Consider the following 288,358-nt stretch of genomic DNA (forward strand, 5'->3'; position numbering starts at 1 on the left):
TAAGAAATCTGAGAAACTTATGTCACTTCCCGACATAGTCTCGCCGGAGCCTTACACGTTTTTCATAGCGTCGTCGCCATGATTCCGCGACTGCTGCGAACTCTTCTTTAGAAGCCTGGTGTGACCACAGGGAAATCAGTTATGCAGTTAGTGGATTAGCGACCACTGAGAATCTTTCGAAACTGCCAAATGTCTCCAGGAGTCAGGTCTGGTGAGTACGTAGAACGTCGAAGCTACACTCCTGGAAATGGAAAAAAGAACACATTGACACCGGTGTGTCAGACCCACCATACTTGCTCCGGACACTGCGAGAGGGCTGTACAAGCAATGATCACACGCACGGCACAGCGGACACACCAGGAACCGCGGTGTTGGCCGTCGAATGGCGCTAGCTGCGCAGCATTTGTGCACCGCCGCCGTCAGTGTCAGCCAGTTTGCCGTGGCAAACGGAGCTCCATCGCAGTCTTTAACACTGGTAGCATGCCGCGACAACGTGGACGTGAACCGTATGTGCAGTTGACGGACTTTGAGCGAGGGCGTATAGTGGGCATGTGGGAGGCCGGGTGGACGTACTGCCGAATTGCTCAACACGTGGGGCGTGAGGTCTGCACAGTACATCGATGTTGTCTCCAGTGGTCGGAGGAAGGTGCACGTGCCCGTCGACCTGGGACCGGACCGCAGCGACGCACGGATGCACGCCACGACCGTAGGATCCTACGCAGTGCCGTAGGGGACCGCACCGCCACTTCCCAGCAAATTAGGGACACTGTTGCTCCTGGGGTATCGGCGAGGACCAATCGCAACCGTCTCCATGAAGCTGGGCTACGGTCCCGCACACCGTTAGGCCGTCTTCCGCTCACGCCCCAACATCGTGCAGCCCGCCTCCAGTGGTGTCGCGACAGGCGTGAATGGAGGGACGAATGGAGACGTGTCGTCTTCAGCGATGAGAGTCGCTTCTGCCTTGGTGCCAATGATGGTCGTATGCGTGTTTGGCGCCGTGCAGGTGAGCGCCACAATCAGGACTGCATACGACCGAGGCACACAGGGCCAACACCCGGCATCATGGTGTGGGGAGCGATCTCCTACACTGGCCGTACACCACTGGTGATCGTCGAGGGGACACTGAATAGTGCACGGTACATCCAAACCGTCATCGAACCCATCGTTCTACCATTCCTAGACCGGCAAGGGAACTTGCTGTTCCAACAGGACAATGCACGTCCGCATGTATCCCGTGCCACCCAACGTGCTCTAGAAGGTGTAAGTCAACTACCCTGGCCAGCAAGATCTCCGGATCTGTCCCCCATTGAGCATGTTTGGGACTGGATGAAGCGTCGTCTCACGCGGTCTGCACGTCCAGCACGAACGCTGGTCCAACTGAGGCGCCAGGTGGAAATGGCATGGCAAGCCGTTCCACAGGACAACATCCAGCATCTCTACGATCGTCTACATGGGAGAATAGCAGCCTGCATTGCTGCGAAAGGTGGATATACACTGTACTAGTGCCGACATTATGCATGCTCTGTTGCCTGTGTCTATGTGCCTGTGATTCTGTCAGTGTGATCATGTGGTGTATCTGACCCCAGGAATGTGTCAATAAAGTTTCCCCTTCCTGGGACAATGAATTCACGGTGTTCTTATTTCAATTTCCAGGAGTGTATTATCATTAAGAAACTGCCAAGTTGCGTTTACTCGTGCTCTTGGCTCTTTCCGGCTGTTTTCCAAGCAGTGCTGGAGGAAACTGCTTCTTCGGAACACCTTAATGTCCTTTAGAACGCAATGAGTGGACTGCACCACTGCTGTCCCAGAACATGCCAACCATCATTTTTTCAGCACCGACACTTACTCAGAATTTGTCGTGGTGGTGGTGGTGGTGTGAGTGTTATAGGGCAATAGTTTTTCGCGTAGATGCTTTCAAGTGATTTTTTTTCAAAAGCAGCAATGTTTTAGTACCTCACGAAATTCAGATAGTCTCTCGCAGCACACAAACGAAATATAATTTCAGTAAATGTTTTACACTGTGTCGGTAAAGTGGAAGCAGTAGTTAAAACGGGTAAAATTTCGGTTTTCATGCCTCCAACGATGAGACAGGGAGAGAGAGAGAGAGAGAGAGAGAGAGAGAGAGAGAGAGAGAGAGAGAGAGAGAGAGATACGGTCTGTGACAGACGAGAATCTGATGGGATTAAGGAGGATTCAGTAGAGAGGAAATGAGTGGTTGCGATGAGTGACATATGTGTGTGAGTGAGGAAACTTAAAAAGCGCCAGCGAGATTTTGAGTGACATAGATGTAATTACAAAAACAGCAATTATTATTTGATACGGAACTCTACTGATTTCTTATTCTTAAGAATGAACGCGTTTTCTTGCATGGACAAATGAAATGTGCTGTCTCCAATGAGGTTATGGGCACAAAAAAGGGTTTTGTTTCAAAATTTAAAGGAGATGAGTGTGGTATCACGTGGCGATATTACCCCATGGGCGTCATGGCAACGGAACTGCAAGTTTCCCTCTGATGCTGATAGTCACATGGGTTCTGGTGAACCCAATGCCGCGCACTTGCTGAGCCACACCTCCTGTGAGTGCCCTCTGCCACCACAAGATGGGACCGTCGACGGCAGCCCCACAATCCACTTGCACTTGTAGCCACTTCGCTCCGAGCCCACCGTTCGTGCTTAGTACAGCGAGCCTAGTAAATCTTCTGTTTGTTGTGTTAACAATAATTTCTGCTCCTGTCCAGCTTTCTTACGACGACAGCTGCGGCACCACTCTGTGGTCCAGCTCTGCTTACAATTGTGTACAGAGTCATACACAACAGAGAGGACACTGAGCGATAACTTACGAGAGAATGTAAATAACGATGGTATGCTAATTAACTGGACTGCTGAAACATGATGCAAGTACCCGTTTACCTTTGTAAGTAGGCTGTTTATGTTTTCTTTATGTAAGTAGGCTGTTTATGTTTTCTTATTGGCAACGTTACGTAGCGCTCTATATGAAAATCACTGGCTGTGCTGTGTGCAGTCTGTGGCTAGTTTGCATTGTTGTCTGCCATTGTAGTGTTGGGCAGCGGCAGCTGGATGTGAACAGCACATAGCGTTGCGCAGTTGGAGGTGAGCCGCCAGCAGTGGTGGATGTGGGGAGAGAGATGGCGGAGTTTTGAAATTGAACTGCTATATATATTATGATTATTAAGGTAAATACAGTGTTTGTTCTCTATTAAAATCTTTCATTTGCTAACTATCCCTATCAGTAGTTAGTGCCTTCCGTAGTTTGAATCTTTTATTTAGCTGGCAGTAGTGGCGCTCGCTGTATTGCAGTAGGCTCGCTGTATTGCAGTAGTTCGAGTAACGAAGATTTTTGGTGAGGTAAGTGATTTGTGAAACGTATAGGTTAATGTTAGTCAGGGCCATTCTTTTGTAGGGATTTCTGAAAGTCAGATTGCGTTGCGCTAAAAAAATATTGTATGTCAGTTTAAGCACAGTCTTGTATAATTTGTTCTAAGGGGACGTTTCACCTTTCATTACTGAGATTGCAGCAGGTTTATTTTTCTTGTAAAAAATTTAAGTACAATCTCATATAAGAGAGTACAGTCATATAACAGAGTTTTGCTGACGATGTGAACGAAGTAGGTATCCGACTGACAATAGTTAACATACATTTATGGGATCGATTACATCTTAATTTTAGAAGGAAGTGTAACACTACATGCATCTACCGAGTCCGTAAACTGGAAAGACATTACACAAGAGTAATTCACATTATAGTATCTGGCGTAATATTTCTCCCTGTATGGTTACCATAACGAGAGAGAGTGAAACTTCCTGACAGATTAGAGCTGTGTGCCGGACCGAGACTCGAACTCGGGACTGTTGCCCTTCGCGGGCAAGTGCTCTACCAACTGAGCTACCCAAGCACGACTTACGACCCCTCCTCACAGCTTTAATTCTGCCAGTATCTCGTCTCGTACCTTCTAAACTTCACAGAAGCTATTCTGCGAACCTTGCAGATCTACCACTCCTTTCTTCCAGGAGAGGTTGCCAATAGTGGGATTGACTTGTTGAAAGCAAATGTACAGTGACGTAGGTTAAGATTCCAGGTATCACACCCTGCAGCCATTCACCCTGGGCCCACTCGTTTGCGGGTAGCCAACGAAAAAAATTTTTAAATTTTACGCGGTGTTCAATAACGTTAAAAAAGTTATTACATAGTCTGATGCGCTGTGTAAAGGACGCATCTTAACAAACCCTTCAGTTTAGACTAAACTGAGGGAGCAGTGAAAACGAGTTCTAAAGGAAAATCTCCAGGATTGGATGAGGTTACTGTTGAATTTTATCTGAAGGATTTTAATATTTTAGGGGAAGCTGTGCTAGGTATTACTAATGAATTCCGTAGTGGTATCGAGATTACGGAAGAATTTCTAAGATAACGCATCACATCACTGCCAAAAACTAAAGAAACAGCAAACTTACAGAATCTACGTACGATTACATTACTGAACATTGACCGTAAACTAATCGCTGAGTGCTGTGCTGGGAGATTAAAGCAAACAGTGAAAAAACTGATGAGTTCGTATTAAATGTGTGCCGTTCCGCACAGAAACATAATTATACGACGTCTTACTGGCATATAGAAATGGTTTTTCGTACACAAAAACCGACGTGTCAAAGGAAGCAGCGATTTTGTAAACAGACTAAAAATGTCTTCGATAGGATTAGTCATAAATATCTGGAAAAAGTCTTGATCAAGATGGGCTTTGGCACCAATTTCACGAATGCAGTTCAGTGTATTTTGGGCAACACTATATCACAAGTCGTTGTTAATGGTAGATTAAGCGAGAAAATCCCCATAAAAAGCTCAGTCAGATAAGGTTGTCTGTTATCTATGGCGTTACATGCAATAGCTTTACATCCGCTTGTCGGTAGGAAATGAAAGGCTCACATGTACAACTTATACCTATGACTCGGTGTTTGCCGGCCGCGGTGGTCTAGCGGTTCTGGCGCTGCAGTCCGGAACCGCGGGACTGCTACGGTCGCAGGTTCGAATCCTGCCTCGGGCATGGGTGTGTGTGATGTCCTTAGGTTAGTTAGGTTTAAGTAGTTCTAAGTTCTAGGGGACTTATGACCTAAGATGTTGAGTCCCATAGTGCTCAGAGCCATTTGAACCATTTTTGAACTCGGTGTTTTCATGGAAAGTTCACGAGATGTTGACGTCTTACGTAACATCCTCCGACTGTACGAAAAATCTACAGGCGCAGTTGTCAATCCCAAAGAGTCTGTGATGCTGCCGATTGCAAATAATAAGCGGAATTGGTTGACTACCAAACACTTGCCTAACACCAAGTGTTAGCCGTCATTATGGCAAATAACCCACAAAGAATGGCGGCTCTCAATTGGCGCACAACATTTCATAAAATGAGAGCGGTAGTAAAAATCCACGCAGATAGAAATTTAGCTATGACAAAAAAGTCAAACTCTGCAACACACAAATTTTGATGAAAGCCTGGTACTTAGCTCAGGTTCTCGCGATACCCAGAAAAATAAGGAGAGCTATATTGCAAGCGATATACTGGTTTATATGGAGGGGTGAAATCTTTAACGTTTGTCTGCCGACTTGTACCTTCAGCTTAAATGAGGGTGGATTGGGAATAACGGCCTTGCACGCATAATCCGCAGCAGTACACGTCAACAGATCTAAGTGTGTAACACAGAAGGGACCACACTCGCCAGCTACTGTCAACCAGATGATCCCAGGTCGACTAGGTACAAGAAAAACCGGACAATAAGGACCAACTCCAAGCTTTACTCCATCCAGTTAAGACCGTCAGCCGCTTGTGGGAATAGTAATTCGGAGGACACAATCGAACATCGTTTTGAGATTCCGAGATTTGTCGATATGGCACAAAGCAAGAGTCATGAATCGACTGATCAGTTGAACACTGTATACAGAATGAGATTTTCACTCTGCAGCGGAGTGTGCGCTGATATGAAACTTCCTGGCAGATTAAAACTGTGTGCCAGACCGAGACTCGAACTCGGGACCTTTGCCCTTCGTGGGCAAGTGCTCTACCAACTGAGCTACCCAAGCACGACTCACGCCCCGTCCTCACAGCTTTACTTCTGCCAGTACCTCATCTACTACCTCCCAAACTTTACAGAAGCTCTCTTGTGAAAGGCCCGCGAAAGGCACAGGTCCCGAGTTCGAGTCTCGATCTGGCACACAGTTTTAATCTGTCAGGAAGTTGCACAGTATACAGGCTTCTAACGGCATGATACCTGAATGGAATCCGTTTCACAAAGGAAAACGACACGCAACAACGTGGATAATGGCACGCACAATTCATACTATTTTTGGACTTAAATTAACGGAAAACTTACAGTACCTGGCGTACTTAGGGGGTTGAATACGAGAAAGTAATTCGTTTCTAAATACAGGCTTAAACAGGCGAATTTTCTCAAGATTCCAATATGTATCGCGCATGATAATTTTTTGATACGAAACACCATGGAAGAAAAAAAATGAAAATTTAATGTGAATTCTACCAAAGCGTCATCTAAGAAAAAACTCAATGGACAATTTCCTGCAGATTTCTGTACAAGAGATTAAAATATGAAAGTGTTGTAATTTATGTAATTATTTTTCCGATGAGTTTGTTTTCTGTTATTATGTGAAATTGTCAAATGTCAAATAAATATCTCTAAAATAATAAAAATAAAAAAGATAGACCAATAGCTTTTCATACAAGAAGTTGTCTCCAGAATGAGATTTTCACTCTGCAGCGGAGTGTGCGCTGATATGAAACTTCCTGGCAGATTAAAACTGTGTGCCCGACCGAGACTCGAACTCGGGACCTCTAGAGCACTTGCCCGCGAAAGGCAAAGGTCCCGAGTTTGAGTCTCGGTCGGGCACACAGTTTTAATCTGCCAGGAAGTTTCATATCAGCGCACACTCCGCTGCAGAGTGAAAATCTCATTCTGGAAACATCCCCCATGCTGTGGCTAAGCCATGTCTCCGCAATATCCTTTCTTTCAGGAGTGCTAGTTCTGCAAGGTTCGCAGGAGAGCTTCTGTAAAGTTTGGAAGGTAGGAGGCGAGGTACTGGCAGAAGTAAAGCTGTGAGTACCGGTCGTGAGTCGTGCTTCGGTAGCTCAGTTGGTAGAGCACTTGCCCGCGAAAGGCAAAGGTCCCGAGTTCGAGTCTCGGTCGGGCGCACAGTTTTAATCTGCCAGGAAGTTTCAAGAAGTTGTCTATACGAATCTCTTCAACTGCAGTAATTTTTTTTTCTTTTAAATTTGCTCTTAGCCACTGACGGCCTTTTTTGTGTTATTTAGAGTAGGTAAACTTCACATTACAGAGCAAATGCAATTTACAACTGTCTGTTCACGTTTTGGCTTAGATTCTTCCGTAGTATTTTTGCCAGATCATTTCGCCCTTTTCAAGTAGAAGGAGAGTATTTTTTTTCTTCTTTTTGACTTTGCTTACTCTGGTTTTCTCTAGTCACTGAGGCTGACACTAGCACAAAACCACGGAACACACTACGCTGCGTCGCTGTACTGTTTGTGTTTCCCGACGGGCGGGGCGCTGCCGGGGCTGCAGCCGCAGCTGCTGCCTCCCAACAGCCGGCTTCCCGTCTGCGCGGCGAGGCAAAGGGAAGGGGGGCGGTGACGTCACGCAGGCTGCGTGGCTGTTCTTGAAGGGCGCTTCGAGTGCTATTTTCAGGAAGTTCATGAAGTCTGTGCCACACAGCTTTGCACCCACGGCTTTCTTATTTCCTTCCTAAAAGTATGCTGGTCCACTACGTCATTTTGCTCTAGTTTGATTATTGATGTTACAGTCTGGTCTAAACCCCATTGTGTGCTTTGCCTTTCCTGTATTGTAATGGGTGTTGTGTCTGGTACGGCCATTAGCTCCAGTTCCATGCATGTCGATGTCGTTCTCCAGCATTCCCTTGCACGCTTCCCGTATTTTTGCTGCGTTTCCGCACTGGAAACAATGCCCTAAGGTGCCGTTGATTCGACGGTTTGAGGTTGATCGCCGCTAGATTTTCGTTTGTTGGTACGGTGTTATTGATGCCCCTGTACCAGGCTGTTTTGATTTTTGAATTTGTGGCAGCTTCTTCCAGGATTAGCCACACTTGTTTCCATTTTGCAATTGGTCTTTTGGTCTCGATTTTCTCGGGTCGCTCTTTCCTCAGTTCCGCGTACAGTTTTATAGCTGCTCCATTAAGTTTCGGGAATGCAGCCGCATGAATTCTGCTTCTTCTTCTAATATTTCGGCTGTATGCCTTTCAGCCATCTTCAGAGAGAGCTGTACGACTGACGTTCCAGCGCTCGCTCCATCCTTTCAAACTCGCGGACCGCGCCACTGCGCATGCGGCCACAGATAAACAAGGCGCCAGTGATGTTGATCGGCGGCAAAGACGTACAATATGCATGAGTTACTTCTGTGGCTGCGCAATCGATCCATGCTGGGAGGTCGATGTATTACTGGGAGCTGAACTGTAGCGACGTCTTTGTAAGTTCAATACTGAAAGTGCCGGATTCCATGATTTATCTAATGTGAAACCGCTGTCTCTATTAATTAGATTGTTCGTTAAGCGGATTTCAATGCCCTCTTTTACTACGGAGTCCCAGAAAGATGAAACAGAAGTCAGAATTTCGACATTTTCATATACCATAGAGTGACCAGAATCAATACAATGCTCTGCCACAGCCGATTTACTGGGTTGTAAGAGCCGAGTGTACCTGCGATGTTCCGTACACCTCTCTTGGACTGTACGATTCGTTTGTCCGATATATGAGAGGCCACATTCACATGGTATCTTGTAAACTCCAGGTTTGCGGAGTAGTAAGTCATCTTTAACGGAACCCAGGAGTGCAGCCGTCTTCGCCGGTGGACGAAAAATCACTTTTACTTTATGTTTAGTGAGGATCCGTCCTATTTTGGATGAAAGGCTTCCCACATACGGCAGGAAAGCCATGGATTTAAATGTTTCCTCGTCATCTTCTGCATTCCTTACGGACACCTTAGGTTTTATTTGTAGTGCCTTACGTATCTGTTGTGGAGAATACCCGTTGTCCTCAAAAACTCTCTTCAGATGTAAAAGTTCGTCTTTTAAACTACTTTCATCAGATATGACGTGTGCTCGATGTACCAAAGTTCTTAGAACACTACTCGTCTGCGAAGGATGGTGACAACTATTTGCATGTAATATAAGTCCGTATGGGTCGGTTTCCGATATACTGCATGACCCAAAGTGCCATCTTCTTTACGCCGAACCAAGACATCCAAAAATGGAAGACATCCCTCCTTTTCCACTTCCATTGTAAACTGAATTTGTCCATGGATGGAATTCAGATGGTTTAAGAAGTCCTGCAATTTGTCCTCGCCATGGGGCCACACTACGGAGGTATCATCAACGTACCTCCAAAAAACTGTAGGCTTCAAACTAGCAGACTCCAGGGCCTTCTCCTCGAAGTCCTCCATAAATAAATTGGCCACCAAGGGTGACAAAGGACTACCCATGGCGACACCGTCAGTCTGTTTGAACAGTATCATGATGGTCGCATTCGTGTTTGGCAACATCGCGGTGGACGCACATTGGAAGCGTGTATTCGTCATCGCCATACTGCCGTATCACCCGCCGTGATGTTATGGGGTGCCATTGGTTACACGTCTCGGTCACCTCTTGTTCGCATTGACGGCACTTTGAACAGTGGACGTTACATTTCAGATGTGTTACGACCCGTGGCTCTACCCTTCATTCGATCCCTGCGAAACCCTACATTTCAGCAGGATAATGCACGACCGCATGTTGCAGTCCTGTACGGGCCTGTACGGGTCTGGCCAGCACATTCTGCAGATCTCTCACCAATTGAAAATGTCTGCTCAATGGTGGCCGAGCAACTGGCTCTTCACAATACGCCAGTCACTACTCTTGAACTGTGGTATCGTGTTGAAGCTGCATGGGCAGCTGTAGCTGTACGCGCCATCCAAGCTCTGTTTGACTCAATGCCCAGGCGTATCAAGGCCGTTATTACGGCCTGAGGTGGCTCTTCCGGGTACTGATTTCTCAGGATCTATGCACCCAAATTGCGTGGAAATGTAATCACATGTCAGTTCTAGTATAATATATTTGTCCAATGAATACCCGTTTATCATCTGCATTTCTTCTTGGTGTAGCAATTTTAATGGTCAGTAGTGTAGTAAAGATCCCATTCAAATTGATGTATAATAAAGAACATTTTCTGTAGCGTAAGTAGCCAGCGAGCTAGGTGGAAGGACAGCTATAAAACTTCAATTTTCGCGGCGCAAAGACTGCTCCATTAAGTCTCGGGAATGCAGCCGCAGGAATTCTGCTTCTTCTTCTAATATTTCGGCTGTATACCTTTCAGCCATCTTCAGAGAGAGCCGTACGACTGACGCTCCAGCGCTCGCTCCATCCTTTTAAACTCGCGGAACGTTTCGTCGTTGAGTACATCATCGCAGGCGCTCTTCTCTGTGATGCAGCGTCAAGGGTAACCGCAGCCATGGTCACCGAGCTGATAGTCCATGCTGCTGCAAACGTCGTCGAACTGTTCATGCAGATGGTTGTTGTCTTGCAAACGTCCCCATCTTTTGACTCAGGGATCGAGACGTGGCTGCGCGATCCGTTACAGCCATGCGGATAAGATGCCTGTCATCTCGACTGCTAGTGATACGAGGCCGTTGGGATCCAGCACGGCGTTCCATATTACCCTCCTGAACCCGCCGATTCCATATTCTGCTAACAGTCATTGGATCTCGACCAACGCGAGCAGCAATGTCGCGATGCGATAAACTGCAATCGCGATAGGCTACAATCCGACCTTTATCAAAGTCGGAAACGTGATGGTACGCATTTCTCCTCCTTACACGAGGCATCACAACAACGTTTCACCAGGTATCGCCGGTCAACTGCTGTTTGTGTATGAGAAATCGGTTGGAAACTTTCCTCATGTCAGCACGTTGTAGGTGCCGCCACCGGCGCCAACCTTGTGTGAATGCTCTGAAAAGCTAATAATTTGCATATCACAGCATCTTCTTCCCGTCCGTTAATTTTCGCGTCTGCAGCACGTCATCTTCGTGGCAAAGCAATTTTAATGGTCAGTAGTGTAAATTTACCGGAGCTCTTTCTGTTTCTGGCTGGTACGTGTTAAAAACGGAGGACGTTACGCAGTTTGTGTTTCTTTCGGCCGTACTACTTAAACGGTGGATCAAAAGTGAAGTCCATTTCTTTGTAAGTCGACGAGGGCCAGTCCTCCTCCGTGTCTTCCCCATGTGCACGTGGTGAACTGCACTTTTGCAAAACCATGTTTTGGCGGATATGAGACTTATGCTAGAAGCCACATTTTTGGTAGTAGCTGCTAGTTTTTGAGTCTTAGCTTTTGGAATAAATCCAGCCACCTCTTCCCGTTAGCTGTAGCGAGGACTTTATGTGCAGTACTTACGGCAGTTTTGCGCCACCATTTTCATGGGACACGAGCATAATTGCAGCCCCAGGCATCTCAGCGTTTCAACCACAGAGCATCATGAACCATCCTCGGTTAGGAATCTGTTGCCGAGTGGTAAGTGTACCGTTTTTGCAGGTTTAGTTTTTGACCAGCCGCGTGTTCAAAGTCTCGTAAGGCTTCTTGGATTCTCTAAAGGTCTGATTTCCCTTGTATGAAGAATTCCACGTCATCGGCGTAGGCTTTGTATTTTATAGTCGTGCCATGCAAAATGATTCTGCGGATGATGTCGATTTTCCGCAGCAGGAGTTTGTGAGCAATGGCAAACAGGGACATCGACAGCGGACATCCTTGCCATACCGACCACTGGTTGGTATAGGTTTCGTGTTACGGCCGTTTACTGACGACTTTGAAGTGGTGCTGTTCAGGATGTCTTAATTCATGACGGTTTCTCCGTAGCCAAGTTTTTCGAGAACTGTACAGATTTTCGTGGCTCACTCGATCCATGGTCTAGTGAAAGTCAATCGACACGATTGCCTGTTCTGTTTACTGCTATAAACCCGACTATTCTTTATAATCTGATATCGCGCTGAAGATGATTCTTCTGGAGACAGATCTCGTCTGGTGAGTCCTAACGATTTTCTTCATTACTGTTTCCATTTGTCAGCCACACATCTAGCTGATATTTTGTAGTCGGCGTTTACCAGCGGTATTTGTTGGCTGCCTTTGAAGTCGTTGACGATTTCCGTAAAAACGTTGCCAAAGATGTTCCATCATATGCGCTAGAACTCTGTGGGAATGCCGTGCAACCTTGGTGATTCTCAGGGTTGGCTGGATTTAATGATATTGAGCACGTCTTTTTTTCTGTCTCGTCTTCCAGGTTGGCTACGTCGTCGTTTTTCAGAACCTCGGTCAAGCTGTCTAGGAGGACGTCTGTTGTGCCATGCTCAATTGTTCTCTCTTGAACAGCTGACTGAAGTGGCGTTGTAGCTGCTCTAGTATCTTCGATGTTACGGTTTTTCCCTCAGCTGTCTGAAGTAATTTATTTTCTTTTTGTTTTGTTTTTCTAAAAATTCTGCTGATTTGGTGTATTGTGGCCAGTTCTTCCCCTATCGACCACATCGGTTGGCTTCTCGTTGTAATTTCTTGCGATTTTTCATCTTGGAGGCTTATCAGTTTCGGTTTGATAAGCCGTAGATTTTTCAATCTCTCTGCTTCGTTGTCTGTCGGGAGTTTACTGCGTCTCTCATGCACTGGGTATGGAAATACATTGTACACTTCTTCCAAAAGGCCTTCCAGTGCTGTATTTAAAAAAAAAATGGTTCAAATGGCTCTGAGCACTATGGGACTTAACAGCTGAGGTCATCAGTCCCCTAGAACTTAGAACTACTTAAACCTAACTAACCTAAGGACATCACACACATCCATGCCCGAGGCAGGATTCGAACCTGCGACCGTAGCGCTCGCGCGGTTCCAGACTGTAGCGCCTAGAACCGCTCGGCCACCCCGGCCGGCTGCTGTATTTCATTAGCGTTTTTGTGACCGTGGGTTTTGCATGTGTTGTCCACCATTCTACGCCTGTTTATGCTGTCTCTTTCTTCTTCAGGCGTTGTCTCCACACTTCACCGACTTGCTTACGTCTGTCATGACGGTTCTGGACATTCACCAAAATTTTTTGCCACTGTCTTTCTTGTGGTGTGGTAGGTATATCTTAGCGATCTGGCAGCTGTGGCTTGAGAAAGCTACTGGTTTCACTTCGACAGCGGATATTTTCTGGCTTAAATTTCAAGAAAAGTACATTCTGTCAAGTCTTCTTTTCCCGTTGTTGTACATGAATGTGTCCTCCGTAGTGGTTGGGTACTTTATCCCACAAGCTAAAAGATACATTTTTCTGACGGCATCCTCCAACTCGACGCACGTGTTTAGTGTCGGTACTTGGTCTTCCTTCGCTACAACGCAACTGAAGTCGCCTCCGAGAAGTATATTTTCCTGGTTTTCAGTGATCAGATTACATATATTCTGTCTGAAAAACTTGGCTCTTGCTGGTTTATTTTCGGTGGCACAAGGTGCATATATATTTACGAAAAATGTATTATGGCTATTTGTTGATTGCCGTTTGACAGTGTCTTTACATTTCAAAATTCAATGTTTTGTTTGATTAAGATCGCTGTGCCGCATTTTACTTCTGGATCGATTTTTAATATCACACTGTAACCTGGAATTTATTCTACTAGCGATAGGCAAAATAATGTGAACACCTGTACTTAGGAATCGTTTATGAATAAGGGATTGGATGCCCAATTGCCCGTATTACAGCTGGGGTTCTTCTTGGAATCGTGGCATATAATGATTGTGTTGTTTCCAGTGAAGTGTTATGCCACTCTTCGATCAGAACTTCTTCTAACTCTTTTAGTGATGAGGGCTGCGGAAATTGTTCCGGAGTCTGCTCTCCAATACCACCCCCAGGGATTCGATAATGTTCAAGCACAAGGACTGTGTTGGCCAGGGAAGACGCTGCAGTTCAGTTGCATGCTCCTAATACCACGATTGTACTGTTCTGGGTGTGTGAATGGGCGCATTATCGTCCTGAAACATGGCATCATTATTGGGGAACAAGATTTGAATCATGGGGCGCACCTGATCACCTAAAATGTTCACATTATCTTTGGCTGTAACACGGCCTTCGAGAGTAATGATGGCCATGATATGGCTGTCCACACCATCACACTTTCGCCCCAACGCTTAACGGCTGGATCAAGCAACCAGGATTGTATACTTCCTTTGGAGTTCTCCAGACGTAAACCCGGCGCGATGTTGGAAATAACGAAAACGTTGACTCGTCTTTCAATACGACGTGTTTGCCGTCCAGAATTTACGCCCCTGACACTATGTTTTACGCTTCTTTACGTTGGTTGTTGTCACTAATGGTTTGGGTACAGCAGTCGCATCCGTGAATATTCGCTTTATAGAGTTCTCGGCGGACAATGTCGATAGACTCGGGGTCTCGAAGATGGCTATTGGGCTTTGCAGTCACTTTAGCCGCCGTAGTTTTGTGCTGTTTCGACACAATTCGTTTTAGCGTACGACGATCTCTGTCATTTAGTTTTTATTTGCGCCCACTATTACGTTTACACGATGACGTCTTTCCATGTTTTGTATAGGCTGTCATAACTATTGAAACAGTTGCTCTTGAAACATTGAATGTGTTTGCTGTCTTGATGCTCCAGCTAATCGGGCCCCCACAATCTGCCCTCTTTGGAACTCTGTTAGGCCTTTCATTGACCTCGGCCTCTGAACGCAAATACGAAGTGTGCACTACGAGTAAACAACCTGCACTGACGCCTAGTCCGTACTGAACACGCGCAGTCCGGCGGGACACGTGCCTTAGCTGCGTTGTTTACCGTCAAACACAACCATCCCATTACTACTACTGTTCACATTACTTTGACTGTCCTCTGTATATTTGTGGATACAACTTCTTTTAATAGTGGTATATCTACTGTGTTGTAGCAGGTGGAGACCGCCGGCAGACTTATTTTTTTTTGCAGTGAACACATGGTGTGTGTGGTGTCACCGCCAGACACCACACTTGCTAGGTGGTAGCCTTTAAGTCGGCCGCGGTCCGTTAATATACGTCGAACCCGCGTGTCGCCACTATCAGTGATTGCAGACCGAGCGCCGCCACACGGCAGGTCTAAAGACACTTGCTAGCACTCGCCCCAGTTGTACAGCCGACTTTGCTAGCGATGGTTCACTGACAAATTACGCTTTCATTTGCCGAGACGATAGTTAGCATAGCCTTCAGCTACGTCATTTGCTACAACCTAGCAAGGCGCCATTACCAGTTTCTATTGATGCTGTAAAACATGTACCGTCAAGAGCGATGTTCACCATTTATGGATTAAAGTTAAGTATTCCAGCAGCTACGTACGTTTTTTGCTAGTCTAATTTCCTTGACCTGTTCCAGACCTCACGCCAGCCTGCGTGAGCTAAAACGCGTGCCTTTCGGCTTCCTCTAGTAACCCGGTGTTGGCTCTCCTGCCAATTCACAACAGTGTGTCGCGGGGCGATCACTCTGTTTTTAAAATAATTGAAAAGCCACGATCGCTTCAATGTCGTTTACTAGATGACCGGTTTCAGCACTCTGAAGGTGCCACCATCGGATCTGTGAAGGTATAACATAACAGGTTGGAGGGAGGGCCTACATGAGTTAACTACACTCCTGGAAATGGAAAAAAGAACACATTGACACCGGTGTGTCAGACCCACCATACTTGCTCCGGACACTGCGAGAGGGCTGTACAAGCAATGATCACACGCACGGCACAGCGGACACACCAGGAACCGCGGTGTTGGCCGTCGAATGGCGCTAGCTGCGCAGCATTTGTGCACCGCCGCCGTCAGTGTCAGCCAGTTTGCCGTGGCATACGGAGCTCCATCGCAGTCTTTAACACTGGCAGCATGCCGCGACAGCGTGGACGTGAACCGTATGTGCAGTTGACGGACTTTGAGCGAGGGCGTATAGTGGGCATGCGGGAGGCCGGGTGGACGTACCGCCGAATTGCTCAACACGTGGGGCGTGAGGTCTCCACAGTACATCGATGTTGTCGCCAGTGGTCGGCGGAAGGTGCACGTGCCCGTCGACCTGGGACCGGACCGCAGCGACGCACGGATGCACGCCAAGACCGTAGGATCCTACGCAGTGCCGTAGGGGACCGCACCGCCACTTCCCAGCAAATTAGGGACACTGTTGCTCCTGGGGTATCGGCGAGGACCATTCGCAACCGTCTCCATGAAGCTGGACTACGGTCCCGCACACCGTTAGGCCGTCTTCCGCTCACGCCCCAACATCGTGCAGCCCGCCTCCAGTGGTGTCGCGACAGGCGTGAATGGAGGGACGAATGGAGACGTGTCGTCTTCAGCGATGAGAGTCGCTTCTGCCTTGGTGCCAATGATGGTCGTATGCGTGTTTGGCGCCGTGCAGGTGAGCGCCACAATCAGGACTGCATACGACCGAGGCACACAGGGCCAACACCCGGCATCATGGTGTGGGGAGCGATCTCCTACACTGGCCGTACACCACTGGTGATCGTCGAGGGGACACTGAATAGTGCACGGTACATCCAAACCGTCATCGAACCCATCGTTCTACCATTCCTAGACCGGCAAGGGAACTTGCTGTTCCAACAGGACAATGCACGTCCGCATGTATCCCGTGCCACCCAACGTGCTCTAGAAGGTGTAAGTCAACTACCCTGGCCAGCAAGATCTCCGGATCTGTCCCCCATTGAGCATGTTTGGGACTGGATGAAGCGTCGTCTCACGCGGTCTGCACGTCCAGCACGAACGCTGGTCCAACTGAGGCGCCAGGTGGAAATGGCATGGCAAGCCGTTCCACAGGACTACATCCAGCATCTCTACGATCGTCTCCATGGGAGAATAGCAGCCTGCATTGCTGCGAAAGGTGGATATACACTGTACTAGTGCCGACATTGTGCATGCTCTGTTGCCTGTGTCTATGTGCCTGTGGTTCTGTCAGTGTGATCATGTGATGTATCTGACCCCAGGAATGTGTCAATAAAGTTTCCCCTTCCTGGGACAATGAATTCACGGTGTTCTTATTTCAATTTCCAGGAGTGTACATTACAGTTATTACAGAACCACATACCTGAAACGTGGATTAACATTTATAAAACCATATGGACATGAGGCAGACCATCTGATACAAGTCATTGTCACAACCAATAAAAAATAAAAAAAACTGCTCTCATGGTCGTTCTTTCCATAAAATATAGAACTTGATCCCGTGCCCTTCCGTTTGCTTCTGACCTGGCATTCCTTAATTCCATGTGGCTATGCAGGTTCTCGTAGTTGATTCGTACCTTGCTCATAACGAATGTATAGCTGGTGAGAGACTTTCTAGCAAGTTAATACGTTTTTTTTTAGCGCTTACAATACCTAAGACCATAGTGCCTAGACAGGTAACAGCGCAGCATACAGGTTTTAATCACTCGTCACAAAGTCGTGTTATGAACAGCTTTCTGTGTGTATATTCCTGACGTCCTTATATGAATAAAGGTAAATTATATAATATTTAGTTTTGTAAGGCGCTAATGGATACTGTCTGTGCCGCAGATGCTTTTACTTTGTAATTTATAGTGATAATAGTATGTACAGGAAATGTATGCGCAAATGTGGGCTTTGCATGGATATGTGACAAGCAGTTATAGTAGTAATGAGTGGTTATGTAGTGGGACTGTGCATGCGCTGCTCCAGCTCTTTAACAGACAGGAGCGCCTGCGATGGTGTACTCAACGACAAACCTGGATGAACGAATGGCAAAACGTCTTTTTATCGGATGAATGCAGGTTCTGTTTACATTATCATGATGGGCGCATCCGTGTTTGGCGACATCGCGGTGAACGCACATTGGAAGCGTGTATTCGTCATCGCCATACTGACGTATCACCCGGCGTGATGGTATGGGGTGCCATTGGTTACACGTCTCGGTCACCGCTTGTTCGCACTGACGGCACTTTGAACAGTGGACGTTACATTTCAGACGTGCTACGACCCGTGGTTCTACCCTTCATTCGATCTCTGCGAAACCCTGCATTTCAGCAGGGTAGTGCACGACCGCATGTTGCAGGTCCTGTACGGGCCTTTCTGGATACAGAAAATGTTCGACTGCTGCCCTGGCCAGCGCATTCTCCAGATCTCTCACCAATGGAAAACGTCTGGTGAATGGTGGCGGAGCAAATGGCTCCTCACAATACGCCAGGCACTACTCTTGATGAACTGTGGTATCGTGCTGAAGCTGCGTGGGCAGCTGTAGCTGTACGCGCCATCCAAGCTCAGTTTGACTCAATGTCCAGGCGTATCAAGGCCGGTTGTGAAGCGCTGGAATCACAGCAGGTAAGCCTGCGCGGAATAGGGCAGTGATGATGCCGACCGGTGTTAGGCGAGCAGTGTTAGTTTCATCTGGTGACTTCAGTTTTATATTTTAAGGAAAGAACGACCATGAGAGCAGTTTTTTATTATTTTTATTTGTTGTGACAATGACTTGTATCAGATGGTCTGCCTCATGTCCATATGGTTTTATAAATGTTAATCCACGTTTCAGGTATGTGGTTCTGTAATAACTGTAATGTATATAGTTAACTCATGTAGGCCCTCCCTCAAACCTGTTATGTTATACCTTCACAGATCGGATGGTGGCACCTTCAGAGTGCTGAAACCGGTCATCTAGTAAACGACATTGAAGCGATCGTGGCTTTTCAATTATCTTAGGTTTATTTTTGTGGCCGACGTAATTTCGTTGGCATTAATCGTGGATATCGTGTAGATGTGGTTGGCTTGGTTGTTGATCCGAGTTGCTGTCGGTGTCCATGTGTTGGTGGTGTGTTATATCGGGCCAGTTTCGTGTGGGCACGTTTCCACTTTTTTCTTGTGAGGGGGCGGAGTTTTTACTCCTCCTCTCGCCCTTATTTCCATTTCTATTACCGATCGTTTCTTTGTCGTCGTTTTGTGTCCTGTCCATTTGTACCTGTGTCTGTTTCCGTTTGTTTTTCTCACCGCTTCTCCTTTTAATTGGTTTGGGGGTATAATCATTATCTTTGCTCGGTTACAGGCGTTTCTTGAGCGGATCGGTTCTGTCTTTTATCATTAGTTCTCTGGTCATCTCTGTTAATGTTCAAAATGGTTCAAATGGCTCTGAGCACTATGGGACTCAACTGCTGTGGTCATCAGTCCCCTAGAACTTAGAACTAATTAAACCTAACTAACCTAAGGACATCACACACACATCCATGCCCGAGGCATGATTCGAACCTGCGACCGTAGCGGTCATGTGGTTCCAGACTGAAGTGCCTAGAACCAATCGGCCATCATCTGTTAGTGTGATGCTCGAGTTTTCTGTCAGTGTTTCCAGGCATTGCACCTTTTTTCGGCTGGCCGCGCCGTTGTAGCTCTCAGCTGCACCTCATATTCCTCGCAGCTGTTGCCGCTAATCGCTCTTTTGTCGTCGCTGGCCGGTGCCGGGGCGGGCGCTGGGGCGGGGACCGTTTCCGCCGCAGGTAGCAGCGCGGCCTTGATGGCCTTGGCTGCCGCCCCCTCCGTGGCCGTGGCGGCGTCATGCTGTGTGTTCGGCGGCTGTTTCTCCTCCGTCTCTCACTGTGAGCGCGGCGAAATTAGCGTTCAGGCTCAAAAAATGGCTATGAGCATTATGGGACTTAAGTGCTGAGGTCATCAGTCCTCTAGAACTTAGAACTCAAAAATGGTTCAAATGGCTCTGAGCACTATGGGACTCAACTGCTGTGGTCATCAGTCCCCTAGAACTTAGAACTAATTAAACCTAACAAACCTAAGGACATCACACACATCCATGCCCGAGGCAGGATTCGAACCTGCGACCGTAGCAGCAGCGCGGCTCCGGACTGGAGCGCCTAGAACCACACGACCACCACGGCCGGCACTTCGAACTACTTAAACCTAACTAACCTAAGGACAACACAAATCCATGCCCGAGGCAGGATTCGAACCTTCGCCAGGACCAGCCGCACAGTCCACGAGTGGTGCTGCAACTGTTGTCATAGGAAAGCTGGATAGGACTAGAAATGATTAGTGGACAAGTAATACAGTAAACAGAAGATTTACTTAACTTGTTTTTGTGCAAGCATACGAAGATGCATGACTAATAATGCAGCAAGAATTTAAGTCCAGCTCGCACAGTGACATCAACATCCACATTCATTGCGACCTCACCAGGACTGTGCCTGCTACTTTAGTAGCATATTTAACAAAAATGGTTCAAATGGCTCTGAGCACTATGGGACTTAACAGCTGAGGTCATCAGTCCCCTAGAACTTAGAATTACTTAAACCTAACTAACCTAGACATCACACACATCCATGCCCGAGGCAGGATTCGAACCTGTGACCGTAGCGGTCGCGCGGTTCCCGACTGTAGCGCCTAGAACCGCTCGGCCACACCGGCTGGCCAGCGTTCAGGTTCGTTACCGCCACAGAATATGAGTTTTCTCAGGGCAGCAGTAGCGGTCGTTTGCGCGGGCAAATGCTACTCTTGTAGCCCGTGGCGTAACATATAGAGCAAGTCTGGGGCTTCCCGCTGTACGTCATGGAAGCTCTGTGTGCGCAGACCGTGTCGGACGACGGAATGTGTGTTTTCGTAGGTAGAGTTTTGGTGATTTCTTCGTCTAGCACTTCAAAGGGCAGGTTGTAAACTCATGCGAACCAGACACTGTACTCGGAATACTGTATCGTTACACTGCTAGTGCTCCCGCCTCTGTGACGTGATTTCCATATTCCGTAGTTTGTTCCCAGTATTATTTCTCCAGCTTTTACGAAAAGTCAGTTCAGGATAAAGTCTAGCTGTAGTTCTGTGATATTTTCCATGGGCAATTTCACGCCATCTACACTACTGACCATTAAAATTGCTATACCACGAAGATGACGTGCTAGAGAGGCGAAATTTAATCGATAGGAAGAAGATGCTGTGATATGCAAATGGTTAGCTTTACAGAGCATTCACACCATGTTGGCGTCAGTGGCGACACCTACAACGTGCTGACATGAGGAAAGTTTCCAACCGATTTCTCATACACAAACAGCAGTTCACCAGCATTGCCTGGTGAAACGTTGTTGTGATGCCTCGTGTAAGGAGGAGAAATGCGTACCATCACGTTTCCGACATTGATAAAGGTCGGATTGTAGCCTATCGCGATTGCAGTTTATCGTATCGCGACATTGCTGCTCGCGTTGGTCGAGATCCAATGACTGTTAGCAGAATATGGAATCGGTGGGTTCAGGAGGGTAATACGGAACGCCGTGCTGGATCCCAACGGCCTCGTATCACTAGCAGTCGAGATGACAGGCATCTTCTCCGCATGGCTGTAACGGATCGTGCAGCCACGTCTCGATCGTTGAGTCAACCGATGGGGATGTTTGCAAGACAACAACCATCTGCACGAACAGTTCGACGACGTTTACAGCAACATGGACTATCAGCTCGGAGACCATGGCTGCGGTTACCCTTGACGTTGCATCACAGACAGGAGCGCCTGCGTTGGTGTACTCAACGACGAACCTTGGTGCACGAATGGCAAAACGTCTTTTTATCGGATGAATGTAGGTTCTGTTTACATTATCATGATGGTCGCATCCGTGTTTGGCGACATCGCGGTGGACGCACATTGGAAGCGTGTATTCGTCATGGCCATACTGAATTATCACCCGGCGTGATGATATGGGGTGCCATTGGTTACACGTCTCGGTCACCGCTTGTTCGCATTGACGGAACTTTGAACAGTCGACGTTACATTTCAGACGTGTTACGACCCGTGGTTCTACCCTTCATTCGATCTCTGCGAAACCCTGCATTTCACCAGGGTAATGCGCGACGGCATGTTGCAGGTCCTGTACGGGCCTTTCTCGATACAGAAAATGTTCGACTGCTTCTCTGGCCAGCGCATTCTCCAGATCTCTCACCAATGGAAAACGTCTGGTGAATAGTGGCCGAGCAAATGGCTCGTCACAATACGCCAGTCACTATTCTTGATGAACTGTGGTATCATGCTGAAGCTGCATGGGCAGCTGTAGCTGTAAGCGCCATCCAAGCTCAGTTTGACTCAATGTCCAGGCGTATCAAGGCCGTTATTACGGCCAGAGGTGGTTGTTCTGCGTACTGATTTCTCAGGATCTATGCACACAAACTGCGTGAAAATGTAATCACATGTCAGTTCTAGTATAATATATCTGTCAAATGAATACCCGTTTATCATCTGCCTTTCTTCTTGGTGTAGCAATTTTAATGGCCAGTAGTGTAATATCCAGTCGCTGATTTAAAGCGCCTTTGGTCGTTCAAAATTTCGATCAAACGTACACAGTATAGTTTCACTGCGATTGAAGCCGTGATTTTCCAAGAAAATACAGGGCTATTACAAAAGATTGAAGCGATTTCATAAATTCACTGTAGCTCCATTCATTGACATATGGTCACGACACACTACAGATACGTAGAAAAACTCATAAAGTTTTGTTCGGCTGAAGCCGCACTTCAGGTTTCTGCCGCCAGAGCGCTAGAGAGCGCAGTGAGACAAAATGGCGACAGGAGCCGAGGAAGCGTATGTCGTGCTTGAAATGCACTCACATCAGTCAGTCATAACAGTGCAACGACACTTCAGGACGAAGTTCAACAAAGATCCACCAACTGCTAACTCCATTCGGCGATTGTATGCGCAGTTTAAAGCTTCTGGATGCCTCTGTAAGGGGAAATCAACGGGTCGGCCTGCAGTGAGCGAAGAAACGGTTGAACACGTATATCTGGAGATGCTGGAAAATTGGCTCATGCCACAACTGGAGACCGACAGCACCGACTTCATCTTTCAATAGGATGGTACTCCACCGCACTTCCATCATGATGTTTGGCATTTCTTAAACAGGAGATTGGAAAACCGATGGATCGGTCGTGGTGGAGATCATAATCAGCAATTCATGTCATGGCCTCCACGCTCTCCCGGCTTAACCCCATGCGATTTCTTTCTGTGGGGTTATGTGAAAGATTCAGTGTTTAAACCTCCTCTACCAAGAAACGTGCTAGAACTGCGAGCTCGCATCAACGATGCTTTCGAACTCATTGATGGGGACATGCTGCGCCGAGTGTGGGAGGAACTTGATTATCGGCTTGATGTCTGCCGAATCACTAAAGGGGCACATATCGAACATTTGTGAATGCCTAAAAAAACTTTTTGAGTTTTTGTATGTGTGTGCAAAGCATTGTGAAAATATCTCAAATAATAAAGTCATTGTAGAGCTGTGAAATCGCTTCAATCATTTGTAATAACCCTGTACTATAAGCAGAAGTCAAAACTAAAGGTTAGTACTCGTCGAGGCAAGGGTTGGAGCGCTCGCTCGCTGTCCACCTCAGTTTGCGGGCGAGGGTGCGACAGACAGCGGTCGGTCCGTTGGCGGTCGGGGAGGACTCGGTGGCTGGAAAACCCTCCCTACCTGCGGTCACACAGTAGAGCAGCGGCACACGTGCTCACCTGCGAGAGTCTAACCCACAACCATCTGTAGGTGAAACTACTATCGTACCCATTACACCATGCACCCAACCAGGCTATTTGATGCAACATTTTTGACGCTATTGAGTGTCACACAAAGTTCCGAGACTTTTTCGTCAGTTACTCGCAAATGAGGGCCCACCAAGGCGAATGGCTGCAGTGGTGTGGTACCTGGTATCTTAACCTTCAAAACCGTAAAGATGGTTTCAAACAGTGGACAACACCGCACCGGCCCCTGCTTGTAAGCAGGTTATAAAGCTTCCATTGCAATTGTTAAAACGCAGTTCCGCATATCTAGAGAATTCCAGCTCTTTAACTTCCTCTCACATTATGTGTGTTTACTTTCTATGCAAATCTTGGCTCAATATCCTGACGATCGAATATGAACACCCAGTATTCAAAGTACAGGGTTGTTACAAATGATTGAAGCGATTTCACAGCTCTACAATGACTTTATTATTTGAGATATTTTCACAATGCTTTGCACACACATACAAACGCTCAAAAAGTTTTCTTAGGCATTCACAAATGTTCGATATGTGCCCCTTTAGTGATTCGGCAGACATCAAGCCGATAATCAAGTTCCTCCCACACTCGGCGCAGCATGTCCCCATCAATGAGTTCGAAAGCATCGTTGATGCGAGCTCGCAGTTCTGGCACGTTTCTTGGTAGAGGAGGTTTAAACACTGAATCTTTCACATAACCCCACAGAAAGAAATCGCATGGGGTTAAGTCGGGAGAGCGTGGAGGCCATGACATGAATTGCTGATCATGATCTCCACCACGACCGATCCATCGGTTTTCCAATCTCCTGTTTAAGAAATGCCAAACATCATGATGGAAGTGCAGTGCAGCACCATCCTATTCAAAGATGAAGTCGGTGCTGTCGGTCTCCAGTTGTGGCATGAGCCAATTTTCCAGCATGTCCAGATACACGTGTTCAACCGTTTCTTCGCTCACTGCAGGCCGACCCGTTGATTTCCCCTTACAGAGGCATCCAGAAGCTTTAAACTGCGCATACCATCGCCGAATGGAGTTAGCAGTTGGTGGATCTTTGTTGAACTTCGTCCTGAAGTGTCGTTGCACTGTTATGACTGACTGATGTGAGTGCATTTCAAGCACGACATACGCTTTCTCGGCTCCTGTCGCCATTTTGTCTCACTGCGCTCTCGAGCGCTCTGGCGGCAGAAACCTGAAGTGCGGCTTCAGCCGAACAAAACTTTATGAGTTTTTCTACGTATCTGTAGTGTGTCGTGACCATATGTCAATGAATGGAGCTACAGTGAATTTATGAAATCGCTTCAATCATTTGTAATAGCCCTGTACTTTGTTCGCATTACGGACGAGGTCTGACGCAAGCGGTCATTCCGTGCACTAACAGTGACAGAGTGTGTGTTACCACTCAGCAGATTGGCGCTTCGTTGCATGAGTTAAAAATGGCATCCATTTCCCATTCTTTGTCACAGTCGATGAAAGGGAAGTCCAGTTCATGTTGTCATGACCTCAACATTGTATGGAAAGATGTCATGCCTGCAGCCTCGTTGTTCTTCAGCAGTCGTGGCACCCACCTGGAAGACACTTTTCGCATTTTCAGGTCTTCATGCAGTACTGTGTTATTGCGTGCACATATCTCACAGAAACGCCACGCTGCCGCTAGAGTTTTGTATCCCAAACAGTGCTGCCATCTGTCACGCATTTATAACAAATGTATCCATATTTCAAAACAAACCGTGTGTTTTTGTTTCCAGTACCGAGAAAAAAACGTCGGAGCTTTCATAATTTGAATGCATTACTTCTAGCAGTAGACAGTACTATCAATTGAAGTTTCAGTGTATCACTAAGTTGAGGGTGTCCTGGTTAGGCTCGAAGGTGGACAAATCACGCTCCAAGAAGTATTTCTCTTTGGTTGTGGTCTAACTCCAAACTAAAATATACAAGACATTCGTGGGTGCAAATGAGTGGTTGTGGGTCGTTTCTTATTTTGAATTCTTTGTTTATAAATATTTAGTGAACATCTTGAAGACACTTCTCATATTTTGTGCCCCGACAGAACCTAGTACATTTACTTATATAGAAATGGACACAGCAGACTTGATGTAATCTCCAATCCCAGCTCAAATAATTAAAACTGAAACGAAACCGGTGACATTCTCGGATCATTGCAGCTGCATCTACCCGGTTAAACTCTCAAATACGCGATTTCGCTCTTAGCAGGGCATTTGAAAGCATAACATTAGCCGTTTAGAGAGCCGCGTGTTGATATCAGGTCTATTACTCACTTGGAAAGAGGTACCACGCTAAAAGCACGTTGAAGTGGTGGCTCACACCATCTAAGTCTGCTGTTCGAAATTTATTAGTCAACTATGGCGTCGAGAAAACTCACGGGCTCCGATCAGCTTCACAGGTCTCCCACACTTGTCTACGAGATGTCGTCAGTAAAATAACATTTCAACCAAATGAAGCTGAGACAAATTAAGGCAAAACTTTGATGTGACTTTCGGTAGGAAACTAAGCTTATCCTTGTAAAGAGTCAACCGGTAGGTCGCAGTGCGGAAGAACTTGTATCGGAGTACCACTTAAATAGGGAACGGAAAAGAGGCGGAAACTGCCTTATGAGAGATCGTAAAAAGTTAACTAGCAAAAAATGGCTCTGAGCACTATGGAACTTAACATCTAAAGTCATCAGTCCCCTAGAACATAGAACTACTTAAACCTAATTAACCTAAGGACAACCCACACATCCATGCCCGAGGCAGGATTCGAACCTGCGACCGTAGCAGTCGCGCGGTACCGGACTGAAGCGCCTAGAACCGCTCGGTCACCGCGGCCGGCTTTAACTAGCACAAAACTACCGATTACAATCTACATCACAGACCTTTAAAAACTTATTCAAGGAAAGCTATGTCAATCCATTTTGCAATGAACAGTTTTCTTTTTTAGATGAGACTGAGGGAGCAACCAAACCGAGTTCTAAAGGAAAATATTCAGCAGTGGATGGGGCTCATGTTGAATTTTATGGCAAACAATTTCACACTTTAGGATAAGTTTTACTAAATATTGGTAATGAAATCCGTAATGCTGTTGACGTACAGGAAGAACTTGTAAGAGGTTGGATCACAATAACACCAGAAACTAAAGAAATACCTAATTCACAGAGACTAGGGGTAATGCAGGAGTCGGTTTAATAATGAACTTACTCAACGCTGACTATAAAATAATCACTCCGTGCATCGCTGGAATATTGAAGCAAACAATGGAAAACTGATTGGTCAGAATCGGATGTGTGGCCTTCCGGACTGAAGCATGCTGGTTGACTCAAACCTTTTGGGCCAAAGTGAAACAGGTGACAGTGGATCCACAACCTGTTACACCGAGATAGGGAACCAATGACCGGAAATACAATTACAAATACAAATATATCATGGACATAGCGTACATCGAATGATACCGTAACTAATGGTATGTCACTAACGATAGCCAGAATCAATTATATTTACAAAATAATAATAACTGACTAGCCCTAGACTACCCCACAACGATTATATAACACTTACGTAATTATGTATTGATATGTTCCTTTTTACGTACTATTATGAAGCTGTTCCGACTCGTCTGTGTTACGAAAATCTGCATATCAGTTCGTTGACGCCCTGGCACAGTCCAGCGTCAGTAAATATTGCAAATTTTGGCTTCTTACCTTTTAATCTCTTGTGATTCTTAACAGCCCTGTAATGTTGTCACTACTTTCAATAGTTATTCTCGTGTTAGCCATAATGGACGCGCAGCGGACATTTGCGTTGCTAAGTCTTCTTGAGTTAAAGTAGGCTTGTCTTGTTGTATGTAATGATTAATACCTCAACATTTGTACACGTCATTATGTATATTTTGCATGTGATTCATATTTCACATACAAATCAAGCGTTTTGCTCACCTCACACATTCGCTAGAACAAACGAGATCTCCGAAAAGAGTAACAAAAAAAGGATCGTAAAGATTAACTTTTCTTCTAGTCACGTTTCTCGGCCCCCCAAGAACCATGGACCTTGCCGTTGGTGGGGAGGCTTGCGTGCCTCAGCGATACAGATAGCCGTACCGTAGGTGCAACCACAACCTAGGGGTAACTGTTGAGAGGCCAGACAAACGTGTGGTTCCTAAAGAGGGGCAGCAGCCTTTTCAGTAGTTGCAGGGGCAACAGTCTGGATGACTGACTAATCTGGCCTTGTAACAATAACCAAAACGGTCTTGCTGTGCTGGTACTGCGAACGGCTGAAAGCAAGGGGAAACTACAGCCGTCATTTTTCCCGAGGGCATGCAGCTTTACTGTATGATTAAATGATGATGGCGTCCTCTTGGGTAAAATATTCCGGAGGTAAAATAGTCCTCCATTCGGATCTCCGAGCGGGGACTACTCAAGACGACGTTGTTATCAGGAGAAAGAAAACAGGCGTTCTATGGATCGGAGCGTGGAATGTCAGATCCCTTAATCGAGCAGGTAGGTTAGAAAATTTCAAAAGGGAAATGGATAGGTTAAAGTTAGATATAGTAGGAATTAGTGAAGTTCGCTGGCAGGAAGAACAAGACTTTTGGTCAGGCGAATGCAGGGTTATAAATACAAAATCAAATAGGGGTAATGCAGGAGTCGGTTTAATAATGAATAACAAAATAGGATTGCGGGTAAGCTACCACAAACAGGATAGTGAACGCATTATTGTGACCAAGATAGACACGAAGCCCACGCCTACTACAGTAGTACAAGTTTATGTGCCAACTAGTTCTGCAGATGACGAAGAAATTGAAGAAATGAATGATGAAATAAAAGAAATTATTCAGATACTGAAGGGAGACGAAAATTTAATAGTCATGGGTGACTGGAATTCGAGAGTAGGAAAAGGGAGAGAAGGAAAGGTAGTAGGTGAATATGGATTGGGGGTACGAAATGAAAGAGGAAGCGGCCTGGTAGAATTTTGCACAGAGCACAACTTAATCATATCTAAAACTTGGTTTAAGAATCGTAAAAGAAGGTTGTATACATGGAAGAACCCTGGAGATACTAGAAGGTTTCAGGTAGATTATATAATGGTAAGACAGAGTTTTAACAACCAGGTTTTAAATTGTAAGACATTTCCAGGAGCAGATGTGGACTCTGACCACAATCTATTGGTTATGAACTGTAGATTAAAACTGAAGAAACTGCAAAAAGGTGGGAATTTAAGGAGATGGGACCTGGATAAACTGACTAAGCCAGAGGGTGTACAGAGTTTCAGGGAGAGCATAAGGGAACAATTGACAGCAATGGGTGAAAGGAATACAGTAGAAGAAGAATGGGCAGCTTTGAGAGATGAAGTAGTGAAGGCAGCAGAAGATTAAGTAGGTAAATAGACGAGGGCTAGTAGAAATCCTTGGGTAACAGAAGAAATATTAAATTTAATTGATGAAACGAGAAAATATAAAAATGCAGTAAATGAAGCAGGCAGAAAGGAGTACAAACGTCTCAAAAATGAGAGCGACGGGAAGTGCAAAATGGCTAAGCAGGGATGGCTAGAGAACAAACGTAGGAGGTAGAGGCATATATCACTAGGGGCAAGATAGAACTGCCTACAGGAAAATTGAAGAGGACTTTGGAGAAAAGAGAACCACTTGTATGAATATCAAGAGCTCAGATGGAAAACCAGTTCTAAGCAAAGAAGGGAAAGCAGAAAGGTGGAAGGAGTATGTAGAGGGTCTATACAAGGGCGACGCACTTGAGGGCAATATTATGGAAATGGAAGAAGATGTAGATGAAGATGAAATGGGAGATACGATACTGCGCGAAGAGTTTGACAGAGCACTGAAAGACCTGAGTCTGAGTAGACAACATTCCATTAGAACTACATTATTAATCGATGTTCTTTTTCATGATTGACGAATTGGACGTATTTATGTTTTGGGCGGTTCATGTGAGCTAGACCTCAGCCGTAAGGTCTGTCTTTACGTCGCTGGACTGGTGACCATGCCGCTGGAACTCTCAGCGCTGTTAATCCAAGTGTAGGCTGAGTGAACGCCAGCAGCAGTCCCGTCAAGCCGAATACCATACTTTGTCTTGTGTCCTTAAGTCAGATCCACAGGATACCAGGACTGTTCACTTGTGACACAGTGAAAACCGAAGACGACACAAGACATGGTGTGTGTGTGGGAAAGCCATCAATTCAGTCAGTTCGCACACGATTGTAATATACTGTAAAATATACCGCCTTATAGCATTGACCATCGTCCTTTTGATGCATCGCTTACACTTAGCCTCTCTTCCCTCTTCTAATACCTCCTCACAATTTCACTTTATTACATGAATAAAAGTTCTTTAAATTTGTTCTGAAACGTATGTCATAACTGTAACACCTTCTCTTTTCTTACGAGTTGCCTTGTACTTAGATCTTGTTTCCGTGTCAGTAACAGGTAAGTTTGTCACTAGTACAGAAGTTTACATTGCTTTTTATACATACACTAATTTATTTTGCTCTTGAAAGTTATAATAAGACTTTATCGTACATTAACTACGATTCAAGTATTTTCTTTCATTTACATTGGGCATAACAAGTGACCAAAACATGTTATTGACAATTATGTTCAACGAGGCCTGTAGAATAATTCGCTGTGAAGCTACTTCTAAGCTGTTCTTTAATAGGAGAAGATTAAGAGAAAACCAACATAAGGCAGACGGATGTATTACTATTACAAAAAGACTTTGCTCAAGTAGTATGGAAATGTACCATCGTAGACGAACGTTTAAGTTGCAATTAACACTTAGCTAGGTATTATTCATACTCTGTGCAGGTTTGTATACACGTGGGTCCAATAGTAAGCGACACTGTAACCCATATCGGTGTGTCAAAAAAAATGTATTTCTCCACTTCTGGTACTGTTTGCACCTCCCGATGTAAATATGATGTGATTGTATGATTCTGACTGCAAGGGTCATTCTGTCTTTTCAATTACATCAAAACTTTCCCTAATTTTAGTTATTCTTTATCAATTCTTCTTGTAACAACGAAAATTCATCTCCCCGGTTCATCTTCCTTGTGTAACGAGTACTGATGCATATGTGCAGCACAGAGCATTTTACTTAACAACTGCTTTGTAAAAATACTTAAAATGTACTTTTACGTAAATATTTCACCATCTACTATTGGTCACATGTGTTAAAGTTTTGTGAAATGTTTATGTCTACATCAGTCATAGGGGAAACGTGAAGTTTAACTCTTTTCTTTACAGGCAAATGCATTTTGCTGCTAATCAGTGCTGTGTAACTAGATGCTTCAGTTACTGATACGCAAGTTATTGTACACATTTCAGAACTAGTCAGTTTCCTTGCATTACGTTCATGACTATTTTCCTATTCACAGTAATGAGCATTTATGCGTGTTTCACTACTCTACATATCTAATGACATCACACATGTCTTACACATTTATACACAATTGTATTCTTTACCAGCGGGGTCCTCACGGTACCTGCCACTGCGTTCATATATCCTCTCCAACAGCTGGGACGTGCACTTGCATCAGTCCCATGTAACTAATACTAAATAAACTATTTAACTGATAGCCTAACCGAAGTATAGTCAGCTCGCCACTCACGCCTCAGCACAACATTTGCAGAGCAGTTTAAGAGCATCCTATTCTCCATTTTTACGAAACATTATTCTCATGCCTTGTACAGTTCAAAGGTACTAAAACTGAGTTCATTCAGAAGCAGTTTTGTCTAGTGAAACTAGTATTTGTCTCTTGTGTGGTGGTAGCTTTGAATTAAACACGTTGCGCATGCAGCCAATAAAAACTTACCTTTTAAGTATTTTACTTGTTGAGTAGCATAACGAGCGTTTCAAGAGAATTTCAGTTGATGTTTACTTCTTGAAATATCTCACTTATTTCTCCCCACTTTACTTGTAGTAATTAGTCATATTACATTTTGTTGATCGTAATTACTCATTGAAGTGGTTAGTGTGATTATTGTAAATAGTAATATTTTAGATGGGTAGTAGTGAAGCGAAGTTACTCTCTTGTAGATGCTTGTTTTTCTTCTTTCTTGCTTTCTAGTTTACTTCCTTAAACTAAGTCTAAAATTAATATTTATATACGTACAGATTTTTTCTTTTCCTTCAGTAATTACTAATTTTTTATTATTTTAACCAGGGAATAGAATATTTTGTCCATCCCCCTTTTGCTTTATCGTACAGGCTTCTTTACGTCTTTGTGTGGGTGTAAACCCTGTACTTTTTCCTGAATTGGGTTGTCCTGGTAACATCCAGGGTAAGGTATGTCAACCATCATGTATTCTCCTGCGTGTAGTAGTTACCACTTACGGTTTAGTTTCGTTAATTTGGTGGTTTGGGAAGCGCGTGTGTGAGTACCTCCACATTGACTTGTAAAGTGCACTTACATCCTAATCTTTTATCATACGTTTCTTTTCTCTTTTCTGCTCGTGCGTTAAGGGTTGTTTATGTCTGCCTTATCTTTTCTTCTATATTTCGTTTTAGGGCATTCTCACGATTGTGTTTGACCCACTCTTCAATTTCAGTGTTTCCAGATGTCAAATCGTTCGGTGTGAATCCCCTGGAGGCATGTGGAAGATCATATACAACACTCCTGGAAATGGAAAAAAGAACACATTGACACCGGTGTGTCAGACCCACCATACTTGCTCCGGACACTGCGAGAGGGCTGTAAAAGCAATGATCACACGCACGGCACAGCGGACACACCAGGAACCGCGGTGTTGGCCGTCGAATGGCGCTAGCTGCGCAGCATTTGTGCACCGCCGCCGTCAGTGTCAGCCAGTTTGCCGTGGCATACGGAGCTCCATCGCAGTCTTTAACACTGGTAGCATGCCGCGACAACGTGGACGTGAACCGTATGTGCAGTTGACGGACTTTGAGCGAGGGCGTATAGCGGGCATGCGGAAGGCCGGGTGGACGTACCGCCGAATTGCTCAACACGTGGGGCGTGAGGTCTCCACAGTACATCGATGTTGTCGCCAGTGGTCGGCGGAAGATGCACGTGCCCGTCGACCTGGGACCGGACCGCAGCGACGCACGGATGCACGCCAAGACCGTAGGATCCTACGCAGTGCCGTAGGGGACCGCACCGCCACTTCCCAGCAAATTAGAGACACTGTTGCTCCTGGGGTATCGGCGTGGACCATTCGCAACCGTCTCCATGAAGCTGGGCTACGGTCCCGCACACCGTTAGGCCGTCTTCCGCTCACGTCCCAACATCGTGCAGCCCGCCTCCAGTGGTGTCGCGACAGGCGTGAATGGAGGGACGAATGGAGACGTGTCGTCTTCAGCGATGAGAGTCGCTTCTGCCTTGGTGCCAATGATGGTCGTATGCGTGTTTGGCGCCGTGCAGGTGAGCGCCACAATCAGGACTGCATACGACCGAGGCACACAGGGCCAACACCCGGCATCATGGTGTGGGGAGCGATCTCCTACACTGGCCGTACACCATTGATGATCGTCGAGGGGACACTGAATAGTGCACGGTACATCCAAACCGTCATCGAACCCATCGTTCTACCATTCCTAGACCGGCAAGGGAACTTGCTGTTCCAACAGGACAATGCACGTCCGCATGTATCCCGTGCCACCCAACGTGCTCTAGAAGGTGTAAGTCAACTACCCTGGCCAGCAAGATCTCCGGATCTGTCCCCCATTGAGCATGTTTGGGACTGGATGAAGCGTCGTCTCACGCGGTCTGCACGTCTAGCACGAACGCTGGTCCAACTGAGGCGCCAGGTGGAAATGGCATGGCAAGCCGTTCCACAGGACTACATCCAGCATCTCTACGATCGTCTACATGGGAGAATAGCAGCCTGCATTGCTGCGAAAGGTGGATATACACTGTACTAGTGCCGACATTGTGCATGCTCTGTTGCCTGTGTCTATGTGCCTGTGGTTCTGTCAGTGTGATCATGTGATGTATCTGACCCCAGGAATGTGTCAATAAAGTTTCCCCTTCCTGGGACAATGAATTCACGGTGTTCTTATATCAATTTCCAGGAGTGTATTTCCTGAAATGGTGTCAAATATTTCATCCACTTTCTTTTGTTTGTGAGAAGTATATTTCCTAATGAACCAGATGAACTCTTTAAATACTCTCTCCACCGGGACTGCTTCTGGGTGGAATCGTGAAACTGGAATCTGTTTTAGCTGTGGTTCTTTCATAAAGTCTCTCCTCTTGGTGCTTGTAAGGTTGGAATCGTTATGAGTCAATATTGCTACCGGCTTACCAACTCTAGGCTAATAATCATATTTAATTCTTCTGATACCAGGTGTGGAAGACACATCTTTAACCGCATAATGCAAAGGTACTTAGTAAAATCATCATATAATACAATTATATACTTTGCCCCGCCCCTGGTTTGTAGCAGAGGACCGTCTAGGAACACCAACTACAGTTGCATAGTAGAAACTCGATGCACACTGAGATGACAAAAGTCAAGGGACATCTGTTATCGTGTCGGAGCTGCTTTTACCCGGCTTAGTGCAACAGCTCGACGTGGCATGGACTCAACAAGTCGTCGCAAGTTCCCTGAAGTACGACATAGTCGTCCATAACTGCGAAACTGTTGGCAGTGCAGGATTTTGTGCACGAACAGAGCTCTCGATTCTGTGCTATGTTCGATGGGTAGCCATGTCACTTGGTCGAACTGTCCAGAATGTTCTTCAAAACAATAGCAAACAACTGTGGTCCAGTGACATGACGCATTGCCTTTTACAACAATTCCTTCGTAGTTAGGGAACATGAAGTCCGTGAATGGCTGCATAAAGTCTACAAGTAGCCAGACACAGTCATTTACAGTCAATGGTCGGTTCAGATCCAGCAGACCCAGTCAGTTCCATTTAAACACGGCACACACCATTGTGGAGCTGCCGCGCCAGACTCCAACCCTACTAGCAGCTCCTACCAACTGAAACCGGGTCCCATTTGACCAGGTCAACGTTTTCCGGTCGTCTGGGGTCCAGCCGATATGGTCACGTGCCCAGGAGAGGCGCTGCTGGCGATGTAGTGCTGTTAGCAAAGGCATTCGCATCCGTCATCGGCTGCATTAACCCATTAACGCCAAATTTCACCGCATTCTCCTGACGGACAGGGTCGTTGTACGTCTCTCATTGATTTCTGCGATTATGTCACGCAGTGATGCTTGTCCGTTAGCACTGACGGCTCTGAATGCACTCGGCCACTGCGTTGTCCGTGGTGAATCTGCTATTCTTGGTGTACTACTGACGCTGTCGATCTTGGTGTATAGAATTCCTAACGATTTTCGAAATGCAATGTTCCACACGTCTAGCTCCAACTACCGTTCCGCTTCCTAAGTCTTGTTAGTTCCCGTCGTGCGGCCATAATCACCTTTTCACATGTATCACCTGAATACAAATCACTGCTCCGACAATGCATTGCCCTTCTTTTATACCTTGTGTACGCGATACTACCTAGATCTGTGTATGCACATATAGCTATTTTACGACCTCAGTATAGTTCTAAGAGTCTATATCGATTTGGATGTTACAACTTTTGACGAATGACACATTTTGTGATGACTCGGTGTACCCTGCGTCGTACGTTAGGAAAATGACAGCATGAAATGATCTTGTCTGTGCACCTTGACACCCCCTAATGTCCTCAAGCGTGATGGGTGTATTTGATAAAGTCATCTATGTATACTTCAGGTGAACGTACGCACCACAGGGGCGAAACTTGTGTGTGATGATAAAACAGCACTCCTTGATGCTGAGTGTAATACTCAGTTCTCCACTGTTGTCTTCTTGGCGCCTCCGCTTCGTTGTATTTTGTGTCGGGAAGAGGGACTTAGAAATACGGAAAAGCCACAAAATAATAACACAGGGCATTTCGAAAATTATTAAAGAAATTGGCAAGGTGCACCGAATTTTGAGATGGACGATGTAACAATGACCGATATGCGACTCGCCGATACGATGACTTTTACTATAAGCTGTTCATTACTACACGTAAATTCAAAACATTTAAGAATCCTGGCAGGGTCGACATATGAAATATCCCCTTAGAAAAATTAAGATTGACTGTGCTGGTAAACCTCTACGTTATTTGATTTTCAAACAGCTGAGCAAAACTGAACGTACTCAGACATTTCTCTCTTTTCTTATTCTGATCAACACTAAACTGATACACAATATTTTTAGCGCAACGTAATCTGACTTTCAATAATCCTTACAAATGAATGGCCCTGACTGACAATAACCTATACCTTTCATGAATCACTTACCTCACAAAAATCTTCGTTACTCGAACTACTGCAATACAGCGAGCGCCAATACTGCCAGCTAAATAAAAGATTCTAACTACTGAAGGCACGAACTACTGATAGGCATAGTTAACAAATAAAAGATTTTGATGGAGAACAATGTATTTACCTTAATAGTGTTCAAAAGTCATATATATATATATATATATATATATATATATATATACCAGTTCCTGACACCCAGACTTAAAAATTTCCTTTTTCTGACGTACACACGTCCAGATCGTCCGCTCTCAAAACTTGGCTATCTCTCTCCCACATTCACCACTGCTGGCGGCTCACCTCCAACTCCGCAACGCTGTTCACATCCAACTGCCCAACACTAGAATAGCGAATATACCAACAATGCCAACCAGCCACAGACTGCACACAGCGCAGACAGTGATGTTCATACAGAGCTGTATGTGGCGTTACCAACATAAAAACCTAAGCAGCCTACTTACACCTGTAGTCAGTATTTATCTTTCACCTAGTGGTATTTGGTTCTAATTCCTTACATCTGACCTCCAGCCACTCTTGCTTAGTCAATCTGCACTTTCTGTCAGTCTCAGGTTTTAGACGTTTCTATTCTCTTTCGAATGTTTCATTTACCGCATTTTTTTATCTTCTCCCTTCATCAGTTAAATTCACTACATCGTGTGTTATCTAAGGATTTCTACTAGGCCTTGTCTGTGTACCTGTTTGATCTTCCGGCGCCTTCACTATTTCATCTCTCAAAGCTACCCATTCGTCTTCTTTCTTATTCCTTTCTTCTGTTCTAGTCAATCGTCGTCTAATGCTCGCTCGAGACTCTCAACAACCTCTGGTTCTTTCAACTTATCCAGGTCCCATCTCCTTAATTTCTTACCTTTTTGCGATTTCTTCGGTTTTAATTTGCAGTTCGTAAGCAATAAAATGTGCTCCGAATCCATAACTGCCCCTGGAAATATCTTACAATGTAAAATCTGGTTCAACGACCTCTGTCTTACAATCAAATAATCAACCTGAAACCATTCTGTGTCTCTAGGTCTCTTTTGCGTATACAACCTTCAACCTTCTTTCATGATTCTTAAACTGTTATTGATGGTTAAATCATGCTCTGCACAAAAATTTATCAATCAGTTCCCTCTTTCATTCCTTGTCCCCCCCCCCCACAATACCCCCGTCCATAGTCTGTTACTATTTTTCCTTACCTTCCTCTTGGTACTATCGAATTCTAAGCGCTTTCTCAAGACCCCCAAGAAAGAACAGTGGACGACGTTCTGCAAATGGCCATCTGTACACACTTCACACGGACATATTTCGTCGATGGTGAATTTCCTCAAGCGGTACCTCCAAGCGGTTGCAGATCTGGATAGATGAGTGTGCCACCATTGTCGCACAGCCCCGTATCTACGATATATCCAAACTGAGGCAAAAATTTGATGGGGCGGCCCCTTCCCCCCCTTCTAGCGTTTGAGACAGGACATCAAAAAATTAAAAAAAAATCATTTAAAAAAAAAAATCATTTTGCATCGCACATTTTTCTGAAGTGTTTCATATATTAAATCCTTTATGTTTGAGGAAATGTAAGACATGTTACTTGGTCTTAATTGTGCCAAAGTGTAGTGCCACGTCTCTTCACACAGCATTATTCTATCGCACGTCACTGTATTTCACCCTTGGAATTCAAACGTGTATGTTTTGTAAGGGAAACCATCAAACCTATATTCAGGACAATGGAAATTGAAATGTCTTGTGATGCCTCTCCTACTCCCAGTCGGTCAGTTTAACATCCCACTGCCTTAAGAAAAAAACTCACAGTTAATACTGGAAGGGGGGGGGGGGGTTATTTAAAACCATTATGAACTCATCAGAAAATTTGAACTCTTTTTTGCCTATTAGCTAATAACTTTACGTTTTGTGTGACATAAAGTTAAATATAAGAAACATAAAACAAGTAAAGACAAGAGAGAAGCAAGACAGTACACACTTCTTCAATTCTTCGTTCCCAGCATTTTTTCCGTCTAATCTTGTTACAGCTTTACACGGCGTGCTTTTCTTTCTGTGAAAGACTCTATCAAAGTTTGTCAAACGTTTTAACGTTATGCTACATGAAAAGTCAAAATGTCGTTGTCTAATACCGAAAAAACTGTTAATACGAATAGTACCCAAGATTGGTGTGGTTTCACGACTTGATTAAATCTATTTTGTCACTGTCCGCTGGATAAAACGAACAGGCCTTTCTAATATTGCAGCAGTTGTAACACATGCCAAATAAGCGAGACTGTTTTGGCACAAATGGTCATTTTTATCCACCTCATTTACATAAGTAACACGACAAAATATAACTCACGAAGTACCAATACCAAATGCCTATTAGGCTACTGCAACCAAAAAATGTTGTGTTAGAAAATGGTTTCACATTTCATTTACACGCTCCAATTTCTCAAGCATGAGATCGAAAAGTAGTAGTACGAAATGTTTATATAAATTTGGAATGGTCATATTGTTTCAAATAATTTTTGTGATGCCCCTGTTTCTTCTCCTTCCTCGTTCTAACAAACAATCTTGTCATCACTAATTCTGTACCTATTCCTGCCATTGTCAAAACTTATTCTACATTTAACTTCGCTGACCCTGCCACAACCACCAGTTTAGTTATCCCGCGTTTATTCTCTTGTCAGGTGATATTATGTGCTCGTAAAACTCGTTTTCCGCGCTATTGCGAGAATAGAACTAAAGCGGCTGCAAAACAGGGTCTGTACAACTGACACTTAACGATCTGGCAAAAATTTTCCGTCAAGCTTTCGTTCTGTTGGATACACAGAGATGATTAATATGTAATCTTTCTTACCAGTTTTTCCTGTTAGTCGTTTATTTCCACTGTAGCAGTCTGAATCTACGGTTTTTTCTAATAATTATAAGAACGCTGATCATTCGCACATCCAACCAATCACATAAACAAACAGTAATTGGCATTCGCACAATCGGGTTTACACCGTTCATCTCGTATAGCCCCATCCCCTTTTATCCGCGGTGAAGTTGTTTATTTCTAGGTGCGACGAGGATTCCCCTGGTACAGACATTACGTACACTCTACACGCATTCAAAACTGAACTTATGACTCGTTCAGAAATCAAGTGAGAATGTGTTAAAAATTTTCAAAAAACAGTTGGGATGCGTTTCAATGAATAATCGATAGACAAACGTGCGCTGGATGCTAGGCGCTTTGTGAAACAAGTTTTTTTTTTCCTTAAGTACCTACCAAAGCGAAACGACTGGTCAATAGAAAGTATATATGCAAAGTAGAAGCCCTTAACGCCATGAAACCTGAATGGAAGCTGTTTCCCCAAGGAAAGCGATTCGCAGCAACGTGGATCATGGCACAAACAATCAGTGTAAACAACTAACGGAAAAACTATAGTATCTGCTATAGTCATGTGACGAACACGAGAAACTAAATCATCATCCAAAATTACGGGATTACATAAGCGAATTTTCTCAAAATTCCAGTTCGTAAACTTTATGAGAATATTTTTCATTAAACCATAGGTAAAAAGAAAGAGCAGTGATGTGCGTTATACAAGAGCCTCACCTAAGAAATAAACTGATGCACGGAAGTCACAGAATAATTCCTAATACCGTTTCGGACCTTCTTTTGCCGTTCGTAGTGCAGCAACTGGATGTGGCATGGACTTAACAAGTCGTTGGAAGTCCCCTTCAGAAATATTGAGCCATGCTGCGTCTATAGTAGAGTGCTGCAACGCTCCATGTTTGACCGGTCACGGCTCGCCTGTTGACGGGGGGACCGAGCCGCCCTTGTGCGGCCCCACACCACTCGGCTGGGCCACGTACTCGCCCCATGCCTGATGTCCGGATTCCGGACACGCGGATAACCGAGCATGACCGGTCACCGCTGGCGTCTCACCTCGCCTAGCCACGGCTCGCTGCACTGTACTTTACTCTACAAATCCAACGCCTCTCTCTCTCTCTCTCTCTCTCTCTCTCTCTCTCTATTTCTGTCTCTCTCTCTCTCTCTCTCTCTCTCTCTATTTCTGTCTCTCTCTCTCTCTCTCTCTCTCTCTCTCTCTCTCTCTCTCTCTTTCTTTTAATACAAAAGTAACGTTTCCAAGAACGGGTACGTTACTCAGATAAATTCATAGAGTACTTTCTTTTATAATATTTACTCCCGTCTTCCTAACGTCCGGGAATTTTGTTGTAAATAAAACATTGATCAGAAGAGACCAATCTGTGTTAATGTAATGAGATGTAAGCCTCAAATAGTGCACATGATTATGCGAATCAGTCCACATATCAACTATCGCAGCACATGTTTTATTAATAACTTCCGCAATAACATCAGCTTGTTCTTTGACATGTCTGCTTATAGTAGAGGGATGTGGCATGACATCTGCCACGTTAACTTTTCCATAATGCGCACCTAGATGTATTAATTCTTGGCCTAGTTCTCTGAAACCTTCACCGCAAACAGCATTAAAAGGTCTCATATCTTTAGCACACACTGCAACGCATTTTGCTGTAATACTATTTTTTATTACTGCCGGTATTCCTGTAGGAGCTGTATCTTTGTGAGGTTACTTGCAACTGTGTTTCGTTAAAAGAGTGGTTCCCGATTGGAAACACAATAATGTGTAGCAGTTTATGCACGATACGTATCCAGTAGACGCACTGTTTTCGTCTACAACCACCAAAAATATGCTCCGTACTTGGCTTTTTAGATCTTCCCGTCTCTTCAATGTGTAAACATTGATTTCAATCTTACGTCTTACTGCACTGGTTTCCTCGCACTGCATGATTGCAGAGAGAGAGAGAGAGAGAGAGAGACACCACAAATGAGAAGCCCGTATTGGCTGCAGTCTCACACTGATAATGACACGTGTAATGTGTTTGAAGTTGCGTGCTACGTATTCGGTCACGGCTTCTATGCTCGGTCACTAGAACTAGTGCGGGCAGCCTATCCAGTTAGGGTGTGCTCGCCCCATCTCCTATTTTGTGCTCGCTTACTCGGTCATGCAGGACTCTAGTCTATAGCCGTCCATAATTGCGTAAGTTTTGCCGGTGCAGGATAATGTGAACGAACTGATCTCTCGATTATGTCCCGTAAATCTTCGATGAGATCCATGCCGGGTGATCTGAGTGGCCAAACCACTTGCTATAATCGTCCAGAATGTTCTCAAAGCGAACAATTGTGGCCTAGTGACAGGGTGCAACGTGATCTGTAAAAATTTCAGCGTTCTTTGGGAGCATGAAGCCCATGAAAGGTTGCAAATGATCTTCAAGTAATCAACGTCCAGGGGAACCAGCCTATTCCATGTAAACACAGCCCACACCAATATGGAACCACCACCAGCTTGCGCAGAGGCTTGTTGACAACTTCACTCCATGGCTTCGTGGGGTCTTCGCCACACTCGCAACATACCATTAGCTCTTACGAACTGAAATGGTAATTCATCTGATCAGATTCCAGTCGTTTTAGCTCCAACTGCTGTGCTCACGAGCCCAGGAGAAACGCTGCAGGCGGTGTCGTGCTTTTATCAAAGACACCTGCGTCGGTCGTCTTTGCAGCAGCATGGATTATCAGCTCGGAGACCATGGCTGTGGTTACCCTTGACGCTGCATCACAGTCAGGAGCGCCTGCGCTAGTGTACTCAACGACGAACCTGGGTGCACGAATGGTAAAACGTCATTTTTTCGGATGAATCCAGGTTCTGTTTACAGCATCATGATGATCGCATCCGTGTTTGGCGACATCACGGTGAACGCACATTGGAAGCGTGTATTCGTCATCGTCATACTGGCGTTATCACCCGGCGGGATGGTATGGGGTGACATTGGTTACACGTTTCGGTCACCTCTTGTTCGCATTAACGGCACTTTGAACAGTGGACGTTACATTTCAGATGTGTTACGACCCGTGGTTCTACCCTTCATTCGATCCCTGCGAAACCCTACATTTCAGCAGGATAATGCACGACCGCATGTTGCAGGTCTTGTACTGGCCTTTCTGGGTACAGAAAATGTTCGAGTGCTGCCCTGGCCAGCACATTCTCCAGATCTCTCACCAATTGAAACGTCTGGTCAATGGTGGCCGAGCAACTGGCTCGTCACAATGCGCCAGTCACTACTCTTGATGAGCTGTGGTAACGTGTTGAGGTTGCATAGGCAGCTGTACCTGTACACGCCATTCAAGCTCTGTTTGACTCAATTCCCAGGCGTATCAAGGCCGTTATTACGGCCAGACGTGGTTGTTATGGGTACTGATTTCTCAGGATCTATGCACCCAAATTGCGTGAAAATGTAATCACATGTCAGTTCTAGTATAATATATTTGTCCAATGAGTACCCGTTTATCATCTGCATTTCTTCTTAGTGTAGCTATTTTAATGGCCAGTAGTGTACATTCAAGGTGTGGAATAGTCGTAAAAATTCGTCTAGACTCTCCAGCCTGTTTGTCTGCGGCATAATAATTGTATTCATCTGCCTGAAGTCTAAGACTAGTAATGCAGGTACATATCATTTCAGAACTACCAACAGAGCAACGGAGATGGATTATAAGAACCCACTGCCCAGTTTATTATGCCTTGATCCAGTATATACTCTACCTCTTTTTCCATTTGTACCTTGTATGCCATAGGAATGGGGTACCGACAAAAAATTCCTGGTGCTCTCATGCTCTAAATTGATAGACAAAGCCTTTAATAGCACCAGGCGTGTCCAAAAACAGCTGTACATTATCCCCAAGAATGTGGATTAATCTCATTCTGACGGTATCCGACGTTCCAAAACCAGTAGTGCTATTTTTTCAATATCAGTGAAGATAGCATCTGTGTAACGCTCGTCAGGCGAAGAAATCAACTCACTAGCCCAGTTAACAAGGACTTCAAGTTTAGGTCGCTATCAGGGTCGAGTATGAAACTTCAAGCGGCTAACTTCCGAGTCATCGTGCAAAATACATTAATCAAGAGGTTTCCTTCGACTTTCAGCTTCATGATTCCTCCAGGAAAGTCAATCACCACCTGGTGAGCACTCATAAGGTTGGTCCCCAGTGTAGCCTCTGTATTCATCAGGGGAACTAAAAAAAAAGAAAATTAAATTCATATTCACTTTCCTGGCATTTAAAAACAATGCAAGCCCACCTTCCAATTCAACATTCTTCCGTGCACCTTCGTTCCTCGCATCTGGAAGGTGGGCCATGTCCCTATCTCGTCACATCTTTGAAATGCCGCCTCACTGAAAGTATCAAGAGGATTCCCAACGCCCAGAACACAATTAATAAAATGTTCCGTGCTATTATACCGTGGTCGAATGGATTTCACCTTAAAACTCAACGGTTCGTCGCCATCTGCGGAGGGCATTTCCGTGATGGATCGTAGTTTCTTTTAATGTCTGATTCGCACCCTGGCTCGCTACTGACTACAGCGAAATTTCGCTTCCACAATCTTCTGCGAGTTTCCGCGCAATGGCGTGACATCACATGTTGTGTAGGCTACGTGGGGTTTCCTACCGTGGGGTTTCCTACAAGGGTGCAGCAGGTAGTGAAGCTGTCCAGAGCAACCGGTTCCCTAACGACGTGTTTGCGGACTGAGCCTCCCCCACTGCTTGTCCACCCCAGTCCCTCACCCTCAGTGCAGGTGTTGTCACCGCTTCTCAGACAGTGTCGTCGTCGATCAGCATCAATAATTTCGCAAAGTTAACATGCCGATTCTGGAGTTACGTCATACATGTCATACGAAACTAATTATTTGTATTTGGCGGATCTTATTCAAAAGAGTACGCTTTTAACGGTCTTTCTAAAGTTCTAATACACAATCTGCTTTTTATTGAATTGTTATCTCAAAATAAATGAAATTTTGCTTGGTAAATTTCTTACATAACATGGTCACTCGTCCTGTGAAGCTTCCAGAATTATTGGTGAGGAAGGCGGAATGAGGACTCAGACAGCTGGTTGCCCACTTTTCTGTCAGAGACTTTTAAACTCGATCATATTTGCCTTTATTGTGCTCCAACAGGAGCATTTTTCAGCTGATTATTATGTAGTTCATTTTATAAAGATGAAATTCCAACTAGATGAACTTTGGTGGAGTCATCTATATTAAGCAACGAATTTTATCATCTGTAGACATCAAGAACAACACTCTAGTTATCGAGACTTTATGCGCCGCGTCTAACCATAGGGAAATATTCTGTAATTTCTTCCAGATGAACACGCCCATTGTCGCTTAAATCTTTATCTAATTACTAACTGTAAACCCGGCGTTGCCCGGATATTTATTCATCCCAGTTTTATGTCAGTTCATCCCCTCTTCCCTCATCTCTCTTGTCCATTTAGTCCTATCTCGTCTCTCTATCCACCTCCTCCTTCCGCCCATCCGTCTCTCTTTCCATCTGCCCCCCATCTCTCACAACACTTTCTCCACCTCTCCATCCTCCTCTCCTTCTCCATCCATCTTCCCGTCTCTGTCCACCTCCTCCTCCGCTTTTTCTAATAGAACAACAAATTCACAATAACACCCCTAATTTATGTATTTATTACAATGTTCCATTAGTCATTCGTCACCTTCCACCTTTCTCTGTTTACCTGCTGCTCCCTCTCGTTTTTAATCTGCTTCTCTCACTTCTTTGGATGCACCTCCTCCCCCCTCCCCGCCACCATCACGTTCTCCTCTCTCCGTGTATCTCCTCCTCCGCCTCCATCATGCCATCTCCTCTTTCCCCGTCTATGAAAAAATACGTATGTCTGCTGATTGATGAGACGATGCTGACTTTATTTCAAGGTAGGCCAACCATCCGCCATCCAGCATACGTTGGTTTGTCTAAATGCCTTCACCACGAAAACATACATACATGAGCCAACTCCCAAGCTGATCAGTCAAATGGTGTGTAATTCTGTTGTAAGGCACCCTCCGCCATACACCGTATGAAATTTCACGTAGACGGTGAGGTTCCCCTCGTTTTGAAGGTCAAATGTACAAAATTTCATCAAGATCGGAGCTTCTGTGTGGCTTTTGTTGAAATCCGTAAGTAAAGTACCCTCCACCATGCACTGTTTTTATGTAGACAGTGACCTTCCTCTTGGTTTGGGAAATAGGAATTCATTTTTATACACCCCGCTAGCTCTATACCGACTTAGTTGCGAAACATAAATAATAGATTCGAACAACAGTATAAGGAGCAACATAGCTATTAAATAATAGTAACGAGATTACGAGAGTAGTCACTTTCAGTGTTACGTAAAATAACGTTATACCTTGTAAATTATCAAGACACAAAATGAAGATGATAAGCAATGTGGGACTTCCTTCCGTTTGCGTTTCAACCTCTCGGAGAAATCCTGTGTGGTGAGGAGGGAGGGAGGGGGCAGCAAGGTGAGCCTCGATTTGTTTTGCCGGCCCCGACCTCTGACAGGTTTAGTGTGCCACTGCTCGTAGGGAACCACACGGTAGGAAACCCCACGGTAGGAAACCCCACGACACCGTTGTGTATACGCGAGCGCAATTGGTCATTGTCGACTGCCGTTATCCGCTGTTGCTATCATTCCATGGTGGAAGACTAGTACACATCATCTTCAGCACTGGAATCCAAATGTCCTTCAGTTCCGCACTGTCCTTCCTACTGATATTTGTGAGGTGTTTTGCAGTATCTATGTTCTCTCTGTATAGCCTTTCATGGTATTCGCTTGTGTCCTGCTTGAGTCTTATCAAATAAGATGTGTCTGTCTCATGGCTGCAAAGCATGTTCCACAACAGCTGATCTCTCAGTCATTCCTCTTCTGCAATTGCCGTTGTGCTTCTCTAGTCGATTTTTGACTGTCCTTTTTGTAGTACCCACAACTACGCGGAATCCTACAAAATCCAGTTTTTTCCATTAGTTGGCGGGCATCCTTGGCCGATCATGTATCTACGGTGTGGCTGTGTAGATTAGCGCGATGTTCTGCTTTCTCAAGATTTTTCCTACGCGGTCAGTGACGTCCTTAATGAATGTCAGGAACTCTTTCGATTTCGCAGGCGCCTGAGCATCGATATGATTTCCATGCGGTGGTCTTCACGATGTTTTCACCTCAGCGAAAAAATAACCATTCTTCAGCAATGAATCGGTGGGACGTTACAGTTCTGCATCAAGCAGATCTGGTTCGCAGATTTTCCTTGCTCTAATCGCCAATTCTTACGATGCCTCGCTTTTCTTGTGGGTGGTATTTCGAATCCCGATGTAGCTAACGGACTGTTGCGTGAGCTTTCGGTAAACCGTGTGGACCAAGCTAGCATCTGCTTTCTTGAAAAGTAGCTCATCAAGAAAATTTAATCTTCCATCTGCCTCCTCCTCCATGGTAAACTTGAATCTTCGGATTGATCCCGTTCTGGTTGCGGCGGAGGTTCGAGTCCTCCCTCGGGCATGGGTGTGTTTGTCCTTAGGATAATTTAGGTTAAGTAATGTGTAAGCTTAGGGACTGATAACCTTAGCATTTAAGTCCCATAAGATTTCACACACATTTGAATATTTTTTGATCCCGTTCAGATGTTCGTGAAAACGATCCAGTTCCTCCCTGCCATGCCGCCATAAATCCAACGTATCATCCACGTACCGGATAAAGAAGTTCGCTATAACAGGGCTTAAGTTGTTCGCCATAGCGGCGCCATCCGCCTGTTCATAGAGCTCATCGTTCCATTTCAATTACGTCGTTCTGAGGCATTATTTAAACAGTTCTGCAACATCGGGGAGAAAAAATCGATTCGGCTGTTTCAACACTTTGAGTGGAACCATAGTGAATAGCGACACCACATCAAAACTAACTGATATGTCCTGCTGTTCGACTATGGCATTTACTTTAGAAATAAAATGCGCCGGGTTCTTGATACACGAATCCAATTGGCCCACATACTGTCGTAATAATGCTGTCAAGATCTTGGCAATCGAATAGATGGGCGAACGGTAGTACTCACTTCTTACAGGAATATGTTACTTTGTGCACCTTCGGCAATCCATGGAGTCTTGGTGCTAGCGCAAGTGAACTGAGCAGACTTTTCTGAACACTCTGTCCGGTAGAAGACTTCTTTATCAACCGCATAACAGTTCTGAAAACTTTATCAGTGGGTTCTTTACTTACTTCCCTATATGTTTGCAAATCTAATAAGTCGGTAATCTTGTCAGAGGGGAGAATGATAATACTATTGTCCTCATTCAGGCATTTAATAGCATTCCTCTCACCCTCAGTGACATTATGTTTTGCTTGCTTTGTGCGAGAATATTGTTACAGTTTCTATGCGGATTTTTTTAGCTGTAACCGTGTCCACGCTAGGAATGCCTGCTTCTACACTGGATATTATTTCTTCCGTGGGCATCCCGGTGGCTAATTTCAAAATTTCCACCCGTGGTAGTCACAGATCACTCATCGGCAGACAACGATGCGTCTGTTTCCTCTGCACAGGTGATAATCTGAGAGAAAACCGATTACTGTACAGTTAGCAATAAGGTAAGCACCCAGAAACTGTATGCACTCACTGCATGGATGTGACATTTCAGACATGAAGTGTAGACAGTTGAACCATCAAGATGTGTGCAGGATAAACTACGTGTGATGTTGGCCTGTTGTCCGTCCTGCAGCTCTTGTGGAACTGTACTGTTCACTAGCTTCACTAGCAACCCGAATCTCACCCGTCAGTGCACTGACGTGGACCATGTAGACGATACATTCACCTGGCTGGCAAAGTGCTCTCGTGTCATCTCCCATTACTCAGCTGCTACTACGGTCTCATGGCTACATCTAACATCCACTAGATAGTTTTGTAATATTCTGATGATGATGGGAAGGTTACTTCGTCTCGAAAGATGGTGCAAAAATACGGTATTCTCAGCTTCACGTACAATTGTGCTGCTTTTTCCGTAGCAATATCTCTACCACTATTGGTGATTGCAATGCACTTGCACACTTCGTATAAACTCGTTTAGCTCTCAAACATTGTTGATAAATGTCTGGTGCCTATAAATTGTCGTGTTGAGAGGTGGCATGAGCCCCCTCTCATATTTCTATCTTACGATTTTCCTCTCTAATTGCATGTGGTGAAAAGTTGCTATTCCTTCACATGCGGACTTCCCACGCAGCGTTTTTCGTCACCCGGTTGGTCCGGTGACAGGCGGGCTCTTCTGATATTGAAAGGGTAAGCCGATGGGTGTGAGGGAGTCGAGAGAATGCTTTCCAGACGCCGACATTGTAGAATAGCGGCGGAGACACGCTCACAGGGGCCTGAAGTAGCGGCTGGGCTAGAGGTACCGTTACTTCACAGAAACTTAGCGAAAACACTTTCTGGCAGGCCACCAGCGAAGCGTGAGAATGACTTGTGTACCCAGGCAGTTGTGGCGGGCAAATTCTCACGCTTTTTTGCAAAATCGTAACTGTGATTGGCTTGCTCAGGGCATAGCTCCGTGACATAGCAAAATCAGCGCAGAAATTGGCGCCAAGAATCTCCATTGGTGGAATGGGAGTGCTCCGGCAATAGAGTGGAATTTTCCGCCGGTTTTCGAGTTGCTGATTGGAACGATTAACCACGGCCACTGTCGTGGGGACGGGAATGTTCTGTGTTCGGTTTGTACGGGTGCACTTGTGGGGAGTCGTCTCTCGCCTTTTGGTCAGAGTAGGTTACAAGACTGAGCTCTGGACAGCCTGCCTTCCGTTGGCTGTCTAATATACTTTTATTTGATTGTAACTGTTTAACGAAGTTGCTGAAGTTTTGACTTCAACGTAACTTTCTGAGTACAGTTGGCAATTGAGCGTTCTGCGTACAAGAGGCCTGTGTTGTTTGTCTTGAGCAGTTTCGGCTAATGTTGACTGTATCGGAGTTACTGTGTGACTTCGCTTGTTAAAATCAATCACTGTACCGTCAGTGATTGTGTGGCGAGCCTTCTTCGTCTCCCTTAGAGGCGCATTTGTATTGATAGGAAGTCTTTAGTCTGGAACAACCAGACCAGAACAATTTGTTTCGGGCTATACTCACGACATTATCATCACCACGACGGGAAGCAACCAGCCATCGCTTCCAGTACGCCAGATCGTGTCCTTGCAGCTAAGAAGACTGCTTGGTAATGTACGTCCGCTGCACCGGCAAAGCAGGCATTTTTGCTAGGCGATAATCAGAGCTCAGCAGCGCGCCTGTTCGTCTTTTCTAACTTTGTTCTGTCTTGGATGTTCATTGTCTGAGTTGTCACTACTGTAGCAGCAATTAATGTTGGGTTGGCTGTGCGTTTCTAATAAGATTTGAGTTGCCAGGAATTGGCTCCACATACCACTTCGTCATAAACGTCCCAATCTAGTTTAGGGACAACTTCACCTTCACAGCATTTATTTGAATATCCAATTTGAGCCAATTTGATGTATTGTAAATGTTTCATATGTTTTGTTTATTATTTGGAGTTTAATAATACTAAATCAAATTGTTATTTTGGACAGAACTTACATTCTGTTAATCGGTAGAGCAACCCTTTCATTTCTCACTACGTTACTGAAACTTTCCTTTATTTAATTAATGTCTATCAAATTAAATTATTGCAGGTGCCAAACTCTTTTCTACTCCACTTGCAGGGTCTATTAGTCAGTTTGCGTTTCTTCTTAATCCATGTGCAACAGCAAAAGTAGGAGTTAGAAAAGGGGGGCTTAGAGCATCATTTCCATATGAAAATTCTAGAAGATTTTAGTGTTAAATACACTGCTAGCCCTGGCACCTCGCAGTGTTTTAGGATATCTGTGGGGAGTTGCCTATGATCAAAGTAGATTACTGCTTATTGGTGTCACCCATTCCACACGTCAATTTTTGTGGTGAATTCTATAAACTTTTTTCTTCCTGAGCCATTGGCCCACTGTCTTCCAAAGAACAAGTGTGTTTTAACTGTCGAATTTCTCTGTAGAAATCTGTGTGGGCTATTAGACATTTCGTATTCTACAATCTGGATTAAAGCTTAAGTGTGCTGCTTGCATTTTCAAACTTTCTCCTCATTTTAAGTTACGTCTGTGAGATGTGACTCAGCACTTTCACATATAACATACTAATGGTGGAAATCTTGACCACTATCCTGCACTTCGAATCACGTGATGTAGTTAGCAGCACATGTCCAGTGTCCTTCACTGATGTGATGAAGCAGTTGATGGAGAGGCAGCTGCCGGCAGCTGGCCGTTCCCTGTCTGGCCAATGGCTCTGTGCATCTGTGGTGGCTGGAGACCCTGCTTCAGACAATACCACTTGTGAATACATTACTGGAGAGTATCTTGCACACATACCACTGAAGGGACTCTCCACACTTCTTTGCCTTAAACAAAAATGAAGCTGTCTCCAGTCTATCGTAAATGTTTAAACGTTAAATATGAGTATATCACAAGTGGCTTAAAACTTAGGGAAAGTTATCTTTCAGGTCCCAAACGTAGGGTGGTAACCTGTTATATCAGAAAGGTGTGTGATATTGTTTAAATATGATAATTACATGTTTTTAAGTTACATTGAATTTCCTGACATTTCATAGTTTAGATTGGATTCTAAACTTCTAACACATTAAATCTGACAACCATGCAGTGTATGTCCGTATCCGACTAGTAAATCATCTTAAATTCTGCCATCATAGGTCTGGGTAATGTCTGGCAACAAAACAGCTTTTCCAGTATCCTCACGTCCACCACTGTGCATTTTGACGACATGTGGCTGGAAAAAACCCTATTGGTCAAGTAGTGGCTTAAATAGGCTATCTTGCATTAAATATTTAGTATAATGGGCTCAGATCAACCATCTTGGATGTTTAAAAATTTACAGCCAGTTTATACATACAGGGAAACGTCCTTGCCACAGTGGATACACCGGTTCCCGTCAGGTCACCGAAGTTAAGCGCTGTCGGGCGTGGCCGGCACTTGGATGGGTGACCATCCTGGCCGCCATGAGCTGTTGCCATTTTTCGGGGTGCACTCAACCTCGTGATGCCAACTGAAGAGTTGCTCGGCCGAATAGTAGTGGCTCCGGTCAAATAAAACCATCGTAACGAATGAGAGAGTGGTGTGCTGACAACACACCCCTCCTATCCGCATCGTAACTGAGGAAGACACGGCGGTCGGATGTTCCCGATGGACCACTTGTGGCCTGAAGGCGGAGTGCTTATACATAAAGCAGTCCATTTATATCAGACGATTAAAGAGGGTGGGCGGTGTGCTGACAACACGCCCCTCCTATCCGCATCCTAACTGAGGAAGACACGGCGGTCGGATGTTCCCGATGGACCACTTGTGGCCTGAAGGCAGAGTGCTTATACATAAAGCAGTCCATTTATGTCAGACGATTAAAGAGGGTGGACGGCCTACTCTGGCAACCATACATGATGGCGCCGTTGAAGGTGCCATAGGAAACCTGTCAACAATGCAGGCTGTCCCAGACATTTTGTAGCCCCACTATTTTTTTAATTTCCCGCCATTCCATTCTTAGCGCAACTTGGGACACGTCTGCTGTGACCCCTGATGATGTGGCGGGTGCTGATCATTAAAATTGCTACCACACGAAGACTGTACCGTTGCCCTTACGATACAGTTGCCCTTAGCTTGTAGGGAAGATTGGTTACCAACCTTGTCCCTGTGCTTGTGCTACTATTAATGTCCCCGAATATGTGTCTGTATACTTTTGATCATATAGTCACCAATAAATCAACACCAGTTGAAATGGTTCATTGTTTTCCAATGATTGTTTGTAGCAGTTATACAAAAAAAGTAAAACTGCTCTGAAGTTTCAACAATCACTTTTCTTCAGTAATATGCTTATCTACATGTTCAGATCCATATTGAGCAGAGAGTCAAGTGGATTAACTTAAAACTTCCGGGCTGACAGGTTGCGGTCGATGCATAAAACCACGGCCTATCAGCTCGGAAATTTTAATTGAAGATAATACCGGCCGTGAAAGCATACATTTTATAATCAAGTGGATTTAGTTTGACAGCATAAACTAGATGACTGGGATCCAATAAACGAGCACAAAAAGCTTTTTGCCATAAATTACAGTTTTTTAACCGTTACAACATAACAGCACGTCTTTTCAGAATGATGAGTATTTATTGGATACAGTTCCCTAGTTCTTAATATCACTGATGATTATTTAGCTGACGAAACGTTTGAGTGTTTCAGTGGCACACAAGCCGAAAATATGTGCGTACTCACATTTTATAAAATTGTACACAGGCAAGGGAAATTCATGAAACCAACAGTGAAGGAAGATTATGGCTTAACGCCTCGCCGACAAAATCGTTACAATCTGTCAAACGAACAAGGATATGTGAGGGAAAGGTTCTGCTTTTTAAGAAACATTTTAGCGATTTCCATCTTGTTCAGTATGCATAGGTGACGTTGTTGTAGGTGACCGCCAATAAGTATGTATCACAATTGTCCCATCGTCAGTTAAAATACAGTGATGGACTCTAGTTCATTGTAATCCATCACTCTTCCCAAAGATAAAAGGTTACCCACTACAATGAAAACATCAATTGAATCCATATTCCCTACCGATGACAGCTTGACACGGTTCTTCCGTCGATGTAAAAGCATTGCAATGAACATAATCCCTTTCACAGACGTTCCTTTTCCAGTATCGCTCGTTGGAAGGAGGAATAACGTGGCAGATCAGAATCATTCACCTCTTCCAGCTTGTTGTATCCATTCGATCACTTTCCCTCCCACTCAAATGAGACTTTGGCAATCAGCAACAGTTAAATATTCTCCGTTTGGCATTACATTCTTTAACAGTGTAACTGGTCCAAAATCTCGTAAACGGAGAGCAAATGACTGCAACAATGTTGCTTCGTAAACAGAAATACTGTACTGTAAAAGGAATAAGGGCAGAATTTAACGTTATGTTGACACAAGAATAAAAACAGGCTATCGGTCTCAAGCTATTTATGATAAGAAATGAACACCAAAACTACTCTAATTGGACGAGAGCCAGAAGTCTGCTTCTCCAGTGGCATAGAGATGTTACATGCGACCAGCCATGTTGCTAATCGAACCGTTTCAGAGAATTACTGCTGTAGATAATTTTAGCCTCTCTCTTGAGCAGTGCATACCGTTGCTACAAGGGTTTTCCGTCCTTCTTTTGCTGATAACATCGGCCATTGATCGTAATCTGCGCCTACGAAAAACAGGTGTTTTTGAATAGTCTTTCAATTATCTGATTTTCCCAGTGATTATCAGTGATAGTTAAGTTTGTTTGCTCAGCGCTGAATACTGCGAAGAGGTACTTCAAAGCCTATGTCTATATACATACACACACACAAGTTGCAAAGGCTGCGAGTCATTACTGACCTTCCACAACGCTGCAAGTATCACTTTTAGCAGCACTATTCGCTGCTGCTACGGTACAGACAGCAGTCAACCACTTCCCGGGAGGTTTCCTTCTAGGAACCGCCACCGTGTCTTCCCAGTTCGAAGGGGTGTGGAATGAGGATGGTGTTCTAAATAAATTTCTCGAGGTTCATCTTCATTCGAGGACGGAAACTAGTATGGAAGAAAAATTTGTAAATTCACTTCATTGTAAGTGTGCTCAGTTCCTATTCTCATTTCATCTACAAGGACCGCTCACGCTGAATGGATCTTATTTAACAGTGTCTCCAAACACACGCTTATTATCTGGACTGCCTTCCAAATGCTGGATTCAATACAAATTTACAACTGCTAAAATTAATGCAAATTTGAAGAAAGCCGATAGCAGAGCCCGTTCACTAGGAGCGTTCGCATCTTCTTAAGGGGGGACGTTGATAAAAACCACACACTATTTAAATAATGCACCAAATCCAAAGTTTTGGAGATATGGCAATGAAATTTTGTACCACGCTTTACATGAAAGTAACACATTTACATATAAAATCCTTCGATTATATATATTCAACTATTATTTGAATGAAATTTGAAGTTCTATTTTCAAAAAATAATGAATGTTCCTTTTTCTCAGAAAGTAATCAAGAGGTTTCTACAAAAATTTCTCTACTTCATCTCTTTGTATGTTATAAGTTTCTCTCACGAGGTTTCTGGAATAGGTCAAATAGAATTTTCATAATTTTTAATTATAATTCCACAAGTACAATTTTAAATTCATGCAAAATTCCAAGCACTTTGCCCCATATCTCAGCTTGCAATCAGGATTTCAGAATTTGCTCTTGAGACAACATTTATTAGGTTTACAGAAATATGTGTACAAAATTTCATATACCGAGCGGGGTGGCGCAGTGGTTAGACACTGGACTCGCATTCGGGAGGACGACGGTTCAATCCCGCGTCCGGCCATCCTGATTTAGGTTTTCCGTGATTTCCCTAAATCACTCCAGGCAAATGCCGGGATGGTTCCTCTGAAAGGGCACGGCCGACTTCCTTCCCAATCCTTCCCTAATCCGATGAGACCGATGACCACGCTGTCTGGTCTCCTTCCTCAAACCAACCAACCAACCAACAAAATTTCATAACTCTACCATTCATAGAATCTGAGGAAAGGTACATAAACGTTCAAAAAAAAAACTTTTCAGGAAACGCAATTTAAAGTTCAACCTAACTTTTTTCCTTGAGTCTCTGGGTCGTCTTTCCCTTCAAGGCTTCTCTTCTGGTTTCTTGTTGTCTGTATTCTTTCCTTTACCAGGTCTTCAACTGACTTTTCAGCTACAGATACGCGCTGTAAATCTATTTTTCTCGGGATATCTCGAGTAAAATTTCCTGTCTTGAAGCCCATTCTTTCTAATACCTTCATCCTCCCTACGTTTCCATCATTAAATATAATAACTCCATCATAAGTTGCAATTCTGACAACTGTAGCAGATGCAAATGTGTTTTTAGGGCCTCGTTTCCATACGAGTGAACGTAGAGACTCATTTGGATTTTGGGTTTTGCGATGAGTACACTTTTTGGAGAAGTGCAGGATCGGCCAAAGATGGTCTTTAAAACCAAATAGTACGTATCACGGCCTTCTAGATGCATTCCGTACACGTTTGGTCGAAAGTAATACACAGAATCGTTGTTCACTGAGCTGGTATTTAAGTGCTGCTTCAAATTGTGGGCGTGGCAGGGAGGCTGCGTCACACGTTTAGTTAATTTTCAGGCACTTCGGATGCCGTTTCAACATTGAAACTTTGGGAACTTATTGTCCATGAGTTGTACTAACAAATAAAAAATAAAACGAAAATTGACATTGAACCGTCGTATTTACTTTCAAAATCTTTCTTAAAGAATTTACTTTATTTACTAGCGATTCAGCAAGTACATTAACACACTATGTGAGCGTGGAAGTAGTTGCCAAGGAGTAACTGATGGAAAATGTAGTGGACTGACAAGACAGCCAGTCCACAGTGACGGGTAACCGAAAGGCACGCGTACACACACGCCGACTGGCGTGAAGTCTGGAACAGGATACGTATGAATGCACTAAAGAAAAGTACGTATCTGAGTTAATACTTAACTTTTAATTCATCCTTGTAGTACATCGCTATTGACGATACAAATGAGACTCTTTCCAGATATGGTTAATGGCGCCTTGCTAGGTCGTAGTCATGGACTTAGCTGAAGGCTATTCTAACTGTCTCTCGGCAAATGAGAGAAAGGCTTCGTCAGTGTAGTCGCTAGCAAAGTCGTCGTACAACTGGGGCGAGTGCTAGTCCGCCTTTCTAGACCTGCCATGTGGTGGCGCTAGGTCTGCAATTACTGACAGTGGCGACACGCGGGTCCGACATGTACTAATGGACCGCGGCCGATTTAAAGCTACCACCTAGCAAGTGTGGTGTCTGGCGGTGACACCACAGAAAACAAATTAAATTTCAATCAATGGAAATTTTATTCATGAAAGCCTTTTCAAAACCAGATTTAAAATTTATAAGCAGAAAAGCACCCTCGAAATATCAAGTTGCAATTTAGCAAATGTGAATTTTATCCCTAAAAGCTTTTTCAAAACAGATTTAAAATTACAAGCAGAAAAGCGCGCCGCCCGGTGTGGCCGTGCGGTTCTAAGCGCGTCAGTTTGGAACCGCGTGACCGCTACGGTCGCAGGTTCGAATCCTGCCTCGGGCATGGATGTGTGTGATGTCCTTAGGTTAGTTAGGTTTAAGTAGTTCTAAGTTCTCCAGAAAAGCACCCTCGAAATATCAAGTTACAATTATCCTGAGGCAGAATTTTTTTTTTTTTTTTTTTTTTTTTTTTTTTTTTTTTGCTCACTTTCAACACGGCCGTAGTCACGACCGCTCACAGCGACCTCTGAAAAACTACACTGGTGCAAATCTGCAACACACCAGATTACTTCAAACTAAAAATTTTAACAACTCACACAAACACATTAACTATGCACCCTGTAAGAGGGATGGAAATGGTACAAATACTCACACTAAGAAATTATTTTCCACCAAAAGTGCAATTTGTTTTTAAAAGGGCTATTACGGTGGAAGGATGGCAACTTTATAAAAATGACTATTTAAATAAAACCCATGAAATTCAGACTTACATAAAGTGTACAACATGCTCTACATTACACTAACAGCGCCTCGCAAGATGATAGGCATGATAAAAACATATTTCAGGAATTCGGCCTTTAGCTTAATTCTATAAATTCGTTAACACAGAATCCGACAAACATGACAGAGGCAGCTATTAACGTATGGCAGACCGACAGACAGACAGATCGGCACTAACTGCCTAACAAATGCGGACGAGAGACAAACGAGCAAGCTGGGGACGAGAGACTGACCAACAACACAAGTAGAATTTAACAAGTAACTGAAACAACATATCACTAATTACTCAGCTTCTAATAACTGCGATTTCTGGCGAAGACCTTCCGCTGCCAGCCGCTTCAACGGACGCAGGAAGGCGCGCCGATATCCCGTCTCACGGCGTCGCAGCTCGCCCCGGCCAGACTGATGTCGTGGGTTGGCTCCTGTTGCTCTCGTGTCGGCCGCGAAGCCACTGCGCCTCGCTATACGGCGCGGCCCACTGGACTCGCGTGGGGACCTCACATGCGCCGACGCTCAAGACGGACAAGTCATCTTGTGTCTCAGTGTGACAGACCAACCGATCGATCCAACCCCCAATGACCATTGCCCGAGCAACTCGAGCAGACTGGCGGCCTAACGCACAGACTCAGATTTAGGAACTCTGCCCCGACTAGGCGACCACTAGCTGAGTTCTGTTACTGGCGGAGTGGCAAGACTCTCATTTTCTGCCTTTAAGGTTTGATCCAAACGACAGACAGACACTAACTGCCGCACAAATGCAAACGAGAGACAGACCAGCAACTGGCGACCGGAGACTAACCTAGCCTCACTCCGACTGACCGACCTATTAGGCCCGCCGAGACGGACAGTCTGCCTCTGGCGAGTTTTTTTTTTTTTCGTTATTGTAATTTTGAAACCTGTATTACAGGCAGGCCATGCAGGAGCAGACGACGCCGCTCTTTAGCCGCAGAGAACACAAATATACAAATGAAGACATTTAAAGAAAAAACATGGTGGACATATAAACGGAGACAAACACTGTTTAAAATACAAGGTGCCGTTCACGGGCGGAGAGTCCAGGATAAAATTGTTCAGATACTTCGACACAGACAGAGACGAAAATTGTCACACATGAACGTAGGGGCACAAAACGAATAACACTGAATCACTGAAGCGCAAAATGACGTCACATACAGAACACGAGGCGTTGATCTCCGGCGCGCGAATGTTCACTATCCGTGTACGAGTCCGGGGATCTGCCAAGAGAGGAGGAGGGGGGTTGGGAGAAGGAGAGGGGAGAGCAGATGCCAAGGGCGGGGGAGATAGTGGGGAGGGAGGAAGGGGGAGGGGAAGCCCAAGGAAGAGGGAAGGAGGGAGGGGATGGGGAAAAAGGAAAGAGAAGGGAGGGGGGGTGCCTAATGGAAAGGACACAGAATGTTGGGGGGAGGATCAAAGTTGATAGGAGGGGTAGATGGAGGGGAGGAGGACATCATCAGGGAGAGGGAGCTGGCGGAAGCCACCTTGGGAGAGGGTAAGGAGGGTGGAGAGATGGAGCCCGGGCGGGACGCGGGAATACAGGCGCGGCAGCAGGCGGGGGTGGGAGAGGATCGGGGAGACGAGTGGGTGAGAAGGATCGAGTTTACGGGATCCGTATCCTTTCAAGTAAAAGGAGGAGGTGGGGGAAGAGGATGAGATCGTACAGGATCCGCGTGGGGGAGGGGAGACGGATGCGATAGGCGAGGCGGAGAGCATGACGTTCAAGGATTTGGAGGGATTTGTAAAAGGTAGGGAGGGTGGAGATCCAAGCCGGATGGGCATAACAAAGGATAGGACGGATGAGGGATTTATAGGTGTGGAGGATGGTGGAGGGGTCCAGACTCCACGTACGGCCGGAGAGGAGCTTGAGGAGACTGAGTCGGGAGCGTGCCTTGGCTTGGATTGTCCGGAGGCGGGGAGTCCAGGAGAGGCGACGGTCGAGGGTGACGCCAAGGTACTTAAGGGTGGGGGTGAGGGCGAGAGGACGGCCATAGATGGTGAGATAGAAATCAAGGAAGCGGAAGGAAGGGGTGGTTTTGCCTACAATGATCGCCTGGGTTTTGGAGGGATTGAGCAACCACTGGTTGCACCAAGCGGTGAACCGGTCAAGATGGAATTGGAGAAGGTGTTGGGAGCGCTGCAGGGTGGGGGCAAGGGCAAGGAAGGCGGTGTCATCGGCAAACTGGAGAAGGTGGACGGGGGGCGACGGCGGCGGCATGACCGCCGTGTACAAAAGGTACAGAAGGGGGGAGAGGACGGAGCCTTGGGGCAAACCGGCGGAGGGGAAAAAGGTGTAGGAATCTGTGTTATGGATGGTGACATAGGAAGGACGGCGGGAGAGAAAGGAGCCGATCAGACGGACGTAGTTAATGGGAAGGGTGAAGGTTTGGAGCTTGAAGAGGAGACCGGAATGCCAGACGCGGTCATAAGCACGTTCGAGGTCCAGGGAGAGGAAGATGGCGGAGCGACGGGAGTTAAAGTGGTCGGAAAGGAGATGAATGAGGTGAAGGAGAAGGTCGTCGGAAGAGAAGGACGGCCGAAAGCCACACTGGGTAACGGGAAGGAGGCGGTGCTCGCGGAGATGCTGGTGGATGCGTCGGGTGAGGATAGATGCCAAGACCTTGCTGAAGACCGAGGTAAGGCTGATGGGACGGTAGGAGGAGACGGCGGACGGCGGTTATCCAGGTTTAAGGAACATGAGGATACGGGAGGTTTTCCACAGGTCGGGGTAGTAACCGGTGGACAGGACTACATTGTAGAGCCGGGCCAGGGTGGAGAGGAAAGAGACAGGAGCTTCACGAAGGGACGGCCGAAAGCCGTGACCAGGAGCGGTGTTGCGTTTTGTGCGGAGTGTAGCAAGGAGATCCTGTGTAGTGATAGGAGCATTGAGTTCCGTGTGTGCAATGTTGTCCAAGTACTGGAAACCAGGAGCGTGGGGAGGGACAGAGGTGTCAGTTCGATCGCGGATATCCGGGAAAAGGGAGTAATCGAACTGGGGATCATCGGAGATGGAAAATACATCGGAGAGGTAGGAGGCAAAGTGATTGGCCTTACTAAGGGTGTCAGGGAAAGGGTAATCATCATGGAGAAGAGGATAGTAGGGGGAGGGTTTAATTCCAGTAAGGCGACGGAAGGCTGACCAGAACTTGGACGAGTTGATAGGGAGGGTAGCATTTAAACGGGTGCATGTCTGTCGCCAGTCCCGGCGTTTCTTAGCCGCGAGCAACCCCTGGCGAGCTTATAGCGCCCCTTAAATGCACGTGAACAGGCAACCTTTTCCATTTTCCACCAGAGGGAGACACCAAAGCTGCGATTGCCACAGCGGCGCCACCGCCAGAAATGGAGGGCGACTGCTTCATACTACGCGCTGTGGTGCGCTCTTCAAAACAGCAAATTTTACCACGCCTCAGACATTTTTGGTCAGTTTCATCAACGTCTCCCCTTAAACTTACCCTGCCACGTAGCGGAAAAGATATTCCGACATGACAATATTTTCTTTCGAAATGCTTTACCTAATACTTAACTACTAATTTATTAGAAATATTTTAAAAATCATGTAATATTATCTACTAACGACAGATTTCACCGAAGCAGGTTCATTCAGTAAACAAGTTTTTATTCAGAATACTTAAATCACTAACTGCAACACTTTGTGGTGTATTTCCCACTTTTCTCTCTAAATTATAAAGTAGATATTTGGAATGTTCAGATTAAAACGTGATTTAAATTTTGACGTAATGTCAAAGTTTTTGTGAGGATATTGTGGCACTTGGAGGAGGTAAAAAGAGAAGAAAAATGGCTACAATATATGAATGTAACAATTTACAGCAATTTAGATTATTAAATTTTTCAGATAAGAGGCAATAAAAAGAGTTTACAGTGATTATGAGCACCTTTTCAAAAAGTTTAGCGCGTTTACGTCTGACAAACACACTTGATTTTAGTACATCATTTTTTAATATCTGAGTTCCTGTGTAGGCATTCCTTTTCAGACAACATTTTATCAGTACTGGAAGCTTTTAAAAATATTTTACAAGATATAGATTACTCTCGCACTTACATGCATATTCAGCACTCTTTCTTAAGATGGAATGGCCTGTCACAGCAAGAGTACACTTCCTGTTATATATGGTTTTCAAGGAGGTACCCGTCTCTCTGGTTCTTCTGTTGTTGGCGCAGTGTACTCGCAGTACACAACACTTTTATAGACACTGACAGTGCGATCGTTCCTCGTCATAACTTGAATTCATAGAAGATATCTTACAGTCACACCATCACTTATTTTTGAAATCGAAGTGCAGTGCAAATCGTTCAGCTGCCAGGATGACTCAGATCATTTCAGCTTGGTACATTAGCAGAACAGGACTGTTTCTGAGACAAAAATGCTGTGACAAGTGAATCCTATGGCCTCACATTCAGCATCATCACCATCATCATTTAAGACTGATTATGCCTTTCAGCGTTCAGTCTGGAGCATATCCCCCCTTATACAGTTCCTCCATGATCCCCTATTCAGTGCTAACATTGGTGCCTCTTCTGATGTTAAACCTATTACTTCAAAATCATTCTTAACCGAATCCAGGTGCCTTCTCCTCGGTCTGCCCCGACTCCTCCTACCCCCTACTGCTGAATCCATGAGTCTCTTGGGTAACCTTGCTTCTCCCATGCGTGTAACATGACCACACCATCTAAGCCTGTTCGCCCTGACTGCTACATCTATAGAGTTCATTCCCAGTTTTTCTTTGATTTCCTCATTGTGGACACCCTCCTGCCATTGTTCCCATCTACTAGTACCTGCTATCATCCTAGCTACTTTCATATCCGTAACCTCAACCTTGTTGATAAGGTAACCTGAATCCACCCAGCTTTCGCTCCCATACAACAAAGTTGGTCGAAAGATTGAACGGTGCACAGACAACTTAGTCTTGGTACTGACTTCCTTCTTGCAGAAGAGAGTAGAACGTAGCTGAGCACTCACTGCATTAGCTTTGCCACCTCGCTTCCAGTTCTTTCACTATGTTGCCATCCTGTGAGAATATGCATCCTAAGTACTTGAAACCGTCCACCTGTTCTAACTTTGTTCCTCCTATTTGGCACTCCATCCGTTTATATTTCTTTCCCACTAACATTACTTTCGTTTTGGAGATGCTAATCTTCATACCATAGTCCTTACATTTCTGATCTAGCTCTGAAATATTACTTTGCAAACTTTCAATCGAATCTGCCATCACAACTAAGTCATCTGCATATGCAAGACTGCTTATTTTGTGTTCACATATCTTAATCTCACCCAGCCAGTCTATTGTTTTCAACATATGATCCATAAATAATATGAACAATAATAATATGGAGACAGGTTGCAGCCTTGTCTTACCCCTGAAACTACTCTGAACCATGAACTCAATTTACCGTCAACTCTAACTGCTGCCTGACTATCCATGTAAAGACCTTTAATTGCTTGCAAAAGTTTGCCTCCTATTCCATAATCTTGTAGAACAGACAATAACTTCCTCCTAGGAACCCGGTCATATGCCTTTTCTAGATCTATAAAGCATAGATACAATTCCCTGTTCCACTCATAACTCTTCTCCATTATTTGCCGTAAGCTAAAGATCTGGTCCTGACAACCTCTAAGAGGCCTAAACCCACACTGATTTTCATCCAATTGGTCCTCAACTAACACTCGCATTTTCCTTTCAACAATACCTGAGAAGATTTTACCCACAACGCTGATTAAAGAGATACCTCTGCAGTTGTTACAATCTTTTCTATTTCCATGTTTAAAGATTGGTGTGATTACTGCTTTTGTCCAGTCTGATGGAACCTGTCCCGACTCCCAGGCCATTTCAATTATCCTGTGTAGCCATTTAAGACCTGACATTCCACTGTATTTGATGAGTTCCGACTTAATTTCATCCACCCCAGCCGCTTTATTGCACTGCAATCTATTGACCATTTTTTCCACTTCCTCAAATGTGATCCTATTTCCATCATCATTCCTATCCCATTCTACCTCGAAATCTGAAACATTACTGATCACATTTTCACCTACATTGAGCAAAATATTCCCTCCATCTGCCCAAGGCATCCACAGGATTCACCAGCAGTTTTCCTGACCTGTCCAAAATACTTGTCATTTCCTTCTTACCTCCCTTTCGAAGAGTGCTAATTACACTCCAGAATGGTTTTCCAGCAGCTTGACCCATAGTCTCCAACCTGTTTCCAAAGTCTTCCCACGATTTCTTCTTGGATGCTGCAATTATCTGTTTGGCTTTGTTTCTTTCTTCAACATAAATTTCTCTGTCTACCTGGGTTCTGGTATGTAGCCATTTTTGATACGCTTTCTTTTTCCTTTTACAGGCTGCCTTGACTGTGTAATTCCACCAAGCTGTTTGCTTCATCCTACTTTTACACACTACTGTTCCAAGACATTCTTTAGCCACTTCTAGTACTGTGTCCCTGTACCTTGTCCATTCCTTTTCCAATGACTGTAATTGACTACATTCAACTAACTGGTACCTTTCTGAGATCGCTGTTATGTACTTGTACCTGATTTCCTTATCCTGAAGTTTCTCCACCCTTATCCTCCTACGTATGGACCTGACCTGCTGCACTTTCGGCCTCACAATCCGAATTTCACTGCAGATTAAATAATGATCAGTGTCATCAAAGAATCCCCTGAATTCCTGATCTGTTATTATATAGTCAATGACAGATCTGGTTCCCCTGCCTTCCCAAGTATACCGGTGAATGTTCTTCTGTTTAAAAAAGGAGTTTGTGATTACTAAGCCCATACTGGCACAGAAATCCAAGAGTTTTTTCCCATTCCTGTTGGCCTCCATATCCTCTCCAAATTTACCCATAACCTTTTTATACCCTTCTGTTCGATTTCCAACCCTGGCGTTAAAATCACCCATGAGCAGAACACTGTCCTTGTCCTTTAACAACTACATCACTGAGTGCCTCATTAAAACTATCCATCTTATCTTGATCTGTCCCTTCACAATGCGAATATACTGACACAATCCTAATTTTCTTGCTAGACACTGTCAAATCTATCCACACGAGTCGTTCGTTTACATACCTTATTGCAACTACGCTGGGTTCCATTTCTTTCCTGATGTAAAGCCCTACACCCCATTGTGCTATTCCTGCTTTGACTCCTGACAGGTAGACCTTGTATTCTCCCACTTCCTCTTCTTTCTCACCCCTTACCCGAATGTCACTAACAGCTAAAACGTCCAGCCCCATCTTACTTGCAGCCTCTGCCAGCTCTACCTTCTTCCCAGAGTAGCCCCATTGATAATAGCTCCCCATCTCATTACCATTTGTTTGCCAAGTCGTATCTTAGGAGTCCCTGGTTTGTCAGTTAGAGGTGGGACTCCGTCACCTCCAAAGGTCCGAGGCATTTTGCTCTGATTGTTGCCAGCATCATATTTAAAGTACCAGGGAAGCAGGTTGCTAGCCTTACTTGCCCCGAGTCCCATTGGGTTTTATCCCTAACGGCTGAGGGACTAACCGGTGGATTTGGTAGTCTTTGCCGTATGAGCACCAAGGTGACCACGACTCAGAATATGTCCGAGATGCCCAGCCTTATTCCAAAGTAACTGGTATCCCGACTGTCGGGACCACTTACTTGGCCACTCATACGTTGCCCGTGGTTCATGAACTAGGACATGTCTACAGGAACCCACACCATGAACACATTCATCAAGGCAAATATAATTTAGTTATAAAAAACTGTTATGTTGTGTATTTTCAGTGCCTCATTTTGCGCAAGCTAAACGTGGGGTACACAATACAATGGGGACTGTACTTGTGTAGTGGGAAATAATAATAATAATAATTTCGTGCTTCTGAATAGCCTGGTGCAAGTCTTTCAGTTGGACGCCATTTCTGCACCTTGCCTGTCGATAATCTACCCCAGTTATCAAACCGGGGGAAGGAGACCTACAGCTCAACGAGGAATCCGAACGACATGTTTTTGTCTATTCCGCACATCGACGAGAGTTGAAGGCTCCTTTAAAAAGGTTTCCATGCGCGGTCTTTACTGCTGAAGCACCGGACCCGAGACTGGAACTTGATAATGAGGTGCTGTCAATGTGGTCTCTCACACAAGAGTTCGTGTTACGACAAGAACTGGGAACACACGTAAACGTCGGTCGTGATAATACGAAATCCACTGCTAACAACGCTCCTGAGCTGACAGCGATGGTGTCAGGAGCGAGTGGGATGCTCTGATGTGCACTTGCTCACCACTCACCCCAAGAACACTGTATGTGCTCCAACCTGAGTCTGGAGAATACTACAGTACCAGGCAGTTTCGGCTCAGTTTCATAGGAGGGCGATGGAACGACGTGGCCACATTTAAAATACTGATGGCTCCGCTTGTTCACAACAAGCCCTAATCGCAGTGAAAGGCTGCATCCCACGCGTCAGTTTGTTCTTACTCCTCGCGCTCTCCACATTAAGCAAACAAGAGACCCACTGCCTGAAATTCTGCCTTTCATTGTCATAACTTTGGATCGTTCTCCATCAATAGTAACGGCCCCTATTTATATCTCAGGCTGTTGCCTCTCACTTTCTGTACCTGTCACTGTTCGGTCCCTTTCATGTAGCTGACTTGTTTAAAAACTTCCGCAAAATTCACTGGCCTCAATCAGTTATTTTACATCTACTTTCCAGCTGTGTCCATTTCCGATAGGAAAATGAAGGTAGTGAACTTCGTCGTCCAACGGGTTTTCTGTCATTTCATGTAAAAATACACTGCTCCTCTTGCAGTGACACACCGCTATGTATGCAGGCAAGGGCGAGAACATCTGGGACTACAAGCTCCACGAACATCCGGAGTACGGCACGAATGGTGACAACGGCGACGTGGCCTGCGACTCGTACCACAAGTACCAGGAGGAGGTGCAGATGCTGAAGGCGATCAACGTGAGTACTAGCTGGCGTTACGCAGGTGTGGTACTCGGTAAATCTACCGTGTTATGACGTGGCACACTTGTAGCACAGACTCTGCTGTCTCATATTAATGAAGTACACCATTTCTCAGAAAAACTGCAACGTCAAGACAAGGCATGGAACAAACGTCAAATTCGAATGAAGTGTACTACGGGTTGGGCACAATAAAACGCCAGGAAAACGTATCATGCGCCTCAGGATAAGCAAAGCAGTTTACATTATTTGTTGCCAGGTGCGTTTTGATTCAGATGGATTATCTGTCTTATGGTGCATGAAGTATTTTCCCGGCCAGTTTCACTTTGCCCATTGTTTACATTTTTGGATATGCTGATGATTAGAATTTAAAAGCAACTATACAAAACAGGTAAAAGTAACACCATCTACATTCTGTATATAATTAAGAAATACGCCATACGTCTCTCATTTGAAAGTTATTTGTTTGGGAGTAAACTATGATGTTTGGTTTTGTGGGGCGCTCAAATGCGCAATCATCAGCGCCCATACTAAGTCCCAGTTTTAACACAGTCCAATTTTTACACAGCCGAATCCAGCCACTGTCACGAATGATGATGATCATGATGATGAAATGATGAGGACAACACAAACACCCAGACCGTGTGCAGAGGAAATCCCCAGTGCGGCAGGAAATCGAACCCGGGACCCCGTGATCCTGAGGTAGCAATGCTAGCCACTAGATCACGGGCTGCGGACTTAATGAGTAAATGATCTTATGTGTCGTCCAAGAACGTTTGTCTACCGTTTCCTGACTGTGACACGAACGTGGCTGTTGAGACTGTGGACTGTGGTTTGTAGTCTGCAATACTCCTGCTCTTATGGACGGAATCCTTCGAATGTCATGCGAATGGGGAATCTAATAGCTCAGGTGCACCGTCGCTACTGGAGCCCCAGAGGAGAGACATACAGTTTATGAGGGCGTGCTGGATCGTACAGCCATTCAGCATAATTTGATTCAGGAAATGGGACCGTTTCCAGCAGGACAAATATTCACGAGGGCAGTGTGACGACGTCAAGAATACCGCAGAGTGTCGGTACAGCAACCACATTGTGACTTCCCATGACTCTACAGTAAAGAGAAGTGACCCAATAGTAGTGCGAGCAAGGACAAGACTGGGCACATGACTAGCATCAGTTCGTCTTTTCAGACAAATCCAGGCTTTGTATATAAAATCACGACGGATGTATCCCTGTGAATAGTCCCTGACTAGAATAAACGTTTCTAGAGTGCATTCATAATCGTTTTATCAAGTCAGCACCTGGTGTGACGGTATGAGGTATTGGTCAACAACACGATCATTTCTGGTTTGCATAGGTGGTGCTATGAACAGTAGCCTTTACATTCCGACGTGTTATGCCAGCAGTTTTGGGCTGTTTTTGAGGATCATGCGACATATTTCAACTATATAATACAAGACTGCATGTTCCTCAGACTATCGTCACTTACTTGTGCTGCACCAACTACCCTCTAGACAGCTTTGAAAGCTGCTATTCTAATTTCGCTTCCAGTGCTGGAATACTGCTGAGGCAATACCTCTGTTAGCCACAGGTGCTGGAATACTGCTGAGGCAATACCTCTGTTAGCCACAGTGGCGAACATAATTACCTCAGACTGTGGTCTGATGTTGCATTGCTGTGATCTCTACATACTAAAACAGGTGGGGATTGACCATAACAAATTTGAGAAAACCTACCACAAACCCTCGCAGCCCACACCTAGTAGTATGTTGCCCTCGACTGCTACCAGCTCCAAGACATACTCTGTACCAGCTGTCAGATCACCCAGCATCGTCTACATCTGCCCACTATCTCTGCAACCTGCTGGTTTATGGGCTGCTGCTAGATGTGGTACTGTGGGGCTTGCACTAGTACCATCAAGCCAAGGACACCGCCCGAGTGACACCAGCTGGCCTCTGTGAGTCTTCATGGATCTTGGGTGTGGGTCCATCGCATGAAACGTGTGATTTCCCACAGAAGGGTCCGGCTGTTCTACGCCAGTTCCTGCGTTTTGGCAGGTGTCTGATGTCAGTCACGACTCAGCAGGGTTTCTTGCTACTGTTCTTCACTGAGGTAGCGCACAGACGTGCCGTCCTCGTCTGCAGCGTGCCAAGCACGTGGCATCGTAATTTTCTCAGGTTACCTTGGCCACCTGTGCTTCAACACATGAATTCAAGTTGCCACCAGCAGTCATTGTACGAGAGTCACAGTGAATAATGACTTTAATTCCTAATGGAGTATTTCCAAGAAACTGGTAGTACGTACCTTTCATCTTGCATGGTATCCTTAGTCCAATATCCTCCAAAAAACAGCGTCCACAACACAGACACTACAACAGTACTTCCAGAAATAGCCAATTACTGCCAGCAACATGTGTGTCAGCATTCAGCATCATCATCTCAGTGGAGTGAATGAAAGCAAACTGATTTTATTTACACCAGTGATCGAAAATGGAGAAGCAATTACATGGGAGAGTTGTCCTGAAGGACTGATTCGTGAAATTTTGCTAAGCGTTGATTTGAATGGGTGGATAATACTAGATGAATATTTAATGGTGTGTGCCTATATAAGTATGGAAATGCAGTTTGCTGGAGCATAGTGCCCCACCTTCAGCGTGTCGTGTTTCAAATGTAAAAGCCATGGGCAGTTTGCTGGAGAATACAAAGAGTGTGCATGATTACGAGACACATGCGAGGATTAAGAAACATTAGTAGGAAAAATTATGATATGATATTAGTTGAAGTCTTTTTCTGTGTTTTTCTTTTTATTTTGTCCTGTTGTCGTACATTCAGACTTTGCAATCAGTAAACCTGGGGAACGACACGTTACCACTACAGTGGCGGTTCAGTCTACTTTTGCAGTGTCTCACATGAGGAAAGATAACGCGTACAGCATAAGCAGTTAGAACAATTACAAGAAACCAGAGCCTTGTTAAGATTATCGGCATCCATCCCACAAAGTAGTGCAACTATCTCGGTTTTTTGTGTAAAACAAGAGAGGCTGTGTTGACATTTGTGGACAATATTTTAAGACTCTGAAGCAGAGTTGTTGATCAGAGGTACAGCTCTTACATACGGGCTAAATCACGTTACAAAGGAAATGCGAAAACGTATGTGATATATCATGCAGAATGAAGGAATTTTTATACATCTGACAGTCTGGGTTGAGTCTTATTGCAGCGTTATAGGAGAGAGAATAGCTGTAGATATTATTGGGCGAATTTAAACAGTGTGTGAGAAAGATAGGGTGAGTCCATCCGAAGCTGCATGGAGAGCAATAGGAAACTTAATGTCAATACATATGGCTTGTATTAAGAAAGATATGGTCAAAATTTCCGAAAGACTTAACAGGAGTCACATGAATGTCATTACTATCATAAGACTTGGCAGCAGTTGCCTAATTCCGTGAAAGAAAGCCTTTCTTTTTTCCACCGACTTCAGATGTTACTGATGTAGCTGATCAGGCCACATATGGAGATATTGCTGTAAGATGGCAACCTATTGTTAAACGTTAGTCTCTCCAGGATTCTGAATGGAGCTCCTAGTTAATTTTAGCATAGCAGAAACACGTGCTCAGGCGGAATTTTGATTAACTGGTTTCGCAGGTAGAGGAAGACATCAGTTTTTATTGGATACAAGAGTGCACATGTTTTTCGTAAGTTTAGAGACAATATTATGGAAATGATAGATTGCTATTCAGCATATAGAGGAGAAGTTGACTCGCAGACAGGGGCGAAAAGAAAGTACTACACACGTGAGCTCGAGATCAAAAGGTCTTCTATTAACATAGAAAACACACACAATCACAGAAGAACAGCTCACACCCGCATAATCACTGTCTCTGGCCACTGACGGCGTTTTAACCTAGAGAAAACTGTTGTCTGCGTTATGTTTCCACAAGCTCATCCTTGGTGTAAGGGGAAGCAACTGAACTGTGTTCAAGACCACTGAGAAAGCGCTGAAAGGTATAGGAAAACTGCTGTGGATGAGTGTAGGGGCTCATCTGTTGGCAAACAGGTTATGGGTGATTGATCCACTGAGAGAAAAATGATGAATTAGGTAAATCACACAGTTTTGTACAAAGGAATATTTTACATGTACAGCAGGTGGAGGATGAGCAGGTGGTACCCTTCAGAATAGATAACTTGGGGAGTGAAGACATTAATTTGTTTGCAGATTTGTTAGTCACCAGTTAGGAGATTCTGGAGAGAGATATTCTAAATAAGATGAATCGAACCCTACATATAAACAAACCACCAGTATATAATGAAAGGAAACGGAAAAATTATCCAAGGAGGAATTGTTGTTGGATTTTGAAGACAGGTTTAATCTTTCTTGGGCTGTAGCACAACACAGATTCCGAATTAGAAATGGGCAATTTGTATCAGAGCCATGTCTGGACATTATAATGTGCAGCTGGTGATAGAATTCTTTAAACAAAATTTATGAAACAGTATTATTGAGGAAAGTAGCAGTCTTTGGCGAACACCAGGAAGAAAAGGAACTGATGGAGCCAAAGCTTAAAATTTTTGCTTTGACTACAGGTATCTTACCAGTTATCTGATTACAGACACTTATCCGGTACCAAACATAACTGTCACTTTGTACAGTTTGGGACAGTGCAGCTACTTTTCCAGCGTGAATCTGGGGAGTTGGAAGTAGAAATGGAGGAAGGAAGGAAAACGGCATTTATACATCTTTGAGCACGACCAATATCACTATATGCTGTTTGGTTTGGAAAATACGTCAGTCACATTTCAGTGATTGTCAGATGAAGTTTCATGAGAGTTAAGACCAAGGCAGATTATTGGATGGCGTAGCGGTCTTTGCGAAGGATATAAAGGAGCATGTGCAATGACTAAAATCCATGTTCCGGTGGTTGCATGCAGCACACTTAACACTAAAGTAGTCTCGCTTCACACTACAAGAGGTGTAGTATTTGGGCCTTATTATTACTTGTGATGGGGTCTGGACAGATCCTACATTAATGAAGAGAATATAAGATTTTCGTACACTTTGTAGAGGGAAAAATTTACTCTCATATTTGGGTTTAGCGAATTACTATACAAAGCTTATCCCAAAATTTACAGAAATAGCATGACCTCTCATCATTTACTTGTCGAAAAACGTTGTACGGTAAAATTCCATTGGAAATCAATGAAGACATGTTCAAAGGATTAAAAGAACAAATGACAGCCAGTCAGGCGTTAATTATTACAAACTGTGGAAAAAAGTCGATACTGTTTTGTGATGCAAATAATTGCATGCTTGCTATGTATTAAGTCAAGAAGTAAAGGCGGAATGGAAATCGATATCCTGTGCCACACACTAGCTACATAAAATGGAGAGGAAAAATTCGGCCATGAAGAAGCTAAGCCCCATTTGTGGAGTACCAAATTTCTGATGATTTCTATATGGTAGAAAATTTATTCTAGTAACGCATCATGTCACACTAAAGTGGCTGCCGCGATTGAAAGATCCATCAGCTAAAAGTACATAGGGCACTGAAGCATAGCGAACACGAATTTAGAGGTAATCCATCGACCTGGAAAATGCAAATCGCCTCAGTATTACAAAGACTGGGTCACACCAGTACAGAACGTCAGGCGGAGCAAATATCTGACGAAGACTATAAACTATCTACAATGCAACGACAATTTAACAGTGTGTTAAGTGAGAAGACAATATTAAGCAACATGTTAGGGTTCCGCAATGATGGATGGGGAAGCGTTGACTGAGGCATATGATCAAGGCTTATCAAGGATTGGGGGTCGGAGAGTCATGGAAATGGAGGTACCCAAACAGTACTGGTACTATACTTGTTACAGGATGTGGCAAAGTGTCTGAAGGGCTGTTTACTGTGTGCACATTGAGCTGAGTTGAGCTATCAAGTCGTACACTTCAGAGCTTAATGGAGGCTAATAACCCTTTTGAAATTATTGGCAGGGAAATGCGATATACTGACTATAGCGGAACATTTTTCATGCAACGTGCAACTGGTGGCTATTCCAAAACAGCAATGTGACACTGTAGCTCGCCCCATCGTAAAAAATTTCTTGTTCGAGTTTGGTGTTCCAGAAACGTTAATATTGGACGATGGCACTAATTTTATGGCAGAACTAAAACACTTTGCCATTTATTGTGTATTCGTTATTTAAGTACCTCACCCAGTATGATGAATAGTGGTGTGAGCGTAGTACAGGTCTGGTTAGACCTGTTAAATACTTGTTTGGCCCTGACAGGCTGTTCTGCACTTTTGCCGTCTGTGTAGGGGATACTTCCATAGAAGTAGCTGATTTACAGACCATGGACAGCTAACTTCTACCCTGCTACCACCGACTCAGTTTCTGGGTGGTCTACAACAAGCTTGGGAGGAGCTGTCAACTAGAGTGGAACTGATTATACCTCTGGAAGTAAATATCTGGTCAAGATACCACCAGATACGCCAGATATGAGTGTCATGCAATCCCATAAAATGGAGTAATTTTGGAAAGTTTGTGACAGTCATGCTGAAGAAATTTCGGTAAGAGCACCAGATGGAAAGACACATTCATTAATGTCAACAAAGTGCAACGCTACGAAAGAGAGGAAATTACTGTGTGCCCATCCACAGCACTCATAATTGTCACAGAGACAAATGAGCCACTTCTAGGAGAACAGGTGCATAGTGATGCCCACTATATATGCCTGCAACACGACTTTATTTTCAGAAGGCTCGACATGTCCTGATGTACTCTGTATATGGTACAGTTATAATAAATTGTTATGAACAAGTGAAAGGAAACAGAATGTGTTGATCTGTGATGCAACTGATTATTACCAAATGGTACCCAATATGATATCTCAGTAACTAGTTTTCGGCTTCTGGTAACAACAACCGGCGTTACAGCTCCAAACCGCATATTTCCACTTCTGTACATGCTTGACAATCATTTGGAAGTATTACTAGAAACCTTACCTTCCTGAATGCTAACTGAAATACCACCTTACTCAGCTCTCGGCATGGGCTCATAGCCATTGAGGCAGGGAACATTATCACAGAACCAATGTTGCAACATCTTCAGCAATATCACAGTACATACCAACGCCAAGCCAGCCGTTGTGGCCGAGCGATTCTAGGCGCTTCAGTCTGGAACCGCACTGCTGCTTCGGTCGCAGGTTCGAATCCTGCCTCGGGCATGGATGTGTGTGATGTCCTTAGGTTAGGTAGGTTTAAGTAGTTCTAGGTTCTAGGGGATTGATGACCTCAGATGTTGTCCCATAGTGCTCAGAGCCATTTTGAACCCACCGGTAGGAGAGAATGGACGTTGTGTGTGTCATGCCAAACTAACGAGATGGGCGCAGAGGCTGGAACACGCGCGGAACCCCAAAGGAAGGTGTTTATGTCATACCAAACTCACGAGATGGCCGCAGAGACTGGAACACGGCCGGACCCCTTTGTCGGCTGGCACTTCAGGCCACCAAAGACGTTGGGAGAGGTTGGGCCATCACAACAAGAAGTGAGAAGCAGCTATACGCGAAAGAGAGACAGACCATTTCGCGCCATAGTGTAAAATTTGCGGAAGACGGTGACGGGATTGGCGCAGAGCGCGTAGAGATACATATTAAAAGTTTGGCGGCAACAGTAATCGCGGGAGAATTCTGTGTCATGGCTGGGTACAAACGCGCACGGATACATGGAAGTCTGTGTCGTAATTGGCTACCAACGCGCACGGATCCATGCTGCGAAGAACGGCCAAGTTTGCAAAAATCTGAATGAGGACTCTGGGGGTCGTGACTGGACCGGAGCAGTCGCGGTGTCTGGCTGCCCTTCTTGGAGAGCGTGGAGAGAAGTAGGTTGGAGAAGTTACCGGCATTGAGTCCAGTGGTTACTCTCCAAGTCTGAGTAGTGTAGAGCATACGACTCCACACACGTTGCATTATCTGTTCCTCTGAGGAGAGAAACAGATTTGTACTAACTTGTGGTGTTCATATGCAATCTGAAGTGTGCCTTTGCTGCTGCGCACTTGAGTCGACCAACTACTCTTAGCATATATCCAAGTAGCTTGAGTATTGACTCGTGACGGACTCCGCAATTGAACACTTACGTACAGGAGTTTACAGACGCAAACCACGTCCACGTCTGAGATTAAAGCCAAGCTCGCTCACGGGAAAGACGGTATCACGACGTTGGCTGTGCCGACCGTCGTTATCATCACGGAGAATTACGGTGATATTAGCAATCATCAGCCAAAGTAGGGCACTGTAATTCTAAATGATTCTAAAAGAATTCGTATTCCACTAGCTCTTTGACTGGCGCTCTCTGAGTCTTTTTCCGTTCAGTTAGAACTTCGCTAGAGTCACTTGGGGGTTCAGTGTTGACTTAAGGAGTTAGGAAAAGAGGATACATTGTGCCAATGAGAGGCTAGTAAGGTTAGCGAGTGTACTGGATTGTCATGTTAGGGTATAAATATTGCCCGTCCTGTTTTCTGAATAAATCTTAATTTGGTATCATATGCTAATCACCGCATTATTGATTTCGTAGCTAGCAATAACCATATTTTTGTTTAATAATTAGAGTGTAATGATAATTTCGATGCAAACAATACTGGGGGTATTACTGCGCGTTTAAACAGAGCCAAATTAAGTCAGACAGCATCTCAAGGTCGACTAAGATTACCAGTCGATATATTTCAATATATCGATAACTATACAATAAAACACCCCGTACGTTGCACTTCAGTTTCGTAAGCATCTAGTCTCAGCAACTCTTACATGAAGTGTCGAGGGAAGTCATGCAAACAAAATAAATTAATAAGTTAACTTATATTTCGTTTCTTTATTTGCTGGTCATTCGTGAGATGTCGGGATATCTATAAGTAAAAATGCCATTCCGCAAAACCAAGTCCTAAGAGTAATAGAATACCCTCAAACTGTAGAAACAGTTGGGTATTTTAGTAATAGTTCGACAGTAAAAAAATTCCAACGCCATATTTTCTTAATAATCTAGAACCCATCAAAGGATGTAATAATATGATTAATTACAACGATGTACCTAAAGAGGCGTTAGTTAGTGTTCATTGCAGATGACTTTAGTTCATAACCGCGCTAATAACACTGGGTTTCATTTACGTTATACACTCCTGGAAATGGAAAAAAGAACACATTGACACCGGCGTGTCAGACCCACCATACTTGCTCCTGACACTGCGAGAGGGCTGTACAAGCAATGATCACACGCACGGCACAGCGGACACACCAGGAACCGCGGTGTTGGCCGTCGAATGGCGCTAGCTGCGCAGCATTTGTGCACCGCCGCCGTCAGTGTCAGCCAGTTTGCCGTGGCATACGGAGCTCCATTGCAGTCTTTAACACTGGTAGCATGCCGCGACAGCGTGGACGTGAACCGTATGTGCAATTGACGGACTTTGAGCGAGGGCGTATAGTGGGCATGCGGGAGGCCGGGTGGACGTACCGCCGAATTGCTCAACACGTGGGGCGTGAGGTCTCCACAGTATATCGATGTTGTCGCCAGTGGTCGGCGGAAGGTGCACGTGCCCGTCGACCTGGGACCGGACCGCAGGGACGCACGGATGCACGCCAAGACCGTAGGATCCTACGCAGTGCCGTAGGGGACCGCACCGCCACTTCCCAGCAAATTAGGAACACTGTTGCTCCTGGGGTGTCGGCGAGGACCATTCGCAACCGTCTCCATGAAGCTGGGCTACGGTCCCGCACACCGTTAGGCCGTCTTCCGCTCACGCCCCAACATCGTGCAGCCCCCCTCCAGTGGTGTCGCGACAGGCGTGAATGGAGGGACGAATGGAGACGTGTCGTCTTCAGCGATGAGAGTCGCTTCTGCCTTGGTGCCAATGATGGTCGTATGCGTGTTTGGCGCCGTGCAGGTGAGCGCCACAATCAGGACTGCATACGACCGAGGCACACAGGGCCAACACCCGGCATCATGGTGTGGGGAGCGATCTCCTACACTGGCCGTACACCACTGGTGATCGTCGAGGGGACACTGAATAGTGCTCGGTACATCCAAACCGTCATCAAACCCATCGTCCTACCATTCCTAGACCGGCAAGGGAACTTGCTGTTCCAACAGGACAATGCACGTCCGCATGTATCCCGTGCCACCCAACGTGCTCTAGAAGGTATAAGTCAACTACCCTGGCCAGCAAGATCTCCGGATCTGTCCCCCATTGAGCATGTTTGGGACTGGATGAAGCGTCGTCTCACGCGGTCTGCACGTCCAGCACGAACGCTGGTCCAACTGAGGCGCCAGGTGGAAATGGCATGGCAAGCCGTTCCACAGGACTACATCCAGCATCTCTACGATCGTCTCCATGGGAGAATAGCAGCCTGCGTTGCTGCGAAAGGTGGATATACACTGTACTAGTGCCGACATTGTGCATGCTCTGTTGCCTGTGTCTATGTGCCTGTGGTTCTGTCAGTGTGATCATGTGATGTATCTGACCCCAGGAATGTGTCAATAAAGTTTCCCCTTCCTGGGACAATGAATTCACGGTGTTCTTATTTCAATTTCCAGGAGTGTATAATGGTAAAACAGAGATTTCTAAACCACATTTTAAAATATAAAACAGTCTCAGAGGCAGGTGACGATTCCGACCATTTATGTTGCAGATTTAATTTGGGAAAGTATAAAATTAAACTTGGACGAATTGAAAGATACAGTTTGTTTCTAGTTTCAAAGGGAGCATTGTGCAACGATCAGTTTAAATAGGGGGAAGAAATACACTCCTGGAAATGGAAAAAAGAACACATTGACACCGGTGTGTCAGACCCACCATACTTGCTCCGAACACTGCGAGAGGGCTGTACAAGCAATGATCACACGCACGGCACAGCGGACACACCAGGAACCGCGGTGTTGGCCGTCGAATGGCGCTAGCTGCGCAGCATTTGTGCACCGCCGCCGTCAGTGTCAGCCAGTTTGCCGTGGCATACGAAGCTCCATCGCAGTCTTTAACACTGGTAGCATGCCGCGACAGCGTGGACATGAACCGTATGTGCAGTTGACGGACTTTGAGCGAGGGCGTATAGTGGGCATGCGGGAGGCCGGGTGGACGTACCGCCGAATTGCTCAACACGTGGGGCGTGAGGTCTCCACAGTATATCGATGTTGTCGCCAGTGGTCGGCGGAAGGTGCACGTGCCCGTCGACCTGGGACCGGACCGCAGTGACGCACGGATGCACGCCAAGACCGTAGGATCCTACGCAGTGCCGTAGAGTACCGCACCGCCACTTCCCAGCAAATTAGGGACACCGTTGCTCCTGGGGTATCGGCGAGGACCATTCGCAACCGTCTCCATGAAGCTGGGCTACGGTCCCGCACACCGTTAGGCCGTCTTCCGCTCACGCCCCAACATCGTGCAGCCCCCCTCCAGTGGTGTCGCGACAGGCGTGAATGGAGGGACGAATGGAGACGTGTCGTCTTCAGCGATGAGAGTCGCTTCTGCCTTGGTGCCAATGATGGTCGTATGCGTGTTTGGCGCCGTGCAGGTGAGCGCCACAATCAGGACTGCATACGACCGAGGCACACAGGGCCAACACCCGGCATCATGGTGTGGGGAGCGATCTCCTACACTGGCCGTACACCACTGGTGATCGTCGAGGGGACACTGAATAGTGCACGGTACATCCAAACCGTCATCGAACCCATCGTTCTACCATTCCTAGACCGGCAAGGGAACTTGCTGTTCCAACAGGACAATGCACGTCCGCATGTATCCCGTGCCACCCAACGAGCTCTAGAAGGTGTAAGTCAACTACCCTGGCCAGCAAGATCTCCGGATCTGTCCCCCATTGAGCATGTTTGGGACTGGATGAAGCGTCGTCTCACGCGGTCTGCACGTCCAGCACGAACGCTGGTCCAACTGAGGCGCCAGGTGGAAATGGCATGGCAAGCCGTTCCACAGGACTACATCCAGCATCTCTACGATCGTCTCCATGGGAGAATAGCAGCCTGCATTGCTGCGAAAGGTGGATATACACTGTACTAGTGCCGACATTGTGCATGCTCTGTTGCCCGTGTCTATGTGCCTGTGGTTCTGTCAGTGTGATCATGTGATGTATCTGACCCCAGGAATGTGTCAATAAAGTTTCCCCTTCCTGGGACAATGAATTCACGGTGTTTTTTATTTCAATTTCCAGGAGTGTATAATATAAAACTGATTGGTAGCTCTGAGAAATGATATTCTGCCAGAAGGTGAGAACCAAAAAGAGAAAAATGACCCTGTGGAAATCCCTGCATAACGCACGAAGTATTGAATTTCATTGGCAAAAGGCGAGATGTAAAAATGCAAGTGCTGAAGTCGATAGAGGGGAGAGTGCAAGAAATATGACCGACAGTTGAAAAAGACAAACTGGGAATGGAAAAAGGAAAATGCAAGGCAGAAGCATTCATGCAGAGATAGGTGCCTCCTGAAGGAAAATCAAAGAAATCCTTTAAGGAAAGGTAAAGCTGTATCAGTATCAAGAGCTCGGATGGCACTCGAGTGGTAAGGGAAGAAGGGAAAACAGGAAGGTGGCAGAAATATACACAAAGGCTACACAGAGGAAACGAGATGCAAGGCAGTACTGTGGAAAAGGAAATGGCAGGAAATAATGATGATGTAGGTGATACGATACTGCGAGAAAAAAAGTGACCGAAAACTGAAGTAAGTAAGTCGAAAGAAGGCGCTTTAAGGTAACGGCATTCGCTCAGAATTACTGAGGTCCTTGAGAGAACACATTTCAAGACTGTTTCAATTGTTATGCAAAATATATGAGACAGATGAGATCCCCTCGGACTTACAGATGAGTGTAACAATAGCATTTCCAGAGAAAACGGGTGGCGACATGTTTGAGTATTACAGATTAATCGGTTTAGCAAAGTAAAGCAGCAAAATTTCACAATTATTTGCTGAAGCATAGGAAACATTGTTGAAGCTGACCAAGAGGAAGGTCGGTTTGGATTCGGGAGAAATGTATGTTAGTGTCGTGTGTCGATCCCCAGCAGATCACTTTGTCCACCATAGATCCCATCTTAGTAAGGCTTTTGTTAAATAAATATTTTTCGTATGATGTTTCTTTCATAATTTTGTTGTCTCGTCTTGTTTAAGGTCAATAAATCGATTGTGAATTAGACTATAACTTCTCCCTGATTAACAGTTCCTTCGCATTTTTATGGCAGTCTAGACGGTGGAATGAAGTAAGGCGAACCTACGATTACAGTCCTTGTAAATTTGGAGAAAATTGGACAATGTTGCCTGGAATATACAATTTTAATTAATGTAGAGTCCTGGAATCATATACTGGGGATGGAACCTATACGAGGCGAATGACGCCAATGAAAGACATTAGTTGAGAATGGTGTCAGAAAGGATTTTACCATATCCGCGTTGTTATTCAGTGTGTACATTGAGCAAGCATTAAAGGAAGTCAAGGAGAAATTTGGGAATGGAATGAGTGCCAAATAGGAGGAACAAAGTTAGAACAGGTGGACGGTTTCAAGTACTTAGGATGCATATTCTCACAGGATGGCAACATAGTGAAAGAACTGGAAGCGAGGAGTAGCAAAGCTAATGCAGTGAGCGCTCAGCTACGATCTACTCTCTTCTGCAAGAAGGAAGTCAGTACCAAGACTAAGTTATCTGTGCACCGTTCAATCTTTCGACCAAATTTGTTGAATGGGAGCGAAAGCTGGGTGGATTCGGGTTACCTTATCAACAAGGTTGAGGTTACGGATATGAAAGTAGCTAGGATGATTGCAGGTACTAGTAGATGGGAACAATGGCAGGAGGGTGTTCACAATGTGGAAATCAAAGAAAAACTGGGAATGAACTCTATAGATGTAGCAGTCAGGGCGAACAGGTTTGGATGGTAGGGTCATGTTACACGCATGGGAGAAGCAAGGTTACCCAAGAGACTCATGGATTCAGCAGTAGAGAGTAGGAGGAGTCGGGGCAGGCCGAGGAGAAGGTACCTGGATTCGGTTAAGAATGATTTTGAAGTAATAGGTTTAACATCAGAAGAGGCACCAATGTTAACACTGAATAGGGGATCATGGAGGAACTGTATAAGGGGGGCTATGCTCCAGACTGAACGCTGAAAGGCATAATCAGTCTTAAATGATGATGATGATGATGATGATGATGATGGAATGAAACTACAGGAAGAGGAAGTGAATAATTTGGCGTGTGCCGATAACCTTGTAATTGTGTTAGAGACAGCATAATACTTGCAAGAGCAGTCGAACACGATGAACAGTGATTTGAAAACATGTTATGAGAAGACTATCGACAAAAGTGAGCAAGGGTAATGTGATGCAGTGAATGGAATCAGTTGACGTTGTGGGAATTAAATTAGAAAATCTGATACAAAAAGTAGTAGACAAGTATTGCTGCATTGGCAGCAAAACATATGACGATAGTCGAAGGAGAGAGGATATGAAATGCAGACTGGCATCGGTGGGAAAAACATTTCTGAAAAACATAGATACATATATAAGTTTTAGTAAGGTTTTTCTGATTGTATTTGTCTGAACTGTAACCTCATACTGAAGTGGAAAGTTGTTAATACCTTCTACAACAAGAATAGAAGCATTTGAAACGAGGATGCTGAAGCTTACATTTGTAGAGTGAATAACTAATGAAGAGGTGCTAAGCTGGTTTTGGGAGATGAGTAACGTAAGGCGTAACTTGATTGAAAGCTCAGTTGATAGAACACATCCTGAGACGTGAAGCTATAGTCATTTTGGTAACGGGAGAGTCGGAGAAAGTGTCGAGAGGGAAAAGTTATGGAGTCACACCAAGGCCTGACTACTGCAAGCAGGTTCAAATGGATGCAGATTGCGGTAGTTAAGTGCTCAAACAGGTTTGCACAGCATAGACTAACGCTGGAAGCTGCACAAAAACACACTTCGAACTGAAGAGCAAAACAACAAAGCAACGATGAAGCCATTCTTCTCCACAGATGAATGTGTACGTCGAAGAAGTAATGAGTGACATAAAAGAAATCTTCGGAGGGGTGATTCAAATTGTGGGTGAATGGAGGCCAATGGTAGGATTCATCGATAACGTTGCCACCCGTAGCGAATCGGCGGATAAATCAGGACCTTTTGCAAGGAATGAACAGGCTACTGATCACAGATATTGATTGTGTGTAAGTCAAAGAAAGCCAAAAGTTTTAAGAAGCAACAGAAATGAGATAATAACTAAATTAACATCAGAACTAGAGACTATTTCGCAGGCGACATGAAGGTGAAATAACTTGGAAACAAAGCTATGTATGATGGACGGAGAAAGAGGCGGGTTACCGTAGGCAAAGGCAGTACTCAGTCCTTAAGCAAGGCTACTGTAGAGAAGCACAGCCATTACTTGACAAAGAAATTTCTGAGAATGCCGGTCTGGGAGTGAAACATGGGTTGTGAAGAAACTGGAAAAGAATAGAATCAAAGAGTGTTGAAATGTCACGTTGGAAAAGGCCGTTGAAAATTAAGTGTGGTGATAGTCAATGTGAATGATTACTGTAGAATCGGTGACAAAGGAGAATACGTAGAATAGTAACTAGGAGGAGAGACACGAGAAGTGTTACGACATTTGTTAATACACTCCTGGAAATTGAAATAAGAACACCGTGAATTCATTGTCCCAGGAAGGGGAAACTTTATTGACACATTCCTGGGGTCAGATACATCACATGATCACACTGACAGAACCACAGGCACATAGACACAGGCAACAGAGCATGCACAATGTCGGCACTAGTACAGTGTATATCCACTTTTCGCAGCAATGCAGGCTGCTATTCTCCCATGGAGACGATCGTAGAGATGCCGGATTTAGTCCTGTGGAACGGCTTGCCATGCCATTTCCACCTGGCGCCTCAGTTGGACCAGCGTTCGTGCTGGACGTGCAGACCGCGTGAGACGACGCTTCATCCAGTCCCAAACATGCTCAATGGGGGACAGATCCGGAGATCTTGCTGGCCAGGGTAGTTGACTTACACCTTCTAGAGCTCGTTGGGTGGCACGGGATACATGCGGACGTGCATTGTCCTGTTGGAACAGCAAGTTCCCTTGCCGGTCTAGGAATGGTAGAACGATGGGTTCGATGACGGTTTGGATGTACCGTGCACTATTCAGTGTCCCCTCGACGATCAGCAGTGGTGTACGGCCAGTGTAGGAGATCGCTCCCCACACCATGATGCCGGGTGTTGGCCCTGTGTGCCTCGGTCGTATGCAGTCCTGATTGTGGCGCTCACCTGCACGGCGTCAAACACGCATACGACCATCATTGGCACCAAGGCAGAAGCGACTCTCATCGCTGAAGACGACACGTCTCCATTCGTCCCTCCATTCACGCCTGTCGCGACACCACTAGAGGCGGGCTGCACGATGTTGGGGCGTGAGCGGAAGAAGGCCTAACGGTGTGCGGGACCGTAGCCCAGCTTCATGGAGACGGTTGCGAATGGTCCTCGCCGATACCCCAGGAGCAACAGTGTCCCTAATTTGCTGGGAAGTGGCGGTGCGGTCCCCTACGGCACTGCGTAGGATCCTACGGTCTTGGCGTGCATCCGTGCGTCGCTGCGGTCCGGTCCCAGGTCGACGGGCACGTGCACCTTCCGCCGACCACTGGCGACAACATCGATGTACTGTGGAGGCCTCACGCCCCACGTGTTGAGCAATTCGGCGGTTCGTCCACCCGGCCTCCCGCATGCCCACTATACGCCCTCGCTCAAAGTCCGTCAACTGCACATACGGTTCACGTCCACGCTGTCGCGGCATGCTACCAGTGTTAAAGACTGCGATGGAGCTCCGTATGCCACGGCAAACTGGCTGACACTGACGGCGGCGGTGCACAAATGCTGCGCAGCTAGCGCCATTCGACGGCCAACATCGCGGTTCCTGGTGTGTCCGCTGTGCCGTGCGTGTGATCATTGCTTGTACAGCCCTCTCGCAGTGTCCGGAGCAAGTATGGTGGGTCTGACACACCGGTGTCAGTGTGTTCTTTTTTCCATTTCCAGGAGTGTAGCTCCAGTGGCACTAGAAGGATTTATAAACCGAAAAATAGCAGGGTAAAGCAAAAGACAACATATATTTGATGTTGTTGAGTTACGTGTTGCTCTGATAGGAGAAGATTGGCACGAGAGAGGAATCCATCACGTGCCTTGTCAGACCAGTCAGGAGTTTAGGTAAGCGTCAGATACAGACAAATGAAAAAGATCGTATGCATGCAGTATCTGGTAAATGAACAGTCACAAATGCCAGTAGATTTCCAATTCATGAGGTAAGCACATAGTGGGTTAGCAATAAAACACGTCGATAATAAATCTAGTCTGTAGCACAAGATACTCTCAATAATCGTAAAACACGTTGTAGAAAAGGCACTGAATTACACAGCGTGAAGTTGAGGACCACTGCAATCCAGCATTAAGGCCCATATCCGAGTCTCTGAACTGGCTATGCGACCACATCGTGTGGCATTGCCCTCATTACACAATGCTAACATCGTATCTTTTTTGCGGGGAAATCGAAATTTCTGTCATGCCATAACTCAACAATAATTAAGGAATGATTATCCAGCCTGTCTTGAGACAGGATCATTTCGTTACATTCCATGGACTGTATAATTCCCGCTGTAAGACATTTGTATAGAATGCATGATTTTAGTTTTAACAGAGAATCGTCGAATTTATGACCGGGAAAACATAATCAAAGTATGATACGGTATGAGACTGAGAATATGGGGACCCACCTCAAGCACTGCAGAACATCGGCAGATGGCCCAACCCAATCCTCGCCGACTACCTCGTGGAGTAAGTTAGGGTGTTGTTTGAGAACTTTGGTGTCAGAGTGAGTACAGATGCCTCCACTATTTCTCACATGGGTTTCTGACCGTTGTGACACACCTCTGTCAGCCGTGGTCTTTCAATTGAAGTGATGGATCACTTTCAACGAGCCAGCAGCCTCCTCTGGCGGTCAGGCTCCCTCGCAGAATGCGTCGGGCATCGGCGACTACCTGGCCTCCCACACCGTGATCAGGGCCTATGGACTCGTGTATCGCCTGTACGACGAACAGTACAGGGCCACGCAAAATGGTATGCTTTTAAACATCGCTACACTTTATCTGATACATTCAATTAGGTTAGATGAACATTTTGTTTCAATACATCCATACCGAGGGGATCCTTCAGCATGCAGAACATGTCAGAAAACAATATTACGCAATAAATATTTTCGAAGAACAACAGATATGTTAATTCACCTAAAAAACATCGCAAGTTAAACAGTCCTCATGGATGTGGAATAGTTCAAAAATCATCATTATCATGATACGCTCCACTGTATAGTGAAAGTTTTACTCTATAAAGGGGAACGTCTTTACCAAAAAAATCGGAAGACCCTCATTGAGGGAAATGGCGACCCCACATTCATCAGTGTCTTTAAAAATTCCAGTCTCCCACAGTCATGTTTGAGACATGAGATGAAGATGAGATTTACACTAGCTTCCAACTCAGAATCCGTCACAGACATGAGGACCAGTAAAGTGGTTTCTATGTAGAGGAAAATATCCGTGGTTAAAGTGCAGTCGAATAGTAGTAGGAATCCTTGACAGGTTCAAGTGTGTGCCCGCAGTCAATGGGCTTGAAGAAATTTGAGGTTCTAATGCTGCATAACATCCACTTTAAGTTTGTTCGAACATATTCAATTCCCAGTTGGTCATTTTCAATTGTCGATCACATTTCTTGGACACTCCCCTCTGTCGACTTCCGCGCTTGCAGCTTTATATCTCGCCTTCTCCGAATGAAATTCAGTACTTCGTGCGCTATGTAGGGATTTCCACAGGGCCATTTTTCTCTTTTTCGTTCTCACCTGCCGGCAGAATATCATTGCTCAGAGCCACCAATTAGTTTTATATTATATTTCTTTCCCCTGTTTAAACTGATCGTTGCACAATGCTCCCTTTGAAACTAGAAACAAATTGTATCTTTCAATTTGTCCAAGTTTTATTTTCTACTTTTAGAAATTAAATCTGCAACATTTATGATCGGAATCGATACGTGCCCCTGAGACTGCTTTATATTTTAAAATATGGTTTAGAAATCTCTGTATCACTGTTATATAATGTCAATGAAACCCAGTGTTATTAGCGCGATTATGATCTACAGTCATCTGCAATGAAAACTAACAAACGTGTCTTTAGGTATATCTTCCATGGCTTCTGACATCACAAGCCATCAAGTAGTTCGTATACGGCAATTTCAAATCGAAGGCAGTTCTTATATCACAATTTCAAATCGAAGACAGTTCCTACAGATACAACTGAACATATTCCATCAACACTGTAAGTGAGGGTTGAAGGTCTCTGGGAGTCGAACTGCGTTGACGTCTTTTAGAAAGGGAGTTGAAGATGCGCACCTGAGTGCCTGCCACTGTCTCTGCCGTAAGAAGCGAAGCGTCTATTGGTAGTTTGAAGGCTTTATTGATTTGTATCTGAGGGTCTACAAAAGCACATTCAGTATACTCCTAATAGGCAATTTGAATCCAAATCTATATATTCATATTTAAACAGGCCACTTAGCGTCAATGAGAAGGTTAAATCTGCAATTTATATTTATAGTTTCTGATCTTTTCGCTTTAAAATAATAGTCTGGGATCTGGAAGCTGAGTGGGTAGAGGTCACATTGGACTAAAGGCAAACGTAGATAACATCTTAAGGGGCTCCGGAAAGGCTCAAAATCATGAAAAGTTCAATTTTTGCTTTTTTGCGTTTTCTGAATCTGCAGACTATTACCTTTTAATAGATATATAATTTATTCAATTCCGAAGACTACAACTATTTTTAAATTGTTTTTGAAATGTTTTCTACATGGGCGTGACCCACTGTGGCGCTGTTAAACTGCTGTCAAATGGTGTTATTATTAACGTCCGTGTTCATCAGGTACATTTTAGTGATGTGAGATAAAGTATGTGTTGTGGCTAACCTATTTTCAGAGACTTAGCAGCACCTGAACTGTTGAAAAAGTGTATTCACGGAAAAACTCAAAACTCCAATGAAAGTGTAAATAGTGTTATATGGTCGAGAATCCCCAAGACTGTATTTGTTGGAATAGAAACACTTCACTTTGGTGTGTATGATGCTGTTGCGACTTTCAATAATGGCAACATTGTAAGGTGCAAGGTATTTAGAAGTATGGGAATGAAGATAGGTTCTAACATGGTACGAGCGATGCTTGCTTTAGACAAGGAACACCTTCGGGCTGCAGACAGGGCTGTAAAGAGTCTAGAAATACAAGCAAGAGTAAACAGGAGGAGGAACAAGAGGAAGCTGCAGGATGGACCTGGAATGCACTAAAAAGTTAATCCAATCTTTGTCGCTCGATTACCAAAACTTTTATTTTCTCATACTAATTACATGTTTTCTAAGGATCTTCCAAACATATTTGTTTCAAACTTTCAGTAAATGTTATACAGTACCTTCTGCATAATTTGACACAGCCTTTTTCCGAAAAACTGTATATTTTTGAATATATAAATAAAAAATTGCAAAGAATGTTGTGAATTTTCATTACAATTGAAAAAAAATCATCTTTAATAACTGAACTAAAATTTTGTAAAATCCCTGTGTTAAGTTGTAGCCCATATTCCAATAAATAATCTGTAAAAAGTTCAACTTCCTACCCCAAATACTTTGTGAGGAAAGATGTAATTTATAAGCGGTATTTTAACATTGAGAGTATAGGGCGTTCTGGAGCCCCTTAAGGATGCAAGATAGGAGGCAATAGCTGTTGGAGGCAGTCCGTGATTAGTAAATGCAGCCAACACTTTTACAAACAGAACTACACATGAAATCCATGACGTGGATAAAAACAATTGTGTGTTCTTCCACCTTGGACCGTATGTCGACGTGTTCTGCACAAGTCTAAGCTTTACTCCGAGCACCGGATAGTGGATTCGTCTATTGAGCTCGTAAAGAGCAAATTGCGTTTCTAGCCAGTGGGACACAAAATATGCCGTTGCCTTCCTCCGATCCTTGAACTGACAAACCCAATCAGTTGTAGGGAGACCTATATTTCATTGTGGAATCCAGCCGCCACACAGCTGGGCATTTTTCAGTATAAAAAATACTGAGACATGAGAAAGAAGTGAAAACGACAGGATAAAAAGTCCTGGTATTAACCCGAGATCGAAGCCGACTCTTTCTGCATGGTACATTTAAGTGATGATCCAACTGGCAATCTGTTTGAGGCAGCGTAGGAATCACGCTGAGTATGCCGGGAAGTGAACCACATCAAATTCGACAGAAGACTTGGAAGGTGCTGACTGACAGCTACAGTTTACTGTAAGTGTGGTAACTACAACAGCTTATTGCTAACTTTTAACCTCTACCAGTCAAATTCTAACTATGGACTACCATATCATACATCTACACCTTACTTCGCAAGCCACCTTGGGATGTGTACGTTGTTTACTACTATCGCTGACCACTCTCCCTCTTCACCACCTTTCATCAAGTTGCGAATGTTTCATCGAAGGAACGATTATTGAAAAGACTTCATCTGAGCTTAAATCTCTTTCATTTTACGTTCATGGTCTTTTCGCGACATACACGTGGGAGCATCGATATATTGGTTAACTCTTCTAGGAATAGCATACCTGAAAACACTCCGAAGTACCAAGAAGAACCTGTTGGCCGCCGTCTTGCTGAGCCTCTACCTATCCATCTGCAGGTGAATCTTTTATTTAGGTACTCGCTTACAGTGAGAGCAAAATGAGGGGTTGCTGCATCCTATTGGAACACAACCATGTTAGCAATGCTTTCTTGCTGAAACTGTGGTTCCAGGAGTTGTTACAGCGTATCAAGATAAATGAATCCCGTAACTGTCTCTTGTGCAAAAATGAAGGCTTTGTAAATTCAAACCACGCGTTCATTTTCTTTCTGACACTTTGCCGTTTACTGGTAATGTGAGGTGGCTCGTTACACATTAGCTTCAGTTATATTTGTTACCTGTTCCGGAGATGTGGAATGTGGCATAATTAGTAAACGAACTTTGAACCATGAGACGTTCATTGTGTGCAGTTTCTATCCTATTACATCTCACAGCTTTGTGGGCTGCATAATCTTCACAATCTAATTTGTGAAGCACTTGAATGTTGTACGCATTTTTCTTTGGGTGTAAAACTTCCGAATTCCTTAAATATGACATGTTTAACTAGTTGCTTAAACGGGATTCGATGCATTAGGACTTATTTCGATTGCTTTTCACATTAACTTCAGAATACCAGAGTCTGAGTCATTGGGAAAGTTTCCATTTCTTTGGAATTTACTGACAAGTAACCGGATGTTTGCTCTTGTTTTTGTGTCCTTAAACCTCCAGCTAAGATAAACTGCACAATCAAAAATGTCACAGTCATGCACTAACAACAGCCACACGTTGTTCAATCGTAAGTAGTCTCCTTGATTAGCCTGTAAAAAACAACTGAACTCTTTGTGTTATCGTCATATCGCAGATGAATTTTATCTGGAAACGAACAAGGAGAAAGAACGTAATAGCCTTACAAGATCAGCAGTGAACGTCTTGAGTGCGTTGCATTACATAAGAATTTCTGAGCAATACAATGAAATGATATGATTTTGGACCAACGCGTAAAAGCAATATTACGATATGTGAAAAGAACAGTTAAATTTATTGAAAGGATCTTACGAAAATGTAGTTCATCTATAAATGAATTCGTCAGTGAGAGCAGTTCTACAGTTTGGAACGAACGTTTGGACTCGTTATCAAGCAGGTAAGGACTACAGACATCAAGCGAAATCAGAGACACGCTGTTAGAATCGTAACAAATCTGTACAGGTCATATGAAAACGTAACAGACATGCTCAGGCAACTTCAAGGTAACTTCGATGCAAAGTTGACTTACTTCTCATGAAGGCCTCTTGGGTAACTGTAGAGACCAGGTACTGTAGGAAGCCTGTGTGAGCAGTGCTGACAATATGGTAAATCTCGCGTAGGGACGATGATGATAAGATAGAGTTTCAGTACTGCACAGAGGCGTGTAGGCAAACACGTTCCTCTTGCCCAATACACGAGTGGAATAGGAAAGAAAATCATTAATAGTGATTCAAAATAGGCACCAACATGCGACGTATAGCGGCTTGCGGAGCGTAGGCACAAGTATAAACGTATATAAGGAGAAACCAGTGTCGGGGCTATACTATCAAGATTCTCCTCACCTCTATCATTTCCTGATTCTTTTTATCCCCTGTCGAGACTCCAGTTCCTATCTTTGTCTCTTCAACTACCGATTCTCTGTTATTTCTCACATTTTCTCTTACTGGTTAACAAGTTTGTGGCAACTGACATTTTAGAAACTGTATGAGGATTCATTTGAACAGTTCACGTTTCTTCTTTCACTGTTACTTTTATTTCAGCTGATTTTGTTCGTATTTTTGACGACGCACCCTGGCTTTATTGTATTAAGACATGTTTTAAACAGAACTGAAAATGGTCACCACCAACTGAAATACATAGTCTAAGGACAAAAAAATTCTGATCGTCTACTGGAATGAACGAAACAAATTCTTCACCTCCGGGATCTCTGTTTTTATCCGCGAATATGTCACAGCTTGTGCTTACTAATTTTATCTCTTTCCAGAGTAAAATTCGGACTGTACGAGGTGGATTTCAACAGCCGGAAAGGAACCAGGACGCCGAAGGCTTCTGCAGGTGTCATATCGCAGATCTACGAGAGCAGGGAGGTGCCTCAGGAATACTTCCGCTACAGTGTTGTCTGAAATTGTTACTGCCAATTTAAACGACTGTCTGTAATGTGAAATAAATGACTCTGGCTAACTCTGTCAATCACTTAAATACTTACTTTGAATACTAATAAACTATTAGCATAATTCACAGACGTTTTTTATTCAGATTTTCACGTTCCTTTGTAACAAAAGCAAGTGAGATGGTTACTCATGAAGGTATCTTGATACTTAAACAAATGATTCTTCATATATAACTTAGAGGCTGTCTAGTTTTTTATTCATTTACATCTACACATACATCTCCATCCACATCGACATACAGTATTTACTCTGCAATTCTCAATTTCATGCCTAGCAGAGGAGTCATCGAGCCACCTTTAAGCTATATCTCTACCGTTCCACTGTCCAACAGTGCGCGGACAAAGCGAACACTGAAGTCTTTGCGTGCGAGCCCTGACTTCTCTTATTTTATTATCATGATCGTTTCTTCCTATGTAGGTGGGCGTCAACAAAATGTTTTCACAGTCTGAGGAGAAAGAGGTGATTCAATTTTCATGAGAAGATACTGCCGCAGCACAAAATACCTTTCTGAAGAAGAGAAATTTGTTAACATCGAGTATAGATTTAAGTGTCAGGAAGTCATTTCTGAAAGTATTTGTATGGAGTGTAGCCATGTATGGAAGTGAAACATGGACGGTAAATAGTTTGGACAAGAAGAGAATAGAAGCTTTCGAAATGTGGTGCTACAGAAGAATGCTGAAGATTAGATGGGTAGATCACATAACTAATGAGGAAGTATTGAATAGGATTGGGGAGAAGAGAAGTTTGTGGCACAACTTGACCAGAAGAAGGGATCGGTTGGTAGGACATGTTCTGAGGCATCAAGGGATCACCAATTTGGTATTGGAGGGCAGCGTGGAGGGTAAAAATCGTAGGGGGAGACCAAGAGATGAATACACTAAGCAGATTCAGAAAGATGTACGTTGCAGTAGTTACTGGGAGATGAAGAAGCTTGCACAGGATAGAGTAGCATGGAGAGCTGCATCAAACCAGTCTCAGGAGTGAAGACCACAACAACAACAACTTCCGTGGCACCCTCTCCGATTTTGTTGTCATACAAAACGATCTGCTCTTCTCTGAACTTCTTCAGTGTCTTCCGTCAACCCTCCTAGATGCGGTTCGCATATTCCACTGCAGTACTCCAAAAAAGGGTAGACAAGCATAATACAAGCAGTCTCTTTACTAAACCTGTTACTTTTTCTAAGTGCTGTGCTAATAAATAGCAGTCTTCGGTTTGCCTTCCACACAACATTATCTATGTAATCGTTCCAATTTAAGTTATTCGCTGCTGTAAACCTTAAGAATTTAGTTGAGTTTATAGGCTTTAGATTTTTCTAGTGTATCATGTTATTGAAACCTGGCCGATTCATTTTAGTGCTCATGCAGATGACTCCACACTTTTCATGATTTAAATTCAGTTTCCACTTTTTGCACCATACAGATATCTTCTATAAATCATTTTTCAATTGCTCTTGATCATCTGACTACGTGACATGACGGAAAATGACAGCATCATCTGCAGACAATCTGAGACAGCTTAGATTGTCTCCTAACTCGTTTATGTAGATCAGGAACAACAGAGGGCCTATAACACTTCCTTGGAGAGCGCCAGACATTACTTCTGCTTTATCCAATGACTTTCCGTCAGTTATTAGCAGCTGTGATCTCTCTGACAAGAAATCACGAATCCAATCACACAACCAATTGTGAGACGACTATCCATACACGTGCAATTTAATCATGAGACCGTTTTATTCGAGCTGATTCCTAATGTTCGAGCACAGTATATGTTGCAAAATCCTACTGCATATCGACGTTAGTGATAATTCCAATTCAGGGCATTTCTCCTGTTTCCTTTCTTGGGTACTGGTGTGAAACTTTATAGTCTCTGGTTTCGCTTCTTTCTACGAGCGAGCGACTGTATATGATTGCTAATTACGGTGCTATTGTATCAGTATATTCTGAAAGGAACCTCCGTCCGAACAGGCCTCGGAAGGCCCAACGTAACTGACCGACCGCCGTGTCATCCACTGCCCACAGACATCACTGGCCGCGGATATGGAGGGACATGTGGTCAGCACACCGCACTCCCTGCCGTTGTCAGTTTTCGTGACCGGAGCCGCTACTTGTCGATCTAGTAGCTCCTCAATTTGATTCACAAGGGTTGGGTGCACCCCGCTTGCCAACAGCGTTTGGCAGACACAGACGGTGACCCATCCAAGTGCTAGCCGAGCCCGACAGCGCTTAACTTCGGTGATCTGACGGGAACCGGTTTTACCATTGCGACAAGTATGTCTTTTAAGGTGCTTCGCTACACGGAGGACATCTGCTCCTTATTTACTCATGTCGGCAGTTGTTGTTGATTCTAATTTTGGAATATTTACTTCGTCTTCCTTTGTCAAGGAATTTCGGAATACATCGTTCAGTAACTCTGCTTTGGTTGCGCTGTCATCAATAACATCACCCTTGTTATCACGCAGTGAAGGTAGTGATTGCATCTTACCACTGACGTACATTACATATGACCAGAACCTTTTTGGATTTTCTACCATATTTCGAGGCAAGTTTTATTTTGGAAACTATTAAAAGCATCTCGAATTGAATTTCACGCTAAATTTCGAGCTTTCGTAAAGCTTCGGCATTCTTCGGGATCTTGCACTCTTTTAAATTTGGCATGTTTATCCGTTGCTTCTGCAATAGTGTTTTGACCTCTGGGGTCACCACCCGTTATTAATTTATTTAATATGTATCTCTGAATTGCCGCCGATATTATTTCTTCGAATCCAAACGACATCTCGTCTACTCTTACATAGTCAGATTGGAAGGAGGGGAGCCTGTGTATTAGAAAGGCATCAAGCTCCTTTTTATCTGCTTTTACTAAATACATGTATTTTACGATTATTTTTTATGGGTTTGGATATTACGATATTCAGTCCAGCTAGAACAACCTTTTGGTTACTTATCCCTGAACCTGTCGTTCAATGGTTCAAATGGTTCTGAGCACTATGGGACTTAACTGCTGTGGTCATCAGTCCCCTAGAACTACGTAAACCTAACTAATCTAAGGACATCACACACATACATGCCCGAAGCAGGATTCGAACCCGTGACCGTGCATCTATCGTGATGCTGCATTGTCTGGTGATTATTATTTGTTGCTAAGAGATCAAGCATGTTTTTGGAACCATTTACACTTCGAGTGGGTCCCCGTTGTTGCTCAAAATACTACTTTTAGAATGTTTAAGGTTATGGTAGACCACTTCGTTGGACTTAAGATGCGGCTCATTTTATTAGACATACAACAAATTTGTACTATGCTGAGGCCGAAATTCAGAGGCAGTGGTCCTCCCACCTGTAATTATCTGCCCAACAGACATTAAATTTCGAGGATCTCCGGGCTATTTTAGTTTATACGTAGAAAGGAAATGGGCGAGTAGAGGACAATGAAACAAGCAAATAATCTATAGAAAAACAGACCCGCAAAGGAAATCATTTCCTAGATACGACATATAGTGGAGGCATGTCATTTCTGGGACAAAACATCCACCCTAATATTAGCAAACTGGCCACCTCCCCTAGATCAGTTTAATGACCCTAATGTAAATGAACCTATCATCTGGGCTCTTCGTTTTGTTTTTAGGCTGTAATTAATAGCTCGTAAATGTCAGTAATTACCATTATTTATGATTCAAAGATCTCGGTCTTCACTCCCCCACTCGTATAGTAAATTCCTATTGGTTCCTCATCAACAGTCCTTCCACCACCACCACTCTTCTCATACGCAGCATCAAGATATGGGACTGTTTTTGGTTTTGAGGCTCCTTGCTACGGTTCTCCTAATTTCCTCCCAGTCTTTAAGAAGACAACATTTCCGAAGTGTGATATTTTAACATATACTCAAATGGATGTCTGCAATTTATTATTTAACAACAAATTTACTCCTGTTACGTAACTTCTCCAAGCACAGCACCTACCTCTATTGCTATTTACAATGTCAGGGTACTTCATAAAATTTTGTTGATTTTATCCCAGTATTACAAACACATATGGTACTTGTAACGTCAGTCAGTTACCACAGTGCAATATTTAAAAAGATTACATGAATATTCCGCATTAAACAATTTCTGAAATGCACTATTTAGCAACAAATACGCTCTTGCTACGCGCAAAGTCCATGTTTCACTGTAAGGAGTGGCCCCCGCATTATTAATGTGTTATAAAACAATGACATCACTAACAGATTACCGAGGAGGAGCCTAAAACTATTATATTGTACTGAACTTCTAAATAAGTGGGGAAGATTATAACAGAAAGCTATATACATCGCTAAATTACACTAATATCCCACGCTTGTGGCGCTATACTGGGATAGTATGTGGGAGACAATCACACCTTTACGCAAAAAAACACATAGAAATGTTTCTCATCCCAGTACTGCCCTGAACTGTGGCTGCTCATCCATAGGACTTGGTGCAGCAGTCCCTGTGGTCACGATGCCTATCACTCCGCATCTACAGAGGTGACACAATCTCAGCTGACGACCACCAGCAACAGTCAAGTCTAAAATAAAAAGATTAAAAACTTTCCCCCCACTGGACAGATGTGTGTGCGCTGCTGGAACAATGACCATCTATGCTCTATGAACGCCTCCCAAACTCATTCTCCCACCAACCAACCCAGCCATGGGCTTCTTCATGAGCGCTGGCGATCTACAGCGGGGAGTAGATAACACTGTCATTCATCCTCGTGCCGACCACTAGTGTCATTACAAAAAACAGACCCGAAAATTGGCTTCCATTTCACAGATTTCCAATCTGCTCCAAGAGTCCAGACACTAGTAGTGGACATTAATATGAGATGTGCTTACCCCTCGAATTTCATGCCACATTTATACCGATAACCGTGACAGACATGTTTGAAAAGTGCACATGGGAACTGCGATAGGCTCTAAGTGCCCTTTTTTCGAGGTATTGTAATACCCTCTAGGAATCAATAGTACGATTTCGACATAGGTTAGCGTGTTTTGTCAACTAAATGCATGGAAACGGAGAGAAAATAAAGTCATCAGAGCAGCGTTTACATCAGGTGAGAGGGTGAGGGAACAGTGTATTTTATTCCCACAACACTTCGATACAGCAAAATCCATAAAAGAAAAGAGTTTGCCTTACTCCACGCTTGTACAGCCGTCTTCTTGACTATACCTGCATGGTACAGTATCATCACCATATAGGACTGACAGATGACATCAAACAAAATATTCCAAGAACAGTCAATTATTTTTGCATTATCGCAGAATGGGTAAGATAGTTCCAGGGATGACGATCTTTCCACACCAGTAACAACGATTTACTTAGTGTGATTCGCTTTACTGAACAGAGCATATGAGCTTCGAGCCAGATTCGCAAATGGCTTTAGTAACCTCCTAGTACATGCAACTCCAACATGCGGACGAAATTGACACATGCATTAGTAAAGCTGTCTGATCAAGAGAATTCATGTTGTGGATACTATATATATGGCTTATAACATACGATTTGAAATGTGTACCTCAGTGACTGTAGTTCGAACGAAGCATTTCTTAACAATGAGAAAATAGCAAAAGCCGGATTAATAGTTCCCACTGAGCAATGGCCAAGTAAATTTTGCTTTACATCAGCATCGTAATCGAATAGCAATGGACCTCTCCATCTACTTACACGCAATGAGTTACATTTATTTAGAGTCAGAGGTAACTCCCAGTCCCTACACTATTTTATGGCAGTTAATGTTTCTGATGGTGGTGTACAAGAAAATCACTGTCAAGTGCATGGCGGAGGGTACAGGACCACAGTCTTATTGCTTTCCTTTGCTGTCCCACTGTAACATATAAAATGATAAAAAACACTGTATATCTTTGTGTGTACCCTAACATTGTTTATCATTGTTTTATAATTATTTATTATCATCGCTTCGTCAGATATACGATGTTGGTGTTCTCAAATTTGTTCCTACAGCAAATGCAGAATACCATAGCCCTACTTCAGTGTTGTTCACAGATGAGACCATGTTTACAAGATAGTGCATATAGAACAGTACATCTACAGAACAATGAAACCCCATACGAACCCAATACATACATTACAATTTGCTTGTGATTACGCAGTGTAAATGGGTGCAGTGGTAGCTATTTTTTTCAAACAAAGCAGTTCTTTGCAAACATAGAATCTCTAAGTGGCCTGTGTATGGTATGATACAGGTCTATTATCGACATGTGAAATCTGCATTCATGGTCTTAGCTTTTTTAAACTTACCCAGCTGTGCAGGCTATTCTATTTTTTTAAACAAAAAAATTTCATGCTTCTATGCTGGCCAGTGCAATCATAGCCCTCATATTAACAGAGGACTTCCAAGTATGGTTGATGTAGGAAAAAAACTGACTATATTTTAACGGTATTGCTTTATTTTCCACAGCGTACAAAAATATTTCTTACAATAGCGCTTCTTTCGTCAAAAACGATATTACTGCAGCGGAAATAGGTCTACAACGCACATCACACAAGCAAAGATGAGGGCCGCATTTAACGCAAGTAGCAATATGTCTGAATAGAAGGAATAGCACTCCCATTTCTTTCCAAAAGCAGATTTTGCACAGTAACACTGTGTTCCGATGCTGCTTTCAGGATAACACTTTGTCATCTTTCAGAAGATTTGATGGAAATTTAGTATTAGATGTATACTGTGTGGGATAACTGCATCTTTGGTCTGACAAATATCATCCACAAAGAAAGACTTTTGAAACCACACAACGCATTCAGTCAATAGTGTTCATTTGAAGGGCTTATTTCAATAGACGTACAAATCCATTTTTGTTCATTCTGAGATACAGAGTACTAAAGTTAAATGAGCGCTGAAAAATCTGCAGTTGAGATACCAGAAATATTCAAGTATATGGCTTGTTGCTAGATATGAACCTTTCTTTCTATTTGTTGGGATCATTAATTTCAGCAGCACTATAGGCATAAAAGTGGAGGTAATGGAGATGTACCACTATTGAAATAAAATAAATTGAACACTGTACTTGGGCTACATGTGTATACTTTGACGTCTATAGTTTCAATAAAGTATTTGTTAATGGTGAACATAAAAATGAAAGCTGGATTAATATTTCCTCCAGAGCAATGGCCAAAAAAGATCTACTCCTACGTCTATATCATAATGAAACTGTTATGGATGTGTCCGACTTTTTATTTATAGGTGCTACGTTACATTTATTTACATTCGCAACCAACTGCCAGTCCCTGCACTATTTTACGACAGTTAATGTTTCTGGTGATGGTATAATTGTACTATAGAGGAATTCCAGACCTATGTAGGTGAAGTAGCTACATTTATTTAAATTCAGGTCAGCTACTCCAGCAATTCACTGTTATTTTCTTACAGACAATGCATTATCTTACATCTACATATAAAGAAATACCCTGCAAGCCTTTGTACAGTGCATGGCGTAGGGTACAATGTTGTAGTATCAAGCTTTTCTTTACTTACTTACTGAACAAGAAAATAAAGAAAGAAAGGATTATATCTCTCTGGATGGACCCTCAGCTCATTATTATTTTTTTTCTATCATCGTTATGTCAGAGATATGATGGTAGAAAACAGCTCAATAAAGTGATCTGTGATGATTCGTACGTCAAGCCACGTACTGTTTTTTGTACGATACCTCTAATAGATTGGAAACACATCTGCATTTATTCCTGGAATGAGCATTGCTGTGCAATTCAGGGCATGATGTGTGAGACATTGCATTAGGTCATCATAAATATAGAACATATGATGTATGGCTGACATCCTCTTATGGCTGGTCGTTAGCTATTACGCACTGTCCTGACAAACTAAGAAAAGCTTAATCCTTTTATACCAGTGGTTCCATTGTGGTGGACCATTGAAGGGTTGAGAATAAATTAATGGCTTATTTCAACATTGGTACAAGTCCACTTTTCAAAAAAATGGAGTTATCCTTACGTAAGTACTCACACAAGTCGTTTTTTTAATTTATTTGCATTATGGGACAGCTCCAGCTTTGTCCTGCTGCCAACAGAAGGCACCTCAATGCTGACGCATTAGAGAAAGCAAGCGGGAATTTATTTCAGTGGTGGTACAAGCCTGTGTGCTTTTTCATTGCAGCGTGTAGCTACGAGGTGCATTCAAGTTCTAAGGCCTCCGATTTTTTTTCTAATTAACTACTCACCCGAAATCAATGAAACTGGCGTTACTTCTCGACGTAATCGCCCTGCAGACGTACACATTTTTCACAACGCTGACGCCATGATTCCATGGCAGCGGCGAAGGCTTCTTTAAGAGTCTGTTTTGACCACCGGAAAATCGCTGAGGCAATAGCAGCACGGCTGGTGAATGTGCGGCCACGGAGAGTGTCTTTCATTGTTGGAAAAAGCCAAAAGTCACTAGGAGCCAGGTCAGGTGAGTAGGGAGCATGAGAAATCACTTCAAAGTTGTTATCACGAAGAAACTGTTGCGTAACATTAGCTCAATGTGCGGGTGCGTTGTCTTGGTGAAACAGCACACGCGGAGCCCTTCCCGGACGTTTTTGTTGCAGTGCAGGAAGGAATTTGTTCTGCAAAACATTTTCGTAGGATGCACCTGTTACCGTAGTGCCCTTTGGAACGCAATGGGTAAGGATTACGCCCTCGCTGTCCCAGAACATGGATACCATCATTTTTTCAGCACTGGCGGTTACCCGAAATCTTTTGGTGGCGGTGAATCTGTGTGCTTCCATTGAGCTGACTGGCGCTTTGTTTCTGGATTGAAAAATGGCATCCACGTCTCATCCATTGTCACAACCGACGAAAAGAAAGTCCCATTCATGTTGTCGTTGCGCATCAACATTGCTTGGCAACATGCCACACGGGCAGCCATGTGGTCACCCGTCAGCATTCGTGGCACCCACCTGGATGACACTTTTCGCATTTTCAGGTCGTCATGCAGGATTGTGTGCAGAGAACCCACAGAAATGCCAACTCTGTTCAACAGTCATTCGGCGATCCCCCAAAACAATTCTCTCCACTTTCTCGATCATGTCGTCAGACCAGCTTGTGCGAGCCCGAGGTTGTTTCGGTTTGTTGTCACACGATGTTCTGCCTTCATTAAACTGTCGCAACCACGAACGCACTTTCGACACATCCATAACTCCATCACCACATGTCTCCTTCAACTGTCGATGAACTTCAATTGGTTTCATACCACGCAAATTCAGAAAACGAGTGATTGCACGCTGTTCACGTAAGGAAAACGTCGCCATTTTAAGTATTTAAAACAGTTCTCATTCTCGACGCTGGCGGTAAAATTCCATCTGCCATACGGTGCTGCCATCTCTGAGACATATTGACAATGAACGTGGCCTCATTTTAAAACAATCCGCATGTTTCTATCTGTTTCTAGTCTGTAGAAAAAAAATCGGAGGCCTTAGAACTTGAATGCACCTCGTATTTCTTGCGAAGATGATGGATTCAGGAGCATTATCAAGTGACTGTGATACAATTGATGATCCAGATTTTCAAACGATTGGAAATGAAAAGAATTTACTTACTTTTCTCTCAGCATTATAGACATTTTGTTCCAAAAAAGGAAAATGCGAGAATGGAGGTCATGTTGACAATAACAATGGAAAATGAGGGTCTCCATCTTAATGTATTTCAGATGTACATATGTTTTAAATCATCTGGTGCTGCATAAAACATAAGTTGTGTTACTTTCTACGTAGATAACAGTAGCGATGACGATGAAACTTCCAATGAAAGTGCAACAGGAGACTGTTACTGATGCCTGTGAGAACGGTGCAGTCGCAAATATGCAGACAAAAATGAAGCTTACTCGAAGCAAGAAGGGTGCAAGGAAAACGGACACATATGAAAAGCATATTCGAAAGAAAGAAGGAACACTGGGGAGTTATACGTCACAGCATCTGACAAAATAATTCCTCCGAAAACATTTCGCAATGTGGACTGCAGGTGTGCACGTAAATGTTTCAATAAAATTTCAGAGGATGAGGAAGACATTATTTGACAATTTCTGGGCTATGAGTGATAATAATCGCCAAAATAGTTATCTGAATGGTTTATGCAAGTATCATTCAGTTCAAACGGTTCAAATGTCTCTGAGCACTATGGGACTTAACTTCTGAGGTCATCAGTCCCCTAGAACTTAGAACTACTTAAACCTAACACACATCCATGCCCGAGGCAGGATTCGAATCTGCGATCGTAGCGATTCCAGACTGTAGCGCCTAGAACCGCTCGGCCACTCCGTCCGGCATCATTCAGTTAACCGCCGACAACAAAGAGATGGCTCTGCTTCTCACGAAAGATGTATTTATAAATATCCATTACATGTGAACAGAAACTGTGCAGTAGTATGCAAGAAATTTTTCTTGAATACTTTTGCCACTTCTAATGGACGACACTCTATGCTTTTAACAAAAAGAAAGGAAAAAGGTACACCTCACCTTGATGGAAGAGGCAAATATCAGAACAAATTCTCTGTACCGGAAGGTCTGTTCAGTGATGTAAAGGAACACATGAAAAGCTTTCCAGTTTCCGAGAGCCATTCTGCAAGGAAGGATAATCCCCACAAAAGGATTTTAAATCCTGAGCTGTGTGTGGCCAAAATGTACGATTTGTACAAAGATAAATGCATATCTGAGAAAGAAATTGTGGGGGAGCACATCTATCGAAAAATCTTTAAGAAAGAGTTCAACCTGTCATTTCGACTACCAAGTAAAGACGCTTGCTCTTTTTGTGACAAGCTGAGCTTTGAAATGGACGCTGCTACCAATACAGAAGAAAAAAGAAAGCTTCAAACTGGAAAGAAGCTTCACCTTTGGAGGGCTGAAGCTGCAAGAACAGCAATGGCTACAGACACAGGATGTAGCGAAGCAGTTTCCCAGGTGGTCAACATTGATATCGTACTACAAAAGAAACATGTTCGTGTATAATTTTGGTTACCATAATTTAACTGACGGCAAAATCCACATGTATTTTTGGGATGAAAAATCTGGATCAAGGGGTTCATAGGAAATTGGTACCTGTTTATTGAAACATATTGAAAAGTGTGTCACTTCTCAAAAATAAGTAGTTGCGTACAGTGACACGTGTGGTGGGCAAAACAGGAACATAAACATTGCCCTAACACTAATGAAAGTGACGCATAAGGAGGAGAAATGCGTACCATCACGTTTCCGACTTTGATAAAGGTCGGATTGTAGCCTATCGCGATTGCGGTTTAGCGTATCGCAACATTGTTGCTCGCGTTGGTCGAGATCCAATGACTGTTAGCAGAATATGGAATCGGTGGGTTCAGGAGGGTAATACGGAACGCCGTGCTGGATCCCAACGGCCTCGTACCACTAGCAGTCGAGATGACAGGCATCTTATCCGCATGGCTGTAACGGATCGTGTAGCCACGTCTCGATCCCTGAGTCAACAGAGGGGGACGTTTTCAAGACAACAACCATCTGCACGAACAGTTCGACGACGTTTGCAGCAGCATGGACTATCAGCTCGGAGACCATGGCTGCGGTTACCCTTGACGCTGCATCACAGGCAGGTGCGCCTGCGATGGTGCACGAATGGCAAAACGTCATTTTCTTGGATGAATCCAGGTTCTGTTTTCAGCATCATGATGGTCGCATCCGTGTTTGGCGACATTGCGGTGAACGCACATTGGAAGCGTATGTTCGTCATCGCCATACTGGCGTATCACCCAGCGTGATGGTATGGGGCGCCATTGGTTACACGTCCCGGTCACCATTTGTTTGCATTGGCGGCACTGTGAACAGTGGACGTTACATTTCAAATGTATTACGACCCGTGGCTCTACCCTTCATTCGATCCTTGCGAAACCCTACATTTCAGCAGGATAATGCACGACCGCATGTTGCAGGTCCTGTACCGCCCTTTCTGGGTGCAGAAAATGTTCGACTGCTGCCCTGGCCAGCACATTCTCCAGATCTCTCACCAACTGAAAACGTCTGGTCAATGGTGGCCGAGAAACTGGCTCGTCACAATACGCCAGCTGTACCTGTGCACGCCATCCAAGCTTTGTTAATGCGCAGGCGTATCAAGGCCGTTATTACGGCCAGAGGTGGTTGTTCTGGGTACTGATTTCTCAGGATCTATGCACCCAAATCGCGTGAAAATGTAATCACAAGTCATTGCTAGTATAATATATTTGTCCAATGAATACCCGTTTATGATCTGAATTTCTTCTTGACGTAGCAATTTTAATGGCCAGTAGCGTATTTTACAAAGCAAGTTTGAATGAGACACATGTTTGACATTTATATGAAGTTCGATTTTCTTGGTTTGACCATATGGTTGCTTACACGCTTGCTGTAATATGTTCAGGCATCTGACGATGTAATAGGCACTGATTTCCAGTGCCTATATTGTACTGTGCTTTATGTAATGTAACCTATTGCATGTGTGAAAATAATATTTTTACAGAAACATTTTGAAACAGTTTAGTAGCTGTATCTCTCCATGCTTCGGCTTTCTTGAAAATGTTTTTAGAATCTTCATCACCTGTATCGAAGAAGAAGTTGTACCTGGTCACCTGTTCGATAAGTTCTTCTGTTTGCATGATTTCTCCTGCGTGTGGACTGCACGCTCACCTGTACGACAGGCTTGCGTCCCGCCGCCTCAGGCTCGGCCGTCAGTGAGGGAACAGGCGGGCGCTCACAGCCGCGAACCGCGGCGGCGAATCTGTGTATTTTGAGACAGACTGGCGCTCGCCGCGGCCGCAGGCCAGCCGCCGGGGCGGAAAGATCGCCTTCTGTGTGACAGACACGATGCGACAACACTCGTTTCAAGGACGCGGGCAGCCCGCCGCTACTCAAGGTCGCACACCGCGTGGGCAGACCCCGTTCCGAGTGGTCAGACCTTGGGCCAATGATCGTATCTCTATAACTACAAAAATTAGAAATTTTAAAACAGTCTTTCAATTATCTGATAATCAGTGATAGCCGAGGTTGTTTGCTCAACGCTGAGTACCGTAAACAAGTACCTATATTTATATAAACGCACATACACACGTTCCAAAAACTGCATGACATTGTTGACTTTTCATAATGCAGCAGCTAATACTGTTGGTAGCACTATTCGCTGTTGCTGTGGCACAGACAGCAATCAACCAGTTCCCGGAAGGTTTCATTCTAGGGAGCGCCACCGCGGCATACCAGATCGAAGGTGCTTGGAATGAGGATGGTGAGTACGAATTAACATCTACAGTACCATATTTTTTATCATTATGTCATCATCATCATCATCATCATCATCATCATCATCATTTAAGACTGATTATGTCTTTCAGCGTTCAGTCTGGAGCATAGCCCCCCTTATACAGTTCCTCCATGATCCCCTATTCAGTGCTAGCATTGGTGCCTCTTCTGATGTTAAACCTATTACTTCAAAATCATTCTTAACCGAATCCAGGTACCTTCTCCTCGGTCTGCCCCGACTCCTCCTACCCTCTACTGCTGAATCCATGAGTCTCTTGGGTAACCTTGCTTCTCCCATGCGTGTAACATGACCCCACCATCTAAGCCTGTTCGCCCCGACTGCTACATCTATAGAGTTCATTCCCAGTTTTTCTTTGATTTCCTCATTGTGGACACCCTCCTGCCATTGTTCCCATCTACTAGTACCTGCAATCATCCTAGCTACTTTCATATCCGTAACCTCAACCTTGTTGATAAGGTAACCTGAGTCCACCCAGCTTTCGCTCCCATACAACATAGTTGGTCGAAAGATTGAACGGTGCACAGATAACTTAGTCTTGGTACTGACTTGCTTCTTGCAGAAGAGAGTACATCGTAGCTGAGCGCTCACTGCATTAGCTTTGCTACACCTCGCTTCCAGTTCTTTCACTATGTTGCCATCCTGTGAGAATATGCATCCTAAGTACTTGAAACCGTCCACCTGTTCTAACTTTGTTCCTCCTATTTGGCACTCAATCCGTTTATATTTCTTTCCCACTGACATTACTTTCGTTTTGGAGATGCTAATCTTCATACCATAGTCCTTACATTTCTGATCTAGCTCTGAAATATTACTTTGCAAACTTTCAATCGAATCTGCCATCACAACTAAGTCATCCGCATATGCAAGACTGCTTATTTTGTGTTCACATATCTTAATCTCACCCAGCCAGTCTATTGTTTTCAACATATGATCCATAAATAATATGAACAACAGTGGAGACAGGTTGCAGCCTTGTCTTACCCCTGAAACTACTCTGAACCATGAACTCAATTTCCCGTCAACTCTAACTGCTGCCTGACTATCCATGTAAAGACCTTTAATTGCTTGCAAAAGTTTGCCTCCTATTCCATAATCTTGTAGAACAGACAATAACTTCCTCCTAGGAACCCGGTCATATGCCTTTTCTAGATCTATAAAGTATAGATACAATTCCCTGTTCCACTCATAACACTTCTCCATTATTTGCCGTAAGCTAAAGATCTGGTCCTGACAACCTCTAAGAGGCCTAAACCCACACTGATTTTCATCCAATTTGTCCTCAACTAATACTCGCACTTTCCTTTCAACAATACCTGCGAAGATTTTACCCACAACGCTGATTAAAGAGATACCTCTGTAGTTGTTACAATTACAATTATCATTATGAGTTCTAAATAAATTTCTCGAGATGTGTCATCATTTGAGGATTGAAACTGGTCTGGATAAGACATTTGTAAATACACTTCACCATGCATATGCTCAGTTCCTATTCTCATTTCATCTATAAGGACTGTACATGCTGAAGGAATCTTACTTAACAGTGTTTCCGAACACACATGTTCCTTTCTTTTAAAAGTGTCTAAATTGCTGTCCAAATATGGGGTTCAATAGGAATTTACAGGTGCAGATTTAAAACTTACTGACAGATTAAAACTGTCTTCCGGATGAAGACTCGAACTCGAGACCTTTGCCTTTCGCGGGCAGGTGCTCTACCAACTGCGCTATCCAAGCACGACTCACGGCCCGTCCTCACAGCTTCAATTCTGCCAGTGCCTCGTCTCCTACCTTCCAAACTTCACAGAAGCTCTTCTCAGAAACTTGCAGAACTAGCACTCCTGGAAGAAAGGATATTGCGGAGACATGGCTTAGCCACAGCCTAGGGGATGTTTCTAGAGGAGCTGTCAGGACGGATCGTGAGTCGTGCTTGGGTAGCGAAAGGCAAAGGTCCCGAGTTCGAGTCTCGGTCCGCCACACAGTTTTAATCTGTCAGGAAGTTTGATATCAGCGCACTCTCCGCTGCAGAGTGAAAATCTCATTCTGGAAAGATCCCCTAGGCTGTGGCTAAGCCATGTCTCCGCAATGCGGTCTAAGGCGTTGCAGTCATGAACTGTGCCGCTGATCCCGGCAGAGGTTCGAGTCCTCCCGTGGGCATGGGTGTGTGTGTCTGTCCTTAGGATAATTTAGGTTACGTAGTGTGTAAGCTTAGCGACTGATGACCTTAGCAGTTAAGTCCCATAAGATTTCACACAAATTTGAATTTGATCTCCACAATATCCTTTCTTCCACGAGTGCTAGTTCTGTAAGGTTCGCAGAAGAGCTTCTGTGAAATTTGGAAGGTAGTAGACGAGCTACTGGCAGAATTGAAGCTTTGAGGACGGATCGTGAGTCATGCTTGGGTAGCTCAGTTGGTAGAGCACTTGCCCACGAAAGGCAAAGTTCCAGAGTTCGAGTCTCGGTCCGGCACACAGTATTCATCTGTCAGGAAGTTTCATATCAGCGCACACTCCGCTGCAGAGTGGAAATCTCATTCTGGTTAATGCAGATTTGATGAAAATCGATAACAGACGTCGTTCACTGGTAGAGCTCGTACCTTCTTAAACTTCCCGTGCGATATAGCAGAAAAGATATTTCGCAACGGCAATATTTCATTTCGAATTGCGTTGCCTAGTACTTGGCTACTAATGTATTGAAAGTACTTTAAAAATCATGTAATACTATCCAGCAACAAAAGTTTTCGCTGAAGCATGTTCCTTGACTAAAAAGTCTTTATTCAGAATACTTAAACCACTGACTGCAACACTCTGCGATATATTTGCCGCTTTTCTCTTTGTTCCTCACGTCGTCGAGAGGTGAAGGCTGCTTTAAAACCCTTTACATGCACGGTCTTTACTGCTGGTGCATCAGGCCCGAGCCCTGCGGAGTGGCCGTGCGGTTTGAGGCGCCATGTCACGGATTGCGCGGCCCCTCCCGCCGGAGGTTCGAGTCCTCCCTCGGGTGTGGGTGTGTGTGTTGTTCTTAGCATAAGTTAGTTTAAATACACTCCTGGAAATTGAAATAAGAACACCGTGAATTCATTGTCCCAGGAAGGGGAAACTTTATTGACACATTCCTTGGGTCAGATACATCACATGATCACACTGACCGAACCACAGGCACATAGACACAGGCAACAGAGCATGCACAATGTCGGCACTAGTACAGTGTATATCCACCTTTCGCAGCAATGCAGGCTGCTATTCTCCCATGGAGACGATCGTAGAGATGCTGGATGTAGTCCTGTGGAACGGCTTGCCATGCCATTTCCACCTGGCGCCTCAGTTGGACCAGCGTTCGTGCTGGACGTGCAGACCGCGTGAGACGACGCTTCATCCAGTCCCAAGCATGCTCAATGGGGGACTGATCCGGAGATCTTGCTGGCCAGGGTAGTTGACTTACACCTTCTAGAGCACGTTGGGTGGCACGGGATACATGCGGATGTGCATTGTCCTGTTGGAACAGCAAGTTCCCTTGCCGGTCTAGGAATGGTAGAACGATGGGTTCGATGACGGTTTGGATGTACCGTGCACTATTCAGTGTCCCCTCGACGATCACCAGTGGTGTACGGCCAGTGTAGGAGATCGCTCCCCACACCATGATGCCGGGTGTTGGCCCTGTGTGCCTCGGTCGTATGCAGTCCTGATTGTGGCGCTCACCTGCACGGCGCCAAACACGCATACGACCATCATTGGCACCAAGGCAGGAGCGACTCTCATCGCTGAAGACGACACGTCTCCATTCGTCCCTCCATTCACGCCTGTCGCGACACCACTGGAAGCGGGCTGCACGATGTTGGGGCGTGAGCGGAAGACGGCCTAACGGTGTGCGGGACCGTAGCCCAGCTTCATGGAGACGGTTGCGAATGGTCCTCGCCGATATCCCAGGAGCAACAGTGTCCCTAATTTGCTGGGAAGTGGCGGTGCGGTCCCCTACGGCACTGCGTAGGATCCTACGGTCTTGGCGTGCATCCGTGCGTCGCTGCGGTCCGGTCCCAGGTCGACGGGCACGTGCACCTTCCGCCGACCACTGGCGACGACATCGATGTACTGTGGAGACCTCACGCCCCACGTGTTGAGCAATTCGGCGGTACGTCCACCCGGCCTCCCGCATGCCCACTATACGCCCTCGCTCAAAGTCCGTCAATTGCACATACGGTTCACGTCCACGCTGTCGCGGCATGCTACCAGTGTTAAAGACTGCGATGGAGCTCCGTATGCCACGGCAAACTGGCTGACACTGACGGCGGCGGTGCACAAATGCTGCGCAGCTAGCGCCATTCGACAGCCAACACCGCGGTTCCTGGTGTGTCCGCTGTGCCGTGCGTGTAATCATTGCTTGTACAGCCCTCTCGCAGTGTCCAGAGCAAGTATGGTGGGTCTGACACACCGGTGTCAATGTGTTCTTTTTTCCATTTCCAGGAGTGTAGTGTGTAAGTCTAGGGACCGATGACCTCACCTGTTTGGCTCGTTAGCAATTCACACACATTTGAACATTTGCAATAGGCCCGAGACCGAAACTTATTATTGAGGTACTGTCAGTGAGCTCTTTCACACAAGAATTCCTGCAATGAGAAGAGCTGAGGATTCATGTAAACGTCGGCCGTGATACGAAATCCACTGCCAACGCCCCTGGGCTGAGAGCATTCATGTAACGAGTGAATACAAACAGTGGGGTGCTCTGACGTGTACTTGTTCCCTACACACCCCAAGAACACTGTAAGTGCTCCGGCCCGAACCTATGAAAGTGAGCTTCGACTCACCTTCATAGGAGGGCGATTAAACAACGTGGTTAAAAATACTGATAGCTCCTTTTGAATACACTGTGGGAGTGACAGTGATCGATGTATTACAAATATTTACTATCAAACAGTCTTGATCACAATTTATATATTATGGTGACCGGTTTCAACCACTACTGTCGTCATCTTCAGACCGAAATGTCGTATGCAAAGCTTCAATTAGAGGGCTACATACACAATTGAAAATAAAGAAAGTTATAAAGCTATAAATCGATGAATTACCAATGGGTAAGAACCTCCTTCTGCTGGAGAATCATTACTGGAGAAACCGGTGCACGTCTTACTATATATAATGGAGGCTCCGCCCACTTCTGATGGAATGATGTCATTACTAACCAATGGGCTTCTTTCCACTGAAATTGTTGTAAGCTGTCTCATCTTTGGAACGGCGTCCAACTTCACCATGGCAACCAGTGGTTCCATCCATAACACGGATTCCTACACCTTCTTCCCCTCCACCGGTGTACCCCAAGGTTCCGTCTTTTCCCCTCTTCTGTACCTTTTCTATACGGTGGACATGCCGCCGCCTTCACCCCCCATCAACCTTCTCCAGTACGCTGATGACACCGCCTTCCTTGCCCTCGCCCCCACCCTGCAGCCCTCCCAACACCTTCTCCAGTCCCATCTTGACTGATTCACCACTTGGTGCAACCAGTGGTTGCTTAAGGTCAATCCTTCAAAAACACAGGTGATCATAGTAGGCTAAACCACCCCTTCCTTCCGCCTCTTCGATTTCTATATCACCGTCTATGGCCGTCCTATCGCCCTCACCTCCACACTTAAGTACCTTGGCGTCACCCTTGACCGTCGCCTCTCCTGGACCCCCCACCTCCGAACAATCCAAGCCAAGGCACGCTCCCGCCTCCATCTCCTCAAGCTCCTCTCTGGCCATAAATGGGGTCTGGACCTTTCCACCATCCTCCATACCCATAAATCCCTCATCCGCCCTATCCTTTGCTACGCCCACCCTGCCTGGATCTCCGCTCCCCCTACCTTTTACAAATCCCTTCAGATCCTAGAACCCCATGGTCTTCGCCTCGCTTACAGCATCTCACCTCCCCCGGGTGGATCCTGTACGATCTCATTCCCTTCCCCCACTTCCTCCTTTTCCTCAAACGGATACGGATCCTCAACACCTCCCATAAACTCGATCCTCCTCACCCGCTTGTCTCTCCCATCCTCTCCCGCCCCCATCTGCTGCCGCACCTGTATTTCCACGTCCCACCTGCTCTCCATCTTTCCACTCTCCATACCCTCTCCCAAGGTGGCTTCTGCCAGCTCCCTATTCCTGATGATGCTCTTCTCCATCTACCCCTCCTACCAACTTTGATACTCCCTCCTTCTTCCTGTGTTTGTTCCTATGGGCACCCTCTCTTCCTTCTCTCCCCCTTCCCTCCCTCCTCCCTCTCTCCCCCCTCCTCCCCCAGGCTTAACCTACCCCCATACCTTCATTCCTCCCCCCATCTCCTCTGCCCTTGGCATCTTTGCTCTCCCCTCTCCCTCCCCCACCACCTTCTTCCCCTCTTGGCATGTTCCCGGACTCGCACACGTAAAGTGGACATTCGCGCGCCGGAGATCATCGCCATCGTTTTAGTGCAGGGGCGGGCAAACGTTGCACACGGCTCATGAGCGCACAGCGCTGCACGTGTGCTGCTCGCGTGCAGGCGTCGACCGGGGCTGTGGCGACAGCCGGCAGGTTGCGGCAGTGTAGTGCCAGGCTAAGCAGCGGACGTTGATGCGAAGCGAGCACAATGTAGTGAACGTTGTATTTCAAGAAACGGAGAAGTGGAGATTTGTTATCTTTTAAAAAGTAATGGGAGAATCATTTATTCTTTGTGCAAAAACGTGAAAATTCGAAATGTTTAATATGTGGCAGCATTCTCGCTGGTCAACGGAAGTTTAGTATTGAAGGCCATTATAATAAATTTCACAAGGACGAGTACAATTTATTGTCGGATTCTGAGCGTATGGGGAATTGACTGAGCGTAAGAAGAGCGATCTGACGATACCAGATGAATCTGTCGTAGTTGGGCGGCCGGAATGGCCGAGCGGTTCTAGGCACTACAGTCTGGAACCGCGCGACCGCTACGGTCGCAGGTTCGAATCCTGCCTCGGCCATGGATGTGTGTGATGTCCTTAGGTTAGTTAGGTTTAAGTAGTTCTAAGTTCTAGGGGACTGATGACCACAGCAGTTAAGTACCATAGTGCTCAGAGCCATTTGAATTTGTCGTAGTTGCTGTTGTCACGAGAGATCTGCGACTTTCTCTCGTCATGTCTCTCATCTAACTGATTTAAAATTTTGTGGAGCACTCTTTTCAAGTTTTCAGGACGACAACAATAATAGCCCAGCGGAATGTGCAAGTTATAAGACTGCACTTAATATAGCGAGAGCTGGAAAACCATTTGCTGAATTAATAAGTCTCGGTTAAGAGCAAACATCAGTGATGAAAATTTACGTAACTGTTTGTGTTTGTCTGTATGTAGAAATTTTGTTCCAGATATTAAACTTATTGTAAACTCCACCTGTGATAATTAAATGCAACGTATCGTAGGTAATAGGTACTCTTTCAAACCATGATTGCCTTCAAGCACTCCTACTAACCTTATTCATTCACTCAATAAAGGAAGCTAGGAAACAAAACGCGTTACAGAGGAAGGAGCGGACAGAAGGTATGGTGGGGATGGGAGATAAGCGGGTGGTCAGCTTGCCCCTGTGTGCACGCGGAACACCTGTTAACTGCACGCGTGTAAGTGCACCGCACATGTGCAGGATTCCTGCCCGCCCCTGTTTTAGTGTGTGTGCCGTCGTATTTGTGCCTCGGTGCTGTTCCTCGCCCACGCTCCATCGTTCACGTGTCGTGTCCGTCATCAGTGTCCGTGTGCAGTGCCAACAGTTTCCTTAGGTGTCTTCACATGTGAACGGCTACGTGTTATTTGTTTCTGTGTCTATTGTTTTTTGCCCCGCACTTTGTTCTGTACATTCTGTGTCTCCAATGTATTTTCTCTGTAAAACTTTTGGTTGAAGAGCAGCGTAGTGCCAGCCCACCTTATTGCAAGGTGTCAAATAACAATAAAGGAAAGAAAAACAGTTTCTCCAGTAGTGATTCTCCAGCAGAAGGAAGTTCTTACTCATTGGTAATTCATCGTTTTATAGCTTTATAAATTTATATATTTTCTTTAATGTATGTAGCCCTCTAATTAAAGCTTTGTATACGACATGTAGGTCTGAAGATGACCACAATAGTGGTTGAAACCGGTTACCATAACAAATAAATTGTGATAAAGACTGTTTTTGGTAGTAAATACTGACAGCTCCGGTTGTTCACAACAAGCCATAATCGCAGTAAAAGGTGGCGTTCCACACGTCAGATTTTGCTGACACCTCGCAATCTCCACCTTAAACACGCAAGAGATCCTCTGCCTGAACGTTTGCTTTTCATTGACATAACTTTTGATCGTTCTCTACCACGGATAAGAGCCACTATTTGTACCTCAGGCTTTTGCCTCCCACTTTCTCTATCTGTCACTGCGCTATCCCTTTCATTTGTCTGACTTGATTAAAAACCTTCGTAAATTCCACTAATCTCAATCAGTTATTTTACGTGTACTTTTCAGATGTGTCGAGTCCATTTCCAAAAGGCTAGTGGTATTGTAGGTATTAAACGTCCTCGCCCAACGGGTTTTCTGTCATTTCATGCAAAACTACACTGCACTACTTGCAATAACATACCGCTGTGTACGCAGGCAAGGGCGAAAACATCTGGGACCACATGCTGCACGAACACCCAGAGTACGGCACGAATGGTGCCAACGGCGACGTGGCCTGCGACTCGTACCACAAGTACCAGGAGGACGTGCAGATGCTCAAGGCGCTCAATGTAAGTACTCGCTGCCGCTGCACAGGTGTGGTACTCGGTGAATCTACCGTGTTATGTTGTGACTCAGTCGTAGGCTCCACTCTCACGTTAATGAAGTACACCGCTGCTTAGAAGAACTGCAACATCTGGGCGAGGCAAATTCGAATGAAATGTATCATAGAATGGGCACGATAAAGCTCCAGGAAAACGCTTCGTGCACCTTACGATAAGCATAACTGTCTACGTTATTTACCACCAGGTGCGTTTTGATTGAAATGGATTATCTGTCTTCAGGTGTTTGAAGTACTTTCCTGGTCAGTTTCACTTTGCCCACCCTGTACATTTCCAGTTAAATTAATGATTACAGTTTAACAACAACAGCACAAAACACGCGAAAGTAACACCATCTTTTTTTCTTTCTTTCACTTACGCCATAGTCCCCCAGCGGTCGCAGGGTCGGCGTGGTTACAAAGGATTTGGCAGTGTTAATGTTAGTGATGGCCGGATGCGCTTCATGCTGCCACCCCATACTGGCCCAGGACTGAATCAGTGTAACCCAACTGTCTGCGTCTAGTGTAAATCGTGAAATAGTGCGGATGCGTTTCAAATGACTGCGACGCCTGTAACTGAGGTGGAACGTGGGGACCAACCCGATATTCACCTAGCGGGATGTGGAAAACCGCCTAAAAACCACATCCAGACTGGCTGGCACACCGGCCCTCGCAGTTAATCCGCCGGGCGGATTCGATCTGGGGCCGGCGCGCCTACCCGAGTCCAGGAAGCAGCGCGTTAGCGCTCTCGCTACCCTGGCGGGTTGAAAGTAACACCATCTACATTATATAATGAAGAAATACAATGTATGTTCCTCACTTAAACGTTGTTTGTTTGTGAGTAAATAGCGTTGTGCCACGTCTAAGTACGAATGTCTACCAATTCCTGGCGGTATTCGACTGTGACACGAACATGGCTGTTGAGATTGTGTACTGTGGTTATCGTCTGCGATATTCCTACTCTTCTGGACAGTATCCTACGAAAGTCATGCTAATGTGGAATCTAGGGGTTCAGATGCACCGTACTTTATACTGTGCAGAATCTCAGCTACCTCTTACAACTGCGGCCCCAGAGCATAGCTTGCGAGGGCGTGTTAGATCATAGGATCGTACAGCCATTTAGTGTACCCATATTCAGGAAACGGGATTGTTTCCAGCAGGACAAGTATCCACGAGGGCAGTGTGAGGACCTCAGGAATGCCGTGGAGTTTCGCTACAGCCACCATGTTGTGGCTTCCCATGACTCTACAGCAATGAGAAGTGGGCCAACAGTGGTGCGAGCAACGAAAAGAGTGGGCACATGCCGAGCATCAGTTTGTCTTATCTGACAAATCCAAGCTTTTGTGTATACAACCATAATGGACGTGTGTGGAGTCACTGATTGGAATGAAGGTTTCCAGACAATATTCATAATTATCTTATCAACCCAGCGCAAGATGGTATGAGGTTCAAAATGGTTCAAATGGCTCTGAGCAATATGGGACTTAACTTCTGTGGTCATCAGTCCCCTAGAACTACTTGGATCTAACTAACCTAAGGACATCACACACATGGATGTCTGAGGCAGGATTCGAACCTGCGACTGTAGCCGTCGCGCGGTTCCAGACTATAGCGCCTAGAACCGCTCGGCTACACCGGCCGGCTGGTATGAGGTATTGATAGACAACATGATCACTTCTGGTTGGTATATGGTACTACAGATAGTAGCTTTTACATTCCGACGATATAAGGCCGGTAGTATTGGGATACTTTCGAGGACTATATGTCATATTTGAACTAGATAATACAAGACTCCATGTCCCTCAAACTATTGTGACTTAACTACTGCCGCACCAACTACCCTCCAGACAGCTTTTCAAGCCATGATCCGATTGGCCAGCTAGCTGATAATCTAATTTCGCTTCGGTGCTGGAATAATGCTGAGGCAAGACCTCTGTTAGGCACAGTATCTCTGCTAGCTGCTGGTCTATGGGCTGCTACTAGATGCGGTATTGTGGGGCTTGAATCAGCATCATACAGCCGAGGCCATCTCCCGGGTGTCACGAGCTGGCCCGTGCATGTTTCGATGGATCTTGGGTTTTGGTCCAACGCACCACACAAATGATTCCCCAGAGAAGTGGTTGGTTGCTCTACACTTGTTCCTGCGGTTTACCAGATGTGTCAGTCAAGACTCAGAAAGGCTTCTTGCCACTGTTCTTCACTGAGGTAGCGCACAGACATGCCGTCCTCATCTGCTGCGTGGTAAGAATCTAGCATTGTGGTTTTCTGAGGTTACCATGACCACCTGGGCCTCAGTGCATGAATTAGAGTTGCCACCAGCAGCCATTGTACGAGAGTCACAGTGTATAAAGACTTCAATTGCTAATGGAGTATGACCGAGAAACTGGTAGTATGCACCTGAAATCTTGTATAGCATTCTCAGTCGATCATCCTGACAAATAGCAGCATCCACAACACTGACACCACTACAGTGTTGCCAGAAATAGACAATTACTGCCAACAATGTGTGCATCAGCAATTAGCATCATCATCTCAGTGGAGGGAATGAGGGTAAACTGACTTTCTTTGCTCAACTGATTGACAATGGAGAAGCAATTACATAGGAGACCTGTGTTGAAGGAGCGATTCACGAAAATGGATTCAGCATTGATTGCATTGGGTAGATAACAATAGATGAACATATGACAGAATATGCCTAGTGAGGTGTGGAAGTGCAACTTGCTGTAGCATAATGTCCCATGAACTCAATCTTCAGCAGTGTTTTGAATGTAAAGGTCCTGGGCAGTTTGCTGGAGAATACAGAGAGCTGCATGATTAGCATTCAGATGTAAGGATTAAAATACATTAGTAGGAAAAATTGTAATGTAATGTTAGTATGAATTTTTTACTGTATTTTTCCTTTTGTTTTGTCCTTTTGTCGTACACTCGGGGTTTGCAATGAGTAAACCTGGGGAACAACAGGTTACCATTACAGAGGTGGTTTAGTCTTTCCTTGATTAGTGGCTCACATGAGGAAAGATAACGCAGACAGCATAAGTAGTTAGAGCAATTACAAGAAACCAGAGCCGTGTCCAAATTATCAGCATCATCCCCCCCCCCCCCTCCCCAGAAATTAATGCAGCTACCTCGGCTTTTTGCGTAAAACAGGAGAGACTGTGTTCACATTTGTAGACAATATTTTGACAGCTCAGAAGCTGAATTGTTGGTCAGATTCGCAGTTACTACGTACCGCTAAATTATGTTAAATAGGAAATGCGAGAACATATGTGATGTATCTTGAAGAATTAAGGAATTCTCATACATCTGACAGTCTGGGGAGAGTTTTACTGCAGCGTTATAGGAGAAAGAATAGTTGTATATATTATTGGGCGAATTTAAACAGTGTGTCAGAAAGCACCATCCACAGCTGAATGGAGAGAAATAGGACACTTAATGTCAATACATGTGACTTGTATTAAGACAGATATGATCAAAATTTCCGGAAGGCTTAACAGGAGTCACAGGAATGTCATTAGCACCAGATGAGTTGGATTCACTTACCTAAGTCTGTGAAAGAAAGCGTTTCTTTTTACCACCGGCGTCAAATGCTAACGATGTGGCTGATCATGCCAGATACGGAAATATTGTTGAAAGATGGCAACCTACTGTTAAACGTCAGTCTCTCCAGGATTCTGAGTAGAGCTTGTTAATTTAGCATAACAGAAACACATGCAGAGGCGGAATTTTGCTTAACTCACTTAGTACATGGTGGAAAACACAAGTTTTTATTGGACACAGGAGTGCACTAACCTTTCGTAAGTTTAACGACAATATTATGGAAACGACAGATTGCTATTAACCGTACAGAGGAGAAGTTGACTCGCAGACAGGGACGACAATAAAAGTGATACACACGTGGGCTTTCGGCTAAAAGGCATTCTTTTAACGTAGAAAACACACACAGTATCACAGAAACACAGCTCACACTCACATAGCCACTGTATCTGGCCACTGACGGCGTTTTAATCTGGAGAAACTGTTGTCTATGCTACATTTCCACAAGGTTTATTCTTGGTGCAATGGGGAGCAACTGAACTGTCTTCAAGTCCACTGAGAATTAATTCGCCTGATAAAACATTGAAAGCTATAGGAAAACTGCTGTGGATGAGTGAAGGAGCTGATCCGTTGGCACACAGGTTATGGGTGATTGATCCACTGAGAGAAAAATGATGAATTAGGTAAATCACGCAGTTTTGTTCAGAGGAATATTTTACGTGTACGGGAGGTGGAGGATGAGCAGGTGGTGCCCATCATAATAGATAACTTGGGGACTGAGGACATTCACTTGTCTACAGATCAATTGGTCTCCAGTTAAGAGACTCTGGAGAGAGATATTCTTGATAAGAAGAGTTCGGACACTACATATAAACAAGCCACCAGTATGTAATTATAGGAGAAGATAAAACGTTCGGAAAGAACAGAAAAATTATCCAAGGAGGAATTGTTGTTGGAGTTTGAAGACCAGTTTAATCTTTCTTGGGCTTTCCTAGCACCCCCTGTAGCACAACACAGTGTCCGAATTAGGAATGGGCCAATGTGTATCAGAGCCATGGCTGTACCTTATAAAGTGCAGCTGGTAACGGCGTTCTTTAAACAACATTTATCGAATAGCATTATTGAGGATAATTAGCAGTCTTTGGCGAAAACCAGGAAAAAAGGTACTGATCGAACTGAAGCTTATCACTTTTGCTGTGACTACAAATATCTTGTCATATGGTTACAGACACATATCCGGTACCAAACCTAACTGAAAGTTTGAACAGTTTGGGGGCAGTACTGATATTTTTCCCGCATGAATGTGGGGAGTTGGAAGTAGCATTGGAGGAATGACAGAAAACGGCAGTTACACATCTTTGAGCACGACCAATAACACAATATGCTGCTTGGTTTGGAAAATGCGCCAGTTACATTTCATCGATAGATAGATGAAGTTTTGAGAGAGTTAAGACCAAGCGTATTGGATGGCATAACAATCTTTGCAGACGACGTAGAGGAGGAAGTGCAATGACTAAAATCGTTCCCAGAATGAGATTTACACTCTGTAGCGGAGTCTCGGTCCGGCACACAGTTTTAATCTGCCAGGAAGTTTCACTAAAATCGTTGTTCCACAGGCTGTATGCAACACACGTAACACTAAAGTAGTCTCACTTCACACTACAAGAGATGTAGTATTTGGGGCATATTATTAGTTGTGATGGAGTCTGTACAAATCCTACATTAATGAAGACTATTGAAAGGTGGCTACACTGAGCCACAGCGCCAGAGATCGCGCCAGAGAGTTTTGTTCCGCCGCCTCCACTGGCAGTGATTATTGAGAGGTTGCGGAGAGCGGTGATTATTGAGAAGTCGTAGTGGGCAGTTCTTGTTCAGATGTAGTGGAGAGTGATTATTGAGAAGTTGTAGTGGGCAGTTCCTATTCAGATGTAGTGGAGAGTGGTTGTCGTGAAGTCGGAGTGGAAAGTTGTTGAGATGTCGTAGTAGTGAGTGCCTGTTCCATGTTTTATGCAGTTGTTTGATGGGAGAGACAGCAGATGTTGTTGTAATACAGATATTGTAATGATTAGAGTGCTTTTCGTCAATAGATATGAAGGTAACAAAACACGCTTTTTTTCTCATTATTTCTATGTCTTGAATAATGCGTCTTTACAGGTTCAGTCAACAAAGCATCTGGCTTGTGTTCTTGGATTAGAGTGTAATTCTGGTTTTCTTGCGTAATGATAGTATTCCAATTTTCTTTAATTACTTCAGCATATATGGTGTTTAAATTATCTTATCTTATTGAAAAAGAACCGTGCCAGATGTGTACGTTGAGTCACACGTCACACACAGAACAGCTATATTTGTGTTTTGGTTTCGTAGGTTTTATAGTTGCTGGGGACTTAATTAATTAATTGTGTTAATGGAAATTTCATTTCATTCTTTGTTGTTGTTCTATGCAGTCAGATAGCGTACTAAAACTAGTCAGGGCCAGCCGTTTACGAGACAGCGTAATCGGACATACAGCCACGAAAAATAAAAATTATTTGCATTTAAACAATTAAGCCCCCATGCACGTGGCGACCGCTGCTTCGGATCGTCCCTTGGAATTCTTCTGATTGTAAAAATAGTAGACAGTAGTATTGTTGTAGTAATTTGTAGTTTAGTAATAGTAGTCTATATTGCATGTGTAGATTTGGTAATTGGCATTCTTCTAATGGTATTTTTCAAAATTTAATTTTTGTTGTCTTGTCTACGGGTTTGACATTTTAGTGCAATTATTTCAATTGTTCGATTAATTGTGTTTGAGGGAAACATTTCGTGTGAATGGTATTGTTGGAGACAAAGTGTCATTGTGTATAAATTTCGTATAGTGACGAGTTTTGTATGTCTTGTAAATGATTACGCGATCGATGAAGAAGGCAAAAATGATGGATAGTCAGAATGATGAAATTGTTGAGATGGCGAACTCGCCAACACAGGACAACAGTATGATGAATAATGAAGTTGAAAACAATTTAATAAGTCAGGAAAATAGTCCGGAACCATTTCAAAATTTTTCTCAATCAGAAAATTCACAGAATACGAGATTAACGACAGAAGATTCTGAAATAGTATCGAACACAGATAGCTTTATGGCTATGCAGAACGCAGTTAGTTTTGCGGGAAATGTTAGGGGCGAAAAGAATTTTTAACCATTTACAATGGAGCAGTTGATGAGTGCAATATTAAATTTAAGATCTGAATTAAAAACAGATATGGGAACAATGGCAACACGGTTAGACTCACAAATGGGAACAATGGAGCAGTTACGATCTTAATTAAAAACAGAGATAGGGACAATTAAAACAGAGATGGAATCACAGTTTAGATCTGAATTAAAAACACAGATGGGAACAATGGAAATACGGTTAGACTCAATGCGAGCGCAGTTAGGATCTGAATTAAAAACAGAAATGGGAACAATGGAAACACGGTTAGACTCACGAATAGGGACATGTTTCAAAAATAAGAAAGATGAATTAAAGAAAGAAATTAGAGAAGAAGTACAACCGATTTTGAATTCTCACAATAATAGATTAATTGCAGTAGAGATTAGACAAAGGGAACAGGATAGAGAACAGGAAGAAAGAGATCGCGTGATAGTACAGAAATTTTCAGAGTTAAATTTACAACGTGCACATGATAAGGAAGAAATATTTGAGAGAATCGAGGAATCCGTACCAAATGACAGAATAAATAACCTAACACAACAGTATGAACAGTTAACTACTAAATGTGTTAATACTGAAACCCGAGTCGCGACACTTACGGAAGACTTAAATAAACAGAAAGAACAATTAGGTGACTTATCGGAAAGAGTTGAGGAGATTTCGGATAAATTGACAAATCTTAGTTTAAATGGGGACAGAGATTCAGATGACACAGCTCCATTGCCATTTTCAGAAACCGAAGAATACCAGAGCATAAATAAACATGTTGAAAATCAGGGAAAATTTAATGAACGCGTTAAAAGGGAATTCGAGGCATTTCGAAAGCAAGTCAAACAAATCGAAGGCGAAATTGTAGGAAAAGACAGCAGAAGAAATTTAGAATCACAGATAGCAGAGGGGTTTGAAGAAAGTAATTTATTTCATTTACGAGAAGCAACAAGAGAGCGCCAGGCGCGCGAACTTGACAATAATCGACATTCAGATTGGGACAGACGCGGTACGTCTTTGTTGCCACGAGGCGAAAACTTTGACTATAAACACTTTTTGACTGTTCGGAAATTTAAGATCTTCCGCAATTCTAAGAATGACATACATCCATGTGCATGGTTAGATCAATTTATGTACGCACTTCCACCAAATTGGCCACTAAGTCACAAATTGGAATTTATGTGTGGATATTTAGAAAACGAACCGGCGACGCGCATGCGTGCACTCATTAGAGATTGTAATAATCTAAAAGATTTTTATCATGCATTTCTATCGGCATATTGGTCCGAAAACACACAAGACAGAGTCAAACATAGTCTTATTATGCAGCGTAATTTTAAACAGTCTGAGTTCCGCACGCCGGCAGAATACTTTGAAGACATGATTCCAAAGAATCAGTTCCTGTCCAACCCTTATAGCCCGATTGAATTAATTCGCATTTGTTTAACTAAGCTGCCACAATCCATAAGACAAATTGCTTTAGCCGGAAGATGTAAAGACGACATTGAGACCTTGCTACAAGAACTTGAGTATGACAACGACGACGGGACTTCTTGTAATTTTTTCAGTAACAGTAATTACAATAGATTTTCAATGAAAAGGGATAGTGATCGGAACTGGCGTTATATGGGTAATTTTGAGAATGACAGACGTAACAGACAGGACAATAGATACCAGCCTTACGACAATAACAGACGTTCTAACAGAAATTACACAGACAATTATAATAACGGTAATTCGTACCGGAATGATCAATCATACGGAAACAGTAATCGGTATCATCAAGACAGAAATTATTCATACAGTAATAGAAATTCTTACTACAGAAGTAATCAGGGTAGTAGATACAACAATAATTTCAGAAGTGACAGTCGAAATTATACAAGAAGTAATTATGCAGACAGACAGGAAAACAGAACTTTTAATAAAAGACAGAACCAAGAATTTGCATCTAACAGACAGGAAGGACCTAATTGGCATCCTCCACATCACAGAACTTCCGAGAGACAAGTGCAATTAGTAGAAATTGATCCGCGAAATGACGCGAATAACCAAAGACGTGACGCAAACAATCGACAATGACTTGTAGCTTCGGCTTCTGGCAGCAATATAGACGGTTCAGAAAGTAATGACACTACGACTTTACACTACGTACGCCTGGAAGACATGAGAGATATTTTGCTAGACGAAAAGGAAAATAATGTAGACGCATTTTTACATCCTGTTATTGAAGTATGTGTGGGTAAGAATAAGTTCACTGCAGTTTTAGATTCTGGGAGCCCATTGAATGTCATTAGTGAATCAGTTTTTCGTATATGTGTAAGAACTATTGCTTGTCTTGTGTTACCTGTTTCTAAAACTACAATTCGAGGAGCGATTTCTGGAAAAAGTGTGGAAGTTAAACAACAGACCAATCTAAATTTCATTTGTCAAGGATACGAATTTTCTGTTAATTTTATTATTGTTCCATTACTCAGTACACAAATTATATTAGGAATGGAGTTTCTTAATGCACATAAAGCAATTTTGAACTTTAAAGAAGGAAGTGTGAATTTGACTGTTGCCGGAATGCCGAAATGTTTGAAATTTTTCGAGTGTTTAGCAAGATCTGAGTCAGATACAAAATGTTTAAGGTTTCTTACTTCTGATGTTTTCGTTGAGCATTGTGACGACAGTGTGTTTATTCATGACAATGACAATAGATGCAGAGACGCGATGGATGATATAATTAATAGCGAAGAATTAATTATTGAAAAGGTTAAGAAAGCTGAAGTGCCAGATGACGTTGCAAGAGAAGAACTGCACCAAATTTTGGCTTCACATGCTACAGTATTTAGTCATCACACAGGAACTATACAAGGCTTACAATATTTATTTAAAGTAAAAGAACACACGCCATTTCGCGGGAAAACCTACGCTATTCCTTTGGCTTACAGAGATAAGGTTAAGAGTGAACTTCAATACATGATAGATCAAGGCATTATTGAGCCAGCAGTCAGTCCTTATACCAGCCCATTACATGTCGTTCTTAAAAAGGATGGATCAATTCGTTTGGTTCTGGATTCCAGACAGATAAATAATATCATTATTCCTGAAACTGACCGCCCACAAAATTTAGATGAACTTCTTCAACATTTCCGTGGAATTAAAGTTTTATCCACGATTGATATGCGCGCAAGTTTTTGGCAAATAGAACTTCACCCTGATTGCAGAAAATACACTGCCTTTTTAGCCTTTGGTAACTGTTACCAGTTTCGGAAATTACCGTTTGGACTTACTGTATCTTCAGCAGCATTCATTCGTAGCTTAAACGAAATTTTACCTGTTTATCTTCGTGACAATATTACTTCATATGTTGACGATATTCTTATTGCTAAACGTTCTCGGAGTGAGCACAACAAAATTTTGGATTCATTATTACGTATTTTTGCAAGAGTTGGCATTACAGTGAACTTGAAAAAATCTGAATTGGGTCGTTCTCAGGTGAAATTTCTTGGTCATATTATTTCTACAGAAGGTATTCTTCCTGATCCAGAGAAACTAGACGCAATTCGTAATTATGCTGTTCCTACCACAAAACGTGATGTTCGTACTTTCCTTGGTGTCTGTAATTTTCTTAGACGCTTTGTTAGATTGGACGATTTGGCCACACCTCGTTTATGTGAACTGTCTGGTAAGAATTCTAATTGGTGTTGGGATGAGGAAGCTCAGTCAGAATTTGAACAACTTCGTGATGCTTTAGTTGCTGCTCCACTTCTTTCACACCCGGATTTATCTAAAGATTTTTGTCTGGCGACGGACTCATCATACAAAGGCCTAGGTGCACACTTATTTCAAGAGACAGAAGAAGACGGCGTTGTAGTACAGAAAACTATTGCATTTGGAAGTCGTGTTCTCTCTAAATCAGAAAAGAATTATTCGATTACGGAACTTGAAGCTTTGGCTGTTGTTTGGGCTTCTACAACATTTCGGACATTTTTGTTTGGCAGACATACTAAGGTTTACACCGATCATCGAGCTCTGGAATTTCTTATGTCAACAAAATTAACTCATGGAAGATTGTCACGATGGGCGTTGTATCTACAGGAATTTGATTTTAGTATTCTTTACATACAGGGTTCTTCAAATATTATTGCTGATGCTTTATCACGTGCACCTATGGGTTTGAAACAAAGTGCTGAAGAGGACTGCAAAGAAAACAATTCTTGTTTGATGTATATTCAAGGTGTTGTGTTCGAAAATTTTATTTCGTCTTCGATCCAGGAAATCGCTAAGGAGCAAAATAAGGATCCAATCTGGAAGGACATTAAGGAGAAGTGGAGGAGAAAGGAAAGCGTAGCGATTAGACAGTATTATTTAGTTCGCAATGAAATTCTTTTAAAACGAAAATCGGTCGACAACTCTGTTTGGTTAGTTTGTATTCCTGATGAGTGGGTTAATAAACTGATTTGGTACACACATTTCAGTTATGCACACTTTGGTCCCAGAAAATGCTTTCATAAATTACGAGAAAATTGCTACTTCAGTAATATGGAAAAACGTATTCGATCTGTTCTTGCCAAATGCAAATTATGTCAAAAAGCTAAGCCGCCAACTATTTCTCACAGAGCACCGTTGTTTCCTATCATTCCAGCGAAATTGAAGGACATGGCTGCAGTCGATTTGTTCGGTCCAGTGGTTCGATCTACTAATGGTTTTGCGTATATTTTTGGTAGCAGTAGAATTGACATCAAAATATGTGTGTTTTACACCTTTACGCAAAGCAACAGCTCGTTCAATATCTAACGCTTTCATCAAAACATTTTCTTAAAGACGTGGGTCATGTTGATAAGGTTATATCAGATAATGGATCACATTTTCGCTCTAATATTTGGCTTCGTACTCTACGGCGTCGTAAGATTAAACCAATTTTCATTTCACTTTTTCACCCTCAATCTAATGTTCAGAGAGATGGATGAAGAAAATCAATAAATTGTGCCGTCTTTATTGTCATCAGAATCACAGAACATGGGATCAGTATCTTCATATTTTTCAAAACATTCTGAATGAACTCCTTAATGATTCAACTTCTTTACCGCCTCTATTGATATTAAAAAATAAAGTACCGACAAATCGCACTTCTGAAATCGTTCCTTTTCCGCCTACAAGGAAACTGCGGCATTTTGAAATTGTCAACCTGGCTCTACGAAATATTGCATCTGCGGCTGCTAGAAGAGAGAAATCAGCTAAGCGTCCTGGTCGTTTAAAAACCTTGTCAGTTGGTCAAAAGGTGTTAATTAAGTCTCATCGTTTGTCTCACAAAGGAAAAGGCTAGTGTCGCAAATGTTTTCTGCTTTATAACGGTCCATATAGGATTCGCAAAATTATTCATGATAACACTGTTGAAGTAGAAACTCTTAAATCTCGGCGCTCTAAGGGAATACATCATATATCTAACGTTAAAATTTTGTGGAATGACATACTTTTGAGAAACTAACAGTTGTATGTAAACACATGGAGAAAGCAAGGATACCGCGCCTTGTTCCGGCGGCGGCAGATACTCAAAGCAACAGTGAAGTCTGCGCGCCGCACAAGGCAGTCGTTGACCGCAAACAATTACTTCCTACGTCACGCGCCTACAGCTGATCGAGCGCTCAGTGCGAATGCACTGACAGCCGTAAACAAATACACAGTCTAATTTCTCCGATTGAATTCAGTATAAAGCTATAGTGACTTGATAAATTATGTTACTAACGTTCAGTATTTTTCAGGATACGGTTGTATAAAATATTTAAGACCTTCAGGTAAATTCTGTATGTGTCCGACGTTAAGAGGACTTGCTATCGAGAAAATTTCAGGAAGAATGTAATTTCGAAAAAAAAGTAATAAACCAAAAAGGTAACTATTAATTGAGTTTATTTTTCAGGTAACATATTTCCACTTAAGTACGTACTTTAGACGTAATTTGCTGCTCCCGATTACGTGATTCATACTTTGCGCTAAATTTCATGTTCTATGAATTTACTTGTGAAGCGACGTGCTTGCGTACGTTAACTGATATTGACAATGATTGATTAATGAACAGGGTTGTTACTTGTGTATATTATGCATCGCTTGGCTGCACTGCTTTTTCACTGATGTCATATTTTTCTATTATGTGCCTGCTGTGCTTATTTATTTAAATTATAATTGTCACTTGATTAATTGTGCTGATGTGGTTATGTATGTAGGTTACACTTCGTGATTTATCTGCTTGTGCCTTCATGTTTACTTATTAAAATTACATATGATCATTTATTTGTTTATGCTGATATGATGCTAATGACCTGTTAATTATGTAAAATACATATTTGCTGCTTTGCGTATGGATTGCATATTTACACATTTCTGTTTTGTTGTCATAACTATTCTTTAATTTGGTATATAGAAATGCTGATATACGGTGTACAAACATTGAGTTTAGGTCACACTATGGTATTAATTATTGTTCGCTTGGCAGAGCCTCGTTGTAGGGATTGTGCTGCATCCACTTGTTAACATTCTGTTCTCTACTGGTATATTTACTCCCTATTTCATGTTTTGCTTACGCTTAGTGCCTTATATTTTTAAGATAAGAAAATGAACTACTATAATTTGACGAACGACATTAGTACAAGAAATGTCATAGAAGTCACATGAGCTGGAGGTTTTATGGAAGCTGTATAAATTTAAGTTACTAGGAAGGAAGCTAACGACATGACATACCAACACTAGGTTTAGACCATTGACAGCTATTACACTACATTTTTCGTGAGCATTTGAAATAGCAAGTGACACTTGACACAAAAATACTCCACATGTTTGCTTCTGTTTTCCCATGATTCTTGAAGTTGTGTACACACTGTGAAATATTACGATGATACACACTCCGTAATCGTACTTAATTACTGAGAGTTCTTCGAACTAAAGGCTGTTAGAAGTCAGGTATGCATTTCTTTTATTTAATGATGGACAAGGTAACCAAAATGTATTTTATAATTCATAATGAGTAGAAGATTTGGCTCAGGTGGACTACACAGAGGTTGTGTGTGGACATTGTGTCTTCGGATTGTATGGGATGATGAATTGAAGTTTGCACTAGGATTTTATCTGTACTTGTTCGAGAAGACTGACTAGAGGAAAGAGTTGTTATGGAAGTGAAATGATATTGGTAATAAGGTTTATATGTATCGACGTATTGAAGAGGTAAATATTGAGGTATTGAGATAATGTGAAGTTGATGATTATTCAAGTTTTGGTAGACAAGAGGTAAGGTAAATGGTATTGATGATAAGGTTTATATGTATCGATATAAGAGGTATTATTGAAGTATTAAGATTATGTGATGATAATGATTATTGGAGTTTTGATGGATAAGAGGTGCAGTAATTGAGGAGTATTTTTTTTTTGTTCGTTTATATGGAACAAGGAGGATGAAGATAGCAGACTAGTACACTCAAGTAGAAAGAAGATTGTCTACACACACATTTTTTTAGATCACTAAGCAGTATATACTTTTTTTTGGAGAGAGGAAGCATTTGCATATCTTGGCACACTGACAGTTGTTCAGCAACCGTACATTTTGATCTGGCTTGGCAAACATTGCTCTTGACATAATGACTATGACGTTGACTAACTATTATTGACTGTTACACATTGCTGCCACTACTACTTGATACACAAGTTGAACATAAACTTTTGACAGACTTGCATTTACACAGTTAACACTATTCACCTACACAGTAGCACTTAATGTGGATGAAAGATGAGTGAGTGTGTTTTGTGTGTTTTCTTTCATAATCCCAGAAAAGTGGTACCAACCTATCTCCTAAATATTATTTTACTTGTTTTTAAAAGCAATTGTGTGTGCATTCAAACTATTGTTCATGCCTGAACTGTCTGATTAGTGATAGTGAATATTATGGACTGTTACCTGCACTTGTTCAACATAATGTGTACCACTTAGAAATGTTTAATTTCTGCTGATGAACTGTGTGATTAGTGATAGTTAATATTATGGACTGTTACTTGCACTTTTTCTACGTGATTGGTGCCACTAGGGCATGTTTCATTTCTGCTGATAAACTCTGATGAACAGTGTGATTAGTGATAGTGAATATTATGGACTGCTGTCTGCACCTATTCAACAATGCTGGGTGCCACTGATGGACTGCTTCTACTGAAAAGATGTCACCTGTTGATGTCTGCACTTGCTCAACATTGCTGGGTGCCACTGATGGAACTGCTTCTACTGAAATGAAGTCACTTCTTGGCGTCTGCACCTGCTCAACATTGCTGGGTGCAACTGATGGAACTGATTCTACTGAGATGATGTCACTTGTTGCTGTCTGCACCTGCTCGACTTTGCTGGGTGCCACTGATAGACTGCTTCTACTGAAATGTTGTCACTTGTTGGTGTCTGGACCTGCTCAACATTGCTGGGTGCCACTGATGGACTGCTTCTACTGAGATGATGTCACTTGTTGCTGTCTGCACCTGTGCAACATTATTGGGTGCCACTGATGGACTGCATCTATTGAAATAATGTCACTTGTTGGTGTCTGCACCTGTTCAACATTGCTGGGTGTCACTGATGGACTGCTTCTACTGAAATTATGTCACTTGTTGGTATTTGCACCTGTTGACCATTGCTGGGTGCTACTGCTGGAACTGTCAACTACTTGTTTCTTGAACTATGGAAATCATTTATGTGAATATTTGTATAAACTGATTTTTTGTGTATTACTGTTTGTGAAATGTTCTGAGACTCTTACCTGCACATATTCGTCATTGCTGACGCTATTGATTGAATTGTTTAACCACATAATACTTGTGTAAACTATTATGTAAAGTCACACGTATGAAAGAATTTGTATTGCTTACTGTATTTTATATATTAGGTTATTGAAAGGTCAGTGCAAAGCCAAAATTTTATCTAATTATGTGATATTTACGTATTAATATTATCTTTTATTTTTGTCTCTATTTATGTGGACGAATTTGGTGGTATTTTCACCATAAATGCTGGCAAAAATACCATCAAATTCTAGCCTGTGGAGGAGGGGCATATGAAAGGTGGCTACACTGAGCCACAGCGCCAGAGAGTTTTGTTCCGCCGCCTCCACTGGCAGTGATTATTGAGAGGTTGCGGAGAGCGGTGATTATTGAGAAGTCGTAGTGGGCAGTTCTTGTTCAGATGTAGTGGAGAGTGATTATTGAGAAGTCGTAGTGGGCAGTTCTTGTTCAGATGTAGTGGAGAGTGATTATTGAGAAGTCGTAGTGGGCAGTTCTTGTTCAGATGTAGTGGAGAGTGATTATTGAGAAGTCGTAGTGGGCAGTTCTTGTTCAGATGTAGTGGAGAGTGGTTGTCGTGAAGTCGGAGTGGAGAGTTGTTGAGATGTCGTAGTAGTGAGTGCCTGTTCCATGTTTTATGCAGTTGTTTGATGGGAGAGACAGCAGATGTTGTTGTAATAGAGATATTGTAATGATTATAGTGCTTTTCGTCAATAGATATGAAGGTAATAAAACTCGCTTTTTTTCTCATTATTTCTATGTCTTGAATAATGCGTCTCTACAGGTTCAGTCAACAAAGCATCTGGCTTGTGTTCTTGGATTAGAGTGTAATTCTGGTTTTCTTGCGTAATGATAGTATTCCTATTTTCTTTAATTACTTCAGTATATATGGTGTTTAAATTATCTTCTTATTGAAAAAGAACCGTGCCAGATGTGTACGTTGAGTCACACGTCACACACAGAACAGCTATACTTGTGTTTTGGTTTCGTAGGTTTTATAGTTGCTGGGGACTTAATTAATTAATTGTGTTAACGGAAATTTCATTTCATTCTATGTTGTTGTTCTATGCAGTCAGATAGCGTACTAAAACTAGTCAGGGCCAGCCGTTTACGAGACAGCGTAATCGGACATACAGCCACGAAAAATAAAAATTATTTGCATTTAAACAATTAAGCCCCCATGCACTAAATAAGATTTCCCTGTGCTTTGAACAGGGACAAATTTACTCTCATATTTGGGTTTAGGGAGTTACTATAAAAAGCTTATCGCGAAATTTGCAGTAATGGCATGACCTCTCACTTACTTATTGAAAACAGGTATACTATGAAATTCCAGTGGAAATCGGAGTATGAAGACATGTTAAAAGGATTAAAAGAACTGTTGGCCACCAGTCAGGTGCTCCATACTTGTTTGTGACGCAAATAATTACATGTTTGGATAAGTATTAAGTCAAGAAGTAAATGGACAAGGGCAACTATGAATCACACTTATTACAGAAAATGCTTAAGAAAAATTCAGGTACAAATAAGCCAACTGTTAAGCCCCATTTATGCTATAACGTATTTCTGATGATACCTATACGACAGAAAATTTATTCCAGTGACGAATCATGTCACATAAATGTGACTATTGCGGTTGAAAGATCCATCAGGTAAAAGCACATATAGCACTGAAGTGTAGTGAATAGGAATTTGGAGGTAATCGATCGACCTGGAAAGAACCAAAGAAATGCAGATGGCTTCAGTAGGTAGGTTTATTTATTACAGAGACTGGGTCACACCAGTATAGAACGTCAGGCGGTAGACTGTAAACTGTCTACAATGCAATGACAATTTCACAGTGTGTTAAGTCAGAAGACAAAATTTAAGCCACATGTTATGGTTCCAGCAATTATGCATGGTGAAGTGTTGAGTCAGGCACGTGATCACGGGTTATCAAGGCATGGGGGTCGGAGAACCATGGAAATGGAGGTAGCCAAACAGTACTGGTACTGTACTTGTCAACAGGATGCGGCAAAGTTTCTGAGGGCCTGTGTACAGTGTGCACATTGAGCTGAGTTGAGCTATCAAGTAGTACACTTCAGAGATTAATGGAGGCTAGTACGCCTTTTGAAATTATTGGCAGGGAAATGATATGTACTGACTACAGCAGAACATTTTTCATCCAATGTGCAACTGGTATCTATTCCAAATCAGCAAGGTGACACTGAAGCTCACAGCACGGTAAATAATTCCTTGTTCAAGTGTAGTTCCAGAAATTTTAATTTGGACGAGGGCACTAGTTTTATGGTAGAACTGATGAAACACCTTTACCATTTATTGTGTATTCGTTATTTAAGTACCACACCCAGTTTGATAAATAGTGGTGTGAACGTAATACAGGTCTGGTTAGACCTGTTAAATACTTGGTTGGCCCTGGCAAGGCTGTTGTGCAGTTTTGCCGACTGTGTAGGCGATACTTCCATAGAAGTAGCTGATTTACAGACCATGGAGAGCTATCTTCTACTCTGTTACCACCGATTCAGTTTCTGGGTGGTCTACAACAAGCGTGGAAGGAACTGACAAGTAGAGTGGAAATGATTTTACTTCTGGAAATAAATATCTTGTCAAGGTACCACCAGATATGCCAGATATGAGTCTCATGCAATCCCATAAAATGAAGTAATTGTGGAAAGTTTGTGAAACTCATGATGAAGAAATTTTGGTAAGAGCAACAGATGGGAAGAAACATTCAGTAATATCAAGAGACAAAGTGCAGCGATGCCATAGAGAGGAAATTACAGCGTGCCCATCCACAGTACTCCCAACTGTCACAGAGACAAATGACTCACTTCTAAGAGGACAGGTGCAGAACGAAATCGACGATATATGCCTGCAACACGAAATTATTTTCAGAAGGCGGGACATGACTTGGTATACTCTGTATATGATACAGTTATTGTTATAATAAATTGCTGGGAACAAGAGCAATCAAAGGAAACACAAACTGTAGATCTGTGAGGCAACGGATTACTACCAAAAGGTACGCAGTGTGGTATCTCAGTAACTACTTTCTGGCTTCTGGCAAGAATAATAGGGGCTACAGCTACAAACCAAACATTTCCACTGCTGTAGCTGCTTGGCAATCCTATGGAAGTCTTACCCATTAAGAACATGACCTTCCTGAATGCACCTTAAATCACACCTTACCCTGCTTTTGACGTGGGCTCATACCCATAATGACTGGGAGCATTAGCAGATTACGATTGTTCCAACATCTTCAGTAGTATCGCAATACATACCAGCACCAAGTCATAGTGACAGGAATCTCGTTTTCAGGTACCATAGTAATCCTTGTCCTCCCTTGTACAGTATCTGTCTATCTACAGCTTGGAATCACCACTCTTTCGAACTACCAGTCCATTGTAGACCAACTTCTGGGTCACACCTAGTGTTCAAGTAAACTTCAGTGTAGATGTATCCATAGAAATATTACTTGTATTGGACTAAGAGGAAAGACTTAAAGCGTCATTAAATACATGAAAAAATTGTAAATAGTACAGTGTTGTTTCTAATAGGTCCACAAATTAGCAGCGAACTGGGATTTGATAGACCGGATCTTCATAGGGGTTGGTAGGGGAGGGGGGGGGGGGGCGGAGGAGCATTGTGCCAACACCGCTCTGACAGACTTCACAACTCGTGGCAGATGGGTCAGCTAGCTGTCTGAGTAATTGCGCTGCCACGGCCAGAAAATCGCTGAGGTGGCATGTTACAGAATTTCAGTCTGTTGCAGAGGCGAATTCAATTATATCAGTCCATACCTGCCGTGGCACTGTCTCGGTGGTCCCTATGTACCATATACATACTCCAGCCCAGTCCTGGCAGTATGTTGTCGCCGACCACTACGGACACCCAGACGTACTTCGCACCTGCTGAAAAGTCACCCAGCCTCATCTGCATCTAGCTACTGGCTCCGCTTCTTTCTGATCTACATGCCGCCGCGTGATCTGATGCTGCCAGTGCTTCAACTAGTGCCATACAGATGGAGCTGCCTCCTAGATGATTCAAGCTCGCCTACGGGCAACTATAAGTTGTTGTTAATTTGAGGCAATGCACCATGTCCCTGGCTGTCAGGGTATCAAGTGGTTGTTCTACACTTGCTCCTGCGTCTTGTCTGGCACCTCACCTGACTTCGCTCGTGACTCAGCAGGGTTTATTGCCACTGTCTTTCGCTGAGGCAGGGTGCGGCCACCCTGAACTCCTCCTAGGACAAGCATGCTACTTTGTACCTTGCTGAGGTAAACACAGCCACCTGGCAATCAATTCATGACTTGGACTCATCACCAGCGGCCATCGTACAAGAGCCTAAGACCATAGCTCTGAAACTGTTACATTCCACACAGAGGTTGTTGAGCTATTGCCCTGGCCAGAACATTCCTAAGATCTCTGACCCACCAAAATCATCTGATCATGGGTCGCTGAAAACTAGCAGGCTAGCACTCGTGAACCACTATGATTGATGAAAGTGAACAGAAGGTTGGGACAGAATGGAATGACGTCATCCTACTTCATTTCAACTGGATGCTCCAACAGGCTAGAAGCAAAGTTACTGTCTGAAGCGTCAGCTTAGCGAACAAATTTTCGCGTCCTGTTGTCCTCCAAATCACCTGCGCAATTAATGTTATTCCTGCTATACTGTATATTCACAAAAGAAAAATTTAGTTTTTTGCTGTTCTTGCGGGTGTTTCAATGTTAAGGGTCAGCAGCAAACCTATTAGTTATCTTGATTTTACTGCAGAATTTTGAAATTTACTTTCTTTTCTTCTTTGGAATAAAATAGTTCAGTCTGGTGAAATTTCAATAAGTTCACTAGTCGAATTCAGGCTACTCCCATTCATTAGAAAACTATATAAGACATTTTAACATACATATGATGTCTATGTGTTGCTCCCAACTCTGTTAACTGTACTCTTCACTAAAATGGTTCAAATGGCTCTGAGCACTATGGGATTTAACATCTGAGGTCATCAGTCCCCTAGAACTTAGAACTACTTAAACCTAACTAGCGTAAGGACATCACATACATCCATGCCCGAGGCAGGATTCGAACCTGCGACCATAGCGGTCGCGCGGTTCCAGACTGAAGCGCCTAGAACCGCTCGGCCACACCGTCCGGCACTCTTCACTCGTTATGGTTTTTCCTGAACGTAATAAATCTTTGTAGAAGAACTCTTCAAGAAGACGTACAATGTAGTTAATACACTGTTCTCGTAATCTTGCAATTAGGTATTGAAGAACAGAGATGCTGGTGGCTTACATGATTCTCCTTGTTTTCGAACAGGTGGACGTGTACCGCTTCTCCATCTCCTGGGCGCGCGTCCTGCCCACTGGGGACGTTGACGTCATCAACCAGCCAGGCATCGACTACTACAACAACCTCATCGACGAGCTGCTCGCGAACGGAATCCAGCCCATGGTAAGAGACAAACATAATATGTAGGGTAAGAGACAGTGTGTAGGTCCGAGCAAATAAAACATTATCGATGTGTAATCACGAATTGATAAATGGAGCAAGATGTCTCGTTCTTAATGTATAGGCGTGCGTCAATGTGCATTGAAAGTAAAGGAAGCTTGGTTCGCTTTCTTGAGCAACTAGACTCCGCAAGCTCTTATATGTAGTGTCGTGGAAAGTCTTGGAAAAAAGGCGTTGATGAGATGTCGGGTAATCTATACTTATTGATATCATTTCGCAAAATCTTGTCCTACGAGTAATACACGACCTTCATCTTGTAGAAAGATTTGGGTATTTTAACAATAGTACAAAAATTCCAATGTCATCTGTTGTTGATAAACTAGCATGGTTCACTGAATGTGAGAATATGAATAATTACATCGCCATACCTAAAGAGACGTTCGTTAGTGTTCATTTCAGGTGACTTCATAATCGCACTAATAATACTGTGAATCCTCCCCCCCCCCCCCCCCTGGAAGAATTTTGCATATAGCACAAAGATTAAACAATTTGTTTAAGAATCATGAAAGAAATTCCTATACATGGAACGGTACTGGAGGCACTATTGGGTTTTTATTACGTTATATAATGGTAATACAGATATTTCGAAACCAGATTTTAAATTATAAGAGATTGTTGATTCCGATCACAAATGCTGCAGATTTAATTTGAAAACGTAGGAAATTAAGGCTTGGGTGAATTGAAGATGCAGTTTGTTTCTAGTTTCAAAGGGAGCACTGTGCAACGATCAACTGAAACCGGAGAAAGAAATATAACATAAAGCGAATTGTAGCTCTGAGCAATGATACACTCCTGGAAATTGAAATAAGAACACCGTGAATTCATTGTCCCAGGAAGGGGAAACTTTATTGACACATTCCTGGGGTCAGATACATCACATGATCACTGACAGAACCACAGGCACATAGACACAGGCAACAGAGCATGCACAATGTCGGCACTAGTACAGTGTATATCCACCTTTCGCAGCAATGCAGGCTGCTATTCTCCCATGGAGACGATCGTAGAGATGCTGGATGTAGTCCTGTGGAACGGCTTGCCATGCCATTTCCACCTGGCGCCTCAGTTGGACCAGCGTTCGTGCTGGACGTGCAGACCGCGTGAGACGACGCTTCATCCAGTCCCAAACATGCTCAATGGGGGACAGATCCGGAGATCTTGCTGGCCAGGGTAGTTGACTTACACCTTCTAGAGCACGTTGGGTGGCACGGGATACATGCGGACGTGCATTGTCCTGTTGGAACAGCAAGTTCCCTTGCCGGTCTAGGAATGGTAGAACGATGGGTTCGATGACGGTTTGGATGTACCGTGCACTATTCAGTGTCCCCTCGACGATCACCAGTGGTGTACGGCCAGTGTAGGAGATCGCTCCCCACACCATGACGCCGGGTGTTGGCCCTGTGTGCCTCGGTCGTATGCAGTCCTGATTGTGGCGCTCACCTGCACGGCGCCAAACACGCATACGACCATCATTGGCACCAAGGCAGAAGCGACTCTCATCACTGAAGACGACACGTCTCCATTCGTCCCTCCATTCACGCCTGTCGCGACACCACTGGAGGCGGGCTGCACGATGTTGGGGCGTGAGCGGAAGACGGCCTAACGGTGTGCGGGACCGTAGCCCAGCTTCATGGAGACGGTTGCGAATGGTCCTCGCCGATACCCCAGGAGCAACAGTGTCCCTAATTTGCTGGGAAGTGGCGGTGCGGTCCCCTACGGCACTGCGTAGGATCCTACGGTCTTGGCGTGCATCCGTGCGTCGCTGCGGTCCGGTCCCAGGTCGACGGGCACGTGCACCTTCCGCCGACCACTGGCGACAACATCGATGTACTGTGGAGACCTCACGCCCCACGTGTTGAGCAATTCGGCGGTACGTCCACCCGGCCTCCCGCATGCCCACTATACGCCCTCGCTCAAAGTCCGTCAATTGCACATACGGTTCACGTCCACGCTGTCGCGGCATGCTACCAGTGTTAAAGACTGCGATGGAGCTCCGTATGCCACGGCAAACTGGCTGACACTGACGGCGGCGGTGCACAAATGCTGCGCAGCTAGCGCCATTCGACGGCCAACACCGCGGTTCCTGGTGTGGCCGCTGTGCCGTGCGTGTGATCATTGCTTGTACAGCCCTCCCGCAGTGTCCGGAGCAAGTATGGTGGGTCTGACACACCGGTGTCAATGTGTTCTTTTTTCCATTTCCAGGAGTGTATTCCAACGGCAGGTGAGGACCAAAAAGATGTAAATGACCCTGTAGAAATCGCTGCTTAACGCACGAAGTATTGAATTTAATTGGCGAAAGGGAAGATATAAAAATGCAGGCTCTGATGTTGACAGAGGGGAGTATGAGAAAAATTTGATCGACAGTTGAACATGAAAAAAAGGAATGGGTGGAGGAAAATGCAAGGTTTCAGAAGTACGCATGACTACAGGGAAGATAGGTGCCGCCTGAAGGAAAATCCGAAGGACCCTTGAAGGAAAGGAAAAGCTGCATAAGTATCAAGAGCTCGCATGGCAGTCCAGTAGTAAAGAAAGAAGCGAAAACAGAAAGGTGGCAGAAATATGCACAAGGGCTATGCAAGGGAAACGAGATGCTAGGCAATATTGTGGAAAGGGAAGAGGCAGCAAATTTGATGTAGGTCATATGATACTGCAAGAAAAATATGCCACAACACTGAAATACGTAAGGCACCCTAAGTTTAAAACGGCATCCGCTCAGAATTATTGAGGTCCTAGAGAGAACACATTTCAAGACTGTTTCACTTGGAATGCAAAATATATGAGGCAGATGAGATTCTCTCGGACTTCTAGACGAATGTAATAACAGCACTTCCGAAGACAACAGCTGACGTCAGGTATTAGTATTACAGATTAATCCGTCAGATAAAATATAGCAGCAATATTTCACAAGAATTAATTACTGAAGCATAGAAAACATCGTTGAAGCTGACCATGGGGAATGTCGGATTGCGTTCAGGAGAAATGTTTGAACACGTAGCGTAATACTGACCCTACGGGTCATCTTAGACGGTAGAATGAAGAAAACCAAACCTACGATTATAGTATTTGTAAATCTGGAGAAAAATGCACAGTGTTGACTGGAATACTCCATTTTAAACAATGAAGAACCCAGAAATAAAATACTGGGGGTGAAAGTTCTTGTATAATAGTTATAAGAGCCGAATGACGCGAAAGAAAGACAGTAGCTGAGAATGGAGTCAGTAAGGGTTCAATCCTATCAACGTTGTCATTCAGTGTGCACACTGAGCGAACATTAAAAGAAGCCAAGAAGAAATTTGGGAACGGAATTAAAGTACTAGAAGAGGAAATGAATACTTTGAGGTATGACGATAACCCTGTAATTGTGTCTGAGGCGGCACAGGTCTTGCAATGACAGTCAAACATAACGAATAGTTATAAGAAGACGATCGGCAAAAGTGAAAGAAGGATAATGGGATGCAGTCGAACGAAATCAGGTGACGCTGTGGGAATTAAATTAGAAAATCAAATACTGCAAGTAATAGACAAGTTCTGCTGCATTGGCAGCAAAACATCTGACGAAAGCCGATGTAGAGAGGATGTGAGACGCAGACTGGCATCAGTGAGAAAAGCATTTCTGAAAAACATACATTTGTTGGAATTGAATACAAATTTAAGTTTTAGTAAGTTTTTTCTAACTGTATTAGTGTGAACTCTTCCTACAAGGAGAACACAAACATTCGAAACGAGGTGCCAGAGAAGGATGCTGAATATTACATGTGTAGACTGAATAACTAATGGAGAGGTACCATATTGTTTTTGGGAGAAGAGTATCGTACGACGCAGTCGATAGAAAACATCCTGAGACGTGGAGGAATAGTCATCTTGGTAATAGGAGGAGGGGGTGGGGAGGAAGAGTCGAGAGATAAAAATTATGAAGGTACACCAAGCGTTGACCACAGCTGGCAGGTTAAAACTAACGCTGGAAGCTGCATCAAAACACACTTCGAGCTGAATACCAGAACAAGAAAGCAACGGTGAAGCTATTCTTCTCCACAGATGAATGTGTACGTGGAAGAAGTAATGAGTGACAAAGAGAAGTCTTCAGAGGTGTGATTCAAATAGTGGGTGAATGGGGGCTAATGGTAATATTGCCACCCGTAGTGAATCGGCGGATAAATCAGGACTTTTTGCAAGGAATGAACAGGCTACTGATCATAGATATCGGTTGTGAGTAAGCCAAAGAAAGCCAGAAGGAAGCAGAAGTAGAGACTATTTAACAGGTAACATGTACTCATATGACTTGAAACAAAGCAATGCAAGGTGGACAGAGGAAGAAGCGGGTTACCATAGGCAAGGGCTGTATTCATTCCACAGAGAAGGCTACTACAGTAAAGCAGAGCCATTATTTGACAAATAAATTTCTGAAAATTTGAAACGTCCCCTTAGAAAAATGACACACAATATTTTTAGCGCAACGCAATCTGACTTTCAGAAATCCCTACAAAAGAATGGCCCTGACTAACATTAACCTATGCGTTTCACAAATCGCTTACCTCACAAAAATCTTGGTTACTCGAACTACTGCAATGCAGCGAGCGCCACTACTGCCAGCTAAATAACAAATTCAAACTACTGAAGGCACTAACTACTAGTAGGCATAGTTAGCAAATGAAAGATTTTAATAGAGAACAAACAATGTATTTACCTTAATAGTCATCAAAAGTCATAATATGTACAGCAGTTCATAATATCCAGTATTACAAGTTTCAAAACTCCGCCATCTCTCTCCCCACATCCACCACTGCTGGCGGCTCACCTCCAACTGCGCAACGCTACGCGCTGTTCACATCCAGCTGCCCAACACTACAATGGCTGACAACAATGCAAACTGGCCACAGACTACACACAGCACAGCCAGTGATTTTCATACAGGGCGCTACGTAACGTTGCCAATAAGGAAACATAAACAGCCTACTTACATATTCACTTTTGGATGTGAAACATTGGTTATGAAGAAACTGGAAAAGAACAGAATCAAAGAGTGTTGAAATGTGATGTTGGAGAAGGACGCTGTAAATTAAATGTAGTGATAAGCAGTGAGGATTATTTCCGTAGAATCGGCGAGAAAGAGGAAGACGTAGAATAGTTACTAGAAGGAGGGACAGACATTAGTTAATAACTCTAGTGGCACAAGAAGCATTTGTAAAGGGAAAAAATGCAAGGTAAACCAAAAGACAACACAACATAATGTAACAACTAAAACAGCTTCTGACATCAAATGTAACAGTTGTGTTACTAAATGTGACACTTCTGTCACTCAATGTAAATGGGTTTTCTCTTTTGATGCTGTCAATTGTCAGGATGAGCATTCTCAAGCATTCTGTCAGGGTGAAAATATTAAATAAATAAACTTTTCTCTCTTACAAAATGTGGGCAGGGTGGGTTCTTCGCCCGCATCTCGTGGTCGTGCGGTAGCGTTCTCGCTTCCCACGCCCGGGTTCCCGGGTTCGATTCCCGGCGGGGTCAGGGATTTTCTCTGCCTCGTGATGGCTGGGTGTTGTGTGCTGTCCTTAGGTTAGTTAGGTTTAAGTAGTTCTAAGTTCTAGGGGACTGATGACCATAGATGTTAAGTCCCATAGTGCTCAGAGCCATTTGAACCATTTTTGTGGGTTCTTCCTTGGCTCGGGTATGAGGTCGAATGAAACATCATTTTTACATAAGATAACTTTTATTGAAAGTTTCGTACAACTGTTATCTTACTGGACGTTCTGGTTCGGAGAGCGGCAGCCGTGTCGTTTGCGTAGCCTTCTGCTGCGGCAGTGGCGGCGGCGGCGGCGGCGGCGGCGGCGTCTGATTACGCGTAGCGGTGTGTATCTCGTGTCGCCGTCTCGCCCAGCTGACCGGAGACGCGCAGCGCGAGGTGGCCTGTTTAATTATTGCGAGCGACGTCGTGCATCGGGTGGTGATACCTTGAATGTGGCGTCCCAGTGTTTCTCTTCTCTAAGCGGCCGCGTGTGTTGTGCGTCGTCCAGCAGAGCGGCGCGGCGGGGGAAGGCCAGTGTCCCGGACTCGAACCACGGACTCCCGCTTGCCAGTCTTCGGCTGTCAGGTCTTTATCCAAGCTCACAGGTGACTGCTGAAGTGAGGCCGTCTCCTTCCCGTCCTCACGAGTCACCCGGGTATGTAAAATCAGACTTCAAAATACCTTTTAACTTCTTCTTCTGGCACTGAGGCTGCTGCTTGCTATTCTATTACAGCGGCGGACTCGGTGCGTCTGTGCATGATGTAGTCTCTTCTTGCCTGACGATCTTCAGCACCGAAACTAACTTAAAACAACTGCTACGCTTCTTCTTCGTCTTCTTCGTCGCTCGTCTCCGTCTTCGTCTCCGTCTTCGCCTTCGTCTTCCTCTCGTCTTCATCTGTCGGGCCCACTGCGTCTCGCGTATTTATTCACTTCAGTTTACTGGAGGTGAACGACTTCACGGCCATTGCCTCTTCTGTCACGTTGAAAAGATTCTCGAAGATTCTTCTTAACGTCGGTCATTGGCTCTTGGAATGTAGGCGAGGGCCTTTGCTCACATGCGACCACTGAGAAACACGTGAGCCGGTCGGGCGATGCCCTGACGGCTGAATCGACAGCGCCCGCTTATGTGGAACTTGCTGACTTCACGGTCATTGTCTCTGCTGTTCGGCCCGCTGTGTGCCAGTATGTAACTCTCCAAACTAAACCAAGTTTTCCATTTATATTCTAATTTCTAGTTCACTTTGATTTCACTAATTTATTTACTTAAGTACCACTCAACAATATATTTGACGTTGTGTGCTACTGATAGGAGGAGATTGGCACGAGAGAGGAATCCATCATGTGCCGCATCAGACCAGTCAGGAGCTTGGGTAAGGGTTGGATACGGACAAATTAACAAGATCTTTTGGATGCAGTATCCAGTTGTAAGACGTGTATATTTCTATTGTCTATTGTCAGACCACAATTTATGAAAGATGTTTATATTTTATTAATAGGATTAAGCAGGAATAATTAATATTTGTCATGTTGGAAATAATTGTGGTAGCAGGGAATGTCTGCACCAAAGTATTGTTGGCAAGAGAGAGCGCAAATTGATATAATTGTAAAAAGGGCGGGAGAGGCCGCGTATGTATACATTTTAAGACAAGAGCGGGAAAGATCGCGCATTGATACATTTTGTAATGGTAGCAGGGATTGTCTGCACCAGAAAGCATTGTTGGCAGGAGAGACCGCACTTTACCGTTCGTAGGAAGTCAGTAGTAAGCGAGATGTGAAGCGAGTTGGTAGCAGGTCTGAAGCGAGAGGTTGAGAGGAGCAGTGTGCCTGCCAGCCACCAGCTATGATTTACAAGAGATTATAAACGGATGTACAGAGACATTAACTAACTATTATCATAAGAGGAACTAATATTATTGAATTATTTGCGAAACTCAAGACTACTGAAGGAATGTTTGCGCAATGCTAGTTGTAAGATTATTGTAAAAAGTAAGTCCCCTTTGAACGTTTGTAAAACCATTTCATTACCAACAGTAAATATTTGAAGAAACGTTTTCAGAATATAATTAATTTTTGCCAGCAATGTTGCATTACTGATTATAATCCATCCTAAAAACCATCAATGTAAAACTCTGCAAAAATTTTATTGTTGTCAAGAAAAAGTGTAACTATGAATTACGTAACTTCAGTCAAATTAATTAAAGAATAACGTCAGCTTTGCTATTAAAGAATAACGTCAGCTTTGGTAATAAATACAGCCACTTATTATGACAGCCCGCCAGCAGTTAATAGAGTGTAGTAAACCAGAGTAAGCATATTCATGTCGCAGTTCGATGTAGCAGTCAGATGGCGATCCAGTAGCAGTTAAAAAGGTAAGGAACACTTTTGGGTTACTGCAGATAACGACTGAGGGCCACGACGACGACCCATCCCATGCTTCGTCAAAATAATCAGAAAATCACTTTTAATAAGCAGCAATTAAATTTGTATGCGAAGATTGAGAAAGAGAATAAATTGCAAAGGGAAGATTTCATTTGTTATTATCAAGCAAGAGATAGAAATCCTAAGGAAAGGTTTCAAAGGTTGCTGCAGAAGGGAAGGTTGCGTAACAAAAGAGATATAGAGGAGATGGTTATAGCGTAACAAAAGAGATATAGAGGAGACGGGAAGGTTTCGCAGTTAATGAACTGTGACATATGCCACTAGATTTCCAATGCACGAGATAAGCACATACGAGGTGCATTCAAGTTCTAAGGCCTCCGATTTTTTTTTTCTCTGGACTGGAAAGAGATAGAAACATGCGCATTGTTTTAAAATAAGGCTGCGTTCATTGTCAATACGTCCCAGAGATGGCAGCACCGTACGGCAGACGGAATTTTACCGCCAGTGGCGAGAATGAGAACTGTTTTAAATACTTAAAATGTCGACGTTTTCCTTACTTGAACAGCATGCAATCATTCGTTTTCTGAATTTGCGTGGTGTGAAACTAATTGAAATTCATCGACTGTTAAAGGAGACATGTTGTGATGGAGTTATGGATGTGTCGAAAGTGCGTTCGTGGGTGCGACAGTTTAATGAAGGCAGAACATCGTGTGACAACAAACCGAAACAACCTCGGGCTCTCACAAGCTGGTCTGACGACATGATCGAGAAAGTGGAGAGTATTGTTTTGGGGGATCGCCAAATGACTGTTGAACAGATCGCCTCCAGAGTTGGCATTTCTGTGGGTTCTGTGCACACAATCCTGCATGACGACATGAAAATGCGAAATGTGTCATCCAGGTGGGTGCCACGAATGCTGACGGACGACCACATGGTTGCCCGTGTGGCATGTTGCCAAGCAATGTTGACGCGCAACGACAGTATGAATGGGACTTCCTTTTCGTCGGTTGTGACAATGGATGAGACGTGGATGCCATTTTTCAATCCAGAAACATAGCGCCAGTCAGCTCAATGGAAGCACACAGAATAACCGCCACCAAAAAAATTTCGGGTAACCGCCAGTGCTGAAAAAATGATGGTGTCCATGTTCTGGGACAGCGAGGGCGTAATCCTTACCCACTGCGTTCCAAAGGGCACTACGGTAACAGGTGCATCCTACGAAAATGTTTTGAAGAACAAATTCCTTCCTGCACTGCAACAAAAACGTCCGGGAAGGGCTGCGCGTGTGCTGTTTCACCAAGACAACGCACCCGCACATCGAGCTAACGTTACGCAACAGTTTCTTCGTGATAAGAACTTTGAAGTGATTCCTCATGCTCCCTACTCACCTGACCTGGCTCCTAGTGACTTTTGGCTTTTTCCAACAATGAAAGACACTCTCCGTGACAGCACATTCACCAGCCGTGCTGCTATTGCCTCAGCGATTTTCCAGTGGTCAAAACAGACTCCTAAAGAAGCCTTCGCCGCTGCCATGGAATCATGGCGTCAGCGTTGTGAAAAATGTGTGCGTCTGCAGGGCGATTACGTCGAGACGTAACGCCAGTTTCATCGATAGTAGTTAATTAGAAAAAAAATCGGAGGCCTTAGAACTAGAATGCACCTCGTAGTGTTTTAAAGCAGCAATAAAACACGTCCATAAACCTAGTCTGTAGAACAAGTTACTCTCAGGGATCATAAAACACGTTGTAGAAAAGGCACTGAAGTATACAGCGTGAAGTTGAGGACCACAGCAATCCAGCATTAAGGCCCATATCCGAGTCTCTGAACTGGCTATTGCATGGGGGCTTTGTTAAATAAAAAAAATGCAAATATTTTTTAGTAGCTGTATGTCCGATTACGCAAGTCTCGTAAACGGCTGGCCCAGACTAGTTTTAGTACGCAATATGACTGCTTAGAATGACAACAAAGAATGAAATGAAAATTTTCTGTTAACACAATTAATTAATTAAGTCCCCAGCAACTATAAAATCTACGAAGCCAACATAGCACAGGTGTAGCTGTTCTGTATGTGGTAGTATGACTCAACGCACATCTGGCACGGTTCTTCTTCAACAAGACAAGAATTTTTAAATACCAATTATACTGACGTGATAAAAGAAAATTAGAAATACTATGATTGCGCAAGAAAATCAGAATTACACTCTAATACAAGAACACACGCCAGATGCTTTGTTGACTGAACCTGTAATGACACATTATTCAGGTCACTGAAAGAATAAAAGAAAATACCTCCATATATATTGACGAAATGCACTCTGACCATTACAATATCTCCATTAGAACAACATCTGCTATCTCTCCCATCAAACCACTGCATAAAACATGGAACAACACTCTCCACTACCACATCTCACTCTGACTTCACGACAAGCAGTGTCCACCACAACTTCTCGGTAAGCACTGCCTGCCGCTACTTTTCAATAATCACTGTCAGTGGAGGCGGCGGAACAATACTCTCTGGCGCGATCTTTGGCGCTGTGGCTCAGTGTAGCCACCTTTCATATGCCCTTCCTCCACGGGCTAGAATTTGATGGTATTTTTGCCAGCATTGGTGGTGAAAATACCACCAAATTCGTCAAAAAAAACAGACAAAAATAAAAGATAATATTAATACGTAAATATCATATAACTAGATAAAATTTTGGCTTTGCACTGACCTTTCAATAGCCTAATATATAAAATACACTAAGCAATACAAATTCTTTCATACATGTGACTTTACATAATAGTTTACACAAGTATTATGTGGTTAAACAGTTCAATCAATAGTCAGCAGTGACGAATATGTACAGGTAAGAGTATCATAACTTTTCACAAACAGTAATACACAAAAAATCAGTTTATACAAATATTCACATAAAATGTTTTCACAACAAGTGGTTGACAGTTCCAGCAGTAGCACCCAGCATTGTGGAACAGGTGCAGACTCCAACAGGTGACATCATTTCAGTAGAAGCAGTTCATCAGTGGCACCCAGCAATGTCGAGTAGGTGCAGACTCCAACAGGTGACATCATTTCAGTAGAAGCAGTCCATCAGTGGCACCCAGCAATGTCGAGTAGGTGCAGACACCATCAGGTGACATCATTTCAGTAGAAGCAGTCCATCAGTGACACCCAGCATTGTGGAGTAGGTGCAGACTCCAACAGGTGACATCATTTCAGTAGAAGCAGTCCATCAGTGGCACCCAGCAATGTTGAGTAGGTGCAGACAGCAAGAAGTAACATCATTTCAGTAGAAGCAGTTCCATCTGTGGTACCCAGCAATGTTGAAGAGGTACAGACAGCAAGAAGTAACATCATTTCAGTAGAAGCAGTCCATCAGTGGCACCCAGCATTGTGGAGTAGGTGCAGACTCCAACAGGTGACATCATTTCAGTAGAAGCAGTCCACCAGTGGCACCCAGCAATGTTGAGTAGGTGCAGACAGCAAGAAGTAACATCATTTCAGTAGAAGCAGTTCCATCTGTGGTACCCAGCAATGTTGAAGAGGTACAGACAGCAAGAAGTAACATCATTTCAGTAGAAGCAGTCCATCAGTGGCACCCAACAATGTTGAGCAGGTGCAGACAGCAACAGGTGACATCATCTCAGTAGAATCAGTTCCATCAGTTGCACCCAGCATTGCGGAACAGATGCAGACACCATCAGGTGACATCATTTCACCAGAAGCAGTTCCATCAGTGGCACCCAGCAATGTGGAACAGGTGCAGACTCCAACAGGTGACATCATTTCAGTAGAAGCAGTCCATCAGTGGCACCCAGCATTGTCGAGTAGGTGCAGACACCATCAGGTGACATCATTTCAGTAGAAGCAGTCCATCAGTGGCACCCAGCATTGTCGAGTAGGTGCAGACACCATCAGGTGACATCATTTCAGTAGTAGCAGTCCATCAATGGCACCCAGCAATGTCGAGTAGGTGCAGACAGCAGTCCATAATATTCACTATCACTAATCACACTGTTCATCAGCAGAAATTAAACATGTCCTAGTGGCACCAATTATGTAGAAAAAGTACAAGTAACAGTCCATAATATTTACTATCACTGATCACACAGTTCATCAGCAGAAATTAAACATGTCCTAGTGGCACCAATCATGTAGAAAAAGTACAAGTAACAGTCCATAATATTTACTATCACTGATCACACAGTTCATCAGCAGAAATTAAACATGTCCTAGTGGCACCAATCATGTAGAAAAAGTACAAGTAACAGTCCATAATATTTACTATCACTGATCACACTGTTCATCAGCAGAAATTAAACATGTCCTAGTGTCACACATCATGTTGAAAAGTGCAGGTAACAGTTCATAATATTCACCATCACTACTCAGACAGTTCAAGCATGAATAATAGTTTGAATACACATACAAATGCTTTTACACTAAACATACAAATCATAACAAACACACAAATGATGTCAGATAATTGTCATATTAACTATTACAAGTACATAAACATCAGTAAACCTATAATATTTATGGGTGTCAGTGCAAGCCACTACAAACAAATAAAATAATATTTAGGAGATAGGTGTGTAGGATTAGGAAAGGAAAACACACAAAACACACTCACTCATCTTTCATCCACATTAAGTACTACTGTGTAATTGAATAGTGTTAACTGTGTAATTGCAATTCTGTCAAAATTTGATGTTCTTCATGTGTATCAAGTGGTAGTGGCAGCAATGTATAACAGTCGATAATAGTTAAGTCAACATCATAGTCATCATGTCAAGACCAATGTTTGCCAAGTCAGATCAAAATGTACGGTTGCTGAACAACTGTGAGTGTGCCAAGATATGCAATGCTTCCTCTCTCCAAAAAAAAAGTACATACTGCTTAGTGATTTAACAAAGTGTGTGTAGACAATCTTCCTTCCATTTTAGTATTCTAGTCTGCTATCTTCATCCTCCTTGTTCCATATAGACCAACAAAAAAAAAAAAAAAAAAAATATGCACCTCACTTACTTTACCTATACACCAAAACTCCAATCAACTTCATATAATCTCAATACCTCAATAATACCTCTTCAATATGTCGATCCATATAAACCTTATTGCCAGTATCATTTCACTTCCATAACAACTCTTTCCTCTAGTCAGTCTCCTCGAATAAGTACAGATAAAATCCTAATGCAAACCTCATCATCCCATACAATCCGAAGACACACTGTCAACACACAACCTCTGTGTAATCCATTTGACCAAAATCTTCTACTCATTATGAATTATAAACAAAGAATGCATACATGACCTCTAACAGACTTAGTTCGAATAACTCTCAGTAATTAAGTACGATTACGGAGTGTGAATGATCCTAATATTTCACAGTGTGTACACCACTTCAAGAATTATGGCAAACAGAAGCAAACATGTGGAGTATTTCTTGTGTCAAGTGTCACTTCCTATTTCAATTGCTCACGAAAAATGCAGTGTAATAACTGCGTTGGTATGTCATGTTGTTAGCTTCCTTCCTATTGGCATACATTTATACAGCTTTCATAAAACCTCCAGCTCATGTGACTTCTATGAAGTTTCTTGTACTAATGTCATTCGTCGAATTATAGCAGTTCATTTTCTTATCTTAAAAATATAAAGCACTGAGCGTAAGCAAAACAAGCAATAGCGAGTAAATATACCAGTAGAGAACAGAATGTCAACAAGTGGATGCAGCACAAATCTTACAACGAGGCTCTGCCAAGCGAACAATCTAATACTAATACCATAGTGTAACCTAAACTCTATGTTCATTCACAGTATATCAGCATTTCTATATACCAAATTAAAGAGTAGTTGTGACGACAAACAGAGATGTATAAATATGCAATCCATACGCATAGCAGCAAACATATATCTTACGTACTAAACAGGTCATTAGCATCATATCATCATAAGCAAATAATGTTCATATGTAATCTTAATAAGTAAACATGAAGGCGTAAGCAAATAAGTAAACATGAAGGCGCAAGCAGATAAATCACAAAGTATAACTTACATACCTAACCACATCAACACAATTAATCAGGTGACAATTATAATTTAAATAAATAAGCACAGCAGGCACTTAATTAAAAAATATGACATAAGTGAAAAAGCAGTGCAGCCAAGCGATGCATAATATACACAAGTTACAACTCTGTTCATTAATAATCATTGTCAAAATCAGTTAACGCAAGCACGTCGCTTCACAAGTAAATTCCTAGAACATGAAATTTAGCACAAAGTATGAATCACATAATCGCGAGCAGCAAATTACGTCTAAAGTACGTACCTAAGTGGAAATATGTTACCTGAAAATGAACTCAATTAACAGTTACCTTTTTTTTTAGTTTATTAGTTTCTTCTTGGAAATTACATTCTTCCTGAAAATTTCTCGATAGCAAGTCGTCTTAACGTCGGACACGCACAGAATTTACCTGAAGTTCTTAAATATTTTATAGAACCGTATCCTGAAAAATACTGATGTTAATAACATAATTCATCAAGTCACTATAGCTTTATACTGAATTTAATCGGAGAAATTAAACTGTGTATTTGTTCACGGCTGTCAGTGCATTCACACCGAGCGCTCGATCAGCTGTAGGCGCGTGACGTAGAAAGCAATTGTTTGCGGTCAACGACTGCCTTGTGCGGTGCGCAGACTTCACTGTTGCTTTGAGTATGTGCCGCCGCGCCGCCAAAACACAGCGCGGTATCCTTGTATTCTCTGCATGTTTACGTAAACTGTTGGTTTCTCGAAAGTATGTCATTCCACAAAAATTTTAACGTTAGATATATGATGTATTCCTTTAGAGCGTCGTGATTTAAGAGTTTCTACTTCAACAGTGTTATCATGAATAATTTTGCGAATTCTATATGGACCGTTATAAAGCAGAAAAAATTTGCGACACAAGCCTTTTCCTTTGTGAGACAAACGATGGGACTTAATTAACACCTTCTGACCAACTGACAAGATTTTTAAACGACCAGGACGCTTAGCTGATTTCTCTTTTCTAGCAGCCGCAGATGTAATATTTCGTAGAGCCAGGTTGACAATTTCAGAATGCCACAGTTTCTGTGTAGGCGGAAAAGGAACGATTTCAGAAATACGATTTGTTGGTGCTTTGTTTTTTAATATCAGTATAGGCGGTAAAGAAATTGAGTCATTAGGAAGTTCATTCAGAATGTTTTGAAAAATATGAAGATACCGATCCCATGTTCTGTGATTCTGATGACAATAAAGACGACACAATTTATTGATTTCCTTCATCCATCTCTCTGAAGCGTTAGATTGAGGGTGAAAAAGTGAAATGAAGATTGGCTTAATTTTACGACGCCGTAGAGTACGAAGCCAAATTTTAGAACGAAACTGTGATCCATTATCTGATATAACCTTATCAACATGACCAACTTCTTTAAGAAAATGGTTAATGAAAGCATTAGATACTGAACGAGCTGTTGCTTTGCGTAACGGTGTAAAACACACATATTTTGATGTCAACTCCACTGCTACGAAAATGTACGCAAAACCATTAGTAGAACGAACCACTGGACCGAACAAATCGACTGCAGCCATGTCCTTTAATTTCGCTGGAATGATAGGAAACAACGGTGCTCTGTGAGAAACTGTTGGCGGCTTAGCCTTTTGACATAATTTGCATTTGGCCAGAACAGATCGAATACGTTTTTCCATATTACTGAAGTAACAATTTTCTCGTAATTTATGAAAGCATTTTCTGGGACCAAAATGTGCATAACTGAAATGCGTATACCAAATCAGCTTATTAACCCACTCATCAGGAATACAAACTAACCAAACAGAGTTGTCGACCGATTTTCGTTTAAAAAGAATGTCATTGCGAACTAAATAATGCTGTCTAATCGCTACGCTTTCCTTTCTCCTTCACTTCTCCTTAATGTCCTTCCAGATTGGATCCTTATTTTGCTCCTTAGCGATGTCCTGGAGCGAAGACGAAATAAAGTTCTCAAACGCAACACCTTGAATGTACATCAAACAATAATTGTTTTCCTTGCAGTCCTCTTCAGCACTTTGTTTCAAACCCATAGGTGCACGTGATAAAGCATCAGCAACAATATTTGAAGAACCCTGTATGTAAACAATACTAAAATCAAATTCCTGTAGGTACAACGCCCATCGTGACAATCTGCCATGAGTTAATTTTGTCGACATAAGAAACTCCAGAGCTCGATGATCGGTGTAAACCTTAGTATGTCTGCCCAACAAATATGTGCGAAATTTTGTAAAAGCCCAAAAACAGCCAAAGCTTCAAGTTCCGTAATCGAATAATTCTTTTCTGATTTAGAGAGAACACGACTTCCAAATGCAATAGTCTTTTGTACTACAACGCCGTTTTCTTCTATCTCTTGAAATAAATGTGCACCTAGCCCTTTGTATGATCAGTCCGTTGCCAAACAAAAATCTTTAGATAAATCCGGATGTGAAAGAAGTGGAGCAGCAACTAAAGCATCACGAAGTTGTTCAAATTCTGACTGAGCTTCCTCATCCCAACACCAATTAGATTTCTTTCCAGATAGTTCACATAAACGAGGTGTGGCCAAATCGTCCAATCTAACAAAGCGTCTAAGAAAATTACAGACACCAAGGAAACTACGAACATCACGTTTTGTGGTAGGAACAGCATAATTACGAATAGCGTCTAATTTTTCTGGATCAGGAAGAATACCTTCTGTAGAAATAGTGTGACCGAGAAATTTCACCTGAGAACGACCAAATTCAGATTTTTCTAAGTTCACTGTAATGCCAACTCTTGCAAAAATACGTAATAATGAATCCAAAATTTTGTTGTGCTCACTCCAAGAATGTTTAGCAATAAGAATATCGTCAACATATGAAGTAATATCGTCACGAAGATGAACAGGTAAAATTTCGTTTAAACTACGAATGAATGCTGCAGAAAATATAGTAAGTCCAAACGGTAATTCCCGAAATCACTTTTGGGTAAAATACTCATATCCGGTTATTTTTTACTTACTCACTAGTTAGATTGATAGTTGAAGAGTTGTTTCGACAGATGCAAAGAATAGTGAAAGAGTAGGCAGCGGTGCAGAAAACTAAAAGAGAAATAGCACCACTACAGCTCGGGGCCCTATGCTCGCTACGGCACATATTCACTTAGAGTAGTGAATCCCCTGAGGACTTTAATAGCTGCACATAAATTTCAGTTTATGACTTAGTGGCCAATCTGGCGCAAGTGCGCACACAAACCGATCCAACCATGAACATGAATGTATGTCATTCTTAGAATTACGAAAGATCTTAAATTTCCGAACAGTCAAAAAGTGTTTATAGTCAAAGTTTTCGCCTCGTGGCGACAAAGACCTACTGCCTCTGTCCCAGTCCCAATGACGATTATTGTTACATTCACGCGCCTGGCGCTCTCTTGTTGCATCCCGTAAATGAAACAAATTACTCTCTTCAAACCCTTCTGCTATCTGTGATTCTAAATTTCTTCTGCTGTCTTTTCCTACGAATTCGCCTTCAATTTGTTTGACTTGCTTTCGTAGTGCCTCAACTTCCCTTTTAACGCGTTCATTAAATTTTCCCTGATTTTCAACATGCTTATTTATGTTCTGATACTCTTCCGTTTCTGAAAATGGCAATGGAGCTGTATCATCTGAATCTCTGTCCCCATTTAAACTAAGATTTGTCAGTTTATCTGAGATCTCCTCAACTCTTTCCGATGAGTCACCTATTTTTTCTTTCTGTTTATTTACGTTTTCCGTAAGTGTCGCGACTCGGATTTCGGTATTCTCACATTTAGTAGTTAACTGTTCACACTGTTGCGTTAAGTTATTTATTCTGTCATTTGGTACGGATTCCTCGATTCCTTCAATTATTTCTTCCTTATCGTGTGCACGTTGTAAATTTAATTCTGAAAATTTCTGTACTATCACGCGATCTTTTTCTTCCTGTTCTCTGTCCTGTTCCTCTTGTCTTATCTCTACTGCAATTAAACTATTGTTGTGAGCATTCAAAATCGGTTGTACTTCTTCTCTAATTTCTTTCTTTGGTTCATCTTTCATGTTTTTGAAACATGTCCCTGTTCGTGAGTCTAACTGTGTTTCCATTGTTTCCATCTCGGTTTTACTTGTTCCTATTTGTGAGCCTAACCGTGTTGTCATTGCTTTCATCTTGGTTTCAATTGTTCCTATTTTTGAGCTTAACCGTGTTGTCATTGCTTCTATCCGTGATCCCAAATTTAATATTGCACTCATTAACTGCTCCATTTCTTCTGTCGTTAACCACGCAACCTGAGAATTTTTCGATTGTGAAAAATTTTGAACTGTTTCCGGACTATTTTCCCTACTTATTAAATTGTTTTCCACTACATTATTTATGACACTGTTTTCCTCTGTTGGCGAGTTCGCCATGTTAACAATTTCGTTATTGTGATTATTCATCATTTTTGCCTTTTTCGTTGATCGCTTAATCATTTACAAAATATACAAAATTCGTCACTGTACGAAAATTTATACAGAATGACACTTTATCACCAACAATATCAATCACACGAAATGCTTCCTTCAAACACGATTAATCGAACAATTGAAATAATTGCACCAAATCGTCAAACGCGTATACAAGGCAATAAAAATTAAATTTGGAAAAATACCATTAGAAGAATGCCAATTACCAAATCTACACATGCAAAATAGACTACAATTACTAAACTACAAATTACTACTACAATACTACTGTCTACTATTTTTACAATCAGAAGATTCCAAGGGACGATCCGAAGCAGCGGTCGCCATGTGCATGGGGGCTTTGTTAAATAAAAAAAAATGCAAATATTTTTTAGTAGCTGTATGTCCGATTACGCAAGTCTCGTAAACGGCTGGCCCTGACTAGTTTTAGTACGCAATCTGACTGCTTAGAATGACAACAAAGAATGAAATGAAAATTTTCTGTTAACACAATTAATTAATTAAGTCCCCAGCAACTATAAAATCTACGAAGCCAACATAGCACAGGTGTAGCTGTTCTGTATGTGGTAGTATGACTCAACGCACATCTGGCACGGTTCTTCTTCAACAAGACAAGAATTTTTAAATACCAATTATACTGACGTGATAAAAGAAAATTAGAAATACTATGATTGCGCAAGAAAATCAGAATTACACTCTAATACAAGAACACACGCCAGATGCTTTGTTGACTGAACCTGTAATGACACATTATTCAGGTCACTGAAAGAATAAAAGAAAATACCTCCATATATATTGACGAAATGCACTCTGACCATTACAATATCTCCATTAGAACAACATCTGCTATCTCTCCCATCAAACCACTGCATAAAACATGGAACAACACTCTCCACTACCACATCTCACTCTGACTTCACGACAAGCAGTGTCCACCACAACTTCTCGGTAAGCACTGCCTGCCGCTACTTTTCAATAATCACTGTCAGTGGAGGCGGTGGAACAATACTCTCTGGCGCGATCTTTGGCGCTGTGGCTCAGTGTAGCCACCTTTCACTATGTGACCACATTGTGTGGCAGTGCCCTCATTACACAATGCTAACCTCGTATCTTTTTTTGCTGGGAAATCGAAATTGATGTCATGCCATAACTCAATAATAATTATAGCATGATTATCCAGCCAGTCTTGAGACATGATCATTTTGTTACATTCCGTATACTACATATATATATTCCCGGTGTAGCGCAGAGTGCATGATTGTAGTTTTAACAGAGAATCCCCAAATTTATGCTAGAGAAACATAATCGAAATATGATATGGTATGCGACTGAAAATATAAACTTAATGATGAAGCATATGTTGTACAGGTGACGATGTACCACTGGGACCTACCGCAAGCACTGCAGTACATCGGAGGTTGGCCCAACCCAATCCTCGCTGACTATTTCGTGGAGTACGCTAGGGTGTTGTTTGAGAACTTTGGTGACAGAGTGAGTACCGATGCCTCCACTATTTCTCGCATGGGTCTCTGCCTGTTGTGACACACCTCCGACAGCCGTGGTTCTTCAGGTGAAGTGGTGGATCACGTTCAACGAGCCGGCAGCCTTCACTCCTGGCTACGCCTCCTCTGGTGGTCGGGCGCCCTCGCAGAACGCGTCGGGCATCGGCGACTACCTGGCCTCCCACACCGTGATCAGGGCCCACGGACTCGTGTATCGCCTGTACGACGAACAGTACAGGGCCATGCAAAATGGTATGCTTTCAAAAAATCAATTAGGTTAGATGTACATTTTGTTTCAATACATCCATACCGAGGGGATCCTTCAGCATGCAGAACATGTCAGAAAACAATATTACACAATAAATATTTTCGAAGAACAACATACATATTAATGCACGTAACATATATCTCAAATGGTGCAGTCCTCATGGATGTGGAATAGGTCAAAAATCATAAATGTGTTTACTATTAAAAACAGTCTTGATCACTATAGTAGTGATTCTCCAGCAGAAAGAGGTTCCTACTCAATGGTCTGAACATGACCATAGTAGTGGTCGAAACCGGTCACCTTAATAAATAAATCGTGATCAAGACTGTTTTTAATAGTAAATATCTGTAACACATTGATCACTGTCACTCCCATAATGTATTCAAAAGTAATAAATATGTTTCATTTCAAAGGTAATGTCAAATTTGCTACAAATCTTATAAATGTTCAATACACTGAGCTGCCCATGATAATTCTTAGGCCACTGTAGCCATGCATCATCAATTACAAAAATCATTTTACAACACATACTTAAAGTGGCGGCATCACTGCACTGATTTTGAAGAGAATTCAGATTGGAGATACATAGCACTCATATTATTTGATATAATTAGCAACATACACACATCAGTCAGTTCTGCTAAGAAATTTATCAGTGCACACGGAGCTGACCATCAATAAATCCTTTAGGATTCTCCTAAACTGAATTTTATTGATAGTTAAACTTTTTGTGGCGCTGGAAAGTTATTGAACATGCGCGTTTTTGAGTAATTTACACGAGTCATGGTCAAAGTAAGGAACTTTAAGTTTTTCAGAAGAATATTCTTACTTCTTGTATTGATTTCATTAACTGAACTGTTCGTACTTGAAAAACAGATACATTTTTAATGAATAATTATTCTGGGAAACATTAGTTAGTGTCTCTAGGTCCTCAAACACGCCTCTGCAGTATTTTCTTGTGTTCACATCACAAAGAATTCTTGTTATACATCTCTTATTGTTTCATTTATGTCATCATCAACCTGCTGCTTGTTTCCAGTTTCTCCATCCAGTTAATAATGCTATTAATAATAATAACTGGTTTATTCATCCATTGATCGTTTGTACAATTGATATAAACAGGTCACTTTCTAAAGAGGTATACAATCCAGCATGCAGTATGGAGGTATTAGCACAGGCATACAAAGATGTGTCTCAAATGTGTATGGCGAAGGTGGGATGGTAGTGGGAAGTCGGCATCTGGATTGTCAGGTAGATGTGGCAGAAATTCAGAACTAAGCGATTTGTAGATTCAAAAGTGGACCTTATTTCTGCAAACCTATTCCCTAACAAGCACAGATGTTTTTCATTCTGTGGTGACAAGAGTTCTGCCGGGGCCACACTGAGGGGTGTACAGCCCGAGAAGAAGGTACAGCTGGGAGACACGTGCGGTCAGGAAGAGAGCTGGCAGATGAGAGACCGGACCAGAATTTCAACAGTTGCAGTGTTCTAATACGTCCACAACATATAAGAACTAGTTGCTAATGTTTATATGAAAAAGAACTGTAAACACCTGTACAGAATGGCGATTTGTGACACGCTCAATACATGTCGGTAATATTGAGAACATTTTGGATGGTATCAGTACCGTTCCTAGATATTTTTAGTATTAACAATAAGATAACACTCGCCCTCATACAGTCATTACATTGACGTATTGACAATAGTTTGGACGTGTGAGGGACTCCTGACTTCAGTGTGAAATGTTTACGATTGCTAATGATACGCATAGATAATATGTTGTTTACACTGTAGGAAAAGGCCGAAACGTCTCACACCGATGACAGCAGAGTTTTTACAGACTCTACAGTCAATAAGAAGACAGTACTCATGCAACGCAATAGCAGCGCCTGTAATGCGTAAGTTCCAACACATCTGTGACATGCAGGTTTGCAGATAATGTATTTGGACTCACCCCTAAGCTTTTTAAGAGAACATGGATATTATCATACATAGTGAAATACAAAAACTCGGCCATATAGCCAAAATGAAGCTCAACAGGCCTGACAGCAGCTTGTCCAGCGAATAAGGAGGAATTTTGTCGTCCGTGACTGCGACAATACACGACAACCCATTTTCACATGTTTATTTTCCCGCTATGCTATAACTCGGCATCTTGGTTCCTTACAATTCATCAAAATAACTCACACCCCAAAATAAAACTTTTCAAGATCATGTGATTGCACAGAAACACATGTGAAACATAGCAACTTTGTCTAAATCCAGTACGCTGAACAAATTTTGCATCAGTCATTAGGAAAACTGAAAAGTTTCACTTAATAAATGTATTTTAAATGGTTTATTGATTTTAAAAAATATCCAACAGCAGATTAATGCGAGCTCTGAGTTTGAATTTTTAACACAAGATTGTTGATACCTAGATTTATGTCACTGATACTGATGAGTCTTAAGGTGTTTTCCAGGTTGTCGTCTGTTAACATTGTATGTGTGTTGTATTTATTTGTTTTCAGAAGAGAAAAAAGTTGTTCAAACTTTTATGGGCTTCCAAAAGAAAACTTTTATTCTTGCAAATGATTTCAGTTGCGGATATTTCTCTCCGGTCAAATAAGGTTTATAAAATGCAAGTTGGGAGATCAAATTCGAAAGCTGTTGGAGGCAATCCGTGATCAGTAAATGCAGCCTCCACTTTTGCAGGTAGGATTATCCATGAAATCTGTGCCTTGGATAAAGAATTTATCTGTTCTCCCAGCTTGTGCCATATGTCGACTTGTTCTCCACCAGTCTAAGCTTCGCCCCGAGCACCTAGTAGTGGATTCTTCTGTCGAGCTCGTAAAGAGCAGCTTGAGTTTGTAACCAGTGGGATACAAAAGTATGGTGTTGCCCTCCTGCGAACGTCGAACTTATTTGTCCAGTCAGATGTAGACAGACATACAATTTAATATGTACTCCATCCGCTGCACAGCTAGGCATTTTTCATGTTAACAAATATTGCGAGAGGAGAAAGAAGTGAAAACGGCAGAATAAAAAATTCTGGTGCTAACCTGAGATCGAAGCCGAGTATTTCTGCATAGTATATTTCAGTGATGATCCAAATGGCAATCTGTTTCAGGCAGCGTAGGAATCACGCTGAGTATGCAAGGAAATGAACCGGCAACAAATTCGACAGAAGACTTGGAAGCCGCTGACCGACAGCAACAGTTTGAAGTAAGTACGGTATCTGCTACAGCTGTGTTGCTAACTTTTAACCTGTACCAGTCAAGTTCTAACTATGGATTACCACACCATACATCTACATGTATACTTCGGACACCTTGCAGCGAGTGCCTGTGTTCTTTGTTTACTACTGTCGCTCCGCACTATAACGATATGTTTACGTAATGTGTGTACATAAACATACAGTTATAAATGTCCCCGTTCGTCGTCTGATCAGTCGGAAGTTGCATTGCATAGGAGAGTAAATGCCTATTCAAAATATAATTATTTTGGATAGCTCAACATGAATTTCCTAAGGGACCGTAGTTTATCATGCATTTACCAGTAGAATATGGCGCGCAGAAAGTATTTCGCCGCATGCAACTTCCGTCCGAACTCGACGAAAGAATTCGTGACTGTGAACTCTCTATTTGGCAGAAATGGGAATCTTGGAAATCAAGGAGATTACCAAGATTCACATGTCGCCGTTAACATTATGGGATTGAGTACTTTACAGATTTACATTGATCAAACACAGTATTCCTGTCATTTGATTATTAAGATTACACAAATATGGTGATCTCTCATTCATAGGTAAAGATACACAAAAAATTTAAAAACTAAGACAGTAAATCTACGAAGTTTACAATGGAGATTATACATTATACTCATTACAGTCTTTTTTTTTACAGAGTTCATAACGACCAGCCTCAAGTTATTGTCCAGAGCTCATGGGCTCTTTGCTCCTGAAAGAAAACACATAGGATTCATCTTTTTATACGCACATAATTCTCACACATGGAATTTCTCACACGTGTCCATTTTTATACACATATAATTCTCACACATGGAATTTCTCACACGTGTCCATTTTCCATTGCTCACTAGTTGTCATGATTTTTACGCTTTCACTGTTTGTGTATTGACAGGTAAGTTAAAATTTGATTCTTCTCCAGGTGAAGCTTATGCCTTGAGAAGTTGGATCGCTACTTTGCGGTCTCCGAGTAGAAAACTTTTCATCAGCTCTGGCGGGCGAGTCTCACTCGCACGTTACGTACACACGTTACATGTAACAAAAGAAATATAAATACCCATTAGTCTAAAAACTAAGCTTAAATCTATTTTAGGACTTGGGATTCATAGGAATTTGATTTTGTCACTATTCGCGTGTGGTTTGGCTGTTTGCATTTTATTCACGGGATATAACATTAGCATAGTATGTGATATGTTGTGAACTCATGTAAGAGTCTTTTATTTTAGGAGCGGCTTTCATGGAAAGTCCGTTTCGTCGAACTGCAGCGGGAGTGCTGTGCTAGTACATCACTTTAAATTTAACGCGTTTGTTGCGTCGATGTACGTTGACACAGGCTGATTGTTAGAGCTGAATCGCAACTCGAGGCGCTCACTAGCCTCCACGCGGTACTTCAGCTTTTCCGCGCACGGTTCAGTGAACACGTTGCGTCGATGGTGTTGTGGTATTTTGTGGTTTGCTGAGCTGGTGAGGAGGGACGAGAATTATCAGGGACAGAGGCTCCATTGAAACCATCCCTGTCTCCACATTTTCCAGCCGCTTTTGAAGATTTTAAGGTAGGCTAGCGCTCGCACTTTGCAAAGCAGCTAACACACTTGGTTTCCGATGCACTGCACGTAATCACATCACCACCTTCGGTTACACAACCGGACTATCATTGTCCGTCGGCCTATCTGCACGTTTAACACTTTTTTCTCTTCACCGTGAATGAAATTATCACTTACTTATAACAACGATGCATTGCTTCGTGTCTGTGGCAGACTTCCACACCATTTTAAGCCTTCACTTATACACTACTATGTACACAATTTTTTTTTACAGTTTATAATCAAATAGTTTGTCTCACTTTGAAGCTTGTTAATTCAGAGCTTTGATTATCATGTCCATTTCAATTTCTGTTACTTTGTTGGTAACATTTGGCAGAAACATAAAGAAAATTAAATAACTTCATGAAGGAGTGAGACATAGATTCTATATTAAATAAATAGTCCATACACCAGTTCCATTTAACTCTGAATTTATGGCAATTAATAGACGAACTTACACTGCAATGAAGGATTTAACATGGATGTCGTTTTGACTGGAACTTCTCTTAATGAAAACAATTCCTTCGACGTTTTCACATACACGTCGCACAATAAATCTACTGCTAGGCACTTTTAGTATTACACATTCACTTTTCACAAAAACAATATTATTTTTAACGATAATAATACGGCGGCAAGACATGCGCGTCCGACACAAGAGACAAGAGAAGAATGAGTAACTGTTCATCGAGAATATCTCGTACCTCAAAAAAAAAAAAAAAAAATGTGTAAAAGTGTTCTTCTTCTCTCTGTTTTTCGCGCCGCGGTTTTCAAAGTCAATAACTCACTGCATCTCTGACGGCGCTTCGACAATAAACAAGTTACGTCACAGGTCGTTCACCTTTTACATTCTCGCAACATTATTTGCTAACTGTAGCTGTTGCCGAGCGACTGCTCGATCAGTGAATGATTTAAAATGATAAGACAATCACATAATGTTACAGCACCCGCCCCCCTTCCCCCCCCCCCCCCCAAGTCGCCATACACACACTTTTTCACGTTCCAGTCGCGAATGTTTCACGGATAGAATGATTGTTGGTAAGACTTCGTACGTTCATCATGGTCTTTTCGCAACATACACGTCGGAGGATCAATGTATTTGGTAACTCTTCTAGAAATAGCATACTTGAATACACTCTGATGTATCAAGGGAAGAGATCCAAGAGAACCTCCGATTTAGGTATTCGCTTACAATGGGAGCAAAATTATAGGTTGCTGCATCCCATTGGAATACAACCATGTCAGTAGTGCTTCCTTGCTCGAACCGTGATTCCCGGAGTTGCACGAGCGTTTCAAGATAAATTTTACCTGTAACTGTCGCTTCTGCAAAAATGAAGGGTTCATGAACTGCAATCTTCGTGAATTCAAACGATACATGCACCTTCCTTGTGTCTCTTTACCACTCAGTGCTAACGTGAGGTGGCTCGTTTCTCATAGCGGCAGCTATATTTGTTACCTTATTCGGAGGTGTGGAATGTGGCGTCTTTAGTAAACAAACTGTGATACATGAAAAGTTAATTGTGTGCAGCTTCCATCAAATAGCTTTGTGAGGTCCACAATACTCATAATCTGTGAATCACCTGAATGTTTTCTTTAGCGTAAAATGTGTGTGAAACTTCCAAAACCGTTGCATCATCTTTTATTCGTTGCTTAAAAGACGTATTCATGTATTAGGACTTTTTTCGATTGCTTCTCTGATGAAATGCTTTGTCTGCTCGGGTGCAAGAGGTCTCCCACAGTTTGGTTCATTGGGAACGTTTCTATTTCTTTGTAATTTATTGACAAGTAACTCGATGTCTGCTTTTGTTAGTATTCGCTTATGAAATTTTCGAGAGAACTCCAGATGCCCCGCTGTAGTCTCCTTGATCATCCTGGAAAAAACAACAGCCCATGTTATCACATACAATGACTATAAACATATATTATGTAACTTCCTGGCAGATTAAAACTGTGTGCCGGACCGAGACTCGAACTCGCGACCTTTGCCTTTCGCGGGCATTTGCTCTAAGCTCAAGCTAAAGCTGTGAGGACGGGTCGTGAGTCGTGCTTGGGTAGCTCAGATGGTAGGGTACTTGCCAAGGAAAAGGCAAAGGTCCAGAGTTCGAGTCTCGGTCCGGCACACACTTTTAATCTGCCAGGTCGTTTCACATCTGCGCACACTCCGCTGCAGAGTGAAAATCTCATTCTGGATATATTATGTAAATGCATGCGTTACTCCTTACAATCAGAAATGGATCGAGAGTGTATGGCCACTTTGTATATTCTGATTTCGTAAGCCATCCCAGTTTTCTGGCGTCTGTAATTTCACTCAATATTTAGGTGGTCTCCAGGTGAGACGCAGCTGTTACTGAGCATCGTCCACGTAATGCTGCTCTGGAGCCAGCGCCCCCATATATAGGCCAGCAGGGAGTGCTCAGCGGATGCATCGTGGGAATTTGTGGATGTGCAGCACTGAACGCACAAGGACGTTGTCGTTTGAGAATCCTCAAAATGTGCGTGGCTTTTTTTCTTCCTCGCGCCATCAGCCGGCATCTCACATCGACAAATAGTCATCAAGCATACAGGTAGCGAGCGTGAAGACACCTCTGTGACTCTATGGGGGAAAAAATTCTTAATTTGTTTCTCCCACTTCGAAGACTATTCCAACTAAGGAATTTTTCTTTTCTGCTGTGACGAGTTTCCACAGCATAAGCAAAAGAAGTCGGGTAACGAGGTTGTTACACGTTTCTGCAGGCTTCGCTGCTGAAAGGACAGCTGTTCGATAGATCAGAGAAAATAACGGTTTAGTAGTTTTGCCACAGCCGTCATTGATAGGGTGGAGCGTGCTAATAAATGGATTCCTTACTCAGTGATCAGGCTGACCTACTGAAATGACAACATGGTAGATCTTTTCAGTCCCAAAAAAGAACTTCATGTCTAGAGATGTTGTTATAAGATCTTGGCCCGGTCCCGTTCTTCTGCCAAGATTGCATGATTTGCCCCAAATTCACAAGGGAAGAGTGCCATTACATAGCACTGATAGTAATTTGGGCCTACCCAGCTACAACATGGCGAAATGTCTGTGGGTGTTATTCGTCCCTTCGTCGGCAAACACGAACACCACATATCCAACTCAATGTATTTCGCATTTAAATGCATTACACCCGGGTCTCTCGGATCTGCATCGAAGCTTCGTCGTTGTCTCATTGGTTACATATGCTCCACTTGAAGAATAGTTTAATCAGTGAAATGCTGAATGTGGAAATGTTGGAATTTTGTTATTATGTGGTTACATCAACTTACTTTTTATTTTATTATAAATTACATAAAGATACTAACCGGTTAGCTATGTGTAGTCCCTTATTCCCCTCCACTGCTAATTAATTTATAGAGGGCAGCATCCTTAAAACCAAGATATTTCTAGAGAAATGTTGACGACTTCTTTCAGTTTAGCCACATAGAGCCTATGTCCTTCATTGTTCCTTCGAACACTTTAATTCCCTTTACCCTGGATGTGGAAACTGATGGAAAACTGCCATCCCTGCAAATGGCATTCTGAGACGTAGTATTAATTCCAAACCTGTACATACTGACCGTTATCTGAATGAGTATAGCTATCACCCACCATACCTACGCAAAGGGATTCTGAGGTCACTCCTCCAAACAGAATATACCATATCTCACACGGAAAGCTTTACACAGGAAATTGAACTCCGAAATTCTGTATTTGAGTGGAATAGATTCTCTGAGAGGCGGATCCGTCATGCCTCCATGCTCATGTCTTCATCGCAGGTGAGTCGACATCAGCTGTTTTCCTACCATATACTGGGAGCATACCAGCTAAAATAGGGAGGACTTTAAGAAATCTAACAACAAGACTGTCTTTCGCCCACTTGCCATGATTAATGCCTTTTTGAGTTCTGACGCGGATGATCTGGTGTTAAAGAAGTCCAGTTTTTGTAAGATTCCGTGCCACTGTGGTTAGACGTACGTTTGTCAAACTATTCCTACTGTGGAGGACAGGTGTCAATACCACTACAACCACAGAATGTTGGAAGAATGCAAAAAAATCTGCATTGGTTACCCAAGGTTACCCAAGGGAAATACAATGAAACTTAATCTGACACAGATGATTGCTGTCGCTTCTCTTAGCTCGGACTGTGTTCTGCAACAATCCATTGAAATTAGTCTGGCTAGTGATAATATTAATTGGGTCAAGGGCTGTATACTTCCAGCAAGTCTGAATACATTAAAATACAACGTTCTTCATTGGCAGAAGAATCTAAAGATGACTTGTGGTAGTGATGCCTCGTTTTTCGTTTCGCTTCACGACTGGCAGTGCTGCTATAGACAAATTGGCGTAAGAGAATCGCTTGCAGCTGCAGCAATGGGGTACGATTAAGTCAACCAGTAACGTAAGGCAGCTGAAAGCCAGCAATAGCGCTGCCCACTGTCAGGTATACGTTTAATGTGACTGGACTACTTCATGTTTTGCAGTGGGGCAGCACTAACAGCACTTGGCACATGTGCAGATTATTCCAGACTTCAGCAGCATCTCACCTGATGATGACAGCCTGGTGAAGAACAAAAATATTGTCTCAGCTTGAATTGAAGATCTGCCTACGTGCCTAAGAAGAATATCACAGCATAATATATTAACTTAAAATGTTTCCACTTGAAAGTCCTGGGATCCTACTTCAGTTAAGAAAACCACATTAACCGCCAATAGTTGATATCCACCGAATTCTTCTGGGCCTCCAACATGTTACACATAAACTGTCATGCCACATAAAATTCTTTCCCGATGTCATAGCATTTCGTTTTTTCATATGCAAATCCTTTTCTGTGGTTGAAATAATATATGATCTGGCATATTTACAAAATATGAAAATTATATATATTCCTGGGCGTTGATCAGGCTGGAATCTACGCACACCCCATCTACACTGAAGAAGGCGATTACCCAGCCGTAGTGCGTCAGAGGGTAGATGCAAACAGTGCAGCAGAGGGGCGACCCCGATCACGGTTGCCAACTTTCACTCAAGAGGAGATCGCATACATCAGGGGTAAGCACGAGCTGTTTTACCATCTCCATTTTTCCTCGATGTTCAGTACAGAACTTCTAACGCTGTGATTTCCTCTACAGAGCATCAGATATAATAATGTAAGTACTATTTTTACTCTTCAGATTCATCTTCTTTAGTTTCGAAATGAAGAATCAAATTTGTCATGTAGTTCAAGCATTTATCACGCTCAACATTTCGCGCCTGGGTCTTTATTGCACGTAATGCCACACCCCATATATCGGACGCCAGTAACCTCCAACCCTCTTTTTGCCGTTCACAATCAGATGGTAGCAGCTGGATGAAATTGTCATTGCCAGTATTTGTTTGACAAGGACAAAAAGTGAGAGATCGCCGACCTAAGTATCAGTACCGCTTGTTAGCTTCCAAGAGTTTTTAGTAGCGCACCGTCGAGCGTAATGTGGAAGATGCCATGAATAATTTGTGGTTAATGAACTTTTTGTAGAGGGTTGCAACAGTATATCATGATGTCAATATGAGTTTCTGAGACCAGCTGAACAGCAGTATGAAGTCTCAAATGATAACCAACAGATGAAATCATTATCTTTTTTGTCAGAAACCAGTTATTGTTGGACAAATACTATTCTTTTGCTAAAAAAACATACATAGTAGTTATTGTGAAAGTCACAGTACCAACAAGAAAATCTGTGAATTAGTAAGTGGTCATTTTCCACGCTTTGTAAATCAAGTATGAAAGTGAAATATGTAATGGCGTTTCGTAATAAAATTCGTGCCGCAGTAAATAATCTACAATGAAACGGAAACTCTACGTAGCCTTGATGTATTTTCAAAGTCACAACTGTCCCGAGAATTTTGGAATTGACAGGAAACAAGTTAGAAATACTCGATGTCTATAAGGCTATGGACTGACTGTCAGGAAAAATATGTCTAAAGAATATGCACCAGCAAAAACAAACTTTGTTTTTTTTTACGCTATATGGTACCTGAATGAATTCGTTATTACTAGTAGCACTATTCATAGAATCACCTAGCCTTAATAGTCGTCAATGATTAGTTCTCAGTTTGTACCGCTGTTGTTATGCATGCGGAAATGATAACGTTGCTAATACTATATGACTTGTTTCAAAATAGTATTAAGAGAAAATGCTCCCTCTTATACCGTCAATTTCTCGCTGATTGTCCTGAGAACCAAAGGCATAGTCGACATGTAATACGATGAACCCCTATCTCTGTTGTAAACTTCACAAATCTGTAATGTCCGATAAGTGATGACATCACGTGAATCGAAATTATCTAGCCCTTATACTTTATCGACCTTTGGTCCACGTACAAGAGCAACGGTGACCCAGCCGTTATCGTGTTCATTCATATCCTTGTTAGCGAGAGTGAAGTTCAAAACTGCACCGCAAAACACCGATGGCCCATGCAAGATAACTTGGGCGCCTACGTAATCCTTGGTAGTAATAGAAATGTTGTCTCGCTGATTGTTGTAGCAAGAAAGCGTGGTATGCAGGTGGAATAAGGAGCGGGTCGTTGCATTCCATAAGAAGGATGACGACCGGTGTGCAGAACTATTAACTATTTCAGTGATGTCAGCTTCATGTCCAAGGGCTGGAGACGGAACAACTCCCGTGTAGAAATCAATGTTGCTTCTGCAGGCACAAATGGTATGGAACCCAGCTTCTTCTGGCCGTGCATGAGACGTGGGAGGCAGCAGATAGTGCGTCCCTTCAGTATCTCCGCAGAAGCGATATGTAGCGTCCTGAAGACATTCGTCCTATGCCCTCCCGTGATGCAAGCGGGCCACTAAGCTTTAGCGCTGCTGTCTGTTGCACGCTAACGTACTTGATGTCTCGTGTAAGTCCAAGCGGGTAAGGGTCCCTCACAACTGAGCTGCTTCACCACGTCACGCCAGTATCCTAAATTTGAATATGACCTCACAGTGTGAGGTTTCCTCCCAGAAGCCCATCTTTTAAGGGTTATTTCCAATTTTACATCTGGGGGAATTTTGGGATGGTACACAATATCTCGACGAAAATTCAAAATCGTTCATAGTTACAATGTTTCTTGGCTGTTGGACTTTGTTTTATCCTCTGATTAATCAGGGTATACCGCAAGGGTACTGTACCAAGTGGCGAATGGGACAACATTTGAAAACAATAAGTTCAGTTACGACTTCGTTTACTGCAGAGTCGGCGAAAAACGACCATTGACGGTTATCGTGGGTCATGTGGCTACTTCGCACTCCCACCCAAATCTACCACGTAACGCTCTTTTGTGTGATGTTCTATGGATACCCCTCAGTTTCATTGCAACTCTGCAATGATGAGCCAAAACATTATTACCGCCTGCTTAATAGCTTTTTGTCCATATTTCGAACGAAATACAACACTGACTCTGCATATCAAGAACCCGACAGTTTGTGTGTAGATTTGTATAGGTATGTGGCACTAGATGTGTCTGCACAGGTCATGTAATTCGCATAACGGGCCGCTGATTAGCGTACGTGGTGATGGTGCCCGATAGCGACCCAAATGGGATCCATAGGATTTACATCAGGCGAATTTGGTAGTCGAGACAGCAACGTGAGTCCACTATAACGCTCTTGAAACCACTGCGGCATGGTTCTGGCTCAGAGACACAGTCAGTTATAAATCTGAACGATGACATCGCGCAGGCCGAGGTGGCCGAGCGGTTCTAGGCGCTACAGTCTGGAACCGCGCGACCGCTACGGTTGCAGGTTCGAATCCTGCCTCGGGCATTGATGTGTGTGATGTCCTTAGGTTAGTTAGGTTTAAGTAGTTCTAAGTTCTAGGGGACTGATGACCTCAGAAGTTAAGTCCCATAGTGCTCAGAGCCATTTGAATTTGATGACATCGCCGTCGGGGAAAACATGAAGGGTAAAGGGACGCAGGTGATTTCCAGCAGCCAGCGTGTCTTCGATTACTACCACAGGTCCCATGCAAGTACAGGAGATGTCTCCCATAGCATAATATTGCGCCCACCAACCTGTGACAGTGGCGGGCCGCACATTTCGAACCGCCGTTCACCTCAATGACGGCGTTTATGGAGACGACCAGCGACCTCGCATAGCAAAAACCTGAATCTCCCATTTCCATTGACCGACAGCCGAATCCCGTTAGTGCTGTGCCCTCTGCAGTCGTAACTGACGATGTCGTTCTGTCAGCGTGTGGACACGTAGGGGTGGTCTGTTGCGAAACTCCATGTTCAACAATGCACGATTAATGATGGGCTCCAAAACACTTGTGCATGCAGCAGCATTGCGCTTTCTCGGCAGAGATGCTGGAGATGGCCATCTGCCCTACTTTACAGAGCAAACATGCCTCCGAACCCCACCTTCTGTGAACAGTCGTGGACATTCAACCATTTAGCGCATAGTGGTAGTGTCACTGTCCTTATACCTCTTTCCGTAGATGCTCACGACAGTAGCACGTGAACATTCGACCAGTTTCGCCGTTTTCGAGATAGTCACTCACAGGCTCTACGTAATAATAATCTGCCCTTCGTCAAAGTCCTTTATCTGAATGGATTTCCCCACTTGCGGCCCATTTCTTCTCTAGGGCGATCCCCCGATCGTGTCTCCTCAGATTATATACATTTATTACCGCATCAAGTGCGCGCAGCGCTACCAAGCGGGATAGAATGTCGCGGTGGGCAGCGATCATAAAGTTTTGCTTACCAGTGTATAGGTGACTATTGTGTTTCGCCTGCAACCTTTTCGCTTCATAGTTGAAATCTGGCAACAGTGCTGCCAGTTGTCACGGATCTTCCTTCCCCGACACTACTACAGTGCTATGTTAGATATGTTTTGCATTATTCTAGCGATTTCGAGAGGTGGTTAGTGCAGCTTATTTACATAGAAAGAAGTCACTGCAAATATGTCTCCATCTGCTTAATTGAAATATAATTTAAGGTGATTAAGAATTAACTGTAATTACCATATCAATCACCTTTGAGTGCAGCTAACATAATAAGCAAAAAATGGTGTGAAAGTAAATTCTGAATTAACTTGATGTGTTGGTTGTTGTTGTTACATATTTTTGAGCAACGTTTAGTATTATTCATTTACATGCTTCGACGTCTTTATGTGAACTGTGAATGTAGCACTGAAGCTACCTAATACTATACGAGCACTAAGCATTAAGAAACTAGATTTTAGGTTTAACTGAATGTTAATATGTGAACCTCCAAGGGAATGACCTCTTCCGAAATGTTTATATATATCAGAAATAAAACTCTGTTGCAGGTTCAGCCGACTTCTTCGGACTCAATACTTACGTCACGAGTTTTATAACATCAGGTGAAACTGGAATATCTCCGTCCAAGAGCAGAGACTCGGGCGTCATCATGGTGGGTGGTGGGTTAAGTAAGCTGTACAAGACCGTCACATCATCTTCCGCCAGATGTGCGACTTTCAGTAATTCTCACTGAGGTTAGATCAATTAATGTGAATCCCTTATTGGATTTTTGCATATATACCAATTAACATACGAGGGTAAGTCAATTATTATCAGTAATTTAGTTATATTTTTGTTTATTTTGGTAGTACTGTCGTTTTACGTTGACGACGCATGCTTTGTTTATTTGTTGTTATATCTTTGCAATTTTCAAGCTGTTAGGTTAGTTTCGTTACTGCTGCCGTGCTGTTAATCATGCCTGCTCCGCTGTCTATTTGCACCAAACAAGAGCAACGTTCAGAGATCCGTTTCTTGTGGTCGGAAGGCGTATCAGGTGCCGAAATTCATCGAAAAACTGTCGGTACAGTACGGAAACAGTGTTTTGACACAACGGAGTGTCAACGAATGGATTGAAAAGTTCCGACATGGTCGGACAAGTGTTACGATGACGGAGCCGCACGACCGTTTACCGCCACAAATGAAGAAACCATCGAGCGTTCACGTGGTATGATTCTCTTAAACAGACGATTAACTATTGACGAAGTGGCACATCGTCTGCAAATTATTCATGGTTCTGCCTACGAAATCATCCACAACAGACTTGAATTTCATGAAGTTTGTGCCAGATGGGTCCCAAAACGACTCGCACAGTTGCATAAAAAAACGCGCTTGGACATCTTCAAAAAACATTTGGATCGCTATGGTAACGAAAGGGACAACTTCTTAGGCAGCATCATTACTGATGGAGAAACAAGGATCCGTCATTACAAGCCGGAGAGTAAACGGTAGAGTATGGAATGGAGACATCGAAATTCGCCGGGCAAGGAAAAGTTCAACACCCAGCCGTCCGCAGGAAAACCGACGCTTACGGTTTTTCGGGACGCACAAGATCCAGTACTGGAAAATTATGGAGAAAGGGGCACAACAACAAACAGTGAACGTTACAGTGAGATGCTTACTGGCAGGCTAAAGCCTGCAATTCGAAGAAAACGCCGAGGATTGCTATCAAAAGGTGTTGTGTTGTTGCACGACAATGCCCGTCAGCATACTGCTGCCCAAACTGCTGAAACGCTCCAGAAACTCAAATTGAAGTACTCGATCATCCTCCATATAGTCCCGATCTTGCTCTTTCTATCGCTTGTTTGGTCCACTCAAACATGAATTAAGGGGCCGTCGGTTTGCCTCGGAGGAAGCAGTGAAAGAAGCGGTGCATTCCTGGATCGCAGCTCAACCGAGAACCTTCTTTTAATGAGGGCATCGGGAAGCTTGTACAACGATGGACCAAGTGCGTTGAAACGCAAGGAGAGTATGTCAAAAAATGATGTTATTGCAAGTTTCATATTTGATTACAATAAAATTTTATAACTACTTTGCGGATAATATTTGACTTGCCTTCGTATATTTGTAAAATGAAAGAACTGTTTAGATCACTCGTTATTTGTTCACATCAGCTGCAAGTTACACGTTACGGTAGACTACTATCGTCAGACTCTTGCTCGAAAAAAAAAATAAAAGTCAGCACGGATAATTTATATTAAAACGTCCTGGCATGAAACTATACACATTCGTTTTATCCTCGTATGCGAGGACTTCGGAGATGAAACTCTGGCAACTACGAAGAAAGCCCATAAATTTTGTAATACGGTCTTTATACGCTGTACACAGGGTGGTTAGAAAATGTCTGAAACGCTTGCAGAGATGGTGCAGAGCATGTTACACTGAGACGTAAAAGCGGAGAAAGTCCGGTATGTTGCGCCGTTTCCGAGTTATTTATCATTGAAATCACCCAATCGGAGCATCGCGCGCCCGCATTCGAGCGCCATGCCAGGGACGATGTTGCCAAATGAGTGCTTTGTTTCGTCAGTTGAAACTTGAATTTGCGTCCGCGGCGACCAGGTTGGCTAAATTCAAGCTGAATAACTCGGAAAGGGCGCAACGTATCGAATTTTTTTCTTAACATTTATGTCTCAGTGCAACCTGCCTGCAACAACCCTACAAGCGTTTCAGGCATTTTCTGACCACCCTGTATAGTGCACCACAACTACTCGGATGATGTCGTAAGAATTCTGTTGACAAATGTCTTCTTTCCGGTTAATAATAACTTCCTGCTGTAAATAATCGATCGCTGGAGTCCTTCTCGTTGCGCCAAGTGGGCATCCAAAATTATTTGCTGTAGCTCAGTCACCGTTTCTATTAAACTTTTTGTGGTGCGCATAAATTTCTGTTGCTTTAATAAAAGCACGTACGACAATTAGTCGCTTTAGCTAAAATGCTAGTCTCGTGAAATTTGCAAAACTAATTCCAGTACGGTCGCCATATCACACTGTTTAAAGCGACGATTCCTCTACATCTACATTTACATCCATACTCCGCAAGCCACCTGACGGTGTGTGGCGGGGGGTACCTTGAGTACCTCTATCGGTTCTTCCTTCTATTCCAGTCTCATACTGTTCATGGAAAGAAATATTATCGGTATGCCTCTGTGTGGGATCTAATCTCTCTGATTTTATCCTCATGGTCTCTACGCGAGATATACGTAGGAGGGAGCAATATACTGCTTGACTCCTCGGTGAAGGTATGTTCTCGAAACTTCATCAAAATCTGTACCGAGCTACTGAATGTCTCTCTTGCAGAGTCTTCCACTGGAATTTACCTGTCATATCCGTAACGCTTTCGCGATTACTGAATGGTCCTGTAAGGAAGTCCCCTGCTCTCCGTTGGATCTTCTCTATCTCTTCTATCAACCCTATCTGGTACGGATACCATACTGCTGAGCAGTATTCAAGCAGTGGGCGAACAAGTTTACTGTAACCTACTTCCTTAGTTTTCGGATTGCATTTCCTTAGGATTCTTCCAATGAATCTCAGTCTGGCATCTTCTTTACAGACGATCATCTTTATATGATTATTCCATTTTAAATCACTCATAATGCCTACTCCCAGATAATTTATGGAACTAACTGCTTCCAGTTGCTGACTTGCTATATTGTAGCTAAATGATAAAGGATCTTTCTTTCCATGCATTCGCAGCACATTACACTTGTCTACATTGCGATTCAATTGCTATTCCCTAAACAATGCGTCAATTCGGTGCAGATCCTCCTGCATTTCAGTACAATTTTCCATTCTTACAACCTCTGGATATACTACAGCATCATCCGCAAAAAGCCTCAGTGAACTTTCGATGTTATCCACAAGGTCATTTATACATATTGTGAATAGCGACGGTCCTACGACACTCCCCTGCGGCACACCTGAAATCACTCTTACTTCGGAAGACTTCTCTCCATTGAGAATGACATGCTGCGTTCTGTTATCTAGGAACTCTTCAATCCAATCACACAATTGGTCTGATAGTCCATATGCTCTTACTTTGTTCATTAAACGACTGTGGGGTGAGAGGCACCCACATGCCTTGCTCATACTGTGACATCAAGCAGTCAGGCCTGCAAGATGAGTGGTCTGCCAAGCGAGTGGATTCATTCTTATTTATCGAGTAACATGAACTCTCGTACTTACAATTAAGTTACAAATTGTCCTTCTGTATGAATAATACGCAACGGAAACGCACATCTGACTATCAGTGATTTACAGAACTCAGACTGTTCACTACGCACTGGCAATACCACATTTTCTTTATGTCTTTTATTTAACGGCTTTTATCAACACGTGGCCACCGCACTGAATATGAATGGCGCACACATTATAAATTCGGGACATCATGACAACATACAATTCGAAGGAAAAGTCCACCAATCTTTTTCTTTTCACTGTCTTATTTATTCCGATAAATTCTATAACCTAAACACACAAATTCTATAACCTACAACAATAACACATGAGAAATTCCGCCCAGTGGGCATGGCTTTAAATTGGTGAAACTCTATATTATGGTCTCGTAATTATTTAACGCTACAGTGCACTTTCTGGATAGGATGGTGGATCTTTTATTAATTTCTACTTTCCTACTATGAACTCTGGAGATATATGCACGTCTTCCTGTGCAATGCAAGCCAAGTGGCGTTGCTGGATAGACGGCCGACTCACCTTGCTTCTCTCTCAGAGTTTGAATCTAGCGTCACACGGAATCATATCACGCAAAGTAATATTAAGAAAATATACATCACACACGCGAGTCCTCAACTGATACCATGGGCGAGTACTTCTCTTTATCCTTTGTCTCATACACAGTTTGAGACTCACACAGTGCTCACCACGTGGAAGTACTCGTCTCTAATTTCCAGTCCTGCACACGCCATTTCTTAAATATTTCAACTTATGGTACACACGCTATTTCTTAAATATTTCAACTTATTGTACACACGCTAGTAATTCAGCTTAACTTAAGCACACGGAAGTATTTCAACTTATTGCTACACGTGGTTTCATTGTGACCGTTGGTCACTTCCGAAGATTACTACAATCCCATTAATATTACCTGCCTGACATTTAATTCTCCCCACAAAAGTTCCTGAAATAGAGAAATTATTATTTCAAACTACTCTTAAATATTCCACATGCATGCCATGTCTCCACTCTTTCGTCATTACGGAGCACAACTAAAACAGGTCATAACAGCACAAGATCCAGCGGCAGAGTCCTGAAACATGGCCGTTCTCGAGGTCCTCTCGCACCTCTGCTGAAGTGGCGGAGCACCTTGCTACTGTATTGGTCAGCCACATTTCAGGCGCTCAAAGCTCAGGTAAATTTCATCTCTTTGGTCCCACCAAAGGTGGCCAAAGGATCGACTCAAAGATGATCATATATTCACATTCACTATCTGTGGTTAGCAGACGACCATACATTCATTCATTTCAAAAGATCTCACCAAACTGGGCGTAGGGATTTATTTTGTGGAAGTGCACATGTGATCAATTAAATAAATAGTCATTCTTTCCCACACTGGTATCCGGCTTCGCTGTATTAATTGAAATTGAGTTATTTTACAAAAAAAATGTGTTGTTCTGACAAAAATAATGAAGTATGTTGTACCTATTTTCAATGTCGGGCTGTACTGTACCCTTTCAGGGGAACTGTATCAAACGCCTTGCGGAAGTCAAGAAACACAGCATCTACCTGGGAACCCGTGTCTATGGCCCTCCGAGTCTCGTGGACCAATAGCGCGAGCTGGGTTTCACACGATCGTCTTTTTCGAAACCCATGCTGATTTCTACAGAGTAGATTTCTAGTCTTCCGGAAAGTCATTATACTCGAACATAATACGTGTTCCAAAATTCTACAACTGATCGACGTTAGAGATATAGGTCTATAGTTCTGCACATCTGTTCGACGTCCCTTCTTGAAAACGGGGATGACCTGCGCCCTTTTCCAGTCTTTTAGAACGCTACGCTCTTCTAGAGACTTACAGTACACCGCTGCAAGAAGAGGGGCAAGTTTCTTCGCGTACTCTGTGTAAAATCGAACTGGTATCCTATCAGGTCCAGCGACCTTTCCTCTTTTGAGCGATTTCAGTTGTCTTTATATCCCTCTTTCGTCTATTTAGATATCTACCATCTTGTCATCTGTGCGACAATCTAGAGAAGGAACTACAGTGCAGTCTTCCTGTATGAAACAGCTTTGGAAAAAGACATTAAGTATTTCGGCCTTTAGTCTGTCATCCTCTGTTTCAGTACCATTTTGGTCACAGAGTGTCTGGACATTTTGTTTTGATCTACCTACTGCTTTGACATAAGACCAAAATTTCTTAGGATTATCTGCCAAGTTAGTACATAGAACTTTACTTTCGAATTCGTTGAACGCCTCTCGCATAGCCCTCCTCACACTACATTTCGCTTCGTGTAATTTTTATTTGACTGCAAGGCTTTGGCTATGTTCATGTTTGCTGTGAAGTTCCCTCTGCTTCCATAGCAGTTTTGTAACTCGGTTGTTGTGCCACGGTGGCTCTTTTCCATCTCTTACGATCTTGCTTGACATATAATTATTTAATGCATATTCTGGAATCCAGCTGACCGAGTGTTTCGGTGCATACTGCTCTAAAGGGCTGTGAAACCCTTGGTTTCGTTTATAACAAAATAATCGAACGCAGAAGTGTTACAAAAAAATTGATATCGTTGTGAGGACCTGCTGTGTTTTAAGATGAGAGGGAACGGGCAAGTCTACTGTTCGGACGCTTCTTTTGGTTGCCATAGACACGGCAGAGGGCCATAGACACAGGTTCACAGGTAGATGCCGTGTTTCTTGACTTCCGCAAAGCGTTCGATACAATTCCCCACAGTCGTTTAATGAACAAAGTAAGAGCATATGGACTATCAGACCAATTGTGTGATTGGATTGAAGAGTTCCTAGATAACAGAACGCAGCATGTCATTCTCAATGGAGAGAAGTCTTCCGAAGTAAGAGTGATTTCAGGTGTGCCGCAGGGGAGTGTCATAGGACCGTTGCTATTCACAATACACATAAATGACCTTGTGGATAACATCGAAAGTTCACTGAGGCTTTTTGCAGATGATGCTGTGGTGTATCGAGAGGTTGTAACAATGGAAAATTGTACTGAAATGCAGGAGGATCTGCAGCGAATCGACGCATGGTGCAGGGAATGGCAACTCAATCTCAATGTAGACAAGTGTAATGTGCTGCGAATACATAGAAAGATAGATCCTTTATCATTTAGCTACAAAATAGCAGGTCAGCAACTGGAAGCAGCTAATTCCATAAATTATCTGGGAGTACGCATTAGGAGTGATTTAAAATGGAATGATCATATAAAGTTGATCGTCGGTAAAGCAGATGCCAGACTGAGATTCATTGGAAGAATCCTAAGGAAATGCAATCCGAAAACAAAGGAAGTAGGTTACAGTACGGTTGTTCGGCCACTGCTTGAATACTGCTCAGCAGTGTGGGATCCGTACCAGATAGAGTTGATAGAAGAGATAGAGAAGATCCAACGGAGAGCAGCGCGCTTCGTTACAGGATCATTTAGTAATCGCGAAAGCTTTACGGAGATGATAGATACACTCCAGTGGAAGACTCTGCAGGAGAGACGCTCAGTAGCTCGGTACGGGCTTGTGTTAAAGTTTCGAGAACATAACTTCACCGAAGAGTCAAGCAGTATATTGCTGCCTCAAAATGACTCTGAGCACTATGCGACTTAACCTCTGAGGTCATCAGTCGCCTAGAACTCAGAATTAATTAAACCTAACTAACCTAAGGACACCACACACATCCATGCCCGAGGCAGGATTCGAACCTGCGACCGTAGCGGTCACGCGGTTCCAGACTGAATATATTGCTCCCTCCTACGTATATCTCGCGAAGAGACCATGAGGATAAAATCAGAGAGATTAGAGCCCACACAGAAGCATACCGACAATCCTTCTTTCCACGAACAATACGAGACTGGAATAGAAGGAAGAACCGATAGAGGTACTCAGGGTACCCTCCGCCACACACCGGCAGGTGGCTTGCGGAGTATGGATGTAGATGTAGATGTAGATGTAGATGCAGATGTAGATGTAGATAAGCATGAATAAATGCAGGCCAGTCTGTGTGAAAAAAACTATGCAGCAATATTCGTGGTGGCACTACTGTTCTCAAGAAACAGTATTCAAGAACTATTCCCACAAAAAAATGTAGCGTTTTCGTGTTTCATATCAAACTGCCTCTCGGGTTATACGGTTAGGGAAGTCGGGTTTAACTTCCGCATCCGACGGAGGAATCACCATCCACTGTACCACTTCCCTCGCTTCATCAGATACTGTGAGAGGTTTCAAAATGAATCTATGACGTTCGTACGAGGTCTGCTGACACCATCTGTACTGTGCTTCCTCTCGCTGCGGATATACCGCTGCTGAAAATTTCTTCCACAATGACGATCGAAGCGGCTGCCTCCAAGTCCATTTCTCCAACTGCTGTCTGAAATGCTGACTAATAAAGGGCTCTAGAATCTTATTTTGAAATTGTGGTTCAAATGGCTCTTAGCACTATGGGACTTAACTTCTAAGGTCATCAGTGCCCTAGAACTTAGAACTACTAGAAGGACATCACACACATCCATGCCCGAGGCAGGATTCGAACCTGCAACAGTAGCGGTCACGCTGTTCCAGATTGTAGCGCCTAGGACCGCACGGCCACCCCGGCCGGCCATGGACACAGAGCGCAACTTCAGTATAAGATATCAAGAGCATACGAAAATTTGCGAAGACATACCGTCTACATTCTTCACTCACTTAAAGAACGCTAACATCAATATAATCTAAAATATCTACAAACTAAAGTTAATGAGATAGAGAGCTTCCTGGTATATCAAAATGCGCAGTTTTGAATCCTTTAACTGCATAACTGTGTGTTACTTCTCCAGCCAGTATTACAGAAGATACACCTTGACAATTGAATCGCACTTTGCGACAAATGCAAACAAAAAGACAGTTTCATAATTCTAGTTAAAAGCCTGCATTTAAATGTAGTAACTTAGAAATTATTTTTCGCGCTCGTAATACTGCTGTGTATGTCTGTCTGTGTGATAGTTTACTGTAATTAGTTAAGTCTTTCGATCTACCAGGTAATACGTATGTGGACAATAACGGCCCTTATGTATTGGCTCTGAGCACTATGGGACATCGGAGGTCATCAGTCCCCTACAACTAAGAACTACTTAAACCTAACTAACCTAAGGACATCACACACATCCATGCCCGAGGCAGGATTCGAACCTGCGATCGTAGCGGTCGCGCGGTTCCAGACTGAAGCGCCTAGAACCGCTCGACCACACCCCCCGGCCCTTATGTATTCTGGTAGCTAATACCGTGTACTATCCAATGATACTTTACAAGGTCTTGTGTGGCAGTTGTTAATTTTCATATAATTATTGCATTTATTTTAGTCGCTTTCTTTATAACTAGGTTCCAATCGATTAAATACTGGCTAAATGAAGAAATGTATGCCAAGAGGCAAAAGCTTCATGTAATACTTGTATCTGCTGTTGGCCAATTTCAGCCTCATTATCAAGGATTTGCATCTAAGTCATCATACAGCTCCTTTTGTAAAACACTGATGAAGGCAAAAAATAAAACATGGTGAAGAATGTCGAGGTATGTTACAGCCAACGTTGTCGAACTTATTTATTATGGGAACATGATCAGAGTCAATGAGTATGAATTAACACTGCTTATGATTGCGTTATAAAGGGGCTCGACAGCGATGGCTGGAGCTCATAAATAGCTTGATATACTGGCTTCTCATGGCATTCTTGCTGTCAAAATCCACGAACTGTCCTCGACTTAACATTTTTTTTTCGCCAAGAGTTACTGTTCCAGCTGTGTTATATCAAGTGTGTAATGGGTTACAAAGGACAAGCGAAGTACAGTGAAGCGTCTTGATTGACGTTTCTTACTGCAGAAGAACTAAACCTATGTTGAAAATTGGACATACGAGAACACTTGTGGAGCAATAACGAAAATTTGAAGAAATTCAAAAATCACTTTACAGTAGTCCATAATGACAAATCACAACAGAAAATTAAAAGCTATATGAAAGTAAGATGCCGAGGCAATTAAAAAAAAGATGTGTTTTGAAACGCCGCCCGGAGTGGTCACGCGGTTTGAGGCGCCTTGTCACGGACTGCGCGGCCCCTCCCGCCAGAGGTTCGAGTCCTCCCTCGGGCATGGGTGTGTGTGTTGTTCTTAGCGTAAGTTAGCAGTTTGGTCCCCTAGGAATTCACACACATTTTAACATTTTGAAACAGTCGTTTTCTAATAGCATGGTGACGCTGGTTCTAGTCTTGTTTGTTGTTGTATTTTGCTTAATCCTGTTGCTACACATTTCGTAGAGAATGGGCAGTCCCAGTGAACAGATGAAAAGCAGAAGTGGAAAGAGAAGGAGACCACACTTCTACAGTATTTATTAGATTATTTCAGTTGGTTGGTAACCGTAACCTACTTGGTGTGCATCGATTGCTAAATATTTTGTTGTGAATTGGCAGGAGCCAATTCACGGAGTTTGGAGGAAGCCGAAAGGCACACGATTAAGCTCACGCAGGCTGGCGTGAGGTCTGGAACAGGTCAGAGAAATAAGACTAGCAAAACAAGAGTCACTGGTAGAATACTTAACTTTAATCCAAAATTGTAGAACATCTCTCGTTACTGTACAGGTTTCACAATATTAATTATCAAATGCTATGGCGCCTTGCTAGGTCGTAGCAAATGACGTAGCTGAAGGCTATTCCAACTATCGTCTCGGCAAATGAGAGCGTATTTGTCAGTGTAGCTTCGCTAGCAAGTCGGCTGTACAACTGGGGCGAGTGCTAGGACGTCTCTCTAGACCTGCCGTGTGGCGGCGCTCGGTCCGACGTATACTAACGGACCGCGGCCGATTTAAAGGCTACCACCTAGCAAGTGTGGTGTCTGGCGGTGACACCACATATTTCATAACCCCACAGGACAAAAAATTAGTCACGTCTAAAGAAATCATTACAAGCATCATTTAATACCTTGTAGTTCCGCCCCAGGACTTGATAACTGCCTGGGTTCGGATAGGAAGTGACACCACAATGTTGTGCAGCTACGCTGCATCCAGGTAATCCTCCAAACTGCGGGAATGCTGATGTCGGCGTTTTAGCTGGTGTTCCAATATGTCCCACTTATTTTCTGTGGTGTCCAAGCCAGGTTATTTTTCCGGCCAACCGAGATATAGGGTGGGGGAGTGTTCACAATATGAATCACATGTTCTTACTGCATGACGAACTTGGCTGTTGTTGTCTTTACGCACCGATGTGAGCACAGGGACGTCGTGTTTCTTGGCCCCGTGTGTAACACCGCTGGCCGTAGACACGATGAACGGTCCACTGCGAAGCAGCAACAAATCCAGCAACTTCACACAACGTACCGTACGGCAATAAAAAGGAATAAAAGTGAGATAGTGTTAATACTTTCATCCTTCTTTACCTCCTCTGCATTACTGCAGATGACGTGTCACTGAGCACATTTGTACTGTGCATGCTGTACACGTGAGGTGCCTAGTTGTTTCCACTGCCCTGTGTGGAATACATAAGTTCTTGTACACTTCACTAACCTGCTGTCTTCATGATGATGATGTCCCCAGCGCAGAAAACAGCACCCACGTCGTGGATTCTTTTTCTTGAGGCTGAAATTAACTTCGCAAGGAACTGCTGCTACGAATAAACTATAACTCATTTGGGATGCCACTCGCGTTTTTATTGATATAGACAGGAGAAACTATTCTTGATCACAACGTATTTATCTTTCCACAGTCATTATATCTGGCAAAAATGACTTGAAATACATCCTGCCACAGACAACATGTCTGTCTACTGGAACCGTCAGAACTGGAGAGCCGGACTCCCCGAGACACATCGCGCGCCAAGGCGTGAACCGAACGCCACCGAAGTGCATCGGCAGTAATGTCGTCAGTCTTTTGTTTTAGTAATACTTTGATTTTAATGATTTCGAAATGACCGATTGATAGCTGGCTGTTGAGAGATGTTTATTTAAAAAAAATGAAGTAATTTGGATCACAGGTTTAATTAATAATAACAACTAAAGTTTAACGTTTTGGCGCCCTACCGCCGAACACAGCACCCAATCACAGAGCAGTATCATCATGCAGGTCTTTCTCACGGGAATGGTATCGAATCTGACATCTGTCACCGGTACCTCATCCCACATTGTGTCATCTGTACGCTTCTTGCATCTCCACTGCCCTGGGAATAGCTTCCTGAAGCCTAATATGATGGTTGAATAAACCAGAAATACTACAACGGCCATGGGCATGGCCAAGCAGACTGCCCCCTTTTGCCAACTCTGTCAGGTCCTTACATTTATGCATGTTTACATATAATGTCCGCTTGAAACATAAATTGCCCCACTGGTCGCTACAGCCATGTACTCGTGTAGAGGCAGTGCGCGTGCGGTTTTAGCGCGTGACCCGACCGCTGCGCCACGTGTGAAGGCTTAACGAATCATCTGTGTGTGTCCGGGGAGCTTACCATTTCAGAGTCCCTTCTCTCACGTTCATGTTTACGTTAAATGAGGCTTCATTTTTTATGGTTCCAGCAATATCCATGGGGATTCCGCAACCTGCTGAATTGGATCGTTAATGAATACCCAGGTTATCCAATTTTTGTGACAGAAAACGGCCTGGGAAATAATGGTGGTCTCAATGACACCGACAGGATCAATTACTTTACGGTAAGTTCCTTACTTTCTGTCACAGTTAACATTAGCAGTTTACCTCCGTAAAATGAACCTTTTAAATATGTTGCATGTACATTACAGTCTTACTTAGCGGCTCTTCTACAAGCTGTCCACATAGACGGCGTTCCAGTAATCGGCTACACTGCATGGAGTCTTATGGACAACCTGGAATGGAACGAGGGATTCACGTGAGTGCTTATGCATTCTTTTTTCCCCTTTGCATTTGCTCATAATGGAAATTGGGAGAAAGCAGTAGCCTTTTTGCCATCTTAAGAATCTCTTCTTCGACAATAGGCAAATGACTGGCTTACCATATTTTGTGGCGGCGTTCGTAGCGACAAACACTTCGCTGTAGAAACGGCTTACGAAGTCACCGCCACACTTTTAATAGCGGGCCGACCGGTCCGCTGGAACAGTGAACAGAAAGATGAAAACCCAAACACTCTGATTAAATAAAAGTCGGTACTTATCTTTATTAACGAAGATACAGAAACACAGTAGTGAACTCCGTGTCTACAGAAATCTGTCTAGTTCGAGTCGGAGCGGCTAGGTCAGCGTCGGCTGACGACAAACAACAACTCTGCTGCGATGAACACACAACTGACTAGCAAGTACACAAATCGGTGGCGAGTATACAACTGAGCGGCGAATACAGAACTGTCCTAGCGCTCGCGACTCCAGCGCTTAAGAAGCCAGAAGCCAGCGGTGGCGCGCACAGACTTGCGGCGATTTCCTGTATCGCTGGCGCTGCTTATGCGGACGGCGTCCGGACGTTGATGCTGCCAACCTTTTGGCAGCGGGCTCGGTTGGCATTACTGGCTAGGATATAACACCATAGGCACTGCCGAAACTGTTGTTCTAGGTCTTCTACAGAACTTTTTCTCTGGTCAGCGGTACATACTTCTGAGTGTGAGTCATAATAACCAAAAACGATCATGTCATTGACACTTTCTCCGCAGTATATAATTCTTCTGATCACATGCTTCGTGAATAACAATACGTATAACTTCGACAATAAATATCAGTTGGGAGAAAGCAGTAGCCTTTTTGCCATCTTAAGAATCTCTTCTTCGACAATAGGCAAATGACTGGCTTACCATATTTTGTGGCGGCGTTCGTAGCGACAAACACTTCGCTGTAGAAACGGCTTACGAAGTCACCGCCACACTTTTAATAGCGGGCCGACCGGTCCGCTGGAACAGTGAACAGAAAGATGAAAACCCAAACACTCTGATTAAATAAAAGTCGGTACTTATCTTTATTAACGAAGATACAGAAACACAGTAGTGAACTCCGTGTCTACAGAAATCTGTCTAGTTCGAGTCGGAGCGGCTAGGTCAGCGTCGGCTGACGACAAACAACAACTCTGCTGCGATGAACACACAACTGACTAGCAAGTACACAAAACGGTGGCGAGTATACAACTGAGCGGCGAATACAGAACTGTCCTAGCGCTCGCGACTCCAGCGCTTAAGAAGCCAGAAGCCAGCGGTGGCGCGCACAGACTTGCGGCGATTTCCTGTATCGCTGGCGCTGCTTATGCGGACGGCGTCCGGACGTTGATGCTGCCAACCTTTTGGCAGCGGGCTCGGTTGGCATTACTGGCTAGGATATAACACCATAGGCACTGCCGAAACTGTTGTTCTAGGTCTTCTACAGAACTTTTTCTCTGGTCAGCGGTACATACTTCTGAGTGTGAGTCATAATAACCAAAAACGATCATGTCATTGACACTTTCTCCGCAGTATATAATTCTTCTGATCACATGCTTCGTGAATAACAATACGTATAACTTCGACAATAAATATCAGTTAGGATCCTAAAAAATTACAACAAATTCTTGCATTTGTCAAACTGACAGACAACTTCAAAGAAGCCAGGAAACATATTAAATATTCTCCTTCACACCGCGATTTAGCAAAATGTTTGATATTGCAGAGTTCCACATCTTATTTATGGAAACACAATACTTACATTTCTTACACATTTCACTGATAAACACCAGAGATGCCTGAGAGATAACGTCGAGTCGTTTGTTGTTTCGGAGCAATACTCACAGACAAGATTGCTCTAAGGGCTGGCCCAGGGCACGTTCATGAGTTCTCCCTTTTGTTTCATGTCTTACCTTACGTGTTCGAGTTCTTGCAAATATGATTTGTACATTGAGGGTACCCAACCGTATCTGATCGCTTCTCCTGTACTATTAATGAATTATCTGCGGTAAGCAGCAGGAGAGATCAAATCCCGGATCTCAAAGTACCCCTAAAACTCACGGTTGATGCTTAATATAAACGAATGTTGAACATTGAATGTTTTCGTTAAGCTGTTGCATCCATACCCCTTGATAATAAGAAATAATCATATTAAAGAGAGCTCTGAGTAGTCAAGAATGGACTGCCACAACATGCAAGATGTTCCTGTATTACCTAGATACAATTTAAAATTTTTATAAAATATTTCCATCTTAAATAAGACTAAACCAGTCTAATTATTAGTCCTACTACGTCTCTGTACCTCTGATGTACAGAGTGATTACAACTAAACTTCCAAAACGCTGTAGATATAACAACACTGGTCAGAATGACGTCAAATTGCAATGGAATATTATCGGAGAAGTGGAAAAACGTATGGCAGAAGAAGAAAAAGCCAGTGCGAAAATTGATCAATAGAAGGCGCTGTATGTGTCAGAATACGCAAATTAAAGCACCTGTCATGCGCACGACCCGTTGAAGTTGGTATAAACACGCTTTGGCCTCAAGACAATTAAAAACCGATTTTCCCATCCGATGTGATATGACCTTGCCGTTGTGGATGGGCTTACGTAACTAACAGTGTCACACCTGTACACCCATGCACACTGAGTAGTACAGTTTGTTTAACGTCAAACGTACACCTTAGGCATTGTTGTATGATTCATTTGTCATTTGCAGTCGACCACTGTTTAATTATTATGCTTACAGCGCCATTTATTGGTACATTTTGTAACTATTTATTTTTCTTCTGCCATACGTTTTCCCCTTCGATAATATTCCGTTGTAATTTGGCGTCATTCTGACCAGTGGTATTATTTCTGCAGCGGTTTGAAAGTTTATTTATAATCAGCCTGTACTATAAATAGTCGAGTTAGTAAAAAATGCTTACATAAAATATCTCAGTAACTTTCTCTTCTTAAATCATCATTTTCTTTTACATGTTTGGTAAGGGCGGAACTGAGTAGTTATTTCCCACACCCGCTGATTTCTTCAAATGCATCTTAATCCATAGTTCTCAATACGTATACCGTCTTATAACATATCTATCGTAATTCAATAATTAGAACCCAAGATCTGGCATATACAGCACCTCAGCTACACCTGTGCATACACGATATATCAACAGCACCTGGACACCTACTACTGGGCATTATGTGGAGTGTGTCCACCCTGAGTCTTTATTTCGGTTTGAACTCAGCTCAGGGACACATTCAACGAGATGTCTGATGCTCCTATAGAGCCAAAACCAGAAAATTCGTGTTGGATGCAGAGTCTGGAACGACGTTCTAACGTATCCCAAAGGTGCTGAATTCGGTTCAAGTCGGGACCCTAGGCGGACCGTCTGTTTCAGGGATGTTACTGACATTAACTCAATGACTTACAGATGGTGCTTTATGACAGGGTTGGTTGTAGTGATGATACAGCCATCGTCTTGGAATTTTTTCTACGGCATTTATTGTTTTTTTTTACGCGCAATAAGGGGACCACACTTTGACCACGAAAGGCTCCCCTATACTGTAACACTAAGTCCGCTCCCATTACCTGTTGGCACTATGCACGATGTTGGGTACCGCTTTCCACGAATTCACCAAAAAAAAAATCCTCCAACCGAGAGACACAGTTTATAGCGTGATTCGTCACTCCGAATCACTGGATTCGCGTCACGGACTGACCGGTAGCGTTACTCTTTACACCACTTCAGGCGTCTCATAACATTGACTACAGGGGCACGTGGCATATGAGCAGTTGTTGAACCATTATAATCTACTTTCTTCAACTTTCTAAGTTCATTGTGCTAGTTGGACAGCTGGTAGCTCTTCTGTACTCACGAATGATTCTTCCAAGCTGATTTCATTCGATTTTCTTACAGCCATCCTGTGCAATGGTCTACCGTCCATCAGTATAGGAGGTCTGACAGGTCTTGGTTTAGCTTTGGTGGTTCCTTCCACATTCCACTTCACTGTCACATCACCAATAGTCGACTTGATGAGCTCTACAAGGGTTTAAACGTCTCCGATGGATTTGTTACTCTGGTGACACCCAGTGACTAGTTTATGTTGTAGGTCACTGATGTCTTCTGACCGAACAATTCGGCTGTAACTGTTTTTCGACTAACAACGCAACATTTCCCGGCTCCTTATACGAGGGCTGCTCTCCCCTCTCATGGCATCTAGCGGTCAATGTCATATTTCATAGGGTTGTCTGGATACTTGTGATCAGCTACTGTAACTATAATTCCTTTTCCATATCTATTTCACGAACAGGCGCGTGGAAGGGACTACATAATAACTTGCGTCTGGTACAAACACGCTTCGTTTTAGACGCAACCAGAGGTCTCTGCGTTATCATCAGTTTAATTTTGTTACCGTCATACCGCAAATGAATTATTATCTGGCAACGAACAAGGAGAAAGAACGTAATAGCAGCCGGTTTTCGACGAATGCGTAAAAGCAGTTGAAACGTCTCTGTGAAGTCGTTTCATAAAACGCTTGTCCAATTCGGTGCAACTTATTCACTTTACTACCTGATTTTAGCTCAGTTCATGAACTCTTCCAGAAAGACTGAGCACTCAGATAAGGCCTATTGAATATTATATGTGTGTTTCAGTGTGGGGTGTCGTTTTTGTTTTGTGGGAAACGCTGAGTTGGCCATCGTCTGCTGGGAGCAGACAATGTTGCTTCTCGTACGAAGGAGTGCACAGGATGACCAACTTAGGTTTCCAATACCTGAACAGAGAGGTGTGTGTACCCATCTTAGTCGAAGGCTGTGTCGAAGGCTGTTTTTGTGTGTGAGGTTGATGACAGAGGGCTACCCCTCTCGCAGCTGGGGAGCTAGACGATCTCGAAAGAGAAAGCGGCACTCTTCGGTGAACGCTTGGCGAGTACGCATCGTAGCTCTTCAGGGGGATTCAGGTGATAGGAAGCAGGTTGAGTTAGGACTTTATTATGTTTAACTGTTTAAATACTTAAGAACTTCAGCTTAACTGAAGCGTGTGGAGCTAGTTATATTTCCGAATCTACCATAATTACATTGCTTTAAATAGGCGATTTTTGGGTAGTTGAGTTAAAAGTGTGGAAGTTACTTTGTGTATTTTGAACAACGATGAAGTAGAATTTCAAACGGTAAATCTGATTAGGAAAAGCTGCTTAGGATCACTTCAACCGTACGTCAGTGTAATACTGTGTCGAAGCGAGTATGATTTTTAATCTTATATTTTGTGGAAGTTGCTTTTGTCTTTGCGTGTCGATTTTGTGCCACGTGTTTGGTAATCAATGACCCTTCTGGTCCACCACGGCACCGCAATAGGCTTTATTTTAACAGTTTGCTTGTTTAATGAGCTATAACTTCTGCAAGAATATCTGTTCTTTCGTGCGCTTTCTAGAAAGCAGGACAACAGTTTGATTCGGAATGCACCACGTGCTCTAGTTCGGCCGTTTGCAAGCAGCAGACGCAGTTACTGTGTTGAATAATTATCGCACAACCTCGTGCATTGGTTAAACGTCTGTCCAGAATAGTGCATGCGTCGAATCGTAATGCGAATCTCACGGAGATATTTTTATGGTATGAATGCAAAGGAGATGATAGTATCATTGACTCCCACCCCCGGTTTTCTGTGTTTCTTCTTGCTATAGTTAAATTGTGCTCTGTTACATTCTCACGTAATTCTTACTTAAATATTTCAATTTGGGCATCAGTTATGTGTAGTTAGGATGTGCAACCAAATACTTAGATACAATAAATAACCTACGTGAGAGTTAAATTCTGTGGTGTTGATCTTACACACTTACTCCGATTTCCAATCCTGAATTAATCAAGTTGCTTCATGCACGACATGGAGTGCTGTATCTGGCTATTTAAAGAAATTTACATACTTGTAATTAAATTATTAAAGTAATTAAACTAATAATTTTCCAGCTCCGTTTTTTTTCTAAATGTTTAGGAATTTTTATCAGTATCTGTGTGAGAGAAGCGGCTTGAAATGCGAGATAACGTATATGGCTCGATGAGAAACGTCGTTAAGATAGTAATACGTTACACAGTATTACGAAATGCGAATAGAACACTTAAGTTTGTTGGAAGGATCTTATCAAAATCCAGTTCATCTACGAATTCGTTAGTGAGAGCAGTTCTACATTTTGGAACCAGCGTTTTGAACTCGTTATCAAGCACGTAAGACTACAGCCATCGAGCGACCTCAGAGACGCGCCTTTAGGATCCTAACAAGTTTGTACAGTTCATTTGAAAACGTGACAGAGCTGCTCAGGGAACTTCAATGGGGACTTTGGAGAAAAGTCGACTTACTTCTGACGAAAACTTGTTGGGTAACTGTAGAGACCAGGTACTGTAGGAAGCCTGTGCGAGCATTATGCTGCCAGTATGGTATATTTCACGCAGTAATGAGGAGAATAAGGTAAAGAGAGATAAAGAGGGACGTAGGCAGACACGTTCCCGTCGCCAAATACACGAATGGAACAGGAAAGAAAATCACTAATACTGATTCAAAGTACCCTCCACTCTGCAATGTGCCGCTGCTTGCCGAGTGTAGGTCCATGTATAACCATAGGTATAGAGAAACCAGTATCGGTGTTACGCTATCAAGATTCCCCTTACCCCAACCATTTTCTGTTTCTTTTGTCCCCTGCCGAGGTTGCATTTCCTTTCGTTGTCTCATCAACTGCCGTTTCTCCGTTATTTCTCACTCTTCCTCCTTCTGGTTAACAAATTTGTGATAAGTAACATTTTGCAACGTCAGGATTCATTTGTATGGGTTACATTTTACTTTCATTTTTTAGTTCATTTGAGCTGATTTTGTTCGTATTACTGATAAAACACTGGCTTTGTGGTATTACGATATGTTTTAAACAGAACCGAAAATGGTCATTGCTGACCGAAATCCATAGTGTAAGGGGAAAAAATGTCTGATCATAAACTGTAATGGACGAAACAAATTCTACAGGTCATGGATCTCTGTTTTTATTTGTGAATATGTCACATTTTGTGCTTACTAATTTTATCTCTTTCCAGAGTAAAATACGGCCTGTATCAGGTGGATTTCGACAGCCCGAACAGAACCAGGACGCCGAAGGCTTCTGCAGGTGTCATATCGCAGATCTACGAGAGCAGGGAGGTGCCTCAGGAGTACTTTCGATACAGTCTTGCCTGAACTTGTTGCCAACACTTAACGTGACTGCCTTTAATGGTGAAATGACACTGTCTAACTCTGTTAAATCATTTAAATACGGACTTTGGATACTAATAAACCATTAGCATATAACATAGACGTTTTTTATTCAGATTTTCACGTTCCTTTGTAAAGTTTGCATCATCCGTATTACAAATTATGACAAAAACACGTGATATGGTAGCTCGTGAGGGTAACTTGACACTTAAACAAGTGTTCCTTCATATATAATTGGCAGGCTGTCAAGTTTTTTCTTCATCTACATCTACACCAACATCTTGTCGCCATCTCATGAAATTATTTTGTGACATTATACACCGTGAACTTGAATTCCAACATGCGAAATAATTTTAACATGCTTCAATCAACGTTTCATGCACTACTTTGTAAAAGTAAAATGTCTTCTCTGCCAACTGCAATCTATTTATTAGATTGTATGCTGCAACAGAAATCTTAGCAACTATTAGTGCGTGTCTGATTTTCACCTTTCACACTAAAGTCATTACCCTGAAGACTTCGCACGGTAACGCAATAAAACATGGATCCATTGCACTGCATTAAATTTAAATACATACAACGAATAAACAAACAAAAATTGAATGACATGGAAATGGCAATGCGCTTGTGTGAGATGCATGATAACCCCGCGCCATGGGGAGTATCATTGTGTCAAAAGCGAGCGGCTCCTCTCAGCCTTGTGCTGTGCGTCTTGACGCCGCACAGAATCCAGGCGCACACACACAGCCAACCGTAATGTCACCTCCCCATATTCACATCAAGCGGCTCACAGTAGAGGCACACTCAAAAATGACTAAGCACAGAAGCTAAGTATGAACTATTACAACAGGAAGTCCGTTCACAAGGTACAGCGTGCTGTCAACAGACATCTACAATTATCTACGTCACTACTGCCGTACAATGGGGGAATGGGGGAAAGAAATACAGTAGAAGAAGAATGGGTAACTTTGAGGGATGAAATAGTGAAGGCAGCAGACGATCAAGTAGGTAAAAAGACGAGGGCTAGTAGAAACCCTTGGCTAACAGAAGAGATACTGAATTTAATTGATGAAAGGAGAAAACACAAAAATCCAGTAAATGAAGCAGGCCAAGATGAATACAAACGCCTCAAAAATGAGATCGGCAGGAAGTGCAAAATGGCTAACAGGGATGGCTGAAGGACAAATGTAAGGATGTGGAGGCTTATCTCACTAGGGGTAAGATAGATACTGCCTACAGGAAAATTAAAGAGACCTTTGGAGAAAAGAGGACCACTTGCATGAATATCAATAACTCAGATGGAAACCCAGTTCTAAGCAAAGAAGGGAAAGCAGAAAGGTGGAAGGAGTATATAGAGGCTCTACACAGGCGCGATGTTCTTGAGGACAATATTATGGAAATGGAAGGGGATGTAGATGAAGATGAAATGGGAGATATGATACTGCGTGAAGAGTTTCACAGAGCACTGAAAGACCTGAATCGAAACAAGGCCCCGGAATAGACAACATTCCATTAGAACTACTGACAGCCTTGGGAGAGCCAGTCCTGACAAAACTCTATCATCTGGTGAGCAAGATGTATGAGACAGACGAAATTCCCTCAGACTTCAAGAAGAATATAATAATCCCAATGCCAAGAAAAGCAGGTGTTGACAGATGTGAAAATTACCGAACTATCAGTTTAATAAGTCACAGCTGCAAAATACGAACGCGAATTCTTTACAGACGAATGGAAAAACTGGTAGAAGCCGACCTCGGGGAAGATCAGTTTGGATTCTGTAGAAATGTTGGAACACGTGAGACAATACTGACCCTACGACTTATCTTAGAAGAAAGATTAAGGGAAGGCAAACCTACGTTTCTAGCATTTGTAAACTTAGAGAAAGCTTTTGACAATGGTGACTGGAATACTCTCTTTCAAATTCTGAAGGTAGCAGGGGTAAAATACAGGGAGCGAAAGGCTATTTACAATTTGTACAGAAAACCAGATGGCAGTTATAAGAATCAAGGGACACGAAGGCAAGGGAGTGAGACAGGGTTGTAGCCTCTCCCCGATGCTATTCAATCTGTATATTGAGCAAGCAGTAAAGAAACAAAAGAAAAGTTCGGAGTAGGTATTAAAATCCATGGAGAAGAAATAAAAACTTTGAGGTTCGCCGACGACATTGTAATTCTGTCAGAGACAGCAAGGGACTTGAAAGAGCAGTTGAACGGAATGGACAGTGTCTTGAAAGGAGGGTAATGGAATGTAGTCGAATTAAGTCGTGTGATGCTGAGGGAATTAGATTAGGAAATGAGGCACTTAAAGTAGTAAAGGAGTTTTGCTATTTGGGGAGCAAAATAACTGATGATGGTCGAAGTACAGAGGATATAAAATGTAGACTGGCAATGGCAAGGAAAGCGTTTCTCAAGAAGAGAAATTTGTTAACATCGAGTATAGATTTAAGTGTCAGGAAGTCGTTTCTGAAAGTATTAATATGGAGTGTGGCCATGTATGGAAGTGAAACATGGACGATAAACAGTTTAGATAAGAAGAGAATAGAAATTTTCGAAATGTGGTGCTACAGAAGAATGCTGAAGATTAGATGGGTAGATCACATAACTAATGAGGAGGTATTGACTACAATTGGGGAGAAGAGAAGTTTGTGGCACAACTTGACTAGAAGAAGGGATCGATTGGTAGGGCATATTCTGAGGCATCAAGGTATCACCAATTTAGTATTGGAGGGCAGCGTGGAGGGTAAAAATCGTAGAGGGAGGCCAAGAGATGAATACACTAAGCAGATTCAGAAGGATGTAGGCTGCAGTAAGTACTGGGAGATGAAGAGCTTTGCACAGGATAGAGTAGCATGGAGAGCTGCATCAAACCAGTCTCAGGACTGAAGACCACAACAACAACAAACTGCCGTGCAATACTCTAGTGAGTCAGGTACGCCCTCAGGCTGCAGACGCTGAAAATCCCAACTTCGCTTTCAAACATCGTAAGTAACATAAGAAATCGTTGTTGTCTGCAGTCTCCCTTGCTCCCGAGCCAGACGTTTTTCTCGCCAGTTGGAGGCATGGAAACACCTGCGATCCTCTGAAAATCGTCTGACTTTTGCACATATTGCGACCTGGTCGGCTCTGAGCACTATGGGACTTAACTTCTGAGGTCATCAGTCCCCTAGAACTTAGAACTACTTAAAACTAACTAACCTAAGAAGACACACATCCATGCCCGAGCAGGATTCGAACCTGCAACCGTAGCGGTCGCGCGGTCCCAGACTGTAGCGCCTAGAACTACCGGGCACCCCGGCCGGCCTTGCAGGAATATCCCAACAGCCGACAACGAACTCCAAACGACACAACGTGAACAGTCGTGGCTTGTTGGTAGATTAAGTCAAAACTCAACTTTCAAGTACAGGCCACGAACCTCGTAGCAATGGGAACAGCACCACACTCCCCGATTCCACATAGGGGCCGCCAGTAGGTCCAGCCAAACTACGTGCCAGGGAGATTTCCTCCCTGCTCCACGCCAACCGACCAACTGCCCCGGCCGGGAAACGGTGAAAGGAGCAAATATACGTCGGCCGATGAGACGACGAACCGAACGACCAACCAACGGTCGTCCCGCTCCAATCTCCCTCAGTCGGACAGTTCACCTGTGTCGCCAGCGGTCGGCGAGCACCGGCTGTCGGCGGCTCACCGGCGCTCCGTCCCTGACTCTTCACTGCTGCTGCGCCCCGACTGCACTGCTGGTCCGTCTCCAACTAACTGCCAGACACACGACGACCCGGAAGTACTGTCGGTCGCTCCAGAGATGGTACGACAGTGCACTTATCGATTTGCGCTGCTGCTGCTGCCGCTCACGGGCAAGTAAGGTGAGAAGTTAGTGACGCCAGTAAATGGAATAAGAAAACGAGGCGGCGGTACCGTAATAGAAAATGACAAACTATAAACGGCAAGAACACGAGCCGTGTATGGCTCAAGTGCATGTGAGAGGGACTGTAACCCACGACAAGCCGCATCATGTCCGTCAGATTCACTTTCGTCGGCTGTGTTCGTGGAACTATCATCACGACTTGCGGACGACAAACTGACTTCATCTGGAACCCCTGTTCCCTCTAATAAATCACCTTTTAGCTCCCGTGGCTCATCTGTGAAAACTTCCTCGTTCTCCCTACATTTTACTGTTCCGTTTGTACCCTATGTACACCATGCGATCGGATCTTCAAACAAACTGACCACGGTTTTAGTGGTCCAATCCATGACCACCGCTCTACTCGAGAGTATGTCATTCCTGATTATAAAATCGAGCGCCAACCCACAAACGACAATCGCATTCACCTGGAAGATCATAAAGATCTGTTTCTCTACCTCCTTTCTTTTCCCCCAAAAAGAGGTAATTAGTGAGATTCCTTTAACAGGTATCTCAGCTAATTTACTACGACTTTCTAACAGCTTTGAGTAAAAAGACGTTGAAAGTGCTGTCACTTCCAACCCAGAATCCAGACATGCTCTCGTCTTAATTCCTTGCACAATTATTTCAGTGTGGGGACACCGATTGTCCACTCTTTCCGGTAACTGTGGGTCATCACAGTACTGGCCAATGTCGTCTGGCGCTTGTGACTGCCAGTACCGCATATTGCGTATGTGATGGCCCTTCTCTATCGTGGCGTCCCCCGCAATATGTCATTTTCTCTGATCATTCATCTGTGTGATCTCGCGATCCTCTGCCTGAGGTGGGGTCAAGGGTCGTGAACCTGCATTATTCTCACGGTCTCTCCCATAATGCGACGCTTACACGTAGTTCACGTGGCGTCTTTGGTTTGTCACTTCGTTCCTGCGTTGTTCTCCGTGGTGTGGACCATGACGTCTATCTCGCTCTCGCCTATTCCCCTCCTCTCTCCTTCGTCCGTTATTGCACCATTTCTGTCTGTCATTGCGCTGCCCAAACCCTTGCGGCACCCCATTTTCTGTCCTAATAGCGTGTCCATTTGCTGTCCTCCGCTTCTCCTGCTCTTCGACTTCGTCCAAGGACCTTAAAATATCGAGGAACTGTTCTATCAACAGAGCCCCGACGAGTGCACGTTGCACATGAGCAGGAAAATGTGAGTGCATAGCGCTGCACCATTCCTCATCTGACATTTTGTCACCCAAGTATCCCGCCAGAACGACAAGGTGCACAGCGTAGGTTGCCATGGACTGGCGTGACTGTGGCGCATACTGTTCCCAATATAAACTCATCTTTGCACACGCCCGTGCGACCAGGTTCCAGTACATAGCCAGAAACTTAGTGTGGAAACCCTTGTAACTACTGTTCTCGCAGATTGTAACGTCAAACCGGGCAGCCTCCTCCAGATCGAGCGTCTGGCGTTCAACGAGTGATGCATTACACTGCGCCATTCCTTTCACACGGAGATACGCGTGTAAATCCTTTAGGTACGCTTTCGGCTGAGTGCTGTGGGATCGGCCGAACTTGGGCAGAGGTATGTCCCCCCCATGCATCGGTAGTGTGGACTGCAAATTCGTTGGTGTGGCCTGCGTTACAAGGACATTACCTTGTCGCATTGCTACACTTCTTGCTAGAGGACAGACACTCCGTCGGCCGTTGCGACCGAGCGGTTCTAGATGCTTCAGTCTGGAACCACGCGACCGCTACGGTCGCAGGTTCGATCCTGCCTCGGGCATAGATGTGTGTGGTGTCCTTAGGTTAGTTAGGTGCAATATGTTGTAAGTTCTAGGGGACTGATGACCACAGATGTTAACTCCCATAGTGCTCAGAGCCATTTGAACCACTTTTGAACAGACACTCGCGTTTGTGTTTCCTTGGATGATTTACTTTCCTCATCTATGCGCACAGAGGTATGAGTCATCTTCGCATTTTCCCACATTTCTAAGCTGCCAACTTTCGTTTTACACTCTTGCCTCATCTCCGTCCGTATCTTTTCGGTTTCAGTCTGCAGTTCATGCTAACTTCAGCGATCTGCCGATCAAGCTTTTGACTGCAAAGTTTTAGCTCAATTTCGAGTCTTCCAAACCGTGTTTTATTCTCCTCCTTTATGGGTGTTACCTGTCATGTGTGGTTTTCTAATATCGCGAGAATTCGATCTAGTGGACTCTGTGTTTGCGTATCGCCCACAAACGTGCCCTGTGTTTCCTAGCACGTCCCCGAACTTTCCTCAACCGGCTTGACTGTTCCCATATTTATCAGTGTCCCAGACCTCAGTTGCATAGAGAAACTAAACTAAGAACTAAAAGCACTCCACAGAACTAACAGAGACAGTAGAACGCTGATGACAACGCTGGTAACAACGATGAGAACAATGGAAATCGTGGAACAGAATATTCACAACAAACTACACATTCTAAAACTTCCAAGTCCTTTGCTGTCTCTGACAGAATTGCAATGTCATCGGCGAACCTCAGAGTTTTCATTTCTTCTCCATGGATTTTAATACCTACTCCGAATTTTTCTTTTGTTTCCTTCATTGCTTGCTCAATATACAGATTAAATAACATCGGGGATAGGCTACAACCATGTCTCACTCCCTTCCCAACCACTGCTTCCCTTTCATACCCCTCGACTCTTATAACTGCCATCTGCTTTCTGTACAAATTGTAAATAGCCTTTCGCTCCCTGTATTTTACCCCTGCCACCTTCAGAATTTGAAACAGAGTATTCCTATCAACATTGTCAGAAGCTTTCTCCAAGTCTACAAAAGCTAGAAACGTAGGTTTGCCTTTCCTTAATCTATCTTCGAAGATAAGTCGTAGGGTCAGTATCGCCTCACGTGTTCCAAGATTTCTACGGAATCCAAACTAATCTTCCCCGAAGTCGGCTTCTATCAGTTTTTCCATTCGTCTGCAAAGAATTCGCGTTAGTATTTTGCAGCTGTGGCTTATTAAATTTTCACATCTGTCAAACCTGCTTTCTTTGGGATAGGAATTATTATATGCTTCTTGAAGTCTGAGGGTATTTTGCCTGTCTCATACATCTTGCTCACCAGATGGTAGAGTTTTGCCAGGTCTGGCTCTCCCAAGGCTGTCAGTAGTTCTAATGATCTAGTTCTGATGATCAGGTTAACATCTGCTAATAATGGAACGGGGATTCTTCCTGAGTCGTGTCTCGAAACTTAGAAGTTGTCACACTAACAACAATGTGAGAATGAAGTCAAATTGAAGCCCCACGTTGGGCGCCAAAAATGTCGTGATCTTGTGAAATTATTGTGTGACATCAGATACCGTGAACATTACCAATGAGGTCGCCCCACGCTGGGTGCCAAAAATGTACTGAACTCGACAAATTAAAAGGACACAAAGGGTACAAAATTAAGGGGTTCATGAACAGTTTACCCCCTCTAACAGGAGTTATCGCACATGGAGGTGCATCTGTAGAGCTAGCCATTTTTTTCATTACGTTTTGCAGGTGTCTCATCAATTATTGGTGCAGTAAACTTTATTACAACAGCAATTAATATACGATCAGAAAGTATAACTTTAGGCGATACAGATTGCTTATGTGATCAAAACATGAAAGAAATGTATTTATTCTCGTGCTGTTTACACAAACCAAAACAAAATTATAAATCTTAGGGCCGATTTCATTGGGCGTAGACACGACTCGGTTATTAAGGCGAAGGAGGAGGGAACGAATCGTCTCACCATTCTTCGTTATCGTTCGTCGTATACTGCTGTCGGCGGCAGGCGCTGCTTCGGTACGGCGCGTCGCCTCAGAGCTGTGCTGAGCGATTCGACTGTCGTTGCGGCGGGTCCCAGGTACGATCTCCGTGTTGTCTGCCCGTTGTCTGCTGCGTGGCCGAAGCTGTGCTTCCACTGTGTCGGAAGGCGGATGTTGGCGATGGTGGAAGAGAGCACATGTACTCTCGCTTATGCGGAGTCTCGACAACTCCCCTTTTCCGCTTCTCATCCATCTCTCAGCTCAACTCCTCTTCGAAATATTCTTCCTTTGGCGAACGAAATTTTCAGTGCAGCGCAATGACAGATCACCGTTTCATCGCCACGCCTCTCTGTGCGTGGTGAAAATTTTCTATCTGGCGTGGGCTCGCGTGTGCCTCGTGAATTGGCATCTTTCTCACGATTTCACATTCTGAAGATGTTTTCCTGCATTCCAAGGCTGTTGGGAGAGCAGCTACACAACACTTCTTTATAACCGCTCTCTCTGCGTGAGTCCTGGACGGAATCATGTTTGGGCACCATCTCAAAATCTGCTGGTGTCCGTGATTTATAAGGAATGTCCTCACTGCCGAGAAAAACGTCTTCGCAAGAACGCTGACTTCTTTCACAAGTGTCCTCCTTGAACCAATTACCTAAGCTCTCTGTAAGGTCCTCGCTTTGCCTTAGGGGTGTTGGTAATGTCGGCACATTCTTGCTTTCTACGGCAGGTAAAATAACTGCCGCCCTGCCAGAAGAAACTCAGATGCTTTCCCGTGTACATTATTGGCGTTCCGTCCTAATGGCTGCAGATGTCCATCAGTCCTCGCCACGGCACACTTCTCGTTGTCAGACAGGCCTTTCCCATCGTGTCCCCCATTCTGCTAGGCGCGGGCGTCCGCCCCGGCTTCCCGCTGTGTCCTTGCAGAATGACCTCACCCCGGGGCTCGCCCCAGGGTGTCCGGCTCGGCCGCTCGCGGCGCATTGGCGAAACTGGCCGCGGTCGGACGTATTGCTGTCTACATCCAGATCGGCATAATTACTCTGCAATTCTCATTTAAGTTCCTGGCAGAGAAGTCATCGAACCACCTTTAAGCTACTTCTTTACTGTTCCACTCTCGAACAGTGCGCGGAAAAAGCGAATATTTAAATCTTTGCGAGAGAGCTCTGACTTCACATATTGTATTATGATGATCATTTCCCCTAAGTAACTGGGCGTTAGCAAAATTTTTTCACTATCTGAGGAGAAAGTTGGCGAATGAAGTTTAATGAGATGGTACTGTCGCAGCACAAAATACCTTTGTTTTAATGACTGCCAAAGAAATTTATATATCATATCGGTGGGACCCTCCCCTATTTCGCTATCATACAAAACGAGTTGCTCTTCTCTGAACTTTTTCAGTGTCTTCCGTCAACCCTACTTGATGCGGATCACACAGTGCGCATCAGTACTCCAGAAAAGGGCAGACAAGCGTAGTGTACGCAGTCTCTTCATTAAACCTGTCACATTTTCTAAGTGCTCTACTAATAAATAGCAGCCTTTGGTTTGCTTTCCACACAGCAATATCTATGTGATCGATCCAATTTATGTTATTCGCAGTTGTAACCATTAAGAATTTAGTTGAGTTTACAGCCATTGATTTGTGTAGTTCATCGAGAAACTGAAATCTGGTGGATTCTTTTTAGTTCTCATGCGGATGACATTACACGTTTCATGATTCCGAGTCAATAGGCACTTTTTGCACCAGATATGTTGTCTAAATCATTTTGCCATTCGTTTTGACCATCTGGTAACGCGACATGACGGTAAATGACGGCATCATCTGCAAACAATATAAGGCTGCTCATATTGTCTCCTAAATCCTTTATGTACACAAGGAACATCAGAGGGCCTATAACACTTCCTTTGTGAACGCCAGATATTACATTTATTTTACTCAATGAGTTTCTGTCAGTTATTATCAAGTGTGATCTTTCTGACAGAAAATCGCCAATCCAGTCACACAACTAATTGTGAGACGTCCAATTTAATGAGAACATCATGAGACCGTTTTATTCGAGCTGATTCCTAATGTTCGAGCACAGTATATATTCCAAAATCCCACTGCAAATCGACGTTTTATCACTAACGTCGATTTGCAGTGGGATTTTGGAATATATACTGTGCTCGAACATTAGGAATCAGCTCGAATAAAACTGTAAAGTCTGTAATTCTGCGGATTTCTCCTGCTTCCTTTCTTGGGTGTTGGTGTCACGTGTGAAACTTTACAGTCTCTGTTTCGAATCTTTCTACGAGCGAGCGGTTGTATATAATCACTAAGTACGGAGCTATGTGAGTAGTATATAATCTGGACCGGAAGCCTTTCCACTCTTAAGTGTTTTAAGCTGCTTCGCTACACCGATGATAGCTACTTCTAATTTACTCGTGTCGGCAGTTGTTCTTGGTTCGAAGTCTGGAATATTTACTCCGTCTGTCCGCAGCTCGTGGTCGTGCGGTAGCGTTCTGGCTTCCAGCGCCTGCGTTCCCGGGTTCGATTCCCGGCGGGGTCAGGGATTTTCTCTGCCTCGTGATGACTGGGTGTTGTGTGATGTCCTTAGGTTAGTTCGGTTTAAGTTGTTCTCAGTTCTAGGGGACTGATGACCAGAGATGTTAAGTCCCATAGTGCTCAGAGCCATTTACTTCGTCTTCTTTTATGAATAAAATTCGGAAGACTGTGTTCAGTAAATCTGGTTTATTTGTGCTGTCATCAATAACATCACCACTGTTATCGCACAGTGAAGGTATTGATTGCATCTTGCCACTGTTGTACTCTACATACGACCAGCACCTCTTTGGGTTTCCTGCCATATTTCAAGACAGACTTTCTTATTGGAAACTATTAATAGTATCTCGTATTGAAGTTCACGCTAAATTTCGGGCATTCATAAAACTCCGCTAATCTTGAGGATCTTGCGCTTTTTAAAATTTGGGATGCTTTTTTCGTAGCTCCCGCAACAGTGGTCTGGCCTGTTTTGAGTAGCATGGGGGATCAGTACCATCTCTCATTAAGTTATTTGATATGTATTGCCATCGATGCTATTTCTTTGAATCCAAACCACATCTGGTCTTATCTTACACAGTCAGTTTGGAAGGAGGGGAGACTGTCTCCTAGAAAGGCGTCAAGCACCTTTTCATCTGTTTTTTCTAAATACATGTATTTTACGATTATTTTTGGTAGAGTTGGATATTACGATATTCAGTCTAGCTACAACAACCCTGTGGTCACTAATCTCTAGCTCTCTGATACTGGAGCATATTTAGTCAGGGTTATTTGTTGCAAAAACGTCAAGTACGTCTTTGCAATCATTTACACTTGGAGTGGGCTCCTGAGCTAGTTGTTCAAAATACTACTTTCGCATGTTTAAGGTTATGCTAGACCACTTCTAGCGACATTAGGTGCGGCTTATTTTATCAGGTATCGAGCAAATTTTTACTCTGCTGTGGTCGAAATTCAGAGGCAGTGACCCACCCACCGCTAATTACCTGCCAAACAGACATTAAATTTCGAGGATCTCCACGCTGTTTTAGTTTATACGTAGAAACGAAATGGGCGAGCAGAGAAGAATGAAACAAGCAAATAATCATGATCAACATAGACCCGGAAAGGAAATCGGTTCTCCGATAAGACATATGACAGAGTGTAGTGGAGGTACGTGAGTTCTGGAGCCCAATATCCTCTCTGTTCTAATGTTAACAACTGGCCACTTGCCAAAGCTTCATTAAATGTCCATAATGTAAATGAACCTCTCATTTGAGCTCTTCTTTTTGTCTTTTATGATATAATTAATGGCCAATAAATATGATTAATTACCATCATTTATGATCCAAAAATCTCGGTCTTCACTCCCCCACTCGTAAAGTGAGTTCCTATTGGTTCCCCAGTAATAGTCCGTCCACCAACACCACTCTTATAGTATCCAGCAACAAGAGATGGGACTCGGTTGATCAATATCAGTAGCAGAAGCAGAAAATTCAATTGGTAATCGCAATTTCGATTTCTTGTTTTTTGCAGTTTTCAGTAGAATATGGGACCCAATATTATTTTTGATATGCGCGTCAACATATGACTGTTTATGATTTTGGGGCTCTTTGATACAATCCTCCTAACTTTCTTGCACAAATTGTGAAAAGAATGCTTGGAGTTTATTTCTTAACAACATACATACTCCGCCGGCCGAGGTGGCTGTGCCGTTCTAGGCGCTCCAGTCCGGAGCCGCGCTGTTGCTACGGTCGCAGGTTCGAATCCTGCCTCGGGCATGGGTGTATGTGATGTCCTTAGGTTAGTTAGGTTTAAGTAGTTCTAAGTTCTAGGGGACTGATGACCACAGCAGTATAGTCCCATAGTGCTCAGAGCCATTTGAACCATTTGGAACCTGCTCCAAGCACACGACCTACCCCAATTGCTACTTACAATATCAGGGTATTTCATTAAAATTTAGGCCATTTTATACCAGTATTGCAAAGACGTATGGTACTTTTAATGTCAGCCAATTACCACAGTGAAATATTTAAACAAATTACATGAATATCCCACAAACAATTTCTGCAATGCACTATTTAACAACAAATACGCTCTTTCCATGCACCAAGTCTGTGTTTCAATGGCCGGCCGCTGTGACCGAGACGTTCTAGCCGCTTCAGTCCGGAAGCGCTGCTGCTACGGTCTCAGGTTCGAATCCTGCTTCGGGCATGGATGTGTGTGATGTGTTTAGGATAGTTAGGTTTAAGTAGTTCTAAGTGTAGGGGACTGATGGCCTCAGATGTTAAGTCCCATAGTGCTTAGAGTCATTTGAACCTTTTTATTTTTGTGTTTCAGTGTAACGAGTTTAATCCTACTTTATTAGTGTGTCATAAAACAATGACGTCACTAACAGACCGCCCAGGAAGAGCCTAACACTATTACATTATAACTGACTTCTAAATAACTGGGGAATGTTACAACAGAAAGGTATATACATCGCTAAAGTATACTAATATCCCACACTTGTTTCCTTATAACTGTAATAGGCTGTAGGAGGCAATTACACCTTTATGTAAAAACCACATAGAAATGTTTCTCATCCCAGTACTGCCCTTGGATGGGGCTGTTCTATTCTTCATAGGACTTAGTGCAGCAGGTCTTGTGGTCACAATGCCTGTCACTTCGCGTCTACAGACGTGACACAATCTCGGCTGATGACCACCAGCAACAGTCAAGTCTCAAATAAAAGAATTAAAAACCTCCCCTCCGCTAGACAGACGAGTGTGCGGCAGCTGGAACAATGATCTTCTGCGCTTTGTTAGCGCCTCCCCTCTCACCCTCCCATCAACCCGTACCACCAGAGGGTTTTTTATGAACGCAGGTGAGCCGCAATGGTGAGCAGAGACACTCATGAAACGAAAATTAGCTGCCATTTCACCGATTTGCAATGTGATCAAAGTATCCAGACACTTAGTAGTGGATATTAATATGAGATGTGCATACTTCTCGAATCGCATTCTACATTTATAAACAAAAACCGTGACAGATAAATTTGAGAAGTGCACGTGGGATCTGCGATGTGATGTAAGTGCTTCGTTTTTTCGAGGTATTGAAACGTAATATCCTCTAGGAATCAAGAGTAACACTCCGACATTGGTTAACCTGTTTCGTCTACTAAATACATGGGGACGCAGACAAAATCATGTCATTACAACAACGTTTACATAATTTGGGAGGGTGAGGGAAAGCTTTATTTTATTTCCATAATACTTCGAAGATACAGCAAATCCATATAAAAAGAGAGTTCGCCAGACACCACGATTGTCTTGTGTGGTACATAACATCAAACAAAATATTCAAAGAGGGGTCAGTCATTCTTCCATCATCGCAAAATGGACGAGAGAGTTCCAGGGACGACGATCTTTCGACAAGTAGTGCTGGTCACCATTAATGAACGATTTGCTTAGTTACACTGGTTCTCTTTACCGAATAAAAAATTTGGATTTAGCAGTTTCCTAGTAGATGGAAGTCCTAAACGCGAGCAAAATTGACACAAGATTTAGTAACACTACCTGCTCAAGAGAATTCTTACCCATATTAGTGGATATCAAGTTATATGGGTTATAACATACGATTTGAAATGTGTATCTCGAAGACTTTAGTTTTAATGAAGCATTTGTTAATTATGACGAAATAGGAAAAGCTGGATTAATAGTTTCCACTAGACAATGACCAAATAAGCTTTGCTCCTACATCAGGTTCATAATCGAGCAGTAATGGATCTCTTCGTCTGTTTACGCGCAGTAAGTTATATTTATTTAGATTCAGAGTTAACTGCCAGTCCCTGCAATGTTTTATGGCAGATAATGTTTCTGGTAGTAGTGTAGAAGAACTCTAGACCGATTTATGTGAAGTAGTTATATTTATTTACGTCCAGGTCAATTACATGAGCAATCACCGACCCGTAACATGCCTTCCTGTATTTCGCAACTATTGTCTATAAGACAAACACATCATCCTCACATCTACATGAAACCAAATATCCTGCATACTACTGTAAAGTGCATGGCGGAGAGTACAAGACAATACTATTATCGCTGACCTTTCCTATTCCAGTATAACATATTAATCGAGAAAAAAACCACACTATATATTTTTGTATGCAACCTAACCTCGTTCATGATTTTCGATTATTATTTATTATCATTAGTTCAGGTATACGATAGTAGTGTTTTCAAATTTGTTCCTCTACATCTACATCGACGTGATTACTCTGCTATTCACAGTAAAGTGCCTGGCAGAGGGTTCAATGAACCACCTTCAAGTTGTCTCTCTACCGTTCTCCTCTCTAACGGCGCGCGGGAAAAACAAGCATTTAAATTATTCTTTGCGAGCCCTGATTTCCCTTATTTTATCGCGATGATCATTTCTCCCTATGAAGGTTTTTTGCAATCGGAGGAGAAAACTGGTGATTGAAATTTCATGACAAGACCCCGTCGCAACGAAAAACGCCATCGTTTTAATGATTGCCACTCCAAGTGGCATCATCTCCCCTATTTGGTCATAATACAAAATCAGCTGCCCTTCTTTGTACTTTTTCGATGTTTATGTCAGTCCCACCTGATACGGATCCCACCCCGTACATCAGTACTCCAGAATAGGGCGGACAAGGGTAGTGTAAGCAGTCTGTTTAGTAGACCTGTTGCACCTTCTAACTGTTCTGACAATGAGTCGCAGTCTTTCGTTTGCTCTAACCACAACATTATCTATGTGATCGTTCCAATTTAGGTTATTTGTGATTGTAACCCGTAAGTATTTAGCTGAATTTACAGCCTTCAGATTTGTGTGACTTGCCGCTTAATCTAAATTTAGCGGATTTCTTTTAGTATTCATGTGAATAACTTCACACTTTTCTTTGCTCAGGGTCAATTGTCACTTTTCGCAGCATACAGATATCATTTTGCAGTTCATTTTCGTCCTCTGATGACTTTACAAGACATTAAATGACAGCATAATCTGCAAACAATCTAACTCAGATTGTTTCCTATGTCGTTAACATAGGTCAGGAAAAACAGAGGGCCTATAACACTTCCTATAACACACGCCGCATATTACTTCTGTTTTACTCAATGACCTTCCATCTATCACTACGAGCTGTGAGCTTTCTGACAAGAAATCACGAATCCAGTCGCGCAACTGTGGCGATATTCCATAGGCGCGCAGTTTGGTTAGAAGACGCTTGTGAGGAACGGTGTCGAAAGCCTTCTGGAAATCTAAAAATATGGAATCAATTTGACATCCCCTGTCGATAGCACTCATTACTTCATGAGTGTAAAGAGCTAGTTGTGTTCCAGAAGAACAATATTTTCTGAATCCATGCTGACTATGTTCAAAATGGTTCTGATCACCATGGGACTTAACTTCTGAGATCATCAGTCCCCTAGAACTTAGAACTACTTAAACCTAACTAACCTAAGGGCATCACACACATCCATGCCCCGGGGCAGCATTCGAACCTGCGACCGTAGCAGTCGCGTGGTTTCAGACTGTTGCGCCTAGAACTGCTCGGCCACCCCAGTCGGCGCTGACTATGTGTCAATAAATCGTTTTGTTCGAGGTACTTCATAACGTTCGAATACAGTATATGTTCCAAAACGCTACAGCAAATCCACGTTAGTGATATTGGCCTGTAATTCAGCGGATTACTCCTACTTCCCTTTTTGAGTATTGGTGTGACTTGAGAAACTTTCGATTCTTTAGGTACTGATCTTTCTGTGAGCGAGCGGTTGTGTATAATTGCTAAATATAGAGCAAAATGCAGACTGCCATAGTTCTTCTACTTTCATGTTGTTTACAGATGATACCCTATTTACAAGATAGGGCATATTGAACAGAAGAACATCTACAGCATAACGGAAACCCATGCACACCCTGTCAATATAGAGAAATTTTGTTTTGAATATACAGTGCAGATGAGTGCAGTGGTAGTTATTTTCTGAAACATAACAATTCTTTGCAAAGACGGAAACAGATTGTAGTTGAGAACTTCTGGGTCGCCTGTTGATGGTATTTATCTGGTATACACACAGGTCTAACATCGACGTATGGTACCTGCATTCATGGTCTTAGCTTCTTACCCAGGTGTTTTGGCAACTCCACATGTCTAAAAAAATTGATGCTTCTTTAATGCTGGCCAGGGCAAACACAGCCGTCAGATTAACAGCAGTCCCAAGTTCGTTTAACAAATGACTGTATTTTAACGATATTGCTTTGTTTTCCACAATACACAAAAAATATTTCATACAAAATAACTGCTTTCGTCAAAAACGCTCCTACTGCAGCTGAAGCAGGTTCTAAATCGCAGCACACAACCAAAGGTGAGGGACGCATTTAATGCAAGCAGTAATATGTCTGTACAGAAGGAATAGCCCAATTCTTCCCAAAAGCAGAGTTTATACAGGCGAGCATTCTAGAATACTCTCACAGTCACATGGCATTCTAATGCTGCTTTCAGGATAACAATTTTGTCAACTTTCAAAAGTTTTTATGAAAATTTAATATGAGATGCATACTGTGCGGGGTATATAGCATCTGTGTTCTGACAAATACTATCCACAGAATTTTTGCACTTCGCAAGAATTACAAAGAAAAACTTGGGAAACCACACAGCACTTTCAACATATGGATTGTTCATTTCTTCCCAACCCTTCAACCCTCCACCACAGCGGAGCCACGTGGTTTGATCTCTGCTAATGGTATAAAAGAAACCAGCTTCTCTCAGTTTGTCAGGATGGTGTATAATAACTAATGACCATCCATAAGAGGATGTCGCATCATACGTTCTATATTTAGGCTTAGCTAACGCAATGTCTCACTCATCATGCGTTGAACTGCACAGCAGTGCTGATTCAGGGGATGAATATAGATGTATTTCCATTCTGTTATAAGAGTCGTACAAAAAAAAAAAAAAAAAAAAAAAAAAAAAAATAAAGAGTTTGAGGCACGACATACGACCTATCACAGAAAACGTTATTGCGCTGTTTTCTAACATCGTATAACTGGCATAACTATTATAATAAAAAACAAATAATGGGATTAGGGTGCATACAGAGACACATAATCCTATTTTCTCTTTATTAGTATGTTAGGGTGTAAGAGGAAAGAAAAACGATCAAAAATAGTAATACTGCCTCATTGTACCCTACGTCATACACTGTACAGAGGTTTGCAGTCTCTTTCTTTATATGCAGATGAAGGATGAAGCACTGGTCTATATGAAAATAACGGTGAATTGCAAGAAAGCACTTGGTGGATCGGTGACTGCTGGAGTAACTGGCCTAAATTTAAATAAATATAACTACTGCACCCAAATAGGTCCGGAACTTCTCTACCGTTCAATTATACCATCACCAGAAAGATTAACTGCCGCAAAATAGAGCAGAGGCTGGCAGTTGGTTTTGAATGTAAATAAATGTGACGTACCGCATATATATATAGTCGGAGAGGTCCATTACTATTTCGTTATGACACTGATGTAGGATCAGAGCTTATTTGATCATTGCTCTGGAGGAACTATTAATTCAGCTTTCCCTACATTCCCACCATTAACAAATGCTTTATTAAAACTACAGACTTCGACATGTACGCATCTGACCAAAATATAGCATTTCTTTATATTCGGTAGGGCGAATCAGCGCGTACAAGCAAATCACTGAAAAGTGTGCAGCCCTACGTGCGGAAACGTTCTTATCCCTGACACTCTCTCAACCATTTTGCAAAAATCCAAAAATGATTCATGCTTCTCTGACTTTTTTCAATGTCATCCATCTGTTCTATCGTGTAATGAACCAGAATTGCACAGAAATTCTCGAGAGGAGGTAGGACCAAGTGTGGTGTAAGGCTACCTCTTTTTTGAATGGATTTTCTGTATCTTCGAAACGTAAGAATAAAACATGGTCTTCGACTCACACATTCACGTGATGTAAATGCTGGTACAGTCACATTATTTCGTCTAAGTTTCTGATTTTTTTTAGAAGAAGCAACACGTTAAGCAATGTCGAAGTGTTACTGTTCATTCCTAGATAGCACTGAGCTGCAACACTTAAAAAAACGAGCACTTACTCACAACGCAAATCTCACGCACCCCTCAGACTTCTCTGTCACAATGCGATTTGAGCAGTGTACACATCTCATATTTATGTTACTCGTATCTGTCTGGATACTTTTGATCAGATTGTAAATCAGTCAAAGGGAAATGAAGTTTCGAGTAAGTTCTTTGAAATTACATTGATGGTCGACGTGAGGATGATTGAGAGCATACCTGTTCCCTGTTGCGGCCGGCCAACCTGGATAGAGAAGTCTATGGGGTGGACCGGTGTTGGAGAAGTGCATACAGCACTGAGAACCGCTGCTCCAGTCAGCCACACACACACACGTGTGTCTGGTTGGGGGAAAGTGGCTCCTAATTCCTGTATTTGAGGCCTGGCCACTGCTGGCGGTCGTCGGTTGAAACTACATCTCCTCCTCCATAGTTTTAAAATGGCAGGTGCCGTGACAATAGCATATACTGGAACGCTGTGGCTGGTGATGCCTGCAGCACTGACTCATCCAGATACAGAGCGGCAACAACTGGCTGCAAAGCTAGAGTGGGCTTCGGGATGCAGCACTGATTCATCCAGATACAGGGCGCCAACAAATGGCTGCAATGCTGGAGTGGGCTTTGGGATGCAGCACTGATTCATCCAGATACAGGGCGGCAAAAACTGGCTGCAATGCTAGAGTGGGCTTTGGGATGCAGCACTGATTCATCCAGATACAGGGCGGCAACAACTGGCTGCAATGCTAGAGTGGGCTTCGGGATGCAGCACTGATTCATCCAGATACAGGGCGGCAACAACTGGCTGCAATGCTGAGTGGGCTTCGGGATGCAGCACTGACTCATCCAGATACAGGGCGCCAACAACTGGCTACAATGCTACAGTGGGCTTCGGGATGCAGCACTGATTCATTCAGATACAGGGTGGCAACAACTGGCTGCAATGCTGGAGTGGGCTTCGGGATGCAGCACTGATTCATCCAGATACAGGGCGGCAACAACTGGCTGCAATGCTAGAGTGGGCTTCGGGATGCAGCACTGATTCATCCAGATACAGGGCGGCAACAACTGGCTACAATGCTAGAGTGGGCTTCGGGATGCAGCACTGATTCATCCAGATACAGGGTGGCAACAACTGGCTGCAATGCTGGAGTGGGCTTCGGGATGCAGCACTGATTCATCCAGATACAGGGTGGCAACAACTGGCTGCAATGCTGGAGTGGGCTTCAGGATGCAGCACTGACTCATCCAGATACAGGGCGGCAACAACTGGCTGCAATGCTGGAGTGGGCTTTGGGATGCAGCACTGATTCATCCTGATACAGGGCGACAACAACTGGCTGCAATGCCAGAGTGGGCTTCGGGATGCAGCACTGACTCATCCAGATACAGGGCGACAACAACTGGCTGCAATGCTGGAGTGGGCTTCGGGATGCAACACTGATTCATCCAGATACAGGCCGGCAACAACTGGCTACAATGCTAGAGTGGGCTTCGGGATGCAGCACTGATTCATCCAGATACAGGGCGGCAACAACTGGCTGCAATGCTGAAGTGGGCTTCGGGATGCAGCACTGATTCATCCACATACAGGGCGGCAACAACTGGGTGCAAAGCCAGAGTGGGCTTCGGGATGCAGCACTGATTCATCCAGATACAGGGCGCCAACAAATGGCTGCAATGCTGGAGTGGGCTTTGGGATGCAGCACTGATTCATCCAGATACAGGGCGGCAAAAACTTACTGCAATGCTAGAGTGGGCTTCGGGATGCAGCACTGATTCATCCAGATACAGGGCAGCAACAACTGGCTGCAATGCTGGAGTCAGCTTCGGGATGCAGCACTGATTCATCCAGATACAGGGTGCCAACAACTGGCTACAATGCTAGAGTGGGCTTCGGGATGCAGCACTGATTCATCCAGATACAGGGTGGCAACAACTGGCTGCAATGCTGGAGTGGGCTTCGGGATGCAGCACTGATTCATCCACATACAGGGCGGCAACAACTGGCTGCAATGCCAGAGTGGGCTTCGGGATGCAGCACTGACTCATCCAGATACAGGGCGACAACAACTGGCTGCAATGCTGGACTGGGCTTTGGGATGCAGCACTGATTCATCCAGATACAGGGCGGCAACAACTGGCTGCAATGCTAGAGTGGGCTTCGGGATGCAGCAGTGATTCATCCACATACAGGGCGGCAACAACTGGCTGCAATGCTAGAGTGGGCTTTGGGATGCAGCACTGATTCATCCAGATACAGGGCGGCAACAACTGGCTGCAATGCTAGAGTGGGCTTCGGGATGCAGCACTGATTCATCCAGATACAGGGCGGCAACAACTGGCTGCAATGCTGGAGTGGGCTTCGGGATGCAGCACTGACTCATCCAGATACAGGGCGCCAACAACTGGCTACAATGCTAGAGTGGGCTTCGGGATGCAGCACTGATTCATCCAGATACAGGGTGGCAACAACTGGCTGCAATGCTGGAGTGGGCTTCGGGATGCAGCACTGATTCATCCACATACAGGGCGGCAACAACTGGCTGCAATGCTAGAGTGGGCTTTGGGATGCAGCACTGATTCATCCAGATACAGGGCGGCAACAACTGGCTGCAATGCTAGAGTGGGCTTCGGGATGCAGCACTGATTCATCCAGATACAGGGCGGCAACAACTGGCTGCAATGCTGGAGTGGGCTTCGGGATGCAGCACTGACTCATCCAGATACAGGGCGCCAACAACTGGCTGTAATGCTAGAGTGGGCTTCAGGATGCAGGTGATCAGACAGGATGCTTACGTATGTGTCACCTGTCAGAGTCGTATCTAGACGTATCAAGGGTCCCATATCATTCTAACTGTACATACCCCACATCATTACAGAGCCTTCACCAGCTTCAACAGTCCCCTGCTGACACGCAGGGTCCATGAATTAATGAGGTTGTCTCCATACCCGCACATGTTCATCCGCATCGATACAATTTGAAAACTAGTCTCACCAGGCAACATGTTTCCAGTCATCAACAGTCCAATGTCGATGTTGACGGGACTGGGTTCGGTGTAAAGCTTTGTGTCGCGCAGTCATCAAGCGTACACAAGTGGGCCTTCGTCTCTGAAAGCCCATATCGATGACGATTCGTTGGATGGTTCACATGCTGACACTTGTTGATGGCCCAACATTGAAATCTGCAGCAATTTGCGGAAGGGTTGCACTTCTGTCACGTTGAACGATTCTCTTCAGTCGTCGTTGGACCCGTTCTTGCAGGATCTCTTTCCTGCTGCAGCGATGTCAGAGATGTGATGTTTTAGCGGATTCCTGATATTCACGGTACACTCGTGAAATGGTCGTACGGGAAAATCCCCATTTCGTCGGTACCTCGGCGATGCTGTGTCCCATCGCTCATGCACCAACTATAACACCAGGCTCAAACTCACTTAAATCTTGATAACTTGCCATTATATCAACAGTAACCGATCTAACAACTGCGCCAGACACTTGCTTTATGTAGGCGTTGCCGATCGCAGCGCCGTATTCTGCCTGTTTATATACAGGGTGAGTCACCTAACATTACCGCTGGATATATTTCGTAAACCACATCAAATACTGACGAATCGATTCCACAGACCGAACGTGAGGAGAGGGGCTAGTGTAACTGGTTAATACAAACCATAAAAAAATGCACGGAAGTATGTTTTTTAACACAAACCTACGTTTTTTTAAATGGAACCCCATTAGTTTTGTTAGCACATCTGAACATATAAACAAATACGTAATCAGTGCCGTTTGTTGCATTGTAAAATGTTAATTACATCCGGAGATACTGTAACCTTAAGTTGACGCTTGAGTACTACTCCTCCGCTGTTCGATCGTGTGTATCGGAGAGCACCGAATTACGGTAGGGATCCAAAGGGAACGGTGATGGACCTTAGGTACAGAAGAGACTGGAACAGCACATTTCGTTCACATGCTAACACCTTTTTATTGGTCTAAATCAGGATGGCCGGACGCGGGATTGAACCGTCGTCCTCCCGAATGCTAGTCCAGATAGATTAAGGAAAGACAAATGTACGTTTATAGCATTTGTAGACTTAGAGCAAGCTTTTGGCAATTTGACTGGAATACTCTCTTTCAATTTCTGAAAGCGGCAGGGGTCAAATACTGGAAGCGAAAGGTTATTTACAATTTGTTCAGAAACCAGATGGCAGTTATAAGAGTCGAGGGGCATGAAAGGGAAACAGCAGTTCGGAAGGGAGTGAGACAGGGTTTCAGCCTATCCCCGATGTTATTCAATCTGTGTATTGAGCAAGCAGTAAAGGAAACAAAAGAAAAATTTGGAGTATGAATTAAAATTCATGCTGAAGAAATAAAATCTTTTAGGTTTACCGATGAGATTGTAATTCTGCCAGAGACAGCAGTTGAACTAAATGGACAGCGTCTTGAAAGGAGGATATAAGATAAACTTCAACAAAAACAAAACGGGGATAATGGAATGTAGTCGAATTAAATCGGGAGATGCTGAGGAAATTAGATTACGAAATGACAGTTAAACTAGTAGATGAGTCTTGCTATTTGGGCAGCAAAATAACTGATGATGGTCGAAGTAGAGAGGATATAAAATGTAGACTGGCAATGGCAAGAAAAGCGTTTCTGAAGAAGAAAAATTTGTTAACATCGAGCATAGATTTAAATGTCAGGAAGTCGTTTCTGAAAGCATTTGTATGGAGTGTAGCCATGTATGGAAGTGAAACGTGGACGATAAATAGTTTGGACAAGAAGAGAATAGAAGCTTTCGAAATGTGGTGCTACAGAAGAATACTGTAGATTAGATGGGTAGATCACGTATCTAATAAGGAGGTACTGAACAGGACTGGGGAGAAGAGGAATTTGTAGCACAACTTGATAGAGAAAGTGATCGATTTGTAGGACACGTTCTAAGGCATCAAGGGATCATCGATTTAGTGTTGAAGGGAAGCGTGGAGGGTAAAAATCGTAGAGAGAGGCCTGGGGTTTAATACACTAAGCAGATTCAGAAGGATGTGGGTTGCTGTAGTTACTCGAAGAGCTTTGCACAGGATAGAATAGTGTGGAGAGCTGCATCTCTGGACTGAAGACCACAACAACATCAAACATCGCCACTGGAAATTTTGAACTATTTATATTCTGTGGTGATTAAATTTAGATATTCTCAAGTATTCCGATAGGAAAAATGATCTGGAAACATTTGGATCTACAATTTGTTCTCAGTAATTAACTTTCCAACGAGGGCGTATAAAGAAGGTAGGACCGTAGTTGATAATGTTTTCTTTGATGAAGCTCAAAGTGAGAAAAGAACTGTTTACCCAGTAATAAATGTTCTCTCTGATCATGAGGCATGGTTAGGATAAATAACATAGCGCCTTATAGTATCGCTACTCCTCAATTGACACTTGTTAGAATAATTAATGACTTTAGAATAATGTAATTAATGACTACAGGACAAATGTCTTTAAGAATACTTTACAAAAGATGACATGGGATACAATTTACAATGAACTAAATGGTAACAAAAAAGTTAATATATTCCATGATAAATTCGTATCATTATTTGAAAATAGCTTTCAGCATAAGCCAGTCAGAAAGTACACAAAAAGCCAGGGATTAAAGTATCTTGTAAAGGGAGAAGGGAAATTTAACTTTTGGCTAGAACAAGTAGGGATTCTGCACTAGTTGCACACTACAAAAAATACTCAAAATTACTTAGGAATGATATTAAAATAATCAAAGAACATCCACATAATGTCAGAAATCAGTACTGCACACAAAGACTTAAGGCAATATGTAATGTAGTGTAGCGAGAGACAGGACATCCAGTCACAGAACAACAAAACAGCACTACTGAACTAAATGAGGAGTCAGAGGTAACACGTGCGTTTAATAATAATTTCTTAAATATAGTAGAAAGCATAGGGACAAACAGTTCAAGAGCAAAATCACAGCAGTATGTTAAAAGTGTAATTTTCACAAAACAATCATATGAATGTATTACCAACTTTTCCTCCTGAACATAAGAAAATTATACATTCTCTCAAAAATAAAAGCTCATCTGGTTTTTGTGGTGTTTTCAATAGAGTACCAAATATTTTTTCCCTTGTAATGCTTCACCAACTAAAGGCATTTTTCCTTTTCTTCTTCTTCTTCTTCTTCTTCTTCTACGTGATCAGGCCCAGTGGACCACACGCTGCTACAAGCTTCCTCCTCCATTGTATTCTGTCCATTGCTGCTATCCGCCATCCGTCCACATCTGTTGCTGCTTGGTTTGAATATTCATGGAAGGCATCCTTCCAACGCTTCTTAGGTCTCCCTGGGAATCTCTTTCCTGTAGGTGTGAAATCCAGGAACTTCCGAGGCCATCTGTGATCTTGCATCCGGGCCACATGGCTGCCACACTGAATTCTTTTGGCTTTGACAGTTCCTGGTATGTTGGACTGCTGGTATAGTTCCTCAAGCTCTTGGTTGAGTTTGATCCTCCATTCCCCTGTGTCTGCATCCAGAATAGGACCGACGATCTCTCGAAGCACTTTTCTCTCAAAAACAAGGAGCTTATGGAAGACCTGTTTCCAGATACTCCATGTCTCACAGTCATATAGAACAAATGGCTGGATCAGGATTTTCTATAGTCGAATCTTTAACTGTCTGGAGAGATATCTGGACCGAAGCAGTTGTGCTAGGCTGTGGGAAGGTCGGTTTCCTGCTCGTATTCTGGCATTGATCCCTGCATAACGAGTTCTCAGCGAATAGTACCCCTACGTATTTAAATTCATGCACTCTCTTGTAGGACTGGTCCCCAACCTGCAGTGATTGTAGCTGACCAGCAGTCTGACTTTGACCACGCGTCATAACGAGGTACTTTGTCTTGGCTTCGTTTATGTTTAGCCCAAATTTGCTGGCAGCCTCCTTTAGTGCTCTGGTCATTTGCTCCAAATCCTCTTCAGACCTAGAGAGTAAACAGATGTCGTCTGAATAGGCTAAGTATGCCAGTGTTTTTCCTTCGATTTCAATCCCCTCGTTCTTTTGGAAGATCTCACGTACGATCTTCTCGAGGGACAAAGTTGAAGAGGATAGGGGACAAACCATCTCCTTGCCTGAGTTCTGTCACAATTTCAAATTCCTCGGTTGCGGAATTTCCCATCTTCACCCTTGCACGTGTTTCGTTGAGACAGATCTTTATCAGATTGATGAGTTTCTCTGCCATGCCAAACTCCCTTACACAGCTGAGCAGGCTCTTGCGATGCCTTCTTAAAAGCAACGAATAAAATATGCAAATCTTTACCATATTCACCCAATTTCTGACAGAGATTGAAGATGTGATCTACTGTTGACTGCCCTGGCCGGAAACCTCCCGGGTACTCTCCAATCACCGATTCTGCCACTGGCTGAATTCTATGTATGAGGCAATAGGACAGGATCTTATAGCAGATGTTAAGCAGGGCGATTCCTCGGTAGTTGCACGTTACAGTTTGTCGCCCTTCTTATGCATTGGACAAATCGGAGCTGTTTTCTATTCTGCTGGTAGTTCTTCTTTGGTCCATATTGCCTGTATCAGTTGGTCTATTCTTTCTGCAAGTTTCTCTCCTACTTCCAGGATCATTTCAGCCTGTATTCCATATTCACCTGGACTCTTATTCTGCTTAAGGTGTCTGATTCTGGTTTTTATCTCATTCAGGGTGGGTGGGGGATAATCTGCATCGGCTGTAATTGGGTACTGGAAATCAAACTGCAGTTCGGGTTCATCACAATATAGCAGCTGTCGAAAGTTCTCTTTCCATCTCTCAGCTATATCGCTATCGTTCGTCAGGATCTTATCATGGGAGTCTTTGGCAAGTTCCTTTTTGGCCTGGTGATCGTTGCGTAGGTACTTCACCTTCAGAAACATTTCCCCAGTCTTTTGTCTGTTTCTGCTTCAATGATGATTTCCCTTATATATTTTCTCTTTGCTCTTCTCAGAGTTGATTGTGGAGTCTTTCGGACCTCCTCAAATTGTGCTTTGCCCTGTGCCAGATTTGTCCCCTTCAGTCACTTGATCCTGGCTTCGTTCCTCCTTTCCAGGGCATCTGCACATTCCTTTTCAAACCAGATCTTCTTGCCCACTGTGTTCCCCATAAGCGTTTCCTTTGCCGTATCCATAACTGAGCTTTGGATGTTTCCCCACATTAGTTCAAGGTACTTATTAACGTTCCTTTCACTGAGTGCTTCAAAGTGGTTACTAAGTCGCACCTGGTATTGCGTCGGTACTACGGGCCCTCTATCCGGCAGAGCCTGCGTTCTGCCATCGGTCCCGGCATGTCCTGGCGCTGCCGGACCTCACTGGAGCCCCGTCCCAACCGAATTCCCGACACACTCTGGTCCGGAAAACACCTGACGCCCTTCCAAAGACAGTACTATGTACTAGATATCGACAACTGGTGATGCTGCCACTCTGCAGAAATACAACGTTAGCAAACGTAGTGGCACCAGTAAAACGAGAAGAAAACGAGACGCCACTACCCCTATCACACGATGCCAACCTACCAAAGGCACCAACGCGAGCCGCAACACGGCTCACTGATGGGCATTCCTACGCGGCTCAAAGCCCTTCTTCTTTGTGGAGTACAAGACGACAAGTATTGGAAAGCCATCTCTAAAATGAAATGTGGGCCAGTTTTGATCAAAACAACGTCCCCTCCCCGGTCATGGCCGCTGCTTGCTTGTTATCTCAGTAAGATACCAGTGATGCTCACTCCCATAATAGTATAAATATGGTTCAGCGCCTAATTTTTCTCCGAGATCTACTCTAGCAAACTGATGAAGAGCTAAATGCAAACTTGAAGCAATGAGTACACACTTGGTCCATCGTGTCCACAGGAGGCCAGAGGTCCGTAGGGTTGCTACCAGTGCCTTCATCCTGGTCTTTAAGAGCGGTTCAGTGCCTGAAAAGGTCAAGCTGATGGTGTAGTGATGCAATGTGAAACTGTATGTCGTCGTCGCCCCCCTTTCTCCTATATGGTGCTTCAAGTATTTGAAATTCAGGCACATGTCTTTATGTTAAAATGGTAGCCCCACCTGTAACGATTGACGACGACTGTTGCATATAAATGCTGTTTGTGCCCTTCTGCGTCTTCTGTGGAAAGCACCATTCTCTCTGCTTGACAGATTGTTCCTTTTTCCAGAGACTCTTGACAGACTAACTGTACAACACTGTCACATGCTACAGCAACAACGTCATTGCCCCCTTTGGTGAAGATACTCCCGTCCATTACACCTCCTACAGTGCGCCCTCAGGGGCTCTCGATCCTGCCTGCCCCCTGGTGTCTGGAAGCTATCCTCTTCCTGCTTTCCCCACATCTACATTGTGATCATTGACTTCGCACCCACTGGGGACATTGGTCTCCCTCCCAGCCAGAGACAAATAACCTTCCTCCAGCATGTCTCACCAGGAAGGGGTCCCTCCAGAGACTTCCCTCCGACGGTCTGCTTCTGCTGGTCTAGAACGGGATACCACTCAGTGTCTGAAGGAGTCACAGGCTGCTGGTCAACAGAGTTCCACATTCATCATCATTACCCACAACTGAATCAGAAAATCCCTAGGAATCACCCAAATGCTCTAACAATGGGAAATATAAGAAGCAGCCCTCTAAGAGAGAGATTCCAGTGGCCCTAACGCTACCAGATCCCTATGGTCCACTGCTGTGCCAGGTGGAGATTCCCGCGGCCCCTGAGGCTCCAAGTCATACCACACAGTGGAACACAGAAACTATGTGTGTTGATGCCATAACCCCTCAACCAACGGCAGCAAGTGATTCTAGGGTATGACCTGCCTCCTTGGTCGCTTCATGGCCTCACAACACAGCGACAACATTATTGTCCACTGGAACTGCAGCAGTTTTTTCCACCACCTGGCTGAGCTTCAGCACCTTTTAAACACTTCCATGCCTTCTGAATGGCCCTTCAGGAGACTTGGTTTCTAGCAACACGAACCCCGGCCCTTCATAGTTACCCGAGGTTATGAGAATCATGCTAACTATGACAGGCTGTCGGGCAGAGTTTGCACATGTGTTCTGGACACTCTATACAGCGAACTTGTGCCTCTTAATACAAATTTGGAGGCTGTGGCTGTTTCGTAAGGACAAATGTGGATCTTACTATCTGCAGTTTTTACTTCCCTCCCGATGGTGAAGTGTCTCAGAACATACTGTTTGCATTGATTTCTCAGTTCCCTCGCCTTTCCTAATCTTGGGTGATATCAGCACTCATAACCTGTGGTTTAGGGGTAGCATCTTTGATTAGTAATCAATAGGTCCTCGGTCCTGAGTAGGCACCTCATCACCACTTAAATTTTGAATAATAATCGGCACTGCCGGCCAAAGACTTCCTCCGTAAGAAATCACCCACATTCTGCCAACGGCCTTTTCAAAGAAGTCGGAGGAGCAGACAGAGGTTTGGGGCACTCTCTAGTTCTAGGAGTGGAAAACTGCACCTATAGACGGAAGAGTCAGCAATGACCAACAATTTTAGATGGAGTAGGCGATGAAAACCAGTGCATTAAAGACACATAACGTGTACCCACAGGACATGTGGCCTATAACTGAAAAAGTGTCTTGATGATCTATCCATTGGCAAAAGGTTTCGAAATAGTCCCCCTTTCGGATCTCCAGGGTAAGACTGCCAAGGGGGAGATGGCCATGAGAAGAAGATTAAATAATCAATGAAAGGATAACGTTCTATGAGTCGTTGCGTAGAATGTCAAAAGCTAGAAGGTGGTAGTGAAGCTAGAAATTTTTAACCTGTTCCACAATAAACATCTCTGGGTATGTAAACTTTTTAACTCCCGTTGTGTCCCCTTGTTATGTTCTTATGTCGTTTTTATCGCCTTTTACATGTATCGTTTTCATCTTTTTATTAACTGTATCACATGGCTGAAGAGCGGCAGATTGTGAAGTAACAAAAAAATATAGCGATAGTGGGACATGGTCCGCTGTTCCGATGTTATCACACGTCCTTATGTTACCCCTAGCAGCTATTCACTTATAAATCAGCAAGAGACTACTCCAATATATGTTAGTGATAGCTTGCTTTCCTGTTATTATTATGTATCATTCCCATGTAGGGCTCTGGCTGGAGCAACTGTCTAGTTCTAGAGTAATAGAAAAAATATCCACAGCAGTTAGTGGCGAAACTGGATCGAGCTACTGTGTAGTATTTTATCAATGGCAACTACCCCTGCCCAACGCCGATTGTTTAAACAAACAGCAGTCTGCGCTAGGTCCAAAATAAAATCTTAAGTCCATCCTATCTGGCAGCTTAGCATAAGCTGAAGCTCCCTCACAAGTGGAGGAGGTGTGGAGAGTGGGGAGGGCAAATATCGGTGGCTGGTGGAGGAGTTGTGAACTAGGTCTCCGAATTGATACTCCAGAAAATAAATAATTTCCCATAATTTTTTGAATTTCCCCCCACCCCCAAAATTTCAATTTCCCACCATTTCCAGGGAGGAGGGAGAAGGGGAGAGGGGGGGGTAGGGGAGGAGGAAGGGACCCACATGCAGGCTGGGGAAAGGTGATGACGTCGTCATGGGCTTGAAGATAATTAATTGATCAATTAATTAATTTGCATAATTAATTTTTATATGAAAAGTTACATCGAACTGTCATTACTCTACTTCTGGCATGTCTTCCTGAGGTGGACCATTCAGTGAAATAAATCACTGCAGTATTTTTAACAGATATAATTGTTACCATTTACCTGCAAAATCTAACTGGATGCCCACCTTGCAGTTTAACCCTCATCATGTGATGTCACAATCAGGATATACACATTATAAAGCCCAGTAACCAATACCTTTCTGCAGTTGGGTGCCACAATAAGAACACTGTTAGAAGTTGGAAGCTACATCTCTAATATGACTGTTTTCGGAACTCTGGCTCTGTCAAGAAGTGCTGCTCCATCGGCTCTATTCACGCCAGCCACTCAATCTCCCACCAGCTGCCACCTGATAGTGACGTCTCACACCCCAATTACCGAGCTGGTTGCAACTGCTTCATATTTCTGATATTGTCACGAGGGTTTGGGTGTCGATGCTGAGGTCAGCCCTACTTGTCCATTGTAGTCCTACCACCACCCCTTAGCAGACAGTCGTGGTTGCTGCACCCAGACGTGACGCGATATCATTCGTTGCACCCTGTCTCCATGCATCACAGTTGATTAGTACTGCTAGCCTTTGATAACTTGCCCTCCCTAAACCAACCCGCCAGCAAACGAATATATCGAACACCCTACGAATTATACACTCCTGGAAATTGAAATAAGAACACCGTGAATTCATTGTCCCAGGAAGGGGAAACTTTATTGACACATTCCTGGGGTCAGATACATCACATGATCACACTGACAGAACCACAGGCACATAGACACAGGCAACAGAGCATCCACAATGTCGGCACTAGTACAGTGTATATCCACCTTTCGCAGCAATGCAGGCTGCTATTCTCCCATGGAGACGATCGTAGAGATGCTGGATGTAGTCCTGTGGAACGGCTTGCCATGCCATTTCCACCTGGCGCCTCAGTTGGACCAGCGTTCGTGCTGGACGTGCAGACCGCGTGAGACGACGCTTCATCCAGTCCCAAACATGCTCAATGGGGGACAGATCCGGATATCTTGCTGGCCAGGATAGTTGACTTACACCTTCTAGAGCGCGTTGGGTGGCACGGGATACATGCGGACGTGCGTTGTCCTGTTGGAACAGCAAGTTCCCTTGCCCGTCTAGGAATGGTAGAACGATGGGTTCGCTGACGGTTTGGATGTACCGTGCACTATTCAGTGTCCCCTCGACGATCACCAGTGGTGTACGGCCAGTGTAGGAGATCGCTCCCCACACCATGATGCCGGGTGTTGGCCCTGTGTGCCTCGGTCGTATGCAGTCCTGATTGTGGCGCTCACCTGCACGGCGCCAACCACGCATACGACCATCATTGGCACCAAGGCAGTAGCGACTCTCATCGCTGAAGACGACACGTCTCCATTCGTCCCTCCATTCACGCCTGTCGCGACACCACTGGAGGCGGGCTGCACGATGTTGGGGCGTGAGCGGAAGACGGCCTAACGGTGTGCGGGACCGTAGCCCAGCTTCATGGAGACGGTTGCGAATGGTCCTCGCCGATACCCCAGGAGCAACAGTGTCCCTAATTTGCTGGGAAGTGGCGGTGCGGTCCCCTACGGCACTGCGTAGGATCCTACGGTCTTGGCGTGCATCCGTGCGTCGCTGCGGTCCGGTCCCAGGTCGACGGGCACGTGCACCTTCCGCCGACCACTGGCGACAACATCGATGTACTGTGGAGACCTCACGCCCCACGTGTTGAGCAATTCGGCGGTACGTCCACCCGGCCTCCCGCATGCCCACTATACGCCCTCGCTCAAAGTCCGTCAACTGCACATACGGTTCACGTCCACGCTGTCGCGGCATGCTACCAGTGTTAAAGACTGCGATGGAGCTCCGTATGCCACGGCAAACTGGCTGACACTGACGGCGGCGGTGCACAAATGCTGCGCACCTATACTCCATTCACCGAAACAAGAGACTTACTGTAAACACGGCAAGGCGCGTGACGACAGCGGTGCCGTCGAGGGGTGTACAAGGCAGGGCCTCAGAAATTAAAAAATTAAAGTCGTGTTTTTTATAATTTGGCGCCTGAACTTGATAAAGTGATCCGAGAACTACCTTCTGACACCTTTTTTTTACATTACATTAAAATTTATTGTCACTGAAAAAGAGAAATATTTAAGCTTTCAGGAAAAGTTGTTTTTTCGCGTTACTCTATATTTATCACGCCATATCTCCTAAACTGTGTGTCGCACAGCAAAATAATTTTATAATTGCCTTCAGTACTATATGTTGATGACGTCTGCAAATTTTCTGCCCAATAGAGACAGTAATAGTGAAGTAATAAATTAAAATCTCACGTCTGATGCAGACCTTTTACCAAATCATCATCCGAAAAATAGTAAGCGACAAACTTTTCCCCTTTGAATTTTTTTGTGGGGGTGTAAGCGAGAAAAGTTTCATAAAGGTTTGAATTTAATTTTGTAGTTTGTTCGAATGCGATGGGTGCAACCGCTTGTCCTTTATGAGCGATGCATTGTGCGGTTCGCAGGCGCGGCGCTCAGTCAGTGTGGCCGCCTCAGTTGCAGGTGTTAGCTCGTTAGTGAGTGTTGTGCAGCGGCCATTTCAGGATATCTTAAGTTCTTCTGCAAAGGCGCTTGAAAGACTAATTGTTGATTATTAAACTAAGTATATCTGTTTGTAGTCACGCTGAGCATTCACTGTTTATGTGTGAATCCAATAGCATGGTTTCTTATTTTATATATTCACTTATTTCATTAGCATCACATACGGCTGTCCTCATTATGTCATCCACGGATTGACCGAGCGAGGTCAACGTGTCAGTTTTGAGTCTACCAAAGAAGCGAGCAAAGAAGAAGTCATTAAGTTCTCCTGAGAAGCACATGGTGCTTAATGTGTATAAAACGGAACTGTTACATCCAGAGCAGTCGATGAGTGACATTGTTTCGAAAACAGCTGCAGCTACAGTGTTGGACATTCTTCAATGTATCATGTGATTAGTGAGTACAAGGCCACACACTCTTTGAAGTCTCCCAAGAAAGGAAAATTACGACAGAAACTTTCTGAAAGTGTTGATGACTTTGATAGAAATGCGATACGAAAGAAAGTACACGATTTTTTTTTTCGTAAGGAATTGCCAACAATTGACAAAGTGCTTACAGTCGTGAACGTAGCTGCAGATCTGGGCAATTTTCGGAGAACTACATTTTACAAGTTATTGAGAGAATTGAATTTCAAATACGTCCGGCGTGGGCGCGATAGCATGCTTATAGACAGGGATGACATGATTTTATGGAGGCTGCGTTATCTTAGAACCATTAAACGGTTGAGAGATGAAGGCAGACCCATTTACTATTTGGACGAGACGTGGGTGAACGCAGGACATACCCGAAGTTACGTCTGGGTAGATGACACTATAAATTCCTCAAAACAAGCGTTTCTGTCCGCATTATCCACCGGAAGGAAGGGCCTATTAGGTATAGGGAAACGTCTGATTATCGCACACATTGGCAGCAAAGCAGGGTTCGTTGAAGTATGTGTGTGGACGTTCGAATCCAAGAATGGCTCTGAGCACTATGGGACTCAACTGCTGAGGTCATTAGTCCCCTAGAACTCAGAACTAGTTAAACCTAACTAACCTAAGGACATCACACACATCCATGCCCGAGGCAGGATTCGAACTTGCGACCGTAGCGGTCTCGCGGTTCCAGACTGCAGCGCCAGAACCGCGCGGCCACTTCGGCCGGCTTCGAATCCAAGAAAAGTGGAGATTATCATGAGGAGATGTGCGCCGAAACCTTCGAGAAGTGGTTTCAAGATGTTCTTCCTCGGCTTCAGGTAAAATGCGGTTATTGTTCTTGATAACGCGCCGCACCATTCTCAGAGAAAAGAAAAAGTTCCCAGTGCGAATTCCAATAACCACGAAATATCAGAGTGGCTAAAATCTAAAAACATCGATTTCGAAGACAGATGTTAAAGAAAGAACTTTTAGATATAGTTAAAAATCACAGAACAGCGCACAACGAATATGCAATAGATGAAATGGCGAAGAATGCAGGGAAAACTGTTCTCAGAATTCCTCCGTATCACTGTGAATTAAACGCCATCGAGTTAGTGTGGACATAATCAAAGGCCATGTTGCAGCGAAAAACAAAACATGCAAAATACCGGAAGTTAAAGTACTGCTAGAAGAAGCAGTAAGAACAGTGACTGCACAGGATTGGAGCAAGTGCGTCCTCCATGTCGTAGAAAAAGTGGAAACTCAAATGTGGAAATTAGACTGCATTATAGAGGAGAGAGAGGAGCGGTTTGTTATAAACCTCAATGAAAACAGTTCGACAGAGTGAACCTTGTTTCGTCCTTTATCATTATTATTACTGGTATTGTTATTAAAATTAACAATTAATTGTGTTTGAATGGAGCGTTTTGTTAGCAACCTGAATGACAACAAAACTACTTCGACATAATGAACTCAGTTTAACATTATTGTTAACTTTATTTCGTACATTGTTGCTTAGGTTTCTCACGGTCCGCTGTGACAGCTCGGCAGCCAGCCGAACGCCGCCAGCTGCAAAGCGTGCGCCAAGGATTTTCCACACCCCTACGTATCACGTGAACACCGAATGCTTTCTCTGGAAACGAGCGTAGTCACTCACGTGACACTGTTTATGTTTCGTCCCAGCTCTCGGTGAATAGACTGTAGCGCCATTCGACGGCCAACACCGCGGTTCCTGGTGTGTCCGCTGTGCCGTGCGTGTGATCATTGTTTGTACAGCCCTCTCGCAGTGTCCGGAGCAAGTATGGTGGGTCTGACACACCGGTGTCAATGTGTTCTTTTTTCCATTTCCAGGAGTGTAGTTTCTCTCTGATGTCATTTTGTACTTTCTCATGCGTTATTGTTGTCACTTGTTAAATGTTAGGTTCCTTTCGTACGTAATCAAGTCTTTAACACGCTTACAGCAAGAAACACGCTGACCGGGGTAACTTTCCATCGACAAGTAAATCCCTTAACAATTAAAAATTAAAACAACTCACCTTCAAAAACTCTTATTATAGCAACTCGTTGAAGCTACACATTTGTGATCTGTGCCAAAGACACGCGCAAATATTTCGTTTGCCTTTGCGGGTCCTAGAGGGGCCACGGATACAACGACTATCGAAGTAATCAATGAGGACGTGAAGTTGCCAGAACTCGAGGCAATATATAGTGAGCGTGTAATGCAGTTGCTACATATCGAACCTTGCTGCTAAAAGCAAGGCCTTAATGGACCAGAGCTAATCAAAAGCTGCCGCTTGGCCAAGAGGAAATATTGCCCCCTCATGTAATAATTTTCTTGCTTGTACATTCTTGCCCTATTTTTCGGGGAAACCTACTGAAAACATGTCTACATTTTGCACAATATTCACGGCAGTAGCCGTTTTTGCTCGTGTCTGGGTAGTTTCCTGCTATTGATGATATTGGGAATGTGTTCTCTTATGCGTAATAGGTAAAGGTACGAGCAAAATGTAGTGTCCTGCGGTAGAAAGGAAAGGGCTAACGATCAAGTTTGAACGCACTTCATTAAACAAAAACTCCTTCTTGGCGTAACTAATTTCCAAACGCAAGAACAACAAGAAGCACAACGATTCTTGCGGTGGCAAAAGCTAGGTAAGAGTACAAGACAATGAAAAAAAGTAATAACCAAAATATTACAGTACACAATTACAAAGTGGCTTTACTCCCAACAAAATACAACTTTCTACTGAAGGTTATGGAGAGTGTCTACTAGGCTAGAGCCGGTGTAGGTATTGGCCAGAGCTGTCCTAGCTGTAGGTACACACTGCCGGTCAGACTCTGCTGGCGTGCTTATAGCACCGATTCGGTGGAGTGCTACACTTAGTAACATTATTTCTTATTTTTGGATCTGTCACATGGCTTCTCATGAAGTAGTGCCGTGTTTATGTGAAAAGTCTGTTGAAGGTTACTTCTACTGGCGATGTTCTGATCTGAGCTCTTGAATGAAGGTCGGCAGCCCACCTTGCTTGTCTGTTGCGTGGGCCCTCTAACTCATAAGGGGCCGCAACAACACAACACTTATAATTTTGAAACACTTGTGAAAGGATTAGCACAGCGGAATACAGGTAAGAGGAATCAGCTGCTATCACAACAAACTATTAGGAGAGGACCTAGAGATATTTGTTGACAGGATTAGGACAATCATGATGCAATATGTATTGGGAAGAGACCAGACCCGTAATTATGGGCTCCTGGAAGAAGCAGAGGCACGAGCAGTAGAAGATTTCGTCTGTGATATTAACCCACAAACAGCGCGGGAAGTGAAGGTGGTTTCTCAAACTTCTCATCAAGAGCCGGCAAACTTAGCACTGTTGCATGAGAATGCGCTAAGGTTCGTTTGCACTGCACCAAAAAAAAAAAAAAAAAGGTTCATATGGCTCTGAGCACTATGGGACTTAACATCTGTGATCTGTGGTCATCAGTCCCCTAGAACTTAGAACTACTTAAACCTAACTAACCTAAGGACATCACACACATCCATGCCCGAGGCAGGATTCGAACCTGCGACCGTAGCGGTCACGCGGTTCCAGACTGAAGCGCCTAGAACCGCACGGCCACACAGGCCGGCACCACACAAAAATGAGTCCCATTGTGCTCTCACAAAAGTGAGCTGTAGACTCTGCGGGAGAGTTTGTCATGGCTCCTTACTGCTCGAACTGTAGGGAGATCATACATTTACAAATGCGCTTTCTGCAATCATGGAATAGATGAGCCTGCGACCGCAGCAGTTGTCCCAATAATAGAGATGATGGGAGAATTAATCAATGAAATGTCCAAGGCATACACAGCCATCCTATCTTGCCCCCACTAGAAGCCATAAAACACACAAATTTCCATGGGGTGCAAGAAGTGGCGAATGTGGTTGTGCGATACAAAGAAGACTGGGCCGAGTTTTAGTTGACGCAAGTGCACAGATAGGTTTCATTGTCCTACCTCGTGGTGCGAAGTAAGTGCTGAAGCTGCCATTGTCATATTAGCGGTCTAATGACTGAAATAATCGAACTACTAAGATCCTGTTATGAAATGATAATTAAATCAAGACCCTACGCTGTCGACAGGCGTCGATATACATCAACGGGGACAATTGAAAATGTGTGCCCCGACTGGGACTCAAACCCGGGATCTCCTGCTTACATGGCAGACGCTCTATCCATCCGAGCCACCGAGAGCAAGGGATAAATCCCTGCAGTTGCACTATCCTGTGTGCCCTCGGTGGCTGCCATGTAAGCAGAAGATCCCGAGTTCGAGTCCCGGTCGGGAAACACATTTTCAACTGCCCCCTTTGATGTATATCAACACCTGGCAGCAGCGTAGGGTCTTGATTTAATTATCATTTCATAACAGGATCATTCTAGAGCGCTGTATGGTCACCGATGGTATCTGTTCTTTCGGACATGTCCGAAAGAGCAGATACCATCTTCATATTCATAAAGATCCTGTTACGTTGAATTGCTCCCGAATAAGAAAAAAATATGGGTATGAAATAGAAGCGCGGTCGATATTTTGATGTCAGCTTGGGAAATGATTTTCTGCAACAGCTGCAGGGTGTGGTTTACTGATAGCATACCGTCATATTTATAGGAGCAGTTCAGCTTTGGCAGCAAAGACACCTTACACGTACAATGCATTCTGGCAATGTCGACATTCCCTGAAGTTCTGATACACTGCGTATCTTTGTGTTGAAGGCAAGCACCCCTGTAACAATAAATAGTGGCACCACAGAAATTCTGAGGCCGTAACAGAACATTTTTGTTGACCTGCTGAGAATGAAGGTTTGGAGCAAAGCTATTGCAATTCAGAGGTCAAAAAAAGAACAGTTAGTGACCCCATATGCTTTCATAATTTTTGTGCAAGAGTTGTTACAAGAACCCATGGATCAGAAATGCTAGTATACAGGAACCAAATAGTGAAGAAAAACCACTCATCAGAGTAGCATCAAAGTAGAAACAACAGAAACTTTTGGCTGTCAGAGAATTACAGTCATACTACACTTTAGACGGCAGTTGCATGAAGAGCTGCCATATGAACAGTATCTGTTGTTTTCAGTCATAGAGAAATATCGTTGGTGCTTAGAGGAAACCAATATTTGCCACCTACTGAAATTACTAACAATGAATTTTCAAGCAGATATGCTACAGTGATAACACAGAATCCCACATCATTTACAGTGTGCTGCGAAAGAAACTATCTAGCAACAAACTGTTGGAGAAATTATACAAACATCCTCTAGCACCTGGATCTCATAGACAATGCTGAGAAAACCTATTACCTGCGTGGGGGATACGAGAGTGATGAACAGAGTAACTGTCCGTGATTCTTAACCCCTTGGCTCGCATTGCTGAAACCCCAGACAGGTTGGGGAACTGTACTTTCTTGACTATTTTAGATGTGAAATCCAGCTACCACCAGATTCTAAAAGCCCCTCAAGACAGGCTGAAGACTACTTACATTGTATCTTTCGGATTGTATGGGTTTTTAATGATGACCTTCGGTCTGAGGAATTCACCTACAGTTCATGGATTTGCAGACTTGGTGTTGTGAGTGATATGCGGAACTCTTGCGACACATCCAAATTAAACACATAACCAGTTTGTAGTTGCCTCACACTTCTTTATTACAAACATATTGCTCTTATCAAATTAACAGTAGTAACGATTATACACTCCTGGAAATGGAAAAAAGAACACATTGACACCGGTGTGTCAGACCCACCATACTTGCTCCGGACACTGCGAGAGGGCTGTACAAGCAATGATCACACGCACGGCACAGCGGACACACCAGGAACCGCGGTGTTGGCCGTCGAATGGCGCTAGCTGCGCAGCATTTGTGCACCGCCGCCGTCAGTGTCAGCCAGTTTGCCGTGGCATACGGAGCTCCATCGCAGTCTTTAACACTGGTAGCATGCCGCGACAGCGTGGACGTGAACCGTATGTGCAGTTGACGGACTTTGAGCGAGGGCGTATAGTGGGCATGCGGGAGGCCGGGTGGACGTACCGCCGAATTGCTCAACACGTGGGGCGTGAGGTCTCCACAGTACATCGATGTTGTCGCCAGTGGTCGGCGGAAGGTGCACGTGCCCGTCGACCTGGGACCGGACCGCAGCGACGCACGGATGCACGCCAAGACCGTAGGATCCTACGCAGTGCCGTAGGGGACCGCACCGCCACTTCCCAGCAAATTAGGGACACTGTTGCTCCTGGGGTATCGGCGAGGACCATTCGCAACCGTCTCCATGAAGCTGGGCTACGGTCCCGCACACCGTTAGGCCGTCTTCCGCTCACGCCCCAACATCGTGTAGCCCGCCTCCAGTGGTGTCGCGACAGGCGTGAATGGAGGGACGAATGGAGACGTGTCGTCTTCAGCGATGAGAGTCGCTTCTGCCTTGGTGCCAATGATGGTCGTATGCGTGTTTGGCGCCGTGCAGGTGAGCGCCACAATCAGGACTGCCTACGACCGAGGCACACAGGGCCAACACCCGGCATCATGGTGTGGGGAGCGATCTCCTACACTGGCCGTACACCGCTGGTGATCGTCGAGGGGACACTGAATAGTGCACGGTACATCCAAACCGTCATCGAACCCATCGTTCTACCATTCCTAGACCGGCAAGGGAACTTGCTGTTCCAACAGGACAATGCACGTCCGCATGTATCCCGTGCCACCCAACGCGCTCTAGAAGGTGTAAGTCAACTACCCTGGCCAGCAAGATATCCGGATCTGTCCCCCATTGAGCATGTTTGGGACTGGATGAAGCGTCGTCTCACGCGGTCTGCACGTCCAGCACGAACGCTGGTCCAACTGAGGCGCCAGGTGGAAATGGCATGGCAAGCCGTTCCACAGGACTACATCCAGCATCTCTACGATCGTCTCCATGGGAGAATAGCAGCCTGCATTGCTGCGAAAGGTGGATATACACTGTACTAGTGCCGACATTGTGCATGCTCTGTTGCCTGTGTCTATGTGCCTGTGGTTCTGTCAGTGTGATCATGTGATGTATCTGACCCCAGGAATGTGTCAATAAAGTTTCCCCTTCCTGGGACAATGAATTCACGGTGTTCTTATTTCAATTTCCAGGAGTGTAGAAAGGGGCTTGCCTTATATAACCATATATTTTTCAACATTGTCTCAACCAAATTTCATTAATTAAAACAATGTTCATAAAAGCATCATTAATCAAATATGACTAGGTGAACTAAATCACACAAACTTCATGACTTAGATGGGACTGTTTTTCACTTGACTCACATCAAAACTCTACTTCCAACAGCTAAAGAATGCATTAAGTCCAACAAACTCAGATCTTTCAAAATCTGCTTAACCAGCTTTCATTAAATAAAACAATATTCATAAAACTAATATTAATAAAACATAACTGCCATAACTAAACCTCACAAGCTTCATAACTTACATTTAAACTGTTTTTCATATAATTCACATCAAAACTCTAAAACTACTTCCACAACTGAGGGAGTGCATTAAGTCCAACAAATACAAATCTTTCAAAATTTGCTTGGCCAACTTTCATTACTTAAGACAGTATTCATAAAACCACAACTAATCAATCCCAAACATGCTTCAACTAACATAGAAACTGCTTTTCATGTATCGCAAGACCCGGCTAAGAGCATTAATCCACTTAAGTCCAATAAGCTCAGATCTTTCCACAATTGGTCTTAAAATTTCTGACAAATTAACAGGATTGTAATACATTCAATATAATAATAACATATGAAATCGTCTTAACATGGCACCGCCTCAACTTTACGATAAATTGGTGCTGGACGGGAACAAACCGTAAGGTTCTAACAAATACAGGAGTTGCAAGGACCAGCAGGTGAAATAAAAATATACTCAACTTTGATCTACAAGTAAGCTTGCGGGAAACCACAACGCTCCACCAGCAAGATGGAATTAGCGCACGTTAACAACGTAACAATAGACACCGATCCAGGTCCTTAATTTTCACTCTCCCACCGTGATAGCCCGATCGGAGATTGCTCGCCTCGACCACAGCCAATTATCTGAAACATAAACACATCAGCGGCAGAGAACTTTCTGACGCAACAGATAGACAAGGATTTTAAACCAACCAGTTATCAATAAACCTTTAATTCTACGCGGCACAAATGAACCTTAAGCAGACTTAACATACGTGACAGTGGTCTTAAGATTTGATTAGACAACGTCTAAAACAACAAATAAAATAATAAAACAGAAAAGGAATCAGGGAAAATATTTCGGCCCGCTTCCGAACGACAGGCACAAACTTACGCAATACTTGAACTCGGCTTCATGTCTATTGGTTGTGCGTCACTAGCACTCCCTTAAATTCCGTCAACATATCAGGCAGCAAGATCAGAGGTAACTGAAACAGCCAAGATAGTTTCAGTGCACAGTGGTATTCAATTATCATGAACAGAACCCACCGATGAACACTTCGACGACTCCAGTTCATTGACTTTGAATCACATGCAAGAGACACGAAGGAAATCCCGTCCTTCACATATCCAAGAAACCCTAACCACTGTCGGCAGCCGATCTGCATTACAACGGCTAAACAGGCCGCAGCAGCGGCCCACGCTCCTTCGTCGAACCGACTCGGCCACTCGCCACGCTGCATACAGGCGCAAAGCCAGACGTCACTGTCGCTGACACAGTTGCTACCCGAACTGAAGACCCAGAGGGCGCTCGCGCTGCAGTTAAATAGCCATCCGCCAAAGATACGAAGCCAAGCGACACCCCCAGGATAACAAGGCCGCCCAGCAGTGTCAGTGACGTCACACTAAGCGGCCCATAGCCGACGCAGCAGTCGACGGACACCTCCGTACACGCGCCTGATGCTAACGATCTTCTGTCTGTCATACAGAAAGGAGCCAACTATAATTCGAAGTAAAGACCAAATTATATATATTCTTGTAAACAGCATAAAGGTTCATAACGAAATACCGATTACATATACGGGCAGGAATAGGTTCTAGAACTCCTCTGAAAAGTGTTTATCTTCAGTACCAGAATGAACATCAAATTGTCAGGTTTTCTAAATAGAAAAGCACTTTGTTAGTAACAGACAGCAATAATGAGACTTGCAGTTGGTGATTTCTACGTGGAAAAGGAAATAAGCTGTACAGATACTGAAAATGGTAAGTAAAGAGAGCCTCAGCCTTTTGCTCACGTTCTTACACGTAATGCACTTGGTTGTTTTTCATTTCCTTACCTTTCATAACATTTTTAATAGTGTTTCAAGAAGTGTATCTTCAATAGCAGAGTGAACTTCAAATTGTCAGGCTTTTCTCAAAGGAAAGAGCAGTCCCTGTCTGTGTTCAGTGATGTCTATGTTAAAAGGAGAATATTTGATATCTATCTTTTGTTTCCATTCTTTATTACTGGGGATACACTTGTAAAAATTCTTGAAAAGAGCTGTCACCATGAACATATGAGTAAATTCACAATAGTCATGTGTTTTATGAGATAAAGCGAACTCTTGTTACCTTATTGTAAACGAAAGTTGTGAGGGTTTTGCTATGTATGACAGTGTCTAAGATAATTTACTTTAAGTGTAATAGCTTGAAAATGTTAAGTCCTGCTGTCAGTTGGCATTTGTCACCACCTGCATGCGAGTTTTAAAGCTAAATAGTGTTCTGACAATTATAAAATAGTGGCAAAGTTCCTAAATCGATTAAACTTATTCCTGCGCGTATATGTAATCGGTATTTCGTTATGAACCTTTATGCTGTTTACAAGAATATATATAATTTGGCCTTTGGTTCGAATTATAGTTCGCTCCTTTCTGTATGACGGACAGAAGATGGTTAGCATCAGGCGCGTCTGTACGGAGGTGTCCGTGGACTGCTGCGTCGGCTGTGGGCCGCTTAGTGTGACGTCACTGACACTGCTGGGCGGCCTTGTTATCCCGGGGGTGTCGAGCCAAGCAGCCATCGAAAATAGACTCAGGCGATCTTGATGGGAATCGATGGAGACTGGCGCCAGCGGTGCATCAGCTCAGTGAGGGATGAAACTTAAGACTTGTTTGATTTGCATAGACGATATTATAGCATTTCTCGAACCGCTGAGGAGCACACTGAAATACTGAGGGAAATATTTTCAAGATTACAAAGTTTGCAGTTATATAAATGTTCTTTTGCAGAGCTATAACTTCAGTACTTAGCACACATTATCATTTCGGCAAGAGTAAAGCCTGATCTGCAGCTGATGGAAGTAGTACACAATTTAGCTGCCTCCACTAATGTAAGAGTTACAGAGCTTTTTATGACTGGCTAATTTTACTGTCATTTTGTAAAAGTAACTAAACCTTTACCGACGCTTCTAGAGAAAGGAGTGGCCTTTGAAAGGATCATTGAACGGGCTTTGCCACGCAATACGTTAAAGATCTGTTGACAAGTTCACCCTTACTGATACACCCTGCCTTACAAAAGCTGTCCAAATTATTGTGTGATGACATTTAACTGTACACTGCATCTTCAGCCAGGAATATGATGGCAAAGAAAAACCAACTCAGTACAGCTGGAGTTAAATAAAACACCACAGAAAGTGGGTGGTTAGCTTCGGTGTGTGGTGTCAACTATTTTAAATGTTATGCCCACTCCAGGAACTTCTCTGTGGTGATCGCTCATGCTGCCCTTCTATAGTAGCTGAATTTGAATGACCCCACTGGCATATTAATGCACTGAAATTGAGTGAATACTTCTATGGTGTGGTGTCACCGCCAGACACCACACTTGCTAGGTGGTAGCCTTTAAATCGGCCGCGGCCCGTTAGTACACGTCGGACCCGCGTGTCGCCACTATCAGTGATTGCAGACCGAGTGCCGCCACACGGCAGGTCTAGAGAGACTTCCTAGCACTCGCCCCAGTTGTACAGCCGACTTTGCTAGCGATGGTTCACTGACAAATTACGCTCTCATTTGCCGAGACGATAGTTAGCATAGCCTTCAGCTACATCATTTGCTACGACCTAGCAAGGCGCCATTACCAGTTACTATTGATACTGTGAATCATGTACCGTCATGAACGACGTTCACCATTAAGGGATTAAAGTATTCGACCAGCTACGTCCGTTTTTTCTAAATTCTAATTTCCTTTCCTGTTCCAGACCTCACGCCAGCCGGCGTGAGCTAAAACGCGTGCCTTTCGGCTTCCTCTAGTAACACGGTGTTGTCTCTCCTGCCAACCACAACATTGGTGATGAGGATGGGATACCGCGTTCTTAACTATACTGCCCTGATTTACTTGTGTAATGGCTTCGCCACCATCTCCAGATGTACTGTCCGCATTTTATCGCTTACAGAATCAGCAGACACAGGCCTAACTGGATGCCCTTGGACAGCTCGTCCAGGGTCAACGTGCAATGCAAAACGATGCGATAGCCGCTGCTCCACCGGTAACGCAGCCACAACACGCTGTTGCACTAACTTTTCGACCTTTTGATGCTGCACTGGAAGGCTGGACGGAGTGGTCACGCCAATTTGGATTCCATCTCGCCGCTTACAGAATTCAAGGTAACGAGCGGCAGCCGTTTTTGTTGTCTTCGGTCGGCGTACAAACGTACTGTGTGATAATCAAATTATTTCCCCGACGCGACGTAGCAACTCTGTCCTACGACGAAATTTTGTCTGCATTAGATGCATATTTCAAAGAATCAGTCAATGTAGTTGCCAAACGGTATACCTTCTTTCACACAAAACGTACGGCAGGTCAGACTAATCGGGAGTGGGTTACAACCTTGCAAGGCCTTACTAGGGATTGTGCTTTTAAGTGTCAATGTGGACTCCCTTATTCTGATACTATGGTACGTGATGCAACTGCACAGAACGTTTCTGATGTTCGTATATGGGAACAGATTTTGAAACTAGTCAATCCCTTCCTTCAACAAGTGATGGACATATTGGATCGGCAGGACACACTTGACTTTGCTCAGGAATCATTTAAAACTTCGCCACCCATGTGTCAGGTTAACCGGCCCGCCGGGCTAGCTGCACGGAACAGTAAACAGCCCTCGCGCCCGGCGTGCCGCTGCTGCCAGGCTCTCAGCCACGTGTACCACGCCGGCAAGCAAATACAGTGCTAAAATCATGCACGTGGTGTGCTACTAGATATTCGCGTGAGAATTGCCCGTCACGCCAAGCTATTTGCCTTTCCTGTAATAAAAAAGGACATGTTCAGAGTGTTTGCCAGAAAGCTCAGATCGGAAACTCAAAATCATTCCAGGCCCTTTGCTTCGCGCCAGAATCGGAAATGAACCAAGGATACTCAGGCTCGCGAAACTTCACCCATGGAAATTCATGTAGTTCATTCCACTCCACCAAGTGCCACTCTCTCTAACAATGACTGTGTTCGTCCCACAAATAGTGTGCATCGACATCGCCGGAACTCCCATCAAGTCGCAAGTGATTTTGTACCAGTGTCAGTTCACGTTGCACGAGACAGTCGCTCTTGTCGTCAGCAGGGCAATAAACTTTTTGTGGACTTGGACATTAACGGCAAAGTGATACCATTCCAACTCGATACCGGGGCTGCAGTTTCACTGATCAATCAAGACACTTACAAACTGCTGGGCACACCTCCGTCGCATGCCGCAACTGTTAAGTTAACTAGCTATTCAGGTCAAGAGATCCCTGTGTTAGGACAGTGCAGCCTTCTTCCAACATATAAGGGACAAACAAAACTTGTGTCATTTTACGTCCTTCATTCTTCTTCTGCGGTGAACTTGTTTGGTTTCGATTTATTTCAGTTGTTTAACTTGTCTATAGTAAATCAGGTCCTATCAGTGAACCCTACTGTGCCTTCTGACAGTGTTTTTCGTCTATGTGAAGAATTTGCAGACATTTTTGCACCGGGCCTCGGTTGTGCTAAGAACTATACAGCACATTTGGAACTGAAAGTAAACGCACAACCAAAATTTTTCAGAGCGCGCAATGTTCCCCACGCATTGCGTGATGAGGTCGCAAAAACATTACACGATTTGGAATCACAAGGTGTAATTGAACGTGTGCAGGCTTCTCTCTGGGCATCACCCTTAGTAATTTTGCCAAAACCTTCGGTAAAATTGAGACTTTGTGTGGACTTCAAGGCAACAGTGAATCCACAACTAGTGATTGCAACTTTTCCTTTACCCTGCCTGGAAGATCTTTTTGACAAACTGTGCCCGGGTAAATATTTTTCGAAGTTGGACCTAGCAGATGCCGCGAGACTGCTACGGTCGCAGGTTCGAATCCTGCCTCGGGCATGGATGTGTGTGATGTCCTTAGGTTAGTTAGGTTTAAGTAGTTCTAAGTTCTAGGGGACTGATGACCACAGCTGTTGAGTCCCATAGTGCTCAGAGCCATTTGAACCATTTGAACCTAGCAGATGCGTATTGTAAATAACGGTGGATGAAGAATCCCAGCGCGTTTCGGTTGTTAACACGCATCTTGGTTTGTATCGATTCAAACGATTGTCATTCGGGTGTGCATCCGCCCCTGCATTGTTTCAGCAATATCTACAAACTGTTTGTGCGGCGGTCCCTCTTGCAGCAAACTATCTGGACGATATTGTGATCTCCGGAAAGACGGAAGAAGAACATTTAGCCAATCTCAGAACATTATTTCAGGTCTTGCGACAAAATGGTCTTCGCTTGCGGAAGGACAAATGTGTGTTTTTTGCTCGTGACTTGCCCTACCTGGGACATGTACTCAATGCCCAAGGCATAAATCCCAGTCCCGAGCACCTCCGTGCCATACAAGACTTGCCTTCGCCGCAAAATTTGAAGCAGCTACAGAGTGTGCTGGGAAAAATTAACTATTATCACAGATATGTGCCGCATGCCTCTTCCATTTCAGCTCTGCTTCATCGCTTACGCCGTAAAGGTGTTCCGTTCGTCTGGACGACGGAATGCGAACGCGCCTTTCGCCAGCTGAAATCGGCATTGCTTTCCAATACTTGCCTTACGCCATTCGATCCCCAGAAGCCCCTTTTGTTTATGGTGGCTGCATCGGATTTCGGGATCGGTGCTGTGCTTGCGCACATGGTTCGCGCGATCGCCCTATTGCCTTTGCGTCCAAATTGCTCTCGTCTGCGCAAAGAAATTATTCACAGATCGAGAAAGAAGCATTGGCTCTCGTATTTGGTGTTACAAAGTTTCATGATTTCTTGTATGGTCGTCACTTTACCATCATCACAGACCACAAACCTTTGACATCGCTTTTTCATCCGACCAAGCCTGTACTTCCACGTACAGCGCAGAAATTCATTCGCTGGTCTATTTTCCTCTCGCAGTACCGCTACGATATCTTGTATCGGTCTACTGCTAAGCACGGAAACGCCGATGCGTTGTCCCGTTTGCCTGTTGCTGAGGATAGAGCATTCGATTCCTCCGAACTTGCTTGCATGTTCATTGATGACGTGGTCGAATCGTTTCCGATTGATTTTCGTCGTGTAGTTACAGCCACAGCTGCCGACCCTGTCCTTGCTACCGTTCCGCATTTTGTTGCTACGCAATGGCCCTTGTCAAAGTCACGGATCGGGGATCCGTTGGTTCGCCGATTTTTTGCTCACCAGGAGCGACTTTTTGTACGACGTGGTGTTTTGCTGTTGCGTTCTGATAATGATCAGTCCAGGGTCGTGGTCCCACGTTCGTTACAGTCCTGTGTCTTACAGCTTCTCCACCAAGGACATTGGGGTATAGTGAGAACGAAACAACTTGCTCGTCAGCACTGTACTTGGTTCGGAATCGATGCCGCGATTACGAATATGTGCTCTTCTTGCATGGTGTGTGCCGAACAACAATCAGCACCACCGCGGAAATTTTTTGGATGGCCAAAAGCCACTTCCCCTTGGCAACGCTTACACATCGATTTTGCTGATCCATTCTGGAATGCTCGATGGTTAGTTGTGGTAGATTCATTCAGCAATTTTTCTTTTGTTGTCCATATGTCTTCCACGACGTCATCTGTCACCATCCAAGCTTTATCTGCTATCTTTTGCATTGAAGGTCTTCCACAGACTATTGTTTCCGACAATGGCCCACAATTCATGTCCGCAGAATTTCAGTCGTTCTGCAAGGCCAATGGTATTCAACATCTGACGTCCGCGCCGTTTTCGCCACAGTCAAACGGTGCCGCTGAACGATCGGTCAGGACTTTCAAGTCACAGATGTTGAAGTTGAAAGAGTCGCATTCTCGGGAGGACGCGTTATTGCTCCTTTTGTCCTCGTATCATTCTCAGCCCCGAGATGGTCGCTCGCCGGCTGAGTTGCTCCACGGTCGCCCTCATCGAACCTTGATGTCTTTGCTACATCAGCCGCATCAGGTTCCTGTGCAGCGGCAGACACCTGCTTTTGCCCCAGGCAACATTGTCTATTACCGCCACTATCGAGGTTCACGGCGTTGGCTCGAAGGACGCATTCTTCGCTGCCTCGGCCGCGCTATGTATCTGGTTTTGGGGGCCTATGGTGAGGTGCGTCGGCATCTCAATCAGCTGCGCCTCTGTCGTCGCACGGGATCTGCCGCTCCCCGTCTGCTTTCAGCGACGGTGCCGTCCGGTCAGCGCCCTGGGGACCCATCTACTGGCTCGCCTCGGCCCCAGGTGTTACCGACGCTGCCTTCCATTTTGCCCCATGGCGACGCGCCGCCGCCGTCGCCGCCGCCGCCGCCGCCGCCGCCGCCTGTTCTCCCGCCGGCGACGCCCGCAGTGGACGCGTCGCTGCAACCGCTGGGCGCCTCCCTGGGTCACGCGCCGCCGATCGCTTCCCGTGACCAGTTGTCCTCCGACATGGAACTCTTGCCCGCTCGGGACCATATGTCGTCTTCGCCGTCGGGTGCCCCGGCCCGATGGAGGTCAACCCTTCGGCCCCTCCTGTCTGTCTGTGGGTGCATACACCGCATGTTGGCGTGCACCCTGGACTAGATTTTCAGGCGTTTCCTAGCTCCCCGCGGTCCGAATGGCAGGGTGCGGGTGGCACAGCCTCGCCTGTTGTTAGGCTCCCCACCTCGTCGCATACGTCAACATGGGGTCCTCCCCACGGCGGGCGGAAGCCGTATGCTACAACCGTACGCCGATTTGCTAGGTGGTAGCCTTTAAATCGGCCGCGGCGCGTTAGTATACGTCGGAGCCGCGTGTCGCCACTATCAGTGACTGCAGACCGAGCGCCGCCACACGGCAGGTCTAGAAAGACTTCCTAGCACTCGCCCCAGTTGTACAGCCGACTTTGCTAGCGATGGTTCACTGACAAATTACGCTCTCATTTGCCGAGACGATAGTTAGCATAGCCTTCAGCTACGTCATTTGCTACGATCTAGCAAGGCGCCATTACCAGTTACTATTGATACTGTGAATCATGTACCATCATGAGCGACGGTCACCACTAATGGATTAAAGTTAAGTATTCCATCAGCTACGTCCGTTTTTTCTAAATTCTAATTTCCTTGTCCTGTTCCAGACCTCACGCCCGCCTGCGTGAGCTAAAACGCGTGCCTTTCGGCTTCCTCTAGTAACACGATGTTGGCTCTCCAGCCAACCACAACATATGGTATATGGCATAAACCAAGCAAACTTGCTCATTGGTGCAGAGAGAGGATGCCGACTCTAAACAGAATGTCAAACCGCTGGATTTCATATCCAATGACGGTATATGATAACGCACAACTGCTATTGCAAGTCAGTTATGAATACAAAAGCTCTCCAAATTCGCACCATTACTCTTTGCCATGGTAGCATCCAAACCTATCGTAATGGCAGCCACAAACACTAGACCTGCTACCTGTTACTAACATTGGGACGTAGGAAGACAAATTTGCACGTGCTTCTCATATGCACAGTGGGTGCAATATACGTGGCCACAAATTTCTTCACACTTTGCCAAAAGCACCTAAACCTTTTGAAATTGTAACTTTGGATGTTAGCCCCTTCCCACAGACACTGAAGAAAATAAGTACATCCTGTCAATTAATGACTTCCAATACCTAGTGGCAGCGCCAATTGCCAGTACAATAGGAGAAACTGGCGATAGTATTTGTGAATCACTTCATATAACCCTTAGGGAATTTTGACGCCATACTGACAAGCTATGGTGTCAGTTTTATATCTTCATTATTCGTAAAAGCACGTAAACTACTAAGGATAAAAAAGTGGAAGAACACCTCCATCGACCCCAAGGCGACTGACCATGTTCAATACAAACACACAACGATTGTTCTTAAGTTATGGTGTTATGAGAATAAGAGCCACAATGACTGGATTGAGCCGTGGCGGCTCGGGTTTGATCTATCGAACGTACAACGTATAATACTATCGCTGTATCGCGGAGGAAAGAGAGAAGTGGCACCCCCTCGTGGGGGAAGTCGTCGAGGCACCTGTGACAGTCGAGTGGTTGGATTTTGGAGGGAGAGGAGAAACAGTGAGATAGGCAGTAGTGCGCGGAGCGTGAAGCCGTGTCTGCCGATGTCGTGTGTGGTGGCAAGAGGAAAATTTGCCACGTTACCTGATTGTGTTTGGGCGTTTGCGGCGGACTTGATGGGTAGACGCGCCGATGCTGTCAGGAAAATGCTGCTTCCTTGTTTATGATGGATTTACCGTTTGCTTCTAGTGACTACATTCCCGTCTCTATGGCTCTGTGACTGATGTGATGCCATTGCGAGCACAGTTGGTTTGGATATAAGCAGCATTTTGTTCTCAGTGTCCATCGTTCTGGCGAATACTGAGGGTGCATGCCGTTGTGTTGTATTTATGGAGCAGTGTGCTTTGGACGCTTGACCTTACTATTAGGAGTCCATTGCGTAAGGCCGCGTTTATCCTGTGAGAACTTGTGTTCTGCATTTAAAAACTTAGTTGTTGTCAGTCACTGAATTGCTCAAATGCATTCATACTGCTCTGCTTAAGTGTTATTGTTTTACTCCCCTCTGAATGGGAGTACTATTACTGACCTTCTTGTATGCCACTGACTTGGTTGTGTTTCTCAGCGACGTCATTTCTGCGTTTATTGTAACGAACCGATGTCTGTTTCCCTGTGACACTGAGTGTCAGTCTTGTAACGAACACTGTTTTAGATATTTTAATCAGTGTGTTGCAGGACATATCCTATTTGTGCCTCGCAACTGGAGAACGGAGGCGGTTTATTGGCCGTGATGATGTGTTGGTAGATCCATTTCACGAGTCCAGGCCAGTCACCCGGAGATTTAGAAGTTATATGTTGTGTTAATACTCCTTATTTTAAGCGTAGTGCGCTCATGCAGGAAGTTTATGTGGTTTTGCGCAGATTGCGCGGTATGTTTAGATGACTGAATTCACTGTGTTAAGTGGTGTCCTCTGAGGTGCTGGAAGTAGTGGACAGACAGCTGTTTCGGACACGTCGCACATGCAAATAATTTATGTCCTTATTACGCTGGTGAGTTGCTTGACCTTTGTGTCACAGGTGGTGCTAATTTCATTAATTTCGCCACCGGTCTTCGCAGAGGCTGCGGGAGGAACCGACCCACTGTGGTAAGCAGTTACGCAGTCGCGCCCGCCCACTGTAGCGAGCGTGCTTATGTTTTGCTTCCAGTACCTCGGAGTGGCCCTTTGTGGGTAATGAGAACGACTTATGTTGTTGTTGGCTCAGTCCGAAAGTGGTTCATTTGCTAAACAGAAGATGTATATGCATTTCTTTCCCATAATTCTGTAAACATGTTTAGGTGGTTGTCTTTTTTTTTTAATTCAATTGAATTGTTGTTCAGAGGTTACTATGTATAGCCATTAACTTATGCAGACATTTAATAGCAAGGAAGTGTATTGAATTTTGGTTTCAAGTTGTGTTGATTATGTGGGGAAATTGCCTTGAACATACATTTAATTAATTAGCAAAGAACTGAATGCTATTTGTGAGTTGAAGTTTATTGTCTTCCTAAACATATTAACGATTATTTTTATTAGTTCACTTATGGAGTTAAGCGATTTACAAGGCCTGTTGTGTTGTTTCCTTTTAAAAGTATTATCAATGTTATTAATAAAGAAGTGTGTTGTAAAAAAATAAACAGTGAATGAAGTGCCTCAAATCCCTTTGGTCCACACCTTCCATCATTCAACCTTGGGTGGTATTAACAAACCGTGAAATCCCATTTCATGGGTCATCCCACATATATTGTCAACTCAATAGCAGCATCCACCAGTTAACAAGGTAGAGGATGGCCATGCCATGAGTTCACCCTTTGAAATTACCTGTTTCTTACAAACAAACTTTTTGCATATGTCACGTGTAATGGTTGTCGCTTCATCTCTTGCTCAGCCACAAATTACACTCCTCCCACGTTTCTTGTTTGCTGATTCTCGAGAAGTAGGTGAACGGATGTCCTTTCCAAGCCGAAATGCCACCAGGCAGACATGTTTTTTCTATCTTTTAGTCTCATTCTTCAAAAAAAAATTCTTCTTGCGTGATGTGGTTTTTCTTTGGATTTTTGCATTGATTCCTGCTACACTCATGAGAGAGAAAAAGACACACATTGGCCATCCCCTCGTTATGCGTCAGACGTTATGCATTACGTAATTGATTCACAGTGTCAACTCTCCCTTTTGTCATGTTGTAGTCCATTATTATTTCCGGCATGTTTGTTTTATTGTCAAGTTTTGGTAGTTCATGCATCGTTTATAGTAATATCACTGATTTGTTTTTCTATGGTACATATGACGTCAGAGTGACGCTTTTTTGAAATCCAAAAAATTGAAGACCCCACTTTTCAATTTTTACTTGCCCGTAATTCAACAGGTTCTTCTTCAGTGTGCCAATACAAGTGAGCTGCTTCTTTAGGAGACATGTCGCCAAAGGATAACTGGCGCACACCAGTTATCAAATGTGACCTTCCTATCACTACCTTTGATGTCAGGAATCTGGCGCATCACTACGTCGCTTGGCTTGTATGAGGTCTAATACGTGCCATATTCTTGTTGACCACAGAATACTTCCAAGATACTTGTAAAAAATGTTTTTCAGTCGGACACAGCAAAGATCTTGATTCCATATTTTACGGGCTTAATGGGAATATACTGTATGAAACTGCAAGCGCCCACGGTAAGTCTCCAATTTCTCATCAATAGTCGCATAGGGCCTGAGGTTGTACGAGTTTCTGCAATTGATAACGAACGACTACAAGGAACGACGTATGACAGCTAGTTTGTCCGTTTTTCTTCTTTCAGCTCGTATGTTCTTTTTATCAAATCGCATACATCGGAGTAGAAACAAAAATATGTTGTAACTTACTCATGCTATTAGAACTATCATTCATGTTCCGTCCGAGTTCCATAGCTCCAGTGCGTGAATGTGATGTCCTTTCTCTATTCCAGTCAGATATTCCAGCAAAACAAGTATTTCAGTTCCTGATGCCTCCTTTGCATGTCTATCACGAGAGTACTGTGCTAATTCACTTTTCTTCTGTATGAAAAAGATTATTTACCATTCTGTCAAGTATTATTTTTTGAAAAGCAGAAATTTCATTACTCAGGTCATATTCCATGGTTCTAGGAGCAGCAAACACTTTCATCATATCCTTACCTCTAACTTTACTCTGGCTGAAGTATTCAGTTTTTCTCCACTTTGTAATGTTATCTTGTCAATAAAAACACATTTCCATTTTCACTTCAATGACTGTTGTTATCTTCTGTAATAGACAGCACTTCTTCTTCAGAATCACCTCCATGCTCACTTTCTTGAATTACTTCCACCTCCTCGCCCCGATTCCCCACTGCCACTTCTGCACATTCATGGTCTGACCCATCTAACATATCCGATAAATCCTGCAGAATTTTAGTTATTTCTTCTGGGGTCGTTTCTCTGAATAAGTAACAAACTAATAAGTTTTTCAAATTACTAATCTGGTATTAATGTCTAAGCACATTTGTACGTACATAGCAAATACGATTTACTTACAGGACCAGGCGCGCGAACTAACTTGTGCACCAGTAGCGTTCTACCAACAGATTCACACAACCACATGGACGCAGAAAGCGACAGAGCCAAACTAACTAAAACATTCGGTAGCCGAGACAACAACAGAGGAATAGCTAGTGTGGTAGTAATCTCCAGCGGAAAGCAGTGTTGCCACTAGCAAGAAACTAAACGTGGGGTACTCTATACCCCACCTCGCCTGCTCGAGGGTTAACACTTTTGTGTCTTACTGGTTAATGATAATCCTACGACTTTTGTGCCACTTGAATGGCCCACATCCCCTAGTGTGCTTGTATTGCACAGGTGATGTTTAATAACAAATCTTATGGGCTCGATGTTCTCACTCAGGTTATCTGTAGCAGGTTGTGAGACTCGAAGGAGGAGTTAAATGCTATGGACAGGATTTGATTTCGACCTTACCCTCCGCGACACTCCGTCAGTTGGCTTGCGGAGTATGAGTGTAGATGTAGATGTAGTAGATGTTAAACAGAATCAGGCTAACATTAGCGGTGTACTTCCGGAGGTCGAGTAAAGCAACGCTCTGACCTATTTGAGATGCCTTGTGGACAAATAATCACCGACAAAAAAAGGTTAGACAATACAATAGAGAAAAGAAAGACGGCTGACACGCGCTCTACCCACGTTACTCAACCCCGCTGTGACGGCCGTAGTGAAATGCGTTTACGTGGGCCGTAAAAATTCCGTAGTGCTGATAACACGAATTGATCCATATGCACTACAAAAATTACCAGCCACTATATCCCAGCAATGTTCATTGTAATATATTTCCGGTCCAGAAGTGGTTACAAGGGGTCACATTACTGGGTACTACCCCAAAATGGATGAACGCGAGCTGGTGGAAGTAACTGCTGCTCCACTGCTTTAACATTACACAAAGAATACGTAGAAATAACAAGAGGAATCGGGCTTTGTGGTTGTACTCTTTTTCAAGTAAGAGCAGTACTTCAGAAAATTTAACCGGTGGACTGGTGCTGGGTACATACCTGTTCCAGAATTTTATTGGAATGTCGGAATACGATCTAGAATATTTCGTGCAAGCAATAGTCAGACAATTGCTAAAACCGACACAAATATGAGAGTGTCTAGCAGTTACAACCTGGTTGACTATTACCCTTCGGATTTTGGCTACTGGTGATTTGTACAGAAGTTTAATATACCTATTCAAATTTTGCTGTCCACCAGTAAGCCTCGTGGTACAGAAAATATGCAAAGGTTTGGTAGGATTGAAATATTTCATTTAAGTTTGATATAAGAATACAATTTTTACTTTCATTTTTGTTCACAAAACTGTTTGCACTATGAAGTCCTGCTTCAGGCGTGTCTCAAGATGGTGTGAAACTTCTAGTATCGTCTCCAGAGGACATCATTATGGAGGCAGATGAGATGGAGTGGTACTATGTCGGAATAGTGCAGACAGTTGTCACTTGGAACCCAAGCAAAGAATGATGTGGGCAGATCTGCAGATGGAAGTGCGTACCTGCTGGCGGCAGGAAACCGGGCGGGGCAGTTCCAACGCAGACTTCAACCGTCCTGCAGCTCGCCTTGAGCTTGTTGGCACGTGCTGTTTCCATGTGCTCAGTCTTCTACCTCCTGAACCCGCTGAGTGTTGTTTATCCCCTTTCATATCTCTCGTTTCAAACTTTCTGCTTCTCCGTAGACTGATTCCCACCGCGAGTATACGCTTCCTCTTGTGGGTTTCTGTTTCTTGGCTTGTTGAGCCACCGTCCACCCTTACTGTAGCTCGTGCCAACAACGTTTTTTAGTAGAGTTATCACGCGTGTGCACATACTAAAAAAATTCATGGCTTCAAAACCAAACCATCTGTGCTTCCACTTTTCCTTTGTATCTTTGTTGCCTCGCGTTTAGCACAGGTTCGAAGAATCTGCAATTTTTTGAATGCTTCATGAAGGGTGATACTTGAGCCCACAGGCAACAGCTTCCAAATTCTTTGTGTGTAGTACATTCCTTTCAGTGTCTCAAAGTTCTGGTCATAAATGAATCGTATTTATAAAATTTATACTTGTCTCGTTTGACTAATTCTCTGTGGCTGTACACAACAAAATCACGACATTAAACCACTACGAAACATGTACACACGCAGTATGTAGAACAACAGAGAAACGACATTGGCCGGCCGGAGTGGCCGAGCGGTTCTAGGCGCTACAGTCTGGAACCGCGAGACCGCTACGGTGGCAGGTTCGAATCTTGCCTCGGGCATGGATGAGTGTGTTGTCCTTAGGTTAGTTAGGTTTAAGTAGTTCTAAGTTCTAGGGGACTCATGACCTCAGAAGTTAAGCCGCATAGTGCTCAGAGCCAAGAAACGACATTGTTTTCGCTATGAAACGTGACTGTACAACTGTCGGTGAGAGAAGCTGGAAACAAAGGGGAGACTAAGAGCAAAATATGTACAGGTAAGAACAGAGATGGATATTGCCCTGCAATATGAAATATTCTTCACCCTCGGTGGACAGCACAGCAATCTGTCGGCACAGTGTTGGCAACTTCCTGCAACAGCTTACAACACCAACAATATTTCCCAACCCCACCGCAAAATTGCCGTCTATTGCAGCAGTGTTGACGGAAAAGTTATTGTGGCGAATTATTGCCGTAAAATATGGCCCATCTAAACGCACCTGTTGGAGTGGCTTTGGTTCAAATTGTTCAAATGGCTCTGAGCACTATGGGACTTAACTGCTGTGCTCATCAGTCCCCTAGAACTTAGAACTACTTAAACCTAACTAACCTAAGGACATAACACACATCCATGCCCGAGGCAGGATTCGAACCTCCGACCGTAGCGGTCGCGCGGTTCCAAATTGTAGCGCCTAGAACCGCTCGGCCACTCCGGCCGGCTTGGAGTGGCTTAGACCCCCTTCATCTTTCCTCTATGAGCGGTCATTGCCTGACTTTCACGCAGAAACATACGCATCGATGTTATACCTGGTGCAGGGCATGTCATCTGTCAAAGTTGAATCGCTTTGGAATGAGTGGGTTTTTCATCTCCTTACCACTGCGTGCGTAGTGTTGTTCTGTTTAGCTATGCGAGGAACTGAGAAGGTAAATCAGTCTCATTCCGCTTGCCTTAAGTTGACAACACAATAGAGAATCAAAGTGAAAGATGCTCATTAATCAGCTATTATGTGGTTGTACAGCTCGTTTACCTTATTATACCGCCAAGAAAAAGTTCCCATCTACGCCCTCCCCCACGACCCAACAGCGTCCCTGCAAGCATCGCATGGCAATTAAACGTTATGCAATTTGCTGTGTAAAGATTCTGTTAATAATTTTCAGACATGTTTTCCCGGCCGAGTTCTGCAAATAGCACCTTTTTCCTCTGCGCCATAAATGATTTGCAGAAAACGCGTGTGTAACATGCAAACTGTTGCATATGACTTCATACACGACAGTAAGTAGAGGTGGGGCACGGAGTGGTGTGGCAACTGCTGTCACAGCAAAGCTGGATAGGAGCAGAAATGATTAGTGGACAAGTAATACAGTAAACACAAGATTTACTTAACTTTTATTTTTGCAAGCATACGAAGATGCATGACTAATAATGCAGCAAGAATTAAAGTCCAGCTCGCACAGTGGGAACTACAGGGTGTTTCAAAAATGACTGGTATATTTGAAACGGCAATAAAAACTAAACGAGCAGCGATAGAAATACACCGTTTGTTGCAATATGCTTGGGACAACAGTACATTTTCAGGCGGACAAACTTTCGAAATTACAGTAGTTACAATTTTCAACAACAGACGGCGCTGCAAGTGATGTGTAAGATATAGAAGACAACGCAGTCTGTGGGTGCGTCATTCTGTACGTCGTCTTTCTGCTGTAAGTGTGTGCTGTTCACAACGTGCAAGTGTGCTGTGGACAACATGGTTTATTCCTTAGAACAGAGGATTTTTCTGGTGTTGGAATTCCACCGCCTAGAACACAGTGTTGTTGCAATAAGACGAAGTTTTCAACGGAGGTTTAATGTAACCAAAGGACCGAAAAGCGATACAATAAAGGATCTGTTTGAAAAATTTCAACGGACTGGGAACGTGACGGATGAACGTGCTGGAAAGGTAGGGCGACCGCGTACGGCAACCACAGAGGGCAACGCGCAGCTAGTGCAGCAGGTGATCCAACAGCGGCCTCGGGTTTCCGTTCGCCGTGTTGCAGCTGCGGTCCAAATGACGCCAACATCCACGTATCGTCTCATGCGCCAGAGTTTACACCTCTATCCATACAAAATTCAAACGCGGCAACCCCTCAGCGCCGCTACCATTGCTGCACGAGAGACATTCGCTAACGATATAGTGCACAGGATTGATGACGGCGATATGCATGTGGGCAGCATTTGGTTTACTGACGAAGCTTATTTTTACCTGGACGGCTTCGTCAATAAACAGAACTGGCGCATATGGGGAACCGAAAAGCCCCATGTTGCAGTCCCATCGTCCCTGCATCCTCAAAAAGTACTGGTCTGGGCCGCCATTTCTTCCAAAGGAATCATTGGCCCATTTTTAGATCCGAAACGATTACTGCATCTCTCTATCTGGACATTCTTCGTGAATTTGTGGCGGTACAAACTGCCTTAGACGACACTGCGAACACCTCGTGGTTTATGCAACATGGTGCCCGGCCACATCGCACGGCCGACGTCTTTAATTTCCTGAATGAATATTTCGATGATCGTGTGATTGCTTTGGGCTATCCGAAACATACAGGAGGCGGCGTGGATTGGCCTCCCTATTCGCCAGACATGAACCCCTGTGACTTCTTTCTGTGGGGACACGTGAAAGACCAGGTGTACCGCCAGAATCCAGAAACAATTGAACAGCTGAAGCAGTACATCTCATCTGCATGTGAAGCCATTCCGCCAGACACGTTGTCAAAGGTTTCGGGTAATTTCATTCAGAGACTACGCCATATTATTGCTACGCATGGTGGATATGTGGAAAATATCGTACTATAGAGTTTCCCAGACCGCAGCGCCATCTGTTGTTGACAATTGTAACTACTGTAATTTCGAAAGTTTGTCTGCCTGAAAATGTACTGTTGTCCCAAGCATATTGCAACAAACGGTGTATTTCTATCGCTGCTCGTTTAGTTTGTATTGCCGTTTCAAATATACCGGTCATTTTTGAAACAACCTGTAGGATGAGGCTCGGAGTACTAAGCCCTAACAATGACGTCACAGCGATGAGGCTGCAGGTGCGAGTGGGCCGAGTGGCTCCCGCTGGCCGTCCTATATCGCGGCGGCAGAGGGCGCCCGTGGCCAGGAGATGCTGGAGGCGTGCCTCAGTGGGTGCGCACCATTGGCTCCGCTAGATCCCGGGCGACTGCTGGCGGCGTCTAAGTCGTAACGCTGTTGCCAAATGTGACGATGCCCATGCGTTGGTACCTAAATGTGATAACACACTAACCGCTTGAACGAGATCGATTGTGTTGTGACTTGGCAAGACAGCCAAGCCACTATGATTGGTAGCCGAAAAGCACGCGTTTAGCTCACGCAGGCTGGCGTGAGGTCTGGAACAGGACAATGTAATTAATATAGCCAATAAGGTACGTTGCTGCTGGAATACTTAACTTTAATCCATAATTGGTGAACATCGGTCTGACGGTACATGCATCACAAGATAAATAGCAATTGATAATGGCGCCTTGCTAGGTCGTAGCAAATGACGTAGCTGAAGGCTATGCTAACTATCGTCTCGGCAAATGAGAGCGTAATTTGTCAGTGAACCATCTCTAGCAAAGTCGGCTGCACAACTGGGGCGAGTGCTAGGAAGTCTCTCTAGACCTGCCGTGTGGCGGCGCTCGGTCTGCAATCACTGACAGTGGCGACACGCGGGTCCGACGTATATTAACGGACCGCGGCCGATTTAAAGGCTACCACCTAGCAAGTGTGGTGTCTGGCGGTGACACCACAGATTGTGCACAGCTTGCTCGTATGCAAAAAGGGAGTTTCGGCAAAGTCCCGACAGGAAAGTTCATTCGACGACCATCTGTGGTACTGGTGCTAAGCGCTGGGTGAGAGCCCATAGTTCTATTTGGAGTGTGACGGTATTAAAGTTAACTAATTTTAGCAGTAAAAATTTCACATAACTTCCCTGACAAATGTGACCATAACAATCAAGATAGTGCTTAAACACCATTGAGCTGTCCTTGCACATCCAAGCTCTTTCCTCATCCCTGCGTTTTTGTGACATCCACAGATTTATCTGTACAAGCGAGAAAGAAACGAAGGAAATTGCTTGCACTTACAACTATTACATATATGCATACCATTCAATTTCGTCTGTTTGTAGAAAACGTTCAAGATTGGGAGAATCCTATCGACTTTGTACTGCGGTGGGGCCCAGAAGCTAAGGCACTAGGTGGAGCTAGCGTGCCAGTACTCGAGCGTACGCACAATCCAGCGCTTGGTAAGAAGCGACTCGGCGTACCTACCGCATTGCGCCGCACGCTCCCCGCTCCCTCTGAACCAACGGTGCTACACGATACCAGCCGCCACTGTACACCCTAACTGAGTGACTCAGGGAATACTGTCTAAATGAAATACAATCATTCAGATCATTTCTCACTCTTCCTTCATGAATCAGTACAAACTACAAGTGAAATACTTGTCCATAAAAGAGAATATAAGGGTTATTGGTAGTATTTGGTGGACCCTGAGCGTCTTCGTAACTGCGATACTTCCAGTTAGCTTTCTCTGCCCACTGTTAGTTTTGTGTTCCAGTGAACTTCGGCATCTGGGCATTACATCTGTTAATGTCCATGTGCACTTGGCTTCCTGAACTTTGTTGTGGTCTGAAACTTGAGAACTTGAGGGCGGATTCTAAATGCACACTCAACTCAAATCACACCACGACATTATGGCTAACCCTTTGCGTCCATGTGCAGAGGTTTGTTTCGCCAGGATCTCCGACGACCATATCGGTCCCGTCTTGGTATAGACATCTCACCTGCTTTCCTCACATAGCGATAATGGCTTGCCATACTAAGACAGCATCCTCCCTCTCGTTAGAATATCGACGAACCCAGGAGAACACGATACCAATCGGACAATGAATGCTACACTGCTGGTGTATACAGTGCAATTAGAAATGTATGGTTTCTGTGAAAGGTGCATCGACCTAACAATCACATACATCAGATTCTACTACACGACCAGGTGATACAAGCTCTCCCTCCCCTTATGTTGTGACGAATTGTGAGAGCGCTTAGAGCAATTACCCCTTACATTTAGGCGCTGGGCAGGTGAATTTCATTACATTTGCTCCTTCTCTATGACTGTTGGCTTTGTTGACAAGTACTATTCTACTGAAGACTACAGACGATCCAACCAAAGTTTTCATCACGCAAGTACGTTAGGGCAGATGTCATTCTAAAATAACCTGAATCAATCACATTTCCACCTCTCCCTTTTTATTGCAGTACGCCCATATTATAGCAGCATTCCGGTTTATTTCGGTGGTGGCTCTTACTTTGACCCTTTTTCACCGTTAGACTTGCAGTTTGTCTGGTAATGCCTATAACTGGTTGCATACATATACAGGGTGGTCCTTTCATAGTGACCGGGCCAAATATCTCATGAAATAAGCATCAAACGAAAAAACTACAAAGAACGAAACTCGTCTAGCTTGAAGGGGGAAACCACATGGCGCTATAGTTGGCCCGCTAGATGGCACTGCCATAGGCCAAACGGATATCAACTGTTTTTTTTTTAAATAGGAACCCCCATTTTTATTACATATGCGTGTAGTATGTAAAGAAATATGAATATTTTAGTTGGACCACTTTTTTCGCTTTATGATAGATGGCGCTGTAATAGTCGCAAACACATAAGCACGTGGTATCACGTAACATTCCGCCAGTGCGGACGGTATTTACTTCGTGATACATTACCCGTGTTAAAATGGACCGTTTACGAAACCTTCCTCCAACTCCACCACTCCATCCACACCTCACCCTATCTCCTCCACCGCTCCGATAATCCCCTCCCAATTGCGCGTGGCGGAGATGCCATTGGTCACCACCGCCAGATCCCCGTTCGGCTCCAACCTCTCCTTCCCGACCCCACCGGACACCTGATCCTTAGTCTCTTCTTCCCCGGCCTTACCATTACCTGCGCCACCATCTATGTCCGCCCAACGCCCCTATTCCTTTCGACTTCCTCTCCCACATCGACCGTACCTTCTCCTCCTACGTGATCGCCGCCGACCTCAACATCCATAGTCGTTCCGCTGCCCAGTTACGGCGGTGGCATCGGTTCCTCTCCTCCCTTCAAGGCGACCTCATCCCCATCCCCCAGCACACCCGTCCCGAACCCAACTCCACGCCTGATGTTATCCTCTCCTCCCCCAACCTCCTTGGCCGCATAACGGTGGATGTCCTGGAGCTTATTGGTAGCGACCATCTCCCTGTCCTCCTCACCATTTCAGACGGTCGTCGCCCCCGACCCGACCCTCGTAATGACCCTCCCCCTAAGTGCGTCCATGACTATTCCTGTGCAAACTGGAATGCCTACCGGGATACCCTTTTCACCCAGGTCGATAGCCACCCCTTCACCTACCACCACCCTGACGATGTCACCCATGCCGCCTCCTTTCTCCAGCAGACCTTGTCTGAGGCCGTGGAGGCCCACGTCCCTACTGTCGCTGTCCACCCCAACCGTCCTACCTTACCCCCACAGGCCGTCCTCCTCCTCCGTGAATCCCTCCGTCTCTACCGTGCCTTCCTCCGCACGCGTGACCCGGACACACTACGACGCCACCGGCAACTCCAGCGACACATTCGTAATTTGCTCGCGGCAAAGAAACGCCGGGACTGGCGACAGACATGCATCCGTTTAAATGCTACCCTCCCAATGAACTCGTCCAAGTTCTGGTCGGCCTTCTGTCGCCTTACCGGAACTAAACCCTCCCCCTATTATCCTCTTCTCCATGATGATCACCCTTTCCCTGACACCCTTAGTAAGGCCAATCACTTTGCCTCCTACCTCTCCGATGTATTTTCCATCCCCGATGATCCCCAGTTCGATTACTCCCTCTTCCCGGATATCCGCGATCGAACCGACACCTCTGTCCCTCCCCTCGCTCCTGGTTTCCAGTACTTGGACAACATTGCACACACGGAACTCAATGCCCCCATCACTACACAGGATCTCATTGATACACTCCGCACAAAACGCAACACCGCTCCTGGTCACGATCGTGTCACCTACCGTCACCTTCGTGAAGCTCCTGTCTTTTCCTCTCCACCCTGGCCAGGCTCTACAATGTAGTTCTGTCCACCGATTACTACCCCGACCTGTGGAAAACCTCCCGTATCCTCATGTTCCTTAAACCTGGCAAACCGCCGTCCGCCGTCTCCTTCTACCGTCCCATCAGTCTTACCTCGGTCTTCAGCAAGGTCCTGGAATCTATCCTCACCCGACGCATCCATCAGCATCTCCGCCAGCACCGCCTCCTTCCCGTTACCCAGTGTGGTTTTCGGCCGTCCTTCTCTTCCGATGACCTTCTCCTTCACCTCACTCATCTCCTTTTCGAACAGCTTAATTCCCGTTGCTCCGCAATCTTCCTCTCCCTGGAGCTCGAACGTGCTTATGACCGCGTATGGCATTCCGGTCTCCTCTTCAAGCTCCAAACCTTCGCCCTTCCCATTAACTACGTCCGTCTGATCGGCTCCTTTCTCTCCCGCCGTCCTTCCTATGTCACCATCCATAACACAGATTCCTACACCTTTTTCCCCTCCGCCGGTGTGCTCCAAGGCTCCGTCCTCTCACCCCTTCTGTACCTTTTGTACACGGCGGACATGCCGCCGCCGTCAGCCCCCGTCCACCTTCTCCGGTTTGCCGATGACACCGCCTTCCCTGCCCTTGCCCCCCACCTTCTCCAATCCCATCTTGACCGGTTCACCGCTTGGTGCAACCAGTGGCTGCTCAAGGTCAATCCCTCCAAAACCCAGGCGATCATTGTAGGCAAAACCACCCCTTCCTTCCGCCTTCTTGATTTCTATCTCACCATCTATGGCCGTCCTATCGCCCTCACTCCCACCCTTAAGTACCTTGGCGTCACCCTCGACCGTCGCCTCTCCTGGACTCCCCACCTCCGGACAATCAGAGCCAAGGCATGCTCCCGACTCCGTCTCCTCAAGCTCCTCTCCGGCCGTATGTGGGGTCTGGACTCCTCCACACCTATAAATCCCTCATCTGCCCTATCCTTTGTTACGCCCATCCGGCCTGGATCTCCGCCCCACCCTACCTTTTATAAATCCCTCCAAATCCTTGAACTCCATGCTCTCCACCTCGCCTATCGCATCCGTCTCCCCTCCCCTACGCGGCTCCTGTACGATCTCATCCCCTTCCCCCACCTCCTCCTTTTCCTTGAAAGGATACAGATCCTGTACACCTCCCGTAAACTCGATCCTCACCCGCTCGTCTTCCCGATCCTCTCCCACCCCCGCCCGCTGCCGCGCCTGTATTCCCACAGCCCACCCGGTCTCCATCTCTCCACCCTCCTTACCCTCTCCCAAGGTGGCTTCCGCCAGCTCCCCCTCCCTGATGATGTCTTCCTCCCCTCCATCTACCCCTCCTATCAACTTTGATCCTTCCCCATTCCTGTGTCCTTTCCTTTAGGTACCCTCCCTCCCTCCCTCCCTCCCTCCCTTCCCTTCCCTTCTCTTTCCTTTCCCCCCTTCCTCCTCCTCTCTTCCCCCGGGCTTCCCCTCCCCCTTCCTCCATCCCCCGCTCTCCTCTGTCCATGGCATCTCTGCTCTCCCCTCTCCCATTCCCCTCCTCCTCCTCCTCCTCCTACCCACTTGGCAGATCCCCGGACTCGTACACGCTCAGTGAACATTCGCGCGCCGGAGATCGTCGCCGTCAGTGTTTCGTGTGTGTGCCTTCGTTTGTGTGTAGTGTCGTTCGCCGTCACGCCACCACCGTTCACATGCCGTCGCCATCATCCATGTTCTGTGCACCGTGTCGCCTAGTGTTAGTGCTGTTTCTCGTCCAGCGTGAACGGCTCCATGTTTTTTCGATTTTTAGTGTCTACATTTTTTGCCCACCGTTCTGCTGTCTTCTCTGTGCCACCTTTATGTACTACTTGTTGTCAAACTCGAGGCTGAAGAGCGGCGTATTGTGCTGCTGCCAGCCCGCCTTTGTATAAGGTGTTTAAAATCACAATAAAGAAAAAAAAGGACTGTTTACCAATTGCGCAAAAGGTCGATATCGTGTAGATGTATGGCTATTGTGATCAAAATGCCCAACGGGCGTGTGCAGTGTATGCTGCTCGGTATCCTGGACGACATCATCCAAGTGTCCGGACCGTTCGCCGGATAGTTACGTTATTTAATGAAACAGGAAGAGTTCAGCCACGTATGAAACGTCAGCCACGACCTGCAACAAATGATGACGCCCAAGTAGGTGTTTCAGCTGCTGTCGCGGCTAATTCGCACATCAGTAGCAGACAAACTGCGCGAGAATCGGGAATCTCAAAAAGGTCGGTGTTGAGAATGCTACATCAACATCGATTGCACCCGTACCACATTTCTATGCCCCAGGAAGTGCATGGCGACGACTTTGAACGTCATGTACAGTTCTGCCACTGGACACAAGAGAAATTACGGGACGATGACAGATTTTATACATGCGTTCTATTTAGCGACAAAGCGTTATTCATCAACAGCGGTAACGTAAACTGGCATAATATGTACTACTGAGCAACGGAAAATCCACGATGGCTGCGACAAGTGGAACATCAGCGACCTTGGCGGGTTAATGTACGGTGCGGCATTATGGGAGGAAGGATAATTGGCCCCCCATTTTATCGATGGCAATCTAAATGGTGCAATGTATGCTGATTTCCTACGTAATGTTCTACGGATGTTGCTACAAGATGTTTTACTGCATGACAGAATGGCGATGTACTTCGAACATGATGGATGTCGGGCACATAGCTCGCGTGCGGTTGAAGCAGTATTGAATAGCATATTACATGACAAGTGGATTGGTCGTCGAAGCACCATACCATGGCCCACACCTTTATCGGATCTGACGTCCCAGGATTTCTTTGTGTGGGGAAAGTTGAAGGATATTTGCTATAGTGATCCACCGACAACGCCTAACAATATGCGTCAGCGCATTGTCAATGCATGTGCGAACATTACGGAAGGTGAACTACTTGCTGTTGAGAGGAATTCCGTTACACATATTGCCAAATTCATTGAGGTTGACGGACATCATTTTGAGCATTTATTGCATTAATGAGGTATTTACAGGTAATCACGCTGTAACAGCATGCGTTCTCACAAATACTGAGTTCACTACGGTACATGTATCACATTGCAACAACCGAAATAAAATGTTCAAACGTACCTACGTTCTGTATTTTAATTTAAATACCTACCTGTTACAAACTGTTCGTCTAAATTTGTGGGCCGTATGATCGTGACTATTACAGCGCCATCTATAACAACCCGAAAATGTCGTCCAACTAAAACATTCATATTTATCTACATACTACACGAATATGTAATAAAAAGTGGGGATTCATATTTAAAAAATGCAGTTGATAATCGTTTGACCTATGGCAGCGCCATCTAGGGGGCCAACCTTAACACCATCTTGTTTCCCCCTTCAAGCTAGACGAGTTTCGTGCTTTGTAGTTTTTTCGTTCGATGCTTATTTCGTGAGATATTTGGCCCGGTCACTATCACTGGACCACCATGTATATGTTAGAGACATAGAGGTCCAACCCGCTTTGATCCGAGAACTTCTGAGGCCACCAAATCACATCCATACGTTCTCGGAATAGCATGTAGAGTCTCTGTACGGTAACGTCCTAAGAACGTAGTTGGAACTAACAACTCAGTTACGAGTATAAGGTTATGAGACATGTGCATCTTCAAGATTACCATATTCGTTCCGGTGACTGTTAGTGTCAAAGTGGCCGATTTTCTTCGAATTGGCGCAGTAGCGTCAGACATAGGTTGACTGCGTATTCCCACTAAGAAGATGGATTTTCAGGCAGTGTGGCCTCTACCAACTCCACAGTCGCCCTACTCAGTAGCTACTGCCATACTAGTCCCAACTACAGCCCTTTAGACTTTGACTTTGTATATGCGGTCTTCAGATAAGAAAACACCGAATTGATGTATGGCGCATGTATTCTACTTATGGTGAATGTACCTCATTTGTGCTTGCAGTTACACATTTGCCATAGCTAAATCTGCGACAGTGAGGAAGCAGGTTCTCGAATGGAATCTGAAATGCACTATAGCAGTTAAATCGAGACAGCTGGCCGCCGGCATTGCATCGGTAAACGCAGCGACTCAGTGTGTCGCCGCTGTGGAAGGCACCGAGCCAACTGCAGCACCCACGTTCAGCTGTTCACGCGGCCTCATGCAGCCCAGCTTCTCTTCCCTGCGATACTGCTGTACTGCAGTCTGGAAATGATTACGTTAGTACGAGGTGCATTCAAGTTCTAACGCCTCCGATTTTTTTTTCTCCGGACTGGAAAGAGATAGAAACATGCGCATTGTTTTAAAATGAGGCTGCGTTCATTGTCAATACGTCCCAGAGATGGCAGTACCGTACGGCAGATGGAATTTTACCGCCAGCGGCGAGAATGAGAACTGTTTTAAATACTTAAAATGGCGACGTTTTCCTTACTTGAACAGCGTGCAATCATTCGTTTTCTGAATTTGCGTGGTGTGAAACCAACTGAAATTGATCGACAGTTGAAGGAGACATGTGGTGATGGAGTTATGGATGTGTCGAAAGTGCGTTCGTGGGTGCGACAGTTTAATGAAGGCAGAACATCGTGTGGCAACAAACCGAAAAAACCTCGGGTTCGCACAAGCCGGTCTGACGACAGGATCGAGAGAGTGGAGAGAATTGCTTTGGGGGATCGCCAAATGACTGTTGAACAGATCGCCTCCAGAGTTGGCATTTCTGTGGGTTCTGTGCACACAATCCTGCATGACGACCTGAAAATGCGAAAAGTGTCATCCAGGTGGGTGCCACGAATGCTGACGGACGACCACATGGCTGCCCGTGTAGCATGTTGCCAAGCAATGTTGACGCGCAACGACAGCATGAATGGAACTTTCTTTTCGTCGGTTGTGACAGTGGATGAGACGTGGATGCCATTTTTAAATCCAGAAACAAAGCGACAGTCAGCTCAATGGAAGCACACAGATTCACCACCACCAAAAAAATTTCGGGTAACCGCCAGTGCTGAAAAAATGATGGTGTCCATGTTCTGGGACAGCGAGGGCGTAATCCTTACCCATTGCGTTCCAAAGGGCACTACGGTAACAGGTGCATCCTACGAAAATGTTTTGAAGAACAAATTCCTTCCTGCACTGCAACAAAAACGTCCGGGAAGGGCTGCGCGTGTGCTGTTTCACCAAGACAACGCACCCGCACATCGAGCTAACGTTACGCAACAATTTCTTCGTGATAACAACTTTGAAGTGATTCCTCATGCTCCCTACTCACCTGACCTGGCTCCTAGTGACTTTTGGCTTTTTCCAACAATGAAAGACAAGTAACGCCAGTTTCATCGATTTCGGGTGAGTAGTTAATTAGAAAAAAAATCGGAGGCATTAGAACTTGAATGCACCTCGTAGAACCTTCTGTAACTCCCCATAAACATGAAAATGACACCCACCTTTCTGTAAGCTCATCAAGATACGCGCTGATTCACAGTTTCTTCTCTTCCTTGGTTCCTGCACGATTCTTGTTACTTATTGAAGACCTTTACATAACCGATAATGTAAGAGATAATGATTTATTTTTATGGCAGAAAACTATGTACTGATGCTGGTTCATTTAGACGTATTGCACACACAATTTGAGACCCTTATATCGGTCAGCACAATCCTCCACTGAAATTCAGGAAACCCAACGCTCAGCAGGCGAGTTTTCTTGTAATGCAAACACACGTCGGACGTTACGGGCAGAATAAACATAAGGGGTGTCAACTCTTCCAGACGTCTGGGTCGGGAGAATTACTTAGAAGACTGCGCCGTGTTATTCACACTGAAACCTGCTACGCAGGGGCTGATAAAGATTAGGATACTTGAAATAGATTAGCGTATCTTATCTTTCTCATGTTGATAGAGTCGCGTATGTTACCTTGTTGACATGCGCTTCATAGTCGCTAGGCAACCATCCCACAATGGCCCAACCATGGTACGTGTACTGAGATGATTGAGAGATGATTGAGACACATGCCCCTCAGCGCTTCAGTGATTATTTTTTCATCTTGCATCACATCGCTGTACCAAACAAGTGCGACTAAACGAATTTATAAGCTGAGCTACAGGGATGCAGAGACTACAAGCTGGCAAAAATTGTCTTTACTGCCAACACTCGCATGTCTTGACACGCTGGCATAGGTCAGATAGTCAGCTAAGCAGTGGTCGTTTTGCTGTAGGAATTTCTATTCAAATGCCCTCTAACGCATATGTGATGTGATCATATTGTAAGGTGGCATCATTTTGAGCCACATTACAACTACCACTCCGGAAAGAAGACCCTTTAATAGTATAAACATCGAGACAGGATACCATAAACGATACTGACATCGGCTAGGGATCTTAATTTGTAGCAGAACGTCTGCGCGTTGGGCGATAGTGAAGCGGACGGAGACGGGAGGCTGGCAGGAGAACGGGAAAGACACAAGCTAGGTGGGCAGGCAGGCCTGAGAGCTGAAGACAGCAGCGCCCGTAAGCTACTCTGGAAACCCCAGGCGGGTGGACCGCGGCTTAGAGGGAGTCACGTGGCCGAGGACACGGAGAAGATACAGCGGCTCGCTCACAAAACGCGTGGCGGCGTGTAGGTGGTTTTCCCAACGGCCGGAGCGGAAGCTTCTGGAACAGTCTGGAAGCTTCTAGAAGCTTCGGTCGGTTGCTAAACTGAGATTGGTCGGCGCTCGGAAACGCACATTAAAGAATTTATGTTTTCTCGTTGCGGCGAGAACCTTTGCAGCGATAAGCGTTAGATCACTGTAGTGGTCGTGCATTCGCAACGGCGGTTAGGTAAGTAAAGTAAATTGCTGATCACGTGTCTTCTTTTTCGTTTTATACTGAGGCTTCACGTTGCTAGTCGCAAGTGTAGTTCTAAATATAATTACAATTGCCATAGCTGATGTCAGTATTCCGCGCTTGAATTAACGACCGCGAATATATCACAGGACAGTGCCAGACAAAGCGATTACCAAATGAGAACAGGCAGAACTAAAATGTTGCTCGTACTGTGTAATCTTGTATGGAGTAAATTGCAGAAGAGTAAAGAATTTAACACTATTGAGTGTATCATTTGATACCTAGAAATTTCCTTTGTCATTTTATTATCTCCTTATTTGTGTATTTCATGTTTGTAGCCACCTGGTGGAGGCACTGTTTGTAGGTCAGCACATCTGAACATTCTAGCATATACTGAGGATATGGTTAGAAACTAATCAGATTTTCATACGACTAGCTGATGTCACATATAGAGCAAAGGATAAGCTTACCCTTCTGGAGAGCGTATAAGTGTCAGGGCGACAAATTAGCGTTATAAAATCCGTTGTGCAAAATTTTTCACTTATACGTTCGGCTCTCAGGCGTAACCATCAGCAGAAAGGAGCAAAACAGAAGCGGTCGCTTACAATATAGGTTCTGTTGTTTTTGATATTTGCCGTATTGCACTTTATGTATGTTTCATACACTGTATGTTCTGTCGAATACTTCCTAATTTGCTATTTTGATATACTGTTGCGCATGTGACCCATCCACGGATTCTGTATGTGCCACTATGCTAGGGCTGTGCCGTAACGATGTGTAACTACACACCACGTCATTGTAGTATCACTTTGCTTTAAGGCCCCACCCTGCTCGTGGCCTGTTAGGAGGTGTCTTTCTGCTTCGACTGGACCCTATCTAGGTGCACATAGATTCTCACAGAGCAAAATTTGATATGAAATGCAATTGTGCAACGGATACATTAGAAAATTAAGACTGTAGCACTAATAAATAACTCGAGGCTTACAAGAAACATTAGTAAGAAAGTGGTTTGGGGGGGGGGGGGGGAGAGCGTAGCTCATTTAGCTAAGGAAATCTGAGTGGTCCAAAGCAACCCAAATTTATTATCATAATTTCAATCAAGGACAAAAACATGGCTTGATAATAGCACAGCATCAATTCCGGATTGAAACTTCCTGGCAGATTAAAACTGTGTGCCCGACCGAGACTCGAACTCGGGACCTTTGCCTTTCGCGGGCAAGTGCTCTACCAACTGAGCTACCGAAGCACGACTCACGCCCGGTACTCACAGCTTTACTTCTGCCAGTACCTCGTCTCCTACCTTTCTTTCAGGAGTGCTAGTTCTGCAAGGTTCGCAGGAGAGCTTCTGTAAAGTTTGGAAGGTAGGAGACGAGGTACTGGCAGAAGTAAAGCTGTGAGTACCGGGCGTGAGTCGTGCTTCGGTAGCTCAGTTGGTAGAGCACTTGCCCGCGAAAGGCAAAGGTCCCGAGTTCGAGTCTCGGTCGGGCACACAGTTTTAATCTGCCAGGAAGTTTCATATCAGCGCACACTCCGCTGCAGAGTGAAAATCTCATTCTGGAATTCCGGATTGTTGGAAATAAAAGGAAATTGAAACAAAAAATCTCTGAGCAGGCTCAGGTGCGACTGTAGCGAGACAAAGCACACACGCGTTCTGGAAAGGAGAGGATAGATTTTGATTCAGAATTCATCGAACAAATAAGCATATACAGCATTATGATGACATAATGGCTGCTTTGATCTGCCGTCTGGTAAAGGATATCACATGCAATAGCCCGTAGTGGCTGAATCATTTGTGAACCACTAATTACTGAATATAATTATGAAATAATACCCCTTTAAGTTGTATAACCACGCTTGCATATTGCTAACTCACATCTCCCTTTCTCCTTGGCAGCGAGATACTATCGTATTTCCAGTCCACTGCTACGTGGACTCGACGTGCCACCTTGCCACTAGCGTCTGTTTCAGGTGATGAACGTGGGCCCAGTATGAAGACAGCAGTCTCTGATTGTGCCTCTCTTCAACATACAGATACAGCTTCGTCCAAAGTCTAAGAGCTAAGTGGAATTTAGTCGTCTCGCCCGAAAGCCCAAAGCGAAGAGTCTCAAAAATCCTCTCTGTTCCCTGTTCTTCCCGCAGACATTGCAAACACTGGCCTTCAGTCACAAAGTCTGCTAGCCGTTCTCCCAATGGGAAACCTTGTAACAAAACTCGCCCTTCCTCCTCCGAGAAAGCTGGCCTGTCTCTTGTTTTCCCAAGTGGCTAAAGTGTTAAAATTTAGGAACGATTTCTCACTCTGGAGAAAATTTTCTGCACTAGTCAGTGCAGGAGCGGCAAGCGAAGCAGCAACAGAAGCCGCGGTGCTATTGTTTCTCGGAAAACGGCGTCTGATCCCTCACTCAAGCTCCTCTTTTTACCAATGTCCAGTCACCTTCCTCCCCGAAATTTTCTGCGGTGCTCGGGTCAACAAATTCCGTGGCCTGGCTATGGAGCGTTGGCACACAGCCTCTTTACAAAGGGGCAGACATTGCATTCCCAAACACGAGTCTTGTTCTCTCACGAGCTAAATAACGCAATGTCTACCTTTGCGACCATCCTTGCACTTTCCTTTTATGATCAGTGTCCGGTCTGTGGACAGAAAGAATCGTGTGATATCATTTTAGCTGAGCTGAGCACCACGCAAAGAAAACGTACAGGTTCAGTAATGTTCCAGCTCTCTTACACCCAAACCTCCAGATGTCAGACAGTCAGATCGGTACCAAACGTTTTATGTCGATAATCAACCAAAACACAGATTTAGCTCGTACTATGTCCTGTCGTCCAGCAGAGACGGGCGTAAACTTAAAAGTAACGATAGAGTACAGAGCACAGGAACAGCGTAACTGTGAGTAACGTATACGTACAGCTTCCGTGGAGAAGTTAACAGAGCGTTAGATCGTCGTCCTGGATTCATACCCCAATGATGACAATTTCTTTTACTGTATTATACATGAAAGAGTTGTGTCTGACAATTAATACTTCCGCACATGAGATGCAATTGTTTCTTTATTCTGCTCCTCCAATTTTTTATGTTTATTCTGTGAAACTACAAATGCACTAGCTGCTTCATCACGAGTGGCGTCTGTTCTGCGACACATGTGCGACAGAACACTACACTTGTCTGTACAAATGGAATCTATAGGTTTGCTACTTTCAACTAACGAAGCGGTAGCAGACTGAGAAAAAGAACATGTCAGATAATTTTCTCCCCTATAAAATTAAAACTAACTGAGGTATGAATGCGGGACGTTTCGTACGACGACTTCACGCTATAGCAACTCACCGACGCGAGATCCACAACACTTTCGCTACAGACACTCTTTTCCGGTGCTCCTTAGTTCTTCTAATTACCGTTTACGGATGTTCCACTGGACGACAGCACACAGCACGAACTAATTCGGTGTTTTGGTTGGTGGTACTCAATCTACAGACAAGATACAACGTTTCGTACCGATCTGATTGTCTGACATCTGAAAGTTTGCGTATCAGCTACATAATGCGAATGGCTATTGGACGACACCTGTCTGTCAGCTGCTTCTGCAGTTCCTCCGAAAAGCCAGCGTGCAACGCCACCTCAGCACCAAATACATTAGTCGGAACGTTTTAGAATCGGACCGCAACATTTGGTATACGCTTCTCGCTCTTTTTTTATATGATGGAAAGATACTGAGGGTTGCAAATTTTAATAGGTACCACATTGGCATGAATGAGCAATTTTATCACTATTTTATTCAGGATTTTGAAGGTTACAAATAATAAAAAAATAATTAATTATCTTTTACCAGAAAAATAACAAGCTTTGAATATTTTGTGTGTTTATAATTTAACATTACAACTAAATTCCATTTTTGTACATCAGAACAGTAATGGTTTACGTCAGACATGAGATACTTTCTCGGCGAAGGTAAGATAATGTCACTTCACTGTGTGTTCTTAGTAGTACGTTTTTTTTCCTATTATGTTAAGTATCAATCAAAATATTCCTCAAGTGTGTCACACGTCAAACTGTCAATGTCATCTTCAAGATCACTTTCATGACTGCTAGTGCAATCCATCTTACTTCCCGTGGTCGTGAAAACATTCATACACGTCTCTGACGATGCTCAAATGGTTCAAATGGCTCTAAGCACTATGGAACTTAACATCTGAGGTCATCAGTCCCCTAGACTTAGAACTACTTAAACCTAACTAACCTAAGGACACCACACACATCCATGCCCGAGGCAGGATTCGAACCTGCGACCGTAGCAGGAGCGCGATTGCGGACTGAAGCGCCTAGAACCGCTCGGTCACAACGGCCGGCCTCTGACGATGCACATTTACAATGTTGTGCAAGATAAATTATAGTATTTGCTACTGCAGTTACTTCTCCCGCAAGTCGGACATCTGTATCACACTGTCAACTAAGAAAGACCTACAGAACTTAGTCGGATAAGGGTGTACGTGAGTTATTTTGCACTTTGTAACCATAGTCACTGAGACATAATGTAGTTGACAACTGCTCTGCTATTAATGACTTGTAAGTGAACACGTTTTGTGCGATTTTGCAGGACTTCATCCGTTGGTGAAATTAACTTTAAGCTGAAGAGATTTGTCTTTCGGTTGTAAACAATTGGTGTCGCATTTGAGTCATTGATTCAAATGATCTACCGTTATACAAAAGTGGAAAAAATTAATAACCAGGTTTCATTATTTGACAATGATCAATGTAAACCTCACCTAGTCATTCTAATCGAAGATATTCATGTCTCTGCTACAAGATACATGCAGTAGCGTTGCCTTCCCGAAATGGGTGAGAGACAGAACCCCATCCGGGTCAAGCATATACTGCAAGTATTTTCTTACACTTGGCACCCACATCTGCCCATTAAATCTCGTCATAGTAAAAACTACAGGAAGTCTCTGCTTCCAGTAAAAGTACAGTATTAAAACAGCAGTTATTGCAGCGTCGAGGGTCGGCGCAACTTGCCCACGGAGTCCACCCACCGTTCTGGAGTCAGCAGATGGTTCTTAAATAGAATCGAAAGCGGTCACTCCAATAAAAATAAATAAGTTACGATCAAGATTGTTTTTAATCTTTAAACACTTCTATATAGTCATTAACAATTTGAATGTTCTTCTTACCTCATTGGAAAACCACCTCTAGAGCGTATGAAAGTAGTGTGGCATTAGCTTTCTCAAGAGCAAATGACGACTTATTATTATTCAAGCAATGAGATTGATTGCCTTAATATTAGATGAGGTATAGCAAATCAATAAGCTTTTCCTTATATTGGGCGCTGCTTAAAACTATATTTGCAGTAGGACGTACTGCTGTCTGTGTCAGGAGGAATTGTTTGACAGCTCCAGCTGATAGAAATCTTCCTCGTTCACTGTTTTTAATAGATGAAGCCTCATAATTATCGAAAACAACGTTTGTGTCATAATCTACTTTCGCTGCGTTTATTATGATGGAATCGATGGGGGTGCATTAAAACCAGTTAACCATTTTGTATAAAGCATCGAAGCATTACCATCAACGAGCTGACCAGCTGGAGAATTGGATACAGAAGTGGCAGCAAGTGTCTTTAGCAGAACTGCTTTGTTTCCTTTCCGCATATTACTGTATTAATCAAATGATTACGCAGTTCTTATTTAAGAAGTCTAACAAATTCATCTTTTGTTGAGAGATAACTAATAAGCGACCATGTATCTCTCTTGAATCATAAATTTTTTTCCCGGTTGTAATTCACTTTTTCATTCATGGTTGTTACTTCGTTATGAATCGTGCCGTAAAAGCGATTAAGTAATTTGTTTTCGAAGCAGTGGCCGCTCTGGCACCGATAGTTAGAGCTTTCTGGACATTTACTCTTTTATCAGCCTTGTCACCAGTGACAGTGTTGACTGTAATATCTTGTTCGACTAACAAAGGACGCATGTGTTGTCAGCGAGTGAACGGTACTGTCTTGTTGTCGTGGACGTCTAACATCTGTCTACGATTTCCCGTTTCTTGATATTTCAAATATTAGGTCCATTGACATAGATACTTCATTACATATGTGCTGTGAAAGTACGCATCCAGCTATTTCATCAGGAGACAGCGCCTATAAGGACTTCCTTTCACTTTTCAGTAGGGGACATAAGACTGGTCGAGAGCTACAGAATTCCATAACACAGGTTTAAGTCCTTACAAGGATTTTCACATTTTCCGACAATGTATTTTCCACTTCTAGTACGTGATTTGACATATATCTTGCCTAATTCCAGCGGCCAGCTGCAAAAAAGGAAGGAAGCATAGTTTTAAGTAATTCATTTCTAATAACAAGTATCCTCTTACCACGTTACTAATTTTTACGTTGGTCAGTACTGATCTACACAAAACGATTGGCCTGGCTACCGCGTGACTCCGTGACCGGCTGCTACGCGGTGTTGGCTGCACCGCGCGGCGATGGTCTTTAGATTCCTTTGGGGCATTTCCCCAGCCCTTGTCTAGGAAGTGGTTCCTAGCCGGATGGTTCCATAAGATTCGGCCAAACTGTCATGAACAAACTAAATACTCAAGAGTTAGAGAACAAGAGGGATGGTTTGATGTCCGCAATCATTTGTATCCCCCATTTTAATGTCAGTTTGGATTCACAAAAAAAGGGAAAATTCTCACATGACAGATGAATAATTGATAATCAGATTGGAACGACAGTCTGGCACCAGCCTGACACTTTGTACTGACTGGCTCTCCTGCGTATTCCACGTGCCATTGCCGTGCGGTTAAAGGCGCTGCAGTCTGGAACCGCAAGACCGCTACGGTCGCAGGTTCGAATCCTGCCTCGGGCATTGATGTTTGTGATGTCCTTAGGTTGGTTTGGTTTAACTAGTTCTAAGTTCTAGGGGACTAATGACCTCAGCAGTTGAGTCCCATAGTGCTCAGAGCCATTTGAACCAACCACGCGCCATTGCACTTTTGAGCCACATTCGTATTTGTTTATCGGTGTACATCGAATCATCTAGTATATCCCAGGTAACTTCCACAAGATGTAAAGGTCAGGGATATAAGTTAACTGACTTTAGAGTTCTTGCTGCCTTCAAGATCTTCATCCAGTTTCTGCCTGAAGTTTTCCAAGGGGGAGGGGGGGGGATGCATGAAAATACGAAAAAATGACATTTCTTGTTTAATTTTTATTCATTATTCGCTGATAATTCTTTCCTGAAGTTCCATAATCCAAATCACATCCTATGTTCTATAAAAAATTAAATGCCCAACATGTTCATCATGCTGCTCCCACTTTACCAAAAGGCTTTTCTGTAATAGCCGGCCGGTGTGGCCGTGCGGTTAAAGGCGCTTCAGTTTGGAACCGCGTGACCGCTACGGTCGCAGATTCGAATCCTGCCTCGGGCATGGATGTGTGTGATGTCCTTAGGTTAGTTAGGTTTAATTAGTTCTAAGTTCTAGGCGACTGATGACCTCAGAAGTTAAGTCGCATAGTGCTCAGAGCCATTTGAACCATTTTTCTGTAATAGTTTCTGAATCAGTTTTATAACCAGTTTCTGAACACTTCGTCCAAGAAAACTTATTTCGTTTACTGTATGTCATCAGTGACTGTTGGATAGTCTCCTTGGAAACAACAGGCAATGTGTTTACGAAGTGCGATTCTTTGTATTTGCTTGTGTTATTACAATAATTCTGTCGTAGTATTTTGTTCTGTTCTTTAATCGTGGTATGACAACTAAGAGTGCTTACAAAGATGTATAGAAGCGTGTGCCCCCCCCCCCCCCCCCAGGAGGTACGTGTGTGGCGCTCACATGTCACCGACCTACTGCAGCCTTTCCTCTTTTCCTGGCTGCTTTCCCTTCCCCTTCCTTCTCCTTCACTGACCTTATTTCTTTCTCTTTGCCCCTTTTTCCCTCTCTTGGTGTTCTCATTTATGTCAGCCCAGCTATCATTATCACTTTGTTTCATCTTGCAGTTTTGGTTTTATTTTCATTTCTCCTCATTTCCTTTTTTGGTTCCCCTAAGGGTCTGACGCCTATCTCTAGTGTGAGCCATATTGTGAAGAACTCCCTCCATAGCCTCTTTGGCGTGGGTTCCTCTCCCCTTCTCCTCCTTTCTCTGTCCCTTTTACCCATTTCCCTCCCCCTCCCCCCTCCGTAGCCCTTTCGCCTCCTGGTCGGGCTGTTATGTACCCTACAGTCTGAGCCCCCTGACACCACTGGGATCACACTTCTGGTACCCACACTGTCAACTACTCGTGCAAGCCTAGGAGTGGTTGCCCATCTTTTTTGGGTTAGCATCTGGATAGGTCTGCAGTTTGGTTTCCACCGATGTCATTAATGACTGGATCCCCCTTCATGTCAACCTGGGAGCAATATCGGTAAGAGTGCGAACAACCCAACAATCACCATCTGCAATGTCTACCTCCCACTAGACCATTTCTTTATGTTTCCTTTAATTTACGTCTATGGTCACAAACTTTTTGTTAACATGTTACCGATTTCGGTCTTTAATGACCATCAGTAGATCTGTTTCATAAAAACAAAGTCCTAATGTACTGCAGCCATAGTCGCATCGTCAAACGTTAAATGCGGAATCAGCACCAGGATCGTCAAATACATATAAATAACATCACACGCACGAGTCATGTTGTCAGTAGTACTACTGTTAGGACAAGCTACTGAGTAAGTGAAATAACTCTAAGCACAACAATATCAAATTTTAACTAGAAATTCCTTCACAACACTATTCTTACTAATACGTCATGAAGTTGTCCAATACTATGATAAATCATCCGATTCGAGTTCTACATTTGGTACTATTTAGGATGACAATCAAGTCTACGGAGGATGCTTAGTTTTGTGACAAGCTGAGCAAAATATTACCCAAGGTCACTCGGGTTTACAGTGGTCGCAAGCTGGTGAACCAACAAGTTAAGCCTCTGCTTGCAATATTTAGCTTAGCTGCAATGAGCTGTCATCTGCATGGCTGCTCTCGTACTCCGAAATTTCTATAAAAGCTAATCAAACCTTTGGTGATTTTTTCAGGAGAAACCCTCCTATGTTTCTTGTTAGGCGAGAAAACATGTACTCGTCCCTAGTCTTGGAAAATGGCGATATGCAAGCGCGTGGCTGGAGCATTGCGCATATTACAATGCCCCCTCAGTCCTCGCAAGAACAATTAACTAAGTGGTCTCTGCAGTTGGAGCTCAGCAATGCTACAGCTAATATTTAGCTCAATGTCAGCCGCAGTGAATGCAGCGTTCACACAAATTTCTCCCCTGCGTCGTACAGAGCGTGATGCACCCCATTCCACTCTTGATGCCATTTCAGAGGAGAGTCCCCGAAATTTTTGATCTTTTCTTTCTCGTAGCAAAACTGTCTCCCCCACCTGGGTTCTTTAGTACTCCACGTCACGGCCTTTTCCGATCAATAGGAGCGTTCCTGTCATTTTTAGGAAACTCTCTCTGCCAATCTCAAGGGTCCTAGCATCAAACTGCGTCGAAATATCGGCACTTTGCTCCTTCCTAGTTCGTTTCCGCCAATCGGACATTTTGTGCCCGCTCTAGTTGCCTAAAAGTTGCATGCGAATATCATATATCACGTGATTAGCTGCGCCACTGATTTGTTCGTATCCATTTGAAAATTCCGAAATGCAGTTTTCTAAACTTCTTTCCGTCCCACTTCTGGTGGCCCGCTACCTGCTCTCTAGTATAAGTCACCTACCCATTCGCTGACTCCCGCCACGGGATGCCCCCTAAGAGCTTTCCATTGTACCACCCGTGGTGCGTCCTTCATGCCTGCACGTGTCTGCTTCCAAACAAAACGTTCATCTCGTTTCCTCTAGCTGCTTGTTTCAACTTTTGCTCATTAACATGCAGCATATAGGATCGGTGTGTTAACCATCGATTGAGTGTCATCTCTTTGCTTTTCATACTTGTACGCAAATCTGCACTTTTCTGCTGAAGTAAGTTAGGTGTCATATTCACCTTCCCATTACAATGTTTAAAACTCTCATGTAAGGTGCGAAATTTGCCTTCATTTAATCTACCACCTTACAAGAAGTGTTGTTAAAGATGGGGTTCTATATGTACAGTATGTTGGGGATGGCGACTTGAGAGCATTCTAGATTGTGAGAGGAAGCCTTATGGTGAAGTGTGTTTTACTGAAGGCTTTGATTACATAAGTCATGTCCAAGAGTATGTGTGTCCGAGATTAGGAAATTTGGTCAACCACTTGAAGGGGAAGACGTTGGAAGGTGGGAAGGATCTAGGTGGACATAACAGGCTAGTTACTCTTCAAATGTATTATGGTAAGAATATCAAGAGTAATGTCTCAAGAGTTGAAGATACATGACAGGCTGTACAGGCTACATGTTTTCGAATTTTATCCGCAGATGAACGCCCTATGCATAATCTGTGTCCCATTCATTCGAGATATCTTGACGAGAACCGACACATAACGCATGACTACAGCTGAGAAATTTTTTGAAGGTCTCGCAAACTAAACAAGACAGAAAAGGAGCGAGAGGAGAAGTCTCGAACAAAAGGATACTCAGTACAGTTCTGGAGCCTTTTGCCGGCCGCGGTGGCCGAGTGGTTCTAGGCGCTGCAGTCCGGAACAGCGAGACTGCTACGGTCGCAGGTTCGAATCCTGCCTCGGGCATGGATGTGTGTGATGTCCTTAGGTTAGTTAGGTTTAAGAAGTTCTAAGTTCTAGGGGACTGATGACCTCAGATGTTAAGTCCCATAGTGCTCAGAGCCATTTGAACCATTTGGAGCCTTTTGATACAGCGAATGGCAAGGAAAAATTAAGTCCCATTTTAAAGGGCATTTCCTTATTCATCATTCATTTCATTATTAAAGCAAGCTTTTCTCAGGAACTAGGAAAAGTAGAGCCATGAGTTCTGGCATTCTCTTTGCAGTATGTATAACAAACATACACACAGGGGAAATTTTACTACCATACCTGTATACCATGATACAGATTATAGAAGACGAATTTTTATGCATATTTTTCAGTTAAAAAATAAATGTAATAATTATATATCATTGATTTAAAATGCTCCTATCGATTTTTTTCTGTACTAACTGAGATTATACCGCAAAATTTGCAATATAACATATTGGAAAATTTCTGAGAAAATGGTGCTTTGTGAATCATTGAGTCATAAAATTTAAAAATTCCAAAAAAATTGAAACTTTTCAGTTAAAATTATGGGAAATAGTACGTGCATTGAACTATTGTTAACCTTGGTACCTCAAAATTGTAGATTTGGTGAGTTGTTATATTTTGTACATGTATTTAGTTCACATCCCTCCTTAACACACATATAAGTTATCGTAACACATTTCCATTGGACTGAGTATTTTGGTATACTGCGTCCAACCTTCTCATCCTATACAGGGTGTTCAAAAACCGTCAGAAAACCTGATAATGGTGTTGCATAGTACGTTCTACTGAGAAATAACTGTTAGGAAAAAAATTCGATGCATTACACCCTTTCAGAGTTAATTAACATTGAAATTAGCCAATCAGCTCGTCATGCACACATATTTAAGAAACCAGCCAGAGGCAGTGTGGCCAGAGGTATACTTAGTTTGGTTTCCTCAAACTGAACAAACGGAGGATTTGAACAAGTGGTAACTTACGGACCCACATATGTCCTTGCTCTGCCGCAATTTAGCTCATGCAGGTTCTTGAATTTCCGTGCACAATGATCTGGTTGGCTAACTTCGATGGTAAATAACTCGGAAACAGCGCAGTATACCGACTTTCTTTCTTAACAACTATTTTTCAGCACAACCTCTGCTAAAATATTTTTACAAGATTTTCAGACTACTGCATATACCCTTCGTTCGTTATCACATGAGCAGAAAACCACTCATTAAATTCGTGAAGGATCATCATATTAATTTTATACGAAAACCTCAAAGGGATCACTTCCGTTGATTGCATTGCCTCTCGTCCTAGTGGTATTTTTGCCCTCTTACGTCTCACGTGTCATATTGGTATTACGCATTTCGTCTGCTCCCGGCATACGGCGTTCTCCGGTTCGTGGTATAAGCAGAGGCTTACGTACCTCGCTTCGACTTACTTCTGCTCCGTTCACTAACCGTAAATAAGCGGTAAGCCGCTGCCTGCCATTCCATTTATTTCGTGTGAATTTCTGTCTCCAGTCCAATGCCGCACTGAATAGATTGCTTGGGATGCTATGTTTCTAACGCGAAATTACATATTCCTGTTCTGTTCGTAATGTTCCCTCTATCATGTCGGTAAAAACCCTCCACATGTTTACCCATGTCTTTGCAATTTATCTTGCGCTTGAACCATTTGTTACATTTGCCATAACTGCCCTTGGTGGTACACTGTCGATTTTTTCGATGACACACAACCCTATCAATGACGGTCTGTTACCGTCAGCTGAAACTCGTTGCTCATGAAAAAAACATAGATAAGTATGAATCGGACTATTGCGCGAAAGTCAGATGTTGGCTGTGAGGTTGCCCTGATCTTCTCGACTCCTCTAGCTTTCTTGCTCCTTGGATAAGCTGCATGGCTCCTGTATAAGAAGGGATACTGCAAGCGATTCAGTAATGTACCAGAGTCGCGGCTGCCATATAACTACCATACATAAGAAAATGTTGAGAAAGAAGGCATGCACCATAGAGATTCGTTTGTACCAGCCGTTGCCTGTATTAGAAAACCCGGGAACACAGTGAAGGGTTATCCCTGATGGTGGCAGATTCTCGAATGCATCCCGATAGGATATGCTTGTCCCACCAAACAGAGAGTTTTGTGTGCTGTCTGGGGTCAACTTCTGTACGGCCTACACAGTCTTCATTGATCTGTAGATGGTGTGTAGAGACCAATATTTTGACCTTTAATATACTTAAATGGTTAAAGAAGTGTACTTACACTTCGACTAACATCGTTCCAAATAATGCAGAATTTAACATCTCAAGTACTACTTGAGCAGTGGTTTTGATGAGACATCTTTCATTTGCGAACTTACAGGAATTTTGAGGGAACGGCCAGTCATTCCCTTCCTGACTTAGTAACACTGTAGCTTTATTTAGACATACATAACATGCTATTTAACTCATAAATGACAGTTTTAACTTGGTATGATTAAATCACCAAAACGGAATGTCCTGTGTCATCACAGTCAAGCAGAGTTTTAAGTTAACTTGCCTTAATCCACCTTGCAGCAGTAATTCTTGCTGTTACTTTATAAGATTACAATCTTTAGCTTTATCGCTGCTTGGGAGACATCAGTTAGAATCTTAACGGAGATTCGTCTGAGAGGAGAGGGAGTCCATGTAAATCCCTCTAAAACGTTAGCCATTTGAATCATGTAAAAATACCACAAAGGGATTTTTCTAGGACCAACCATGCTGGAGTGTTAGCCTTTTCCGCTTATTGACTCATGAGTCTCCAGCAATGTGAGAGGTGCAGTCCGCCACTAGCAGCTGTCACACGTCACAACATCATGTCATGTTACAATCTGCCACACCTCTCCGCTGCCTCACAGGTGGCAGCGTTCGTAAGGCAAGGCATGTCGAACCGCAAGAAAGAGAATGTACAAACGCCATTATCCCTTTCCCACTCCACTCAGAATTATGACTGTAAACTTATCCTTGAAGACACCAAGTTTCACAAATATAGTAAAAAATTTTCATTTTTTTGTGATAAAATTTTGTAAAAATTGTAGATTGTGCATGTAGCGACTAAGCCTCGTTTATTGTGGAATCAAGGTCCAACCTGTTTCGCGATAATGAATCGCATCCTCAGGTTAAATCTGTTTTAACTACATTAGGACATTAAACCAGTAAGATTTCCCATCGTTCTATAAGGCACATATCCTGGAATGATCAAACACAAGGGATATCGAATGTCTCATTAATAAATTTGAATAAATACGTGTCATCAATGAGGGACATTAAAACTTGAACCAGTGTTAAACTCCTAATAGTGCTTAGAAAAACAGCTCTCGGCTGCCATGAAGAAACATCGTGTGCAGACGCAGCCACTAGTAAGCCAGAGAGGAAACTGATTTAGATTTTTCGGTTGCCTACACAGAAAACTTACGTACTTTTCAAACAATTCTCCGCCCTTAATCCATAATGCCCTCAACCAAAAGTATCGCTTGTCCAAAGGAGCGCCCTGCCAAGCATAACTTTGGAACGGGAAGAGGTGTGTCGGCACCAGCCGTTTGGGGAATAACACATTTTTTGAAAAATTTCTATTCTGTCTTATGTTAGCTCAAATCAGTTGCTACCTGTGGGAGGCCAATCTCGCTGCCTGAACACGGCTGCACTGACTCAACAATGGAAAGGTTCGGGTATTATGTTTTTAAAATTCACTACAAAAGTTTCCTTGCAGAAGTGTCAGCTATTAAACAATCCAGCCTTGTTACAGCCAAGCTAGTGATCCGCCAAAATTCGTGAATCTTATATACGACCAACATGTAACCACTACATCTGACAGTTAATCGCACGTAACGACGTGACCAGATGAATGGCAACCATTAAAAACGTTGCAAACACAAGCGACGAAAAAACAATATAGTATGAAAAGAGTATTAAAGATCCTAGTTGTATACGGCTTTTAGAGACGAAAAATCTTTAACGTCACTAGCGGTATAGTGTAATGCCAGAAAGCGGATGGATGTTGAGGCTGCAGCCCAGAGCACTACCAGAGGTCCAGTGACTCACACGTATGAGTACTATAAACACCTGTTAAGGTGTGAGTGCAGTAGGCGAGTGCCAGCAACGTACCTGACGGAAACTGTACGTCAGAGTACCTATGACCGTCACCGTCCTCATGACAGAGGATGAGAGACTAATTGCGTTGCGGCACCGCTGAACTGGTGAAGGGGAAGGGGAAGTTACTGGGTAGCAACCACTGGGTACACCTGAGTGCCTCGACATGTACGCTGATGCAGGTGTCCGCCTCAGAAGCCCAGACATCCTACACCTCTCTATAGATAAAGTCAACTAGCTGTACTGCAACGAACATTTATTAAAGTTGTACTTTAACTGACACTGTTTTTTGTTATAGGAAGGCTTTGGTGTGACAAATTTGTCAGTAGCTGCATCAAAAGACAGCTCTGAGTCTATTCCTGTACCTATAGAAGATTTTTGTGCTCGTAATCCACCAGCATGAAGTAGGGCTTCTATATGCTGGTATGGTGCGCTTTTGGTGAGATAGACTTCCTCCAACTCTGATGCAGATTTTTCCTGCAGGTACCTTTTGCACCCAATAAGAAGTTGATTCATCATGATACAAACCACTGGTAGCTGTTCTGAGGTGAGCGACATAAAATGATTACGAAAAATGAGGCTATAAATGTCAAAATGTAACCTGGAAGACAACACTTAAATTTATTGCTATGTCAGCAAAACACAACGGACTTCCTAGCGAGGCAGTCAGACAAAAGAATGCATGGTAGCTATTCAGAGATATGCAGATGTTCTTTCTGCGAAACACCTACATTCGTGACATACTCTAGAACGATTTAGTGCTGTAAACACATGACTCAGCTGAGGCCATTCAAGGTTCGTACGGGAAAACATAGTCGTTTCCTCCTCCTCCTCCTCCTCCTCCTTCTATGTAAGTACTATATGACCACAATATAACTGCACTTGCCCTCTGCGGCCGCTATTGGAAGCAAGCGGAGACATTACAGTAGATAAGGACTGGGTATACTATTATGTTGTTCAGAGCGTCGTCATGGAATATCATGACAAAGCTCACGATAATCAGACCGTAGTGCACTCACTTCTAGTTGGAATAGTTGGAATAATGTTGTGGTCCACAAGTATTAACCCCTCTTCATGTATTTTGTTGTTGTTGGTGTTGGTGTTGTTGGTGGTGGTGTCGTTGTTGTTGTTGTTGTTGTTGTTGTTGTGTGTGTGTGTGTGTGTGTGTGTGTCCCTCCTTAGCACAATGGCTCCCTGACGCATCACTTGCCAGAATGGAGCAGGAAAGAAGTCAGTGCGCAGAAAAAATGCTTTCAGGCTTCGTTTACACTATTTCCAACCTCTGTGCAACGCTCCATCTGACACCACTGCGTAGTTCACGAAGGAAGAATGTGTTTATTACTACAGTATACAAGCTGAATGCGAGTGACAATAAACGTGTTGGTATAGGCATGTCAGTAGATCTGGAGATCAGTGTTGCAGTAATTTCTGAAAATCGACCATTTACTGACAACATAGAAGCGTTATCAAATGGATTCTATTCGCTGTGGTAGAATTCAACTAGTAACTGCACTGCTCAGAGCACAAATTCTGTCAGTGTTAAGACACTAATGAATTACCGGCATTGGCTGCGAGTGGGTATTGATGTAAATCAGTGGGGTATGTCGAAAATTTGTCACACCTGGATGCGAACCCGAGTCTTCTGCTTACTAGGCAGTTGCTCTCACTAGGAGATCTGGGTTCGAATCCCAATCGGGCACAAACTTTCAATTTTCCCCATTGATTTACATCAATGATCACTGGCAGCCAACATCGATAATTCATTTGTGTCTTTATTCATAGTGGCTGCTGCATCAAAAATGGTATCTGTTCTTTCGGACATGTATGGAACAACAGACATCACTTGTATATACTAACAGTGTTACTGGACTGCCATACAATGGGTGTCAGGGACTACCCAGGAACAATGGAAATATAAAAAATCGAGAATATCATACGGTGGACTCACTTTCAGATATATTCACAAACCTGATAATTGCTATCTCTGCCATCCAGCGTGTGGTGGACGAGCATACTGATTGGCGTCCTTAAGGGAATAAATTTTGTTGACTTGTTTGGCTAAGTCATACGGACCTCGCTAATCAGTAATTTCAGCAGAAGAATGATTATTTCCTTCAATTATCTACATCTACATCTACATTTACACTCCGCAACCCACCCAACGGTGTGTGGCGGAGGGCACTTTACGTGCCACTGTCATTACCTCCCTTTCCTGTTCCAGTCGCGTATGGTTCGCGGGAAGAACGACTGTCTGAAAGCCTCCGTGCGCGCTCTAATCTCTCTAATTTTACATTCGTGATCTCCTCGGGAGGTATAAGTAGGGGGAAGCAATATATTCGATACCTCATCCAGAAACACACCCTCTCGAAACCTGGCGAGCAAGCTACACCGCGATGCAGAGCGCCTCTCTTGCAGAGTCTGCCACTTGAGTTTGTTAAACATCTCCGTAACGCTATCACGGTTACCAAATAACCCTGTGACGAAACGCGCCGCTCTTCTTTGGATCTTCTCTATCTCCTCCGTCAACCCGATCTGGTACGGATTCCACACTGATGCGCAATACTCAAGTATAGGTCGAACGAGTGTTTTGTAAGCCACCTCCTTTGTTGATGGACTACATTTTCTAACGACTCTCCCAATGAATCTCAACCTGGTACCCGCCTTACCAACAATTAATTTTATATGATCATTCCACTTCAAATCGTTCCGCACGCATACTCCCAGATATTTTACAGTAGTAACTGCTACCAGTGTTTGTTCTGCTATCATATAATCATACAACAAAGGATCCTTCTTTCTATGTATTCGCAATACATTACATTTGTCTATGTTAAGGGTCAGTTGCCACTCCCTGCACCAAGTGCCTATCCGCTGCAGATCTTCCTGCATTTCGCTACAATTTTCTAATGCTGCAACTTCTCTGTATATTACAGCTTCATCCGCGAAAAGCCGCATGGAACTTCCGACACTATCTACTAGGTCATTTATATATATTGTGAAAAGCAATGGTCCCATAACACTCCCCTGTGGCACGCCAGAGGTTACTTTAACGTCTGTAGACGTCTCTCCATTGATAACAACATGCTGTGATCTGTTTGCTAAAAACTCTTCAATCCAGCCACACAGCTGGTCTGATATTCCGTAGGCTCTTACTTTGTTTATCAGGCGACAGTGCGGAACTGTATCGAACGCCTTCCGGAAGTCAAGGAAAATAGCATCTACCTGGGAGCCTGTATCTAATATTTTCTGGGTCTCATGAACAAATAAAGCGAGTTGGGTCTCACACGATCGCTGTTTCCGGAATCCATGTTGATTCCTACATAGTAGATTCTGGGTTTCCAAAAACGACACGATACTCGAGCAAAAAACATGTTCTAAAATTCTACAACAGATCGACGTCAGAGATATAGGTCTATAGTTTTGCGCATCTGCTCGACGACCCTTCTTGAAGACTGGGACTACCTGTGCTCTTTTCCAATCATTTGGAACCTTCCGTTCCTCTAGAGACTTGCGGTACACGGCTGTTAGAAGGGGGGCAAGTTCTTTCGCGTACTCTGTGTAGAATCGAATTGGTATCCCGTCAGGTCCAGTGGACTTTCCTCTGTTGAGTGATTCCAGTTGCTTTTCTATTCCTTGGACACTTATTTCAATGTCAGCCATTTTTTCATTTGTGCGAGGATTTAGAGAAGGAACTGCAGTGCGGTCTTCCTCTGTGAAACAGCTTTGGAAAAAGGTGTTTAGTATTTCAGCTTTACGCGTATCATCCTCTGTTTCAATGCCTTCATCATCCCGGAGTGTCTGGATATGCTATTTCGAGCCACTTACTGATTTAACGTAAGACCAGAACTTCCTAGGATTTTCTGTCAAGTCGGTACATAGAATTTTACTTTCGAATTCACTGAACGCTTCACGCATAGCCCTCCTTACGCTAACTTTGACATCGTTTAGCTTCTGTTTGTCTGAGAGGTTTTGGCTGCGTTTAAACTTTGAGTGAAGCTCTCTTTGCTTTCGCAGTAGTTTCCTAACTTTGTTGTTGTACCACGGTGGGTTTTTCCCGTACCTCACAGCTTTACTCGGCACGTACCTGTCTAAAACGCATTTTACGATTGCCTTGAACTTTTTCCATAAACACTCAACATTGTCAGTGTCGGAACAGAAATTTTCGTTTTGATCTGTTAGGTAGTCTGAAATCTGCCTTCTATTACTCTTGCTAAACAGATAAACCTTCCTCGCTTTTTTTATATTCCTATTTACTTCCATATTCAGGGATGCTGCAACGGCCTTATGATCACTGATTCCCTGTTCTGCAAGTCGAGGAATCTGCAGCCCACACGGTCGCAGAACCGTCTCAGCCTCTGATTCAGACCACTCGGCTCTGTACCAAAGGTCCGCAATCAGTCCTGTCGACGATGCTGCAGATGGTGAGCTCTGCTTTCATCCCGCTAGCGAGACTGGCAGTCTTCACCAAATCAGATAGCCGCTGGAAGCCAGAGAGGATTTCCTCCGATCCATAGCGACACACATCATTGGTGCCGACATGAGCGACCACCTGCAGATGGGTGCACCCTGTACCCTTCATGGCATCCGGAAGGACCCTTTCCACATCAGGAATGACTCCCCCCGGTAAGCACACGGAGTGCACATTGGTTTTCTTCCCCTCTCTTGCTGCCATATCCCTAAGGGGCCCCATTACGCGCCTGACGTTGAGCTCCCAACTACCAGTAAGCCCACCCTCTGCGACTGCCCGGATCTTGCAGACTGAGGGGCAACCTCTGGAACAGGACAAGCAGCCATGTCAGGCCGAAGATCAGTATCGCCTGAGTCAGAGCCTGAAACTGGTTCGTCAGACAAACTGGAGAGGCCTTCCGTTCAGCCCTCCGGAATGTCTTTCGCCCCCTGCCACACCTTGAGACGACCTCCCACTCTACCACAGGTGAGGGATCAGCCTCAATGCAGGCAGTACCCGGGCAACCACAGTCGTAGTCCGATCGGGGGATGCGTGGGACGAGCTGGCCGTCCCCGACAAACCTCCATCCGGACCCCCACAGTGATGCCCATTGGCAACAGTCTCAAGCTGTGTGACCGAAGCCAACACTGCCTGAAGCTGGGAGCGAAGGGATGCCAACTCAGCCCGCATCCGAACACAGCAGTTGCAGTCCCTATCCATGGTAAAAACTGTTGTGCAAAGAACGTCTGAACTAATCTACAGAGAGCGCAAACAAATCGACACAAAATTTAAACGGTTATTAAAATACAAGATTGCCTAGTAAATGCAGTAATGCTGCTACTTGCGCACTTCTGACACACTGCTCGGCGGCGGAAGGAGACTACGCGATTTTACACTATTCGGGTACTAAAACGCGATGCTACAACTCTCAAATACTATAATACGCCCGAAATTTATGAATTAAACAATGCAAGTACCAAAAACACGCAAAGAAATTAAGAATTAAACTATGTAACAAATGAGTGAACTAGGAGTATAATACGACTTGCTGCTGCAGCTGCTTATCCAACGGCGGCAGGGAGCACACTGACTCTGACCAACCGACACTGGGCGTTCAAAAAAAAAAAAAAAAAAAAAAACAGAAGACAGACGACTACGCGATTTTACACTGTTCAGGTACTAAAACGCGATGCTACAACTCTCAAATACTATAATACGCCCGAAATTTATGAATTAAACAATGCAAGTACCAAAAACACGCAAAGAAATTAAGAATTAAACTATGTAACAAATGAATGAGCTAGGAGTATACGACTTGCTGCTGCAGCTGCTTATGCAACGGCGGCAGGGAGCAATTATTTGTTGAGGATCCAAGTTTTAAGTGCTGCTCTGAAATGAAGAGGTTGGCACAGGAGAGGAATTCGTGGTGGGCCGCATCAGACCAGTCAGAATAGTGATACTCAAAATAAAATGAAAAAAAAAGATGAGTAGCGTATGTTGAGGTACTTATATTTCTTTCAGCGCAACAGTGAACTCACACTTTCGTTTTGGCGAATTTTGGATATCTCACGGAACTGCTGTAACATGCACACGTCACACTCCGACTGTCACTGGGTTACTGAGGGAGTCGAATATAAGTGAAGTACGGGAAACAAGATGTCGCCGTAGTGGCCTTTTAGATGGTACGTTTCTCCATTGACAACGTTTTTCTCCATTGACAACGTTCGTTCTTAGCAGATATGAACATAAAGACTTTAATATTACGTAGCATACAGAATACAAAATTAACTCTACTTTAGAACAAAACAGAGCATAGAGGGGTCCCGCCAAAATTTGTCGGGACTCCTGGACTGCATGTTGAAAAACGGTATGTCTGGTCATTAAAAAAAAAAAGGAAAATCGAGAAACGTTCACTGGATTTGTTAACGAAGAAACGCGTTCGACAGTGCAAAATTTTTCAATATTTTCGAAACTCTCGACAAAATTGGTCTAAGCTCTGGAGAAGGCTGGGTAATGTACAATACGCAATAGAATCCAGTGGAAGACAGGAAGGACAAGAACGAAGTGCTCGAATTGTAAAAAGTATTTTAAACCGCCTTTTCAGCCTAATCAGCTACAAGGCAATGCATCAGAAAAGTAAATTTCAGGATTCGGTTGAAAGGATTCGAGTGTTAAACTGCACTGACGACACTACTATCCTCAGCGAAGAAATTGTAAAATGAAATCCATTGCTCTTGCAGAATTTTTGGGGTTATTAACAAAAACAATTTCATATTTCCTAGTTTTTCAAGAAACTTTAAAAAATTTCATTCACACTGTTTCTTTAACGAGTGCTGTAGTGGCTGCAAGTCAATTTTAATACATTCAATGTGGATTGCTGCGCAGAACCTAGTCTATGATGAGCACGTATTAGAGTGATCTTTGATTACGTTGAATGCGTCGGAACATGAACTTCACCAGGAGGGAGAGTTAGAGGAGTGTATAAGTTTCTGCATGCGTGTTACATTTAAGTCTGCTAGAATTCAAACACAGGAATTACATAGCCAACCGGTTGTAATTAACGGTTTTGCACATCGACCTTGGTTTCGACACCTGTAGGGCTGTCTACATTGGAATCAAATTTTGAGGAACCGTAAAATTACATTGCGAGAAAGCAATGGTAAGAGTTGAGAGCAGCTATGCTCACATAAAAAAAAACACCTTTCAGCCTTTGGCAAGTATGCCTAGCTGGGAAGAGCATCAGACTGAATTATTCCATTGTATAGAAGTTCCATACAAGCAAAGTTTACAGACGGCATAACAAAGATTATTAATGTACCAGATGGTTTGAATGCAAGAGAAGCTCAATTTAAAAAAAAATGGTTCAAATGGCTCTGAGCACTATGGGACTTAACTTCGGAGGTCATCAGTCCCCTAGAACTTGGAACTACTTAAACCTAACTAACCTAAGGACATCACACACATCCATGCCCGAGTCAGGATTCGAACCTGCGACAGTAGCTGTCGCGCGGTTCCATACTGTAGCGCCTTGAAACGCTCGGCCACTCCAGCCGGAGCTGAATTTAAAGCATACAAAAACATTTATTTGGAAAATATAGATGGGTTTCATGTACGAAAGAGAAACTACATTACATTAACAACAGTGAATTATTTACAGTAGTGAAAGTACGAAAAAGTGCATTAACTATAGATACAAACTGTATCAAATTTTATGTGTAATAATGAAAAGTATTTTTACGATTTGCGATGTGATTTATTTCGTCAGTTCATGATGAAAAAGACCTTTCATTATATACAGCCACTACAGCAGTACTGTAACAATTTTCCCAGATAGCAGTGAGATTGTAATAAATTGGTACATGCATTGTCGTTTTCTGTATGATCGTGAATCATAGCCCTGACATATTTTCCGAATAACTTTTTTATATGCGTGAAATTCAGCAGTTATTGCATTCAATCAAATTGGAGCACTAATTGTTGTGTTGACAGAAGAGCCAACACCGTGTTATGAGTGGAGGCCGAAATGCACGCGTTTTAGCTCACGCAGGCAGGCGTGAAGAGGGAAGAACTATACTGACGTGAGGTCTGGAACATGACAAGGAATGAGAATTCAGAAAGCGGACGTAATTAGTTTGATATTTAACTTTAATCCATTAATGATGAACGTCGCTCTTGACGGTACATGAGTCACAATTTTATCTGCTCAGAAGACATAGTGACTGAATATGGCGCCTTCCTAAGTCGTAGCAAATGACGTAGCTGAAGGCTATGCTAAACTGTCGTCTCTGCAAATGAGAGCGTCTGTGGTCAGTGAACCATCGCTAGCAAAGTCGGCTGTACAGCTGGGGCGAGTGCTAGGAAGTCTCTCTAGACCTGCCGTGTGGCGGCGCTCGGTCTGCAATCACTGATAGTGGCGACACGCGGGTCCGACGTATACTAACGGACCGCGGCCGATTTAAAGGTTACCAATTAGCAAGTGTGGTATCTGGCGGTGACACCACACTAATAGACTTTTATTGGAGTAATACCAGAAGACTTAGGCCTAACAAACACTCACATACTTGTACATTTGTATAACTCTTCCTCCTCACGGACTTCACTTTCCGATGCATACGTGATGTCATCGCTGAAGAGCGCTTGAATTCATGCTCGTCATAGACTGCGTCTGTCCACAGCGACCCATACTGCGGCATACACGCCATACAGCTTCACAACAAGTGGACGCTTATTGGATGCACTGCTGCTGCTAACAGCAGTGATATCGTGATGGAATGGGTCATAGGTTCTATTCAAGCCATTTTTCAATGTATTTCAGTTTGCTTCACAGTTCATACCAAACTATGTCAGTCAGCTGCATATCTATGTACCCCATCGAAGATTGTTTATGTCTACTGTAACGTCGAAGTCTGTGTCAGGTGCTATACTAATTAACAAGTTTGGATCTGCAACTGGTAACTGCTAAGCAGTGCTGAATTTAGAGACATTCATTTAGTCATTGGCATTTGGGTTAATGTATGATATATATTACTGCATGCTGTTCGACAACACTCATTGAAAAATCTAGCAAGGAATTAGTCTTCTGCTGAAATGTTCTGATTGGCAAGGTCCATAAGACTTAGCCAAACAATTCAACAAAATTTATACCCTTAAGGATGCCAATCAGTATGCTCCTCCACCATCCACTAGTGGCAGAACTAACATATATCAAGTTTGTGAATGTACGTTTCTGAAAGTGAGTCCACCGTATGATATTCTCGATTTTTTTATATATCTCCACTGTCCCAGGGCAGTCTGTGACACACAGTATCACTGTTAGTATATGTATATGTTGTCTGTTCTTTCAGACATATCAAAAAGAACAAATACCAGTTTTCATCCAGCAGCCACTATGAATTAAGACACAAATGAATTGCCCATATCAGCTGCGAGTGGGCATTGATATAAATCAATGGGAAGAGTTCAAAATTTGAATCCAGGTCTCCTTGTCAGAGCAACTGTTTAGTAAGCAGAAGACTCGGTTTCGCATCCTGATCCAGCACAAATTTTCAACATTCCCCACTGATTTACATCCATGCACATTCACAGCCAATGTCTGTAATTCATTAGTGTCTTAACACTGTCAGCATTTTTCCACTCAACATTGGAGTTACTTTTGTTGAATTCTGGCATAATTAATAGCATCAAGTCGGATAGCTCTACTATCAAGTTAGTATATCGTGGATTCTCAGAAATTACCACTACATTGAACCCTAGATCTACTGAGACGGCTACACCAACACGTTTGTTGTCACTCACATTCAGCTGGTATACTGTATTGAGCAACACATTCTTCCTCCCTGCAGTAAGCAGTGCTGTCAGATGTACCATTATGCAGAGGTCAGAGATAGCAGAAACAAAGTCTGAAAGCAATAATTCCGAGCACTGACTTCATTTCTGCTCCAATGTTTCAAGTGATGCCTCAGTGAGCCATTGTGCTGACACACACACACACACACACAAGAGAAACAACGAAGAGTGGTTAATATTTGTGGACCACTAGACTATTCCAACTGGGTGTGAGGACACATCGTTCGGCTTATCCTAAGTTTTATTACGATATTTCACGAGGTATCTGCAGGAAAAATCTGCTTCAGAGTTGGAGGAAGTCTATCTCACAATAAGCGCACCATACCAGCATACAGAAGCCCTACTTCATGCTGGTGGATTACGAGCACAAAAATCTTCTGTAGATACAGGAATAGACTCAGAGCTGTCTTTTGATACAGCTACTGACAAATTTGTCACACTATAGCTTACGTATACCAAAAACAGTGTCAGTTAAAGAACAAGACTGTCACACTTTAATTAATGTTCGTTGCAGTATAGCTAGTTGATTTTGTGTATAGAGAGGTGTAGCATGTCTGGGTCTCTGAGGAGGACACCTGCATCTGCGTACATGGCGAGGCACTCAGGTGAAGCCAGTGATTGCTACCTAGTAACTGCCCCTCCCCCTTCACCAGTTCAGACAGAGGTGGCGACGACGCAATTAGTCTCTCACTCACTGTCACGGTGACGGTGACGGTCACACGATGTGACATACAGGTTCTCTGATGTGCAGTTTCCGTCAGCTACGTCGCTGGCACTCGCCTACTGCACTCACACGTTGACCAACAGGTGTTTATAGTACTCATACGTGTGAGTCACTGGACCTCTGGTAGTTGAAGATGTTACACTCAGCACTGTCACTGGTAAATGTCCAGAATACTCTAACTATAGGTGCTTTCGAAAACAAATTACTTATCGGCTTTTACGGCACGATTCGTAAACAAGTAACAACCATGGCTAAAATGAAGAAACGCATTACAGTTGGGTAAAAAAATTATGATTCAGGAAAGATAAATGCTCGTTTATTAGTTATCTTTCAATAAAAGAAGCTGTATTTCTCGGACGTTCTTAAATATGAACTGTGTAATTATTTGATTAAGGAGCTCCGGAACGCCCTATACTTGCAATGTTAAAATAACGCTTATAAATTACATCTTTCCTCACAAAGTATTTGAGGTAGGAAGTTGAACTTTTTATAGATTATTTATTGGAATATGGGCTACAACTTAACACAGGGATTTTACAAAATTTTAGTTCAGTTATTAAAGATGATTTTTTTTCAATTGTAATGAAAATTCACAACATTTTTTGCAATTTTTTATTTATATATTCAAAAATATACAGTTTTTTGGAAAAAGGCTGTGTTAAATTATGCAGAAGGTACTGTGTAACATTTACTGAAAGTTTGAAACAAATATGTTTGGAAGATCCTTAGAAAACATGTAATTAGTGTGAGAAAATAAAAGTTTTGGAAATCGAGCGACAAAGATTGGATTAACTTTTTAGTGCATTCCAGGTCCGTAGGATGGATTATCTTCATCCTCTGCAAACTCCTCCTCCAGCTTCCTCTTGTTCCTCCTCCTGTTTACTCTTGCTTGTATTTCTAGACTCTTTACAGCCCTGTCTGCAGCCCGAAGGCGTTCCTTGTCTAAAGCAAGCATCGCTCGTACCATGTTAGAATGTTATTATTTACACTAATAACACATACCTTTGGCTTTCCAACATTTCTCCTTTTCTTAAAAGCCTTCAGAGGATTTCTAATAACTTTACTTTTACTCATTATTATACTTCAACAAAAGGACTCAAGAAACAGAATTAATTACGAATATTTTCGAGATAATGACAGAGTAAATAAACATGAAACAATCGACAATCACACCAGCGATATATATTGAACCATCACAGGTTAGCCACAACACATACTTTATCTCACATCACTAAAATGTACCTGATGAACACGGACGTTAATAATAACACCATTTGACAGAAGTTTAACAGCGCCACAGTGGGTCACGCCCATGTAGAACACATTTCAAAAAAAATTTAAAAATAGTTGTAGTCTTCGGAATTGAATAAATTATATATCTATTAAAAGGTAATAGTCTGCAGATTCAGAAAACGCAAAAAAGTAAAAATTGAACTTTTCATGATTTTTTAGCCTTTCCGGAGCCCCTTAATACAGTAATATGCGGAAAGGAAACAAAGCAGTTCTTCTAAACAAACTTAATGCCACTTCTGTAGCTAGATCTCCAGATGGACAGCTCATTGATGGCAATGCTTTGATGCTTTGTACGAAATGTCTGCTTCTAAAGCATGCCTCCTAGACTAAAAGCTGTTGGGACTCCATCTACTAAAAACTATTAACGATGAAGATTCCTACCAGCTGGAGCTGTTGAACAATTACTCCTGAGATTGACAGCAGTACTTCCTATCCAGATTATTCTTTTAAGCAATGCCAAACATAAGGAACGGCTTATTGATTTGCTATGCTCCATCGATAATTGAGGCAAGAAGCACACTTCTTACGTAATGAGAAGTCATAATTCGCTCATGAGAAAGCTGATGTTATACCAGTTTCCTATGCTCTACACGTGGTTTCCCAGTGTGGTAACAAAAACATCTAGATTGTTAGTGACGATACAGACATGTTTGTTTTAATTCTATACTTATATTGGAAACAGGCACTTCCTGTAGTTTTTACTGTGAAGAGAATTAATTAGCAGGTGTTTGAAATTAAACTTAGTTTCTCTCATTCATGCAAGGCTGCTGCATGCATCTTATACCAGACATCAATGTCTTTGATTGGAATTACTAAGCGAGATTTACATTATCAAATAATGAAAGCTGGTTATTAACTTTCTTCCATTTTTGTATAACGGTACACCTATTTAATCAATGACTCAACTGCGACACCAACTGTTTACAGCCAAAAGAGAAATCTCTTCCAACTTAAAGTCAGTTGTTCCAACAGTCAAGTCCTACGAACCCACATAACACGTGTTCACTTGCAAGTCATTAACTGAAAATCAACAGAGCAATTGTCTCCTGCACTATGTCTTAGTAACTACAGTTAGAAAGAGCAAAATAATTCATGCATACCCTTAATTATACGGAGTTCTGTAGCCCTCCTGAATTGATGGAATTAGTAGCATGCAGATGTAGGACTTGCGAGCGAAATAATTTCGGTAGCGAATCTTTTAATTTATCTCGCACTACGTATTGCAAATGTGCGTCGTCAGAGAGATGTGTGAATATTTTCACGGCCACGAGAAATAGCATGGACTGCGTCACTTGTTATGAAAGTGATGTTGAAGGTGATATTGACAATTTGACATGTGACACGCTTGAAGAAAATTTTGATTGATACCTTAAGACAACAGGCAAAAAATGTAACATTAAAAAATACGCAATAAATGCTAGCTCTGCGATCTAGCGTGTGGTGGACGAGTATACTGATTGTCGTCCTTAAGGGTATAAATTTTGTAGACTTGTTTGGCTAAGTCATACGGACCTTGACAATCAGTATATTTCAGCAGAAGAATAATTATTTCCTTCAATGTAGTTGTAATATTATACTGTGCCCACACAAAATCTTCAAATCTTATTATTCTTTCATTAAGGGATAATTATTTTTCCCTATTCTTTATAAAACTTCAAATTCCTGCATAAAATCGCGTGATAAAATTGTTGTAGGATGCTAGGGTGGCATCTATGAAAATTAGCAACCCTCGGTATCTTTTCGTCATATCCTCGTGACCACAGGCCTTCGATCCAGCAGTCCATGCGCGCTGCCAGCGGTCGAGGCGTGTTACCGCACTGCGTGGACCTGGCTCCCCCTGAGTCCCCAACCGAACTGCCCTCTCACTCGACCCGGAAGAACAACGACGTCGCCCCAAAGATAGGGCAACAGTTACTACACTCCTGGAAATTGAAATAAGAACACCGTGAATTCATTGTCCCAGGAAGGGGAAACTTTATTGACACATTCCTGGGGTCAGATACATCACATGATCACACTGACAGAACCACAGGCACATAGACACAGGCAACAGAGCATGCACAATGTCGGCACTAGTACAGTGTATATCCACCGTTCGCAGCAATGCAGGCTGCTATTCTCCCATGGAGACGATCGTAGAGATGCTGGATGTAGTCCTGTGGAACGGCTTGCCATGCCATTTCAACCTGGCGCCTCAGTTGGACCAGCGTTCGTGCTGGACGTGCAGACCGTGTGAGACGACGCTTCATCCAGTCCCAAACATGCTCAATGGGGGACAGATCCGGAGATCTTGCTGGCCAGGGTAGTTGACTTACACCTTCTAGAGCACGTTGGGTGGCACGGATACATGCGGACGTGCATTGTCCTGTTGGAACAGCAAGTTCCCTTGCCGGTCTAGGAATGGTAGAACGATGGGTTCGATGACGGTTTGGATGTACCGTGCACTATTCAGTGTCCCCTCGACGATCACCAGTGGTGTACGGCCAGTGTAGGAGATCGCTCCCCACACCATGATGCCAGGTGTTGGCCCTGTGTGCCTCGGTCGTATGCAGTCCTGATTGTGGCGCTCACCTGCACGGCGCCAAACACGCATACGACCATCATTGGCACCAAGGCAGAAGCGACTCTCATCGCTGAAGACGACACGTCTCCATTCGTCCCTCTATTCACGCCTGTCGCGACACCACTGGAGGCGGACTGCACGATGTTGGGGCGTGAGCGGAATTCGGCCTAACGGTGTGCGGGACCGTAGCCCAGCTTCATGGAGACGGTTGCGAATGGTCCTCGCCGACACCCCAGGAGCAACAGTGTCCCTAATTTGCTGGGAAGTGGCGGTGCGGTCCCCTACGGCACTGCGTAGGATCCTACGGTCTTGGCGTGCATCCGTGCGTCGCTGCGGTCCGGTCCCAGGTCGACGGGCACGTGCACCTTCCGCCGACCACTGGCGACAACATCGATGTACTGTGGAGACCTCACGCCCCACGTGTTGAGCAATTCGGCGGTACGTCCACCCAGCCTCCCGTATGCCCACTATACGCCCTCGCTCAAAGTCCGTCAACTGCACATACGGTTCACGTCCACGCTGTCGCGGCATGCTACCAGTGTTAAAGACTGCGATGGAGCTCCGTATGCCACAGCAAACTGGCTGACACTGACGGCGGCGGTGCACAAATGCTGCGCAGCTAGCGCCATTCGACGGCCAACACCGCGGTTCCAGGTGTGTCCGCTGTGCCGTGCGTGTGATCATTGCTTGTACAGCCCTCTCGCAGTGTCCGGAGCAAGTATGGTGGGTCTGACACACCGGTGTCAATGTGTTCTTTTTTCCATTTCCAGGAGTGTATATATCGATAACCACCGCTGCTACCCCTAGCGGACAGGCAACGCTTGCGAAACCAAGTGGCGCCAGTCAACACGAGAAGACAAACAACCGCAACCATGTCAACTAAACGATACGGTCTGGCCTTCAACAGAGGACAGAAACCTACAAACAGCACCAACGCGAGCCGCAGCACGGCTCAAGTACCAACCAAAATACCGAATTAATTTGTGCTATGTGCTGTCGTCCAGTAGAACATAAGTAAACGGTAATTGAAATTAACACCAGAACTACGAAGTACCGGAAAAGTGTGTCTGTGAGTAATAGTGTTGTGAGTCGCGTGTGGGTGAGTTGCTAGAGCGTGAAGTCCTCGTACCAAAGATCCCACATTCAGACCCTACTGATGGCGGTTAGTTTTAACTATTAATGCGTGAAGCTGTTATGGGGGAAAACATTTTCCTCATATGTAAAAGGACTTTCCGGATTTTGTAGCAGTGTTCTGGTAGTCTGCTCCCGCTTCATTAATTGAAAGTAGCAAACCTGTAGAGTACATTTTTACAGACAGGTGTCGTGTTCTGTTGCACATGTCCAGCAGAACAGACATGACTCGTGATGAAGCAGCTAGTGCATTTTTAATTTCACAGAATAAACAAACAATTGGAGCAGCAGAATAAAGAAACAATTGCATCACACGTGCGGAAGTATTAACTGTCCCATACAACACTTTCACGCATAATACAGGAAAAAAAATTGTCATTGAGATATGAACCCAGGACGACAATCTAAGGCTCTACGAACTTCCGCACAGTAGCTATACAGGATGCAGCAGTCAAACCTGTAACATTTTGATATCTGCATCCATGTTTATTTTAGACTCATTACAAAATATTCATGCAATCTTATTCTACATTAAAGAGCATTTAAGAAACATCAACACATTTTCTTCATTGTGTGAAAATAAGATCTGTAAGATGGCGTTTCGCTGGGGTCCATGACATGACGGAGCATAGCCTGAGGAATTCTCTCGATTTCCAGCCGGATTCTTGCACTGAGATCACCAACATTATGAGGTCTTTCTTCGTCACTTTACTCTTAATGTAACCCCATAAAATAAAATCACAAGCTGCAAGGTTGGGTTAACGTGAGGGGGGGGGGGGGGGGGGGGGGAGGGGGCTAGCAATCGCTCCATTCCTGGAAATCACCTGGTTAGGAAAAACATTGAGAACATTAATGCTCACATGGGTTGTGTGACCTGTTGCTGCATCTTGTTGAAATAATGTTTCGTCATTCACTGGATATGGACGAAGCTGAGGTATGAAGAATGAACATTGTCGAATAGCGCTCAGCATTCATGGTAAAACTGCTACCTTGATTGAGTGCAAGGGTTTCTCATGGAGTTGGTGAGGGTTCTGATCACTCCAGTATCTAGAGTTCTGTTTGTTCACATATCCATTGAGGTGAAAATTTGCCTCGTCGCTCATCCAGAGGTTGTGAACAAGCTCCTCGTTTTCTTCAATCATTTGCAAAAGACTATCACAGAAATGGTGTCGGAGCACGAAGTCGTTATTACTCAAAGCGTTAACCACTTGGATTTTTTATGGGTGGTGATGTAAGTCTAACCTCAAAATCCTTCGGTCAGTCCAGTCAGAAATTCCAAGCGCAGCGCTCTGTCTACGCATTGCTCTCCGGTAGCTTCTTCCCACAGCAATTCTTACACATACGCATGTCTTCGCTCTCCCACTGTTTTTCCTTCTTGTTTCGCCGACGTTTTCAAAGTTTTCGACCCAAGTTTTTGTTGAGTTAACCGAAGGCACCGGCCTATTACGATTAATTTGAAAACGCACCCGGAAACGAGGCTGAGAGCCGCTTTGGTAGAACGGTTTCACTGCAAACGACCGTTGTTGCTTAGTCCACTGCTCCATGGCTACTGACATGCTTTGTGTTGGGGAGCGCAATGGTGACCTTGGTTACTCGCCCCCCTCTCCCCCCCCCCCCTCCAACCGTCTACTCCCAACGCTTCCACGCAATAATAACTGCAGGTTTGACTGCCGCACCCTGTACGTATACGTTACTCACAGTTACGCTTTTCCTATGCTCCGTAGTCTATCGTTACTTTTAACGTTTACGAAGGTTTATTCTGGACGACAGGACATAGTACGAAATAAACCTGTGTTTTGGTTGATACTCTATCGACATACCACGTGTGGTACCGGCCTAAGTGACTGACATCTGGAGGTTTGGGTGTAAGAGAGCTGGAACATTACTGAACATGTACGTTTTTCTTACGTGCTGCTCAGCCCTGGTAAAAATGGTATCACACGGTTCTTTCTGGCAACAGGCCGGACACAGGCCATAAAATGAA

At 43.8% G+C, this 288,358-nt stretch overlaps 1 protein-coding gene and 1 non-coding gene across 2 annotated transcripts; both read left to right on the top strand.

The window, feature by feature from the left end:
• The first annotated feature begins 7,133 nt into the window (after positions 1-7,133).
• On the top strand, positions 7,134-7,208 carry Trnas-cga (transfer RNA serine (anticodon CGA)). Its single transcript has one exon. It is a non-coding gene; the product is annotated as a tRNA-Ser (tRNA).
• A 57,928-nt stretch (positions 7,209-65,136) lies between these two features.
• Positions 65,137-186,180, top strand: LOC126094960 (myrosinase 1-like). Its single transcript, XM_049909615.1, has 13 exons — positions 65,137-65,280; positions 102,258-102,387; positions 111,002-111,135; positions 131,991-132,125; positions 151,946-152,068; positions 152,148-152,331; positions 155,457-155,551; positions 162,054-162,201; positions 166,448-166,542; positions 171,166-171,183; positions 178,624-178,758; positions 178,846-178,952; positions 186,042-186,180. Exons 1-13 carry the CDS (start codon positions 65,137-65,139, stop codon positions 186,178-186,180), a joined length of 1,587 nt encoding a protein of 528 aa, XP_049765572.1.
• Positions 186,181-288,358: the final 102,178 nt, after the last annotated feature.

Source organism: Schistocerca cancellata, chromosome 8 (genome assembly GCF_023864275.1).
Source record: "Schistocerca cancellata isolate TAMUIC-IGC-003103 chromosome 8, iqSchCanc2.1, whole genome shotgun sequence".
Classification (NCBI taxonomy): domain Eukaryota; kingdom Metazoa; phylum Arthropoda; class Insecta; order Orthoptera; family Acrididae; genus Schistocerca; species Schistocerca cancellata.

Bases quoted from the DNA above. Each gene is read 5' to 3' on its own strand.
- LOC126094960 (XM_049909615.1), top strand. From the start codon at position 65,137: ATGTATGCAGGCAAGGGCGAGAACATCTGGGACTACAAGCTCCACGAA. The intron at 152,332-155,456 runs GTATGCTTTCAA...AATCTGTTTCAG, and splicing joins GTACAGGGCCATGCAAAATG to GCAGCGTAGGAATCACGCTG. The intron at 178,953-186,041 runs GTGAGTGCTTAT...ATCTCTTTCCAG, and splicing joins GAATGGAACGAGGGATTCAC to AGTAAAATACGGCCTGTATC.